Source organism: Enoplosus armatus, chromosome 6 (genome assembly GCF_043641665.1).
Source record: "Enoplosus armatus isolate fEnoArm2 chromosome 6, fEnoArm2.hap1, whole genome shotgun sequence".
Classification (NCBI taxonomy): Eukaryota; Metazoa; Chordata; class Actinopteri; order Centrarchiformes; family Enoplosidae; genus Enoplosus; species Enoplosus armatus.
The window spans coordinates 21,052,564-21,337,011 of record NC_092185.1 but is presented as its reverse complement, the minus strand read 5'-3'; the positions used below and the strand labels follow the sequence as shown (position 1 = coordinate 21,337,011).

Here is a 284,448-nt window from a genome sequence, read left to right as displayed (position 1 = left end):
AATATGAGATTTTAAAACCCATTTTTCGCAGCTTTTCATGTTCAGTACTTGAGAGGTGGTTTCTTACCAGAAAAGTATGTCTTGTTTTTCTCTTTTCATTTTAGCATTTGCCTTACTTCTTTTTTACAGGATTATGTAACCCATTCACATTAAGGGGGATTACTCTGTATTCTTGGTGAATAGTGGAAAAGAAAAAAAGTTTAACAAAATATTTAAACATCCCTAGATGGCCAGAGCAAAAGAACTTCTGTCTGTGAATCAACATGAAACGTAGCATATGAACACACACGTTTAATACTCGTGACTCCATCTCTGAAGTGTGAACTCAATTTATACATTAGGCCCTTAACTCCGAAGGGGTCCCTCATTGTGCGCCCCAACATCACTGACTGGTTGAAATCAGAGCAGTGCACATAGAGAAACAAACATCAATTCCCAGATGTGTGGTAAATTTCAGTGGTTTAAGCTTACATTGTCTCTTATTGTCTCCTACAGAACAATCTGATCTGGTATTACGATATCATCTCAACGGTCTCTTTGAAAGTGACTCAGTCACTATAATACGGGAGAGTTTTCATGTAGTGTCCTTGTTACGTCAAAACCCTTTTAGCTTATCCTGGATGCGTTTCAGGCGTGCTTCTTGGTACCGGTGTGATGTTGCACCTGCTGTTTCCCATGGGGGTTGTCTCAGACTCACCATGGGTGTACCCACCACGGGGGTCTCTGGAGTCTGGGATTAATCCCTTTTTATTCGGTTCATCCATCGCCTCTAGTGCTCTGTTGTAGATAACTAGACCAATGTTGAAAAACTCTGGATGAAGCGTCTGGAAACTGAACCCCCTTTCTTCAAGCGCCTTTCTGATGGCGGAGTAAGCCGTTCAATCAGGTAGTCTTGCTCAAAAAACTGCGCCATCTCCAGTGTTGCCACCCAGTACTTATTTAGGAGGGGGAGTAAGGCCGTCAGGGAGTCCCTGACTTATGCTGCTGCTGGCTCTGACTGCTTTAAGATTGTTTGGGGTCAGTTGAAGTTGTCTCTCCAATATACAAGCTGATGCGTCTTTTAATGGAGGTCAGGGTTGCTCTTAGGAATTTTAAAAGGGTTGCATGGCTTTGCTCAACAATGCCTGGGCACTGAACACACAAAACAAACCACTTGCCTGCCTGTGGGGCTGTTTGTGATACTAAGGATGGTTCCAGAAACCTTATGGATAATAAAAAGCAAATAATACCTCACAGCCAAGCGGTTAATTAATGCCAACAGTACAAAGGGCAGCACTGTTGTAGCTGTTGACTTGAATTTTAGAGAACAAAATTCTACCTAATGAACCATAGTGAATGTCCCCTTGACCCTTGTTAGAAAATGTCTTCAACAATGTCGTTACTCTATGTCCTCACCATTTTTTAATTTCCTGTGCTGGGAACCTGCTGCTCTCATGAACCTTCTGCATTGTTCCTCAATATGCAAATTCCCATCTGGCGTGATTATCACTGTGACTTTTTGTCAGTTTCTGAGACCTCTGGGAGCATCGTTGGTGCTTTCATCTCTAATGCAAAAAAAGTTTCCAACTACTTTGTTAACCTTTAAAAACCTGAGCTAAGCGACCCTACCAAACTGTGTTATATAACTAATTATAAAGTATCCCCAAAAAGTTTCCAAAGATTCAGAATGTGTCAAGACGTATTTCAGGGAATGTTCTTCAAATTATGCAAAGGACATCCAGAATATTTATGTAAACCATAAAATCTAATATGATATAATAGCCATAATAATAGTGTCTAGTGGTTCAATTTTTCACTGAGGGTATGCGTCATATACAGCAACCTCATTAAAGTGCATATAGGAATATATGTGATTTTGTCATGCAGTGTGGGGAACAAAATTAAAAGTTACTGTAAGAGGATAATTGGGGCTAAAGGGGTTTCTGAATTTAGCATTAACAAAGTTGAATCAACAGCTCTCACCTCAGTTCCAAGAAACATTATGACCTTCATGAAGGTGTATATGACAAATATAACATATGACATATTGTCTAAGGATTGGGCATCCAGTCTTACAGTAGTACAGTATTTTTTCAGGTCAGGAGGCTTTATTCTGAAGTGATCCATAGGACCCAGGCTCTTCTAATTATAGTCGTGCTGACAGTACTAAACTAAAGAATTGCACTCTGCAGACCTTCGAAATATTCAAAATGCTGCTACCAGGATCTTGGCAAAGACAAAAATGAGAGACCACATAACGCCAATCCTGTTTGACTTCTGCTGGCTTCTTGTGTCAGCTAGAATATTTTTGACAGCTCTTTGAATCATTTGTAAAGATTTTAATGGATTACTTCCTTCAAAGATTTCTGCCAGCCTGTGATTTTACACTTCAGCTTTCCCTCTGATTGTACCCCACGCCAAATGTAAAAACCTGCACCCGTCTCTCTTTGAGGTATTAAGACAGACACTACCTGGGGAGGCAGACAGTTTACACTTTAAACAGGATGTTAAAGACCTACCGTGCCTTCCTTCTTACATTCTTATCTTACTTGAATTGCCTTTTTTTCACATTTTTAATGTACAATTTTATTTGTATTAATCGGAGCCATTTGAGAAAGCAAATTTGGTATTAGCTTGAAAGGTGTTGGGAAGGTATAAAATATTAACATCTTAAAATAACTGCTGGCTCGGTTTTTCCTGACCACAAGTATGTTTTACAACACAGATAAAAGGTTTTTCTTATAAAACTGTTTATGACTTTTGTTTCTGTTTTCAGTTGTTGAAAGCTAATAAAAGGAATGCACCGCTTACCTTTTGCTTAATTAGGAAATTGTCCTCGCCACAAAACAAACTGCCTAAATAGATAGAGTTAAAACAATTAGTCGATCCTTTGAGTCATTTTCTTAACCAAAATGGTTTTCTTAACCAAAATGAATTCAATTTGATGGTACCATCTTCTCTAATGTGAGGATATGCTGCTTTCCTCATTTTCATATAATTGTAAACTGAATATCTTTGGGTTTTGGAGTAAGTACTTGTATAATAAATGGTGCAATATCTACATCTCTTGATGTGCAATACAGTATAATTCCTTTACTTTTCTTTCTTTCGTTCTGTGAATTTGTAAATTTGTAAATTATAGTTGTTTTTTAGTTTTAGCTTTTTTAATAACGGTCTTTATTGTTTTTATTTATTATATCTTGATTTTTCTTACTCATGTCTCTGCTATTGCACTATCCTGTATGCTGCTGTAACAATACAAAATTTCTCCGCTGAGGGATTAATAAAGGATTATCTTATTTTATCTGAATGGTTGGACAAAATAAGACATAACCTTGGACCTTAAAGACCAAAAGATTAAATCGAAAAAATAATTGGCAGATTAGTCGATAATGAAAAGAGTTAGTCGCAGCACCATAAATAAACTAGTTAACATTTAAGATTGAATGAATCTTTGAAAATAGGGAATAGTTCCACTGTGCAATCAACTGAGAGAATTGCATTTCCTAGATCATGTCAAACGGTTTCTGCCATGCTTCCCTTTTGAAGCCCCCCCCCCGATGAAAAGAAGTTTCAAAGTTTTTTGACTCAGACAAATCTCTCCCACTGTAAACAGTAAACTCGAGACCAAGATGGGCTGTCTCATATTTTGGGTGTGACTGATGCGTTCTGTTCTGTCTGTTCCCTGTTTAAAATCTGTCCATCTTGTGCAGGTCCTTCTGTCTGAACTCTGTCAATCTTGCAAACCTAATATTCGATTGCCTTGCAGGCCTCAGAGCACACTTGTTTGGTTATTTTTCCTTCATGGACTAGAATCTTTCAACTCTCCACATCTTCCATCATAAAAATCTCAAAATAAAATTGTGGCTACAGTCAAAAACAACATGGAAGCTTTCCTTTATTCTAAAACATTGCACATTGTGTCCCAAGTATCGCAGTAAAATGACACGTTGAGCTCTCACAGGATTTTTCAAGATACAAGTTTTTTGGGACAAGTTTCCTTGCAGCAGGTATGAACAGTCAGTCCCTGGAAAGTGATGGGATGGATTTCACTCCATCAGAGTCCAAGTAAATACACAGAATAATGTAGGAGGAGGAACGTGAAATGTGAAAGTATAATGAAGCTGTATTTGCCAATTAAATGTGAAGGACTAGATTTTTACAGTCATTTTGGGTAATCAGAGTGGCTGTATGACACAATTAACTGAAGGCAGGAATGAAAGAACAATCTCTTTCCATAGGATACAGATAGTGGGTTTCCATGGCTACAGCCCAGTTGCAGAGCAAGGCTTTCTGCTTGCAGTTCATAAAAATGGAGACACTTGAATTCTGTGATAAATAACCCATTATCTTCTTTCCAAATTGGCTGCTCTTTGACTGTGTCTGGGATTATTTTCTCATCTTGCGATATTTCATTTCATGTTTTCATTTTCTCTCTTTACTGTGCCGCTCGTGGCTGGTCATGAATTTCTTCCTGCGTTTCAGATACATAGCAGAGACATAAGATCAACGTTGTTGCTGTGAAAGTGGTTTTCTTTAAGACAAATCCAGAAAGGTCTTCTGGTCAAGTCTCAGATGTGTCATGTTTTCAGGATAGGAGGCTTTGCCAACTTCTTGGGTATTAAAGGTGGTGATTGTGATTGTGAGTAAAGCTCAGGGGTTATCAGCTGCGCACCTTCTCTTGAAATATCCCCACAACACCATATATCTTTAAAAAGTAGTGTTGTAAATGGTCTTTATGTGTCACAAAATATTTTTACTCTGGCATGTTTGTGATTTTTGTTTTGTAATGCATTATACATTAGATCTATCTTCATTTTGCAAAAATAATGGTTTATGCAAGTAGGAGGACGTTTTTTGGACTTATTGTGACTGACTACAGCCTGCATGTTCCCAGCTGGCTAGCGTGTTTGCGGTTAGCTTGCCAGCTACAGCCGTCCTAGAAGACACGTGGAAGAATTTTGCTGTGCCACTTTCTGGTGTGTCCAGGCTTTAAAAAACAAATACAGACCACATTAATAGTCAGCTAAACCAGCAAGTATACAGAATACCAAATTTACCAAAGAAAAATATTATCCATAATATATATATATATATATATATATATATATATATATATATATTATAAACATAAGTGTTTGTGTGTGTGTAAGTGTTTGTGTGTGTAAGTACTTGAAGGCAATGAACCTTGAAGACTGAGGTCGTCTTAAAAACAATGTTTTGTTGCTACATTGGAATCTTTTTTTTGTTGCTGTTTTTTATTTTTAGCGCAGCAGTATTTTTCTTATCACCAGGCTTAGTTGGTTGAAACTGCAGGGTCTCTGTGTGCACCTGATCAGAAGACAGAGTAGAAGCGGGGTGTTGCATGACAAAAGCATCGGACAGCAGCAGCCATGGTTGCATACTGAGACTGCAGACTTTCCATACGTGCAGGCCGGGTGAAGACGAGAGGATGGCATAACATCAATATAGACCATGTTATACTGAGACTGTCCATTGAAACCTACATCTATAATTCATGTTGACGGTGATGGTGGCCTCTGGTGTATGAAATTGCAGTGAAGCAATGCACCGTAACAACCAAAATGGCTGCATTTTATTGTTTCTGACTCGCACCATCCGCAGCGGTGATTGAAATGGAAGGGGTGAGAGAGAGGGGTGATGGAGGGGAATAGGGGAAAACAATGACAAATGAGACAGCGAGGTTAAGAGGAGAAATTGGAAGAAAGCAAGGAAAGAGAAGAGATTTTTTTAAAAGAAAAGAATCAGTGAGATCAACTATGAACAGATGCTTCTGCCTCTGGACACCAGAGAGGGAGACGATGTTTGCAGTGGGAGACGTGTCACACTGGGTGCAATCTTTCAGCGTCATAAACACACTTCAGTTATAGTCATGATTGAGGGAGATGTGGATGAAAACTGCAGCCGATAGATAAAAAAAAAAAGTGGGTGTTGGGGGAGTACGTTACGAGAGGGTAATTATGAAAAGTAATTGAAAATGGTCGGTACCACGATAACAGCTGCTAATAACAGATGTTTCTACCGCAGAATTTTGCTGACGCCTTATTTTAAAGTTTGATAATGAGAGAAGAAGACAGACGGGAGATGGAGGAAAAATATGACGCGGGTCGACTGAGAACAAGATTTGACTCACGCAGGCAGGTTAATGGCAGGCTGGCAACAACGTGCTTAGTGACAACAGCTAAGGCTAGTAATTAAAGTAATGAAATATGGTAATTAAACCTGGAAGGGGAGTCACACAGATACAGTATGTGCACCCAGATTTTCAGGCTGGCTAAAGCAGCAGCTCATTGTTGTGTTAGTCACGGAGCATCTCCAGACAACAGGAACCAGTGACTTAGTCAAGGTCATGTCAGTGCAAGTTGTCATTTCTATCGTTTCTTCTCAGTGGTGATTATACCCAGGGTCATGGAGGAGTGGAGCCTATCCCAGAATGCACTGCGTGGAAGGCAGGGAAACACCTGAACATAACACGGCCAATTTACAGAACTGTAGATTCACAATGACTCACACGCAGTTTTATTCCAGTCAATAGCTCACTTCATTGGCACGACTTTGGGTGGTAAGAAAATAAAGGAAAATATCTGCATGAAAATTGAAAAATGAGTATTTTGTTCCCTTAAGCTTACTGTAGTTGGCTGTGGTCTGGCTCAGCCAATACAAAACAGCTTTTTTGTTTGTGGCTTTTGGTGGTTTACAGACTCATGTACCAGGTTTATTCCTACTAAAGACTTAAATCTTTAAAAATGGCTTACAAATATAAAATGTTCCTTTTTAAAAATGGCTACATATTTAATTGTTTTTTGGGAGGAAACAACTAATGGGGACGGTCAGTCTGTCGGTTGGTCGGTCCACAAACCTTTTGATGAATTGCTATGAAATTTTGCACAGACATTTATGGTTCCCTGGGGATGAATCCTAATGACTTTGGTGATCCCCTCACTTTTACTTCAGCGCCACCACCAACATTTTTGGTTTTCAGTGAAACGTCTCGACAACTTGTGAATGGATTGCCATGAAATGTTCTACATTCATGTTCCCCTCAGGATGAATTGTTGTAACTTTAATGACCCTTAATTGTTCATTAAGGTGGACTGTTTCTAACGTCAAGGCAAATCTAATGACATTCCCATCAGTCACAGCTGTACTTTCAATAATTTGTAAATGTTAGCCGAACAGAACCACTAGTGCGGATGTGGACTCTGACTATTTTACCTTTCGTCGTGTTGATAAACTGTAGAAATACGTATTTCATTGGCCAATGCAGTGCCTTGCCGGATGACGTCAACTTTTTTGCTGGACAATCCTCAGTGTCAATCATGATAATGCTGGTACTCACTGTTCTGCAGCAGCACACAGTGTGGTGTATAACTGCTGCTGGGAGTGCCAGAACTGTCTGCCATATACGTACACTGTGGAACAAGTGGCCTGGGATTTGGACCAACGAGTGCCTGAAAGATTTGTACTTGAGTTAGTCATTGTTTTGCTCAATCATAAGACACCCTCACTTACAGAATGAAGAGAGGAGGTGAGATTGAGTAGACTGGGGGCGCCACAGACGACAGCACTCAACAGGAGGCAGAGTGAGAGAAAAGATTGAAATTTTCCGGCACCTGTTAAGAGCCATTGTTATAGAAATGAGGCTGGCAGGAGGGTATTGGGTGATAATTGCTAGCTGTTAAAAAATGTGATGGCATCAAACTTCCAGGAATATGACAGGACAATAGGTACGCCTAAAGCAGAAAATGGAGACAGCGAAGGTAGGGAACGCGGGGGAGGTGATTGACAGTTGAAAGTGGTGAGCTCCTGTTAAAGCTGGACTGAAATCAATTCAGGAAGAAATGTTACCGTTCAGAAGGCAGAGCAGTGTACATAAACTGGACAGAATACAAAACGCAGAAGCCAAGTTCATAAACTGAAAGCTGCTCCCAAGGTGTAGAAATGTATTAACACCTTCGACAGGTGATGTCTCGGGCAGATGAAAAACATGTGACATTTGAGCTGCAGCATGTGAAGGACTTTGCTAACATCAACGCAATATACTGCAGATTCCCTGTTTTCTTGCATAGCAATGAGCCGTGATCGCTGTGTGGAAATGAGCATTTGTTCAGTGAAAACCTGATGAATCATTAACAGAAGACTTCAGTGACAGCTGCGCTGACTCTAAAGGACATTATGGATAACGGTGGGAAATACAGTGGGATATATTTACAGCTGTTCCCATCAACAGCTGCCATCGTCAATAATGATCTGCATTTGTCCTTCGCTTTCTCAAAAGTTAATAATGAGTTCAATAAAGGAAGCTCTCAGTTGCGTTGGGAGCATTTCTTATTAAAACCAAAGGGGCAGAGGCGAGCTTCATGCTAAATTAATTGTATCCCTTGGCTTCAATTACAAATAGAGGGAATGCTAACGAGCCATTATACTGAATCTGAAAAATGAATGATGTGCAACTGGTGGGAAAACCAAACAGCTCAAGTTCATGTTGTAAATCTGCCGCTTGTTGGGACTCAGAATGCAGCAGTCACAAGCTCTGTCGGCTCTTTGTATGTTTGCATGTGTGTTTGTGTGCATCTGGCTGTCGTTTGTCACTGCACTTTTACACCCAGAGGACATCCGCTGACAGCGGTCAAGTTATGAAAAACCACTGTGACTCCAGGTGAAAAGGAAGAAACGTTCCGAATGGAAGAAAATAAAGTCTGTTGCAGTTCTCTAGCATTGATTAGGCAGGTCAAGGTTGGGGACTGGGTGGTTTGTGTTGCCGTAACAACCCGGCATCGCTTGCTGGCTGCCATGGCGATGCATTAAAAATAGAGTAGTGGAAAATAATCGTTCATTGCTGGGCGGGTGGGTTGGTAGGTTGGTGGCACGAAAGAGAGGCAGACTGTCTTCATAATGTAATTACTTCTCACATCCTTATAGGTGGAGGGGACAAAGAGCATTCCAGTACACAAGTATCGTATGATTGAGGACAACTCGCACACATTTACTAAGGATTTTTCCAGTATTTTCATTATCAGTTATTCTGACAATTATTTTCTCTATTATTTGACTAATCATTTAGTCTATTAAATGTCAGAAAATAGTGAAACATGTTTTCTCTGATCAACACTCCAAAACCAAAACAATAGTCATTTGACTATCGAATATGACAAAGAAAAGCAGCACATCCTCACAAATTGAGAAGCTGAAATTTCTTTTGGCATTTTTGATGAGAAACTGTTGACTAATGGATTAATTGGCCAATTGGTTCAGATCTAGTTGATAGTTCAGACAAAAACATTTAAAGACAGCAGTAAAGAGTGTTGCAGCACATTTGCTGCACATGCATTATAAAGTTACTTTAAAGTAGCACACAAGACAAAGGGGCAGCAATACAACAGGCTATTATTTTTCACATGATTTTGGCTTCCTTTCTGTTTTCCTCAGTGGTCTCCTGCTTGAATTTCTATTTTTCCTGACTTTAAAGCGGCTTATAGCAGGTCGAGTCCAGTGTGCAATGGTTTAATCATCCAGTGATACTTATTAAGTAGGCCTGTTCTGTGTTATTTTTATCTGTTTACAGCAATAATCCAGTCAAAGGAGTCTGAAAGTTTTATCAAAAATCCCCACATTGATTTTTCACATCTTTTTCAATCGCTGACCTTTTTGATAGCTGAGTCATATTTCCTCGCATACAGCCTTCTTCTGACGGGATGAATACACCATCGTAGCCCCAAGGTTCAGCCAATATTCGAAGTTCAGAGACATGTGCAACACGTCGAAGCAGCCCGACATCAGATATTAATTAGCAGGACTTAATAAGTAAGAACTCAGGTGAACCTCAGCTAAGCTCAAGCTACAGCTGTAGTGTTAATGAATATTACAATGAAAAATTGCAGTGAAGTTTTGCAACCCGACGGCAATTTGTAGTGGGCTTAGCAAATATCCCCCACGGACACATGATCATCTGGCACATCAGCATAAAACACAGCAGCTACCAGATCTGAGAGCACTTTGTATGGGAGATCTTTTCCCCCTGCTTAGTATTCTGCCCCGACTCTCTCAATCTGTATCCTGTCAGTCTACGTCAACATTTCCAATTCAGCATAGTGACATTTTGGAATTTATTCAGCACCAATCAACAGACACACAAACAGGACGGAGCAGAAGTTTGTTCCATATTTGCCCTTGTCCCTTGTCCCTCGCAGCCTGAAAGCCAAACTGAGCAAGAGGAGTGAGGATGAAACGTGTAAAAAGAATTGAAACAGCAGGGAGGAAAAAGGGCTGCTGGAGACAAATAAAAACCAAACAGTTTGAGGTGGGCTGGGTTTGACCGAAGGGAGAGAAGAAATGGGAATTAAAAAGAGGGGAAGATGATGGCTTGAAAAAGGAGAGGAGGATTAAAGATGCCAATATGGTCAATGAGGCTAATGGCAGTAAACGTCAGTCTGTTATCTCTTTTTCCCTCTGTCTCTGCAGGGTTTTCCACGGAACACGAAGTCCAACTTCTGGCCAGATGTGGCAGCCAGAAAAAAATCCCTGATCGACACACGGCCATTTGATCATGAAATAAATAATCTGGGAGCCTTTGTGCCTTAGAGATCCAGATTACACAGAAACACACACACATCCAAAACTAGTGTAACTTGCATGAGTGAGTGTGTGTGTGTGTGTGTGTGTGTGTATGTACAGGTGAGTTAAGCAGGTGTTTACGGGGCATCAGATGAACATGGGCAGGGCAGACAGCTGGCACAAAGTGGGCACTGTGGGGGTCCTATCCGTGGATTACAGTTTGGCAGATTAGAGCTAAGCAGCAGTCACCTCAAGCTCACCAGCCTCATGAAACGTACGCTGCCAGCCAATAGGGCGTGCACAAACACACATACACACACACAGTGGCACAGCTGTAGAACACAATTAAATTAGTGCAACTGGCAGACGATGTGCAACCCTAGCTTAACACCATACACACATTAAATCACAGGCACAAAGACGTGCACACACACACACACACACACACACACACACACACACACACGTACTCTGGGCTGCAGGACAGACGCTGCCCCCCCCCCCCACACCCTCCCGTCGTCCTCTCAAAGCCAGCTGGAGAGAAGATGAGATTTGGGGCTGATTGGTTTTGTCTTTTTTCCCCATCGCACCCTCTCTGCGCATCACTCCATCCACCACTTTCGCCTTTCTTTGGTGCAGCTTCGTCCCCAGATGAACCATCATCACAACAATCTTTCCATCAGAAGAACATCGGACAATCCGCTTGGGATGCTTTGATTACTTCTCTCTGAAAGTTATTTTTACTTTCATCATTGCTGTGGTTTTTTTTTTCATTTCTATGGGTAGAGAGTGGAGCAGTGAAAGGACTTCTTGACTAGTTGTTGGACCTTTTTGTGAACTACTGTATCAGTCAGACTTGGCAGAACCCCTCAACTGCACGACTGACATCTAGAAGGTGATAGCGGTGAGTGCTGTACTCTCATTGGAACAACGTCATGAAATCCTCTGCTCCTCTCTTAGTGTGTTGAATATTTTTTCATTTCATTAAGATTTCATCATTCACCACAAAGAATTTAAACTTTTTAAACTTTGTGTCTGGGGAAAGCGTGGAGAGGGACGGAGGAGTGCTTTAAACTCGACACAACTGCTATTCACCAAGTAGCTCTCAGAGCCTCAGTGAAACAGGCTGACACAGACAATGGACTGAAAGGGGTGAAAGAGGAAAGAGAGACCTCGAGACGGAGAGAGACTAGGCGAGATGAAGCACGAGAGAAAGGCAAAGAAGAGAGACTACTGACAAAACGGCAGAGGAACCAAGCAGAGAAGGAGAAAAGAGAGGAAGAAAATAGGTATTTTTTTTGGTCTAGGATGGCTAGAGACGTGATGGAACACCCTTCAGGCCAGACCTCCTCCCTTCTACCGCTCCTCCTCCTCCTCCCTTCTTCCCTCCCTCTCTCCGCTGCTCTCAACTAGTCTGCCAGCTTTCTTCGGCTACGTCGCTTCAGTGCAAGGAGAGAGACAGAAAAAGAGGGAAAGCAGAGCGCCGGAGCCGAGCTCAACATTCACACAGATGGCAGAGAAAATGCAGAGGACCTGCTGCATCTATCCACACCGTGCACTGGAATTCACTGAAGATGGACATTGCAGTTAATCCCCCCAAAAAAGAGGGAGACGAGGGAGAAGAGAGAGAGGTGGACGTAGACAGTGGAAGCAGAGGAGGGAAAGTTAGAAAGTAAAGGAGGGAATGAACTAAGGCTAGAAAGGTGAGACAAAAACGCAGAGATTGTGATTGAAGCTGAAGGAGAGAGTTCACCTCTCATCGAAAGCAAAGGACTTCCGAAGCAGTCAGGCTACAGCTTTGTGTAATTCAGCTGCGACTTTAGTCTGTGTGTGTGTGTGTGTGTGTGTGTGTGTGTTTCAAGACATTTCTGTGTGTGAGACGAGCACATAGCTGTGGAAGAGAGAGAGGGAGAGAATCCAGCGGGAGACGGAGAGAAAGCGTAGGAGCATCGCTGAGCGCACAGCTTGACTGTGAGACAAATTGACTCCGACACATTGTCTTCCATTGTCAGCGTGTGTGTGTGTTTTTTTTACTAGTGTGATATAGTGGGTGATCCTCTGGTCCAAAGTGCTACTCAGGGGGTCGTCCCAATCCTGCTGACCAGGGCTTGGTGGTCGTTGCGTGGAGGCAGGGGCGGCAGAGGAGGTGGTGGTGGGCTGGGGACAGTGGCAGGCCTAGGGGTGGGGGCATGGCCATGGGGGGGCCGCATCCCGTCCTCCACCTTGCAGCGGGACAGGCGCTGGGGCTGGGGGTCCTGGGGCGGGGGTCCGTCCAGGGGAGCTCCCAGAATCTCTGAGCTCAGGCCCTGGCTGAGCGGAGGGACGGCCGGGGCGGCAGGAGGTGGAGGTAGTACCGGGGGAGGAGGTGGGGCGGAGAAAGGAGGCAGGGTGAGATGTTCCCGCAGAGTCTGGGTTCTCCTCGGCTCGCTGGTTCTCGTCTTTCTCACCTCGCTGTTCTTCTCCGTCTCGCTCCGCGGGGGTGTTGGCTTCAACTACCTGGAGCCGCCTGGGTGGGAGGAGTCGAGGCGGGTGAAGCTAGTGCCCAGTTACGTGGGCGCACACAGGCTGTCACCGCCTGACACCCCGCAACAGAGGACATGTGCCTGCCCACGATGTGTCGGAGACCCCGGCGTTTCTGATTGGTTCGACGAGAACTACGACCCGGATATCTCACCTGTTTGGACAAGAGACAACGTCCAGCTGCCCTCTGATGTCTACTACTGGTGGGTGGTAAGTAACAACATCTTTAACTTTGCGTTGTGACACAATTAGTGTAAATTAAGTGTGGTGACAAGTTTGGGTGATGATTTACCTGCACAGTATCTGTGCAGTAAATATGAAGCTACAGCCAATTAGCTTAGCTTAGCATAAAGACTGGGAACAGGTGGAAACAGCTAGCCTGACACGGTCTGAAGATAACAAAATCTGCCTACTAGCACCTCTAAAACTCATGAATTAACACATTATATCTTGTTTGTTTAATTGAAACAAAAGTGTAAATACTTCACGGGGCATGACTGCATGTGCCGGACTATTTTGCACTTGGGCTTTTTTACAGATAAACGTGTTAATTAGTGAGCTTCAGAGTTGCTGGTACGCAGATTTTTGAACTTTGGACAGTGCCACGCTAGCTGTTTCCCCCTACTTCCAGTCTTTATGCTAAGCTAAGCTAATTGACTCCAGGCTCCAATGCCATACTTAACATACAAACATGAGAGTGGTGTTGATCTTCTCTCTTCTGATCATCTAACTCTCAGAAAGAAGGTGAAAAAGTAAATTCCCCATCATGTGGAACTATTCCTCAGGATGGTCAGGGTGGCGATATCTGTCCGTATTCACCAACATCACAAGCACATACAGCATATTGCAACCAAACAGTTCATGTCCAGTTTAGTAAAATGTTACATTAACACATCTGTCCCTCATTGTGTCTAACTTTGTCTAATATAGTTGCAGTTAAAGCGTCTTTATTCACTCAGCTGAGGACATTTACCCATACATAACATTTAGGTCAGTTAAAGTCACTATGTGTATACAATTATAGCATCTTTTAAATTATTCTGATGGCATACGTTTGTATAAAAATAACAGTAACAATCCCAATGAAAGTCTTTGTGCTTACTTAATATTAAATACGCATTTTTTGTGGTTTAATTTATCTTTTTGGAATGACACTGAACATTTACAGGACACATTGCAATGCGTTAGCATAGATATCATAGATTTAATATCCCTACCTCCATTGATATTCATTAAAATTACACAAATGACATATGGATTGCACTCTATATTATCAGTACTCTGAAAACATCAAAAAAATCTAAATCAAAATGGGAGATACGAGTTTATTAGGACACCAACATGGGGGAGTGATACATCATAATCGCAGATCTCTCTCCATCCTCCTCATCCTCCCTCGTCGTTGAGCCAACCAATCCCCTCTTACATGTAGTACATGCTCCTCATGTAACCCTGTCAGTCGTATGTCATGGTGGAATGTTACATGGTTGGTCATTAGGTTTTTAATAACCACCACTGAGTAGTGGCTGAAAATCCAAAATGAATATGTCCTCTGAGAGAGTGTAAGAGAGAGAGACAGGACGCAAAGAATCCTTGCATTGACACCCCTTCTCAGTGAATGTGTGTGTGTGTGTGTGTGTGGGTTTCTAGTATTATCGCCAGTGTTGTGTGGTGTCCTTCAGTGGTTGTCCTATTTCAGAGCTGTAGCCTCTCAGTCCACCAGTCCACCTCTGAAATGGCAGAAAACTGCAAACACAGGCCAACAGCTGCCAAGTCATTAGGTCACACTGCAACAGGGAGGTGATGAACTGGGAGAGAGGAGAGAGAGAGAGAGAGAGAGAGATACAAGGAGAAATAAACGAGAGGAAGAAAAGGCGGAGAGAGGGGGGTTGGACAGGGAAGGAATAGGGGAGATCACATATAGATCAAAGCAAAGAAAGGAGGAAACATGGACAGTAGGAAAATGGGAGTCTTCTCTTTTGTAATTTCACCACTCCCATTTTACAAAAGAGGGGAGTGAGGGATGAAACAGATTTGCAAATAAACTAGAGAAATGGGTACAGGGACAGACCGAGCAGGATAAACATACCTCTCTGCAGACCTATTAGATCTGTGTTTTTCTGTTTTTGACCTTGTGTTTTCTTGTCAGGGATGTCTTTCTATTATTCGGAGAGAATGCCACGTCCAATTGCATGAAGTAGTCTGGCACTTACATGCCTTGCTTGCAAATACACTGTACTGCTGTACACAATTCCTGAAGTCTCGACCAGATTGCAGACTGTCTTTTCTGCTCCTCCACGCAAATGCTGGCCATGAATGCATTATGTCACTCCAAAGTTTTTAGAGCTGTTGGATTTTAACAACATTCGCGCACACTAGTTTGACAATTTTGAGAAATGGAAAGGTTTTGTACATCATTGGTAGAATACATTTGTGAAAGAACATCAAGAGAAATCTAGAAAGGCCTGTATTTAAGACCGAATAAGCGGTTGTTTCCCGGTAAAGAGTTTAGCAGGCAGACATCACTGATGCACAGGGAGAAGTAGCTTTAGTAGAAGTAGTACTCGCTTTTCTCTTTTTGGAAATTCTTCAGCCTTAAGTGGTTTAATATGGAGACTCAGTGTAACCACACAAAATGGTGAAACAACCTCTCTGCTTTGTCTTTTTTTGCATCACTTGACTTACTTTTAATCCCGAGTTCCAATCAATCAATGTTAGGAGGGAAGGAAGGAAAACGAAAATGATGGATTGTATGCATGATTGGAGTATGTGCTCTTCAATCAAAGCTAATGTGTTATTGTGCACTCCTGCCTCAGGAGGGGAAGGACTCAAGCATTAAATGAAAGAAACATTTTTAGAAATGATTTGTTAAATTATGTGTCAGTTTGGTGAAACATTTTCACATTTAAGGTCATAAACACTCCAACCACCAAACCTTTGTTGATTGAAGGACCCGGTGTCTTACCCGTCACTTGGATTTTCTCGGAAAAATAACTCCAGGGGATGTTCAATTTGCATATTTGCAATTTGTGATATTGAGAGCTGAAACACAAAAGATGCTTGAATTTAGGCTTGGACACCGGCTTCCAAAGACGTCTGACATTAGAGTCCAGGATGTGGTTGCACCAGCAATTCATGAATCCTTCACTAAGTTTGTGCGTAAAGTTCGTCATAACTACTAGCTAGTTTCAAACTATTAGCTAAATTGGGTTCCACCATTAAAAGTTCAGGACCGTATTAGCTAGTAAATTACCAGACAATCCTTTGCAAATGTAGGTATGAATTTGTTTTTGTTTATATGCATACATAGAGAAATATTTGTGTTAGTAGTATTCATGTAGTTTACAGTGAGAGTGAAATACGCGATTAAGCTAACGTTAACCTAACCAATGTTATTTGGTCATTTAGGCTAATGTTACTGGCATAAGGTTTTGCACTTGGAGGTATATTGTGTTATTTTTGTGAAATGTAATTTCAAAAATGAGCATTTTGACAAATCGTTGACTATTACCTCTGTTACTTTTCAGTGTAAACGGGTCAAATAGTAGCAAGTTAATGTTAGTTTTGTCATTTGGTTCAGTTAGCTAGGCAGCAGTTACTGGGTGTAAATATTTAGTTACAACTAATTTCTATGCAAGAAATTGCTTGTGTGGTGCAACTCTTTTTAATATCATGATGCGTAAATCTCCACTTAGTTAACACTCGTGTAATAATTAGGCAAAGTTTGAACTTAGCAACTGCTGGTGCAATGGCTCCTGGAAGTAGCAATGTTCTGCTGATGTGGAATATTAGTTTAAGTGGAAAAGATAAGTATTTACTTGACAGTAGGTGCCAGGAAGTTTATACTTTGGAAGTCAGAGGACAGCTGAGAGGAAGGAAGCAAGACGGCATTTGGTATGGCTGCCAAAAAACATCAGCCAAAAATTAGTAGCCCCTGAACAACAGCTGTGCAGCGTGCCAAGCTGGCTCTGGCATCATGCAGGGAGTCAGAGGCAGATGAAGGCAAAGGATGGAGGGATCAAGGAGGATGGAAAAACTGGGAGGGGAGGAGAAGGAAAGAAAAATGCAGTTAGGTAACAGCATGAGAAACAAAGTCAGAGAGAGTGAAGGGGAGTAAAAGAAAGATTTAGTGTCTCTGATCAGCACTGATGAGCTGCGTGGTGCACAGGCGTCCCAGAGAGACGAAGAGATAAAGACAAGAGGAGGAGGAGAAACAAAGAGGGAGCAAGGGAAATTAAAGAGAAGGAATTAGACATGAGGGCAAGGAGCCTGCTGGAGAGGATGTGTGAATGAAATCGTAAGCGAATGAGATCTGTGTTGGGAAAAGCGAATTAAGGCCGATGGTGGGTGAAAAGGAAGTGGCGACAAAGGAGTGCGAAAATGAAGATTGCTGTGTGGGAGAGAGGGAGAAAGACAGAGAGGAAAAGATGGTTATGGAGAAGAACAGGCGTGTAGTGGCTGTCAATATCCTGATGGAACTTTTGTGTGTGTGCATTTTTTTGTTTTGGTCGAATTGCTTTTTGTGTGTGCAGGTGCTCACGTTCTCTTTACACGCATGAATGCACGTTTGCCTGCCTGGCAAATGCTAAAAATGGAACAAGATTTTTTTTTTTTCTTTTTAAATCGGACAACTTCTCTTTGTCAGCCGCTGACTAGTATGTGTCATCGTTCTCTTTACATCCCACAAAGAGGCAGTTCAAAACCATGATCCAAAAAAATAAAATAAAAAAGCCATACTTCACGTTTAAATGAAGAGACATATTTTTACTCTTGACTGTGAACGTGTGGCTTCACAATATTTCGTGCTTCTAAGAACACAACCTGAAACCTGTGACTTCGTTAACATCACTCGACACATTCAACATTTCAACTTTATTCTCACAACGCAAAAAAAAACAAAAAACGTCCTCCTCTGATATTTTTTTTTCTTACGCCTGGCACTAATGTTGAAAGTTTGACTTTATTCTCGAAATGCAAAATAAAAAATAATCTCATACCTGGCTCTAATACTCTTCCATATATGTTTAGCTTACCACTTCTAAAAGTTTTTGTTTCCTAAAGCATCATGGTCACCATTGGGACTGGGGTTTATTTATCGGTTTATGCAACTTGGGGAGACTTTTTCTGTATTTGTACTTTTATTGTATTTAATGTTTTCAAACAAGAAATTCAACAGTGCATTAAGGCCATTTCAAGGTAGCCAAAGAGGAAATCTTTGTAGCTCCAAAAACTAATAGGTTCACATTCATGGTGTTATTTATCCATTAAGTCCTTTACAGTTGGGTACTTAAAGGGCAAAATCACCTACAGCATCATCTTCCTCTTCTTTTTGTCTTTCTTTCAGCTCCATTTACACCCTCTGTTCTTTCAGCTCCCCTTCTTATTTCTGCCCCCTCCCTCTTTACATTCAACACATAACATTTTTTATCCTCCCTCTATTTATTCTGTCCCTTATTCTTTTGACTCAGCCAGACAGGAGAGGCTTGTTGTCATCTCAGCTGTCACTTTTGTTTATCCCCCCGAGTAGACCTGTAGTAGGTGCTTTGGACATCTCACTGTTGTTGGTGTCGGACGGGGTAAAAGCAAACTTGGAAAGACAACAAAGAAACTTTAGCTCACTTTCTGTTTAGGTGTAACAAACAGTTTATGTGCAGACAGTCAGACAAACGTAGCAAAAACATTTGGTGGGACTGAGAGTTTGCAAGGTGTTTGTGCTCCTCCACACACACACACACACACACACACACACTTTTTGCTGTCTTTTTGACATTTGTCATCCCTTCTTACACTTTTTTTTTGACATGTGGACAACAATGCCTCTGCTCCTCTCGCCCAATCTGACTGCATCCTGTCAGTCTGACACATGGCTGTTACCTAAACACACACACACACACACACACACACACACACACACACACACACTCACAGGCACAAGCACCTGCATATTTGCACATGAATGCTGGCAAGTGCATGCAGACACACGCACATGGGCACACAGAAAGTAACTAAATATAAAGTCTGTTGTCACGTCCAATTTGTCTAGAGAGGAGAAACTACACATCCTAACGCTACTTTCCCTTCTCTCTTTCTCTCTAGATGTTGCAGCCCCAGTTTAAACCCCACAGCATCCAGCAGGTGCTGCTGAGGTTGTTCCAGGTATTTTATATTATTAATTCATCTCTCCATTACCCTGGTACTTTCAAATCAGCCAAGTCATTACTTCATACCCCTGGGCAAAACCCGAGGGGAACAGATCGTCTTTATTAGACATTAGGTTTATCGTTCCTTTTTAAGGAATCTGTATATCTTTTTTTTCTTTTTCATTCTGACTCTCAATGCAGCGCAGTGCATTCACATAAGGCTGTATGTTTAGATATCCTTAAGGTAGAGGAGGCTCATGTATTTTTCATGGAGGCTCTCATGAAGAATTCACTCCAGTATTGAAAGCAAGATGTATTTTTACAATAAGGTCTGAGCTGCAGGTTACGTTATTTAATGTCCCTTGCTGTTAGTAGTGCCAGTGTCCTAATTCATTTCCTGTGTAGCTTGAATCCAGTAATGTTGATTCGATCACGGCTGGTCTATTGCAGGTGATTCCCGGAAGGTCGCCGTACGGCTCGTGGGATCCGGGCCGCTGCCTGCGCTGCGCCGTGGTGGGTAACTCCGGAAACCTCCGCGGGGCCGGATATGGGGAGACCATCGATGGGCACAACTACATCATGAGGTGAGAGGGGTTGGATGCAATAGATAGATGAGCAAAGTGATAGAGACCACAGAGCGGATGCAGGGCTGCATTAGATAGTCCACGACTGAAAGATGTGGCGACAGAGGCCAAGATGACGACGGAAACTGATAGATGAAGAAAGGAGGAGGAGGAGGGAGGCAGCTGGAGAGAAGGAGGGCAGAGAGGTCATGTGAATGCATAGTACGTGCCATTAAAGTTAATCATGTTAAAAGGGGAGTGTGCAAAAGGGGAGAAGTACTTATAAAGAAGCAGACAGCAGATGTGTGTTTCTAATACTATATTTAATCTCACTGTTTAACGCCATTCTGAATTCAGCTCTCCTATTGGTTGACTGGAGAGGTCACCTGACTCGCATGAGGTCACAGAGAGCTTTATGTCCTCAGAAGCTGAAACGTATAGATTGTGTGTGTGGCTCACATACACACACACACGTGCAGAGAGGCCACATAAATCCTTTTGTCTCAAGCTATTCCCTCGGCCGTATTCGTGCTGCAGCAATGAATCACAGAGCCTGATTGTTGTCAGTTGGCATGAACACACAGCCGGGGTCGGACTGGGATAATAAATTCAGGCCGGGAAACTAACGTCAGCCCAGGCCAATCTCCACACACAGACCACGTATGCTGTACGTTTTGTCTGTTTACTGTTTATGCCAGGAACAAATCTTTTTAGTTGTATTTCTACACACAAAAACTGCTTCATAATACATCCAAGTGTCCTCAGTTTCAAGAGTTCGTCAAGTGCACTTCCATTATTAAGAGCGTTTGTTTTGCGTCTGCCGTCTCCTCAGAGCTCTGACTGGACTGGCTGACGGTCTGTAGCTGCCCCAATGTTGTTTCACTACCACGATTTCCCCATTTCATATTTGTATCTTTCACAATGGTCTGACACGCCAGGTCAATCAGCTGGCCTCGACATACGTATAATAAGACCTTAGGAAAGTTCCTAAATTAGTTAAATGACCAGGAAGTATCTAAGTGGCAGCCATGATAAGAGCTGGTCGAATTCTCTCCATGCTAAGGAAAGGTGCTTCAGTACGACAGGAAAAGAGAAGATGCACAATTCCCTGTGGCAGCTACATTTAAAGCGACCACAGCAGACCCACGTCAATAACATCCGCTGTCACAAAATTACATAGCCTAGTGTAAGTGCAGTCGGATTCTGTCAGCACCGCCGTTATGAGTCCTTAGAGAAAGACGTGATGTAATTTTTTTGACTCTCAGTAGACCTGTGTGGGCAGCCTCCAACTTCCATCTCATGTCACACTTTCTCATTGCTGTGGTTTGATTCTCATTTGCTTTTAAAATCAGCTTGGCTCACAACAGTCCCACTCAGCACCGCCACCACCCACCTCCTGTCCGTCCCCTCTATCTGAACGAACATCTGTTTTGTACACGGACATATGGGTAGGCGCACTCAGTGGCCTTTTTTTTTTTTCAGGTGCACCTTCCTGTTTACATAAACAGCTCACTCCTCCAGACAGTGAGTCACATCTACTGTAAATACAGCAAAAGTCTGAAGTACACAGACAGAGCTGAGTGGTTCAGTTACTGTCTGACTGAAGGTTACGCTGGACAAAATATACTTATTATATTATATAATAAAATGTGCTGCAGGGAAGGCCATGTCATCAGCAATGAGGCGAACATCAAGTAAACAAACAGCGACTCAGAACAATGTTGTGTTGTAAACATACGACTTGTCCAACAGCAGATGGTCTTCAGCAACAAAAAGTCTACACAGTACAAGAAGAAACTAAAGAGGGAATGTGATCACCAAAACTGAACATGTGACAAACTATGCCTGTCCACAGAGTGGTTTTCTTTTATGACATGTTGAGAGGTTGGTCTAAACCACATGAATGTAAGGATCCTCCCTGCATGGTCTCAAGAGGCTACTGGTTGTTGTGTAATACTGTGGAGAGTGGGGGTTTTAGCAATTATCAGGCCCCTGAATAACCATGGGGCATCACTTTAAGCGAAACTATGTAACTTTTGAAAGCAGAAAAAACACAAATACACAAATGGAACGTTTAATTCATGAGCAATAAAACGCAATCTTGCTGAATTCAATACACTAAGGACCTTTGCTGCTACAGTCTTAGTAATGTCAGTTACACAGCAACATCTATCTAAAATTTGCTAACAGCTACTGATCATACCAGACCACCTGAGTCAGTAATTGTATCTTCTTAGCTTAGCATAAAGACTGGAAACATTAAGAAACAGCTAGCCTGGCGCAGTTCAGTTCCAAAACGCGCCAAACTGAAATCTTTAAAGTTCAACACATTGTATTTTGTTTGTCAAATGTGTACACAAACAGAAATATAAAAAAGACATTTTTTGGTAATACATTTTGGAAATATTTTGTGAAACAGTTTTAGCACCTATTTGAATACAGTTGAGGCTGGAGTCACACGTTGCGGGCTAACCAAAGTGTGACCTGAAGACTTACGTCTCTTATGCTGTCCCTCTCCCAGGATAAATCTGGCCCCCACGGTGGGCTACGAAGAAGACGCCGGCAGCCACACCACTCACCACTTCATGTACCCGGAGAGCGCCAAGAACCTGGCAGCCAACGTCAGCTTCGTCCTGGTTCCCTTCAAAACGCTGGATCTCGTCTGGATCACCAGTGCTCTGTCCACCGGCCAGATTCGATTGTAAGAAGAGACGCGCACACACACACACACACACACACACACACACACACACACACACAGATATGCATAAGCACGGATTGACACATGTGAGTGCACACAAACATAACATTAATTTTGGACATGTAGTGCAAACGGCATAGGGACACTAAAATGTTGGCATCCACCATTTTACTTTAAGGCACACACGCACACACACACACACACACACACACACACACACACACACACACACACACACACACACACTCAGTAGAGTTGTGGAAAGCCAGAGAGTCGCTGGGCTGGAACAATCTGTCAGCCGTCAATCATCCAGAATTCATAGCTGCAGCAATCACATAAAGTGCTGATTGAATGTGTTTAATCAATCTCTCTCTCTCACTCCCTCTCTCTCTCTCCCCTTCCTCTCCCTGTCTCTCTCTCTCTGTCGCCCCCCCCCCCCCCCCTCAGTACATACGCTCCAGTGAAGCAGTTCCTCCGTGTGGATAAAGACAAGGTGTGTATTTTCAGCGTTCATTGCAATTACTTTTGGCCATTTAAACACTCCCAGTAATACGTCAACACACACACACACATGCACGCAGTGACCCCGCTTTTCTGCAATTATATCATCCCCTTCCCATTGTTGATGAAGGATTACTTCAGTTAGATTATAAACCTTCCATTTGTTTTAAATAATCTTCTGCTCGCTCTTTAATCCCTGAAAATAAATAAAGTCAAACTAATCCCACGCCATGTGAAGACTTTGTGAATATCTTCGCCTGGTCAGAGACGCAGTTTTTTTCAGTGTCTTTGGAGCCAGCCCAGAAATATAGATTTGTAAGATTCACTCCTCCACTGCGGAGCTCTAAGCAGCCTAAAGCCCTGTTTGTTGGGACTGAACATCACCTGGAGGGAGATGATAAAATGTGTAATTACTATTCATTGGTTAACAGTGCTTTTAATCTTTCACAGCAATCAAAACCTCAGGGAGTATTAAGGTTTATCTTGGCAAAATCTTTTCTTGTTTGGTTGGACCTTTAGAATATGCAGCGGCTATGATTTTCATGAGGTTATCTTTCCTGTATTGTTGTGTAAATCATCTGAGTGGAAAATTTACACCTGAACTCAGAGGAACATGGATTTAAGTATACATAAACTAGGAATATTTGGAAAAACAAATCCACATTTTGTGGTTCTTACTGAATATGAGACTGTGGGACAAACAAACAACGTGTAGAAAATGTTAAAAAATTTAAAACATATTTTATATATCTTCTCCTCCCGCTGTCCCTGCAGGAGTTATATGTGCAGCAGGTAGACAATATATTACAGTATTGTCCTTTCTCTGCATCTCTGTCCACCATCCAGGTCCAGATCTTCAACCCTGCATTCTTTAAATACATCCACGACCGTTGGACCAGACATCACGGGCGCTACCCCTCCACTGGCATGCTAGTGCTGTTCTTTGCCCTGCATGTCTGTGATGAGGTCAGTTTCTTTCTCTTTCACATAACCACATACTGTAAATCCTTGCATCATGCTGAAACTACACTTGCATCATATTTGTCCTGAAGAGATACACATTTGTAATCACACACTTGCTTTCCAACACTCGCTCTTCGACTCTCCTCTAGGTGAATGTGTTTGGTTTCGGGGCGGACAGCCGAGGAAACTGGCACCACTACTGGGAGCAGAACCGCTACTCTGGAGAGTTCAGGAAGACCGGCGTCCACGACGCCGACTACGAGGCTCAGATCATCCAACGGCTGGCAAAGGCTGGCAAAATCACTGTATTCCCTGGGAAATAACCAACATATCATCCCGTGTATCTGATGTTCCAACACTGGTTCTGCGACAGACACTATAGAGGCTGCTTACTATGTGTTAGATATTCTGGCTTTCACTTACCTGCACCAGTTTGGGCTCCCAGCTGAAGTAAAGCAAATGCTTACAGAAAGCGAGATGAAATGGTTCAAAAACTCTTATTCCATTTACTTTCCCTCATAATTGGGAGGTTGCCCACCAGTCGAGGCTCTGATTGGAGAACATGGTGTAGAGTCGTAGGAACCAGAAACAGGGAACATGTAGATCCAAATCTTCTGTTCAGTTAGGACTCACTTAGAAGTGAGAGTTGAGCCTTAAATTTGAAAAAAAAAAAAAAAAATAGTTGTTAGCTCTTAGTCGTTTTTTTTTAAGGTTTTACCTCTAACGGCCAGTGCAAGGATTGACAGACAAGACCACACGTCTCTTTCCAAGGGCAGCTTCAACTCAGGAGTGAAAAACGGGTGAGGGCTGGGCAGCAGGAACACTCAACCAATAACCACAAATACCGACTTTGACTGTGTACAGCTCAGAGAGAGCCGCAGAGGGAAAGATCTCACTTCTGGACTCTATCCAGTGGAAATATTCACCTTGGATGAGTGTCTAATCCTCATCCATTAACAGAAATACAGTATGCTACGTACTGAAAAGGCCACAGAAACAGCAGCGTCAGCATCTAGGGGAGAATTGTTCACAGCCATGTGGTGTGTGACAGTAACAAAGTGTGTTTAAACTTACCGTTCTTCACCTTCTAAGCTGTGAATGTTGGCAAACACTAGACACTGCAGTGCATTGACACTACGGACACAGACTGTGGAGCTATCCGAAGCCTCCCCTCTCTCTTACGTAACCCTGGGCCGTGACTTCCTGGAGAATTGTTCTTCTCAGATCCTATACGAGGCAAAACCCCCAATTGCCACTTTTCATTGTCGTAACTCCACTTTATGTGAGTTCGGCCTCACAAGACAGTGTTACGAGTACCTTGTCTGACTGTTGGGTTGTAAAACGGTTAGTTATGAGACGCCAGGTGATTGCTATGGGTTTATATCGTAGGACTGTCCTCTAAACCCCCCCCCGGGTCTCGAAACCTTGCAGCAGACTCATGGAAACATGATGAAGACTTTTGTCCTCTTTGGCCATTGTGGCTCAGAGACATCGCTGCAGCACGAGCATGAGCTTCAGCTTCTGTAGAGCCAGCCTGGTTTTAAACACCACGGCCACCACAGGCCCCGCCAGTCTTTATTCACATCCAGACTCCAGAGAAGAGTTCTGGGAGAGTGTTGGTTTGACTGTGTGAGACTCTAATGAGGCCAAAAGTCCATCTCCCGGGATTTCATGTTTGGATGGAGGCACGCTGGTTTCTGGACAGGAGATTAATCCCCATGCGGTCTGTCAGGGTCTAATTTGGGAGAGGAGGACTGGGGAGCTGGCATGAAGAACCTATCTGACAAAGCCAGCATGAAGAACCACATCATTTGCTCCCATGTTTTTTAGGGAGGAAAAGAAGATGTTGGTGCACTTGTTGTTTATGTGCAGCAAACTCACAAACTGAATTTTGAAAGGACTGAAACAAACAGGGACCTCGCTCTGCTTCTGTTCCCCTTCACAGACCTGAAACTCCAAACCTGACTCCTGTTTCCCCCGTGGAGTTAGAGACTGTCAGGAGCATTTCGACCCAGATTAAGGCCCATATGACGGGGGTGAAAGAAAACCCCACTGGATCTGGGAATACTTTAACCTGTCAGCAACTCAGCTTCATTAACCACTAGCCCTGGTCCCAGCTCAGCCAATTAAAACTTCAGCTATGTCTGGAGGGGGTTGGAGCCACCGAACGCCTTAGACCTCACCTCCGTAATGCAAACTGCACTTCCTGTTGTGATTTTCATGATGATGGCATATCCCCCTGCAGACTGCAGATTTCATTTGTTACTTTTATGTACTGTTTAGCTTTGAGTTTACACTTTGGCAGGATTTATACCACTGGCTCAGATTAGATTCTCTTTTCCACCCAGGTGGCACATTAACAGGTTTTATCGTGATTTGGTATCATCAAATAAAATCCATTTACACATATATAGCCCCCAAAACGAATATCAGTCATGGAAGTGCTGGAAGATGGTATCGAAAAACAGAAACATCAGCGCGCAGAAAATGTGTGCCACAGAGAGGAAGGAAAATAAAAGAATTTGCTTTGAGCTGAGGCTGTAAATCCATCCAAAGACGTGTTTATCAAGAAGCAGCTGGAGGCTGATTACTCAGGGCTCCTATGCAGCTCTGGAAAATATGGAGACGTGGCGATTGAATAAGTCTTTCAAGGTGCGATAAGTGATATTTTTACTGCCCCTTTACACCAAACTAGTGTAGGTATGCATGGCTTTGAATGATTGTTGCACAGCATTAATGACTCAACGGTCACGTCGTGTTGTGCTGAGAGCGCTGGCTCTATTTAGGCCCCTGAAAAGTTGGTTTTTAAGCATTTGTCAATAATATTAAATATTCAAAGTTAAAGGTACCCTGTGGAGTTTTTGACCACTAGTAGCGCTATGATTTTTAACAATAAAACAATCAGCTTACAGTGGTCTGGTAAGACAAGCGAACTACCCATCAAATATCGAATATAAAATATTGTGTGTGATTAGTGCACGGAAATACATGACATCACCTTTTTTCCAACCGAGCCCTGCCCACTTCACACCCGTACGAGAAGCACAGACAAAAACAAAACAAAATAAATACAGAAATCTCTTAATTGAAATAACCAAAACTGCTGTAAGAAAATTGTGTTTTCACGTAGGATCCCACAGAAAACACGTTTTCAGGGCCTTTAATGCTCCTTTAAAACTACGAGAAAAATATATAAGTTATAGCTATATAAGCGTCGGAAGGAGTCAGCGTATTGTTTTAGTGACTTATAATATGCTATACAATCCCAAAGTGGTCGGAAAGATAGCTGAATTTGTGAATAGAGGCTGTGTAGGAACCGTGAGTGGCAGCCGCTGCTACTCTCATGTGAAATAACACCTGTGTGTGTGTGTGTATGTGTGTGTGTGTGTGTGTGTGTGTGTGTGTATGTGTGTGTGTGTGAGAACAGAGCACATCTCACCGAGTCAGTTGTTAAAATTAAGGGATTTAACCACATGACATTATGAAATTTGAAGCTTGTTCTTATTAAATGTTGTTTTTTTTTTAATGTAGTTTAACCACAGTTCTTGTCGAGAAAGTTTGAGGTAGACACACACTCACACACACACACACACACACACACACACACACACACACACACACTGAGTACCGCCCCCAGCAGGCGATGTAAAGAGTGTGCCTCCTTTGCTGGTATCACTTGTGTTGGTGTATTTTTGGATGATATTGTGTAACCACACGTGACTCTCGTGTATTACCATTGTACTTTATCTGCTTTCAATGTTTTTAATCCTACTTTGCACATAACAGGTTTTATATGACGCTTCAGTGTTGCACTGGACTCATTTTAAGAGTCTGCTGAAACTGCACATATTGTTTGTGTTTTCTCTCTCTTTCTCTGTCACACACACACACACACACACACACACACACACATTTACACACACATACATTCATGCTTTCGTGCCTTGTCTTGCTGCTCCATCGGCAACACACACCTGCTAACTTTGCATCTTTTTAGTCACACATGCACACACACATAAACACATGTCTTCTGGCTGAGAGCTGTGCCTTCTGAGCTGTACACACACACACACACACACACACACAAACACACACTCTGCCTTCTGCTTTGTACACTGACATTGTTTTCTAAAGATCGCTGCAGGCTAGAGGAGAAGATGTGAGCTGGTGATGCAGTGTGACTCGCTGTGAATTCATATTAGGCCATTTGCTACTTTTTTTGAACATAGAGTGTGTACTTTTGAGGCATTTCTGCTTTTCTAGATAACACATAGTGACGAATGGCAGGAAAGATGGCAGACAGAGAGGGTCACCCGCTGGATTCAAGCCCACAAAAGTTGCAGGTGCCTGTCCTATCTTTCTGCATCTGCTTTGATCCACGCAGTGACGGCAGAATAACAGATGCCGACGATGACAAAGCGTCTAAAGGTTCAGACATATCGCTGTGCCGCGGCTTTCGTGGGTTCGGAGTTCTCTCGGGAGTTGTCAGCCACTGTGGTCCTGTGTCATTGATGTTTGTTTTCCCAAGATGCTCCCTCCAGCTTCAAAATGAATGTGTAAATTGTTTTGGAGATGACGCGGCTTTCATCAGAACATTTTCGGGGCTCTCTGGCAGGAGAGTAACACTTTCCTATCACACTCGTAATAGTCCACTGTGCCCCCAAACAAGGCGAGACCCTGTTCCAGCATGGAAACCGTTATCAGCTTCCTCGATTTCTCACAGTTGTAGACCAGAACATTGTGATCAGATAGAGGGGGGGGGGGCAGGGTGATCCCTCTCTGCTGTGCTTTTTTTTCCCACCTACAGTACATGACACAGATCTGAGCGTGTTCCCTGTAGCATTTATAACCTAAAGTAGGTCTTTCCTCCTCTCACTGACCCAATACACTGATTTTCTTTTTTTTTCTCCCTTGGAGTTGATTCTTAAAATAATTAGAAGAAGCACCAGTTTTTAGGTCAGGAACGCCAATCAAGGCATAAAGAGCTGCGTCGGTTGAGAGCATTTTGGGAAACGTGGTCCTTGATTGTGACTTTTCGTCAAAAACAGGTGACAGTCAGATGTCCGGGGAGCAGCATGTTTTTCTCAGGTGAAATCGGAATGTGTGGTTCAGTCCTCTGATGACAGTGACAGAAACAGGTCAAGTGAAGCTGACCTTCCTGGTGAGTTTCTGTCACAACTTAAACCGGACTGATTTCTTTTTAGCATTCTTCTTTTTTGAAATTCCAGGCCCAAAACATCCCCCCACTAAAATCATTGTTGTTCTACTTTGCTGTCAGTGGAATCCAGGTTCCTCTCTCATCCAGGACTATTTTTACACCGTTTCGTCTCCCACAATATGTGCTGAGGCACATTGCAGCAAAGCCGCCAACACCCAATTACTGATTGCCTGAAAGTGTGTTATCGAGGCCTGTGCAACTGTTCAAAGCAGCAGACACAAACAACTGGGGTTTGCCACAATCTCCATTTTCCTGGATAGAAAAAGAGGCACATTAAACTTATTACATTTTCATTTTTATGGGGTAATTAAACGGAATGAGCGTGGAAATGAACACTGTCTGACAGCACACCTGTTCAGTCCAGAAAAAGTGGACACTGATGTTTTTATGTCAGAGAGAGAATATCTGTATAGCTTCTCAATCCCTTAAATGCATCTACGTTTAAAGGAATAGTTTTTTTTGCTAAGAGTAAGATGAGAAGATTGATACCACTCATGCACACACGGCTGGGTGTTAAATATAAGGCTACAGCCAGGAGACAGTTAGCATAGCTTAGCATAAAAACTGGAAACGGGGAACAGCTAGCCAGCTAGTCTAGACAATGTCAAACTATGTACTCGCTGTGTTTAGGGCAGATTGGGTAGTTATTTTCTCGCTGTAGTAGTTTAGGCTTTTATAATTGTAAAATATTAATCAGGACCTCATTACAGAGCTAGAGTTAACACAAAATCAGAAAATTGGCCCATTTGTGTTTGTCTGGCAGGGGGAATACAATCCAGGCAGTTGTAACACAAGAATCTGTGCCAGAGAAAAAGAGAAATCACAGCCCCCGTGGCTTGAAAAATACTTTGATACCACTCACATCTCAACCTGTTTCTGTCCAGTTGCTATGGTTGAGGTGGCTGCAGCGCGGTGTCGTTCTGAGGTAACGGAGAATAGCTTCCTGCCACAGGGACATTTCAGAGAAAGAGCTTTGAGGAACAGATGCATCTTTATCAAAAACACTGCAGATCCGGGCTGTTGGCATCATGACATCGCCTGCGAGTGTTGCCAGCACGCTGTGGTGTTTGGGGCTGAGGTGAGGAAAGGCCTCAGGCAGCTCTTCCCTCATCAGCTCACTGGTCTGCATTGAACAGAAACCGCTCTTTAGCAGCAGTCAGTGAGCTGCAGGCTGCACACATCAGACTGTCTCTGTGGATTGTAGCGCTAACACTCACGCCGCTGTCAGCCATTGTGCTAGCGCTCTGCAATCACTACGGTGACATACTGGACTTATCAAGTAGGATTAAAGGCAGCTTGGTGAATATATCTGCCACAGCGGCTGGCTTACAGGTGGCTCATGTGAAACAGATACTGTAGGAGTAGTCCAGGGATTTAGAGAGTTCAGTGTCTCAGTTTGGATGGATGAAATCTTTCCACGTGGTTGGTTTCCTGCTGTCTGGATCCGTCACCATCTAGTCCCGGCTTTAATGTCTCATTATTCAGTAGGACTACCTTTTTAGGTAGCACGTGTGTATTTACTACATTGAAAGATCTGTATGATATGTGATCTGACTCTTTGTATCTTATGCTATTGTACAAATAAAAGCTTCATGAAACATGAGGTTGAAGTCTGATGTTGCGTTTGTGAAGTCACGGCTTCGATGTACACCGATGCTACTGGAGTATTCCCATGTTGTGTGACTTTGTACTTCTGCTGCACTACATTTCAAAGAGAAGGATTATACTTTTTACTCCATTACATTTACTTCACAGCTTTAGATACTTTCCAGATAAAGATTTTATACATAAAACGTGATCATTTTATAAAGTACGCATTGTTATAAGCAACCTAACAGTTTGTGAAGTTAGTAAAATCAGCTCCACCTTGACAACAGCATCTTTTACTGTTTTGGTTCACTCTCACCGCTCTCATCTGCGGAAAAGCTCCAAAACTCCAAAACTTTCCTCAGGAGTTGGTGAAGACTAAAACCGCTAAACCGAGAGAATAGTGGACTCACTGCATGACATGTATATAGGCAGCCTATGCTATCAAGTTCTGACTTCTCAACATAAAAGGTGTTATATGTCAGTGTTTACAGCTCACTTCGCTGCCCTTGAGTGACCAAAAAAATGTTATTGCAGGTTAAGAATAATTTACAGATACTGCCACTTTACGGTCAACATCAGGCCTGAACAAGGCACACAATGCTCCCTCTCTTTAAAACTGTTAGTCATTTATTGAAGAATTTATTCCTCAATCATTTCTGTTCAGTGGTCCACATCTAATGATTTCAGTCTAACCTTGCGCTGTAATTGATCAGATGTAAACTCAGCCAATACTTGAAGTTCAGAGTAAACTGACTCTGTGCCTGCCTCCCTGAAATTAAATCACCAAAATAAATGTATTACACATTTGAAAAGAACAAGGTGGACAGGTGGCATTTACCAGTCGTATTTATTCCCATAACGTGACATTTCTCTGACATGGAACAGCTACAATGATTAGACATTTTCGACATTCTGCATTCAAATCAATATTAAATGTCAGCAAAATTAAATTTCACAGATTAATTATTGGACACCTTCATGATTTTGTACAGTTAATGAATTATTCACTTACTAAATTAAACCTGTTAGTGACTTGGTACACATCAGATAATGGCTTGTTATTTGAAAAGCAAGACTATGACACAGCTACCGCGTGTATAACTCAAAGTCCCACCAGTCACAGGAAAGAACTCGCTCACACAGATGGACGGAGCCACTGCTCAGAGATCAGATCAAAAAGCCTTCAGCCAACAAAGGACATACTGTGTATACTGTAGCTAAATCATTTACGAGCCGGCCTGACTTCTCACTTGTCTTTCCCAGGCTGAGCTAAAGAGGAACAGGAAGCCGAAAATTGAAATTGTTGCAGTTTGGAGCAGCTGTGAATGAGCAGAAAAGACGAAGTGCTTTGGGGGTTGTATTTAAATAAACAGTGAGATGAAACAAACACAGAGGCAGGGTGGAGGTTTATCAAAAGCCAACTTCATGCTCTGATCACGAGTCTGAGGTGGAAACCACAGTTTCTGTCGCTGTACAGTATTTGTAGGAGGCTCAAATCAATCAGAAGTGCATCCCTTTTTCTTTTCCTCTGTACACAAGCATGCAATAACGAAGAGGACACACAAAAATGAATGTCTCAAATCATCTGTCATCACCTTTCACTTAACTCCACTGCTTCGTATATATTCAAGATATATAGAAATGACTTTTACTGGAGCAAGTCAGCAATCGTAGTTCCAATAAATATGTTGAGTGGCTCATTTACTGCTGGCTGAGTGCCGGTGGTCATCTGTCAACATGGCGGGAGCGAGAAACCCAGGTGGTTCGTTTGTTTTCTAATCTTTTCTGAGCCAAAGGGAGAAGAAAAAGAGGATCTGTGACTCGGGTAAGACTCAGGACTCCTCAACCTTATTTTCACTTTACTCCCCAACCTCATCTCCTCCTTCTCCTCCTCCTCCTCCCACACAGACCCCTCTCTCCTCTTAGTTCTCTCCCAGTTTAAGTCGTGCAAACTCGTTGGCCATCTGTAGCGCCTCCTGCAGGCACTGTGTGTTCCTGCCCGTGGCCTGGGCCGACATGTCCTTGCCGCCCCCTTTGCCGTCCAGCAGGGGGCACAACTCCTGAACCCACTCGCTGGCCTTCAGACCGCGTTTGGCAACGTCCTGCAGAGAGGAGGGGGAGGTCAGAGGTCAGATGTGTTAAAAGGCTCTCAGCACACTGTATGCACGCGTGAGCGAATGGACGCGTTACCTCTGGGACTTGACACAGGCAGGTGATCTTGCCGGCGTCGGGGTCTACAGTGAAGAGCATGGCAGCGGTCTGAGGAGAGTGCGACTTCAGCAGCTTCAGCGACTCGTTCAGTGCCTGAGAGAGACGGAGGGAGAGAAGAAGTGAAGAAGAAACGTGAGGAGAAAAAAAAAAAAACAGAAGGGAGAAGGAGAGGAAGAAAAAGTCTCCTCATCAGCACTATTGATGTCTCAAGGTCAGAAGTAATGGGCCACAGAGCTGCAATAACACAATGAGATAAGCTATGAGACTGCCTGAGAAAATGTGCAATACTGCAGAGAATTTTAATACTGTTAGCACTTTTCATTCAGTTTTGTACTGGGTGCTGACGAAGTCTTGGGTTTTGGATTATAGATTTCATCTTCTTTTACGAGGACATGGTTTTCTTTTGGGCCGACATGTCAATTCAGATCAAATCAAACAGGGTAGAAAAAGCTTCCTACAAATTACTTACATCTTTTACGTCTTTTTTTACCCCAAAAACATTTTATTTTGGGAGGTTGTTAAAAAGCCTGTATTGGCTCTCACCTTAGCTGAGGCTCCGGTCTCCATCTCCATGACGAGCAGCGGTTTGTTGGGGCTGCTTTCAATCACCTCATTGGTCTTTTCCAGGACTCTCTTCTGGATGTCGGCCTTATAGCTACGGTCCAGGTCATCCATGGTCTTCTTAAGGCCCTTTAGGGTTTCCCTCATCTCGTCCTTCTGCCACTGGGAGATCACTGCTGTGCCTATCAACTGCAGAGGACGGACATGTTGATACCACAGCCAAGTTTGTCCTGGGACGTCCTGGAGTCTTTGTAGCAGAGAAATGCCACTTACCTCCGTCATGTCACCGATCTCTTTCTGGACGTCCTTGTTCGGGGCCGTCTGCAGCTTCACCTTGTCTCCCAGTGCGGTCAAAGACTGGTGCAAGGAATCGGCTTTCCTCTGGGCCTGATGAATGTGGGACACAGAGGCGTGAGCAGTTGGCAGGAGCGAGACAAAAAGTGCACGGAGACATGAGGAAGAAAGAAAATAGAAGCAGAGCGGTAGAAGCAAGAAGGGAGAGGAAAAGATAAAGAGGAGGATCAAACAGCAATTGTTGTCTAAAAATAGTGAAGATTAAATTTGTCCTCGGGGCCTGGAGAGAGGGGAAAATGCAAAATGATCCTTCCTAGCTCCAAGTTCACCAAGTCAAAACAAGCTTCATTAAAGTTTCATCACCGGGGACCCAAATAAGACCCTTAGACACATTTTCAGTTAATTAGTTCCGTTTTCCTGTCATGAGTGGCAAGAAAATCATTGTGACTATTTGACTATCAACACTCCACAGCAAGTACTCTTTTAATTTTAGAGACATTGTAGGAAAACTAAATCTTCTTTCTTTAACATGTTGGCTCAACTCTTTTCTATGCGAGTGTGCGTGCGAATATGTGCATAATGCTGGAAGCAAGTGTGTGTGTGTGTGTGTGTGTGTGTGTGTGTGTGTGTGTGTGTGTGTGTGTGTGTGTGTGTGCGTGCGTGCGTGCGTGCGTGCGTGCGTGCGTGCGTGTGCGCTGACCTTCTGGGCCTCTGTTCCTGTCACAGCAACAATGCGACGGATGCCCTTAGCGATGGCCTCCTCTGAGACGATGACAAACGGCGCAGCGTGACCCGAGTTCTGCAGATGGCTGCAGATAACAGAAACCAACAGTGTTACACAACTGTGGGAGGCAGCTGAGAGGGAGAACGGTGAGGAGAAGGAGGAACACGAGCGGGAGACACACCATTACACAAACAACAGCAGCAGCAGGAACAGGAGAGTCTTTGAAGTGACTGCGGATTAAAAAACATCATCAAGGACAACCACAGTTTACTAAAGTGGGAGATTTTAAAACCTGATGGTGGAACATGCAATTTAAAAACAAGCTTAACGCAGACCTCTCCTTCAGTACTTAATAAAAGCCAACTCCATACGCATGCAGGGTCGTTTTCAACACCGATGCACATAAAATACAGCTTGGAAATCATTTGGACTCAAATCAAATGAAAAGTCTTGCTGTATTCTATGTAAGAGAGGGAACGTCTTGGCTTTCAGGTGAATCTTACAGCCAGGAGCACACATTGTACAAGTCAGTGGAGCAAGTCTAATTGCTGGATCGAGCTTTACAAAGTGTTCCAGGCCTCGTCTGCACAGCAAACGCCCACAAATCCAATGAACGGTTTCCACTTTACACACTCCGGAAAACTGGTGGCTTCATGTAGATGCATATTCAGAGACAACTCTACTTCTCCGTGTTGATGTGAGTGTGTTATGTTGTGCACTTTGGCTCCAGTCGGAACACACACAGTAATTACCAGCAACACTACAGATGTACTGGTAAACACACACTTAAAATCAAGGCAGGAGCTCATGTAACAAAAGCACTAACTAGTTCTGCCATTTTTGTTCTGCTACTTTACTCATTTTCACAAACATTTGAGAGACTTTACAGAGGCACATTCATCAAACACTATTATTATGTGTGATGGCACACACACTTATGGAGCGTGCGAGTCCAGAAGCTGTTAGGCTGAATCAGGATGAAGCCATGTGGCCGCAAAGTACAACAGACACAAACAACATCATCGCGAAGTGTACTGCTCGACAAAAAGGCAGAGCGCGGCAACAGTGAAATGTGTAAAGTGATATAAAACTAGTTTACCCAAAAAAGTAATTGCCATGAAACCAACATATTACCTAAAAAATGCAGATGCTTCACTGAATTTGGATAGTCATTTGAACTAGTTTGTTTACGAAGAAAAACATTATTCTGACTATTTCCATTGTTCATGGGGTTAAAATGTGTCCATCTGTCCATCTATCATTTCTATGGTGTAACAATTTTATGTGCTAAAAGAACATTTTGTCAGAATATGTTACTACGTTTGGCTTTGTAGGGCAGAGTAGAAATGAAATATCACACCCAGAACTCATCAGTGGCCTAATAGTGACATACTCTTAGATACTAGGGATGCTACCGATATCTTTATTAACAGTCTTTTCAGAAATAGACTGACTTGTGACCATATGTACACTGTGTGCGTGGCATTGATTATCTCTTTTTCTAAAACAAAAAAAAGTTCATATGCAAACCAACTCTGTCACAACTAACATTTAGGAGTACAAATGCTACATTCTTAAACCAGGAATACTTGGAAACAAGTTGTAAACACACTCTCCACATGAATTGTGTTGCCAGCTATGTGTTTGAATACTAACATATTCAGTTAAGTGGACTAACATGCAGACTATACGTGCACCGTGGCGGCCTGGTTTGCATCCCCAGTCACAAGCACAATAAAATAAAGCATCATACTCACGTTCCACCACAAAACTCAATGGAGGTGAGAGAACCAGCAGTACTGAGGGGGTTCTCCAGCAGCTCCTCGACGGGGACACCAATAGACACGACTCGGACAGGGTCGGGATAGGTCTCGTCAAACACGGCGCGCAGACCCTGAATGGCCTTGGCTTTTGCTAGAGGGGCTTCCATGGCGTACACCTCCTGGACAAAGAGAGTGTGTGAGAGAAAGCACTGTGAACTGATAGTTTAGATGGAGTTAATATTCATAATGATGTGAGGTTAATTTAAAAACAGCTGAGCTAGAATCGTCACAGAAAATGTATTTCATGTGTAGTCCCCCACTGACCTTCGTGTCTTTTATCAAGGCACAAGCGATCTCCTCAGTCCGCCGGACCTCCCCCGTGCTCAGGGCACCTTTAGCAGTGAAGTCAAAGCGCAGGCGGTCAGGGGCAACCAGGGAGCCCCTCTGGTCTGCCTCCCCCAAAACCCCCCGCAGGGCGAAGTTTAAGATGTGCGTGGCAGTGTGGTTGCTCATGATGGGCCTGCGACGTGCCTAGAAAGAGAATGTGAACAGACATTTGTCAGATAAAATCAAAGCTTCATCTAATGAAAAACAGACAAAGCTCAGAAACAGATCCTGAAAATGTGTCATAACATTTTATTATATTATTATAATATTAACACTAACACTTATTTTCATGCCATTTAAGTAACTGTTCATGTAAATAACATCATGTATGACTTGTCAACTTGATTCTGTGATGAAACAGACTTTTGAAATCCTGCATATGTTCTCACCTCATCTACACGTAAGGTAACGTGGTCTCCGACCTTCAGCGTGCCATAGACCGTCCCCACATGGAGAATGTAACCTCCTCGAACCTGCGTATTCTTCACCGAGAACTCCATCCGCTGCAAAGACGGAAAGATGGAGAGACAGGACGGTTAGAATGGATTGCAGATGGTCTCCTGCAAACTGTGATATGAATGTGTTTTCATGCCATTCAGGTTCTCACTCATGAGACAGATGAGAACCATTTATTATCTCTCATCTATTCTCCTGTCAGAATTGTGACATTTCCATTGGCAGCCTTTGTGGCTTAAACACAGGGTCGTTTTGCCTGCAGCTATGAGACCCCGCAGTGCTATTTCAACAAATGTTAAACACCAACTACGTGATAGTGTGATTGTCATTTCAGTCCAATTAAAAGTCAACAGAATCATTTTAGCTTCAGCAGAAACCTGGATTTTTGCTGTTACCTGAAATGTGGCCACTATGTAGTTTGGGAGGGGGGGGAGAAACACACAAACTATAAACATTACCTTGATGAGGGCTTTTTACACAAAGACACTCTCAAACAGGATCAGTGGAGCTCATTACAAACGCATCCATTTTCTGTTCTCATCAAAGTTTCCCTTAGTTTTGTTAGACTCACGTCCCCTGTGCTCTCGTCCTCTCGGAGCATGTAGCCCTCGTCAAATGTCTGCCCGCCCTGCTCGGCGTAGAAGGACGTCTGGTCCAGCAGCACGCCGCACTGCTGACCCGTGGTCACCTCATCGCAGAAGGCACGGTCGCGGCGCAGAGCCAGCACTGTGGCCGAGGCCTGCTGAAACTCTACAGACACGCACACAGCACAAGGGTCAGTCCTGAAAATACAGCTGCTGAAGCTGAACTGAACTGTTTGTTTTGTGAGAATGCAAACCACTGACCGTATTTGCCATTTTCGTCCGAGGTGTATTTGTATTTGGGAGAGTCATCTGTGGCGGGTATCTGCTTGTTTCTCAGCTCTTCGATGGCGTAGATGTCCAACATGATGTGGTCCTCATCTCCTGCGCCCTTACCCTGGGACTTTAACTACACACACACACACACACACACAAACCTGTGTTGTCATTCAGTTATAGACACTCAACTTGACAGTTAAATACACCACATGATCAGTTCAGTGGACTGAAACTTGAAAACCTTTCAAAGACAAATTAATGAAACGTTCATAGAAAGCGACGGTATTATCGATAACCAAAGCAAATCATAGTTTTGTTCATGTTAATCTGCAATTTCATTTTGTAAATGGATAAAGGTGACACTTTAAACTGGGTAAATAAGGGCTATGTATCTTTCTCATTGAAAGTCTGAACCTGACTGTATCCAATCAACTAAAATCTAAATCTGCTGGGATTTTTTGTTTTCATGAATCAGCTTTGTTTCATAAAGTACACACAGCTGCACTGTAAAGCTACCAGTTTATTTTAAATCCCATCTTTGTGAACCTTATAATGTGTTTGTGTTGATATTCGCTCTCTCTCTCTCGTGTTCATACTCAAAACTGACCTTAGAGGTGAATCCATGTCTCTCTGACAATGTCAACAAAAAAACACAAACAAGCTTCACAAAGGATTTACTGCAGGGCTATTGAATTGTATTGCCTTAGGTTGTACAGGTGTACCTAATACACTCATGAATATGACAGGATAATCTGGCAGGGAGCAGAACTGCAGTGGCAGTATGCATTCAGACGTTAGTTCACTGTGATGTGTTGGACAGCAGTGTGACAGCAGTCTGAGGCTGCAGGAAACTAGAATATAAATCAAACTTTTTGCAAAAATCAAACAACAAGGGATTTAGGACAGGGCCGTGAAGTAAATGAGGGTTTATTTAAACAGCAGGTGCATAGCTCCTGATTCTGACTTACAGTGCAATACTGGAGAACGCTGACACAAGGCAAAATAGCGTACCCACGAGAGTGGACATAAAACACTGCTCAGTGGAGTTTCCCCTCACAGAACAGTCGAGGCTAAATTCCAACAATCAGTGAACATCAGAAGGTTTCCTCCACCCCTCCTTCCATCTCCTCACCTGTGCTGCCTTCTTCTCCTCCTCGAAGGCTGCCATGTCCACCGTCATGCCTTTCTCCTCTGCGATGAGGGAGGTCAGGTCCAGAGGGAAGCCGTAGGTGTCATACAGCAGCCATGCTGTGTCACCTGGAGACAGACGCGCAGAGAGAAAACAGCTGCTTGATATGCAGGAGGTGTCTGTCTGAAGCAACAATGCTCAACGACACAGAGCCACACAGTTAACATGTTATTCCTACAAAATGATGCAGTCGTCATCTCGATCAATCAGCGAGCAAAAAGCACAACGTTTCAATTGGCTGCTGCCGTTATTGTATTTCCAACTATGCAAATGCAAGAACACTGTCTGTTAGACGTGTATTAGCACTAACAGTAGAGTCTAATTTTGGCTGAGTGCACAAACGATGCCGTCACGCCTTGGGACAAAGAAGGTAGACAACAATATGCCAATGTTTAAATATTGAACACGATTTGAGACATCACGCATGACGGTCAGACAGACGGATGAATGTGAGAAGAGAGACCGATCCATGATGCCAACAAACACATGCTGATTGGATTAAAAGAAAAAAAAGGGAAGGAGTGATAGAGGAGAGAGCAAAGAGTGATATAAAAGGTAGAGAAAGGATAAAAGAAAGAGGATAATTGAGGGAGAATAGACACAAAAATGCTGCACTGAACTTGTTAAACTGATATCTCTGTTACAACAGATTTGAAGCAGCTTCAAACCTTTCAACACATGACGGTTTCTTGAAATAAACCTAAGCTCTTTCCACTTAAAGCACCAGCATGGGACACGTAACATGCACACATCTCACCTGGGATGGTCTTGCTGTCTCCCAGACTCATGATCTTTCTATCGAGGATGCGGCGCCCCCTGCTGAGGGTTTTGAGGAACTGCTCCTCCTCCTCATTAATGATGTCCTTCACCATTTCTGGGTCTTTCTTCAACTCCGGGAATGCATCACCCTGGAGAATGAGAGGGACAGATGATGATCGAAGATGGGGCGAGAGAGGGATGGAGAGGGAGAAGCAGAGGGATGAGAAGGGAGAAGAGATAAAAGAGGAAATACTGATGTCACCATTTATAGCATTAGTCATAAACTGTGTTAAATAGTGATAGAAAGCTCCAATATGCAGCTTTCTACAGTGAATAAAGGGGAATACAGGGGATCTGCACACTTTTCGGAATCAAATAAATGCATTTTAAGATCATTTTAAGCCTCAACAAAGAAAATGTAATACCCTTTCCACAGCCGAACAAATGCACATTGCTGAGCTGGATGATATGTTTTAAATCAATCATCAATATTAAGAAATATCCATATTAATATTGTATGTGTCTCCTTATAAACAAACATACACAAAAGCACATACACACAAAATAATCAAAATGTTTCATGCAGTGAACGGTGTTCCACTGACATGCATGAAACACAACGTGTAGGAAACACCTGCTGAGGCAGTCACCAGTTTATAAAGTCCTCTCCTCCTCCTAAAAACTGGGACGGACTCTAGCTAATACCAAACACAAATAATAAGACTTTACTTCTTTCCTAAAGACGCCTGGGGTTGTTCTGTAGCTCAGCATCAGTTAACTATTTGTTCACTTCCTGAATCCTGTTACCTTTAGGGAAAACTAGTAGAGCAGGTGGCGGCCTGTGGAGATCCGGCCAAACATACAGTACAATAAAATGAACAGAAAAACCCCTGACTCAGTCGACAATGAAGAACAATAGGTGTTATATTTAATTCTGTAATCTTAAAACTTGTGCGTTTATGTGATTAAGATTTTAAGAATACAGTGCTGAATTTAAAAGGCTTGTTAGCACTTTTTAAGGGCCGTGGATACACAAGAATAAAAACAAGACAGGTGGAGAAAGAAAATCTCACCAGGGAATCGACCACCACATCCACCAGAGAGGCAAAAAAGCCTCTCTGGGCTCCCAGCTTCTCATGTGAATAACGGACTGCGCGACGCAGGATCCTCCTCAACACGTAGCTAAACATGATGGAGACAACAAAACGTTACAATGAAATACATAAAGGGAACTGAAGAACATTTCATTCATAGCCACGCTGTCTGAAATCTTTGGCAGCATGAACATGTGTTGTGCTAACTCTGGTGTGTTTGTCAGAACTGAAACACCAAATTACCAAAGTACAATTTTAGAAATACAAAGAACCTCAAGGACTAGCATGCTGTCAGTATGCTGACGCTTCTGGTATTTTCTTTAGCTTTGTAATTCCCTCCTCTTTTTTGCTCTGAAACGTCTCACCCTCTTCCTGTGTTGTCAGGCCGACCGCCATCTGATAGGGCGATGGTGATGGTGCGGGCATGGTCAGCCAGCACACGGTAGGCCATGTCAATACCGTCAGTATCCTCTGCACCTACTTTACCAGTGTAAGATCGAGCACCTGTACCCTGAAACAAATACAAATTATGTTTTGACTGCGCATTAGGACACAGTGCTACCACACAAGTCCAGGATGAATATTGCTTTTACCAATATAGCATTTCAAGTCTACAAACAGCTACAATGTAGCTCTGCTTGTACCTTAAACTGTGCGATAAAACAGAAAATGATTGAAATTGTGTTTAGCAGCTGACATGAATGCCGAATAATAATTACAGCTAAAAGAAATGTTCACTGTCTAATGGCAGAAATCACAGATTAGCCAAAATCAACTCATCAGATTCATGAGAAAAACCAAATTTCAGCTGAAAACTTTGATATTGAAAGTTACATTTGTGGTTACTAACTTCCAGCGCTGAGGAACCAGCTGCTTCAGGCTCTAAAGCCAATAAATAGGTATGTGACCTCATCAGACCTGTGACATTCTGCATTAAAAGTGTACCATTGTAAATTTGCATTATCTGACAGGTGAGATTTTTCTATCATGTTTACATTTCCATTCAGTTACACAAGTGTGGGGCCTCTCAGTACCTTCTGAATGGCTTCAAAGTATGGGACGAAGAGGTCAGTGTCATAGTTGGACATCTTGTTTTGCAGTACGGACACCAGGCGCTCCAGACCCATCCCTGTGTCAATGCTCTTCTTAGGCAGCGGCTTCAGCTCTGTTTCTGACTCTCTATAAGCAGGGTGGAGCAGGAAACACTGATTAACAGATTAGTACTTTTCAGTATGTTAAAGGGAGGATCACACCATTTAGGTTCAGTTCATGTCACACTTTGGATTATTTTGGATTTGAGCAATACACACTTTTAAAAAAAACCTTTCAGAAACCAGATTAAAGGTTTACACAGACTAGTAATCAGATTTCTTCAGCAGAAACCTACATGTATTTACCTTAATTCCCTGACATGAAATAGGTCTAGCGTTGAGATGGACATTTATAAAATCCGATCAGCTGTAAACGACCCAGACAATAGCGCAAACAATAGAAGGAAGTGTTAAGGTGTGGAAAGAGGGTGTGTGCATTTAATTCAGTAGCTGTACTGCACGTTGAGCAAAACAGATGACGACAAGTGCGTCCAAATTCCAACATCACCTGATCTTAATTGGTGGTTAGGTTTAATGTTTAGGTGTGTTGCTGTCACAAAGCATGACATCACTTGAATGTTCTTTATATAACCCACTGAACTGGTTTACAAAGCGTGAATTCAAAAGCTAAACTACTATGTATATATTTATGCTAATTATTTAGTGAACACCTCAGAACACCCAGGAATCATTTGGGCCACCTATCACTAGAAACGACGTACAGTCTGTCTGCACTGATAAATTCATTTGTGATGTAAATATATCGTCTGTAACCCCTTTAGGGTCTCATAACATACAGTGTCTGTGCGTGTACATGTGAGTCCGTTACCTGTTGAACTGGATGAACACCAGGTTCCAGATTTCCAGGACGTTGGGATCGTCCATGTTGACCAGGTGAGAGGCGTCTCTCCCGCCGATGCGGTCGTAGTGGATCTCGCTGCAGGGGCCGCAGGGGCCGGTGTCGCCCATCTCCCAGAAGTTATCCTTCATACTGCCTGGCAGGATGCGATCCTCCTCCATCCTGAGAGAAGCACAGCAAACAGAGAGAGAAGATTTAATTAAATCTATGCTGTCAACAGGTAAAAATGAAGTTGGGAGAAAATTAAGACATATTTGCAAAGTGTGAAAGCCTCTATGAGCAAAAAGTTTTGTTGGAACTACTTTAGCAGGATGTTTCTATGTAAGCAGAGACACGAAGTTGAAGGGAGTAAAAAGGGAAACAAGCATACGGAAGAAAATAATCAGGATTCAGACAGCTGTCTTTTAGAAAAATAAAAAAGGTATGATCATAGAAAGTCAGATGTTAAGTGGGAAAAATGTCAACTGAAAGCTTTGAATAAATAAATAAATAAGTGCTGTTGAAACACCAAGGGGGAAAAAGACAGAGAGGTGGAGAAATGGACAGAATATTCTGGGCTGTTGTTGTAGGCAGTGCGGAGGCTCAGTGGGACTGGGGGAGGAGAAGAAAGGCAGTTCCTCTGGGAATGATCACACATCATGCAATTACTTCCAACAGGGGCAGATAGACAGTAAGCGTTTTGCAGCATTCACGCAGATACAATGACAGATCTGTAAAAAGAGCTGTAAATGATTTGTAGAGGAGGTACCAGGTACTCAGAGGAGATAACGCAGGGGATGAAAAACAATTCACAGTGGGCGGTGGTCATTAAAGTTGCTCAAAGATGCCTCACAGCAAATGCCTTCATCTGACGTGTTAACCAATACACCTCATTCCGCTAGACTCACCCTAGGTCGATCCAGATCTGTTTGCACTCCAGGTCGGGCTCCAGGCCTGCGTCAGCATGACCCCCGAAGTAGGTGACATACAGCCGGTCTATGGAAATACCAAACTGCTGGGTCAGCAGCTCCAAGGCCATCTTACAGGCCAGGTGCTGCAGAGGGAGGTGGGAAGATGCAGAATGAGCAGAGGGAAGAATGAGACGAGACAGAAGTAAGAGAAAGTAACTCCAGAGGTCCCCATGGTCACAATTCAATAAAAGAAAAGTCAAATCTAAGGGATTCATATCAAGATTATTGTTTATGTTGTGTATTTATGTTAATAAACAAATCACTATCTGCCAACATATTGTCATTGGATGTATTTAACTGTCATATATCGATATCAGCATCAAAAATCCAGTATCAGTCGGGTTATAATTGTAAGGTGACACAACTGAAGATGACAGCGTAATACCTTAAAGTAGTCCCCGAAGGACCAGGACCCCAGCATCTCGAAGAAGGTGTGGTGGTAGACATCTTTACCCACGTCGTCCAAGTCGTTGTGTTTGCCTCCTGCACGGATACACTTTTGGGTGTTGGCAGCACGACTCAGTTTGGCCATAGGGTGGGACGGATCGATGGTGTTGAGGAAGATGGGCTTAAACTAAAAGGAGGCGGTACGAAAAGATAATTTGTGAGTTGTGTTCTATTGAAAGTTTGAGTCTTAGAATTTTGACTACAGAGTCAAAACGTTGTAAAGTAGTGGGTACGTATATATTTGGGAAAGACGTGGAGACGCATGGATAGTGTACCTGGTTCATGCCAGCATTGGCGAAAAGCAGTGTGGGGTCGTCCAGCGGGACGGTGGATGACGAGTGGACGTACTTGTGCTCATAGCCACGGAAGAAGTCAATGAACTTCTCACGGATTTGAGCTGCACTCAAAGAGGAGTCCATTCTGAACCAGCTCTCTGAACAAAAACACACAAAAAAGAGAATTAATACTGTAACCAACAAGCATGTTTAAAGAGGCGGCTCAAGGGTTGCAGCCATTTTTAATTTAACTCCATGGCCAAATAAATTGTTCTGGGTCCCTGACTGCGAACATTTCTATGTAACTAATATAGCTAACTATTTTTCAATTTTCACACTGAGTAAGATTACTGTTAAAGTCGTTTTGCCATTGAGCATCATAAGGGAATGACACCAGTGACAACCAGCTAAACCAGCTTTGCCTTTCTTGTAAGTTACCCATTTGCCCCCGAGGTCTGCTTTGCTTCAGCACACTCCCTCTGAATGGACACGTAAAAATAAAACAAGGGAAAAGCAACGCTCAGGGAATGCTATCGTTTGTTGAATGATCGCTGGTATATTAGTAAGTATTACACGTTATTTAAGGACGTCGCAAGGAATGCATGTCCAGGTTAAGGTGAGCGATATGACCATACATAAATATAAATTGTCAATCATCACAGATTCTGCCACACTGTTATATATCACGGTAGCTATCCCTTCAATGTCTCCGGTTGTATTAGGCCATTGTGGGCAATGTTGCCAATAAATGAGCACGACAAAATTTGTATATGATTTTTACTTCATAAATGTGATGAAGAACCTTGGTATATCAGGTATCAAATTTTCTGGATAAGCCACATTTATTGATTGATAATATTGATAATACTTTATTCATTCATTTATCATTATTATTATTAATTGAGGAAAGCTGGAAAATCGATAAATCGATTATACAAGTTATTGGCAATTATTTTCTGGTCAATCTGCAAATTGGCCATTTTTTTTTCCAATTCCACCACCACCACCACCATCAATCTCCACCCCTAACCTATAGCCAAGTCAGTTTGTAAGGTATGTGTCCCAACAAGCTTAGCAGAGATGTTCTACTCTGTCAATTCCCTCCAACAAATTGGCCTTTGGCTCTTGTCATAAACCAGCAGACACTAAGGGATCCTGTGAGGCAGGCGAGGCTTTTTATGCTGCAAGGCACTGCTATCACACTGACAACACATTTGGACCAAGCAGTTTTGGATCTGAATGTGTTACAACATAGCATTGTTGTATCACCGCAGCTTGGCATCACTGAAGCGCTCAACTCACGACTTTTGTCGGGTTCTTTGTGCTCATCATTTTTTTAACTCAAAATGCATCCAAACAGCAGCCTTGAGGCTTGAATGCATTCTGGGCACGCAGCATCGCTGCCATGGTTGCTCACACAGGATATACAGAGTGTAATACTGAGTGTAGTTTGGTCAGGTGGAGCTTCAGTGGTATTTAACAATTACAGCTGCCATGAAGTACCTAGGAGGGCTTATAGGAGCAGCCGTGAAAGAAGCCAAGAAAGCATTTACTTGCAATTCAGATATCTCGTCAAAAGACAGAATGATTTAACAGATCTATCAGGTAAAATACCGAACATTGCTGCTTCCAGTTCCAGATATTTTATAAAACAAATAATGAATCAATTAATTAAAATATTTGACAGAGATAATTGTTGAACTGCAGTCCTACTCTCTATTCAGTAATATATTGTGTTGTGTAAGGAGCAAGTCACACCCATAAAAAAATATCTATAACAATTGTGAAGGACATCGTGTTATTTTGTTTTGTCACAATACGTAAAATCTGGTGTTTTTCTGTGACCCCAATACTGGACACAAATCCCACTTTTGTGCCGCTCAACACCAAAATGAATGTGTCTTGCAAAGTGAAATGCCTCTCCCGAGGTTTCTTTCTTTTTGGATGGGACACTGCTGCTGATGTGGGCCTGTAAAGCTCATTGAAACATTGTATGTAATGCTGGTGTGCACAAATAAACTTCAAGTTATATTGAACTCTAGTGCTAGCTAATTTCAAATCAAGTTTGAGAGAGACAAAATCCAAAGTCTAAATATTTGTTAACAAGTAAAAAAGATCAAGACCAGTGTCACATAAATAAATAAATAATCACAATAGAAAAATAGAGAAATTAAAAACTTTAAAGTCACTTGAAATTAAGCAAAATGAAAGCCTTCAAATATCCTTTGGGATTTGAGGATTTGAATTCAATTCAAAGTATTTTTGGACTCATAACCAAGCATCACAACTACAGTATCAATGCTGTCTATAATTAAAAGGCAGCACAGTTGAATTCCCATCAGTGGACTCATTCGTAAACTAGCTGGCAAAGGAAACCACACAGCTGGTGCATACAGCTCTCTGGGGTCAGCAAGCGGATGGTAAACAGCCGCCGTCCCCATCCTGACTACGAAACCACCCTGGTGGCAACCAGAGAAAGTAGAGACATTGGGGTGATGGGATGGAAATTTTCCCTAACCCTAGTAAAACTAGTGTACTGTAAAAAAGGCTTGTGAGGCAGAGGAGACTTCACTGAGGACATTGATGAGACATATTAATGTAACAACAGGGAAAATTGTGCATTTTAAGGATGGAAATATTTGATTGTTTGTAATCACTACACTGACATAGAGCTCAGGTGGGTGGTAGATGATGAAACCAACATCCTTATGTCCAGAGAGTCAAACTGACAGGCTAGTCAGCCCTGTGCTTTGTCTCCAAAACTTAGCTTGGTGATTGTTACCACTTGGAGCTGTTTGTGCCCACAGATACAGACTAAAATGAATTATATCCGCAAGTCTCACATGAAGTCTCAGGGGGTTCATTTCCCTTTCTCATGCTGACTAAAATCAGTTCTCCCATGCCACCTTGGCACCTCTGCTGTAAACAAGCGCACAGGGAAAGGTGCCATAACACAGAGACAGTCAAGTCAGACAACATAATTCCTCCCGAAAGTGCTTCTAAAAACCGGCATGCAGCATTATTAGATCGTCAGCTGATTGTAAACTGCTGTGTTGGGCTGAGGCACTAGCTTGACAAGCTGACGTTAGCAAGCTAAATGTTAGCCAGACAGGCTGCCTCTGTATGTCCAGCCTGAGAGAGAGTTTCAGCACACAACTCTGATAGAAAACCTACTTTACTGAATGGTAAGGTAAACGTTATTTATTTCAACAGCACATCACGAAATGATAATACTCACAGAAGTCGCTTTTCTCGCTGAATGAATCAGTTACCGCTCCCAGACACACTGCTCTATCCCACGCTGCTCGACCAGAAGGAAAGCAGAGAGAGCCAGTGAACACGCCCACGGCAGCCGCCCATTGGTCCGGCCGCTCCGGTACGTTGGCAAATGACAATATCTATTGGACAAGCCTACTGTCAATCTTAGCCGAGCCCGCCACATCAATGGTACGAACTTCCCGGCTTGGCTGATGCAATGGAAAAGAAATCGGCTTTAATCTGTCAATAGATTTTTGGACTGCTACTCTGCTTGATAAAGAAAGATGGTTGTGTACATATTCGTAAATAAAAAGTTCAATTAAAATATTTTGTCAATAATAAGATTTTTCAGGTTCAGTTGTTGTTATAGTTATTAGTTTGGGGGGTCATCGTGAAATGTATCACCAATTTTGTAATGATTTGTGATTATGTGATATAATAATGATAATTACACATTTTTATTATTATTGCAACAGCACACATGTGGGATGGTCTATTGCTGATGTAATTTCCTTCGGTGCCACGAATTGCCGGAATCATTTATCTGCTTGCTGTGTTTCCGGGGAACAAGTTTTGTGCTGGACCTCACACGCTACGTAGTTGACTTCATTTCACTGCACCATGCCGACCGACACTAAACGTGTACGCGGCCCAGAAGTGTCCCAAAGTCCGTCTCTGTTTTTGTGCAAACCGGCGGTGGTTCTCGCCACGCACGGCCCCAGAGCGGACGGTCGGCAGCGGGATCAAGTGGACGTCCGGCCGGTGTTTGTCCGGTGCGGGCTGGTGAGCCAGGCCAAAGGGTCCGCGTACATCGAGGCTGGAAACACCAAGTTGATGTGCTGCGTTTATGGCCCCAGAGAAACGGAGCGGAAAGATGAGACTGACATGAAATGTGGAAGGTGTGTAGTTATTATTTTAATGTTCTCATTTATTTTATTTGGCTTATTTATTGATCTACAACACTGTAAACACACATGGTAAACCGAGACCATGTAACTTACACATTCTGCATCTTACAAATGAGAAGTAGAAATCATAAGCAGTCAAACGCAGCCTTATTTGTATGACCAGTGTCTTATGTTAGTTAAATGTTAGCTCAAATTAACAAACTTCAAATGGAGACAGTTCAAGTATTTAACAGGAGTTACAGGAGTACTGTTGGAAGAGTTTATGAACACTACAAAACTCTGTCTGTCTCTGTGTCCAGGTTAACTACTGACATGCGTTTTGCCCCATTTTCCTGCCCGGAGAGGGGCTCCTGGATTCAGGGGAGCCAGGACAAGGACCTCTCCCTGATGCTGCATGAGAGTCTGCAGCCCGCAGTGTGCCTCCACAAATATCCCCGCTCTCAGATCGAGGTCAATGTGATGGTTCTTGAGAACAGTGGTTCAGTTCTGGCCCACGCAGTCACATGCGCTTCTCTCGCTCTCGCAGATGCAGGAATCGAAATGTATGATCTCGTGCTTGGTTGCTCCATCCGCCAGGATGGCGTCTCTTATGTGGTTGACCCTTCCTACAAGGAGGAAAGCAGCTGCAGCTCAGTCAGCGGCGAGAACCAGGGCCGCCTGACTGTTGCGTTCCTCCCCAGCCTGAACCAGATTTCTGGGCTGCAGTCAGATGGAGAAATGACTGAAGAGACTCTGACGGCCGGGGTTCGGACCTGCATTGAGGGATGCTATAAACTGTACCCGGTCATCCAACAAGCCTTGGCCAGGGCTGTGCGCAGGGCTGCTCCCCCACCATCAGAGAGCTGAGGGACTCATTAACCAATAACTGCTCAGTTCTGTTTTTCTGGTTTACAATTTCCAGTCCTTACTTTGACAACAATACTTATTTTTCTATATCTGTTATTATGTTCTTTAAAATTAAATTTAGAAGACTGGTTTAACTGCTTTCTTATGAAATGATTTAACAATGCACTTGGGCAAATGTGAAACTTCAAGCCCTGAATGCAGGCCAGAGCACGCTTAGATTAGATTAATGAGATTGCTCATCTAGGATAGTGCCTGAATGTATTGTGATAATGCAACCTACTAAGTGCAAAATAACTAAATAAATGCAGTCTTTTGCAAATGAGCAGATCTCATATGAACATCCCAGATGGATTTGGTCAACAAAAGGTCTCCAATACAGTGGGGCTGGTGCTCTGTCATAGCTTTGCTGGAGGTTAGGGTTTAAATTGCACCTGTCGTTTAGCCTCAACTCAGTTGCTGTAGAAATAACCTTAGTGCCACTAGAGGTCCCCATATCTAAGGTTAAACGTGTTTTAACAGAGGTTTAAGAGAAGGCCTGTACTACTGTCTCCTCAACAAATTTGGTGTTATAGAGGCTCCTCCAAGCACTACAAAACAAAAATTCCACTAAAAATACACCCAAATACCCCATCCTGGCACCCTAGGGGTCACATCGAGTCTGGCTGGGGACCTTTGTTGCATCATCATGTCATCCCCCTCTCTCCCTCTGTCAGTTCTCTACTGTATACTGTCTATAACATCTCTGCCAACAACATTTTCTTCTGGAGATTGGGTTGAGGAAATGCAAAGAATCCTCTTTGGATGTGTAATAAGTGACAAATTAGCTTACATGACCTCACGCTTGGCAGGAAAATGTCAGATCAAGTGACTTTTTAAAAAAATATCTTAATGGACTTCTTCCTAGAGGTGAAGTGTGATGTCATGTTAACTTAATCTCTGTGTATGAGATCAACTCAGAAAATGTTTGTGAGTACATCTGTTTGTTCCAGATAATAAAACATGCCCTGCTGAAAAAGGGTTCTTGAAACAGCAGCTCCTCATTGTTCATTCTGTCCATCACTATTACATATTTTAGGGAGCAAATAGGTAAAAACAAATCTTTTATTTATTTTGATTCAATCATTGTTTAACCAGGATGTCCCTAGAGATACCATATCTCTTTTAAATTGATTGGATCATGTTACCCCACTCGCCACAAGTGATCTTAAATGGTGATTCTAACCTGAAATGAAGCACATCTCAGAGAAAACTCTGCATAACTAGGTCTAGTGAAGTTAACAAATTCTAACAAAGATGGATACCACCAATTTCTCTATCCCTTTACCCTGTGTGTGTGTGTGTGTGTGTGTGTATACATTAGATCTATGGTTTTTGAGTGTCTGTCCAACAAAAGAAGACATCTAAACACGTCTCCTAGGACTCCATTTTCCAATATTTTCAGACCAAACGATCTAAAAGACCAGCAAAGTGCATTGCACTTTTAGTCCCTGCCCATCAGTGTGTCACTCTGTTGATGTGCGTTGACACTTTGGTGTGATCCGGAGGCTGAGGTCAGTCAAAGACCTTGTTTTCCCGAAACATGACCATCCCAGCATTCCACAGCTCAGCATCACTGATACAAACACTGTTCTCCAGTCAGGCAGATGCAATCTCTCGAAGGCAAATATTAACTGAAAGATGTTTGCTCTTCAGGTTAATAATGTCACATTCGGATCAGTCATGGGTATGTATCAGGAGGAGTTTCTACTGGCGTTGTGAGCACAAGGAGGCATGCTCAGTCACTAACAGGGGGATGTATATGGTACATCACTTTATGGGTGCCAGTGAAAGTGTGTGCAAATAAAACACCTCATGTCAGTGTGTACGTCATCATTATAGCACAGTAGTGGCAATTCTCCAGGCTACTTAATGTCTGTTTATGAGTGGACTGGATGCTAGTGTCTATCATCTGTGCTGTTTTCTGCACTGTGTTCATTGTGTGTGTTCAGTCTGTTACAGACCTCATTATCTTTCCTGCTCTGAGCCAATGCAATACAGCTGCCATCACCAGCTATCTGTGGGCATAGATATGTAACACGATGAGGTAAGTTCTCCAGATGGTCTATCTGGTCTGCATGGTCATGCTTTAGCACACGGCTCGTTATTTTTTTAGGCATTAAAGTCAACATCCAAGTCATAATTATGACTTCACCTTCTGAAAGCTCCAATATAACCGAGTTGGCACGTAATAATAATATGAAAGTGCCTCACGTTAGCCAAAATCTATGTAATTAAACCAAATAATTAATAGATATCAGTAGTGGGCTCAGGCTGTCTGAGGGTTAGGAGCGGAAAAAAATAAAAAGGGGCACCAGCTGCATGCGATGCTCTTCTGATAATACCAAAACTGAAGATATTGTGCAATGCATTTGCAACAGCTTTGACAGAAAGCCAGTTTAAGTACTGGAATTGCAGAATATTTTTTTTAATGGTTTTTGCAGAAAAAACAAAATTAAAGAAATTAATAACATACACAATTGGCAGCAGTGTTAGCAGTGGTTATTATAAACCCCACCCCAGCCCACTCCCACCCATTCCTGTAAATCCCACCTTCCTACCCAGGACTCACAGTCACAGGAGAAAAAAAATGATTAAGGAAAAATGAAATTGTAATCTAATATAATAATAATAACAATATGTTCTAAAGGGTTGCCAGGTTTATGGAAGGTCTGCAGGGAACCTCTCAGGGAGAACCTGATCCTCTCAAGCCTAATGCACTGCAGTATCTCATGAATCCATCTGTTGTGGGTAGGCGATTGCAGAATCTTTTGAGAGAACTGGGAGGTGAGGTAGGGTCCCAGCAAATATAGAAACTGACTTGCTGGTGCATGTAAAATAATTACTATGTGTCACAGTTATATGCACTTACTGTAGTGCTGTTTTACTCTGTTGTAAAATGTGAACAACTGAATTACAATCTCAAACTCTGCTACAGCTATTGAGACGAATAATGTGTGTGTGTGTGTGTGTGAGTGTGTGTGTGTTTGTGTGTGTGTAATAATTGAACTACTGGCTATTTAGTCACATGTTTTTCAAAGCTTGAAATGAGACATGAGGACTGCAACCATTCTTTTGGTCCTACTCCTACACTCTTTGACACAAAGATAACCTTCTTGACTCACAGGTCACCTTCCTGTCAAGGCTGGGTGGGACGTCTGGCTCATTAGACTTCATCTTTATGATGAGACAATGTGAAATATCTCTTAACAAGACTAAGAGTCTACAGCCGTTCTAGTGGCCAGCAGTCATTAAGAGTTATCGTTTGGTCGCCATGAATGTCTGGACCAAATTTGTGCCATTCCATCCAAATGTTGTTGAGATATTTCAGTCTGTACCACTGAAGTGATGGACTGACCAACTGACCGACTGACCGACTGACCGACAGACCGACATCGACATCCTTAGAGCCACTAGCTAAAAATTGATTTTAAACTGAATTACAACTGAATTACAACTGAATTACAATCTCAAACTCTGCTACAGCTATTGAGACGAATAATGTGTGTGTGTGTGTGTGTGTGTGTGTGTGTGTGTGTGTGTGTGTGTGTGTGTGTGTGTGTGTGTAATAATTGAACTACTGGCTATTTAGTCACATGTTTTTCAAAGCTTGAAATGAGACCACTGAAGTGATGGACTGACCGACTGACCGACTGACCGACTGACCGACAGACCGACATCGACATCCTTAGAGCCACTAGCTAAAAATTGATTTTAAGATCAGATTTGTTCAGTGGTTTATTTGAATGAATGGATGAATGAATAAATGAAGTGGAACTAAATGGTGAAATAAGAGGAGGCTCAGACTAATGTTCATAGTGACTGTCAATTCTCCGAACCTAACAGAACTAGTATGGCGCCTATAACTAAAGAAAACAAATAAAACATTGTAGTAAGAAGTCATAATCATTTGTGAATGAAATAGGTATTATACACCTTTCGTTTGACCTCATTCAAACGTACAGCTAAAAACATGATTGAGACAGCGATGAAGATGAAGAGACATGTTTTGACAACTCTCAAAAGCCAGGAGTCTTGATATAACACCATACAAATATCACATACACATAAATGGTAAATGGCTGCATTTATGTAGCGTTTTTCTCCAAAGCGCTTTACAAGGTCTTTGCCACACATTCACCCACTTCAACGTATACAGCAACAAAGACCCCAGTGTCTCAGAGGGGATGAGAAACTCACTTTACACTATCACTCATACACCGCAAACACACACACACACACACACACACACACACATGCATACACCCGCAGAGGAGGTCACAGAGGGAGGTGAGGTGGAGTGAGTGAGTGAGTGTTTCGGGGTGAGTGTGTGTCAGAGGGGTGGGAGGGCTCGTCTTGCTGTATAAATACAGGACTGTGATGGACACTGAGCATGGAAAGAAGAGTGTAAAGACATTTGAGGACACTCGGAGCAACATTTTAATAGACTTTAACGGGAAGAAGATCTGTGATGGCCAACCACAAGGGTAAGTGATTTCTCTATCTATCTATCTATCTATCTATCTATCTATCTATCTATCTATCTATCTATCTATCTATCTATCTAATTGTCTAATTGTTTCATGCTTATTGTCTACATATCTTGCTCCCTCTCTCACTGTAGTCCATCTTCCAAACCTGATGGGAGATTATGATGTGTGTGAAAAATGTGCTGATGTATGACTCCACACTTGGGTGTGAGATGACCCATCCTAATTCCTGCAACCAATACAATCTTGGGCCAAGCTAGGACAGGGATCAGGCTGGGCAAACGAGGCTACATTTAAAAAAAACAACAACCAGAATTTAAATTGAAATTTCTTTGGCAGCCTGGATATACCACAGTTATGCTACAGTTCATTGAGTGAACTACATTTATGGTTCAAACACACATTTAGTTTCACAAATTTTGCAAATGCGTTACATTTAATTTAAAGGAAAAGTTGGACATTTTTGGAAATACACTTATTCACTTTCTTGCAGGGAGTTAGATGTGAAGATGTCTCACGTCTGAACGGTGTATATGAAGCCACAGAGGGACTGCCTATTGTTCTTACAGCACAAGAAGAGGCAATGTGAAAAATAGCCTTTCGCCAGAGCCTTCTTCATACTTCATAATACATACTGAGCTCCTTTTATCTCTTTATCAAATGAAATACAACAGCAGGGCTTACATTTACAGATCAGACCTATAGGAGTGCGTTTTCTCTTTCTCAGTTCTTGTGAAAAACACTGTACCATGTATTTTGTATTTGCTAGCTGATTCCGCCTCTTTCCAGTCTTTATGCTAAGCTAAGCTAACTGTCTCCTGGCTGTAGCTTCATATTTACTGTACAGAGTTGCATTAATCTTCTTATCTAACTCCTGGCAAGAATAAGTGTATTTCCCAAAACGTTGAACTGTTCCTTTAAAGAGAACGTGTATTGAGGCAACTTGATCATCAAGTTCAGCTTGTGACCACAATGCAACTCTCTCAACTGTGAGTGAGGTCACAACTTCAGCAGTGGTAGAATCCTCAGATCCTTTATTTGAGTAAACGTGTGAGAGTATTATCAGCAAAATGTACTTAATGTATCAAAAGTAAAAGTACTCATTCTGCAGAAAAATGGTCCTTTTTAGTGTTTTGCCATCATATATGATGTTTTGGGATTATTATTACTGCTGCATTAACGTGTATGTTGCATTTTACTGCTGTAGATGTTTAAGGTTGTGCTGACTGTAACTACTTTATTTACTGTTGGGGGGTTTCATCTACAAAATTGTGAAAAGTTGTAAAATTGTAATTGGTGCTGTAGTGGAGTAGAAGTATAAAGCTGCATAAAATGGAAATACTCAAGTAAGTACGTTGAATTTGCACTTAAGTACACTACTTGAGTAAATGTAGCACTGAATTTCAGTGAAACTCTTCCATCACCAGCCAATCACAGACAGAGTTGACTGCAGACTGATTGTTAAACTTCTGTCTCTGTTGGTCAGGTTTGATTCTTGATGTGGATCTGAGAAGTCATGACAACAACTTGGCTCACCGCACCAGGGAGATTGATCGGGAGCGCCTGATTGTCCGCAGGGGTCAGCCCTTCTCTATAACTTTGCAGTGCTCCGACTCTTTGCCCCCCAAACACCACCTGGAACTAGTCCTGCACCTTGGTGAGTCCAGCCTGACTTGGAAGATACTGTGGGCATGGGCCTGTTGATGGTACAACAATCCACTTGATAAATGATATAAACTTTTTTATGTTTCTTCAGGTAAGAGAGACGAGGTGGTGATCAGGGTTCAGAGGGAGCGTGGAGCCGGAGACAAGTGGTGGTTTAACCAGCAGGGAGCGCAGGATGAAATGCTGCTGACTCTGCACAGTCCAGCGGACGCCATCATTGGCCAGTACCGTCTGGCTGTGTTGATGATGTCACCAGACGGACACATCGTAGAGAGGGCCAACAACAATATGTTCCACCTGCTCTTTAACCCGTGGTGCAAAGGTAAAACACTCTCTGCTTTCTCCAAGAGGTCAGACTGAGAGCCTTCTCACACTGCAGCTTTCAAACTGTATCATGCAGCTCCTGACATCCTTAGTTTGTGCTCAGTGTCACAATCATACGTGTGACTTGATTCTGCCTCTCAGCAGAAACTAAAAACAAGTGGATGTGTTTTCTCTGTGAATCAACAGGGGTCTCTACCCCCCCACATCACAAAGACATAAACCACATGACAGGACACTCGATCATTGTCACTCTGAGACAGCATTTTCCTCCGGCATCATCAAAACACCAAATGATGGAATTTCTCACAGAACAACAGCGTCACTTTTTTTCTGATTCGAATTCCTCGAACGCTCAAAGATTTCATGTTCTGAATGGACGTTGTTGTTTCTGTTTGTTGGCTGCTTCTGTTTCTTCTGCGTTCATTTTTATCTGTGTTGAATGTTAATGTTTATTATTCCATTAACATGAGGATGTGTGTGTGTGTGTGTGTGTGTGCCAGATGATGTGGTGTATCTCGCTGATGAGAGTCTGCTCCAGGAGTATGTAATGAATGAAGATGGAGTCATTTACATGGGGTCCTGGGATTACATCAACAGTATTCGCTGGAATTATGGACAGGTAACACACACACACACACACACCCATTGTGTGAATGGGTTGAAGACGTCTGTGTCTGTCAGGCCTGTAGGTGGCCTGTGTGAATTGTAACAGCAGTGTGACAGCAGAGACACGGGGGCTTCAGCTGATCAGGAAACTGTTTGTTGGATGGAGGAAACTTCTGGACGGGAGGTGTCAGAATGTAACCAAACCACACAAACAAGGGCTTGTTCCTTCACAGCTTGCTGGGAGGACAGCGAGGAAGACAAACAGATAGATGGCAGACAGACAGATACACACACAGACCGACCAGTGTTTTAAAAAAGGTTGAGAAGCCTCTCCTGTTCAACAGCCAAGCTTTTCTTTTCTTTGCTCCTCTCTCACGTCTTCTCCCCATCTCCCCGTTACTCTCTCCCTCAGTTTGAGGACCATGTGATGGACATCTGTTTTGAAGTCTTGGACCACTCCAAGGACGCCCTGAAAAACTCAGAGATGGACACTGAGCTCAGATGTGACCCCGTCTATGTCAGCAGGATAATCACTGCGATGGTGAGGATCTCTTCTACTCACTGCTGAAACAATAGTTTAACAACAGTACAAGAAACAAACATTTAAGCATTTCGTTTTCTCTGTCAGTGGTAACATGTGATACTTACCAATGTGCAGCTCATGAAAGCTTTTCACTCAGTGTGGTAAACACCTGGAGTCTTTCCCAGGAAATACTCTCTAAATAGAAACTGAATCTTCTTCAATAGAAACCCCAGGAAGGACTTGTTGATGCTGCCTCACTACTGCTTACTGTTTGATTGACAAATGACCCCTACATGCGACCCTACACACATGTTGTCCTCCTCGACACGTTGTCCTCACCTGTCCAGGTGAACTCTAACGGTGACAGGGGTGTGTTGACCGGCCGCTGGGACGAGCCGTACTCTGGCGGGGTCGCGCCGTATCGATGGAACGGCAGCGTGCCGATCCTCCGACAGTGGAGCAAGGCCGGGGCGGTCAAATATGGCCAGTGCTGGGTGTTTGCTGGCGTCGCCTGCACAGGTGAGGGCTCCATGTGATTCAAGGATGCCAAGGTGCAATAGTTCTGAAGATAAGGGAGGAGTCAGTTGCTGCTGACTGTATAAGGCATGCTTTAAAGGAATAGTTCAACATTTTGTGAAATAAGCTTATTCGCTTTCTTGTGGAGAGTTAGATAAGAAGACTGATACCACTCTCATATCTGTACCTTAAATATGTAGCTACAGGAAGTCCGGAATTTCAGGAGTTGTCCCAGTCTGATGTGTGTTACCTTCACAGTGCTGCGCTGTCTGGGAATCCCAACACGCCTCATCACCAACTTCGCCTCAGCCCACGATGTCGATGGAAACCTCTCCGTAGACTTCCTGCTGAATGAGAGACTGGAGAGCTTTGACAGAAGAGACAGACAAGACAGTAGCTGGTAGGAGCACACACACACACACACACACACACACACACACACACACACACACACACACACACACTTTTTCAAATTTCAGATTTCAAATAAAAAGATTTAGTAGAAGACATTACATTATCTATTGAAATCCTCTCCTCATGATCAGGAACTTCCACTGTTGGGTCGAGTCCTGGATGAGGAGAGATGATCTCCCCAAAGGAAATGATGGCTGGCAGGTTTTGGACCCCACCCCTCAAGAACTGAGTGATGGTACATTCCTCATTTTTAACCTAATCTCTGTTATCCACGTCTCTCTTCTATCTCTCTCCATATTCTACAAGACACTTCTCACCTTATCCACCTTGAAAACAAAAAAAATGTACGCCCACTTCCTGTTGATTGTTGTCTTTCATCACTGTAAACTGTTCTCAGGACTGTCACTGCTGGCCTTCTTTGCTCGCTTTGTTTCTTGTCACTGCGCCAATCATCTAATGATGCAGATTTGAATGCTTGAAAGAAATCCATGACACAATGAATTTTTGTTCTTCAGGTGAGTTTTGCTGTGGTCCGTGTCCAGTGACGGCCATCAAGGAGGGAAATCTGGACGTAAAGTACGACGCTCCATTTGTATTCGCTGAGGTGAATGCGGACATCATCTACTGGATCGTCCAACAAGATGGTCGACGGCAGAAGGTGACTGACTTTTGTTTTGATTTCCGTTCTAAGGCAGAGATAAAGCATTTGGTTTAAAATAAGATTCATATTTTCTCAAGTTAAAAAGAGTTTAAAAGATTTAATGATGATGATCGTCATCATTGTTGCAGGTCAGAGTGGACCAGGGGAGTGTGGGGAGGAACATCAGCACCAAAAGTGTTTACGGCGACCACAGAGAAGATGTCACTCAACTCTACAAATATCCTGAAGGTTTGTTGGAAAGTTCTGCACAGAGTAGATAGAACAGGGTCAGTGATTGCAGAAATGTACAGCAGCCATAGTGACAAACAATTAGTTGTCACGGACCGACATCTTCTCCGCAGGCTCCAAGAAGGAGAGAGAGGTGTACGAGAAGGCGGGACGCCGGGTCACAGAGCCAACCAATGAGAGCACAGAACCAGGACAGTTGCAGCTGTCAATCAAGCATGCTAAGCCTGTATTTGGAACAGACTTTGATGTCATTGTTGAGGTATGGCGTGCTCAGACTGTGGCTGAGTGGATGGATGAGTGTAGATTGTGTTTTCTTCTTGTATTTTGTTTGGTTTCTGTAAATTCAGTGAGTCGAGGTCCGAGTGATGATGAATCAATTCTGTCCACAGGTGAAGAATGAAGGAGGCAGAGACGCTCACGTTCAGCTGACCATGCTGGCCATGGCTGTAACTTACAATTCTCTCCATCGGGGGGAGTGCCAGAGACAAACGACCAGTGTGACTGTTCCAGCTCACAAAGGTTAGTAGCTGAGGTAAACCCACTCTGGTGCAGAGACACTGTAAAACAAAGGTGCTGCTGTGTCTTTTCAGCATAACTTGTGTATAATGATGATTATTTTCCTGCTTAATACTGTGTGTGTGTGTGTGTGTGTGTGTGTGTGTGTGTGTGTGTGTGTGTGTGTTCAGTCCACAAGGAAGTGCTGCGTCTGCGCTATGGCGACTATGTCCGATGTGTCTCTGAGCATCATCTGATCAGGGTGAAAGCGCTCTTAGAGGCTCCAGGGGACAACGAACCCGTCATGACGGTGGCCAACATCCCACTGAGCATGCCTGAACTCCTTGTACAGGTGGGGACACACTGAGCACGCCCAGAGGACAATGAAAGCATTTACATGGTCGCACAGCTCTGATCTTTTTTGGGCTGTCTAAATGAAAGACAGAGGACTGATTAGAATGAAACTGTGAATTATTTAAGTATGCACGCACACTACTGGCTGCTGTTGGATGTTTCTTATATGAGATTTAACTGCATGAGAAACATCCCTCACATCATTCTTGGAGAAAAATAAATGTGCAATTAATGATCATCACAGTTTGTTTTGATATTTAAGATCAAAATAATTTTAGCTTTTCAAATGTCCGGTCATGACCATGTCTGGTTTACGTTTATGTGTTAACACCACACCAGGCTGTATTTACAATCAGCTGTGAGGTCTTTGGATTTCTTGTAGCCAGTTTCCACCACAGGAACTTTTCCAGGAACCATTTTTGGAACACAGGAACCTCACCTGCATTTTGACTGAAGGACCCAGGGTCTAAATTTAGTTCCTCCCCACTGGACTCGTGTTGTTGTTTCCTTAAGCGTTAACTGTTGTTTTTCAATCCGTGTTTTGGACTAATTTGCCTAATCTTTACAGTTCTTTAGATGCAGTGAAACCCCAAAAGAAAGTTACTGAGTTCAGCTCCTGTGGCTCCGTAGTATCTGACCTTTTCGGTCGAAAAGAGGCTTTCGTCCCACAGAATCCACAGTTCTGTCTAGTGGAAGCCTTTTGATGCTTTGTGTTTTGAGATTGGACACTGTGATGTCCTGTGTACCCTTGTATACTCCCATAGAACATAGAGCTGTCTCTTCTTCCTCCAGGTGCCCGGGAAGGCTGCTGTATGGGAACAAGTGACAGCTTTCATCTCCTTCACCAATCCTCTACCAGTTCCTCTGACGGGTGGTGTGTTCACTGTGGAGGGGGCAGGCCTACTGTCTGCCACTGAGGTCCATGTTAAGTAAGTACTGAGTCAGCTGCCTTCACTATGAGTCATATGTAGAGAATTGACAAGGCAATATACCAAGTCCTTACATCACTGCGTGTATCACACATTCTGGAAGAGAAATTGGTGGTTGTCTCAATATCAGAACAGCCAACATGAATTTAAAAAGTGAGGTCTAGACACTGACAGCTTGGTCTCCAAAAACTAGCAGTGTTCGATCAGTCGGTCTTGTGGTCTAACACCTAGGTAAACTATTAATAAACTATTGGCTTGATTGCCATTCATACTCCTCTGAGGATGACTCTTAAGGATTTTTCATGTAGCTATGACAACAGATGAAAATCTCCAAATGACCAACACTTTCATTCCACGACAGGACCTCAAAAACGAAATAAAACAAATCTCGCACTGTCTCTTTTCTTCTTTTTCAGCGGTGATATATCTCCAGGCCAGAAGGTGTCTGTCAAGCTCTCCTTCTCGCCCATGCGGACCGGGGTGAGGAAGCTCCTGGTGGACTTTGACTCTGACAGGCTGAAGGACGTGAAGGGAGCCGCCACTGTGGTTGTCCGCAAGAAATACACCCCTGTAATTACTGGACTACTGAACTATTAAAAACCTTTAAGCCCACACATCTCATTCTGTGGGATGAAGTGACATTTCCTGGATGTGAGAGGAGGAGCTGCCCTGTTCGAATGTAAAAGAATGGGACCTGATGAACAAAATATACAAGGTGACTGCCAAAATGTGTATATGTGTGTGGAAAGGAATACTGGACATAAAGCCACTATGTGTCAGAGTTGAACATTTCTGACTTTACATTTTGCCTAGATGTTATTTTTTCTTTTTGTTTATGCTCCTTCTCTGTACCATTTCATTTCTTGTATTTCTTACTTGACTGAACGGCCAAATTCAAGATGGTTCCTTCTGTCTTCGTTCCCTTCCCCTGGTCCAAATCACAGCTGGTTTTTAGCTCCTGATTATTCAATGAAATGACACATTCTGCGATATTCTTTCTTATGTGTACTTGTTGAAAAGTATCTGAATACACAAAATCTGTTGTTGTATGTTTTGTTACTTCATTACCTGTTTGTTTCCCAGTCCTCTTTTGGTCAAAATATGATTGGAAGAAACTCCAGTTTGTTCATCTTATCTAATCCTAATATTTGTGTATTTGTTCAGCAATTCTGCGTTCAAGCTGATATGAAACATGTGTACAGTATGCTTTCAATAAAGATTTTTTTCACAAGCATTCATTACTAATATTACCATTGATGTCTGAGCTGGGCGGGCTATCGTAACTGTAAGTTAAACAACAGGAAAACTGTCCATATAATACAGCCGTCTCTAGCTTTGTGGGGGCCCTGTGCAAAATGTTGTTTGGGAGCCCCTTTATGGACTATTTTGCTCACAACACACAGCTCCCCTATCTATTGCAGAGTCTTAATAATATAACGTTTATAGATTGTTTATATATATCTTTATGTATATTTATATTTATACATTTTTTTGAGCATATGGGTATTTTCATGGGCCCCCCAGAAAAAAAATCCTGCATTTTTTAGTTAGTTTTTGTGTTATTTTTTTGCTAAAATAAAACACAAATGTCAATAATGTATTATACTTACTTAATGAATGTATTGGCAGTGATGAAGACCTGTGTGACTCCCTTGTGGCCACTGACTGCACTCTGACTTTTGTTTGGTGATAAAACATTTGACACAGTATGTTTACAAGACTAGTGTAAAGAAATATGAATATTTCTGGCCTTCATCATTTTTCTCATTATATAAATGCATATGTTGCTCATAGTGTCAAGTTAGTTTAATCTAATGGGGCCTTTAATGTTTTTAATCATTTAAAAACACTTTGTACAGTCTACTCCTCTTTTATTTCAACCGTTCACAAATGTAATCCCAACACACGTTGACAACACTTCACAATTACAGTCTTTCTCGACCGCTGTTGTTCCAGGTAAAGACACTTGAAATGGTCCCATCCACAAAACCGTGACTTAGCTCTGGATATAGTTTCCTGGAGGAGAGATGGATAATATACACATTAATTTGCCGTCAAACTAGGCTTGATCGTTTCTAAAATTAATTAGAAAGTTGGTCAGTCAGTAAGTTAAAATGCAAAAACTAATTAGCAGCATGTGACTTACCTAAGCTTCTTCATGCTGCTCTTTGGGGGACATGCCATGCAGGTCACACAGACTGGACTTCACCATGATTAGCACCTGACCCAGGAACTGTTTGAACATGCCTTTGGGAACACCACTGGTTGAACAGCTGATTTTTGGCCGAGATAATATGAAACAAAACCAATTAAAGGAATGAAAATGTGATTGTGTCATATGATTATGTCATCTGATTGGCTGTGGCCGTCAGTTTACACTAGCATCATTATAAGTCAGGTAATCAGTTAATTCCCAATAAATTAAAAAATAAAGCAACTTGGTGCTAATATTCATTGAATATTGCAAACATGTAACCTTATACATACTGATGAAGTTGGGGCTGCAGCTTGTATGAGTTTGGGTTCCAAAGACTGAAGGTGGAAGCAACTGGTTGTCATCTGTTTGAAGTTTTCAGGAAGAGATGAATAGTGGCTGTCAAAGGATGTAGGTGAAGGGTGGAGATGCATTTTAATGTCAGAGGTAGACAGAGGGTGGAGCTGCAGGTGTCTGTAGGAATCTGCAGGTGAAGTATGGAAATGGAACTGGTTGGCAGAGGTGGAGGTGGAGACTAGGGGTTGCGGGTTACTGGCGAAGGTTATAGGCAGTGGCTGGAGGACCAGATGGTTACTGTGGGCTGGTCGAAGATGTTGGATTTGTGGATGGCTGGAAGAAGCTACAGGGGGCAGAGGTTACAGTTGGAGTGAGGACCTTCAACTGGTGAGCAGAGGATGTAGGTGGAGGGATGGGCTGCAGCCGTCTGCAAGTTGACATGGAGGCAGCAGGTTGCTGGCAGAGCCTGTAGATGGTGGCTGAGTTGCATCTCTTTGGCATCAAGTTTTCAGGAAGAGGCAAATGGTGGCTGCCAGAGGCTGTTGGAGAAGGGTGGAGCTGCAGGTGTCAGAATGTGCAGTGGAGTGTGGGACTGGAACTGGTTGGCAGAAGCTGCAAGCTGTGGCTGAGGATGCAGCTGGCTACCAGGAGTAGCAGGTGAAGGCTGAGACCACAGTTGACTGGTGGGTGCTGTAGGTGGATGTGGAGGCTAAGACTGTAAATATCTGGAGCTGCAGGTGGAGGCTGATGCTGCAGCTTACTGTTGGTAGGTGAAGGAGGGTAAAATAACTGTTGTTTGCCAGAAGCTGCAGGTGGAGGCTAGGTGTTGCGGGTTCCTGGCGGAGGTTGCAGGCAATGGCTGGAGGAGCAGATGGTTACTGTGGGCTGGTGGAAGAAGCTACAGGTGGCAGAAGTTTCAACTGGCAGAGGATGTAGGTGGAGGGATGGGCTGCAGCTGTCTGCTGGTGTACACAGAGACTGCAGGTTGTTGAGCCTGTAGATGGAGGTTCAGGCTACATTTGCCTGCTCGAGTGAGCAGATGGAGGCGGGGGCTATAGTTTGTTGTTAGAAGCTGCGGGCAGGAGCAGTAGGAAGCTATAGGTGGAGGTTGAGCTGCATCTCTTTGGCATAGTCTGCAGGTAGACGCAGGGATGGCAGGCTGCTGGTAGAGACTGGAGATGGTGATTTAGGCCTCAGCTGTCTGCCCGAATCTGCAGGTGGAGGAAGCTGCAGGTTGGTGGCAGAGGTTCGGGGTGGAGGTTGAGGCCTCAGCTGTCTGCCATCTATGAGGAGTAGAAGGAGAACATTTTAAATCATCATGTGATTAAAAAGCTTCCACATTAAAAGACTGAGTGAAAGATTTTGAAGTGATTTGACAAACGTGATGATGATCTGAGTAAAAGAGTCTTGAGTTGTGACACAAACATGCCTCAGCTGTGTTTAAGAACATGCAGGTGGAGGAAACAGCAGGATGCGGGAAGAAGCCGGAGGTGGTGGATGACGCCCCAGCTGTCTGCCAGAATCTGTAGATGGAGGAGGCTGCAGGTTGCTGGCAGAAGTTGGAGGTGGATGTTGACCATTCAGCTGTCTGTCAGAATCTGCAGGTGGAGGAGGCTGCAGGTTGGTGGCAGAAGTTGGATGTGGAGGTTGAGCCCTCAGCTGTCTGGTTGAATATCCAGGTGGAGGATGCTACTTCAAATTGCTGGCATTAGCTGAAGGTAGAGGTCAAGGCCTCAGCTGTCTGCCAGAATTTGTAGATGGAGGAGGCTGCAGGATGCTGGCAGAGGTTGGATGTGGATGTTGACATCTTAGCTATCTGCCAGAACCTGCAGGTGGAGGAAGCTGCAGGTTTGTGGCAGAGGTTGGATGTGGATGTTGACATCTTAGCTATCTGCCAGAACCTGCAGGTGGAGGAAGCTGCAGGTTTGTGGCAGAGGTTGTATGTGGATGTTGATATCTTAGCTATCTGCCAGAACCTGCAGGTGGAGGAGGCTGCAGGTTTGTGGCAGAGGTTGGATGTGGATTTTGACGTCTCAGCTATCTGCCAGAAATTGTAGGTGGAGGAAGCTGCTTCAATTTGCTGGCAGAATCTGGAGGTGGAGGTTGAGGCCCAACCTGTCTGCCAGAATTTGCAGATGGAGGAGGCTGCATTTTGCTGGAAGAGGGTGTAGGTGGATGTTTAGGCCACAACTGTCTGCCACAATCTGAAAGTGGAGCAGGGTGCAGATTGCTGGCAGAAGTTGGAGGTGGATGTTGACCATTCAGCTGTCTGCCAGAATCTGCAGGTGGAGGAGGCTGCAGGTTGGTGGCAGAGGTTGGATGTGGAGGTTGAGCCCTCAGCTGTCTGGTTGAATATCCAGGTGGAGGATGCTACTTCAAATTGCTGGCATTAGCTGAAGGTATAGGTCAAGGCCTCAGCTGTCTGCCAGAATTTGTAGATGGAGGAGGCTGCAGGATGCTGGCAGAGGTTGGAGGTGGATATTTAGGCCACAGCTGTCTGCCACAATCTGGAGGTGGAGGAGGTTGCAGGATGCTGGCAGAGATTGGAGGTGGAGATTTAGGCCTCAGCTGTCTGCCCGAAACTGCAGGTGGAGGAGGCTGCAGGTTGGTGGCAGAGGTTGGAGGTGGAGGTTGAGGCCTCAGCTGTCTGCCAGAACCTGCAGGTGGAGGATGCTGCAGGTGGGAGGCAGAGGATGAAGTCGGAGGTTTAGCCCTCAGCTGTCTGCCAGAATCTGCAGGTGGAGGAAGCTTCAGGTTTGTGGCAGAGGTTGGATGTGGGTGTTGACATCTTAGCTGTCTGCCAGAACCTGCAGGTGGAGGAAGCTGCAGGTTGGTGGCAGAGGTTCGGGGTGGAGGTTGAGGCCTCAGCTGTCTGCCAGAACCTGCAGGTGGAGGATGCTGCAGGTGGGAGGCAGAGGATGAAGTCGGAGGTTTAGCCCTCAGCTGTCTGCCAGAATCTGCAGGTGGAGGAAGCTTCAGGTTTGTGGCAGAGGTTGGATGTGGATGTTGACATCTTAGCTGTCTGCCAGAACCTGCAGGTGGAGGAGGCTGCAGGTTTGTGGCAGAGGTTGGATGTGGATTTTGACGTCTCAGCTATCTGCCAGAAATTGTAGGTGGAGGAAGCTGCTTCAATTTGCTGGCAGAATCTGGAGGTGGAGGTTGACACCCAACCTGTCTGCCAGAATTTGCAGGTGGAGGAGGCTGCATTTTGCTGGAAGAGGGTGTAGGTGGATGTTTAGGCCACAACTGTCTGCCACAATCTGAAAGTGGAGCAGGGTGCAGATTGCTGGCATAAGGTGAAGTTGTAGGCTGATGCCCCAGCTGTCTGCTCGAATCTGCAGTTGGAGGAAGCTGCAGGTTGGTGGCAGAGGTTCGGGGTGGAGGTTGAGGCCTCAGCTGTCTGCCATCTGTGAGGAGTAGAAGGAGAGAAATTTAAATCATCATGTGATTAAAAAGCTTCCACATTAAAAGACTGAGTGAAAGATTTTGAAGTGATTTGACAAACGTGATGATGATCTGAGTAAAAGAGTCTTGAGTTGTGACACAAACATACCTCAGCTGTGTTTAAGAACATGCAGGTGGAGGAAACAGCAGGATGCGGGAAGAAGCCGGAGGTGGTGGATGACGCCCCAGCTGTCTGCCAGAATCTGTAGATGGAGGAGGCTGCAGGTTGCTGGCAGAAGTTGGAGGTGGATGTTGACCATTCAGCTGTCTGTCAGAATCTGCAGGTGGAGGAGGCTGCAGGTTGGTGGCAGAAGTTGGATGTGGAGGTTGAGCCCTCAGCTGTCTGGTTGAATATCCAGGTGGAGGATGCCACTTCAAATTGCTGGCATTAGCTGAAGGTAGAGGTCAAGGCCTCAGCTGTCTGCCAGAATTTGTAGATGGAGGAGGCTGCAGGATGCTGGCAGAGGTTGGAGGTGGATATTTAGGCCACATCTGTCTGCCACAATCTGGAGGTGGAGGAGGCTGCAGGTTGGTGGCAGAGGTTGGATGTGGATGTTGACATCTTAGCTATCTGCCAGAACCTGCAGGTGGAGGAAGCTGCAGGTTTGTGGCAGAGGTTGGATGTGGATGTTGACATCTTAGCTATCTGCCAGAACCTGCAGGTGGAGGAGGCTGCAGGTTTGTGGCAGAGGTTGTATGTGGATTTTGACGTCTCAGCTATCTGCCAGAAATTGTAGGTGGAGGAAGCTGCTTCAATTTGCTGGCAGAATCTGGAGGTGGAGGTTGAGGCCCAACCTGTCTGCCAGAATTTGCAGGTGGAGGAGGCTGCATTTTGCTGGAAGAGGGTGTAGGTGGATGTTTAGGCCACAACTGTCTGCCACAATCTGAAAGTGGAGCAGGGTGCAGATTGCTGGCATAAGGTGAAGTTGTAGGCTGAGGCCCCAGCTGTCTGCTCGAATCTGCAGGTGGAGGAAGCTGCAGGTTGGTGGCAGAGATTGGGGGTGGAGGTTGAGGCCTCAGCTGTCTGCTAGAACCTGCAGGTGGAGGAAGCTGCAGGTTTGTGGCAGAGGTTGGATGTGGATGTTGACATCTTAGCTATCTACCAGAACCTGCAGGTGGAGGAGGCTGCAGGTTTGTGGCAGAGGTTGGATGTGGATTTTGACGTCTCAGCTATCTGCCAGAAATTGTAGGTGGAGGAAGCTGCTTCAATTTGCTGGCAGAATCTGGAGGTGGATATTTAGGCCACAGCTGTCTGCCACAATCTGTAGATGGAGGAGGCTGCAGGTTGCTGGCAGAAGTTGGAGGTGGATGTTGACAATTCAGCTGTCTGCCAGAATCTGCAGGTGGAGGAGGCTGCAGGTTGGTGGCAGAGGTTGAATGTGGAGGTTGAGCCCTCAGCTGTCTGGTTGAATATCCAGGTGGAGGATGCTACTTCAAATTGCTGGCATTAGCTGAAGGTATAGGTCAAGGCCTCAGCTGTCTGCCAGAATTTGTAGATGGAGGAGGCTGCATTTTGCTGGCAGAGGTTGGAGGTGGATATTTAGGCCACAGCTGTCTGCCACAATCTGGAGGTGGAGGAGGTTGCAGGATGCTGGCAGAGATTGGAGGTGGAGATTTAGGCCTCAGCTGTCTGCCCGAAACTGCAGGTGGAGGAAGCTGCAGGTTTGTGGCAGAGGTTGGATGTGGATGTTGACATCTTAGCTATCTGCCAGAATCTGCAGGTGGAGGAGGCTGTAGGTTGGTGGCAGAGGTTGGATGTGGATTTTGACGTCTCAGCTGTCTGCCAGAATCTGCAGGTGGAGGAAGCTGCAGGTTGGAGGCAGAGGATGAAGACAGAGGTTTAGCCCTCAGCTGTCTGCCAGAATCTGCAGGTGGAGGAAGCTGCAGGTTGCTGGCAGAGGTTGGAGGTGGGGGTTGAGGCCTCAGCTGTCTGCCAGAATCTGCAGGTGGAGGAAGCTTCAGGTTTGTGGCAGAGGTTGAATGTGGATGTTGACGTCTTAGCTGTCTGCCAGAACCTGCAGGTGGAGGAGGCTGCAGGTTGGTGGCAGAGGTTGGAGGTGGACGTTTAGGCCTCAGCTGCTTGTCAGAAACTACAGGTGGAGGAGGCTGCAGGATGTGGACAGTAACTGGACGTGGAGGATGACGCCTCAGCTGCCTACCAGATTCTGCAGCTGGAGGTGGTTGTAGATTGTTGGCAGAGGTTGGAGGTGGAGGTTGAGGCCCAACCTGTCTGCCAGAATTTGCAGGTGGAGGAGGCTGCATTTTGCTGGAAGAGGGTGTAGGTGGATGTTTAGGCCACAACTGTCTGCCACAATCTGAAAGTGGAGCAGGGTGCAGATTGCTGGCATAAGGTGAAGTTGTAGGCTGAGGCCCCAGCTGCCTGCCAGAAAGTGCAGGTGGAGGAAGCTGCAGGTTTGTGGCAGAGGTTGGAGGTGGATGTTGATTTCTTAGCTGTCTGCTAGAATCTGCAGGTGGATGAGGCTGCAGGTTGCTGGCAGAGGTTGGAGGTGGATGTAGACGCTTCAGCTGTCTGCCCGAAACTGCAGGTGGAGGAAGCTGCAGGTTGGTGACAGAGGTTGGAGGTGGAGGTTGAGGCCTCAGCTGTTTGCCAGAATCAGCAGGTGGAGGAAGTTTTCGGTCTCTGGCAGATTTTGCAGGTGGAGGTTGGAAGAGTTACAGGTGGACTAAGGCATATAGGTGGAGCTTTGGACTGCATGTGGAGGGTAGGGGCTGCTGAATGTGGCTTGAAGGTTGTAGGTGGAGCTTGTGTTTGCAGAGGTCTGCTGTCTGCAGGTGGAGGCTAGAGCAGCAGATGGCTGATGTAGTACGAAGGCAGAGTTTAGATGTGAAAGTGGATGGAGGAGACTGCAGGTGGAGCATGGAACATGTTTGTGTCCTGGCAGGTGGTTCAGGTGCTGGTGGAGGCTGCATTTACTGATACTTTGACTTGTGTGAATTATTAAGACGACTTCAAACTAATATTTACAGGTGGAGTTGATGTGATTCAACTATTATAAAGTCTTTCAGTGTTGGCAGCCAGCTGCCACATTCATGTTAGTTGGACTTCTTGGCTCTTTTATTTGGTGGCTGTCCGGGACTTGGTTCTCCCGAAGTGTCAACATCATAAAGGGGAGGATAGACTCCGACCCCGTATGACACGTCCACACGCACAGGTGTGTCTTGGTGCACTGATGACGTGATCGTGGGGCGATCCAGTCGCTCCCACAGCTTCTGCTTGACACGTCGGCCCAGCGCTAAACTGTACGGACGAACCCGGCCACTCTTGTATCTGCGAGGAGACGGAGATGAAATCATAATGCGATTAAAGAGCGTCTACATTGAAGTCTGAGGGAAGGATTTTGAAGTGATTTGACAAACGGGATGATGATCTGATGAAAAGAGCCTCAAACGTACCTCAGCATGTCGTCTACCACCTCATGGTAGACTTGCTGGTACTCTTCCACTGAGCGGTTGTGTATTCTCACAGGACCAGCAAGGTCGGTGGAGCTCAGCTGGTTAGTAGCACTGGAGGGCTGGGGACCGGGGGGCACATTTGAGACCACCGGGAGGTCAGCAGGAGGGGGCACGGAGCGCCGCTTCCTCTTCCGGGGAAGGTTTGCAGGAGCAGCAGGGTGCGGGGGCCTCGGGGTTAAATTCAGCACCTGGGGAAGGTCAGCAGCACACGAGAGGATGTCAGGCTCTGGAAAACTTCTGACTTACAACAAGGACTACTTTGTCAAAGACCCTTCACATATTCTGCCCATTAAAGTTTTTCTGCATGAAGAGTTTCACTTTGAGGACAATGAAAAATAACTTCAATTGTTTTGTAAAATAATTATTGAAAAGTGAATAAGTGAACTGTTTGGCGTTTTTAATGTTTCATGTTCACTAACCTGGTCCTTCCTGCAGCAGGGACACTTGCTGCAGGCTCCAGGCCTCCCTGCACCGTCTGCCTGGCGTGCAGAGACTCTCCTCCTCCTCCAGTAGACATGCTCTCTCAGGTGGACGGGCACATCACACTGCAACAACACACACACACACACACGTGTTAGAATGAGGCTCTACACCAACAGTAAGAGTGCCATTAAATAAAGCGGATTTCATTTCACCATTTCGTGCAAAAAAACTGAACTTTCCCTTTAGAAATGACTTTACTTTTAAAGAGCATAGAGGCCTGCCCACCTTTTCAACCACAGGGAGCTCTGTTGTTGCCCTTAAAACATTTCTCCCAACAAGGTAAACTAATTCAGCGAGGGGCCCCAGGGCCAAAATGAGCTGCCGGGCCCTTATTAACTCCTTATTAACTCCTCACACTTTCTGTTCAGCGTGTGCTGTTTTTCTGTGCTGGAATACTACGTGGCCCCAGACTTATTGTGTGGTATCATAATAATTTAGGAATATGCAACATGTAGATACAACACTGAAGGATGGAAGGTCACTAGATTTTGACACAGGGGGCCCCTCTTCAAGGCCGGGCCTGGAAGTCAGGTCACGAAGGGGGACCCACATTAAGGCCCCTACCATGTCACTCGGTATTGTTCTTTAATGCAAACCAGTATTTCACCATATAATTAATGAAAACGTGAAGTCACTTCTCTGCTGGGGATCATAAAGTTGCACAGTCGTACTTGTGACTTCACTTAAATTCACCACATCACCGTCTGTTTGATTGCAGACAGTGATCTATCTCATATGTATTTAATCAATAGAGAGCCTGTTGGCAAAACATCACTGAACTTGAGGCTTATGGAAGTCTCGACGGTAAAATACATAGAAAACACCGCAGACTTTCAAAGTGATCAAATCTCACATTTTCCATGATGGAAGTTTGCCGCGTCGCTCTCTCGTCGGTTTCAGTGAGTGTTTAGTTCTTGTCAGGACGAGAGAAAACCTCAGCAGAAGCGCTAACTTTAAAAGAAACCGTCGAGTGAAACTCTGCGAAAAACTTTTCTTGACCGTTGGAGATTTTGTTTGCTTTTAAATGATGATCATGTAGACATGATGCACCGGGAGACAACACATAGCAACCATGGAATCCTCGGAGTCCAAGTGTTTACAGTCACATCTCACCTCTGTGATCTCAACTTTCATCCGGTCCACCTGCAGAACACCTGAGATCGGGTCCACGTCTGACTATGAAGACATGTCCCGCTGTGACTGCGTCCTCTGTCTCATTGTCTGCTTCAGTCTTTGCATGAACAGCTGCTGCATACAGCGACTGTATCTGTGCAGGCCTTCGCGACATGTTGACATAGGAACTTAACTGTGAGCTCATTTATTAAAAGCTGTTCGCAGAGCAGTTTTCATTTTCACTCTTTCATCTATATTTATATATTATTATCTCCACACACAGGACAACGTCTGGACGTCAGGCTTTTCTTCCACGTCTCAACACCGACACGAGTCCATAAACATTACAGGGAGCGCAAAAGTCCATTTGTGATCAGTTAAAGACTTTTTACATTGGAATTTGCCTCCTTCTCTTTCCCCTTCAATGTCGCATCTATTTTCAGTCAAATATCTATTAAAACGTCCGTCAGAACTGAGTGAAACATTGAGGAGACAGAATCTGTCACATCTCAGATGAACGAGTTGTTGTCAACGCGCTGTGCGCATTTTACGCACTCTGAAATCTTTCTTCACGGCGACAGGATCAGTCAGGATGTAACTGTAACTGACCTTCAGGGTTTTTTTTGCTGTTACACACATATTCCAGGTTTATCCAGTCAAACATCTGGAACATGGAAGCGTCCTCGGGTCGAGTCCAGCCCCTTCAGAGATCTGACAGGCTGAAGGACGTGAAGGGAGCCGCCAAGAAATAGACCCCTGTAATTACTGGACAACTGAGTTTCCTGGATGTGAGAGGAGGAGCTGATCTGTTTGTATGGAAATGTAAAAGAATGGGACCTGATGAAAACAAAATATACAAGGTCACTGCCAAAATGTGTGTGTGTGTGTGTGTGTGTGTGTGTGTGTGTGTGTGTCCACAAAGGAATACTGGACAGTGTTCATTTAATTACCATAAAGCATTTTGCCTAGATGTTATTTTTTCTTTTTGTTTATGCTCCTTCTCTGTACCATTTCATTTCTTGTATTTCTTACTTGACTGAACGGCCAAATTCAAGATGGTTCCTTCTGTCTTCGTCCCCTTCCCCTGGTCCAAATCACAGCTGGTTTTTAGCTCCTGATTATTCAATGAAATGACACATTCTGCGATATTCTTTATGCGTACTTGTTGAAAAGTATCTGATTACACAAAATCTGTTGCTGTATGTTTTGTTACTTCATTACTTGTTTGTTTCCCAGTCCTCTTTTAGTCAAAATATGATCGGAAGAAGCTCCAGTTTGTTCATCTTATCTAATCCTAATATTTGTGCATTTGTGCAGCAATTCAAGCTGATATGAAACATGTGTACAGTATGCTTTCAATAAAGATTATGATCACAAGCATTCATTACTAATATTACCATTGAGGTCTGAGCTGTATATATATAAATATATTGACATTTCTTTGAGCTTATGGGTGCTTTCATGGGCCCCCTAGAAAACAAAATCCTGTATTTCTACACCGCCTGACCTCTTGGATTAAGTCAGGTGGGTAAACTACATTTATATGCATTAACCCTCCTTGTTCATGTCTGTGACATATTCTACAGACGTAGACATTGAAACTGTAGTGAAAGGTGTAATGTTGCTATGATGTCCAACATGATTATGAACAATACCCAATTTATATAGCGTATTATTATGAACATCTTATTCATATTAGTTATACAAGCTATGCATACCTTCACTATACTGATTCACTCGTTACTTTTTGCATTAATTTTTTGCTAAAATAAAACACAAATGTCAAGAATGTATTATACTTACTTAATGAATGTATTGGCAGTGATGAAGACCTGTGTGACTCCCTTGTGGCCACTGACTGCACTCTGACTTTTGTTTGGTGATAAAACATTTGACACAGTATGTTTACAAGACTAGTGTAAAGAAATATGAATATGTCTTGCCTTCATCATTTTTCTCATTATATAGATACATATGTTGCTCATAGTGTCAAGTTAGTTTAATCTAATGGGGCTTTTAAATGTTTTTAATCATTTAAAAACACTTTGTACAGTCTACTCCTCTTTTATTTCAACCGTTCACAAATGTAATCCCAACACACGTTGACAACACTTCACAATTACAGTCTTTCTCGACCGCTGTTGTTCCAGGTAAAGACACTTCAAATGGTCCCATCCACAAAACCTTGACTTAGCTCTGGATATAGTTTCCTGGAGGAGAGATGGATAATATACACATTAATTTGCCGTCAAACTAGGCTTGATCATTTCTAAAATTAATTAGAAAGTTGGTCAGTCAGTAAGTTAAAATGCAAAAACTAATTAGCAGCATGTGACTTACCTCAGCTTCTTCATGCTGCTCTTTGGGGGACATGCCATGCAGGTCACACAGGCTGGACTTCACCATGATTAGCACCTGACCCAGGAACTGTTTGAACGTGCCTTTGGGAACACCACTGGTTGACCAGCTGATTTTTGGCCGAGATAATATGAAACAAAACCAATTAAAGGAATGAAAATGTGATTGTGTCATATGATTATGTCATCTGTTTTGAACTTTACTGATTGGTTGTGGCCGTCAGTTTACACTAGCATCATTATAAGTCAGGTAATCAGTTAATTCCCAATAAATTAAAAAATAAAGCAACCTGGTGCTAATATTCATTGAATTATTATGGGTGGAGCTGCATTTTAATGTCAGGCAGACGGATGAAAAAGCTTCTACATTAAAAGACTGAGTGAAAGATTTTGAAGTGATTTGACAAACGTGATGATGATCTGAGTAAAAGAGTCTTGAGTTTTGACACAAACATACCTCAGGTTCAGGCCTCAGCTGTGTTTAAGAACATGCAGGTGGAGGAAACAGCAAGATGCGGGAAGAAGTTGGAGGTGGTGGATAAAGCTTAAGCTATCTGCCAGAAGCTGCAGGTGGATGAGGGTCAAGGTTGGTGACAGAGGTTGGAGGTGGACTTAAGGCTTCAGCAAAAAATTTTGACTTAGCTAAACTCACTTTTTTTTTTGCTTTCTTTTGCTGACAAAACTTCATTGTGTTGCTTTTTTGGGTTGACTCAACTTAAATATGACCAACTTCATTTTTGTGCGGTCACTCTGATGTCCTTCCTCTAATGTCCTTGCGACGATTCAGTTGAATTTTTACACAATTTTTGCATGTCACTCAGCTTAATATTTCAATTTTTTTTAAGATGACTGCTTACTTCAGACTTCAGACTTCAAACATGTCTCTCTGGCTCCCTCTGCTGGTGTGTCAGCCGTAGTGGCACAAACACCTTCCTACAGCTGGAATCAGTTGTTGTCAACAATAAGTTGTTTTCTGAATGCAACACTCACAACTCACGAAAATAAACACACATATCAGACCTAAAAACCTAAAGTAATCTTTGTTTCCATAATAAGGGAAAGTCAGTATTTGTCTTTTCCAGTCAGTTTGATATATATATATATATATATATATATATATATATATATATAAGTCGCTGCATTCAGGTCGAATCCCACTTCTGACAGAAACCTTTTCCACTGTGTCTCAAGTATCTATATCCAGTCTGTGTCTGTGGGTGTACGCATAGTTACCTCACATTGTGTTTACGACATGTTTTACGCATACAACATCGACTGCTACACACATAGACTGTACCATAACTTTGTTGTCCATCATAGAGGAAATTACATTTTGACTGCAGAATCAACAATGATTAGGTACCTCCATAAAGACAGAAACATAATAAGCTTAAAATGAAAATAGGGCATCAAAAGTCAGCATCCATTTATTGCTCTATATTATTGTTATTATGGTAACAACAATGGCAACATTTTTCCTGGTTGTTCCTATTTTTGTTTGTATGTTACATATTAAGTGTTTAAATGGGGTGTTATGATGGGGTGAATGATTTATTACACTTATCTTCGATTTTATATTTATTTTGGACTTTCAGTGTTTGAAATGAGATGAAACAACAACATTAGTGCTTCAAAGTTTCCACCAGTTTCAAATTTACACCACCAGCACACAAAACTCTTCCTCCCTGACGGTTTGGACCAGTTACTTGAGGGATCTTGCTTTTTGAGTTAAACATTTACAGCATCTTATCAGGCCATTTCAGGTGTCATTTATTAAACGTAAACATAACCCCCTTTTCTTATCAAGATACATGTGAAGGACAGGTATGCACATACAAAAACATCCACTCCAAGAGGAGGGCGTCACAGAGACCATATTCCTTCTGTTTTGTTATTTTTTCTCCCTCCTCCCAGTTTTCAAACACATTAATGAGTCACTCAGGTCAGAGGCCTCCGAGAGCCATGTGGGAGGAGACAGTAAAAGAGGGAGAGACCAAAGCAGATAGAGAGAGCATGACAAAACACTCGGGGCGTGTGTGTGTGTGTGTGTGTGTGTGTGTGTGTATGTGTGTGTGGGAAAGAGAAAGAGAGAGAGAGAGACTCACACACCATCACCATTAGACACCTGTCAGAGCAGGTGGAGAGAGTGACTGCTGGATATCTGAACCTGGAGGTTTCACTGGAGGGATCCTCTTCAACTCTTTGGACTGTTTTTTCTTTTCTTTTTAATCATCAGGACTTTGTACATGTTTTGTTTTATTTAATGCTTGTGTTTTGGACATAACTGAACTTTAACTTGAAGATTCGCTGCTGCCACCAGTGGATATAGTCAATGGTTACTCAATCCCAACATTCAGGTATCTGTTGAGGAGTGAGAACTATTGGAGGAGAAAAATCTTCATCACAAACGTTTACTCTGAGACTGAATCCCATCCTTAAAGGAGTTTGTTGTTGGTGCGGCTGTTTCTGAGATGGCAGACTTCCCGTCCAAGGTTACCACAGAGACCAGCTCCCCCAACTCCCAAAACTCTCAGCAGGGGGGCAACAGCCTCCGGGGGCTGGCTGCTAACGTCACCACTATGGTGGACATGTCCTTTATCCGAAGCATCCCGGCCATCCTCATGATGGCTGAAATAGTATGTAACAGCTGTATTTACTGTTCTACTCTGTTCAGTAGGCCAAACTGTTCTGCTCTTTTCTCTTCTGTTCTGTTTCCGTCGGGCAAATTATGACAGAAACCATTCGTGGATTCATTTACAGATTATTAAAGGATAAGGCTGGCGATAGATAATCCATATTTTCTTATTGTCAACATGAAAATACAAAACCCAACAATGCATTAGTCCAAAAAAAAAAAAAAAATGGGTCAAATACATTTTATATACATTTTTTAGAAAGGCTAAATAATTTCCTGAAACCGTTGGGCACTCTAGTTTTTAGTAAACGTTACTCAAACAGAAGTAAATGGTGCATTTGTCAGGGACTCGTTTCAGCTGCAAATGAATACACATTTGGTTCTCTAGAGAGTATTTACAGCAGCAGGACGGTGTATAAAATACACTGCAGTTCCCATGTTGAGCATAATGAAGGAACATGTCACCCAGTGCAACAGTGTGGCTTGCTGATGTGTTTTACATCGTTTTTAGACAGTAAAGGAGCTCTATGGCGCAGAGGAATGAGCTATATCAGGCTTTGGGTATACAGGCAATACTTTATAGGATCAATTCATTGTTGGTTTTGTTCTTTTCATGGTCTTTGTTGGCAGTAAAACACCATATAAAATGTAGAAGTTGTTGTAGAAGGTGTGTTCTGATTGTGTACTAATAGCATCAAAAATGAACTAAAAACTTGTCATGTTTTATGTAACTATATTATATGTTTTTATATAACAGCAGCACCAGTATGTGAAAGTTGAAGTGGATGAACTGTGGGTAATTTAGGATCAGTAATAAGGCAAGTTTGCTAAACATAAAACCCATTATATTCATTATAGAGGACGAGTTAAAGGCAAACCATAAGATGTGATAAACTGTCCACATTGCAGTCAACATTGCTGCAGCTTTAGATAAAGATATTTGTATCGCTCCACTCTTTAGCTGCTGAATTTGAATGCGTGTGAACAAGCTTCAGTTTGTGCACCAGAAATGCCACTGAGTATCTATCAACAAGACTGTCACCGGCCCAAGCTGTTTTGCTTGGCAGTGCGCACCAGTTGGGAACCGGCATAGAGCTGAGAGCTGAAAGGTGTTTGATGGTGAGAAGCAGCAGGACAGGTTTGTTGTGTTTGCTCTAATACTTGGTTGTAAGATTAAATGGAGTAGAGAGACAATCAGGATAACAGTACTGGCCTTCAGCTCAAACTCAATTCCCACTCCGGTTTTTAATGGATTTAGCACTGAGCTCTGTCCACACAGAGGACATGTGACTGGCTGCAGGAGATCTTTGTCCCCTTAAGGCCCCGTCCCCTCCTGTCACACCCCTCTGACCATCCCATGATTACACTGGAACCTATAGCTTAGTCTTCAAGGACAGAGGAACAATGTCCATTCTGTATATGACCTGACTGTTAACCATTTGTCGCCTCTCTATGCGTTGAGTTGCAAGCTTCTTTATTGGTTTGTGATGGTATTTTGTAGTAGGGCCAGTCAGGTAGTAGTCAGCAGAAGTGTACTTTTATTGTATTGAAAAGGTTTACTAACCCTGGTGAAGTCTCAACATTTCCCTTGCAAATTACGAGTACAGAGCCCAAATATTCAAGAAAATCAACAGAAACCATAGCGTATGATGAGTGTTTCTGGTAGTATGTGTACGGGTAAACAGGCTTTCCTTACAAGTTGCTCCAGTGAGAATAAACCAGGAATACTAAACTAACTTGGCAGAAAATCTTCATCATGCCCGGACGTAAGGTACCCATGCTGCAGCCCTGTCTACACAGCTTCATTTAGCTTCATCTAGCGTTAGACGATTGTTACTTGGCTAATGTGAGCTAACTTATTGTTTGTTGCTGCAGTGACAGATGGGATTGTTAGGCTTGCAATGTTTAAATGGCTTTCAATGGAGTCATGATGTCCAAAGGTTACTAAACTGTGAACACAATAGTAAAATAGAGTAAGTTTAAAGCAGGTGTTAAGACTAAAAAGAACAGCCATAAACTGTGTCTGTCTGCCGTTTGATGGTACTTTTGGGGCTTTTAGAGCTTTTTTTAGAGAAACAGCACTGGTGGGAGCAATGAGATTGAATTAAAATGGTGAAGTTGTGGGCCATGAAATCAAAACAATGAGCTAAAGGGCAACAAAATGCTTCGTAGAGCTGAGGGGACCTGCAGAGTTGGGGGATAATGCTCTGTTGGTTTCACCTTTACATTACACAGGGCCTGTTGATCCATTGTTAATATTAAAACACTGACTAGAGCAGCTTTAAAGCAAAACTCTACCAGCAGTTACTTTTACTTTTGTGTTAAAACCATTGAAATGTGACTCCTGCAGTCAGTGTGTCCCATACAGCCTGTGGTGCTTTGCACACAGTAGAGGCTGTAGATGAACCATGCAGCATCTCCACAAAGGTTCTCAAGTCGGCTCATTTTAGTTTCAATTTGACGTCCAGCATTAAAAATGTCACACTTTCGTCGAGCAAAGTCTCGTCCAGAATGAGGGAGAGGACTTGTTTCACTTGGTTTGACTTTTCATACTCAGCTACTTAGAGATAGCCCTGGGCAGGTTTCAGTGAAACTGGATAAATATTTAAATGACAGCACCATTTTCATAATCACACAATAATAGCTTAGTAAATTAAACTTTATAGTAAGTATAGTTTTCCGCCACCTGGTAGCAACAAAACCAGTGACGGCAAAGACAGAAACATACTGTACATACAGCATCTAACTCCAGGGTATTTTAGTCGTTTGCAGCAGTAAGATGAAATAGGTGTGTAGTTGTACAACTATAAAACAAACAGTCTCTACTTTTGAATCTCAGTGAGAGTTGGTGTGACACAGTTTCCCACAGCTACCCTTTTATTTAAAAGGATTTGTTTGTTTTTGTGGCCTTTAAGCCTGATCCTCAGAGAACAGACCTTTACTGGATTTCCAGTTGCCTCTGTGTGTGTGTGTGTGTGTGTGTGTGTGTGTGTGTGTGTGTGTGTGTGTGTGTGTGTGTGTGTGTGTGTGTGTGTTTGCCATGCCTGCATTTAAAACAGAGTTGAGAATAAAGTGAGATGTTCACAAGAAGGATTATTGATATAAAAATCTTTAAATGTCACCTTATATAACATGAAGAATGGGACTGAGCCTCTACTTAGTTGCATGTTGCAGACTGTGTGTGTGTGTGTGTGTGTGTGTGTGTGTGTGTGTGTGTATGGCAACATAATTTTCCATCTTCCCTATGCATACTTCCTCTGCAATATTAATAAATAACTTGCTCCATGCATGCTGGACCGTGATGTAGAGTGCATCGTTTAACCATTAGATACTCAAACATGGGAACACCCACATCCGTTATACTGAGACTGTTTTGTCTATAATTACCACTCGATGACAAAGTAATCAAAGGTGGGAAATTTAAGTTTCATTTAAGTTCCTCCCGCACTAGTAATTGTCTCATCCCTTGGTGCCCTGGCAGTGTATTGATATCAAACATGTAATGGATATGAACAAAGTTAGACAACAAACGTGACTCCAGCTGTGGATCGTAGCAACATTCTACAGTTTGAGTCAGGAAGTTAATGTTATCTGCTGCTCATCTGGTTCAGAACAGAGGTCTTTGTTAAGATAGGTGCCTTGTAAAGGGCAACATAAGAGTGCCCACTGTGTGTGTGTGTGTGTGTGTGTGTGAGTGTGTGCGTGTGTGTGTATCAGGTGTGTAAAAAGTGAAACATGATCTCTGCATACATAATAGACTGTCCTTTCATGTCCTTTCTCATGGGACAGAAGCAGAGAGACACAGAGGCAAAGAGAGGAGCCTTGTGTGGTTTCAGTCTCAGTTTTAAAGAGCCCACATGGCGAATTTTAGGCTTCGATTTGAGACCTAAACGTAGATGTAACATGTATTCACGTTGCCCTCAGGGTGAATTGTAATAACTTTGGTGATCCCTTAACTTTTCATCATGCCAACATTTCACTTCTGTGCAATACCTACAAAACTAATGACATTCCCATCAGCCTCAGTGGTACTTTATGTTTAGTGCTAATTAGCACTAAAAGCAAATGTTAGCATGCTAACACGCCAAGCTAAGATGGTAAACATGGTAAACATTATGCCTGCTATTATATTTGAATATTTAAAAATGTCTTTTTTTCCATATATCAACACGATTGTTTGTTTACTTTCAGCACCTTTAAGTCGCTGCCCCACTTCATCTCTCTCTTCTTCTTCGTTGGTCTGTCTTCTTCTCTCTCTCTCCCTCCTCTGTAGCTTCTGGGGCTCCTCCAGTGGGCGTTGATAGCCAGCGCCCCCTACACGTTGCTGCCAGCGTATGGCTGGGTGATGTTCGTGGCCGTCACCCTGTGGATCCTCACCACCATCCTCTTCTTCATGATCCTGTTTGGCGCGCAGCAAAAACTCACCGCTGTCCCCTGGCCCCTGACGGTGAGGGGGGACGAGGAGAATAGGAGGGAAGGGAAGGGAACGGGAAACGTGGAATGAAAGAAAGGTTTTGAGACTTGTTTTGCTCGCAGTAGAAACAGCTTTCAGTCTACACAACCAGAACAGTGAGGGAGAGAGCTTTCTCAGATGACCTGAAATAATAAATATCAGTCATGAAGTGTTTCATGCTGTTCTGGAATGGCTGTTTAGTCCAAGGTATGCAGAAACTAAATGTAAAATCACGAAAGCTGTTCTAATTTTGCCAGAAAATATTTTTTTCAGGGCCTTACTGAGTCTCTCTGTGCAGCTGATATTAGTTGTATCTAGGTGCAGACTGCTGTCTCCTAGGCAAGATCGTAGGGCATTTAGTCATTAAATGCACTGATGATTGTTTATGGTGCATAAACACTAAACACTAAAGAATGCAACAGGGTTTAAATTGAAGTGTTACTGTCGAGGTTCAAGTTGACAGTGACAGTGAAGTAGGTTATGAAATGAGAATGCCAGGGCAGTGGTTCAAAGGTGGAAGACACCAAAACAAGGAGATGAGGAGGCAAGATTTAGAAAAGCTGGCAAGGGAAAAAGATGACAGAGAAAAGGTGAGCAAGAGTGCAACAGAAAGGTGGGGGGGGGGGCAATTAACAAAAGGGGACACCAGGACAGACAGGAGAATCTCTGAGGAAATGTGGCTAATGTTTCTCCTCTTGTGCAAGGTGATGGTGTATCACAGCGCAGCCACGGTCCTCTATCTGACCGCCTTCCTGGCCAACGCAGCATCAGTGCGGCCCTACTACTACACCTATTTCTACGGACATATGGCAGCCGCCGCCGTAAGACGCCTGACACCACAGACACTGACTAAAATACAAAGAAATGCTTATATATGCGAAGTCACCCTCTGATAACAAATTCCTGTGAGGAGGAATAGTACTTCAAAAAAGTCCAGGCCTGGAGAGCCTCAGTCAGCCAACGTTTGAACACTGGGCCCATTTTGTATGTTCTCCCTCCCTCCTTCCCTCTTAATGCCATCACTGTTTGGCTAGGTGTGACTCTGATAGCATGCATGTTTACTTGTCAAGTAAACACACCCGAAGCTTGAGGATGTGAGAGAGGAGATGAAGGGTGAGGCTCTCTAATGATTCACATGGCTGGGTAGCATGTCATGTGTTTTCTTAAGTCCAGTTACCTTTGTCCCACGGCTGCACCTCCCCCCAGCTGTTCAAAGGAGTCAATGTTCAATGCACACACACACACACACACACACACACACACACACACACACACACACACAGCCTTGGCCCCTGTCCTGCCACAAACTCTTATCACTTGCATTTTACTGCCTCTTTTATTTCCACACCAGTCAAGATACATTAGCATTTACCAGGAATAATGACAGATTATGAGTTGTTAAAGCCATTAAATCACATTTATCTTTTATTTCTGTCAGCTGTTGAAGATTTCAGACCTTTGTTTTGCTACCTGAAGTCATTAAAGAGGTGTAATTGTCTCTCCTCTCTCCTCTTCACTTCCTGGCGATGCCTCTCTGTCTCTCCGTCTGTCTGTCTGTCTGTTCAGTTCTTTGGTGCTGTGGTGACCGTGGCCTACGGTGCCAGTGCTTTCTTCTCCTATTTGGACTGGAAGGGAGACGGAGGAAACGCTGCCACCAGCACGGTGCCGACCTAGGACTCAAACCTGTGAAGCTGACCCGGGGAAAAGACTCCTCATGTTTTCTTTCCCTCAAGATGCTGTAGTTATTTTATTTAACTGTCAACAGTGTCACTTGACTTTTACTGCCGACTCTGGTAACCCAAATCCTGACCTTAGCTTAACCCCAGTATTAACAATAAGATCAAACCTAGATATCAATACGTTACTTTTCAGTCAAACTAAATTGCAAGTAAAAACAAATACTTTTACCTTTCCATTATGAATCTTGCCAAGAGTTAGAGAGATGGATACCGCTCTCATGTCTCATAAATATGAAGCTACTGCCAGCAGCCAGTTAGCTTAGCTTAGCATGAAGACACAAGGGGGGACCAACTAACCTGGCTCTGTCCAATGGTCACAAAATCCCCTTACCAGTACCTCAAAAGTATAAAAGTAGTAAAGTACCTCACTAAGTAACATGTATAAAAAAAACGTTGCTGTTTTATGGGGAGTTATGAGCCAGACAAATGTAATTTCTTGGCCAGGAGGAGATTTTGTTACCTTTGGACATAACCATTCCAACTGTTTCCCCGTTTCCAGTCTGCTAAGCTAAGCTAGTCCTCAACTCGGCAAGAAAGCATATAAGCGCATTTCCCAAAATGTCAAACTAGCCCTTTAAAGTGAGGTCACTGAAGTATGGAAAAAATGACACACAAAAAAGAAAGAGATTTGAACTGCAGAGTATATGCAGCTATTTGTTCATATTCTGAATAACACACTCTGCCCCTCTATCAAATCTTGATAATAAATGAAAATTGTAAAATATATGATTTTTATATATACTGTGGGATCCATTTTGATGAAAATATCAAGTCTAAACTGCTCTAAAGTTGTCCTTCACATTGATGCAAAGATCAGATTTGCACCATAAAATGTTTTCGTCCCTGCGTGAATGTGGGGTTTGAGAGGGAGCAAGACGAGATCGAACACCCCAGTTGCGAGAACTTAACTCCACACTCGACAGCCTGACCCAAGACATTTCTTATAGTGTGGAGCTAAAGCTGTGTCACCTATCAAGGAGAAACACGACGAAACAGAATGATTGAAGGTTTAGTATTTTTTGTTTACAGAGTGTTGGCTAGGCTGGTGAGTACTACAGTGATGAGCCTGTACCATGTCATAACCGGCTTCACTTCTGTGTTAGCTGTCTGTGATGCTCACGTCAGGTTTCAATAACCTGACATGGCAGTGCAGATGGTGTGTAGTGTCTGTGTCCTGCAGCAATCCATTATGATTTCCTCTCCTGAATATCCAGGCTCACATAGAAACTCCAAATTCCACGTAGACCCAGCCAAAGCACAGATAATGAAAAGTTTTACTCAAAGATTTACTCAAGTATGTTATAAAGACGCAGCTTTTCTGCAGGACATTAATGACTCCTTTAATGATTCAAATATTCTTCCACTATATGACTCATAGAGCTGTGGAAAGGTGTGTACCATATTTCTTTGATTTATATGATACAGTGCTCAACTCCTGTTGTATGTGCCTTTATGAAATATGCCTTTTTGTATCAAGAATATGAACACTAGTGAAAGCCCGTGCTGGGTTCAACCATGCACTTGTTCAAATAAAGCAATTGGTGATTTCAATGTGAGGCTTTTACCTGTTTATTTGAAAATAGCTTTTTACTAACAAATGTGACATCAAAAGTATTTCACCAGTGACATAAATATACTTTTACAATTACAGCTGTCATGTTAAGACAAGTAGAAAACATTTTGACATCGTACTCAAAACTATACTGAAGATCTTCTTTCTATTTGCAGACACACGCACATGCACTCACACACACAATCACTATATACATTTAAAAAATCACTTTCACAGGCACAAAACTCAATTTAGTTTTCAAACTCACCAAATAATTTAAAACTTCCAGAAACATATATTAGTTCTGCAATATTCCTTTCTTATGAAAAAACATTCATAGTCAAAGAGAGCAGATTCAAACATTCAATCACATCAATGGTTTCCCCTGCGAACTAGGGGACCATAAGAACCAGTTCAGGATGACCTGAAACAGACAAGTCCAGTACCAGCACCAGAGTCTGGGGTTCCTTCTACCCAACCAGGCAGAACTAATGAAAGCCAAATCTGAATAAGAGAATGATTGTAAAATCAGGATTAGGCCTCTCCTTCAAATTCCAGTTAAACTTTAACCACAAAGAGGCTCTTAAACACACATACCATCCAACCCACCACATAACACACAGAGGAATGCATATATGAATTTTCTGTTAGCAGCCATTTGTGCACAGACTTCAGATTTATGTGGAGTGTATCCTGCAGCTCATCATCAGAGTACAAAACTCACAAAAACCACTGACCACAAGCTGACAACTTTTTGAAGGCCCACTGACAAAATGTTTACATCAACATATAGAGGAGGAGGCATTTCTTGTGTTTGACGTTGTGTATGTGTGAGTGTCACTGAGATTCAGTGGAGCCTGTGCGTTTGGAGCCTACGGGGATCAGAGATGTAACCACCAGTCCTTGACTCAGGTCCAGACCTCGGCCCTCTATATCCTGGAAACACACACATTCATACAGCTGGTGTTAAAGCAAAGTATTACAAACAGGAGTCCTAACAAATTGTTTTTGACCAATTAATGCACAGAAATAAGTAAAGATTCAAATATGGCTTAGAAACTTACTAAAGAGACCTGTTTACACTTATGGAATATGCCAGCAACTGTTAATATGCCTACTGGAAATCTTCTAGAATCCTAATGTGATGAATTTAAAAATGAAAAGGGGCTCACAGCTCTGTATGCCAGAAACATCTCCTTGAAGGCCATGAAGTCAGTGTACGTCAGTAGCATGTCAAAGATGTCACCTGGCACCTCCTCTTTGTGTTGCCTGCAGATGGAAGAGAGACATACGATGAGAAGCACTTCACATTTTCAATATACTTTTGTGCCACCTAGTGGCCTGCTGCAAAATAATATTTCTTAGGACCAACAGGTGCATCAAACAAATTGCTGCATGAGCTGACTGGTTGCTTTCAATTCAATTCAATTCAATTTTGTGTATATACCGCCAAATCTAAACTAAAGTAATCTCATGACACTTTACAAATAGAGCAGGTCTAGAGCGTACTCTTTATAATGTTATTACATTTCAATAACATCAATTGAATTAAAGTGGCTGAGTTGTTGTATGAGGAAAAGAAGCCAGAATAAAATGGCTTCAGGGGAGCATTGTGATGTTGCATCTTACATGAGCAGCTCTATGAAAGTGTTCATGTTGAAGCCGGGGATCCTCTCCATCAGCTGCTGTTCCAGGTGTTTCTCCAGCAGGTCAACCTAGACAACAGCCATGAGTGTTATCATGAATATGGTCTTAGTTTACCTACCTGACTATTACAGAAGTTCAGCAAAAACTCATAATCTTTGATAGAGATGCGGGTTGAAATTATAGACGAGGTGATATTACTGAAGGCAACTGTATATTAGACTTAATTGTATGCCATATTCCTTGAGGACAGGTGTGGGATTTTCATTGGACTACAGCAAGATGCCCAGCAACTCACATATTCATTGAAGATGGGTGTGTAGCTGAGCTTGTTCTCGTCAGAGTCATCAAACTCCAGGTAGTGTTTGTCCAAGAAGCCCTTCTGAAGCTGCTGGAACTCCTCCTCTAAAAGAAAAGTAAGATTTCTATGTCTTGGGCTAGCTGAGCATACTGGCCTTTTAAAAATTGTTTTGTCTCTGTTCACTTTTCTGTCCTACATTTTTGACTCTGCTCAATAAATGTATCATAGTTTTTCAAATATTGGCCTCTCAGATGTATTTTTCTAAATAGTGTTTTCCCTACAGTAATTCACTTAAAGAGGAGGTATTATGCTCATTTCCAGCTCTATATCTTTAATCTGGACTCAGTTCACCTTCTGTCTGACACAAGCAGTTTGAACTCCTGTCTCTTCAAGGCCCGCCTCCCTAAAAGCCCACTTTCTTCTGATTGGCCAGCTACCTGCAGCCCACAAGGGGCAGGGAGACACCTCTGTCTCACTCTCTCTCAGCTGGCACTCTGCAAAGAGCTTGCATCTCTTCATACTCGAGCCACTGTGGTCGACTGCATGACAGCAACACTAACGTAACTTGGAAAATAGAGATATGGGGCACTGAATTTGATGAACTTACTGTTTATGAGACCACAAATGAGAAGTAGGTTGGAAAAACACTAGATGCTGCTGGAGCTGAGTGTTTCTGAGGACTGGGCCTCACTGATTACTGTACAAAAACACGCAACTTTATTCACTGATTTTGGTGAAACTCGATTATTTTATGGAGAAAATGTTTCTGATTTTCCCTCTTAGCTGCCGTTAGCTCAGTCCGCTCTGAGCACCAGGGGAGTGTTGGAGTCTACACCGACTGAGCGGGTGGATTCTTTGTGGGCGTGCTGTCACTGCTGTGCACTGAGTAGATGAGCATCTGAGGAAATCCGGGATGTGTTTCGCAATAGGTCTCACGGAAGGGTTAGGGTTGGACGTAAAAGCATAATAGCTCCTCTTTAAATTGGTCTTTTTATATAGTTTGTGTTTCTTTCTTAATTCCTTTTGTTTGTCCTATGTAAATCACTTTGTATTGCCTTGTCGATCTCTCACAGAACAAGACAAGACTGACTGAATTGGTTGAAGCACTTTAAGAACCTCAGAACCCAATTTATTTATATAATATCTCTCAAAAGTCAGAGGCCTTCATTGTCAGGAAAAAAGCAACTTTTCTCACAGACTATTTTCAGTGGCTCTATCCATTCATTTTCTAAGCACAAAGACTGGTGAGATGTGTTTTGCTACAGAAGACAATGACAGCCACTTCTTACTGTCAGGTTGCTGTAAGTAACTACAATACAGCATTGAAAAAAACAATGGTTTCATCACTAATCCTACCCATGATGATGTCCTCTATGCAGCCAATAACAGCATCAAAAGCAGCGTCTGCAGCTGAGGAACTGGAGGGAAAAAAACAAGAGATAAAGATAATTTTGCCATTGTGTATATTTTATATTTGCACTAAAATATGACTTAGTATTATCAAATACTTTGTACTGCAACTACTGTACAACTAAGTTCTATGTTATCTTAAACAAGCCTTCCATGGCCACATCGGACATTTCATTATTTATCCATTCAATTTAAAGCACCTGGTCTCATAAAGCAAAACACTATATTTACACAGCTCTAAATAGAAATAGAATACTGTATCAGCTATTGAAGATACTTTTGAAAAAAAGACTTGAATTGCATTTTGAATTGAAATTTGCTCAAGTCTTGTGACTTGACTTGGACCCTACAGTAATCGAGATATGACTTCCAGACTTAACAAAGACTCGATTTGGGCTTCGGTCAAAGGCCTCAAAAGCAGCTCTGGACAACCCACCTGGAAACAGCAAAGTTTTCTTCGTCCATGTCAACCATTTCTACTATGTTCTCTCCACAGCTCAGGACATCTGGAGAATAAGGGGAGGCAACATGCGGAATGTTTTGGTAAAATTAGCTGCTAGCCTATATAAAACAGCTAACTGGAAAAGCCATATTTTACAACAAACACAATATTGACGTTCAACCACAAAGCTTCCTATCAGGCCTAACTAGGTTAGTTTTGGTCTTAACAATAACGTTAGTTAGCTATGCTAGCTGATAGTCTAAAATGTTAGCTAACGTTAGCTAAAACACATGTAACGGTAGCGTTGAATTGTCATTAGCTATATTTCGTATTTTTCTGACCTAAAAGTATTAATTTATACCATCCTTAAGCTGCGTTCATGTTAGTTACATTAATTTAATTTACTTACTTCGTTCTTGGATGTCCATGTTATTTAAATAAATCGTTAACTTGGATGGTAAATAGCGAACGTAATGTTGTTACCAAGGAAACGGCCACACGTGTGCGCCCTTAGGTCCTGTCCGGTAGAACAACAAGATCTGTGCAGGTTGGTTCCTACCTGAGAACATATCGGTGGGATTAGAAAAATGAGAAAAACGTCGTAGACCAATTCATTTTTACTGACTTTACGGAGGCAACGCTTTGCTTCCAGGATCTCTCAAAGTCACCTTGCTTCCTGTACTGGTGTTTCACCCAAACTGAAGTAAATAATCGACTTATTACCTTTACTGTCATTCTTCATTAACAGTCTAAGGACTGGGACCAACTTGGTTGTGATCCACTGTTGTTTTTAAGAATGAATGTCTGTGTAGATTCATCTATTATTAAGATCAACATTTTTCGTTTCGTTTCGTTTTTACTCACACATGTTAAGATGTTTCTGTAAAAACAAGTGGAGAGCCAGTGCTAAATAATGATAAAATTATATCACTCGTGTCTTGGAGGCAAAATGAGATTTGAGATGTAAATAAACACAACATACAAAACAAAAAAAAATCACATGAACATACATTTATTACAAATATCACAATCCAGGAAACAATTCTTCAATCAATCACATCTTTGGGAACTCTGGGGCAAAATTCCTTTATAGATGTTTTAAATACAACTCACAACTTATTCTTTACAATCCTGAACTTCATCTCCAACCGTAGAGACAACTGTATAATATCTCTGCCCTGCATGTATAAGGTGCTCCAGGAAATATAAGGTGGCAAACAGTGACCAGTCTTTTGTCATACTGAGAGATGCACGTAATCTTTTTGAAATCATTACAGTATAGTCTGAATGATTTATCAGACCCAGTCCATGCAATTTGGTGGAGTAGTAGCTCTTTCATAAACAATTTGACCAAATTAAAGTCAAAATTATTAATTGGGATAATTTGAAATGTCAGATTGTTTTTAATTGCACAAATATAATTTTTCTTGAATCACAATCTCTCATATGTTCATTTCGTCACCTGTTTCCAAATTACAAATGTCAGTCAACCCAGAGATGCTTCAAGTAAAGGATGGACAGAAAGACACACAGAAACATGAGGCTCTTGTAAAGACAGTGGGAGAAAGATGGAGAAATGGCAAAATGAGAGCAGAGAGATGTGCCGTTATATAAAGCACAGAGAGGGAAACCCCATTTTACTCAGTCTGAACCAGTCACCTGGAAGATACACGACCAATCTGACAAACTTGTTTCAACAAGATCAATTCTATATGCAAGAAATCCCACTAAGAGTGCTGTGATTCATAGCAAGTGAAACATAAGTACACATTTTCTTCTGTAATCAAGCCCACGCTCTTTAGGGCATGTCACTGTGCTGTGGGAAGTTTCTTTGCTAATTTATGTTAAGTATTTCACTGCCAAATCAGACAACATCTTAAGAATGACGCTGGGATGTTCAGTCAACATACTGATATTAAAAACGATTCATTTAAACAATTTACTGATCGGCCAATACAACACTGTCAATCAACAAAACCTGTTGTACCTCTGAACCAAGTTTCTACATCAGTGTTCACCAACATTTAGAACACAAAATTAAATCACATCTTGTGGATTGAAAATAGTCTTAATACAGACGCATTTGTTTGTCCTCACAAACAAAAATTAAGACATATTTAGTTATGCTGCTCCTCAAATGAGTCTGACTCATGGTGGAGCTGCATTACAAGTTGTTGCCAAATTGTTAGCACCAATCAGGCAATCCAATAAAAATTCAGAAGGTGGAAATTCAATTGTCTACTTCTTCCCTCACTGGCTCTTCAAACATATGGCCGAGACAGAGGAAATATCAACATCTGAGCAAAGACAATAAAGCACAAAAAGCAGCAAGGTCAGCCGTGCTGAAAATCAATTGGTTCTACTGCAGATTCAAGTATTTCGTTTTTTTACTGGTTGTTAAATAAAAAGTATGTAATTAACGTTCTCTGTCGTGTGACAGCTGATTTGATTTTTAAGATTTAGTTTTGTAAACCGAATCATACAACTGAACTCTAGGAATACTTCTGCAATTTTTAAGACCAAAATCTGATATTTTACCAAAAGGTGTCTTTTTCCTGATGGCAAACCAAGCCAGAGGGCGACCAATCAGTACAAACAGTGAAGCTGACCACAGGATAGGAGTTGGTACGACTTGAGAAAAGACAATGAAAATGCTACCTCGAGAACATCATAATTCGCATATGTTTACCCAAAAACATGAAAGTGAGATACATGTATCTGTATCTGTACCATGGTTTTAATACTGTACTTAAAGGCTGTGTTCTTTTCTGCCACCCAGCCCTTTCAGATCTGCAGACGTGTGCATTACGGTGATGGGATTAAATAGTAGTAGCCTCTGGGCTGAAAGCGCAGTGGGATCCTCACATCATAGAAAGGATGTCTGACAACCTCTACGCAGGGGCTTGCAGATGAGAGGTTGGTTCTGTTTGTAATCTGGTTAAATTGTTTCTGCTTTTTGTCTGAAAAACACACTGTTAGTTGAAAGTTGATGATTCTTGGCCCAGCTTCTGCAGTGAGTTGTCAGAAGGATACAAAAGAGGAGATGTAGGTAAATGAGGGAAAGCTCCCGGGATCCAGCTGTGGTTTAAATTCCCCTCCTCTCGTCTCCTCTTTTTCTGCTCTCCACCTCTCCATCGTCGTCGCCTCTTACCAGAAGCCACCATTCTGGTATCATCACAACATTGTGGCACCGCCCTCGCAGCCCTGTTGGGTGAGGGGGGATTAGAGGAGGAGGAGGCTGTCGGGCTTATGTGTGTCTCTCCTTATTGGACGAGGGGCAGGAAGTGTGTCAGGAGACATGTGCAATGAGTCTGACGCGGGCCTGGATGTCCTGGCGGCACAGGGGGCACGTCTCTAACTGTAAGGCACACTCCATACACATACCACTGTGGAGAGATTTGGGGGGGGGGGGCATAAAGGAAGATTTTATTATCTATTCACAGAAAATGCTAGATGGACGAACATTGGCTTAGGTATTAGTCTAACATATTAATTACAAAGACAAGCAGCATTTTGTTTGAATAGTTTGGAATTGTTTGTTCACACCAGATGCACACATACCCATGTCCACAGGGCCGCAGCTCTGTGTCAGCCATGACGTCACAACACAGCGTGCAGCAATTGTCTCGGATGCTGACCTGCTTTAGTAAAGCCAGACGCCGGTGTCTGGGAAACACACACAAAAGTAGATACATGTTTCCACTTACAGACAAGCTGTTTTCTTTGGTGTACAGTGACGACAACTTAGCTCTGCAGTTCGACATGACGTATTTGCATTGTGACGAGTCCTACTCTTACTTGATGAATTTTGATGAACATTTAAACATATTACACTGCCTTCTTACTTCTATTAATGTAAATGACTTCTCATGACAAGTAAAACAACTTAACGGCAGTGCAGCAAAGCTTTGACAACTTGGCTTCCTGAGGTTCACACATATACGTGTATATGTGTGTGCTCCACAGAGTACATCACAAGGTGTATAGTATGTAACAAAATCGTAGAATGTAGGTTTAGCTACATTTGCTGTGGCAGGGTACGTCACATTTTGTCCGCAAAATCACAATTTAAGCTTCACGAAGATGTTACTTATGTGTGCCCAAAAGATGATGAGTTATGTTTGTAGGGTGCCATACCTACATGTTGGACACTGTGTGCAAACAAATGATTCACTAGTCAGAGGACAGTTGGGTAAGACAACAGATTACATGCTGCTTTCTCAGAGTGTAGTCCATTTTAGACACGGCCATAAGAATCACCTTAAGGACCAGCTTCATTTCTCACCTGGGGAGGATGATTTTTTCACTGGGCAGCAGTGAAGCGAAGTCGTTGAAGGTGCTGAACTTGACAGAAGGTGGGTGACGGAAAGGCTTGGCCCCAAAGTTAAACTCACACTGCTGGTATGACATGAAGCTGGCTGCCGCAAAGAAACCGGACCTGACATCCACAGAGGTCAAGGAAAGAGAGCAGTCAATTTGAAACAGAAAGAAGTAGGGACAGAAGAAAGAAGAGGGAAACGCACAGGAAGGAAGGGAGGAAAAAGAGAGAAGAAAGATGTGAATGAGGGAGACTAACCACTGAAACTAGAGGCGGACAACTGTGCATGTGGACTTACGTGGCAGAGGAGAAGACCTGTTTCTCTGGCGGAAGCTGATGTCCGTTCAGATAGAAGATCATCTGCTTCTTGCTGAGGTCCAACAGGAAGCCAATGGCATCTCCTAAATGGGACACACATGAACACGCGTAGCAGTATAAAGTTATTTATTCATCCCTCCATGTGGGAGGTAAATCAGAGCCTGAATGCTGGCGGTGGCAGCAGTGTGTGGGTGCTAAAAATCACAAAAACACTCCAGAGACACTAAAAACAATAAAGCAGTTTCTGAACAAATGTGTGTGACATTTCCCCTTCCTTCTATTGTTCAAGATGACAACGACTTCAAAATTTATTTGAAGTGTATGGTTAAGAAAAACAGTAGTCCTAAGTCATAATTGCGTGTGTCCGTGTGTGTGTGTCTGTCCGTGTGTGTGTGTGTGTGTGTGTGTGTGTGTGGTACATACCCTCCTTCCAGCAGGGGTGAGAGTGAGGTTTACTGCGAGCGTTGTACCAGATGAGCTGCCTGCAGCCATCATACGCACACGAGTATTCATCGTCTCCTATCCCATAACCCTCCTGTAACACACACATACACACATATAAACGCTAAATGGTGTGACTGCAAAAAAAACTGTAGAAAGGCTGAACAGTAAAGTTACTGAAGATGAGTACATGGTTGAGGAACTTGCTGTCCTTGGTGGCCCATCCGATCTGCATCACTCCTGATGTGATCACCGTCACCTCGTAGTACCAAATGCCCGAATCCACACAGAATGTACAGCGCACGCTCTCAAAGGACGAGGCATCACATCGTGCCTGAGGAGGGGAGCAAAAGGGAGAGAAAACATTCATAATTCATTTGGATTTTATGTATAATTGTGAAAAACATTTATATCAGGCTAATGAGTATAGCCTCTACTGATCACATCCATGAATTCTGGCAAATGTGGCACAGACTACACACACAGACTAACCTCTAGTCCAGTGGGGGAGATCTTGAGGTACTCGCTGACATCGTTGCTGTTGAGCATGGCGTTGATATTAGTGAGGTTGACCTTTTCGTAGGTGAACTGACGACCTTCTTTCAGGACTGGACAGAGGACAGTGGAAATATTATCACATTTCTTCCTTCACTGACTCAGACACACACAAAAAAATGAATTAAAGAGATTGTTGTGGCCCTGTCTACTCAGCACAAAAACATACAATGTTGAAAACATGGGGGGTACTCACACAGGTTGTCAAGGCTCCACTGTGAGCAGAATCCGACCTGCCTCTTCAGGTAGTCAGGCTGCTCAGCCCACGACTCCAGGACAGCAAGTCGCTTGCTGATACACGACTCAGACACCGTCAGTTTGTTCTCACCTGAGGGCAAGAAGATGCACCAGGCATGGGTGTTAAAACAGACAAACAGATCCCAAAATAAAACTCTGTCAGAGACACAATGAAAGTGACTTCAGCGAAATATGTCTTCAAAGGCCTACGTAGGAGAGGCAATGTTAGGATTAAGTGTTAAATCCAGTTAAAAAATTCCCAACAAACTAATTTAAAACATTGTAGAAAAAAGTTGCCGCAGTGTGATCTAAGCCGACGGAAGCTATTGGCTGGTGGGGACTACAAAGACTTGTAAAGTTTTAGTTTAGAGTATTAACATGCTTCAGGGACACAACATATTGGTTTGGGAATAAACAGGAGAAACTGTTGAAGAACAGTACTTCTTTGTCTCTACGTCATAGCTTAATGTTTCATATGCAAAAGCAAACCCCAGGAAGTAGTAGACACTGGACATGCCTTTTGTCGTGGCAATGGTAGCCACTTTGCTCATTCCTTCGATAAGGAAGTCACTAGTTTTCCTGTCTCATCATGAATCTTTAATATGAACTGGCCTACAAATACAGTGAGTGCACCTACTGGTCTGGGAGAACTTCTCCAAAGCGATGAGAGCAAACAGCATGACAGTAGGGTGGGCCTCGGAGCTCTGGAGGGAGATTCACAGAAAAGACCGAAAAGAAATGGTCATCAGTTGGTGCTCTTTTTCAGGTTATTATTTTGACCCAGACAAAAACATTTGCTTTCATGCAAACATACAATACCAATACACATGGTCTTGTATAATCCTGCCTTCTGTTATTAATCCACAGTGTGCATACTTCCATGGACAGATGTTAGATGAAACCAAAAGGTGGCTGAGAGTTTTGTAACTGACAGCTTTCACAATGACATCACTTTATTACTGCACAACCCTCACTATGTCTACCTTTCAGTATAGACTCTAATGAGAACATTCATTTACATACATCCGTTAGCTCCAACATGAGAAGTCATTGACAGTCATGTACATAAAATGCATCTACAAAAAATATTTTCCTTACTCTTGTTTTTTCTTTCCAGAGTCCCCCTCGACACTTGTTGCAACTACTTCACATTAAATGACATTGTCAAAGGCTACTGAGAAGCAGCTGCACGTTCCCACTAAAGTTGTCAACTTTTGGATGTTTTTTGTTGCTTTTTGTTGGATCAGTATGAAACACTTCAATTGCAGAATTGCAAATTGACAAAGCACATCAAAGAGAGTGGATTAGAAAACAGTGAGGTGGCAGTTTGGAAGTCATTTGTAAAATCTACCAACCTGCCTTCCTGACATGGATGGATATCCCAACATACATTCATTTGAAGTATACTGATGTCTTAATGATGCATTTACACAGAGAATCCCATGCAATCTTTTCTACTATCACCACTAACATCAATAGTCACCTTACCAAGTTAAGCAACAACAATGTGCAAGTATGTGAGGTATATAATGAAAATGGTGGTAAAAAATTAAAAGGGAAGAATAGCATGGAGCATTTTTGGGTTATGTTTTTTGTAAAGAAAAAAGTTGCTCGGTTGCTGAGGTATCAAGAAAAAAGTGATAACCCTTCCAACGCAACATCCATGGACAACCTGCCATAAACACAAACCAAGCAATTTAATGTCATGCCTTTCCACAAAGTTAATCATGGACATGCAGACTGCCACCACAAGAGTGTGTGAGAGATAGTGTGTGTGTGTTTCCTTACCAGGCTCTCTAGAAGGTACTCAAGGGTTCCAGGGCTCAACAATCCAATACTGGCCGGACCTAAAAAAAAAAAAAAAGAAAAAAAAGAGAGAGAGAAACAGTTTAGAAATATATGAACTTCTTCTTGTTTGTGTTTCTGTCTAACCCAAATAATGAAATATGGGAAATCATTTTTGATATCAACAGCAATAAAAACCCTGCTACATTATCTCCTAAGATGTTTCTTAGGCGTTGATAATGAAATGACAAGAACAAAAAAAATCAAATAAATCTTTCTTCACCCTTCTGTCAACTTTCAGTTGATGCTTTTTTTAAGATTAAGAAATCGTGTTAATAGTATCTCACAAGTATTTTAATATCAGTGATCAGGAAGAAGTGTGTTCCTGACTTTGAGAGGAGCTGCTTCTTCATTCCAAGAATGACTGAGCTAAGCTAGTCTAATCTAACCATTTGATATCCCACCAAACTGCACATTGAGACATAAGAACAGCGTCCATGAATATGTCCGTCTCTGGTTAAGTAGTAACAAGTCGAGATCGAACCTACCCTTTTAATATAGGGTTAGGAATTGAGTGAAGGTTCATTTAAAGTCCTTGCAAGTTGACTAACCCACAGACTGTCAGTTTCTTGTGATCAGTTGCTTGCAATGAGCTTGAATGTCATCAAGTTCATAGCGAGCAAGTAACATACCAGAGGAAGCGATGAAGAGCAAGACTATTGACTCAAGGATTACACAAGTGTGTAAATGTGGACTGTACCAGCCAGTTTCTCTGCCAGACATCCTAGGACAGCTGTGGTGTTTCTGTGTTTAGCAGGGTTCAGAGCGTCCTGTCGTGCTACAGCCGAACTCAGACTCAACATGTCAGAGAGTTTCTGGAGAGCATCCTGGAGAGAAGAGACAGAGCGGTTAGACTAATGAATGTCATATAACACACAGTTTCTACCAAACAATCCAAAAGCTGAAGAAAATGGAGTGATGAATAGGAAAGGAATACACTCTGCATTTATGAAACATGCACCACCTGCAGGCAAGGAGTGTTACAAGTACAGTTTTATCCTTTTTGAAGTTTTTTTTTGACTGTATGTGTGTTTGAAGCTTTACATTTTGGATGCAAAATATGTTTTGTTAGGTGGAGCATATTTCTGCTGAATACTGGAAAGAGTACAGAGTTCATACTGTTCAGAGTGTCATAGTATGTCCTCTGTCCTCAGGTTACTTTGGACAGGGAAGCAGGGGGTCCTAACCAGATTTTATTTGTTCAAAGGGGAAAAAAGGAGGTGGGGTGGGAGAGAGGGGGTGGAAAACAGAGGCCAAACGAAAACAATAAAGTAAAGTAGTGGTGAAAGTTCTGTCTCTGGAGCTGAATAAGCTGGATATCTATTTCTATAGAAAAGGTATTTAATATCCACTGGAGGTTAGTTTAACACAATTGTGTTTTGTGTTCAATAATAATTCATATTTATGCAATAGAGAGACATCATAAATGTAAAACCTCAAAGATATACACACAAATTTTAAATGTATTACCTCAAATAAATCTCTCTTTGTGCCACTAACCTTGGTGGGCAGGGGACACTCATCCAATAGAAGGGTGATCACTGCAGGGCCAAGCGGATCGTCCAATGGGATCACTCGAACCAGAGACTGGACAACCTCCAGCCAACCATCATCTGAGGGAGAAGCGATGACAAGATTGATTTGACACTCTACTGACTGAATTCATCTGACCATTCAGAGGTTTCTCCTCCTTGGTCCAGTTTGGCTCTCTTGTTCTCTGTGTTGCAAATGTTCTTTCATTCTGATAAATATCTTCTTGCAAAAACACAAGAATTGCCATTGTTAGTCCTAATGAAACCAGATAACTCACAGATAATTGGACTGTGCTGAAATCACTTTGTGAGACAGGCCCCGGGATTATGAGTATCAGAAGCAGCATAAATACTAAAACATCCATTTCCTGTCCATTAGATGACTCAGTGAGAAACTCTCTCTCTTAACACTCACTTATGAAAGCCCCGGGAAACTGGCTGATGAATAATGTAGCATCATAGCACATGTCAAACAGAAAATGACGGGCTGGCTGACCGACTTGATGCTTGGCTGCCTTCAGGTTTCAGTATCTGCAAGCTAATACCCAACTTGGCTGTTGTCAAGCCACACAATACCAAGCCATGCGAGCATCAAACGCCATATGTGCATGAGACCCAGACACAAGAACTCAAAGGCTACCGCGAGAGCATACACACAAACACACACAGGATGAGGGCATCATTCACCATATGCACAAGAAAGCACATGCACACACAACAAACCAAAAACACACACCAACTGAAGCTTCAAATAGACACAAACCCGATTAAGAATCAGACCTGTCAGTTTCTGTCTAACTATTTTATTTTATTCACCTGCTGCACAAACTTCAAAATAGAATATTTCAACTCTATTCAGACACAGTTCACAAGATCAAGGTAGTAATGTAAGTAGTGGCCAATACATGATGTCTGCAGTGTAAGTCGTGACTACGTCCCTTCCCCAGGTGATGTAATGTCCCCACACTCTGGCCCAGTGTGTGTGTTAAGAGTAATGCTGAGGCAGCAGTATTACCGCAGGATTGTAAGCAGCAGACAGGTGGTGTTGCAGCCCTCTTCAGGTCTCTCCAGTTTTACATAAAGCGCCTCTTTAACACCTCATTCAAACCCACCCATCTTCTTTGTGTCCTCAAAATTGTGTTTCTTCTTAACAACAGAACACAGCAAACCAATTATGCTTAATTTTCCACCCTGCTGCTAGACCTGCTTTTCAAATACTGAAATATATGTACATATCATTGACTGGGTGGTTTGAATGAGGTGTCAAATAGGCTAAATACTGTGACTGTCTGCTGCTTACAAAGCTACTAATAATAATTTGTAGAAGGTGTAATCTTGACTCCACGTATGAAGAGCTGTGCACATGACTAAAAGCCAACCAAGAAATGGTTTTGTCGGTTGAGACATTAGCCACCTTGTCAAATTACTGTTTCTAAGTAGAGCTAATGTTCCTACCTTTTCCCATTGTATAAACCCTGATCCCATAATTTCAAACACATCAACAGTGCTTTTGCATCATTGCTTAGTGTGTTCTGTACAATCTTTTTAAAAAGTGCCATTTCATTTGCTACGTGGACACAGTGCTATGTCCACGGTCAGTGTGTGAATTTTCAATTTTTGCTTACCTGTCTCTGCCATCTCGTGCAAAGTGATCATGGAGTACGGGGGCTCTTGGTCACTGAAAAACAAAACAGAGTTTGCACAGAATGTGATAGCTGCCTGGTTTAGTGTTTCTCACATCATTTTCACTTTACCTGCGAAGCTATACACCACACACTCTGCTCTATATTTTCACAATAGCAAATATACCTCAACTGTTTATGACCCTGTGATCACTGCATCTGAAATTATGTAAACAAATGATTCATGCCTGTGTGTGCTACTGTAATGGCAGCGATGGCTATGGACGGTAATGTTGACCCATGGAGAGGTTAAAGGCAAGCGTATAATTGTGATGGATTTACTTCAGCGCGTGTTGTTTTTGATGATGCTGCTGTTACTGTTGCTTGTCAGGGCTCATCTCAAGCTGAAGACTGCTTTCGTTTTGACAGCCATAACTTCAGCCAATTTGAAGCTCAGATTTCCTAAAGCAACACAGTAAAACTGTAACTGAATTTTCTTTCATTTCTTTTCATTTTTCAACTGTGAACAAATTCTTATAAATGTATATGCATGTTTCACGTAGAGCTGCTTGAGTATTCAGAAGACAGTGGTAATGAAGTGATATTTTGCTGTATCTTATACAAAAATATACACACTTGATCGCTAAATTCAGTTGCACACCTGGAATAATGTTAAACTTTAAAGCTGCAGTTTGTAACTTTCCCTTTTGAGTTGGAGCCCGGGAATTGAGGTGTCAGCATTTAGCATGATTTCTCATGTTCCACCGCTCACTCCCATTCCCCAAATAAATGCAACTACAGGAACATGTGCTGAAGACCATCGAATGTACACCTCCTCCACCATATTAATGTTGCAAACTGCCACAAATACTGAACCTTAACCATGAAATGCAGTTATCAGCCTGTAGCTACATCTATATCTACCCTGTCATGCTAAAATGGTAGACTACAATTCAGCTGTGTGGAAAAAAATCGAGCTAGAATAAATATCAATGAAGTGAACAGTAAAATCTGTCATAGGAAATTAAAACATCTAGGCAGTTCAACAAGTGGCTTGATCAGACAGAGAATATGCTGAAGAAGAGGAGATCAAATAATCATAACATTTGCAGGCCGATTTCTTTTAACTATGAACTGCAATTTCTAAACATAAAAAGCTACAGGGGTACGTGAAAAGAACAGTTTGGAAAAGACCTCAAGCTGAGACTGGATTGTCGCACACAAAAGAAGGCTGCACAGAGCTGTGACAAAGGTCCTGGAAGACATAAATCAACATTATTTCAAATTATGTAATGGAGGTACTCAGAAAACCTAATTTGCGCCTAAAACTGGTGAAGATGGATGTGGAGTGCCTCTGCATGAACTCAAGAAATACGACTCCACATTATGCCGGGACATAAGAGATGCTTTATTGGCCAGGTTCATGGAAAGGAGACTGAAAATGGTTTCTTTTTAAGGTAGGCTGAGAAAAATGAGGCATACCACCTACTACCAGGTTGATGCTGCTGCTACTTATAGGACCAGACAAAAAAACAGACAACTAAAACAGGTTACACCGCCTATAATTTACATGGACCTATTTCCACATTCATTTTCATTTTTCATGTAAATTAGATATCTCCTGAACCGTTCCACACTCAACAGTCACCCTGTCCATATTTTGTTCTCAAAGCCAGTCAGACCCATGCTGGTGAAAACCCCAAAGGGTCACATTGAACAGCTTTTTTCCCCTGAAGAGAAGCTCAGTGGAAGAGGACAAGGAAGAAAGTGCTTCAGCAACTACACAGGCAACGCAAATCTTTGTGATATCATTGCATCACTACATCAAGAGAGGAAACAGTACATAAAGGAAACTGACTGGCTTTCACTTATGTCCTCTCGTAAGTGTTCTGCCTATTTGAAGCCACAGGTATAAGACCAAATACCTGTAGCAGCTGCTTGAAGCACCATTCAAGTCACCTCTGTGAAGGTTTTTCAGTCTGCTCTGCTGACAGTATCTTACCAATACACTAACTGCAGAGCACACTTCAAAAATCATGTAATAATAAAGAGAAGACCAGTTCTGCTTGTTGTATTTTGTTAGTTCAGGTGAAAAAAGTTGTTGTTGTAAGTTATTTTGTCAGTTTGGCCCAAGATGAATTTTTCTCAAAGTTACATTTCTATGTTTTAGGCAGGCTATTTTAGTGGATATATTTTTTGATGACACAGTGAAGTTTGATGGCATTGGCATTGTCAACCAGACAGGTGTGATCCAGCCCACACAATCAACATTTTTGCAAAAGCATGCAGTATGGAGAGCGTCTCTAACAACATTCATTGTGGTGTTCCTACCACACTCCACAACACTACAGACATAATGATATATTAATATATTAATTTGAAAAACATTTGATATTTCAGCTTTAAAAAATGTGGTTCATACACTGTATTATTTGGTAGTTAAGCTAAATAGTTTAGCTAAATAATACTAATAATCAAAGTGATTTTCCATGTGGGATTTTGGTAATATTACTTACATTAATAAACACTTACATCTGCTTACAACTACATAATAGTGCATTATAAACCTGCTTATGAATGCTAAATAGGCAAACCTAAAGTTAAGTGTTGCAAGAATTTCAGGACTTTGTCATCTCAAAGATGTGACTTTAGTTTGTACACACTGCTCACTACTTCAAACATCCTTGTCAAAGTCGTGCACGCAACGTTTGCGTGTTCATGTCAACAAAACAACCTCATGTGATGCTTCTGCTGGAAGACAACTCTATGTTTTTTCTGATTCTATGAGTTTGACTGAGATTGTGTTTCATGGGCAGCTACTGTGAGTGAGTGTGAGTGATCATGGCATTTGACCTCTATTGACAAAACTGCAACCCTCATGTTAATATAAATCTCACTGTATGAAAACGTGAAAGGGGTCCAAATGTGCCGAGCCGACACACCTAGTAAATATGCTAGTACAGCTGAATACTTTTCCAGGGCACTGCGGCTGCCCTATTGCTGCTCCACGTCTAATTACTTAAAAAGTGCTGAATAGTGTTATAAAAAGTATTGATATTTATAGTAGACAAATGGTATAACAAAAGACCGGGATGGTCACATGTCTGCTTGTTGTGGTCCTCACACTTCAACAAAAATATTTTTAGATGGATGAGACATTGTCAGAACTCACAACAGACACCATTAGTGAAGCTATAGTATATCAATATAGAAACTATATAGACCCCTCTAACTCTTCCTCCCTTCATCATCTTTATCTTATTAATATCATAACTCTTATTTGACTTACTTGTCTACAAGTGTCCTGATAACAGCCAGTGTGTCCAGCACCAGGCCATCCACATTCTGCTTCTTCCGTCTTGGTTCATGGGGCCCTCGTCCTCTGCGTGGTGGCCTGACGGGGTCCCTGACCGGGTCCCTGGGTCGACTGCTTCGAGCCTCTCCAGCGTCAACACCAACGCCCGTACCATGATCCACCCGCCTAGCTTGTCCTCGGGTTCCCCTCGATGATCCATGATGATGGTCCTCCAAGTCACTATCCTCCCGGCACACACAGCTGTTACCCATGGTTCCAGTGCCAGAGACCACACTAGCAAGGGTCTCCCAGAGTGGAGGAAGGGAGTTTGAGGAGGAAAGGAAGAGCAGAACCCGTGCAAGGCTCCTGCAGGCACAGAAAGTGATCCAGGCAGCTACTATCATATCATTTGGAGAGCTTGGTTTTGGGGGATACTTATCCCAGTGGGCTGGGTGGGGTCAGCGTAAATGATCATGCTGTTGCCAAGCAGAGATGTGGGATTGGTTTGGCAGTAATAATATGTCTGGTTAAATGGACCAGGAGTCAGGTGATGCAATGAGGAAAGCTCTGATCATCATAGACAGCCCAAGGCTCAGGTCCAGTTCTCATCCAGGGCTCGCATAGCTGCAGAAGCAACACAAACAAAACAGAAAAAGTGAAACACTGCCCCAAAGTTAACTCTGTCAGAGCTGTATATTTAACTGTTCAACTGCTGATCATGTTATGCTAGCAGCAGAGCTTAAAACTAGCTGAAGTTACACACCCCATAAGATAAGTGTCAAGTCTGAAAGAAATAAATAAAAAATTAAAAATAAAATAGTGAAAACTGGAAGGAAAATCAACATTAACGTTAGCCATTTAGCTGTTCATATTTCAAGCAAAGTATCTACTATACGATGTCCATCTGTTTCAATCTAAAGTTGTGCTGATTAAATAGACAGTCACTGTGTATCAACAATTAACTCATCGTGTACCAAATTATTGAGACATTTTAGTATTGTTGACAAACAACAGCTCTTCAGCTCTTCAGTTAGCTGGCTAGCAAGCTAGCCACCCACCAAGCAAGCATTGTAACATTAACGTTAGCACTTCCAAATGAAAACCAAGTCTCACAAACTAGCACTTATCATTTCGTTTGAAAACTATAATGGTTTAATTTTAACATAAATGCATACTTACGTTGCTGCCACTTGAAAAACAGCAGCAGGCAAACGCAGTAGGGACAGACCGAAGTAGTTAACAAAACAGACAGCTAACTAGCTAGCTATGTTGTGTTGTGTTGTGGCTAGCCAGCTAGCTGTTAGCCCGGTTAGCTGGACACTCCTCTGATCCTACTGTCAAACTATACAAGTTAGCTGACGTGAATAGCAATGAACTACGCGTGGTACTCAAACGCCGGTGAGGTAAAGGGACACATTTACATGCCCTGCCTATATTCCGCAACACACCTTTTCTTAACTCGACACCAGAACATTCATATGACGGTTAGCTAACACCTCGTACACATTTTAACGACGCTACACCGCTAGCTGCTAAGTTCCGTAGCGTTGGCAGCCGATGTGGCCATCATCAGCTGTGGCTGCGGAGGCGCGGCTGACGGAGGAGGTAGAGGGATTTCTGTTGAATACAACGTCAACATGCCGCTAAAGACCGCGGTTTCCCGTTTTTTTCAAAAATAAAATCTTTCTCTCTTTCTTTCATTATCCATGCTGTATGGGAAGCCTCTGGAATCATTGTTTTTTCGTTTTGTATATTGTATTTCTATTTTCTATGACAGAAATAAAATAATGAAAAGCAATAAAATTACATCCAATGAAAATGCACAAAGTAAAGTTGCATATAGTATTTGCAGTATAGTTCATTTGACTACAGTACCAACACGGACACTTCAAGTGTGCTACTACAATTGTTTATTGTAAAAAAAAATGTGAAAGGAAACGTGAAAGCACGTGAATGCCAGAACTAGATGCCCTGAAGCTAATCTTTCCCACGAGTAGTGAACGCAATCAACAGAAGATTTACACACAAAAAACTCAATACGTCTTTTTGTATAAAATGATGCACAAAACAAAATATTTCCATTTGAAATATAAAAGTGCACCTATAAGATATATGGTGTCATAACTTTGGATACTGAGTCTTCACTGAATACAAATCACACAGTCCCACTGATGTGCTAGAACAATATGATACAGAATTTTCAATTTCTACCACTGAATGGTAAAAAAATAAATGCTTTGAGGGTCAGTTTATTGGTCATCAAAAAGGTCACATTCATTAACACTAACTTAAGGTCTTTTGGGCCAGGGAATCAGGAGGATACAACAGAGAGGAACTGAAGGTGGGCTGGGTGCAGCAGGGTCCAGGTCCATGTTCCAGGCTGCAGTCTACTGAAGTAAGTCCAAAATCCTTCTCTATGTAATCAAAACAAATATGGTTTCACATCTCTGGGCCAGCTTGACATCTCAGAAAGTGGGCATCTGCACTCCCAATCACACATGTGATGGTGTAGTGATTGTTGATTGGTGTTGATATTATTATTCAAAAGACAGAACTGGGTAAATGAAAGCTTCCACAATATGCAGTGTAACAATGTGACAGACCATAACAAAACAATCTCTGTTTTTTTCCCTCTTTCCCTACACCACACTGAATTCTCCACTATTATCAGTTTAAAACAATTATTAACCTCACAGGCTCTGACCTGTTAACCTACTTAATGCTGTAATAAAAGGGTCTTAGCTCATTATCAAAGAGAACAGTTGTGCATACATTGTATAGGTATTCTATTTTTTACACTGTTTTACTTAGAGTGGTCTATTCAAAAATTAGACTTCACATGGATTACAAATATCACAGAACCAATGGTCTTACATTAAGTCAGCCATGCATTTAGATGGTGTTATGTAAATTGGGACAGTCATACACCCTGCTTCGGTCTAGGGCTGTATTGAAGGAGTTGTCATGATACATCCCAGTCTTGCCCAGGTCTTCAGAGAATTTTTGTGATTTAGGGTGGAAAGCACATGGTGAGCTTTCAAAGGTTGGAGGGAGAAGACCATAGTCACTAGAAGTTGTCCTGTACAGTATATTCTGTGGATTTGCCCCCAGCGCTGGCAGTACGTCTTTAACTGCTGGACTCATCATGCAGGAGAAGACTGGGTTTCCAGGGTTGGCACATGTTTTTGTATTTTCTGCCTGCTGTTCTTGAGAGGCTGACATCATGCAGTGCCTATAAAAAAGAAACTGAAATTAGAATTCATGGACCTCAGCTTCAGCACAGGATTACACATAGCCATCCACATTTGGTGGATATCTACAGTAAAACTGACTGATGCAGAGGTTCTCTCTCATTTTGTTTACCCATTACCACCTCTGAAGTCAACATTAACACCAAAGGTACCAAATGTATAAAAAATATCACGTGTTTGATGAGAATGGAAATATTTAGCTAGTTGATGAATCTTTTATTGCACAAGTAACGTTAATTTACAAAGACAAAGTTTACAAGCACAGTGCTTCTCAGCTATCTTTGATGCCAAGAACATATTTGGATAAGGTTTCCCATGGAATGGCAATATAAATTTAAAGTTGATTATATTGAGTATCTATTTCAAAAGTATACTCCAAAAGAAAACGTTGACACACCTAACGTTACAGAGAGATTTCTCTCTGTAGATAACACTACTTGAGTGCAATGGTGTCAAACTTAGCTTAGATGCTAAAGCTATAATTGTAAGTCTAGCTAACCTACTGAAGTAACATCAACGTTAGCTGAGTTAGACCTCCACATTTACTGTATCGCCGACTGAAATCTATCTGAAAGAAACTGCTGTTGCCCATCTGTTATAAGCTTAAAATTGTTACCTTCAAATGCAGTAAACCAACACAACAATTTGCGATGTCTTTATCTGGTCCTGTTAGCCAGAGCACGGCTCAAAGAAGAGGCGTCCGGTTACTATGGAAACCACGAAACATTACCGGGATGGCCGGTTACATTCATTCTTAACATCGGAAACAATCATGGAACAATAGTTTGAAAAAATATGTTTCACAAGGTAAGCTCATTAACTTTCAACCGCATCTCAAGGTCTTCATCAGCGGATAAAGTTCGCTCAGTCCTCACGTAGTCAACATTTTGTCATATATTCGGTGGAATCATGTACAAAAATACATTTTACAACAAGATTTAAGTAGTTGATTGGCCTTTTTTAAATACCTTTATGGAGCCATTTGCACACTGATCATAACTGGCATAAACCGACATTATTCTAATCATCATTCTTTTTTTTGTTTTGTTGATATTGTTTATTATTAATTGTCTGAAGAGGCTGTTTCACACTGAATGTATATGTAATACAGTATTTTCCCCAGCAAGTGAAGGCATCATTGCTTACATCATAACCAAGCGTCAGCTGTTTACGTACAATTACCGCATCTTCTGTGCTGAAACTGAACCCATTTCTTCACAGAGCCATACTCAAACACTGTTGTTCACAGCCTTTGGCAAAGCCTGTGTTACTGTCACTCGTATTGTGTGGCAAGCTAACTGCTGTATGTCTAAGTGTAGCACCAGACTTTGACTGGCTATCTCCGCCTTCTGCCATTGTAAGTGTTGCAGCCATAGACCGTATAAAGGAAGGTTGCAGCTAGCTTGAAGCTAACTCGGTCTGAGGAGAAGATCTGAGTAGCATCTGAGGATGGACAGTGAAATCCAACGAGATGGGAGAGTCCTGGACCTCACTGACGATGCCTGGAGGGAAGACAGACTGCCGTATGAAGATGTCACCATCCCTCTGGTAAGTGCTGTACAAACAGGTTGATGTTAGCATTAGCAGTAGCCAGCTTTTACAGACTTTGTTTACAGTCAGGTGCAGACATTAATGAACAAAGATTTGGTTTTCATATAGGAGGAGATGTTTTTTCAAAGACTATTGTTGATTCAGACAATATGGATGTTTAGTGATGACAATACTGTTTAGTGAGCACAAAAAAAAAACCCAATCTATAAAAGTATAGAGTATAGAGTACATTTTGAGTACATGAATTCAGGTTTTGTTTTCCAGCGGGTGTGACAGTTGCTGAGCAGTGGTGGTTGTGAGAGGGAGCTTCCTAACATTTTTGGGCCAACAGGCTTTAATAGGACATAGTGCAGGCATTTTAGACAGGGCAATTTGATCTGCTCTCATTTGGCATGCAAGGCTCACAAACTGCCAAAACTGAGAGCAAGCCGCTTTTGAAGATAGTGAGAAAAGGAGGCCATACTTTCTTGCTCAAATCTAGTGACGGTTGTCCTCTGTCAGGCTCAAAACCTGTATGACACTTGCGATTCTGGCTTTACATTCTTACATAAATTCTTCTGGGCTTACAAATTTGCCCCTGCATGCTGTCAGGTGCTGACATGAGCAACCATAAGCTCCTTCCTAGCATCTGAAAGAAAATATCCCTGTTTATTTTAATTCAGGTTCATCTTTTGCTTCCCTCAAATATCCCGTTTTGGTCTTGATAATATACTATTTATGTATAGCAGAGTGAACTGCTACTCTTCTTCATGGCATCTTGTCTCCCCTGTCCTCTGTCAGAGTGAGCTGCCCGAGGCTGAGCAGGACAACGGAGGATCCACCGAGTCTGTGAAAGAACAAGAGATGAAGTGGACAGACCTCGCCCTGCAGAGCCTGCATGAAAACACACCGAGCACTGGAAGCTGAAAGAGTAATCTGGAGTCAAACTGTAGGACAGAAAAACACACATGCCAGCGGACACTGGCCTCAGGCATGTGTAATTCACATATTTCGCATTTTGTTGTGTCTTTGGAGTGATTTGCAGTATGTTCCAGCTAAGCAGAAATTATGCATAAACGTATTTTTCATTGATATTGAGTATTTTATATTGTAATCTTTATAGATATAAATATAAAATAACAACTTTGTGACAACATAAATGGGAAAGAGTCGCATCCAGTTGTCAGCTGTATGTTGTATGACACATTCTTCTTCAGACTGTTTTAATTCTGACAGCTAATAAAATGTATTGATTCCAGTCCAGGAGGCAGCTCTTGTCTGTGCTAACAATGACACGTCCTCATCTTAAACTAATGTTTGTTTTATTTTGTGATGAATCCAAAAAGTCAGGAGGATGGACACAGATACTGTGTGTCTGTACTTAGGGTCTGTGTAAAAGTATTCTTTGCTTACTAAAAAATCTGTCAACTTTCCATCACTCCCATCATAAAGCACATAATCAGAACATCATATTGGTAGTTGGATGAATACAGTCCTGGATGTAAATATGTCAGACCTACAAAGTGTCCTATAATCCTCATAGATTGCTTAAAACAGTTTACAGCATTTTGAGCTCAAGTAGTGGAGGAATAGTATCTAATATGTCAATTCTAGTCAATTTCTATACCATATCTTGGTTAAGACCCTGACACACACGCACAAGAAGACAAAGTGCTCTTTCAAGCCTCTGATATGTAAGAAAGTGGACTGTGGCTAAATATGGGAGCATAATGTCTAAGAAAAAGGGAAAGTTTTAAGAGTAACTACACTCCAGTGTTGCCAGTGTATTAGGTAACTAAAACTAATGCAGACTAATCAACAACCTTCCAACAAATCCTACTTTCATGAAAGTGAAAATGTTTGGCTTTTGTCAAAACTGTTATATTAAGGCGTTGATTCAACTTTTTCGGTCATTTGAGTCTGTAGTTTTTGGTGCCGGTGTATTGTGTTATATTGAGAGGTGTTTCTAAAAACAGTTTACCCTTATTGTTATCAACACCTGTACTTTATCTGTATATGGACCATCTTATCCAGAAATCTTGAAGGAAAATGGAATTTCATTTCTATTAACATTTGGACAACTCTTTTTAGAAGAACAATCCATTGTGTTATCTTTGTCTCTGCTTTCTAAGTTCTGTTCCTGATGGATGCTTGGCATCTGATGCCGTTGTCTCTTGTGCCATGACCCAGGCTGAGCGTCTCTATCGAAACCTCCCTGAGAGGTTCAAACCAGAAAAGAAAAATCCGGACTCTAGCTCCATCATCACTGTGTTTGTGCAGCCTCTGCCATGAGCTTGCAAACGTGGTCATGTGGCCCCTTCCGCAGCAGGGCCGAGGGGTGTCGGTAGGAGCCCCCTAGACGATCCCAGAGCGTGAAGTATTGTCCGTAGTTGTAATTGAAGAAGAGATGATGGTCTACGTGGTGAGCGGCGCCGTTGATCAGACATATCAGTGAACTGGGGAGGCGGTAGTCTCCATCATGTATGGAAATGGTCCAGATGTTGACAAAGACAAAGAGTGAGAGGTAGACCGCCTGTAATGTAAATATCCCATATGTCATTTAAAAACATTTTACAGTTCAGTGACATCATGTTAATAATATAATTCATTGCTTTTTTCTTTTTACACTACTTTTCGAGCAAACGTTTATTGCAATACTGTTTCTCCTCAGACCTAACACAAGAATGTTTAGAAAAGTGACAAGTAGACCAGCACCTTGTGGAGGGGGAAGATGAAAGGGTAGACGTGATAGGGCAAGCTCTGCAGGAAGCCGTCGAGTGGGTGGAAGGCATGGCTGGCAAAAGGCGTAGGGATTTTGAATGTATGGTGCTGCTTATGTAAGTGCTGAGGGGGAGAAACACAAATGGTCTGAAAATAAGGTTTTTGTGAAAAATGCACCAGACAAGCAAGGTACACGAGGCTGTGAATTATAGCCAGGATCAGAAAGTATGACGAAAAACAGTCTTCGGATGGAAAAAGCCTAGCCCGTTCGGTACCTTTTATTGATTTCAAACGAGCTAAGTGACCCATCTAACAACTATGTGACCAAATGGTCATATATACGGCACTACTTTTGTAACCCTAACCTGTGATAGTTACATTTTTTGGCCACGTGGATCCTAAAATTCTGAGCTGAGAGGAGCTGCAGAGTCAGGTGATAATTCTCTGTGGATTTGTCACTGTGAGCGACCACTTTCCCATTACACACAGTCATTTGATTAATTGTTTATATCAAATGTTGTCTGGAGCACCTTTTTAAGCTAGCCATAAACATGCTGAAGCTCACCTTGTAAATGTTCTTATGGTGCATGGAGCGATGTATCCAGTAGATACACATGTCGGTAAAGAACAAGAAACCAGCAATGCTCAGGAACACCCCGGTACAGCCTGAAACAGAAACAAACCAGTGGGTTAATGGGTCTCATTGTGACTATTTTACAACCGGTTTTAACAAATGAGAAGTATTTGATTGATGGCTATTATCAGCTCACATTAACGTTAACGTTTACATGAAACATGGCCTGGGGTTTCAGGTGACCGTTGTCTCACCCAGAGGAGATTCGCTGACGTCGTCATAAAGTTTACTGTTTCCCCTGACCTCCCAGAAGAAAAGGGCCACTGTGGGGAAGCTCATCCAGAAGATGGAGACCGTTCCCAGTTGAATCTCTTTTCTTACCTGGTTCTGTCGTCGGGTCAAAGACACATAGTTAGCATTTGGGAGAAGTTAGCTTTGGAATTGTTTCAAGGTCTGTTCATTTCACACCACCAATCACTCCATTGACCTTTGAGTGGTCTACAAATGTGAATATAGGGCCTGGTCCATTACACAGTTTACCTTAATGAACTGCGGATGCTTCATGAGATTATGGTCAAACACATAGTAGAAGCTAAGAGCACCAAAGCCCAGGTATATCAGCTCTGCTCCCAGGTTGGTCACCACCCACAGGCTGATGATCTGACGCAGAGCCCCGTCCTCGGGCCATGAGGATGGGTAAACATACGGAGTGAAGATGTACTTGTCAGCAGTGTTCAGCACACGATCCATGGCACAGTCTGTGAAGAGGGTGAAATGTAGTCAGTAGTGTGTTTCTTTGTGAAAACTCAGCAGGAGAAAAAACACAAGCACAGCTACAAGACAATCAAATGAAAGCATCATACCTGTACAACCGGCTGCTGTCCTACTGTAAGCCACTACACCTGTGCCATAATAGCTCAGATCTATTCATACAACTGTACTTATTAGAGTGAATAACTGGACTGTTGTTGCAAATGACACCAGCACCTCCTCACTCTGGCCGCTGTGGTCCTCCAGTACTGCCGACTGTTTGTTAGAGCGCTTCGCTGATGATTAGTTTCTGTGGTCTCATCAAAGGCTGCATCTGATCTGTTCAACTTGACTGATGAACTTTTCTCAGACCCAATCACACTATTCAACAGTGACCATGCCCCCCCCCCCCCACACCATTACCATAAGATGCTTATCAGTGTGAAAACGGGGAAGCTGTAAACGACGTCAAGCAGCCACATACATTCTATGTGAGTAGAACTGCAGGAATATGTTCACAGAAAACAACTCTGTCCCAAGTGCTACTGAGGGATCCCATGCAGGATATAGCTTTTCAGCAAAGTAGTCACCTTTTATTTATGCTTCAAATACAGGATTTTGTTTAACCCCAATGTATCCAGAATAATTACCATCAGCATGTAATGTAATACCTACAGATATTACAGTAATCACTGATATCATTCTGCTGCTGCTCCTGTTTGTTCCCAGTTATTCTGTCCAGGACAGTTGCCTTCACTGAAAATAAGATATATCACACAGCATTTTCACCGCGTTGTCAGATTTATTAAACTGATATTATTTCAGTGTTCATCTCTTTGGTCACTCTTAAGTTATATTAAAAAGCTGTTCCATGCTTTTCAAGCATTATTTTGAATTGCAAAAGAGCTCATAGCTGACTTGGTTATTGCTACTGAACTGACCTGCTTTAGGACCAGGGCCAGACCTCAAATGTGCGTGAACCTTCCTAGAAAGTGGACAAGTCGTCCTTCCTCCACACACAGCATGTCCTCCAGCATATGATTTAAGACAGAAAATGTGACCTAATGTAGCAAATTGTTTAGTGGCCGATGAGCCACACGCTGCTCAATCCACCATGCATTCCAATACGTTTTCCACACATGTAAATAACTATTTTCCAGAAGCTGGTAGAGATTCAGAGAGAGACTCTTCTTTGCTTCATTTCATTGAGGCAGTAAGCCTGTTGACAGGGGGATCCAGAGAGACGCAGACACGTCAGTCCTGCTGGAACAAGATCCCAGCCTGCTCAGCAAATAACAAGGAGCTCAGTGACAGCAAGACTTGGTCCAGTCAGCTCTGCTCATTTTGGTAGAGTTTGTGTGCAGTAATCTTTCTATACTGGCTTAACAATAATTATTCCAAATAATGGAATGTGCTCAATCATAATATAACTCAACAGATAATTTATATGAAACAAATTAAATAATCTGATGTCTGCATATAGCATATAATCACATTCATGTCATGTAATGCATTTGCAGTGCATGTACCCTGTCTCATGCAGGGCTTTGGGATCAAGTTCTCCCTGAACTGTCTGCCCTTTGCACACATACCGCACACACACCACATACACATCCCACACATGCACACAACAAAAGTAAGAGTGGTGAGTTTTACCAGGAGTGGGAAAAAAAATATTTATCACCTCATGATCTTAAAACATCCCATCGGACCTGCCTTGTGGCGTGTCAACACTTCCAACCTGTCACACACAAACATCTCCCAGGCAACAACGTGCATATTGTCACTGAGCAAGAAATATAAGGACGGTGTGATCTCTTCTCCTCAGAATAAGGAGGACAACACCTGCAGAGAATCTGAAGGTGGTGAATGTTTTCATGCAAAGAGCTCCTCTAGCTGTTGATTTTTTAATCTATTATCACTTTTATTACTTCATGTATATCCACACTGTACTATATAATTTTAAACAAGTGACAATATACTGTATGTGTGTTGATGTTTTGTGTAGATCATGTTTTGGTTATGTGCTCCTTCAAACTAATTGTACTACATTTGTGTTGCCTGCACCTCCTTCAGTTTTCCTTCCATTACCTTCTAAGTAAATTGGAAGGTTGTTATTTATTCTTGCTCACACTGCTTTCATTCATAGCTTAGCTGTTTCACAGTAAAACGTTTTTTACAGATGTTACGGGGAGAAGTAAAATGTAGATTACCTTTTTAAAATATGCAACTGAAATACAAATGGCTCAAATACATGATGAGCACATTTAGAACCAAACAGTTCAAAACTCTCTACAAGGAATGCTCTCTCTCTCTCTCTCTCTCTCTCTCTCTCTCTCTCGCTCTCTCAATAAATGTGTAGCTGTCTCCCTCTAGAGCTCTCTGACACAAACAGCAGTTCTCTGTGCAGTGCCCTCATGTCTTCCACTAAAGTTATAGTCTTTTTCATGGAGTGAATCACTGCAGTTTGGTACCTCGGTTTTGAGTTACTACCAAATCAAAACCACATATTGAATTGTCTTAACCAACCAGTGACATGAGATTCATAAACAAAGGATGAAAGACAAATTAATACCTTTATGTTTCAGTTTCTAAACCAGAAAAGGAAACTGAATCTTAACAGACAAAATGAATCAGGGCTCAACCAGTGTTTTTTGCATTTAGGCTATTATACTTACAATACTTCACTAGTCACATGTGCTTTCCAACATTCTGTTTAAATAATTCACCATAATCACTACAGATGTCTCTGAGAATAATCCCACCATATGTCATTGTTTCTGTTCATGACAGACACTGAGTTCAGGCTAAACACATGAAAGTTCAGTAAGTTCAGAAGTAAACAAAAATCCTAAAGGCAGACCCGTTAATTATCACTTTCAGCGCATTTGGGCATTAACTGTCACATCCATTCTTACTTATTGTTCCTAACATTGTTTTCAATTCATGGATGCTTATTATTCAATATTTGTTGTTTTTCCCCTTAATCATCCTCAAAGTTAGAGAAGCCTTTTCACCACAGCTTCACATATTCTCTATTCCCATTGAGGGTACTGAAAACTGCACTTAAATTTAGTGAAATATTAAAATCCAGGGATACATTTTCTTTGTATGGTTGTATTACTGAGTGGAAAATGTTACATGTATACACTTTTTTGTATTGTGTGGGATCTTTGGAGAATTTGGGATCTTATTTTAAATTTAAAGTAAAGCTCTGGGGGTTTGAACACCACTTGTTTACACAACAACGTGTATGGGTCTGTTCAAGGCTTTGGCTGATATGACCTACTCAACAAGACATATACATAACAATATAGGCTAGAATATATAAATACATTCAATATGTTTCATATTTCTCTCAGGAACCACATTTCTTGTTACACCATGTGGAATGTCATTTATGTGTTTTGTTTATTTTATATTAATTGATATTCGAGTTGTTTCTAAAAAAAAAAAAAAAAAAGTTGCACTCAGCTCTAAATCTTTTCTTTCACTCATTACACTCAATGAGTCAGGCTACATTGGTCACATCCTGTAATGACTTGCAGTCATTTTTATGTGGAAAAACACAGCCGGATGGTGGCGAGCGCAAAAATGGAGCAATGCTGCCTTCAGGCTCCCACCACAAGCTCCTACAACAAAGGGCAGTGATTGTAAAAAGGTACAGTAGTGTTCTTTGCTTAAGTCCACATGATTCAAAACAACAGGAGTACCCTAATAGTCCGCTAGCATCGTCGTCACAGACTACCCAGGTCAGTTTCATCGCGAGATTGTGATAATACTTACACATATTGAACGAAACCTCGCTGATTTAAATAAACAACAATTTTATATGACCTCTGGAGCATAAAGTTTAAAAAACCCCCAGCTCCATTTGTCACGTGAGCTCAGCTCGTGAGTTAGATATTTCCTACCGCTCACGGTACATAAAGGCAGCATATTACAATAGTCTATTTACTTTGGCTTGCTCACGAGCGCTGTGAAGCGGCCGGGTGCAGAGCAGTAGGGGAGAGTGGAGAGGCAACAACAAACAGCAGTTTGCTTTTACCGTGTGCACAGACCCGAAAGCACCAAGAGACATTACAGAAGAATAACTGTTCTCATGTGATGATGTGATGATGTGACGGGAAACTTACAAACACGTCAGCAATGTTTGTCTTGAATTGTTGAGCCTCACCATGACATTCACATTTCCGTTATCGAGACAAAATAACAAAACTTAAAGACTAAGGTCAGTAGTCTATAACTTTAACTGATTTGATAGCTATTAGTAAATTGTAAAGAAATACTGTAAATATGGCAAGGTTTCCAGGAAATGCAAATTACCTTTCTAAATAAAAAAGGGAATTAGAATTGTGTAAAAAATGAAGGAAAAAAAACTCATTTTAATTCAGTATTGGATTGTTTGTTATACTAGTTAAATGAAAGAATAGGTTAGTGTGTAAACTGATATAATAAATGTACAATGTAAACTTAGCCTTCTACAATATCCTGTAAGCAGCCTAATACACAAAGGGGCAGACACAGCAGTGTATAGCTTCCATTAGCAATTGTACAACTTCAAGTTATAAGTTTTATGTGAAAACAATTCTACGTAAATTTAAAAGAAAAAGAACAGACAGGACTACATTCTTACTTTCTTTTCTTTCTTTGACGCCAAATATTTGTTTGAGCTTCCATTAAGTGAGTAAATCCCTAATTACATTACATTAAATGTTTTGCCCCACACCTCTTTTATTTCCAGGGGGCCTACATAAATCGGAAGTCTTTCTTGCACCCGTGAACGCACCTCGCCTAAAGCCCACCTCCTCCAGATGAATTTCTCCTTTCGTTTCGTGAATCCGTGCGCAAACTGAGCGCATTACTTATTGATATTTGCGCACTGCAGTTCCTACACACAGATTCCACATTAAAATAGTCTATTTTTCACTCATATAACCCCTGGAGTCTGTAACTGACTGACCACACACTTGTAGAAATGGGTAGGAAATTATTTTCTCAATGGGAGACACAGGTGGCATGTCCTCATATAACCTACCTGGAAATGAAATAATCTATTGATGAAATTCTGTAACCTTTCCTCTCTCATATATAGGGTAATGATGTTTTTCTCCGTGTAAACACGTTAATTATTCCGGGGTTTAGTGTCTCCAGGGGAAACAATGGGGTCCGGGGGTCTTATGTAATGTTCAGATAACACGCCAACTCGTCCTCGCCTGGGAGTCTCACTGTTCACGCTCCTGGGTGGTTAACCTAGAAGTCGTGTGCACAACTCTTTGTAATCCTCTACTACGTGCCTGCGTGCAGCGTGACAGGCGCAATTTGCACCCGGTCCTGTTGTTCCCAGGACGGTATAAAAAGGCCGCCCCTTCACTGATAGCCACAACACTGACTCGTCTGAGCCTAAACATACGAGACCAAACCTTCACACGAAGACCTACGACATCGACTGAGCAATGGACCCTTGTGACTGCTCCAAGAGTAAGTGTTCTCTGTTAACTGTTATGGCTGGTCTTAAAATATCTCATGTTTTAGTATTTTATTGGACTATTCATCATTAGCGGACAATATGACGCTGACCTGGCTTGACTTTGTTGTCCAGGTGGAACCTGCAACTGCGGAGGATCCTGCACTTGCACAAACTGCTCCTGCACCACCTGCAAGAAGAGTAAGTCAAATAACATCCTTACACCGATAACATGTCGAGAGTAATTGTTTTTTTCCTTTCCCCTCCTAGTCCTCAATTTTATCTCAAGAGCACTGTCAATGGTAGCCTACTAGCGTTATAGTAGTTGTTTTAGTAGAGTGTGTGTGTGTGTGTGTGTGTATCTAAAATCACTAGTCACTAGCAAACAGCTCCCAGGTGGCTCTAATATTTAATTAGCTGCAACAGAAAATGTGTAAATTCCAATTCACTCCACCAAGATGACCAATGTGTGCCTAATGGATGCTTTACAGTGTCTAGATATCAGTGTCCTGCGATGTGGGGTGGCAGAATTTATATATATTTGCCTACTACTGTTACTTACCGTCTATTCGTGTTATTGCAGGCTGCTGCCCATGCTGCCCATCTGGCTGCAGCAAGTGCGCCTCTGGCTGCGTGTGCAAAGGGAAGACGTGCGACACCAGCTGCTGTCAGTGAGGAGCCTGCAACATCGGCACTGTTAACCTTGTGATGGCACCTGTGTGACGTACTGCAACTTAATTGCAAATGTCTTCAGGAAAATGTATAGTGTATTGTTTACTTAAATGTTGAAATAAAAGCCTTTCCTTAATGTGGATGTGTTGTCTTGGGTTTGGCTTAAAGATGTCAAAGCCTCGGTATGAAATGAGCTGAGGTGTTAAGGTGTGCTGCTGCAAGGACAATAACAAGGGGAAACTTGATTCACCAGGTGGCTGGTGAAGCTCAGACATGTTGTAGTGCTACACCCCACTCCCCCAAACACACAAAATTGTTACACGTGGTAGCAAGTTTTGGTGCAAACTTCTGGTCCAAATCAAAGACTTGTCAAACAATTTCAAGTCATGAGGTTTTACTTTAAGAGCCTGAAATATTTTCCAAGAATGTGCAAACAAGAAAAAACTTGCATTTGAAGAAAATATTTCTCAATCATCTTGTGACCCCTCAGATTTAATGGAATACATGGAAAATTATTTATTATTCATTGTTTGGGGGGGGGGGGGGGGGGGGGCGAGAATAAACCATATTCAGGTAGGAGGAGTGGCCGCAACAGGGTGGGTTTATTTTGAGCTGCGCCTCCGCGGAACGTTCAAATCACGCGGAACAAACGGGACTGGTTTCTGGTAGGAACAGTGACGTACACCGGAAGTGTTGCGTTGTTTCGGTGTTCAGAGAAAAGTTCTATCGTGTGTTCGTCGTCATGGCCTTTCAGCAGTAGCATTTTATTAGACGGTGCTGTTAGAAGACATTTAAGAGGCTAAACATGCCGAAGGTCGTGTCTAGGAGTGTTGTGTGCTCGGACACCAGAGACAGAGAGGAGTACGACGACGGAGAAAAGCCCCTTCATGTCTACTACTGCCTGTGCGGTCAGATGGTGTTGGTGTTGGACTGCCAGCTAGAGAAGCTGCCCATGAGGCCCCGGGACCGAGCCAGGGTGATCGACGGGGCCAAACATGCCCACAAGTTCTGCAACGTGGAGGTGGACGAAAACGCTTACATCAAGAGGGCCGAGGGTATCGAGAGGCAGTACCGCAAGAAGTGCGGCAAGTGCGGCCTGCTGCTCTTCTACCAGCACCAGGAGAAGAACAACCCAGCCACCTTCATCGTGGACGGAGCCGTGGTCAAATTCGGGCAGGGCTTCGGCAACACCAGCGTCTACAGCCAGAAGCAGCCGGAGGCTCCCAAGAAAGTCCGCGTGATGATGACCAAGCGGACCAAAGACATGGGCAAGTTCAGCTCTGTCACGGTTTCCACCATCGACGAGGAGGAGGAGGAGATCGAGGCCAGGGAGGTGGCGGACTCGTACGCCCAAAACGCCAAAGTGATCGAGAAGCAGCTGGAGAGGAAGGGCATGAGCAAGAGGAGGCTGCAGGAGCTGGCTGAGCTGGAGGCCAAGAAGGCGAAGATGAAGGGCACCCTTATTGATAATCAGTTCAAGTAGAAGAGTGTCACTGGGGGACGCACAGTGACACAAAGTTATCCTCCGTGATCTCTTGTATTATCTGGTATTGGCCAGGAGTTTGTCTGGGACAACACAGCACTCCAGGACACAGAGAGGACATTATTTGGACGTGTCAGTAGAGGACTGATGATTTGTGTAGGGGTTACATATGAACATGGTGATCTTGGGGTGAAGTTGTAAACCTTTTAAATTTGTTAAAAATGTTATTTTGTACAAAAATTAAAAGACCAAATGAACCAGTTTGGTATTTTTTCATTATAGCATTTGTTCTTGCTGCAGTTCAAGGTTGCTGATCTCAAATAATGGGTAGGTCTTGAAAATGTGTGTTGGTGCACACTTCTGAAGATGTCTTAAATATGACTCTGAATGATAGATTAGTCAATGAGACACTATTCTAAGGGGAGTTTGTAAGTTTACTAGAGCTGAGGTGATAAATAGATTTTCAGAAAAATAACAAGCAACAATTCTGATCAGATCAATAAATCATTTATCAAGAAAAAATAGCCAAATTTCTCCAGTTTCATCCTAAAATGTGAAGATTTGCAGTTTTCTAGATTGAATCTCTTTGTTTTTAGATTCCATTTAGCTGCTTCAGTTTCAGGGTTCTGGTGTTGTGCATGCTGGCTCACTGGAACACCTGAACAGAGCAGAGCCATTGTTAATGTCATTACACAGACAGTAGGTAGCGACAGCTGAATCTATGTTCTTTGTATATTTTGATATATTTTGTAGAGACATATTTTCTACTACGATCAGATGTGAAACCAAAAAAATTGTATGTTAATTTACTACCTTAAATTTTCACAACAGTTAACAATACAAAGATGGTTTAAAAAACCTTTTATATAATGTTTGTACTGTTTGATATTGAAATATTAGTCTTTATTATTTGTAACGATGTATACAGTACAGTTTGAGGTTTTCTGTGTCAGACAGTGATTCATCGAGAAGATAAGGAAATGTAGGTCAGCATCTAACTGGCAGGACAGACCCTTAATGTGGGTCACAAAAATACAGATCAAATTAGGAGAACAATGTGTTTTGTAGACTGGATCACAATTTGTATTTAGGGCGGCATATGTAGGCTTTTTTTTCTCCTGGTAAAGAAGAAAAGTTAAAGATGTTAAATAGTTATACACTAACTTACAGTAATCTTACTGTACATCACTGAGAAACACTAACATAAGTAGGTGATGGTCTAAAAATGTCAAAAACATTGAAAGCTAGTTCAGCTAAAAATATACATTTAAAATCCATGAGCACACTCTTAAAGGCCAAAGGGCCCTGAAAGTACAACCCTTTTCTCTGTCTTGAGATTTTAAATGGTCAAGACAGGAAAAAACTGTTGGAACTGAGAACATTAAAGATGGCTCAGTTCCATTTAAATGTCCAGTGACCAGTGAGTCATCATGCACAATACCAGTGCCCTGAAATGGAATGAAGCAATTAGTGATGTTATCAATCACGCCTGTGCTTTTGCTCCTACGATTTTCTATGCGATGTTTTTATCACCTATAAGGTTTTATTACAAGACAGTGAATTTAAGTTGGAAGGCATGTCGATCGACATTATTTAGTTCTTTTGGAGCAGACATAGATCTGCTGCTTCTGTTTCATTCATACAAATACTGAATTGGACATTTATAATTATTGTAACTTCCTGATGGTGCGGGGATATCCAAAGGCACAAGAGTAAGCTCATCATAGAGGCCCTGGACAGAGAGATCCAGTATTAGTCTTTAGGCTAAGATCTGTGTGTGTGTCATACAAGCATGACTGTGATACCCTGTGTTGTATAGCAGAGAAGACAATTGTACATATTGTATTATATAATGAAGTCGCTCTGGGAGTTTTTACTCCACATGACCAGACCTGTCCTACCAAAGCAACAGACTGTAGCCTGTAAGCAGCTGTTTATCAACCATCTGGGCGCCAGTAGTTTCTTCTGATGAGGCAAGAGCTAAAGTAAAAGACCAAAGGATGTCAGCGCTTTTTTAAATCCATGTCTGACATTGGCATGACGAGCTCTTTCTCCAGGTGGGGACCCACCAGAGAGTTGTTCAGCAAAGACACCAAGCCTAATGTAGTCTTTTGTTTTCAGGAGTGATGGAGTGAATGAAAAACAAGTCTAGAGTGGAAAGCAGTGTTTGATAAGGGCTGGATGGAAGAGTCATATACATTTTTCTTAAGTTAAATTGTTAAAACATTACCATCTTGTGGTAACAATGGCATCTTTTTAAAAGGATATTAGCCAGAATTTGCACGAGCATTTAGCTCAGTGATGTATTTTACATACCGAGTGTGCAGAGCTGTGTTGACACCAATTTTCCGCTGTTACATGAAACGGGAGGGGGATGAAAGAACATCAAGAGAGTGAAACCTTCTTCATATGTCACTGTTTGCACTCCCTTGACCCCAGTGTGTTTGGTGCTTCAGCCCGCACTCCATAAAGCTGTTATTTCACATGACCAAGTTAACCTCAATGGAGTAATGCAGTGTTGCTTCATATGCTGGCCCTGAACATTTAAAGGGTAAACAGTTCAACAATTTTTGGTAGTTGTGATGAGTTTACAATAAAAGATACAACTATTTAAACCGTTATTAAATTTACAACATGTTAGATTCCCTTGCAAAAAACAAAATGTGAATGTAAGTGGCTTTGAAAGTGTGTTTTTTCCTGCCTTTAGCCCAATGCATATTGTGCAGGTATAAAGGATGTTATGTTTCTCTCATGGACATTAAATATAAGTGTTTGCTTGTGCTTTTAGCCAAGCTGTAATTATTATTAAAGGTACAACCTATTTTACCTGAAAAAGTAGTATTGTAATAAAAGAACAAAATAAATGTATCATATTGGGCTCTCTGTGTACAAAAAACAAGAACAAAACCGGAAAACATGTCACCTCCTTTTCCCATTTACAACCTACCATCACATATCGCATTGACAATAAAAAGAAGAGTCTTGGAATTAAACAACATAAATGAGAAATGCTAACCTGGACTGTGTCTGCTGATTGACGTGATTTTTTAGCTTTAAGTCTGTTGTTAAGGTTACAGTTTGTCAGAGTCCTCCCGTCCAACTGGCAGAGCAGCGGGGTTTAGCCGCATCTTGACGAAAGCGAGCAAGTGAGATATCCGGCACGGACCGGGTATCGTCCAATCAGCATCGACTCCAGATCTGCCGGGTCAAATAATATACTTTCATGCATGCCGTCCTGCTGCTAAGCAAAATTGAATAAGAGTTAATAACTGTAAACACATTCAGCCGAGGAATATAGACAGGACCATACTCTCATCTGTCCTACACAACAGGTATGAAGCTTGTCTGCCTGCAACAGTGTGCAATCAAATATGAAGATTTTTAAGTGGCCGCAACTGCGAGCATGCGAAATAACGTTAGCCGTTAGCCATTTAGCCTGCTGGCTAACTGTTGAGCGCCATTCATTTAGACATAAAGCTAACTAGTGTAGCATACTAACACAGCTAGGCCGGAGATGAAAATTGTTTCAACACGAGATCGTGGTTATAGGTAACTTTATAGGAGACGTTGGTATGTAATTTGCCCTTCTCGACAACTGGAATTACCTTTCAGACTCTCTCTCGCTGTTGTCACAAGTAAGGCGACTTTCTAAACTAGCTAGCCGAGGTGTTGGCATTGTGCTAATGCTAAGCTAATCTGACAACCACAGCACTCAAGGCGCGCGCTGCAGGTGTCATCCTGTTTATGTCAGCTGTCAAAAAGATGTTGTGGTATCTGTATGTCTTTTAAACTCTACGCTGCATATAGTTTCTTCGTTGTTTCTATGGCATGTGCTCTGTTCTTAATACTTTTTTTTATGTGAGGGCGTATGGCAGGTAGATGTGAAATATACAATCTATGACTTGAACAGTGCCATAAACGCTCACATTAAAAGTATCAAGTATAGAACAGATGCCATACAAACTGTGAATTATATGCATCTTCATACACAGTCTGTGTGTCAAGTGGTGAAACACCTAACATGGTTAATCAATATTCCATGTGATAAAGGAATCCTAATTGAAGCAGTTTTGTTTCTGATGTGTCCCTGTAGATTTTCTACTTCTGTAGTTTCACAATATTCAATATATAGACACAGATAGCACATATCTAGTGTATTGAAAGTAGCTATGACCATGGTTAAAGCGCTGCCATGAGGTTGTTTACATGGTTACAAATCCTTCCTGCTGAATTCAATGACTGCTTGAAGTCTACAACCCACAAACATCAGCAGACTCTTGGGACATTATATCCCCTGGTGATGATCTATGTATCGTAATATAGTAAATTCATTTCAGAAGCTGTTTATAGATAAATTAACCAGATGGTAATGTCTGTTTTTGGCTCATCCAGGGAATTAAATACCAGACAAATCAAGGCACTTTATCACAATTAATACAAAAACTCTGCAAATCCAAGAAGTTCTACCCATTGATTTGCAACAGTGCCTTCAATTGCCCAATTTAACCAAATGTGCTGCAGCAGAGAACTTAAACGAGAAAGAAACATGGCATCTCTGTCCCAACTAGTTTCAGACCTCACTTTGTACTATGTACTGTACTTGCCAGCTATTTTTAGATGTAGTCCAAATGTACTGTCTTTGTATTCACTCATTTAAACTCTCTCTCCTTTCTCTCTGTCTAGAGGTATGGATGCAGAGGGTTTCGGGGAGCTGCTGCAGCAGGCAGAGCAGCTAGCTGCCGAGACAGAAGCAGTTTCAGAGCTGCCACATGTTGAGAGGAACCTCCAGGAGATCCAGCAGGCGGGGGAGAGGCTTCGATCCCGCACCCTGACCCGCACATCGCAAGATGCTGCCGACGTAAAAGCGTAAGGAATATGTACCATGCATACAGGGTTATGCTGCACAGTCACAAAATCTCTGTTGTTCCAGCATGTTCCTGTATAGTGCTCACAAAACATTCAAAGACTGTAATACAAATCCTTCTGCTTCTGTAAGATAAACAGTCTTCTGTCATTTACCTCACTTGCCGCTCTGATGTGCCCTTTTTATTCTGTTAATAATAGATAGTTATTGTTTAAATTTTGCTTTTATCAGGGGATGACATTCAGAACCATTTAATATGATACTTTCCTTATTGAATAATCATCTTCTAACCCTGCAAATCCAAATATTAGCGGCACCTTTCCATAGTTCTGTCTCTCATGTCTGAAGATCACACCTTTTTGATTTTTACTTTTAACATAGAATATTGACAATCTTAAATTGGCCATGGATAATATATTATTAAGAAATATAGTAAGATGAGCTTTCATTGAGTCGTATTTAACAGTAGTATAATTTGTTAAACTTTCCTCATAAATGCCTTAACATGAACCCTGTGTAATTTGTTCGGAGTTGAATAGACATGATCTTTTATCAGTATAGTACTGCAATAGTAGCAAAGCCTCTTGTGCCCTCTAGTGGGGGGGACAGTTCATTTTCAGTCTTGCTCTCCTTTAGTCCTACCATTACATTCCTTCATTCTCACCCCCTGTCTGTCTTACTCTCAGGTCAATCCTCCTTGGTTCCAGAGGTTTAGACATCTTCCACATTTCTCAGAGGTTGGAAAGTCTAAGTGCTGCCACCACTTTTGAGCCCCTGGAGCCAGTCAAAGACACTGACATACAGGTATGAATGACCTAATAGGCCTTGAATCCAGCTAGCTGCTAGCTTTGCAGTCTTATGGCACTAGAGAAAGACTCACCAGTAAGTGTTTTTTGTGAAATGCAAAAAGACACAGTCCAATTTATATTGTTTTAGATATCATATGGGTCTTTCTCTAAGAATCCATCTTTGGCTGAGCATACATAGTTCAAACATTGGCTTGCAGTCAGATTGAATTAATAAGATAACAACCAAGAATTATAATTAGTTTTTGGGCCAAGGCATGTAAGTAACGTTAATTAGCTACAGATGATAAAATCTGCCGGCAACAATTGTCCCCTGGATAGTGTGTTAGTTCAGGTCTCAAAAATGTCTGAGTTTGAAATTTGTAAGCCTCCATTTGCTTGAGGCTTGTAGCTAGCTGCTACTATCATAACACACCCTGGACCTTCAACCAAACTGTCACCGGTCGTGTTGCATTGTGGGTAATTTAAATGCTAGGTATTGACAAGGAAGAATTTTTGTGGAATAAAAAAGACAATATGTCTGTCTGTGGATTTTGTCAACGTGATAACGTCACAGCCGTGCAAAATGCAGTCATGAAACAAGTGTGTCGTTGGGATCAAAATGAAGGCCAAGTTTGAAGATGGGTGTGGTCCAAGCAACGGTGCTGGAAGAAGGGGGGTTGGAAGTAGATGAAGGGCCATTGTCCAGCGTTGTGGCTGGTGTGATCCCATCGCAAGATGGTCTCTAGTTAATTTGCAGTGTTCACTTTATTGACAGTACATAATCCTTTACAATGCTCCACTTTGTAATGATTCAACAAGGATCTGTATCCCGGCTTTACCACTTTCTTCCACTTGAAACTGCTTTCCTTTTTACCTCTCTCCTCCTCAGCTTACCCTCTCTCTTCCTCTGGTTCAGAGAAGTTGCTGCATTTCCTGAGCTCCATCTGTTTCTCTCTCTCTCTCTCCATCCCTCCTTTCTACCCTGCTTAATCCTCTGTCTATATCTGATGATTCATCTCTCTCAATCATCATGTCTCGTGCTTTCTTTTCCTCTCTCTATATTTCAGTTTTTCTTCCTTTATCGCTGTCCATCTTTCATTCTTTTACATTTTACTCGTCTTTTTCATCCACATGTCTTTCATTTGTCTTGGTCAGCCGGATATATGCCAGCCTGGGTGGGTTTGACTGACTGACTGGAAGAGCACTTAGCTTCTGGCAACGCGGGGGCACACACTCTGCTCTTGCTCTTTTCCCCTTATTGGTTTACAAGAAGACAGTACATTACAAGGTTTCATTTCAGAACAAATGTGCAATACATCATTCAGTAGAATAATTCTTCTGCTGAGTTACAGACAAAACCACAGCTGCATTTGAACAACCAAATTCCAGGAAGGTGGTGAGGATAAAAGAAAAGTCAGCTGAGATAGTAGCATTGTATTGACATTCATTTTAAGGCCCATATTGTTTAATATATATAGTCCTACAGAGGACATTGATTGAAGATATAGTTAAAAACAGGATCATAGACTAAATGCATAATTGGATAATTGGATAAAAAGCCTCCATCATCTCCATCACATCTGCCTTTCAGTGGTGAAACAAGCCTTTTGTCGTGACAATATTTGAACCTTGGCTAAAATCATAAAGTTGTGATGCTACTTTATCTACCTCATCTACATATATGAATGAACGAAAATATTCAGAACGACTTGCAACACCACAAACTACGCCCTCAAAAATGATAGTGGAGTTGAATCACCATCTCTCTTGCACAATGTCAGTAAAATTAAAAAGGAAGTATTTGTGGTAGATTGCATTAGTAAAGGGGTTTCTACTTTTCGGGTCAGTCAGTGTTTCTGACAAGCTGGCCAAAACAGAGGTGAGCTGCGGCCACCTTGGGAATTCTCTTTTAATTAAGATCATGAGATCATATACAAACAGTTGACTGTAATTGCAAATTGTGATTTTAATCTAACTGGGTGTGTTTGGCTCGATGACAAGGAGCAAGAAAGAAAGCAAGAAATAACAAAACATCAGGGAAAGCTTGTAAGTTCGAAAGTAAGACTACTGAAAGATTGTAAAGTAGAGTAAGAACAAGCAGTGTTACAGTATTTTTAACACACATTCTCAGCCTTACGCATTCCAAGGTTCATTACGCTATAAAGGTACTGGTCTAGTAGTTAAATGTTAGATATCAAAGGAAATTCAAATACTGTGTCATACTGATAAACGCTAGTTAGACGCTAACCAGATAAATATGTATGACTAAACAAAAAGTTCCTCAGAAATCTTAAGTGAAGTATGAGTCAGTGCAGATTCTGTTGTCAGATACTTGGGCCACTGTGCTGGAAAACAGCCCTGTATCAGATACTTTTAATCACTAAAAATAATATATAATAAAGGTAATATAGGTGCCTGGTTTGGACAAAGAAGAAGAATGCATGGAATAAAAAACATCTGGTTCAGTTTGTTTTTTTGAACTGTTCACCGTGAATCCAATAATGTTACAGAAGTGCAAAGTGCTCTTTTAACATGGGACTAACCATAACTGACATGGTTTAAATATTTATTAATTTGAGGTGTGTGTGTTTTGGTATTAACACTCCACTTTGTAACGATTCAACAATGATCTGTATCCCATCTTTGCCTTTTTCTTCCACCTGGTACTGCTTCCCCTTTTCCCTCTCTCCTCCTCCACTTACCTTCTCTGTATTCTAATATTTTAATGATTGAATAATGCTTTAAATGATGCACAGCCATGGGATTGGGGGAGTGCTGGATGTTGATAGACAAAAAAATGCAAACATGCTGTCAGTGTGTGTGTGTGTGTTTGTGTTTCGCATGAGTGAGCTGAGAAGTGCCTCGACTCCATACTGAGGGAATTGGTGTGTGAATGATGTGTCTGTATATATGGCTGAACGCAAATTAGTGAGGGTCTTACTATAGGAGGCTATATAGACACAGAGTCCTAGATTTAGGTCTTCATGGGTATTGGAGTGGCTAGTTATGTGCAGAACACATTTTTACATTTCTGCATGCCCAAGCGTGTAACTTCTTCAGATTCAACAATGAATTTGGTTTGTTAATTTAGGTTTTCATCCCGTTTCTCTCTGTGTATAGTTAAAACGTGAATACATTTGTCTCACAGATGAGTCATTTACATGATACTGAAACACAATTCTTTCAGTGAGCACTTTAGAAAATGTAAGTTATCATTTTGTGGCCCAAGTACTGTGATAAGATTGTATACTTAATTGTGGTCACTCCTATAGGTTGCCAAAATGTTGATGCTTAGTTTCATCTACAGTTGTAATGTGATGGGAGTTTTGTAAATATCATGAATGGTACAGAGTTATGTTGAGTTAACGAAAATGACAAAGTAGTCCAAATGGACGGACATCAACTTATCAATATTTTTCCATATATTGATATGGTTATCTGATTTGGGTTTTTTTCCACGTTGCCCAAGCTACTAGTATTTGTACAGTATACCATATAAGGTTTGGTAGGGGGTTGATTGATTCCAATTATGCTGATAGATTTTTGGTTCTTATCTATAGTATACATGCATGGATGCATGCGTAAACAGGGATTTAGACAGATGTACTCTAGATATCAACAGGAACAGTAAATAAAAAGCATGTTACTTAATAAATCCCCCCCAGTTTTCGACACCCAACCCCAATGCTACCAACACATCTGTGTACAGAATTACTGCCAGCTGTCACGTCATAGCAGACGTCTTTACAATTAAATCTTTGTTCTGTGCTCTACCAGTTTTGCATTTGTACCGTTTGTTCTGTGCGTTGGTGATTGTAATGGATGAATCGCTATGGGTCGGTATTCAGCGCTTCTGGGTTATTTGTTTTCTGTGTCATACAATATTGTATACAGTGGTAAACAAAGGAGGATGACAAATAGAAATAGAGAGAGGCTGAGACAAAGAGGAGGGAAAAATCATGGGAAGTACATGGCAATCAAATGAAAAATATGGACCTAAAAATGAAACTGTAGAAGGCGGAGAGCAGTGCTGGTAGAAAAATGGCGACCAGCTGCATTTTTTTCTGTCTCTGTGTCCTCGTCTCACTTTTCACTGTTCCATCTTTCTCTGCAAGGGTGCTCTCTCTCCTTTCCCTCACCTCGCTCTCTTTCAGTCAATCACTCTGCTTACTCTCCTTTTCTCTTTTTACTTTACCTTCTTTCCTCTCTGATTTTTCCTCTTTTCCTCCCTCTCACCCCCCCACCCCCCCAACCCCTTACATACACACTCGTATCCCTCAGCAGTGATGGCATGCGTTCAGCGGATGCAGTTGGCTAAGCCAAGAGCATCTGCTGAGATAGACGAACACTACTGACATAGCTTTACAGGATGTGTGTGTGTCGTGCACAGGCTCCTTGTGCTGTGTTTGCATGTCTGTATCTGTGTCAGTCGATCGATTGCTGGCGTGTACACTGTCTCTCCGCTTATGAATGAGTGTGTGTCTAGCATAGATTTGGCTGCACGTGGGCGCATGCATTTTCCTCCTGTCTGTGCTGGCCTGCACATATGAATGCGGCTATATGGCATGCGTCTGTGTGTGAATGAGTGTGTGCCAAGTGTACAAGACTACAAGTGGAGGTGTGTGTGTATTAACATGCCCGCTTTGTGTGTGTGCACTGTGATAGTTAGCCTGCATATAGGAATGCCCCCCCACCCTCCTCTTCCCACATGTGCCTCCTAAACCCTTCATTAACTAAACATGACCCTTAAGAGCATGATTAGCCTCATTTCAAGACAGGATGTCGGAAGCCATCAACCGAGGGGGGAAAAATCCATTACTATAATTGCATTGAGCTGAGGGAGGGAGGAGAGGGTGGGGGGAGAAAGGAAGGATGCATAGATGGATAAAAAAGGAAGAAAATGAGTGGGACTGAGAGGGGGGGGCGGGGGAGGCGGGGGGCCGTCAGAGATGCTGGGATGAAGTGAAGGAGGGAGAGAGACAGAGAGGATGAGGGCTGAGGGAGGGGGGGGGGGGGGCAGCTGATGGTAGGAACTGATATTCTATATGAATCCATAGTTCCTTCTCGTGGATCCCCCCTGTGTCTGAGTGCTCAGTTGGTACGGCCCTCCGACAATAAAACCACCTCCAGTGAGTCTTGATGTGGCACTTCCACTCCGCACTCCGGCTCACGCACAAGAGTCACTGGCCTGCTTTCAAACAGGGAAAGGCTGCAAGTGGACCGCCATGCCGGCTCGAAAGGGCACAGGGAACACGCCCCAGCATGGCGGCCACTGCTGCTGCCCTGGCACAGCGACACAGAGGGATGGAGAGGCGGAGGGGCGATGCAGGTCTCCTCGGCTGTCAAAGCCCAGATACCTGGGCACAGACAAAGAAACGAAAAACTATTTTTTACTCTTTCTTGTCTCAGCGTGTCTTTTCATCTGTCAGTCTGTCTGCCAGGCAGGCAGGCGGGCGCTCAACATGAGTGAGTATTGCCTATACACATGGATATGCACACATACACACACACCCACTCACTCACTCACAGACAGGCATGTGTTTTGTCTGTCACACTTTTTTGTCACCTCTCCGTCTTTCTCCATCTCTTGTCTGGTTATGCTACCTTGTCTGTGGCTGTATGGCGCCCATGAGGATGATGATGATGATTGTATAAAATGATTGTTAATGATTGGAGGCAAACATCACTGTCTCAATATATATACACATCTATGTGTATGTAGTACTTTACATAGATGTTTTTGCTACACAGGAAATGAAGGAGTGAAGGGTGGGGTTTCTCACACACACACACACACACACACACACACTCGCACACACTGGTCGGCTCATTGTGTCATGGCAAATGAGGACAGAAAGCCTTCACTTTTACTTTCATGATGACTGGCACAGAGAGCAAGGCTCACTGTCTTCATTTCACCTTTCTACACCATATCTCATAGTGTGTAAGAACCACGAAGCCAGATCGAAGGAGTGAAATATCAGATTTGCTGATTTCTCCGAACATACTGTAAGATTGTGTTCAGGCGCAGACAGTGTGACTATCTTGACCGAGGCTAATGGAATGAGGGCCTGTGTGTGCCGGCACAGAAAACGAGCACATGCGTGCATGTTAACATGCGTACTCAAGGAGACACACACACACACATGCACATTCTAACCAAATACATTAATTTTACAGGATCGATTTTATATGATTTCCTACAATACGGTACCTTGGCATACAATAAGGTGTACTTTTAGAGACGCAGTCAGATGTCCACTGATCTCATAATATCTGCACTTTGTAGCAAATCAGAGACAAAGATTGAAACTTCCATCAGTTGTATTTTCAATTGAAGGCAGACTAGCCCTCGGTTCTACGCTCTTTAGCCAGTTCAGCTTTGATTTCTCGATGCACATCTGCTGTTTGTATTTACCAGCAATGGAGTATTTCCTGATTTATCTGTAATTATTAAATTATTTTCTGTGGCTGTGATCATGTTCCTGTAGAAGCTTCTGGGCTGTCTGGCCAGCAGGCTGTGGGTGTCCACAGTGGCATGCAGATCTCTAAGGATACACAATACAGGGGTGGGGCTACAGTAAATGTACATCTTTAGATGCACCTATTGCCCAGCGCTGAATTGATTGTTGAATGTGATAAGCATGCATTAATCTTCTGCTAAAATGTCTTTTTTCCCTCTGTGGTCTCAATGTGTCAGTGTGGCGTCTTTAATATGACGCATTTTCTCTATTTTATGTATTTTTACCATTTGGGATTGAATGCAAGGAGGAATTGAGGCGTCGGCACAGTGTGTGTCAGACTAAATAACATGCCAGATCTTTTTCGCTGTTTAGTGCTAATCAGAATTCAGTTGTGACAATAGAAACAGTGATTTTGTGCCTTTCTATGATAAAGCTATGAAATCAGAATTTTGTGAAACTGGTCAGCCTCTTCATTGTTGAATTTATCCCTCATCAAAAATGTTCATTAAGGGGGGAACAAATATCCAAAGTTTGTGACAGTTGAATTATACAATTTGAGATCCATTTCTTTTTTTAAGTAATATGTACATCAATCATCAATAACATTTTGAGGCAAAAAGACAATGTTTCTGTGAAAATGACGAGCATTTGCATCTCAGACAAATGGGGAGTTTGGCCACAGCTGTTGGCTTAGTTGTCATTTTACATTTGGCACAAAAAATGTTGTATAGGCAAAGTCGTTGGCAGCGCAATTGCAGCTGGCAACGAAATGACAGCAATGAAAAATCTTTTTCTCCTGTTGTACTTCAGTCGAAGCAAAAATGCTGAGGCAACTGCCCAGCAGAGTCCAGTGTTGCCCAATGCTGCCACCATTGCTTTAGATGCTTTTGAAAAGAGCAGCCCCACCTCCGCGTTTCTGGAAAAGATGTCCGTCTCATTTCCCCTCCTCCAATTTATTGGAAAAACAGTCCTCACCAATGACTAATGCAGTTTCCTGTTCTGTTGTAGTAGATATATCCCTTAAGCCTGTGTTACAACGATTCTATTCTATTCTATACTTTTTCCAGTGCAGCTCTCCAGTGAGCGTTGACCTGAGCTCTCCTCTGGTTAGAGTGGTTAAATATAGACCTATTCTCAGCCTCTCCTGGGGAAAAAAAGTGAGATAAAGAAAGAAAGAAAGAGAGAGGGAAGGAGCAGGCAAAAGAAACCAAGGGTATGAGGAAGGGACCAGAGGGGTAAACGGGCAGAAACTTAATTCTCTCCTTAATTGATTCAAATAGACTAATAGTATTAAACATTTTACAAAGACCAAGTTAGACCTTTTCGTTTTAGCCTTCATAATGCCAGATAATGTCACGCCATGCAACTGCAAAACAGAAAGAGTCGGTTGGTTTCCTTTTGTGTGTCACATCCCGACGAATATACTTTGACTTCTCTTATCAGATGATAGCGCGTCTTCTGCAGCATTGAAAAGAACTTGACACCACTCCAGATTTACTTCATATGCCACCCTTAATATTCTGTTCGTCAGTCCTGCTTCTGCAGCAGCAGTGTGATTTGGAATAAACGCAACACTTCCTGCAATCTAAAGATGTGAAGATGTTTTTTCTCTGAAAAGCGCCAGGGTATTTAGATCAGCACCTGTAAAAGCTTTTTATTATTTCATCCATTTCAGTTGGTGATCCAGTTTAAGAATAGCTCTTAATTGCATATTGAAAGCATAATACATGAAGACCAGGTTAATAGGCCCAGCCAGATCATACATCGTCTTTACACTTTTCTAGCATTGGTAAGGTTTAGTTTTCTATGCAGTAATTATCAGTTACTCGGTTGTGTTTTAGTATTGACATTATTTCAAGAGGTTATTCATGCTTTCATTTGTCAGCACAGAGGGACGGGAATGAACGAGGATTTAGAGGAATGCAATGACAGACAAAGGTGAAGGCTGAGAGCTTGGAGAAAAAGGAAAGGGAGGAAATGAGAGTGAAGTAGGCAGGGGAACAAGCAGGTGGGGACACAGGAGAGAGGTGATGAGAGAGGAGAGGTAGAAGGAGGAGGGAAGCCAAAAGCACCCACATCCCTTTAGAGCAGAGAGTGATCTCTAATCGGCTCAGAGAAATGCTATGTCTCTCACCAGGTGCTTGTTTTTCAAGCTAAAATGATCCTACACACTTCAAAAGCAAAGACAGATGGTGCCACAAAATGTCATCAATGAATTAAAGTGCAATTATTTGACAGAGGGAACAACTTTCCACCAACTTAAGAGGTTATTATGTCAGAGGTAGAAGGCCTTATTTAAACTCTAAGAATACAGCCTATCTCAGGGCTTTCTTGCATAATAAGAAGCAGCAGTGTTTTAATTCACATCTCAGGAATGTTAATTTGCACACAGCAGTTCTCAGCTGGTGTGTTGACCTCCAAGTCAACAAAGCTGACAGAGAATCTAGGATAAACAATTATACTGCAAGCAAAAGCAAAGCATCGTAGACGGTGAAATGTCTTTGTGTTTTCACTTTGTCGCCTCAATTTCGTCACTGAAAAAGGAGTAAAATGACCAAAGATCTACAGTGTACTAAAGCTAATGGCAACTTCACCTGACCATATACACAGCAGAGTCAACATGTTCTTATAAAAGGTTGCCTTTTTTTAGGCCCACTTCACAGATTTTTCTGATCTTTTGAATGATCAATAGTCCTTTTCCTTTTTTAATAGCTAACTAACTAAACTCACTTTTTCAAGGAATTTTATGTGTTATTTTGGTAGCCAAGGACTCAAACTAAGGGTAAAGCACTTAAACGTAGTACTCATGTTATACCAGTGCTAAATAACTGATATGCATTTGAAACTATTTTCAGACATTTTGTAGACAAAACACTTAATCGGGAAAGAATCAGCAGATTAATACACGATGAAAATAATCATCAGTTGCAGCCCTATTGATAAAACTAAATAAGTCATTAAGACATCGACGAGGCCTCTGGTAATGATCAGTGAGCAAAAGGATAGATTAATCAATATGTTTGTTTAGGTGCTACTAATCAGTGAACACTACAACATTTGTGGTGAAAGTGTGCCTTGAAATGACTTAGCATGCTTATGTGCACATGATTATGTGCTTCTGATATGTTCTTCTAATTGACATGGCAATGTTGGTGATGTCAATGTGAACCTGGTTATGATGAAAGATCATGTTTTTATTCCCACATTTTTATCGTTTGACTATTGTTTTCATGTGAAATTGTGTCTCCTGGTATCAAACTGGATGTAGCTATGAATATGTTGTCATCAGTTTGATGACAGGAAAGGCTCTTTTGTCAATATTTCTGAATAAAGAGACGTTCCTTGGCACTGACTCATTTGCAGCTAATGCGCCGTCATTGTCCATGTATTAAAACGCTACACATGTATCGTGATATTCTGCCCAGGAAAGAAGAGGTTTATTATATCGACATCTCATTTTTAATGATTGTAGTTTTTGATACTCTTGCATTTGCTTTAAGAGGACAATGATGCATACAGCGTAGCCACCATTTTGGGGTTTACTCAACATGTCTGTCCCTTATGCACATCCGCGTTCACTGACTTTCCTTCTGAAGAGCGCTGTCGTGTTCTCTCCTGCGTACTCCAGTTGTTACATAAGTACCGCTTACTCACAGATCTTTTGTATAAGATAAGTAGTTTTATTATCAGTTGAGTAGAATGTGAAAAATGACCATTTTCATAGGAAAGGTCCGGAGAAGGGGGAGTGCAGGGGCAGCCATTTTGAGATGACACCAAAATGGAGGCTATGCTGACTGCTGTCTCATAACAAAATGGCGTGTGAAAAGCATGGACACTTCTTTGGCCTGCCTCTACGTCTGTATAAAACGGCGACCATATGTTTGACTAATCCTGACAGTGCATGGGACTAGGAAGGGCAGAGAAAAATAGGATGGAAAATTGAGAAGTAGCTTCTATCTCCCGTAGTGCAAATGACTGTGCGCCTGCTAAATCTGTCCCCCTAGAACTGCATACGGTTTATCTCTGCTTCAGTTTGTCCTAAGTGTTCGAGCTAATATCTCCTGCTTTCTCTCTCTGTCTTTTCTCTGTGTGTGTGTTTGTCACGCATCTCGTCCTCTCCCTCTGTCTCCCTGTCTGTCTCTGCCTCATCCACAGGGCTTCTTGAAGAACGAGAGGGACAACGCCCTCCTGTCAGCCATCGAGGAGTCTCGCCGCAGGGTCAGTATCTGCCCAATGTCTGATTGCTTCTCAGGTTGAAAAAGAGCTAAATATGGATGTCGGAATCTAAATCCTACAGTGTGGGAAACCAGTTCAAAGGCACCTCCGGATTCAGACAGGCCTACAAAACCCACATCTCAGTATTAGTTTCATTATTGGTCATTCTTTACAAGTAAAATGGTTTGAATTTTAAAAGGACAAGATGCAGTAATTAGACTCTATAGTCACAGACAGTCGTAGTTCTTTGTTTGCCTCATATTTAGTTTTACAGAATCCGATGAGTTTTCAGCACTGCACAGTGTATTAACATTAGCACATCACAATATAAGAACACTTAAAAACCCAATTTTTGTAATTTCTGCTTGCTGTGATCTAAAAGTCCTTCTGGTGTGAACCTTTAGGGAATGGTTTTGAAATGGCTTCCCTGATGTGCAGAGCTAATAGGCCCTGCGTTTAATTAGCTGCCGTTCCCATTATCTCTCTCTGCTCCCTGAGAGAGGAAAAAGGACTTGTGTGTAAGGGTGGAAAACTCAAATGCACTGAAGATTAAAAAAAGAAAGTGGATGTTAAAGATTTCTATCTGACTGATGTACCTTTTACATCACATGAAATGTGTGTGATTGGGCTAAATGACATATTTTATCTGAGTTGTCCAGTCTCACAACTGCTTGACATGAATATTATTATAACATTGTCACTGTCGTTTTTTAAGGCGTATACCGATATTTGAGAGTTACAAAAGTCAACTGTTAAAAAAATTTGTTAAAGAATTGTGAAAAAGAGATATGTATTAAGCGGGACATTTTACAGTTAAAAGATAAACCAGTGCAATTCTTTCTAGACAAACAATGTATGTAATGGAAACAATTTTTTTTTTTAAATTACCTCACATTTAGCTGCAATATCTTCATTCCGTCATAGTTGCTGATAATGCAACTATGATGGCAACTATGACATCCAGGCAGTGACCAAGTTAACCATTAAAGTAAATGGAAGCTGTGGTCTACATTTGTATCTCCCTGAGCTGGAGATTGGAAGGATTCAATTATCTCACGTTCCCATTATCTCACTTTGAGTCTCTGTGGAGAGTTAAAATAGACTTCACTGTGTCCTGGTGGAGAAGTACAATCTTGACAGGGGTCTGCTGCTAAATCTGGTGTGTGTGTGCGTGCGCGTGTCATAGATAAGCCCAATTTACATAATGTTCTGCATGTGTGTACCCTAGGTTGTCTGGCTACTGGAGAGAATTCTTCTTGTACTAAATCAGCTGCTACAATCTATTCTGCCCTCCTGATGCCGATATACCCACTGTGTGTGTGTGTGTGTGTGTGTGTGTGTGTGTGTGTGTGTGTGTGTGTGTGTGTAGGGCAAGATTAAATGTTTAAGTTGGTAGTATTCATACATAGAACAACAAGTTAAGATCAACAGGAACTGTATAATCCCCCCCCCCCCCGGGGATCAATAAAGTATTTCTGATTCTGATTCTGAACATTTAGGCTCATCTCAAAACATTAGAAACTAGGTGCATAAATGAATGATGATGATAATAAAGATATTTAGCATCTAGCATGTGAGGCAAGGCATTATGATTTAAAGTATCGTGTGTCTGTCAAAGTCTGTTGTGGTTCATTTGCATGTTACACGCAAACACGCAAAATGTAAGGAGGCCTAACCTGTGTGTCGTAATACAATGAGTATGATTGGGTGCCATATGTTTCAGACGTTCCTGTTGGCTGAAGAGTACCACCGCGAGTCCATGCTGGTCCAGTGGGAGCAGGTGAAGCAGAGAGTGTTGCACACGCTACTCGGAGCAGGAGAGGACGCACTGGACTTCAGTCAAGATGTGGAGGTACAGGACACACAACACAGAGCTGGTTTAGGAGGAAGGACCTCCACAGTTCGCAGGGAGACTACTGCAGAAAAATATATCTTTACCAAGAGAGACAAACGGTCTCAGTCTGCTAAACACCTTAGATGTCATTGTTTTGCCTAAAGGGGAAGCTAATCTTGATTTTTCAGAACACTTGCTGCGGACTACAGAGGTTTAAATTCCTTACTAAAGGTTGATATTATATATATATCGGGAAGTCGGCTAATTTGAGGTTGTAGAATTCACTGCCTCATGGACAGCCCTGCGTAGGCTCTCCTCTGTTTGTCATAGAAAATGAATACGTTTCTTTAAAGAAGATGCAGGTCCACCACTGCTGCTTTTTAATAATGACGAGGCCAGAGGAAATGACAGATTTTGCCTTTCCTAGTGTTTTATAGGGTTGAGATTACAGGTTTCACTTCCAGAGTGAGTCGGTTAACCTACCTTCTGATATTCTACAGTTAAATAGCTCATTTCTAACTTATTTTAAATCACTCTGTTTACTTCTCAGTGTGTCTACAATATAGTGGATTTATCAAATAAAACCTCATTTTAGTGACTAAAGTTGTCAAAGATATTACGTTGTTTATTTCTGTGCAAAAAGCATTGAGCAACAGTGTCATTGCTTTGCCAATTCATTATTTATTTATTTATTTTTACTTTTTATTTATTTTTCAAATGCAAAGACAATACAACAATACAGAAACAACAAAAAATAAAATAAAATGAATAGAGGGGGTACTACTCTCTCTTTTTCAGACTAACATGATGCACATTTCCTTTTGTATTCGGTCCATTTTCCCCAGTGTTGTTCATGGAGACCTGCTTTGATCCTTAAATAATGAGCCAATTTTTCCACGGAGCATATTTCCTCCACAACATCTAGCCACTGTCCCCGTCGAGGAGGGTCGCATTTCAACCAGTTCCTTGTGATCGCCTTTTTACCTGCCAGTATCAGGATTTTGAAGCTTTGCCAATTCATTTGATCACACAAACACACAAAAAAAACAACCATATTGTAATGTATTTTAACTTCTTGGACTGAATATGTCTACTTAAAAGCAAGTCTCAAGTCTCTCAAGCAGATTTCTTGACAATGTGTACTCATAGCCGTCTACACACTCATCTAAACTAACCAGAATAACTGTTTCATCTGAGACTCATAGATACTATTTTTATCTTCTCCCTGAGTAAAGTAAAAGACTTTCATCCTCGTGTCGTCCTGTGAGAGCCCATCCCAGCATGCATTGGGCAACAGGCATGGAAACACTGTGGACAGGTTGTCCTTCTATCTGGGCTGGAGAGACTCTCAAAAGGCAGAATATTCCGTTTGAAAAAGCTGCTAATTGATGATATCACATTAGATGCTTTTAGCTTCATTTAACTTCTGTGTGCGGAATATTTATTCTGTTGCCTCTCTGGTTATTGTAGCCCAGCTTTGTGAGTCAAGTCACAGCTCCAGGAAGGAGTGCTTTGGACAGCGTGGAGGTGGCTTATGGACGACAGGTGAGACGCCGTCATTCTAATCATTCAATCATCACACAGTTTCTAAATAACAACAAAATCTTTTGTATTTTTATAGTGTTACTTATCAGCTGACATATGCTGACATCTGTGATAAGCTAATATTACCCTTTGATTTATCAGTCAGACATTAGTGTTTTTTTTATTATTTTGTTAAAGATAATCATCTGTGACAAAATGTGGAAATTAAGGGAGAACATCTTCATAGTTATTATATTAAAAGAGATGATATATCTGGCTGTGGTATCTTCTGTTTCATCTACTAAATGAACACTCAGATGTTTCAACTAACCAGTGTTCATACCAACGTAACGCTGTTGATACTTAAATCCAAAGAAATGAATGGGCTGTAGTTAACGTGAGTCGAACACAGATGTGGAAACTGTAACTCGACCGCAGTCAGAGTCTGTTTGTGATGCCCTCTGTCTGATCGTTAAGCTAAAATGGGGTCACAGCTAGACAGGAAGTGCCAGATCAAAGATATCGATTGATTGGGTAATTCTCTCTCTCTCACTCTGTCTCTATGTCTCTCTAGCATCCCTCCTCCCTCATCATCATCCTGTCTGACCTTCTCTTTCCCTCTCTGTTTGTCTCTGCTCTGCTACATGACGCAGTACTTTAAATGTGGCTTTCCCTCCGACCATGTGTCGACACATTGCGTGCGGCGTCATTTGTCTAGTTTTTGTTATCCTCTTTGATGACCTTTTAAACATTTTGATTCTTTTTTTCTTGTTTTTTGTTGTGAACCATTTCACTCGATGGCCGTAGGGTTTGCTTTTAGTTTTGAAGCTGCGGATGGAGTTGTAGGCGGATTTCACATCTTTTCAAACATTAACTTGCAAATGTAGAAATTAAACCTGAAAATTGAGCATTTGACAATTTGGGGAGCTAATCAACTATAACTTTTTTTTGTCTTTTGCTCCATTTATCACCATCTCTTCCTCCAGATTTACATTTTCAATGAGAAGATAGTGAATGGTCACATTCAGCCTAATCTGGGAGATTTATTTGCTTCTGTAGCAGAAAGCCTGGATGACAAGGTAAGAATGTTGTCCTTTCACATCTGCTATCACCATGAAATTAACTTTTGTTTTCAGATTGAATTCTTTTGTCCTCTGCAAACGTATAGGTTAGTCTTATGGTTTGTTTGCTCTTTACACGTCTTTATGTTCCCTTCCCTCCAGAATGTATCAGACATGTGGCTGATGGTGAAGCAGATGATGGATGTGTTGCTCGTTCCAGCCAGGGATGCTCTCAAAAGTCGCACCTCGGTTGAAATGCAAATTGCCTTTGTACGCCAGGCGCTCGGCTTCCTTGAGAACAGGTAGCTGGGCTTGTTGGTACAGTGGTTGGTCTTGTTTTTGAAGGGGTTAAACTTTTAGTGGATCTAAGTTAGCACCGGACTTACAAAGCCTAAATTTAAGCTGAACTGCATCATGATGGTGAACTCAATGTGTCTGTGTGTCTGTGTGTGTGTGTGTGTGTGTGTGTGTGTGTGTGTGTCTCCTCCCAGTTATAAAAACTACACCATGGTAACTGTGTTTGGGAACCTCCACCAGGCCCAACTAGGAGGAGTCCCAGGAACGTACCAACTAGTCCGCAGCTTCCTCAACATTAAACTACCAGGGCCCCTGCCTGGCATGCAGGTAACACACACACACACCGACTTTGAAGCTGCCAATTATATTAAGTATACAGAATGTCTTTTTTTTTGGTAAACCTGTCAGTATCTAATCCACATTCTTATCCTAGCTCACTGATATTTGTAACCAACCAGGGGCTGGTACATGATGAGTTTATTAGAAAAAGCTTAATTTATGTGCAGGTCAAAAACACGAAGAGTAAATGTTTTCTTCAGCCTTCACTTATAAAACATCAACAGGCACACGTACACCGATAGTGTCCAAAACATATTCAACCTCAACATTACAAATGTTGTGGCGAAATGTTTGCAAATTGAGAAACTGACGTGATAACCCTGGTCACGGCCTATACGCAGCCAAAGGCACACTATGGGGACAGAGTCTTTATTTGAAATGTATGCTGAATGGAATATTGTCACCGGTGTATTAAATGTCCGTGTGTGTGTGACAGGATGGTGAGATAGAGGGCCACCCGGTGTGGGCTGTGATCTACTACTGTCTGCGCTGTGGAGATCTGAATGCAGCCATGCAAGTTGTGAACAGAGTGCAACATCAGCTGGGAGACTTCAAGACCTGGTTTCAGGAGTACATGAACAGCCCTGACAGACGGTGAGAGCGCCTCAGCTCCTTTTCGTCATGTGTTGTTGTTCATGTATATGTTGAGATGCCCACCTAGGTCAAGGAAGGTCAAACCGTATTGTAAATCTCTGCCTTCTCCTTTCTTCTGTTTTGCCTCTGGATCCCTTCGCTGCAGCCTTTCCCCGACTTCAGAGAACAAGCTTCGTCTCCACTACCGCAGAGTGCTGAGGAACAGCGCTGACCCCTACAAGAGAGCCGTCTACTGCCTGATTGGGAAATGTGACATCAGTGATAACCATGGAGAGGTGGCAGACAAGACTGAAGATTACCTCTGGCTTAAGGTATGGTATACTAATGATCACCATTTAAAGCTTAGTTAGTTCCAAAACTTCACTGTTGGCAATCCCTGGACTATTTTTACATAGTGAGTACCATGTTGTGTCCCTGCAGTTGAACCAGGTGTGTTTTGACGATGACGGCAGCAGCTCTCCTCAGGACAGACTGACCCTGCCACAGCTACAGAAACAGCTGCTGGAGGACTATGGTATGGAGCTGCATTTCTGTTTCACTCTGTTTCTTTGTGTGTCCCCCAGCTCTACAAATAACCACAAATATTCACACTTTAGTTGCTTGACAGTTATGATACAACCACATCACTTTGCCTCCCCTCCCACCTCTTTTTTCCTCCATAGTACTGTACATAGAAGCTGTTGTAGAGGGGACACAGATGTGTTCATGCATGCTGTGTGCCCCCTGTGGAATAGACTGTCCTTGGGTAACCTTTGGCTCATTGCCTCATGTGCTGTCCATTGTAAATTGTGACTGTAGATTTTACTTTACCTTTTACTTTAAAAGAGACAGACAAGGTTAAAGCAGAGCACCTGTGGGTGCAGAGCAGGTAAATGAATAAAGCAACTTTCCAGTTTTACCCAAATTCTATTTAAGGAAAGCACCAATCAGCTTTTTCTCTCCTGATGCCTCCACTCAGGATATCTGCCGATACAGAGTATCGATCTGATACTTTTTTTCCCCAAATTGGAAATCTGTTGTTGATGTAAGGTAACATGAGACCAGGGATTTCTGTGGCACTAGTTCGCAGCCCCCCATGACTGAGGGAATGTCACTGAAACACTGAATTTTATATTGACATTAACGGAAAAAATGAATTCAATGTGGATCAGCCACATCATGGCTCATAACCTGATTCGCCTAATTAGGTCAGTATTGTCGCCAGTGCTTGTGGATTGTATCAGTACGTCCCTTTTGCATCCTGTTTTCTTTACTTCAGTGTTCTCTGTAATTCCCAGCTTGAGACAGCCTGAATCGTACACTCACTAATTTGTTTTCCTTGTCCATTAACTTATGCTATGAATACGCATACAAAACTATTGTTCTTATGATGTTGCTAATAGTGTATATTATAAACTCAAATAGCAAAATTAGCAAAACAGCTGGATCTGTAATTTTCTCTACTGTAAACTTTCCTTTGAAAGTTTCCATTGAATGATAACGTCAATGTTCCTCAACAGAGAAACACACGAGTCTCCTGGGTAAACTAAAGCAAACAGATATAAATATTTCAGCTTTGTTTCTGAAAACTGAAAATAATGTTTCCTTCACTTTGGTTTGGTGAACAGCTCTAAACACTACAGCATCCTTGAACCTCAGCAACTGTTGCTCTAGACAACAAGCCAGCCAGAAGTGTGACTCAGAGCGGTAGCAAATTCAGATCACTTTGTCATTGTAGGCTGGAACAAAAGTTCATGAGTTTGTGTAAGACTGAGCCAGAATCTGTTTGTGAATCGATTTTTAAACTGCCAAATGTAGAAATAGCAACACAGCTGCTCATCTTTTGTACTCATGATTCAGCCAGGAGAGTTTCTTGCTTGGAAGTGCTACAACTGCCAGTCACCTGCTGTCTGTGCTGAAAACTCAATAATGCCTCCCACTTCGTCTCTCTTATCAAATGCCTTCGGTGAAGTCAAAAGGAACAGCTGCAGCTTAAACTCTGGGAACACTGAGTGGGTAAAAACATTCAGTGTGCTTGAAACAAACTAGGTCGTCCAATGTGTCGTCTAACCACGCCTCCTCTGGCTGCATCACACTGCCTCCCTGATCTCTCTTCAAGAATTCTGTGTCGTTGATGTCACAACACAATGAAAATTACAAGAGGGACAAGGGGCACACTTTTGGATAGTCCCCCAACCCTTGAAGGCATTCATGGTGTTGCACGTGGAATTGTACGCGAGAAAAGTGGCAGTGTTTTTTGTGAAAGTTGAGGAGGCCGCTTCTCCCAAGAGAAGCTCAAATCCTGCATACAGTTTTTTAACCTCTGCACACCTTCTCAATCACTGCATGAAGTGGGAATGCTTGTCAGATTGTTTCGCAAACTTACAAAAATTGCTGGACACAGTCGGGCGCCTGATCCCACCCCCTCACATTAGAGTAAACGTCCCGTGCTCTAAGTGACAGTAGAAGTGAAGCCGTGATCTGTTTGACAGACTTTGACTTTGATTTTTCACCCATTGCAAAATAAAACTGCCCTCTTAAACAACCACATGCCCCCTGATACGCACACACAAAAAGGGGAGCGTAAGGGCATTCGGCCTTCATTCCCACATATTGAGAAAGCACAGTTCTCTCCCCTGGGTGTTGCCTTCTCCACAGGCCGATCCTGCTCCGTTCAGATAAGACTGCACTCTTTTCCTCTCCCAGTAGCCCTCACCCTCTCCCATTCCCCCCTCTCCCACTCTCTCTGCGCAGTGGGAAGTACAGCCTGAAGCCTCGTTCTGTTTTCTCTCCGCTGATCGGCTCCCTCACAGCGTTCCTTGTTGTCCTCCATCTTGCTTCACAGCGGGTCATAAAGCCCAAAGCCTCTCTTCAGTTCTCTCACATTCTGCCAGCCTCGCCTGTTCTCTGTTTCTGTGTCCTTCATTCGCTGCATCTCCGTCCCTTTCTTTTATCTGTTATCCCTCTCCCTCCTCACACCTGCACCGTTGTTTTCCCTCTTTCCTCCTACTGATTTTTGTCCTCTTTTACATGCTCTCTCCTTGCACATGCATTTGTTCTTTCTCATTCCTTGTTTGCACACTCTGCTGCAGCCCCCCCCCCCTCACACACACACACCCTTATCTCTTCTCCTTCGTCCTTTTTCTTCTCTTCATCGCTCTCTCCCTCTCTCTTCATCTCTCATGCGCTTTCGCTTTTTGAACTAAAGTGCTGTAAGTCTGAGATAAGGCTATAAAATGGCTGACATGGTCCACCCTGTTCTACTCCTCAAACTCTCCGCCAGCAAGAGGATTAAGGATTATAATTAAAAAGTAAACTTGATGACTAAGTACCTGCGCTTGACAAAATGTTTTCAAATTCGTACATGTTAGTTGCCATAGCAACTGTCAGAAGTTGACGTGGCATGTATAGGCCGTGAGTTAAACTGGTGCCTATTACAGAGACATCAGAGTTTCTAAAGTAACTGTCAGATAGCCGTCAATTTCTTTTTATTAAACACTGAAACACCCACACAGGTGATTTTAATTATTTTCCATAATTAGACCTCTACTCAGGATAGTGTGATTGTGGACACACTGTGCTCCTCTCTCTCCTTTCTCTACTTTTAACTAACTCTAGTTTTAACTTAGTTTGTCGGCTCCGTGTAGGAAGTTAATATTCTGCTGCTGCCATGAGAATTTGGTGTGGTGGGCTGCTTAATGTTGTTGCCATATTGTTCTTTGCTTGTTTGTCTTGTAGAGAATGTATTTGTCCCAGAGTAAAACTTTATTCTGAGCGTAATTTAAAACATTTTTAGAAGTGTTTTTTCAGTCTCATCTAAACACTAACACCTCCCTCTCTCTTATCTTTTGTCCAACAGGAGAGTCCCATTTCTCTGCGAGCCAGCAGCCCTTCCTGTATTTCCAGGTGTTGTTCCTGACAGCTCAGTTTGAGGCGGCGTTGGCTTTCTTGTTTCGCGTTGAGAGACTTCGGAGCCACGCTGTGCACGTGGCCTTGGTCCTGTATGAGCTTGGGCTGTTGCTGAAGTCATCTGGCCAAAGCGCTCAGCTGTGTGAGTGTATAATTTAACCTTTTATTTTGTAAGGTGGTGCAGACACTTCAGAAAGAAATTTCAGTTAAACAAAATGTGTTCACCTGTCATCTGTAGTGAGTCAGGAGCCCGGCGACCCTCCTATGGTGCGCCGCCTCAACTTTATCCGTCTGCTCATGCTGTACACTCGCAAGTTTGAGTCCACTGATCCACGGGAAGCCCTGCAGTACTTCTACTTCTTACGGTAAGTAACAGTCCGATAAACATCCTGTTTTGTGATTTTCTACCCTATAGTATACAGATAGTTTGTAAAGGGAGAGCAAACGTTATGATTCAACTACTGCTTGTATCTAGCGCTGTTCACCATAATGCCTCTGATTCAAATTTCTACTGTATGTGTCGTTCTGCAGCAACGAGAAAGACAGCCAAGGAGAAAACATGTTCATGCGTTGTGTCAGTGAACTCGTTATTGAAAGTCGAGAGGTGAGTGACCCACATTTATATAGAGACCCCCTTTTTGAAATTATATTGTATAATACAGTTGTACCTCTTTCTCTGCCATTACAGTGAATACTTGACATGTTTTTGATGTGGTCTTTTTGACGACTTTTTTACAGTTTGACATGCTGTTGGGAAGATTAGAGAAGGACGGCAGTAGGAAGGTAGGAAGATCGTGACTTTGGTATCTCATCTCATCTGTGGTTGTTGCATTTCTATGACACGCTTTTGCCTTTCACCTGCTCTCCAGACACGTCTTTCTCTGCTTCACATTTTTGTTCTGTCACTCTTTGTCTCTGCTCTATGTGGGGGTTTCAGTCAGTCAGACAAGGACAAATCTTCCCTTCCCTTCAATATGTGTCCTACATGTTTTGACACTCCCTGTTTAGCAGCACTCTGTTCCACTGTCATAGATTACAAAGCTCCTCACAATGCTTCATTGTAGCCTTTGCCTCCTGAGTTTCTTGACATTTCTCACCGTGCCTGCAGCACTCTTTTATGCCTTTTATTCCCCTCACATTCACATCTCTGTATGTTTCATCCCACCCACATAACAGACTGTGTTAACTGTGTTAACTGTGTTGCCAGACTGATGTGAATCTGTTACCTACCTACGACTGTCTGATCGGGGATTGCACTACAGTATATCAACAACTGAGCTAATGACGTGTTAAATGAATATCATAGTGGTGGTTTATTATGTACAGCACATACATAGACTTTCATATTTTACAGCATATGATTATAAGATGAACAACACTACAGATTACAGTTTGCTGGATTTGAGTATTATGAAGGCAACATTACCAACAACCCAAGGATAGTTACCCTCTGCTCTACCATCAGAACTGTAGTATGCTCAGCCTCACTCTGTTCCTCTCTCCTCCCCTCCAGCCTGGAGTCATAGATAAGTTTGCCGGGGACACCAGAGCTATCATCAGCAAAGTGGCTCTAGAGGCTGAGAACAAGGGCTTGTTTGAGGAGGCGGTCAAACTCTATGAGCTGGCCAAGGTGAGCAGAGCTTTCTTGGTGATCTCTGCATCCGTATGATGCTCAGTATTTCTGCAAAGCTGCTGTCATTTGCAGCTGTTGGTTTTGAGTCGTCTCTCTTTCTATTTGTCTCTGAGTAGAACCCAGATAAGGTGTTGGAGCTGATGAATAGGCTGTTGAGTCCAGTCATTGCCCAGGTCAGCGCGCCCCAGTCCAACAAGGAGAGGCTAAAAAATACTGCAGTGGCTATTGCTGAGAGGTAAGGACACACACACACACACACACACACACACGCTGTGCACTAGTTTAAATCTAATAAAGAGCATCGTATAAATGCCTAAATGCCTCATTTCCTCTTTCCACTGCAGGTATCGTTCTCAGGGCGTAGCAGGAGAGAAGTCTGTCGATAGTACTTTCTACCTGCTGTTAGACTTGACGACGTTCTTTGATGAGTACCACGGAGGTCACGTTGACAGAGCCTACGATGTGAGTTCCGCTCTGAGAACAAAATGTGATACCATGATTACTATAATGGAGTGATGATATTGTGTTGATTATGTGAAGCTCCTCTGTTAATGTCGTCCCTCTCTGGGTTTTTCTATCAGGTGATGGAGCGTTTAAAGCTCCTTCCCCTCAGTCAGGACAGTGTGGAGGAACGAGTGGCTGCTTTCAGGAACTTTAGTGATGAGGTGAGATCAAGATCTGAACACTCAGAAGGGACTCTCGGGCTTTCTCGCGATACACAGCGTTCTTCTTTGCCTCTCTTTTACCTCAGAATTTCGTCTGTGTCCCCAGGTGCGCCACAACCTGTCTGAGGTGCTCTTGGCCACCATGAACATTCTGTTCACGCAGCACAAACGCCTGAAGGGGGCGCCAGCAGGCACACCGGGACGACCACAGAGGACCATAGAGGACAGAGACATGGTGAGGAGACGGACTCTGTTAGAGCAGAGGGACAAACTGAAACAGCTGAAAGGGATAAATAGTAAATTCAAGCATAATAAATACTGGATTTTTAAGGCCAATACTAATATTGATACTTTGGAGTTTCAAAATATTCTCACAATATAATCCCTAACCCTAACATAATCACAAATTACATTTTTAAATTGAAAAATATGTATTGTGACCCATATATTGAGCATGTTTGTACTGCAGTTACTAATATGGTCATATATACACTGATACCAATATATGTGTGATATTACAAACACTGTAAAACGCTCTACATGCCTTCTTCTCCTTCTTCTTCTTCTTCGAACAGCAACTCCGCAGCCAGGCCAGAGCCCTGATCACATTTGCTGGCATGATTCCCTACAACATGGCCGGAGACACCAATGCAAGACTGGTGCAGATGGAATTATTGATGAACTGAGACAATGTCAACACACACACACACGCGCACACACACACACACACACACACACGCACAGATACATCTACCTTCCTGACAACCAGAAGCCTTTTGGCTACATAGTCATGTTCATACACGCTCGCCTGTCTGCCATTTTGTTTTGTATAGCAGTCTACATTCATCCTTATATCACCCATCTGAGTTCCTGTTGATTGTCAGTCTGTTCTTTTTGTTCTGTTGTTTTTCCATTTTGTTATTTCATATTTGTATCTTTGATGATTTGGAATAAAAAAAAAAGAAGTTTACTTTTCAGTTGTCTTTTTATTTTAAACCTCTTTATGTCATTACATTTACCTTTTTTTTTTATTTAGCCTCATTTTTGAAATTCATTATGTTTTCACACTAATTGTTGCATGTGCAGAGCAGATTTTCATAGAAAGATAGAGTCACAAAGGACAACACAACAGTTCTGTATCTACTATGAAACTTAATTCAAAGTCTTTTTTTAAATCGAATATTTATTATATCAATTTTCAATTGACACATCACACATTTTCCCGCAGCTGTTCCAGCTTGTTTTCTCAGGTTGTTGCTGTGGTGGATTTATTCCACCTTTTGAACTCATTAGTCATTAACTCATGAATAAATGATAACCAAACAAAGCACAGCTGACACAATAATTAGTGCAGCTGAAAGAAAGGTAATTGTGATTTTGCGTTTGATTATTCATAAACGTGTTCTCAGGGACAGTCAGCAGTCGAATTGTTTAATCAGAGGAATAAGACCGTTCATATTATTTGAAGAGAAGCTGCAGGTGCTTTTTGTCTGACACTCAGAAGAGGCTTCTTGCAGGAACATTGGGCTCAATATAATGTTCACAGCAAACTCTCGACATTGTCTTTAACTGAGGATCTTTTACTTCAATTTCCACTGGTTTAACATGAACAAGTTAGTGTCTACAATCCCCGATCCTGAGTGTTGCAGGCTGCAGCCATGTTGTTTCCACAGGCTGTAGTGCAGTATCTGACACGTCCTGTCCCCTGGCAGATGGTTGGTTGGCTTGAACTCAATTACAGGACTGGAGGGATATTTCTGTATCAGACGGGGTGATTTCTGGGCTAAAGACATTTTTTTAACACAAACTGCAACACATTTCTCTCACTCATATTAGTTATTTTACTGTATGAAAAGGGGGGTGAGAGTTTTACATATTCTCTATATTCCCACAGTTTTGGTGATAGTGTTTTTCCCATTGAGAATCATGTGAAAGGGTTGTGAAGAAACCCACTCATATTTTAAGTTTACCAGACTTTGTCATTATTTGGTCTTCAGATGTCATTTAAACTTTAAAAAGCTCCCTACACTGTCAGCATTTTCAGCTTGAACTGTGATTTCTCATAGTGTAAAGCTTACTATGTAGTATGTAGCATGGCTTGAATGGTATCACCCACCGCACTGTGCACCATAGCAACCACCGGGAAACGCCCTAGCAACCATCTAGAACTAACCACCTAACAACAACTTTAGAATCTACCTGAACACCCAAGAAAGTATCTAGCAATATCCTTCCAAACTTTTAGCCACCAAGCTCTTGGAAATCTTCACCCATCATCCCCTCTGTGAAATTTGTGGCCCACACTCTCTGTCCTTCAGTCTGGCCCGAGAGAACACAGATGGAGGCTCATTCTGTCTTGGCTGCTCCACGTTAACTGTACAGAGATGTTGAGTTCATCCACGGCCACAGACCAGAGCTGAGCCAAGTACTCTGGGATCCATGCTGTTGGACTCCCACCCAGTGCTGGGAGCGGAGACACACCACTGTCCTCCATCACTATACTATCACTGTATAATACGCCTGACAATCTGAAAATCACCTAGCGCATAAATTACATCAGGTTAGCTGTCCTCAACTAGAATCAGATGCTCATAATGACCGAGCGTGCTGTCCTTACATCCCTGTTGAATGAATTGTTCCTCTTCCTGAGGTTTTTGTACAACCTTCCTTGTCTGTCTGTGTGTGTGTGTTTGTTTTAATACGCCCAGCAGCAGAAGACCTGCCTCTCAGGTGTGTGTGCTGCAGCTGGTGTTGTGAATCAGGCCGATGACAGACACCTCCTATAACCCGGCTATTTCACAACACCAGGGTGGCACTGCACCACTGACGACGAGACCGAGAACCACTACATGATGCTGCTGAGGGAGATGATGCAAGGGCCGCAAGAAAGAGTGTGTGTTGAGAGTGTATTGTATTTTCATGAATTTGATAAATCAGGGGTATCCTACCATGTCCAGTGGTACAACATGCGCTTACTGTAAAACTTTTTAAAAAAACCTGGAAAATGATTTCAGTGGACTGTAAACTGATGCAGACATTTTGTTCTTAGTGTGTTTTGCTGTGTCACATAAATGTAGGCTCTGTCAGTTACACCTGCTGTGCTGATTTGTGTGGCTTTTTCACGCATTCCTAACATCAATTTCAGTTTTGTTTTCCCACTTCATGATTTGGACTCACTCACTTGGCCTTCATGGACATCAGAACCACATAAGTATACTGAATTAAATAATGTGAAGACAATTTCTTCCACCTTAAGACAAAACCAAGCTACATTCACTGCGTGGACACTGACACACTTTGTAAACCTGTCTCTACAAACTTGTAAAATCTTTCTTACCATTTGGTCTATTAATAAATAGTATTAACAATATTTCCTCTGTCGATTTGTTCTGTTGCTGTTTGGGTCGAATTTATGTGTGAAAACGTAGCAGCACAATGGAAGCTTATTTTTATTTCAAGGAGAAAAAAAATAGGCATGAGGGAATTCAACTTTACGATCAGTAAAATCAAATTTACTGGGTAAGAGCAAGGCCAAAATAAATGTGTCTTGAGGTTTGAGTGGAGCGATTTAACTGTTTGATATGCTAATTAAATCCACTGGCAGACAGCAGAGTCTTGGGGTGTGTGAACAGAAACCCTCCTCACCATATGCTATTGTTGCAGCTTCCAAACAGAGATTTTAAACAAATCTAAAGATTTTAAAATCCAATCCAAAGGCTTGCTGGTAGTCAATGTAACAACTGAGTATACAGGTATGTGCCCTCCGTTCACAGTATTTCAACATAGGCCTTACTTAAATGTTCATGTGATGTTAAAATCATCAGTGGCTTTAGGTTTGAAAATCCTCTGCCTCAGATTCTTCTCCTCAGGTTTAGGAGGACTGTGATTGGATGTTTGTGGACTGCAGTGCCCTTGAGGCTGTTGCCTTTAAGATCCCATCCTCACATATTAGCGCTATTCAGCGTCACAAAAGTTGAGCCTTTCCCATCTGAATGCTAGACCATTTTTATTTTTCTATCAGAGATGGAGGGGACCAACTTGAGAGTAACAGAAAAGAGAAAGATACAACATGCATTATTATCTCAGGCCATCTGACCTGCCTCATCAATCGTGGTGCCTCCCTTTGATCAGCAACTTGTTCTGGCTCTTTTCCGTCCCATCAAAAACAGATGGTCTGCGCCCAAATGTTTGAGAATATGGAGTCCCGGCCTCCGGGTGAGACGAGTTGGCACTATAGGAAATACAGTGACCCACTTACGGCTTTCCCCTGAGACACTGTAGTTTCCTACCATCACACCCCCCCCCCCCCCCCCCCCCCCACACTAACACACACACACACACACACACACACACACACACACTGTGTTGACCTGCTGACACTAAAAACCTGCTTTCTATTAACTCTTTCACTAGCTCCACCTTAATGTTTGAATTTATTCAATGTGGGATCCAAAAGAAATCATCTAAGAGATTTCCAAAACGAGTTTGTAGTTTGTATTATAGTACGATATATAATATGATGACTGATTGTAGTACTATTTCACATACTGCTACTACATACATGTAAGTGGTGATGGGGTAAACTTCACTTTGTAATGACAATAGTGACACCTGGAGGAGATTTGATTTTTTACTTAGGGAAAAACCTATTGAAGAAACAAAGCAAAGAAAAAGGCTATGTAAGTGAACTCTTTATTTATACTCATACACAAATAAAGTGGATGATAGGAGCTTTCTTTTGGTATAGAGTGTACTGTATACTGTAAATATCTCGTTTTTATTAGTGCACTAACTAAATTAGGTGGTAAAATACCGAGCCCCGTAAGGGTTACGGTGCGAATATTTTTGAGGCTTACTTCTGCGTTGCTGCATTAAGTTTTGAGTTCCCCCTGATAACAGAAACAGCTGGTGAGTTGGTCCAGTCCAGCTGCCAGTTTAGGGAAACACTCCCCAGCAGATATTCCTTCCAGCTGGAGGCAACAACCATCGCATAACACTTAATACTATATGATAATACAGTTCGGCCTTTCTCTATGGATCAGAAGGAATGCAAAATAACGTTATAGCGAGGAAACACAAAACTTAATGGAGGGAATACAAAATATTGCGAGGGAACGCAAAAGCCTTGCCTTGACCCTTGAGGGGCTCCGTAGAAAGGCCCCTCGTTAGCACACAGTGTGATGAGTTTTACAATAGTTTTTTTCTGTTTTAGAAGCTTCAATTCACCAATTTTTACAATTAACCGCAGTTTAGTACAATTCAATCACAATTAAAACCTATAAATGGCAGAAGTTATTCTCCTGCACGTATTCTGGAGCACAAGGGCGCCGAAGCCGACAGGTGTTCATGATTACAGAGCAGCAGGTGTTGAAAACGAAGATAACAGAGGAGAACATCCCGTTTGACTGAAAATATCGCACTTAAAAACAAGATTTATATAAAAAAAAAAATTTTTTTACGCAAAACAGAACCGCAATGGTCCCAGTCGGCTTGAAGGTGGGTGCAGATACACTTTTAAAGAGCATTATTGATCCTTAATGTAAGAAAACTAAGCTAAATGTTTGCGCAGCTCGGGGGTTGTATCAGGCTAAACTTACAATGTAGCCTAGCTATAAATAACTGACCACTTTACACAGTTTAAGTGTTCATTCTTTCAAACCAGCTGCGCGGGCTCCTCGTGCTTCTCCTCGGCTTCACGCGCCACCGTGTTGACGGTAAATATATTTACGTGTAAAAAAAAAAAAGTCAAATGTGTGGTCAAAGTATTCGTTTAGTAGTAGTGGTTTCTTTTACTGTACAGGAGGCTGCAGTGTGGAGCACTGCACCGACCGCACCAGATGCCTTCTGTCTAAAGACCAAAGAAGCTGCAAATGTGCCATTGGATATTATTCTGACCAATGTGACAAAAGTAGGCACTTTTTTTTTTATTAATGTTGTGTTTCTTTTTATAATTCAATCTGTCTGAAAGTGTTTGTCACGAAAGGGTGACTGTGAGCGACCAGACACCATGAGTTTAGTAGCTTGTGAGGATCAGGCTCTAGAAACATTGGATCCTACATTTCCCACAATGCATCCAATGGCATCATTTCGTGTGACCCTCCCTGCCTGGTAAATGCCCACATCTTTCAGACTGTTTGCCCCCAGTTTGTAATGCAGGCTTTCTGTTATACTGCACCAAGCCCCAGAAATAAGCAAATACATAACATCAAGGTTTTTTTTTTTTTTTTGCTTCCAGAGTCACAGAAGACATTATACTGTTTTCGTAGCTGAGCAGTACTGTACTCCACGTGATGAGTGCCCCTTTAGTAGATTTTTACACATGCAATTCAGTTGCCTGCAGATGATGACAATTAATTTTGAATCTCATCAAACTAGTAAAGTAGATGTTGTCAGTATAGCTGTACATCTTACTTGAAGTTAAATGCAAGTTGACGACATGTAGACTACTGATCTGACGCTCAGATGACGGACAAGAAAGATGGAAACTTACCTCACTTTTTTTTTTTTCTTTTTTAACAGATGCACACATCAAAGTTATGTGCAGCAGAGACTACATAGCAATCAGAGCGATAGAAGACTTCTTCAAGTATCATAACGTGCCGCTGGAGTCCCTCCACTTGCCCAACAAGTCTTGTCGGGCTCAGAGAGAGGTCATCGACAGTGTGCCGTACTACATGTCGAGGATATCTAAAGACAAATATGTAACCTGTGGAGGGAAGCCGCTGGAGGTGCAACTGGAGTGTTACCTACTTTTAAATAGCGAGCACAAACCTGTCACTGTTGTTCAGCGCACAAAAAGGACAGTCATCCCTGTTAATAGTGCAAGTTGTTTTTCTTTTTTCCCCTCTTCCAGAAAAACAATACTCACATCTCATATTCCCTGAGTCTACTGTCAGACCCTCGGGTTATTGGAAACATCATCAGAGACCCTGTCATTAAGATGGACTACACATGCGTCTATCCGTACATCAGAAGAGTCAGCCTGCCTTTCCCAGTCATCCCCTTTTCCAGGTTGAATTTGTGACATCAGTGCCATTCATTTTCATCTTGTTTATACTTAAGCAATGGTGTGGCTACTTACAGAATGTCACATTTCCTTTAACCATTACAGATAATGTATGTAAAAATGTTTCATAAGATAATCCCTCAGCGGGGAAATTTGTATCGTTCCAGCAGCATACAGGATAGTGCAATAGAGACATAAGTAGAAGATCAGGATATAATAAATAAAAACAATAAAGACTTATAAAAAAGCTACTAAAAGAAAAAAAACCAACTGTGATTTACAAGTTCACAAAAGAAATAAATAAAGGTAAAGGGATTGTACTGTATTGCACATGGAGAGGTGTGGGTATTGCACCATTGTTACATTCAGAGTATGTGGATTGTCCATTTTGGTGTGCGTGGTCTGCTGGGAGCAGTGCTGATTGTAAAGCCAATCAGTGTTGAGGATTCCCAAATTGTTTTCTGATGCAACTTTGAGGGGTTGTCCCAAACCAGGAAGCCCCCTGATGACCTCCTGAAACTTGATTTTACTGCAATTTCACTGCAATCTGAAGACATTCTTTTAGTACGGATTGAAATTACCGCTATAGTAGCAAGTAATAGTGTTAAAGCTGTGCTGTGCTGCTTTCTTGCCTCTTCTCTGTACTCTGACAGTGAGACGGTGATGCTCTTAGATGATCTTGATGCCACGATACAGATGATGTTGTACACAGACCACTCCTACACTAAGGCCTACAGCAGTGCCCCCACCATTGAACTCAGAGACAAGGTAGGCCAACGTTCATCGACCAGTATAACCAGACACTAATCAAAATTTTGGTCAAGCTATTTGTGTCAGTGATGTGTGCAGGTGTATGTGGAGGTGATGGTCAGAGAGCCTGCAGATGTCTTCTTGCTCCGGGTCAATGAGTGTTGGGCCACACAGACTCCCCAGGCAAACGCCACAGAGGGATCGGTTCACACTCTGCTCATGAACGGGTCAGAAAAGCTTTCCATCTGAAATTTTGCCTTTTTTTTTTAAACTATGAACTCCACTCATCTCATTCCTACTCCTCGTGTCCATCTCTTTATCCAGGTGTGTGAACGACCAGACTGTTTCCTTCCTCAACCTGAGTGCGGGACAGCCTGGCCGCAACGGTGAAAGCTCAACCGTTCGCTACAGCTTCGACATGTTTCGCTTCACAGCAGAACCTCACGACCTCTATCTGCACTGCACTGTACAGCTGTGTGAGCAAGGCGACCACAAGTCCTGCACACCTGTGAGCTCATCTTGCTGTCATTCATGGTAGTCTAAAGAGGCTTATATGACATATTTGTTTATGTATTGATCAAGTCTCTCATAAAATACTGTGAAGATGAACATAAAATACCTACTTACCCATGAAAAGACCTGTATCGTTTATATGATTCATTGTGTTTGCTGTCTTGGCTGCACTTTGTGGTTTCTCATGTCTCGTTTTTTGTTTTCTTTACAGAACTGTAATTCGATCAGTAAGAGAGAAGCAGTGCGAGCAGACCCCACCCAGGGCCTTCTGTCGTATGGACCCATCAGGATCGAAATGCCAGACAGACCTCAATCCAGTGAGCTCCTGTTTCTCTATCTCTGTTGTCTAATCCTGCCCCTGTGTGATCAATGAGTTATTGCTGTGTTTTAAACTGTCTGTGTTCTCTGTAGGCCTCCATTGAAAGCAACATTTCCCCATCATATTTGATGTGGATACCACGATTAGCTCTTTGCCATTTGTTTCAGGTATACTGATGACGGTAGTGCTGCCCGTAGCAGGCGTCTGGACCATGGGCTTCTTCCTCATCATCCTCATCACTGTGGCCAAGGCAGGCAGCAGGAGGCTCGCACAAATGGAGCGGCACTGACAATAATACTGCTGCTGCTGGCAGCTTGAATAAAACTTTAAAACGAATCCATATGTGCGTTTATTCATGCCCTGATATATGATTCTCTGAACAAGTGTTGTGTCACAGCAGGGTGAACAAGCTAAGTTTCAAAGTGGGCACAAATGGGACGAACAAAGTTCAAGTTATGAGGCAATGGTGACCTTTACTCTCAACAACACTTAATATTTCTTTCAGCTCGATAAATCCACTGGGCCATTATTCATGTTGTTAGTTACACCTGTGCTGTACCTGCTATGACAAGTCAATGTGGAAGTTTTAAACTAGTTGGGTTCAACACTTTACTTTGAGGGCTGCACAATACCAACTATGTAATGTCCAAGTTAAAACACTTGCTGGAGTTTCTGTGTAGCATTTATATAGCACCAGCGAAGATGCTGAATCAAATTAAATGTCTCTACACATGTTTAAATAAAATCTTCATATTTGCTTGATATGTTGCTGTATTTTCCTGCAGAACCAGCAGATGGCGTGCTGACCACTGCCCTCTGATGTGGGTCTGGTGTATCGGGAGGGAGGAGGGCCCTCTCTTCTTCTTCAAATGAAATCAAATACAAATCTTTTATCAGACACACTGTTTGATGGCGGTCGCACAAATATTTGCACAACGCGTTTCTGCCCCAAGTTGAAAGCCTCGGAGGTTCACTGGCGTAAAGCAGTGCAGGTGAAATCTGACAGCCTCGCACTTGAGGTTCTTTCTTTTCGTGTGCAATGTTTTGCACCAAGTTAAGAAACTGCGTAACTTCAGAGACGCTTTCCCTGCACTAACTGCTGGGCCCTGGGCGCTTGTGTTGGCAGAAATTGGAAGGAGACTTGTTGCTGGACTTGTTCCTGTGCTCCCAGCTGCCGATCAGCCTTTGTGGACGTCGGAAAAGGGGCAAGGTCTAGTTCATTTGCCCGCTGGCTACAGTGTTGGCTGTGTGCATGAAAGAAACTGCTGTATGAGCGCTTGGATGAGCCATGAGGCTGCTGGCCCGGGTGGAATCGGACTGCCTGTAGCCGGGAATGGATTAGTATCTCGATTTCTGTTTCTCCGACGGTTTGTAAATGCACCTTTATTTGCGTAACATACTTCGTAGAGATTTTCTCGAGGTTTCCGACGTGCCTACTCCAAAAATGAGCAGATAGTTCACTTGTTGCGGAGTTTTGTGCTTAAATGTGAGGAGGAGGAGGAGAGAATAATCCCTCCAGCACTTTGTCCCTGTGTTTCTGCCCGCCGGAGGAAGTTGTTTGGCTCTTTTCTGTCACCTTCATCGCTCCACAACTCCGTGCTCCACACCGTGAAGATGATGGCACCCAGACAACCCTGGACTAAGATCATAATCACTCTGTCGTCCTTATTGTCCCTGGTCCTGTGCAGCGCAGCGGCAGACGTCCCAGAGGAGGAAGGCTTCAGTGCTGAGGTACAGTCATGTCTGTGGGTCAAGACACAGACCAGGTTCCCCATGTTTGTGGTCCTAACATTTCCGTTTTGGTATTTGTGACTACTTCATGCATCTACAGTTATATTATCATGTTGCTCTAACATTATCCGAGTGGATCCTGGATGCAATTGATTGTAGAGTTATAGCTCTTCTTAAGCAGGTTATAAGTTCAGATCTACACGTTTGTTTTGATGAAAACATCAAAGCATCAGGTGGGCTGTGTTACTGCAGGGATGTCATCTGACATCTTGACCTTTTTCCAAATAACGACAACACTGAGCATGTGGTTCACACATGGAAGGAGTGCACATCCATCTACCTATCTGTAGTGGTAGGAGTTGGATTGTATTACAAGGTAAAACTCATCTGTAGGGTTAAAACATAATTCAGTGTTATGTGTTTGTTGACTTTTGTTGGAATCGAATAGTGGATATATGATCACATGTTAAATTTCATAAAATCCACACTTAATTAATTAGCAGAATTTATAAGCAGAATATAACAATAAATAAATTGTTTATAACACACTGTAACGTTGTTGTAAGCAGATAAAAGGACATTTTAAGTGTTTATTAATGTATTTGTCAATTGTAACTTCTTACTTATGATAACTGGGTTATGAATGAATATTATGTAACACAGTTGTAATTATATAAATCAACATGAGTACTTGTCCTCCACTCTCATGACAACTAAGCAAATTTTATTCGCTAACAACGGCCATGAAATGCGGCTGAAAGCTTCGGAAGAAATCTAGTAAGTTGACCTTGAGGTAGGAATGTTTTGTCAAACTGCTGTTTTTCAGATGGAGAACGAACCATGGAGCTCAACATGTCTTCAGGAGGTCTGAACACGCTTACAAACGTGAATATTTGTATATGTGTATAAATAGTTAATTATACCATGTGGATATCACAATATTTGATTAGACACTGTGTTATCAAACATTCATTAGCTGTTTATACATCAGTGACAGACGGATGGCAGTTATAATCGTTGACAAATGCTTTAATAAACATGTCCTTACATCTGCTGACAACTACATGATGGTGCGTTATTAAGTGTCTATACACTGCTTATAAATGCTTAATACCATTATTAAGAGCAAGGTGTCATTAGAAAAAGTAACAAAATACGTTATTAGGTTTTTGATTTACATGTGTGAAGAGCCTTGTCTGTTTCAGTACATAATAGTGGAACACAGTTCATTGTAGTGAACACAAATGTCATTCTCTTATATGTTGTTTTTGTATATGTGCTGTGTCGTGATATATATATAATGATGTCAGAATATGATTGCAGTCCTGCTGTGTAAGAGGTTTTGCTTCCCTTCTTTCATGTTCTTCGGGCTTCATGTGAATAAGTCCACTCTAAGGTTACATTGGTTGAGACTTGTCATGCTATGCACTAATTGCCTCTGAGGATTTTCTTTCTTTGTGTGTGCACGCATGATGAGTTTGATGCGTGTCGCTTGTGTGTGTTTTGCCCGTGGCCTGTGTTCATCCTGTACATGCATGAAAGTATGAGTCCCATGATCCAGCTGTGAGAGAGGGCCCTGTGGTGTTGTTTTTGAGCTCTGCTGATGAGGCTTCTTAAAGGGCAGAACCCCCCCCCCCCCCCCCACCCACCCACCAGGAGCCATGGTCCTGTTTGCCTGTGCTACGTGGCTACACACGCTCAATTTCACTGTCAGCAAACATGAAACAAAGAGGGAAAATCCAGCATGTGTCACTAGACCAGTAGGCCAGATCGTCGCGTCATTTGAAGTACATACGTGCCGAGCTTTGTGTTTTTCTTGTGTGCTACAGTAGTGATATGCAGTTTAATTATTGTCCCGTTTCCAGTTCCTCCTCTCCTCTCCTCATCGTGGCTGTCAGTGAGAAGAAGGAGCAGGAATGAGAGAGCAGGAATGTTGTAATGTTAATGGAAGCCATCTGGTTTCTATCTCTACTTTCTCTTTTCTTTTAACTCCTCAGATGCTCCCTCCAGTCATTAGACAGTGGCTGGTAGCTGGGTTAGCATAACATCACCTCCCTCCCAGATGTAGCTGTCCCACACATATATATACACATACCCCATGCGTCGCACACACGCAAAAGCAGACACATGTGTTGAGCAACTTTTCCCCCTCTTCTACTCACAGGCATGGCTCCGTAAGTTTGGCTACCTGTCTCAAGTGAGCAGGCAGATGTCCACCATGCAGTCGTCTCAGATTCTGTCCAAAGCCATCAGCGACATGCAGCGCTTCTATGGCCTCCAGGTGACCGGAGAGATGGACCCTGCCACCATCGCGTAAGCTCTATGTTGTTTTGTAGCGGTGGTTTCATTCTGCAGGATGTTTGTCTCGAAGGCATTTCTTAACATTTGTGTGCAGTGACCACAAACTGATTCCAGGGATCTTGCGGGATGTTTTTAAAGCATGTAGGAATTCATTTTTCATTTATTTGCATTTTTTGAAATGAAGTTTCTCATTTTTTTTTTTATACAGTCAAAGTTATAGATGGAATGATGGATGGCCACAAAACCTCGCCTCAACAACCGAGCACACTGAAGCAATTTGTTTCGGAGCGCTGGCTTTTCCCCGTCACACAATAATATAGCCAGATGTATGTGTTCGTTATTCCCAGTGGCTGCTTTTAGTACTTTTTTTTATGGCAATAAGGTTCTGCATTACAGTTTTATTTTGCTTATATCACATCTTGACTAATGAGGCTAGTCAGGGTATTGTGTCATATCCTCATATTCCACTGTGACCTTGATTCAGTGTGTTAGGCCTTTGTTCTCCCAGTGCTTACTGTATGTCAGGTTTATGGAAACATTACAAGGTCTTAAAGGAATAGTTTGACAGTTTTAGAAATACACTTTCTTGCGGAGAGTTAGATGAGAGGATTGACACCACTCTTACATCTGTGCGCTAACTGTAAAGCTACAACAGCAGCAGCTGGTTAGTTTAGATTAGCATACCAACACCTCACTGATTAACACGTAATATCTCTTTCTTGTTTAATCCATACAAAAATAAAATCGAAGCGTAAAAAAGACACTGACTGGTTTTGTTACCTTCAGACGGAGCCGGGCTAGCTGTTTCCCCTTGCTTCTAGTCTTTGTGGAAGGCTAAGATAAGCAGCTACTGGGTGTAGTTTCATATTTACAGTACAGATTTCAGAGTGGTATCAATCTTCTTATTTAATTCTTAAATTAAAAAAAGGTATTTATCAAAATGTCAATCTATTGCTTTAAGATGACAAGTTGAGTTTTTTCCCTTTCCACAGTTTTCAGAGATTAGTCCTGAAAAGGGGCTAAAATGCAGTGTTACGCACTGCATGCTGCACTGTTTGAGTCCTGGCTTAGAAAAAAAACCCTTTCCAGCTTTGTGAGTAGTCTAGAAAAAGGATTAGTTTACAAAGGCTCCAGCAGACAGCATTAAAGTCGAGTTGATGGCCATGAGAAAGTGGTCATTATATTACCTGTTCAAGCAGCATTTTGTGGAAATTCTGCAGCCACTTTTTGCAGCTAACAGTCTGTAAAGTGCTGTGTGTGTGTGTGTGTGTGTGTGTGTGTGTGTGTGTGTGTGTGTGTGTGTGTGTGTGTGTGTGTGTGTAGGGCCATGCGTCTGCCTCGCTGTGGCCTCCCAGACAGAAAAGCGGCAGAGCTAGATGATGGCGTGAGGAAGAAGCGCTACGCTCTAACTGGACAGCAGTGGGGCAAAGACCACATCACTTACAGGTTTGTAGCACTGCAATGTAAAAAATAAAACTAAAGCAGAGGGATTAACATACCGACTCCAATATGCTTTCTCTCCTGACTCCAGTATAATGAATCAACACCTCCCCTCCTCGCTGGGTGAGGAGCGGACGTACAATGCTATCCGCAAGGCCTTTGACGCGTGGAGACGGGTCACGCCGCTCACCTTCGAGGAGCTACCTGCTGAACACAACATCAGCATCAACAGCAGCCAGGCAGAGCTCGCTGACATCCTGTTGCTGTTTGCCTCTGGTTTCCATGGTGATATGTCATTGTTTGATGGCGAGGGGGGGTCTCTGGCCCACGCCTACTACCCCGGACCAGGAATAGGTGGGGATACTCACTTTGATGCTGATGAGCCTTGGACACTGGACAACCAAAACCCAGAAGGTTAGTGGGCTGATTTTTCTCTTTTTGGGAATTTAACTTGTGATTTTCTGGTGAAGGGATCATCTCTCAGACCATTAGCTGGTTATCTGTGGTCTTGTACTACTGTAATACTAATTACAGAATCATTTATTAGCTTGATTTAATGAAAATGTTTTGAAAATGGTGGAACAGCTCATGTTGTGTGTTTCGGAAATGTTGTACAGCAGCATTATCAGAGAGTATGCAGATCACATGGACCAAAACTATTCATGGGTTAATGCCACATGATGCCTCTTTGATTGGTTTGGGCCAGTTTTACATGGCACTTCATCATATTATATGTTTTATTGTAACATTTCCTTTGTTGCATGTTATTTTACACAAATGTATGATGTAAGTTAAATATTTTTCACAAATATATCTACGTACTATATGTGTGTAAAACTGTCCATCTTGCAGGTGTAGACCTCTTCCTGGTGGCGGTCCATGAGCTTGGTCATGCTTTGGGTCTGGAGCACTCGGATAACCCCAGTGCCATAATGGCTCCTTTCTACCAGTGGATTCACACGCACAACTTCACACTACACGAGGATGACATCAAAGGAATACAGTACATATACGGTAAGTGCTAGATACTAGTGCAAAGATACTCGTGTCATTATGCAGAAAGCAAAGAGTCCTTTATGGAGCTTTATGGATAACAGTCTTGACATGTGTTAACTGTCCATTTCCCGTTTTCCACACATCCGTCCATAACTCAGCCCATGACTCAGCTTTGTCTGTAATGATTCAAATCTAAAATATATCTACAGCTAAAACCTTTTCGACCTTTCCAACAAAACTGGATTTGTATCATCTTCCAGCCCTTGCGGGGACACACAAACAGTGCAAAATAAAACAGGGAACTCCATGTTTTTGACGTTTTAGTGTTGTAGCACCTTAATCAAGCTTCAAAATCATTGTGAGGTTGAAGTGCAGAATGTCAGCTTTAATTTGAGGCTATATCACACTCGTATCACATCTGGACCTTCGTCAAAGGAAGACAAGACGCCTTGTAAAGAAGCTTTGTGTGAATGCGCGTACACACACACATACACACACGGCCAACCACACACAAAACCAGTGAGACTTCACTCAAAGTGGCATATCATGCATGCCGCTATGATGTTCTCATGCTTTCCCTGCGTGAATGGATGGCATTGTTAATTGACAGATGATCTTTGAGTGTGTGTGTGTGTGTGTGTGTGTGTGTGTGTGTGTGTGTGTGTGTGTGCGCATGTTGTTTGCAGTGTGCTGTATTTATGTGCTGGTGTGTTTGTGCTGTGGCCCTGTTTTAAGAGCTGTAATTACAGGCCAAAACATTTGTCTCTTTAACTGCAGACGTCGATTCATTACAGACGTCGTTTACACTGAATGACTGATTTCTTTTGCTTCAGACGAAAACAAGGGTTTTCCACAGGGTCCACGTTTTCCTTTTTTCATGCATTTCTTTACTGTCCATTGTTTTATCCTGGTCACATCTCTGGTATCCCAGATAAAGATCTTGCTGTCTAAGGTTTTAGTTTGCCCAGCAAACCCCAAATCTTTCCACACAATTGTGGCCTATTGATACGCCTACACTAGACGTCTGCACTACAAAACTAGAGGTTTTGACAAACTAGATGTAAAAAATCGAGGTAGGTTTTCTGCTGTAAACAATGTAAGGTAAATGTTTTGACTGAAATTATACAGTAGTTTCCTTTACTAAACAGATCTAAAGGATTGTGCTGGAGAAAAGCTCTGATAGGATGAAGATCTGAAGAGTTTAAATAGAGACTAACACAGCATAAACTTTGTTGGCAGAATAAACATTTGGGTTCCTTTTGTAGAGGTTTTTATGCAAGCAGTTTTTCCTCATCAGCTACTAATCTGTTGACTTATCACTTAACTATTTAGGCGAGGGACACAGAGTCTATTAGCCAGTGCTGGGGCATTCAGTACTTACTTTGCAACTTTCGGTAAAAGGTAGTCAGATTTATTACAAACTAACTTTACAAACTAACGAAATAATTTATAAGTAACCATAAGTGTTAGAATACTTGATATTTAAATACAATAATATTGCTATAAGCCCGTTGGTTCATGTGTAACATTAAGCCTCTAATAAAAAGGGAAGATTTAAAAGGATATAAAGATATAGTGAAACCAAAACTCTGCATTCATTAGTTTACTTTAAAGCTGCACTAATCAATATTTTTATATTAGCAACGGATCAAATGACTCTGCATAATGTGAAAGTGTGAACCCACAGAGAATTATTACCAACTGCCCTCAGCTCCACTGAGCATTTTAACTTCTTTCAGCACATTGTTTTGTTTTTTTGGCCCACAGCTACTATCTTGGTTCGCTCTCATCAACCTCTTTTTCGGCCATAGCAGGCGGCTGTTTTCAGCGAACAAGCTTCAGAAATCCACTATAAACTACCTTTCCAGCACCAAACAACAGACAAGTTGTGGAGCATTTAGCAGCTAAACACGACACAAACACGACCCCAAATTAATGCTGATGTTGCTCCGTGTTTGTTGGTGATATGCAAAGGCAACCATTTGCAAACGCGTTTGGCAAAAGACTTTATAAGGTGATAATATGTCAATGTTGTGTTTACAGCTTGCTCAGCTCCTCCCAAAAATCTGTTAATGCAGCTTTAAGCTAGGACTGTATTTTTGTAACGTCAACAGAAATGCCTGCCTATGTGCAGGAGCTTTAATATATAATATATATAATATTGAAAAGGTGGTCCCCCTCATAGACAGGCGGTTTTTTTTGCCCTGTGATCAGCTAGTGAGCTTTTCAAGGCTCTTAAATACAGTAAACCGAATCCATTATGTGAATTCTTATGTGAAAGGAAGAAACACACAGAAACAAACAGATTTGAGAAGGTACCTAATAAATGATTTCATAAGTTGAATGATTACCATAAAAAGTTTGAAATTTGAATTCCGAATTTACTTATTGTCATGGTGCCTCTAATACTGCTTAAGAAAAAAGCAGAGCACTGAAAAGAAACAAAGACTTGTGTACATTCACTGTCTGTAGACTATACGGCAAGTTAAAATGCTGCAGAAGCTACATTTCTCCACATACTGATAGCTGAGTCACTGGCCAACAGCAGCCTTCATATATTCCTAACAATATTTTTGGCTCAGTGTAACTCAATACGTCTTCAAGCCCATCAGCTGTCCGTACGTATTACATAACTGGCTGTATCTGTGTGTTTTCTCCTCCAAGCAACCAGCAGGGCTGATTTTTTCCAATGAGCAGCAGCACAGTCAATCAAGCGAGCTTAAAGCTGCTGCACAAAATGGAAAATTACATTTCTCTGTGTGAGGGAGAGATAGAGAGCGTATTGTGAGGGAAAGCGAGGAGAGTATAAAAGACATTATTGATGTCCAATGTCACACAGACAGGCTGGAGGAATTTATTTCACTTCAGATGGAAGTTGTTTTTGTATTTTAGCTGAAAATGTGAGAAAAAAAACTTTCTTTTTCTTGCTCTAAGCCCAAGCTTTCCATCTTTTCCTTCTCAGGTCCTCCTCTCATCACTGGTGCTCCACCCACTTCTCCTGCGACCCCTGGAGAGACTCCAGATGACGACTCCCCCACCTCCCCTTCTCCTCCTGAAGGTGAACCCACCTCCACTTATCCCACCGACCCTCCACGCGAATCACCCAACCCAACCGACGGCAGCCAACAACCCCCAGCCCGGCCGGAGCCGAGCCCTAGCTCCACCTCACCTCCTGTCCTCCCCACCGACTCCAAGCCTGAGCCGGAACCTGTCACCCCGTACATTAGAAAAGATGCCCCCGCTCCTCCGCCTCCTCCTCGGCCTCCCAAGCTGCCGGACAACCAGGCCCCCAATATCTGTGATGGGGACTTTGACACGGTGACCATGCTAAGGGGGGAGATGTTTGTTTTCAAGGTGAGCAGTAAAGAGTGATTGATCCTATCAGTGCAGAGAGTGTTTAATTCAGGGGTTGGCTTTGGAAACTCTAATGTACCACATGTTGTGGATCAGGGAGCTTGTCACTGTTTGCTGGTGTTTTTACAGCCTCCTGACCTACATAGGAAAGGACATCTAGACATCTATGAACTCACATGACCCTGCCTAGAGTCAAAACAACATTCAAGTCATGCAAGTGGAAGTGAACAGTGAATCATTTTGGTGAAAGATAAACATCATTATTTTTGCTTGCTTGTGCAGGGTCGCTGGTTTTGGCGTGTGAGGAGGAACCGGGTCTTGGACAACTACCCCATGCCGATATCTGTCTTCTGGATCGGCCTGCCTAGCGACATCGACGCAGCCTACGAGCGTCACGATGGCAAATTCGTCTTCTTTAAAGGTACGCCAAAGCTGTTTATTACCAATAAAACCTGTCACTTAAGCCAACACAGCGGCCACATGCTGAGCAGGCGGCGTGATGTGTGACGTCAGAACCTTCTGGGAAGACTACGTTTTTATGGTTTTAGCGCCTCGCTTTAGGGCACAAGCGGCTGGTTAGTTCTGCAATGTTTCTCTGCTACTTTTCCACGAGCAAAGCTGAAGCCAACGCGGAGCTGTTTAAGAGTGTGTTCTATAAACAGAGTGGGGAGTGAAACACAAATCTGTGCTTTGATTTGAACTGGTCAGACTGGAAGGAAACAGCGCAAACTCAGCATGTTTTCCCCCACACAACTGGATTTACGAGGATATGGTAATAATTCAACACAGCTATAACACTCCATATCTGGCACACACACACACACACACACACACACACACACACACACACACAGAAATATTTAAAACAGTAGACGTCATGTGAAAAAGAAAAGAACTCCTCTAGCCAAACTATTGAAAAACGATTGAGAATATTGAGTTGTGTGTATTAGTGTGTGTGTGTGTGTGTGTGTGTGTGTGTGTGTGTGTGTGTGTTGCTGAGTTCATTGAGTGTCTTGAATTTTGCAGCGTGGCGGCTGTTGCTGGCTCAGTATGACCCACACTCCAGCTGAGCCCCAACAGGCCTCATGAGAGAGGCGGAGGATTGCGTCAGCCCTCTCTGCAGTTCACTGCTCCAGATGTTAACAGCTGCAGAGCTTTCACTTTTACAATCAGGCTGTATGTTGATTGGTCATGCATTTTTCCCGGATTTTCTGTGCATTTGATCACAAACCCCCCCCCCCCACCACCACCACCACCACCACCACCATAAAGGTTTTTTGGGGGTAGTTTTTCTCTATCCAAATCGAGGGTCTAAGGATAGAGGGAGTCGTAAGCTGTACAGATTGTAAAGCCCCTTGAGGCAACTTTGGGATTCTGGGCTATGTAAATAAAACCATAGGAGATTCCTGTAAATGTTCCTGTCGTTGGCATTATTCCTACTTTTTTTGTCACGTTCCTGCGAGGTTTAAGAAGAGCTGCACAAGTTCAATTTTGAGGACCAGGATTAGTAAAAGCTCCAGTGTACAATCTTTTGCAGCTATTACAGTGCAGGCTAGTATGTTGCAATGCAGCAGCAACCTGGCAGTGGAGGTGGAAAGTGGCTGAAAAGCATGCCCAAAGGTTAGGGTTAGAGAAGAAATTGGCTCCCGCTTGAGGAAATCTTGGAAAGTAAGCGTTATGCCTACCATTTCTACCTTCCCTGTCCTCTACTTTTCTCCTGGAGTGAGTAAACCCCATGACATATGCCATCATTTCTGGCCATCGCTTTCTCTCCATATGCCACTCCTTCCCCCCCTCCCCTGCTTTTCTTCTCTCCCCAATTAACTTTCTCTCGTATTTCCCCTCTCGTAGCCAGGTAACAAACATTACCTGTGCAGGAAGGTTGTACTGTAGGCGTTACTATCTCTTTAGAGAAATACACATCCTTCTGTCCCTGCAGATGATAGATACTGGGTGTTCAGGGAGGCTGACGTGCTGCCAGGATACCCACAGCCCTTACATGAGTATGGACAGGGAGTTCCTGCGCACAAGATTGACACAGCAATCTGGTGGGAGCCCAACGGATACACATACTTCTTCTCTGGAGACAGGTACAGTATAATCACAGATTTTAAAAATAATGTCCATGTTTAAAAAAGGTTTTTGTACAAATGTATGAATCTCTTTATACATCTCACTGCCTGATGTGTGCAGATACTGGCGATACAATGAGGAGACTCGGACTACAGACCGCGACTTCCCCAAGCCAAACAGCAGATGGGGCAGGATCCCTCACTCACCCAAAGGAGCCTTCCTCAGTGATGACGGCGGTGAATAATGACTTTAAATAAAGCAAATGCAGCCTTTATTTGGAGGAAGGGAGCAGCTTCTGTTTATGAGAACCACAACAGACACCAAAAAGCTGTACACACAGTGTTGAAAGCAGGAGGACAGCATGAGTGAGGAGAGGCGGAGGGAGAGAAAGAACGAAAGGTTAGAGGGGTGAAATGGGGTGTGTAAGAGACAGAGAGGGAAAAAATTACATTTGAGACTGGTTAGGCTGGAGCAAGCAGAGCAGAGAGCAGGGTGAGGGGATGAGTGTGAGGAGGGAGGAATGAGAGCTCTGGTTTGAGGGTTGGCCCGTCCTTCCTTTGGAAATTAGATTTGTGGCAGAGCTGCTCTAAATCTCATCTCCACCCAAACTGTTCTAATGTCTTTGCAAGCCTGGTTTCCACTACAGAGCTGCATTTACACCCAGAAAGTTACCCCAAGAAGATTGTACGTGGTTCTTTTTGCGTCCCATTGCCAAATCTTAGTGCATGTAAGCAACACAACCTGTTGATTTGTGGCTTTCTTGTAGTTTGATATGAACACATTTTACTCTGGTATTGTACTGAATCAGAATCAGCTTTGGCCCTGCAAACGTTCATTTGGTGCGAAATGTGGGAATGTTGGGGAGATTGCAAACTAAGGCTAAACTGGTCCCTTAAGAAACATTCCAGCCATGAGTCTGCTTTTTGTTTGCACAGAAATGGAAGACAAATGATAAATGAGATAGTTTTTACACATGAAATGACGAAGTTGTAGAATCAGTCGGGTTTCAAACTTACCCTGCAATGATCCTTGGATTTCCTTTTCTTCAAACAAAGTTGATTAAAATGACTGAAAGAATCATTAAATCAACAGAAAGGCTCACAGTCTTTGCAGCATTTTGGATTCAGTCTAAAACAATCTCTCCAAAAGCTTTAAAGGAATAGTTCGACATTTTGGGAAATACACTTCAATTCAATTCAATTTTTCAATGCAATAGGCTTTATTGGCATGACATTTGATGTGCTGCCAAAGGAGACTTCCCGAGACTTAGATGAGAAGAAGCTTAGAGACTTGAAACGGGGAAACAGCTAGCCGACAAAATACGGAGAATTGTCGTTTTTATAGTTTTTGTACATATTAACACATTGATCTCATTTGTTTAATCAGTGAGCTTTAGAGATGCTGGTGGGTGGATTTTTTTTAAACCTACGGCCAGAGCCACGTGTCTGGTCTTTATGCTAAGCTAAGTTACCCGGCTGCTAGCTGTAGCTTAATATTTACTGTACAGACATGAAAGTGGTATCGATCTCCTCATCTAAGTGAATAAGCGCATTTCCCAAAATGTTGAACTATTCCTTTGAAAATAGAGTTAGATACATCCAGGACAGCATCATTGGCAAAACATAATTTTATTCACATATAAATAATAAAATAAAGCCTTTGCACTAGTTCAGGCAGTCAACTCCAGTCCTCCGCTACACTCACACACTCACTCACCCCTCACTCACTACTACATATATCCAACGCAGCCTTTCGATCGTGGCAGTGTACTTAAGCCGTCAGTTCTCTGCTCACTCTTTTGCTGCTGCTCATAAAACAGCTCCAAAGCCCCACCTCCACCCCAGCATCCACCTGTGCGCTCTGAGGAGTCTCCTTCCCCTATTTGGAAGTTATTATTGTCTGACAAGATCAGAGCCTAGACACCAACTATCAACACTGTAGTATTCTGCAGTATATTCACAGAATAATCCATTGCATATGAGTGGGCTGACTGAACTCTCTTTTATCTTCCTCTCATGCAGCTTACACCTATTTCTACAAAGGCACCAATTACTGGAGGTTTGACAACCACAAGACGGAAGCAGACAAAGGCTACCCTCGCTCCATCCTGAAGGACTTCATGGGCTGTGTGGGCGTCCCTGACCCGAAGCCTGATACAGACACTGAGCAGGAACCAAGAGGCAAACCAGTCAACCCTTCAGACCGAGGCAAAGACGAGCACAAAGAGCCGGACAGGGGCAAAGACACAATCCCGGAGGACCAAACCTCTAAGCCTGACGGCACAGAGGAGGAGACGGATGAGGTGAACGTGGTAGTGACGGTGGCGGACAATGAATCAAAGGTCATGACCCTGATCATGGTGATTGTTCCTCTAGTGCTCATACTGTGCATCCTCATCCTAATCTACGCCATCCTCAGGACTCTGCAGAAGAAAGAGACGCCGAGGGCCCTGGTGCACTGCAAGCGTTCATTGCAGGACTGGGTGTGAGGCACAGAATTAGAAGCGATTGAGCGGGGTTTTCATCATTTGTCTGGTACACATCGTTGGTGCTGAAATTTGTGCTCATGGCGCGGTGGAAAGATGCTTCGACACAGTGCTAAAGTCTAAGAAAGCCGAGGATGAGTCACCGTTTTGGGCCCCATTCATTGTGAGAACTTTTATTGCTCATGTGACATAATGCAAAAGTGGTAAAGCCGGTGCCTGTGGAGCTACAGTTTCCCTCTACTGGCCTTGAAGTTTTTTCTCCTGTGCCTCCCTTTGTGCCTTCCAAATGTCTGAAAAAAAGTACCTCTATTTCTTAAAAAATCACATTTATTCCATCACAACATAAAAAAAAAGATGTGTCAGCCACACAGTTCACTGTAGAAGACACACTACACACTAGGAAAGTCCGTTTCTATCAATTCTAGTTGCACAGAGGAGGGACAGATGATTTATTCGTAGTATAAATGCAAACTAAGTCGATAATGCACATACATTGTACAGAAGCACACATACTGTAGATACACACACACACACACACACACACACAAGTGCTTATAGCTATGAAAACAAATATACAAACAACATGTATTAGTATGAACAAGTCTTCCACGTGCTAGACTGCGGTGCCTCAGCCAATTTTGACATTTCTCTTTGTTTAGAACAGATAATTTGCACTTTTGACTCTGTTTATTGTTGTCTTTGTTTTGCTGAGGTTGCTTCACTGCAGATATGTGTGTGTGTGTGTGTGTGTGTGTGTGTGTGTGTGTGTGTGTGTGTGTGTGTGTGTGTTCGTGCAAAGCAGAGCTCTCTGTGCTTATGAAACACACACTAGCAGAAGAAGCTCGTCCTCCGACCGGCGCAGGAATGTCAGACAGCTGTGTGCGTCCATGACCGCCCGTCTCCCACTGAGCCCATTATGTCTGCCCTCTCTCTCTCTCTCTCTCTCTCTCTCTCTCTCTGACACACACACACACACGTAGCAACATCACATGATCTAAAAAAAAAATGCATGTCCACACACACCTAGACATAGAGACCACTTACCCAAACAAAGGCACATAGAGTTTTTGCACACAGACACATGGGCTCCAGCTTTCCCCTCCTCCCACCACAGCCAACTGTTCAGACTGTACCACTAAAAAACACAATCCCAGCGGAGACATGTTGATATACGATTGGTGCCAGGGCTGGGGCGAAACACAAGAGGAGGGGGATTTATTCACATTTAACGAGAAGAATTGAAAAGTGTCCTGTGTCCAAATCCTGTCCATCTCAACTCGATCTGTGAAGAGTAAAACCATAGCAACAGTTTCCCTCTTTCTGTATCTCCTCTTCTTTTGTCAGGCTAAAGCTAAATAGAAGCTAATTAAGTGTACAAGGGAGAAGCCTGCAGGCCAGAGAGGAATGGGTCGGGGTCTGGTTTCCATTAAGCCCACATGCGGCTGATTTAGTAGTGTCAGGCATGAGGAGGGGGGAGAGAGAGGGGAGTTGGGGAAAATGCAAAAAGAAGGAGGTATTAGAAATGGTAGTGGGTTTAAGGAGAGAGGGGAAATGAGAGAGAACGGGATGGCAAGGGTAAGAAAGAACCCGGGGGAGGCACAGATTGAGGAGGGGAGAGGGAGGGCTCTGCCAGCATTTCCTCTCCAGTTTTCTCTGAACGAGGAGGAGGAGGAGCGAGGGAAAGAGGGAGAAAGGATTTCGGGGAGGGGCAGCGCTGGCGTTGCACCTCCTGACCTAGATTGGGACACTCCAGTCCTCTCCTCCTTTTCAAGTCTTCTTGTTTTTGCTCTGCTTGTTGTCATGAGCTGGAGATGACCCCCCCCCCCCCTCCTCTATCTTTCTCTTCATTTCCTTTTCCTTTTGTTTTTCTCTCATTTTTTTGGTGTCATTGCTGTACCTTACCATATGTGCTCCCAAATGTATTAATTTTCTTCTCCACTCTTCTGGAAAGTGAGCTCAAGCATTTAAAAGACACTTAATGCACGGAAACATCTGCAGAAGGTGATCCTGTCTTAATTGAGCCTCCCACTATCTATCTGTGTCTGTGTAAAGCCACTATGCACATGCTCCAATCATTACCATTTGCTGTAGGTGTATGCCTGTATTTTGTTTTGGCCTGTCGTACATGTTGGATTGTGCCTTTTTTTTCTGTGAATATTGGGGGGCATTTTTTTTTAACTATAAATAGCATGAGGGAAAGTTTTTAAAAATGTGTTTCTTCCCTTTTTTTTACTCTACTTATCATTTGTAGTTTTGTAAATTTTGTTTCTGTTCAGGTATTCTGTAAGACCAGCAGTAGATTATTACGACGATGTTGATGCATGCAGGGCATGTTCTGTAAGGCCTGTGCACTCCTGTGTAGAGTACATTAAATATTTCACAATAAAACTCACCGGTAAAAGCAACACTTCTTTGCTGCAGTTTTTGGCTTCATGTTCTTGTTACTATTCACCTTAAGCCTGCTGTTAAAATGTCAAGCTCAAGGAGTTTATTCAGCCTTTGGCCACAGGAGGGAATCATTGCCTCTAAAATGTTGAAAACCAATTGTTCACTGCTTTCCTCACATTAAACACACACAATGATGATGATAAACTAAAGTAAGGCAAGAGGTAAAAGTGAACGCTCACACAAAAACATGTCTGTGTATCTGGGTGCTTATACACAGATACAGTGCTGGAAATGAACTAAGTACATTTACTCAACCACTACATTGGTATAATTTGTAGGTAATTGTACTTATTGAGTGCTTCAATTTAATGCTACTTAATACTTAATTTTAATACTTTTTTATACTACTTAATACAGTTAATATATCTAATAGAGAAATACTGTTTCTGTACTGTTACTCTGCTACATTTATGTACAGTTGGAGTTTACTTTGCACACACTTTGCACATTAAACGTAATAAACTATAAAATATGCATGTTTATAGATTACAATACCAAACAGAATATAAAGTAATTAAAATAAGCCACCTCCACCAGGTACAACAATAACCATCTAAGTTATGTAATGCAGGACTTTTACTTGTAATGGAGTACTTTTACGTTGTGGTATTACTACTTTTACTTAAGTAAAGGTACTGAGTACTTTTTTCCACCAATCAGCTGTGAGTGCGTGTATGTGTGTGCACATGAGGTCCATGCATGATTGCCTTTGTCGTTGTGAGTAAGAGCTCCTTCCCTGCATGTCTTTATGTCAGAGGTGATCAGGATTAGCTTCCATCACAGATCATCCACTACAGCTTTACCTCCGCACCCGCTTTCTCTTTCATCTCTTTCATCCACTCTGTTTTTCATTTCAATCTCTTTTATTTATAATTATTTAAATATGAAGAAATTGTGTGAACAACTATGGTTTCCAGCAAAGTTTCCCCAAAATCAGAGACCATCGTTAAGTTGTTCACTCTCTTCCTCTCCCCCGAGTCTTTGCCCCATTTGCCCCCTGTCTCTTGTCTTATCCAGATGTTCAATTAGGATTGAGGCCACTATGTTGCTGCCATATTCCAGCCTAGGGTCTGTGTCATCGACCTGTTCTTCCAGCTTATCCCCTGCTGAGCTGATAATGGGATCTGCCCGCTGCCTCCTGCCTCATCAGCACCTTAAATTGTTCTGCAGTTCCCATTCTCAAACACAATGACAGGCCTCACTGGATGCTGAAACTGAGATGTATCCGCTCGTCCAACCTGGTGAATGTTTTTCTACCTGTCTGTGGCTTTCTGATTACGTGCCCTTCTGTCAAACTTACATGTACAATTTACCATGACTGATGCCTGTACAGGTTGTTTGTTGATCCTTGCTAATCACTCTCAGGCATCATGCCATGCTTTCTCTCCTCCTCTTCATCCCGCTTTCCTCTCCTCTAGCCATACTGTTTGTCTCCCCTTAAGCCACCCTCCTTTCTCCATGTTCTCCAAGTATCAAAAGTAAAAGTACTCACTGTGGGAGGAGTGCAGGAGAATTGGGCCCTTCCAAATGTTCACAAGATAAATGTGGGAAGATGATTAATGTTTTATTTTTTTTTAATTTTAACGATTTTTTGTGGAAAAGCTGGATAATAGTTTGTCTTTGGGCCTCCAACAGTTTAAATGAAACCATCTGAGAGGTTCACTCTTTGGTGGAGCTGCTAACAGCAGACGTCTGAAAGGGTCTCATAGAGGTGCTAGCATGGCTGTTGACTTTTAGTGGAGTAATACTTAGTTTAAGTATACAGTAGCAGAACACTGAAATACTCAAGTAAAGTACCTCAGCATTGTACGTACACACAGTACTTGAGTAATTAGTTACTTTCCACCTCTACTGTTAAACATCTAGGACCATTGATAGAGCTGTGGTCTTAATATGGCTGTGGAAACGCAGACAGGAAGTAGATCATCAGACCTTGAGACTGACTAATAAGCTTTACCTTCATCTGTCTCCTCCTGACTGTCATTTAGTCAAAAGGTTGACTTAATATGGCTCATCACTGGCCAGTGCGTGACTGCTGATGAGGTCACTTGTAATGAGGATGTGATATGAGATAATCAGGACCAGAGATGACAAGGTGGAGGGGAGAGTACATACCAAGTACATTGTGCATATAGTACAGAAGAGAAATGCATTTTTAATTATTCTATGTAACTTAATTATACCCAAAGGAACATTGAAAACAAATTATCTCCTTTTTGAGACACACAAAACTTCTCTCCTTTGGCAGAGAAGTTTAATAAAAACCAAGATTCATGATCAAGATGCAAACACATAATATCACAAATACTTTGCAACTTGCACTATGTTTGAATGGTTGCACGATGAATGGTTGAATGGTTGTCTACAGCTGCTGGAGAAAAGTGCACTCTCTATCAGAAATTCCTGCAGTCTGTGGTTATTGTGAGTTGGGAATCACCACTTGTTGCTTGTTGCTGTCTTCTGTGATGGGGGAGTGATAACAGTTTATAGGTTACGGGGATGATGTCCCCACGATACGTCCCTCTGCCGTTAATCTGCGGTGGCTCATGGTTCAGGATTGTGCCTTGACCTTCAGGTGGTGCTGGTTAATCCCGTTAGCCCCAGGCAGCCGCTGTGGAAATTCCAGCAGACCTGTGCTGGCTGTGCCGCACTCTGGATCTCTACACCACCGGCATGCAGAACCACCTGTAGACACGCAGGTAAGGAAGACAAGTCTTATTAGTTATTCAAGTTATACAAGTTATTCTGTACAGATGTAGGGAAATGCATGATTTAACGTGTAGATAACATAAGTGGCTAAATGAATACCTGAGTGCTGATTTGTCTTGGTAAAGAGACAGTGGCTGAAGTTGCTGCAGAAGTTTAAATGAGCTGAAATGTTGATGTTGTTGTGATTAGATGTTTTTTGTCTGTACTGCCAGGTCTTATCTGAGTCCAGAGAGGCTTAAATGCACAAATCCTTCCTAAATTACAAACACAATCAGTAGACGAAGAACTACGTCTTCGGGGTGTCTTCCTCTGATTTATGCTCTTTTGATGACTGAGAATGAGCTGGTGTGATGAGGACATGCGTCAGGAGTTGATCCAGGCCTTAAGCAGTGAAGAAGGCTGTAGATTAGTTAGGGGACAGAGCTGCACGGTGTAATCCAAGGCTACGAATTTGAAACTAGGCCTGTAGAAATCCAGTTTAGATCCAAGAATAAAGCAGTGGATTATTAGGGGGAGCTCACTGTGATATTCTGAGTTTGTTGTCTAAATGCATAGCATATGGAATAGGTTGTATGATGGACAGCGGGACATCTTGCAGGTTCAGCGGCTCTTTGCCCCGTTGCTGAAGTGGATTATCTCAACAGGATGATAAACTGTCACAGCAGATAATACGGCCATGTGAGGTTATGGCAGACAAGTGGCTCTGTAATCTAGAATCAGAGTGCCGGACCAGTTCAATTTGTCCTCTTCCTGTACATTTGTGACAGATTTCTCCCGGTCTAAGTAACTGATTTAACCCTCTGTCACCTGTGTGAGGAGGCTGTTGGTAAAGCAGCTTACGGTGCACTGCTGCCTGAGTGAGGTTAACCTCTGCTCCTCAGTCTCCTCTGACTTTTGACTCCTGCGTGAAGTCTGCATTAGAGACAGGATCCTGATTTCTATTTCTCTTCACAGTTAAATGGTGGATTGTAAAGGCACCGCATGCCTTTGTAAAAGTTTGCAAATGTGCCTGATGAGACACGACAGACAGTTTTAAAGACTGATGTGAAAAAAGAGTCAAGACCATAGAGAGACATTTCAGGTTGGGCCAAAAATGTTTAGAATCAGAATCAGAATCAGAATCAGAGTCAGAAACTATTTATTTTCTGATTCTGATTCTGTTGGCTGAGATAAAATCAAAGACGAAGCAGGTGAGCGTCCCTCATCAAACCTCATTAGCTCCAGTTAAGGGCTCTCTGTCTGACAGATGAAGTGGCTGCTTTGATTAAGACATGAGGAAAGTTATTAGGAATTATCATCATTATCATCATCATTATGACCCATGTTTGATGAAGGGCTCTGGAGAGGCTGACTCTATGTGTGTGTGTTCAACAGGATGTTTAACTGGGTGGTGAAAGTGGTCCCCCAACTCCCTGAAGCTCCCGGGACAGATGAAGCTGCTGTATGACAACACACACACACACACACACACACACACACACACACACACACCAGCACACATACAGTGTAATTTCTGAGTATTTCTTCTCACTCTTTTCTGTCTCTGTCTCTCTGACCTGGCAGGACCACCCCAAAATTAAAGGTGAGGATTATTTTTCAGCTTATTTTATTCTATTTGTACCACACCTTTAGATATGTATGCACACATACAGTAGATGTGTTTACATGAGTTGTCTGCTTATGTGTAAGAATGCATCTAAAACATGAGTATTTTGTTTTGTTTTTTGTACTTATTCCACAGTGAAGAGTCCACTGAAAAACACAGACGAGGTTTCAGAGGACAGGTAAACCTCTCTGCCCACAAGTGTTTCTGCGTGACTTGTGTGTGTGTGTGTGTGTGTGCGTGTGTGTGTGGACCTACTGACATCTTTCCTCACCTCCTCGACAGCCAGGGCCAGAGTGGAGTTTTAGGCTGGCTGTCTAATGGGTTCGCCAGCACCCTGCCTCAACCTTCTGGCTCCCCGCGACTCAGCAGGGCCAACTCTGACGCCAGGGTGAGTGTACACATGTCTGAGTGGACGTGTAACCTGCAGGTCTTCTACATTTTGTCCTATGAGAGATAAAGCTATGTTTGCTTGTTAAGGAGCAGACTGATAAATTGGGGGGCTGAAATGCCAAATGTAAGCCAGCCATGTCTCACTTCAAAATGAAACCTCAATGTGAAATGTCATTTAATTATTGTCTGTCTTGATGAAGTCAAAGCACCAGGACATCTTAGACAAAGGCAATCACATTTTGATAAAACTATGGTACACAGACTCACATAATGTGGGATACAGCAGCATTTATTAAATTGTCTGCACATGCACTTTTACAACACTGCACAGTATATTGCTGTATATTGCTCACAGTATTTCTCTACTTTGGTATCTGCCCTCTTGTTTTATTTCAAAAGCAAAACGGAAACCATTTTATCAAAGGAACTATTACAGTAGAAGCAGCAGTATTGGTATTACTATAATTGTGGATTGCGGTAGACTCTTTTGGCCTCTAAATGTTTCTCATTCTCTATTTTTTTTCTTTCTTTGCCATCCACCAGTCAGGAGAGGATGGAGAAAGGTACAGTGCGATTGGATAAGATTCAATATTTATTGCTGAATACATTCTTCAAAAGGTAAATTCAGTTTTGTTTTTCTCCCAGGTCTGGAGTCATAGGCTGGGTCACTCAGGGTCTGACCAAGGTGCTGCCTCAGCCTGATGACAAGTACAAAGAGTCCAACAACACCGGCGACGACGACCACACTGAGGTGAGACACGAGGACTTCAGTGTGTCTATTTAGCCCGTAAACTCCAACGTTTAGTGATACAGATTCAGCTTTACAACACCTATATATCTATAATCTTAATCTATATTTAAACATCGAGAACTCCAATATAATCAAATGCATGGTCTTCAATAAACCATAGGTAATAATCTAGTACAGTACTTTTCTCTTCAGAAACCAATACTCCAACACAATAGGAACAACGTGTTTTATTTCATTATCACTTATGTATATATGAGCAAATGGATAAATCAAGTAATTCAGCCAAGCAACAACAAGAGACTCTACATCTTGGAACTGTGTGACATTTGACTCGAGCAACTTAATACTGTCCCACAAGCTTATACGACTAATCATGTGTAAGGATTAAGCTTATAAAGGAATCTACAGGGGCTTTAGCCTGGTTAACGCCCTCCAGTGACAGCCCTCTTACCTGGAGGCCTTGGGGCTTCAGTGATAAACATCCAGAAAACTCCTCAGAACAAACTCCTCAGTGATTTCTGCAGGCAGTTTTCGTGTCACTGTCACATTGCCAAAAGTAATATATTGAAATATTCATATTAAGGATTGACCCCAGAGGAAAATCTCAGATTCTAACTTAGTTAAAAAAGGGATACACATTTTATCAAAAATGTTTAGATTCAAGATGATCGTATAATCGTACTAAATGGTCTTGTAGCCCTCCTTGACTGAACTTTTAGTCCACATGCTGTACTGTGGGTACGGACATAAAAGGGGCCCATGTGGAGTGGAAAGTGAAGTTTATTGCTCCAATGAGCCCCATCTGTAGCCCACCCTGACCCCAGTAGTGGCACGCATGGGGAGACACATATGTGGCCTATGCTGTGTGGACTTGATCATTAACCTTTGTGGGGCTTACAATGACATAATGGATGTAAAGTAGAAGAGATAATTTAATTAATTTATCAATTAATAATGTAATAATAATTCCCTAATGTGCTACATGAATAATATAAGAAACGTAAGAAATTTTCTCACCATACTCTGTTGGCTTGACTTTAAATGCTTTTTATCTCTTTTGTTCTAGGTCTATGAGGTAGCAACAATGCCAGGTATGTTTCTCAATCATTTGTCTATGTGCTTCACCTTTTTAAAAAAACTATATTTGAATTACTTTTCAAATATCAGTAATTTGCCTTCCGGACTGCTGAGCTGATCTCTGCTCTCTGATTGGTCTATCCATCTTCTGTCCAGATTTTGATCCCCTCCCAAACATCCCGGTGGTGGAGATGGTGTCAGACGATGAGGTGTCGGAGGTAGACGGTTCAACCTCTCAGTTCCCACCCAAGTGAGTATAAAGCACCCGTTACAACACACTCACAGGGATTAAAGCTGAACCTTGACCCACCGACACACGCCAAACAGCGCCTGACATTTGATGGACTCCTTTGTCTAAAGAGTCCAAAGTACAGTAGCAGGATCAGCTGGACAATTCAACTCAAAGACACACACACACACACACACACACACACACACACACACACACACACACGTACACACAAGTACATGTAATCAAAATAACTATAAACATGTGAGTGGCTGACCTTTCTCTTTTTCTGCTACAGGGTGGTGAACTGGATAAAGCAGATGGTCCCTCAGCCAGTTATACTGCCCCCTGGTGCCGTACCCATAGAACCATCAAACAAGTCCTCACGCTCCTCTCTGGACAAAAGTACACACACACACACACACACACACACACACACGAAAGCACATTTGCCCCAATGCACACCAGTGGACATGTGTTTACCCCCAGCACAGTCACAACCTTAAAATCTCCATTACTCTAATGACATGTTTGGACTTCATTGGATGGATTCTTGTTTTGCACACTGAACTTCGTGTCTTTCTCTTCCCTCCAGTTTTGTCTCCACCACCTGAATCTCTCAGCGGAATCTCACTGGATACTGATAGCAAGGCCTCGTACGTATTGATCCCTCCTGACAGTGAGCCAGCATGCACAATACCAGGACCCTCAAACTGATCACTAATTTGATTATTTACAGCTGTGCTTCTCCTTCTGTGACATGTATTATTCAAATATTACATCTGAGAGCGCCATTAAAGGTTTTTTGTGTTTCTCCCCCAAAACATGCTGCAACATAATATTTCTACCACTATTATTAATATATGGACAGAGGTGGTTTCAGTTCAATAATGTATAGCACAGCTTGGCCAGATGGACCACATGACGCTTCGGACATGAAGGTCTTAATTGGCTTTATTTGTCATCCATCCATCCGTCTTACTGCATTACAACACCGACAGATTTTACTGATGTTCTCCTTGAAATTTCCCTTATAACTGGAAGGACTGGGATGTTACAAAACAACAAAATGTGTAACTGTCTAAAGTGTGCATACAGTTAATGAGTTTGTCTCTTGACAGCGTGGTTGGCTGGTTCGTGTCAGGACTGGGCCTGAAGATGCCTCAGCCTGCCATTCCACCCAAAGATGATGCCGAGGTAATCTTTGGAGTAAATAAATGCTTCTTTCTTTCTTCTCCTCTTCTTGTCTTTCCACCTGTCACCCTTTCCTTTAGCATCCATCTTCTCTGGTATGTTGATAGCAGTTCAACTGACATTTTACTTTCCTTTTTTTCGTTTGTGTTTACTTTTCTTGCTCTCAGGGTGCAGCTGAAGTTCTACAGAAAGGTGAGTTTAGGTTTCATTCCCTTTATTATATTGTCCTTTTGTCAAAGAAAATCCTCTGCTCTGCCATTATATTGCCAGTACCACTGTTCTCAAGTGCCACAATACACAGTTCAATCAAGTGGATCTATATCACATAATGTTTCCCCAACAAAGTGCCTACAACTAGCAAAACATCTCTTTAATAACATGGCTTTTAGTGGTGAAATATGCCGGTCGTTTCTCATTTTGAGCGAGTCCCGTGGATCTGGGTAATATTTGGATAGGATTGTACAAGCACCGTCTTGTTTTTCCCCCCATAGTCTTTGAAGAGGTGTTTTGGTCGGACGGTCGGAGCCTAACTCAGTCCCTCTTCTCCTTCTGTTTCAGGGGGGAAGGCGCTGCGAGCCCCTTAAACAGCAGGAGGAGACGACTGGGGGACGCTCTGATTCCCACACACACACACACACAGACAGTCAGATACCGATAGACATATTGCACTGTTGACAGAACTACAGGTGCAGTACAGCAGGAAGCTCCGTACAGAAACTAGGCAGCTGTAAAATACTACAAGAATATAAAGATATATTCAACTCACCTTACTGTATTCAATACAGTTTCATATGAATGTATTACAACTTAAAATGTGTAACTAAATCTTGTACTGTAAATTCTACAGCTAATTAGATGTGTGTTTGTCTTCAGTCTTTGTGATTTGAATTTGCACATCTTCTGTTTGACACAGAAAGATTTAGTCTTTATTTGAAATTCCTGTATGTTTCATGCACAAAAGATTGCAGGCAGGATGTTTTTCTGTTACTTTATTGTGCTTTCAGCTTTGGCAATTTACACTATATATTCATGTTGCCATTTTAATATCCGGACAAAGAGCAATAGGAGATGTAATAGTCATTCATTTAAACACAAATGTGTTTCTGTTTAGAAGAATTTCAGTATAAAATGTCAAATCTTCCTACACCAATTCACAGAAATCTGGAAATAATAATTAAATGGCAGCTATGTTTATTCGTTATTATGTTGTTTATGGACAAATTATACTGTACTTTACTGCATCTGCATTTATACTACATACTATACTATACTATAAACTGCAACAATAGTGTATTTTTCATGTATTAATCCTACTTCTTAAGAATCTGTTAATTATTGTGCCCAGAGAAAGTTCAGTTTGGGTCTTGATTGTGTTACAGTCCGTGTAAGCTTCTCCACAGGTTTAACTGAGGTCGCACAACACACATGTAAGAGCATGCAGTGTATGGCCTACTTTGATCCACTTGATCTATTTTCTATGGCCTTGAACTGTGAAATGTGGCCTGGGGATGTGGTGTGGTGTTGTTTCAGAGGGTTTGACTTGATTTGAAAGAGCCGCACTCACGTTGAAAACATGTTGACTGTCATGCAGACAAGGTGTTGGAACACATTCATATAATTAAATACTATAATGTAAAGATACTGCAGGATTAATAAAGAGTCAGTGTGAAATTATTCTTGTGGTCGTCTTATCAATAACCTGCCTTATCCATCAATCCCCACCTGGAACACATTCCATTACCTCCATGCATAGTCTACATATGAAGATAAATTAGATATGAAAAGCTGTAGATGTACAAACTTGAGTCCCAGCTGTATACCTGTATTATAAGCAGTCCAGCCTGAAACCCTGTATTGCTTGAACAGTAGATTTATTAATTCTGTCATTAGCTCAAATCCAGCTTGTAATGTGTGTCCATACAACAAAATCAACCTTCATATATCCTAAACCAAAACCAAATCCATCACCAACATGTCAACCACGTGTCTCTTGCTTCTTGCACACAAATGGACCCTTGTCACCCTCTCGTAGCTTCATCCAAACTCAAACCTGACATGGTGCTAGAGGACGTGGAGTCAGACAACGAGGGCCAGCAGAAACACGAAGATCATTCCAAACCATCACCAATGGCATGCCAACAGCAGGAGGCGACGCAGTGCAATGTGCTGCAGTCTCAGAAGTGCGATGTCCCCCATCCAGAGCCAGAGCCGTCAGAGAATGTGACAAAAATATCTCAAGAAGATGCTGAGACCCAGACAGGCCGCTGGACACCGTTCATCGCAAGCATCAAGAAGGAGGCCGAAGATGGAGCTTTGGCTACCATGGAGGAACGGTAAGAGAGGTGGAGGACAAGAGGGTGGAGGTGGTCAGACATTTAAACTGGTTGTAAATCATATAAAATCAAAAGAACTTAGTTAACAGTCCTAAAGAGTAGTCCCACTGGACCCTGATAAGCCAATAATACCAGCTATATAAAAATTATTATAATCATTATATTTAAGATCACATAGAATCACCAATTCTATTTGTTCTGATTAGTCTTCCTCGAAACCTCAGCGATAAGACAAGCTGTAACTTGTAATTTCAGTGTCTTTTTAATGGATTGCCTTGCTTTATGCAGTTATAGCCTTCCCGTCTATGTAGCTTGATTTGATTGGCTGGAGCAATAGATATCCAGCTGTACACAGTGGTCGAAACGTTGTGATAAGGCTAAATTAACCTGGTTTGGTGTTGGGCAGGACGGTTTTGCTGTGGGAACTAAAGTCTTGGCAACAACGAAGAAGAAGAACACACTCTCGTCACATCCAAAATTTCTTTTATGGCACAGCACAATCATATCAGTGTGTCCTGCCTCTCTTTCAGTCTGCTGCAGGAGCGCGTGGAGATGGCACGTATGGCTGAAGAGGTGGCCAGGCAGACAGCTGAGATGGCCGTTAGACAGATGGCCAGTGAGGGACAGTCCATCAAACTCTCACTGGGGAGTCAAGAGCTGCTGGAGGAGCCTGATGCAGAGTAAGACCGAGTAGAGAGAGAGAGAGTGAGAAACAGAGAGCGTTTGTGGGTGTGTGTGCATTTGGGCATTTTAGTATTTTGGAAATGGGAGCATCCATGAGAGTGACACTGCATGTTCACTATGACCAGGCTGCCAGTGCCACAAGAAGAGGAGAGCGAAGTGGACCACAGTGAAGTTGCAGAGTAAGAATGCAAATATCTCCGTTCTTAACTTCCTTGAAATCCTTTGTAGGACCCTCAGCCCCCTTAGTCTTTCACCTAGAATGAGTATATCATACCTTCAAATGTTTATATAGATTTTCTATAGTAAACAGAATTCTAGACTTACAAACTATCCATTTCCACATCTCCAGCAGCTTGTTGAACTGATGATGAAACCATAGTAAGAGACTCAGTGGTGGAAGAAGTATTCAGCTCATTTACTTAAGTAAAAGTAGCATTACTACAATGTAACATATAAATCATTACAAGGTAAAAGCCTGCATTCAAATATGCAGCAATAGGGTCCTGCTCAGAGCATTATGTGATGATTATTATTTTATTTTCACTTATGCCTTAACATTTTAGCAGCATTTTAATGATGCAACTGTATAAACTGTTGGGCAGCTAAATCTGTAATAAGCTGATCATCAGTGTTCTATATTAAATCTTAACATACACAGTAACTCTAACTATCACATAAATGTAGTGGAGTAGTGAAGTAGTAAAAAGTGCAATATTTCCCCCTGTAATGGAGTGGAGTACTATGAAATGTACCTGAAATTGTACGTAAGTGCAGTAGCCTACTTACATTTACATAGTTACTTTCCAGCACTGAGGAGGCCTCACTCACTTCCCAGTCTGTCTGCTGTCAGGTCCCAAATCCCGTGGGTTCTCGTTATGTGATCTTTGCCGCGCGCTGCCTCAGCATCACACTACCGTGCCATAGCAACCACAGCTTCCCTTGGCAACAGCCGACCCCCCCGCGCCGCCCCACGGTTCCCCCAGTAACAGTGTGCCCCAGCTGCTGCTGTTTCACGTCAGGAGACGCAGAGAAAATGACGGACGGAGGTGTAATGGAATATTTTCCACTGTTGTTGTTGTAAAATCTCTAAATTCTCCTGACCTGGTTTAAACGACCCCACAGCCCAGATATAGTGTCACTTGACGTGTCTCGACGCTCGTGGATATTTTCTGTCTGGACTATTAACGATTAACGCAGGTGAATATTGACAGAGCAAGTGAGTATCTTGTGATAACTGATAACATCGTGGTTAGGTAATAGACTGACATATGTTATGAAATGAATAAGTTTGTTATTTAACCCTAACTTTATTTCTATCCTGATGTAAACAGATAAGTGGCGTTATGTAAGCTTACCTGTTACAGGTGGTCACCAAGTCGTTTTATGCTAACAACAGAGAGAAAACACAGGGTTAACTACTATGCTAACGCTAGCTAACATGGAGTAAAGTTAATGTGAGAAGTATGACAAATGAATGTAACCTGTGTTTTGAGTTTCAATGTTTTCAGGCCATTATTCAATTAAGAATAGGAGAGAATAAAATGTAATTTAAAATCAGAGTCAATCAAAGTTTTTCATTCTATAGCCATTGTAAGTGCAGTCTGTTAATAATAATAATAATGTATCACTGTTACCACATCTGTGCCCCTACATTGCACATCAATTCACATGCTATATACTAAAATCTACCCTAAATATTATTTCAGTAACAATATTATTATATACCATTATTTACAATATTATTATATTTTATAGCTGAGTCACATCCACTTTCTATGTTCAAATCCACTTTAATGTGTTTCTAACCTGTACAAATACAGCCACGTCACCATTTTCAGAGGGTGCAAACAAGATTCCAAGAGACTATGCAAATAGACACTAAATTCTCAAGTACTTCAGAAAATGGCTGTCTGGGTTATTAAATATTGTCTTTACTTTCCAAGATTGCTGGAAGAGTACAATGTAAATTCTGTATTAGAGTAGGTTTTCCCTAGAAATACTAGCATGTCTTTCCTAACTGTAGTACTCTTTTAATAGAACCAGCTGTCATTTAGCGGGCCAAGTTACAATGTGGGGACCCTCACACTGCCAGACAGCCTGAGACATGAACTGCTTTGTCCCCTGTCTTATCCTGCAGAGAGGAACAGAGCCTTGCTGAGGAGGAAGAGAGGGAAGAGGCAGAGGAACCTACCATTAATGAACCAGGTAGAGATCAAGACAGAATCACACACCTACCACTGCGCACACTGTTTATTTCTTTTGAATTGACAGTGTTGTCCCCTCGAATAAGATTGTAGCTGGAAGGACTCACAAAATCTAAGTAGATAGCATAACACGCCATAATCCGAGTACAAACTCTCTATAATATTATTATTCATTGCATTATGTATAATATTATTTATTCATCATAGTATGTTTCTGTAATATCTGCATCATCATCATCATCAAGCAGATGTTTATTCTTATGACTGTTAAGTATTCTAATATTTAAATCTCATGAAATCTATAATTTAAAAAAAATCTAGAGCCACAGCAGACCTCCCCCTCTCCACCTCCAAGTCCTGAACCAGTTACGACCTCTGAACCGGAGCCTGAACCAGAACCAGAAGCAGAGACCAAGTCCCAGGAAGCCAATTCAGAAGCTGAGCCTATAACCAAGCAGCCGCAGAAAGCAGAGAAAGACGGTCAAAGCTCCAACGCTGACAACGCTGGTGAAAAAGTAATGTCCACGGGTTGAACATACACAGTGATGAATGTTGACAGTCATGACCCATATGACTGTAATACACATGACTCACTGACTCAGTTAATTTAACCTCCTGCATTGCCTGACCTTATTTAGGAACATCATTGTTGTATATAAATTCCTCTTCTTTCTTCCTACTTTGCTATTTCTTTGGTTTCCTTATGTCTTTGTTTCCTTTCCTTCCCTGTCCTCTCATATCTATCATTAAAAACAAGCTAGAATCAAAAGAACTCAGATAAGTTCATGTCAGAAATCTGACACATTTACAACCTTTCTGATAAAGAACCCCCCCCCCTTTCCTCATTCCTCCCTTTTACTCTTCAAAATTTTTGTTTTACTTACACAACATCTACTTCAAATTCTAATCACATAATTTATACAAAGGATCCTCACATCTTTAGCCCATGCAGGACCGAAAGGAGAAATACATTAAAATGTTAACGTTGTTGTGTGGGGACCTACCATACACTGATGTGTGATTCTTTTTGAGAAATGTTTTTTTTGTTTTTTCAAGCCACATATGTCATATCCGATCCCAACTGATGCTCACCTGCCATTCATTCATATGTTTTGTGTTTTTTGCAGGAGGAGGAAGCTACTGGGGATGGCTGTGGTGGTATGTGCTATACTATTTTGTGTTCTGTTATGTTTTTAGGTTTGTTTGAATTTTCTTCAGGAAAATCTTCCTCATTACAGATTCTACATGTGACTGTGGTTAGAGCTCTAATTAGCAGTTTTATTCCTGTATGCCCAACTGGCCGGTTTGTTGCTTAACTGACTGTTGTTTTACATGCTTGTCTACATCCAGACAACTACGCCTATGTTTGATTACATCGTTGTGCCTCTATGTCTGTTGACACTCTAACAGACATAGAGGCACAACGATGTAATCAAACATATTGTCAACCTCACATTGTTACTGTGCTGTACTGACTGTCTACATTGCTGTTTGACTGTCTACTGAACCCGTCTCCCACTTTGCTTATATTCTGCCTGACTGTATATATGCCTATCCACCTGTCTCCTCTATAGCGCCAGTCAGCTGTGATGCATTAAAGAGCTGCCTGATGCGCATTCCTCACACCTCCGAGTGCCTCGGCAACATCAACGCGTTCTTCAAAGAGAACGGCATCTCCCCTCCCAAAATACCCTCCATGCCTACACTACCCACCCAGCTCTCTGACGTGACGAAGTACTTGCCCTCCCTACCCTCCCTACCTCCTGAATTGCGCCAAGAGCTCTCCCAGATCCGACTCACGCAGGTCCCCCGAAATATCGCCCAGACTCTGACTGAGCTTTTGCCCAAAAGCTCAGAGGGTTCAGTCGGCCCCAGTTTGTCCAGTCTTTCCCAGAGCTTTTCAAACATCCCGCAGAAGCTCTCCCAGTTTCCCAGCCGAACGCAGCAGTACTTCCTCAACGTTCGGGACCGCCTAAACAGCCTTATGCCTCAAGATGCCTAAGAAACAGCAACAACAACAACAGCAAAAACAGAAGCAAGACAAGAATCAGCAAGACGTTGAACTGAACCGGCTTGTCCGACATGCCCCTCTCCCTCCTCCTCACCATCCTCAGCTCTGGTCCCGCTCCCCGTCTCCATCCTCCCCCAACGGTAGCGCCCTCGAATTGCCCAATGTGCCGTCCTACCCACGCCTGCCGCCAATTGTCAGCCCCCCATCAAAGCAGCTCAACTCACCGTCCCACCAACTGTCAGGCCTCTCTAACCCGGCATTCTTCATTGAAGATGACTCAGACATTTCAGCAATAAGACCCGCAGGTGAATCTGCAGTGGTGAAAAGTTGGAGATTCCTTGTAGATACCTGAACTCGGTCAAAATAAGTAAACAGTTACTCACAATATGTGGCATCAAGATAAACTAGCTCTGAAATCAAAAGAACAACTGATTGCCGCTAAACTTTATTTAAAAAAAAAAAAAAAAGAAATTCGCAAGCAGTAAATTATCAACTGAGTTCAGATGTCCAGTAGCGGTTTGGTGTTGTGGTGGTGGATTTTAGTATGTGTATGTGTTGTCTCGTTCTGTCAGATGTTCATTGAGCTCAGCCGTGATATGAATAAAGCATCACAGTTCATTTGTTTGCTAGGGCTTTGAAGATAGACGATAGGTAAGAAGAAGACGTGTGCATGTACATGCTCAAACTATTCCAGGGAAAAGGGAAAAAAATACTCAGGAACTTTTTTAAAAAAGAAAAGTTTAAAATGTCAAAGTCTGTAACACACTGTAGCAATGTACAAGAGGAGGCAACACACTGATTGTTGACACTGTATTTGACAGAAGTGTGCCAGCGCACCATGAGCCAGATTAGCCAGACTGAATAGCTTGCCAGATGAGTAAGCTAGTCCTCTCAGCCATCAGGGCACTCTTAATACATGGCCTAGTTCACAAGGTGGATCCTCTTGCATTAGCTCAATGTAGGTCCTGGTGCCCCCCCTCACACTGTCCTGCTTTACCTTTGCATATAATTGTGACTTGCTTTTCCCCTCGCAGTGCTGTGCTGCAGCTCCGTTTGTCCCAGTGTTAACACATTCACATTATTCGTGAAACTCTCCATTAATCTACTAACATTTTATGCCTTTCAACCTCTCCAGAGAGCTCTAGCCTCAGCCTTCGACCGGCCGTTAACGTAGAAGATGTCGACTCAGACCACGAGAGGGGAGGGGAAGGAGGAGCAGGAGGGGGAGGAGGAGGGAAGGAACAGAGCAATATCCCCCAAATCCTCACCCCCCAGGACCCCAAACACACAACCCTCACTGTCCCTGTGACCCCTTCCGGAGGTCGTCAAAGGTGAGAAACACTACCACTACTTCATGTAATCTGCTATTAGGACAGCGACTCATTTTATAGCTTACACAATATGACATGCTTTATTTTTACTTTTTCTTTGCATTTAATGTTTCACCAAGAGTTTATCTGGGTGTGCCTTATAATATTTTTTACCCCCCCACCATCCACAGTAAAGCAGATAAAGAGTAAGGAAACTGCATGGATCATTTGGGTTGTACTTGTAGTAACTATTGATTTCACAAGAGAGAAATGCAAAATCAAGGTGGACGTTTCTCTGTTGGCAAGTGGAGTGTTTTCATCCAAAATGAGAGATCAAATGAAATATTAGTAGTTGGCAAAACACAAAATTCAGAAGATCACAAAACATTTGCTTTTAAAATACAAATAATTTCAGTGATAGAATTATGTTTCATCATCATTCATGGTTTTAATGAATCATTAATGTATCATTTTGGAGTGAAACTCTTCAGGTTTTCCCTGTTGTTTTGTGCTGTTTGAAATGGATCTGCTGCCCTCTACTGTCTGCTGTACTGTCACAGTTGGTAGAAGCATAATGTTGGTCTGTATGTATGTCAGTGTCCTGCAGAAACTATGTGTCTTGCTCTAGAAAAAAATACATTTCTTAATTTGGTAAGCTTTTATGCACATAAAAGACAATAAGAGCGGCCAAAATGACACACTCACACAAGCAAACCAGCACACAGTGTTTATGCAGAACACAGACAGTTTATTATATGAATCACAGAGCAGCTGAAATTGTTTGGAAAGTCAATTTTATTTATATAAAATCCAGTATGGACAACCTGGATGAGAAATTATAGACAGACACTGAGTGCTTCTTGTTTTGTGTTGTTCTGTGTTCTGTGTGAAGGTACTGTTCACTGCATGGCTTTCACAGATTTCTGTGCTTTTGTCATAACGTAGCAAAAGTCAATAAACGGATGCATCTTAATCTTGCACTTGCATCATCGCTGTGTCACCTGTAGGTGATTATCTCCACCTGTTATCTGTTTATTGGATAATATAATGTTTTCCTGGCACACACACCATACAAACCCTCTCTCACCCATTCCCCCTCTCTCTTAAACACACACAATCACTTCACAACCTGACCATCCACGACAGTAGTGGAAGGAATCGCAGGACTATCTGGACAAAGATGTAAGATATCCAGCCCTTATTAAATACTGCATGGACTCATCTAGCATCCATCTATCTCTTTACCCACACATCGTGCCGCCCAGTCGATGTTTTATCCGTCACTATTCATTAATCCATGCATTTTCCCATTTTAATACACCAGTCTTTGCTCATTCACTAATCAAATCATCATTTGCATTGTCTTTTGTTCCATATATGCTGTTATATTGTAATATTTGATTCTATGTCTTTTTAACATTTATAAATACAGCTTGATGTACAGAAAAGCCACACCACGCAAACAATAATCTAACTAAGGCAGCGCTGTCTCAAAGATGTTGCTGTGTCTACTTAACTCTAACAGTAGGAGGCTGCACTCTCAAAGTGAAGATGACGATGATGAAGCAAACATCTCTGTCAGGGCCTGGCCCAGCCAGTCCAGCTTGCACAGCACAGATGACATGTGAGCACTCACACACACACACACCAAATGAAAATAAAGAAAGTGTGAGAGTACTTCATTTGGAGTTTTCATTGAAGTGCTGACATGTCATCTAATTTTGTGTCTGACTTTTTTCCCCAAGACTGAAAGAGCGTCCAGCATCTTCAGCCAGTCAGACCAGTACAGTGGTCAACGAGCGTCTTCAGGAGCTGGTCAAGATGTTTAAAGAGAGAACGGAGAAGGCAAAGGAGAAGCTCATTGACCCTGACAGCTCAGATGAAGACAGCATCATCCCCTGTGAGTTAGAGTCTCGGTCCTTTTGTCTTTCACACACACACTGAGCTGGTCTGTAGCACCACAAGGGACATACAGCACAAAATGTCACATTCTCACAAAAGTGAGAAATATAGAGGTAGATAGTGGTCTTAGATTGAAGCAGCTGTGTGTTATAGTATATTTTATTTCCAGGTTAAAAGAGTCAGCCTCGTCCAGCCGAAGAACTACTATTCATTTAAGTCATACCTGGAACCTCCGTCTATACACAAAAAGCTACATCATGCCCACTGACAGACACACACAGGTGAGAAGTAGCAGTAGCAGGTTCTCTCCAGGTTTCCCTCCATCCCTGAAGTTGTACCACCTGTGTCCCTAATTCACCCCTCAGTGTTTTGATCAGTGGTTCCCAAAGTGGGTGCCTTAAGGACGGGACAAGGGTGCCTCAAGATTTGTTCATTCTCTTTTCCCCATATAAAATGCTTGGCAATATTTGCATTAACAACATTTTCTTTTTCTTTTTCAAACATATCAAAATGTAAGATGTACATTTGAGCCAATAGATTTTGTTGAGTTCATTAATTTGTGGCACAGAAAAGTCCTTTAAAAGACCACCACACACTGCAAGTAAACCTTGTTCTTTGCATCCTACCTTTCAGGCAGAGGCGCCTTGTCCACAACATGTTATGAGTCCATTTTCCAAAATTGTAAATGTGGGCCTGTGAGTTTTCTAAATCTTTCTCATGTGTTCTTCTGACCTTTTGCCCCTTCCCCCCTCACCTCCCTTCAGCTCCACCTCAGGCCTCAGCTCCTCAGCCTCCTCCTAGAGCTCAGCCAGTGGACGGGGGAGAGAAGGAGGCACAAGCAGGTCCATCAGGAGGAGGAGGAGGAGGAGGAGGAGGAGGAGTGGAGAGTGGGGCAGAGGAGAAGCAGTCTAGCTGCAGCTCCAAGGTGAAAACCCCTCGGTGGATACGAGCCTGTGTGCACTACCGCTTCCCTGCCAGCATCGACCCTTTCACCAGTGAGAACCCCGCCACCTCCTGCCCCCTGCAGCATCGCACTGTACAGCACAATCTTCTTTACTTAAACTACTTAAAAATGGATGACAAACACCCAGAGTCTCATCTGATGGCTGTTTTTATTTCAACATTTCTAAAATAACGCATTGGTTTTGACTACTTGAGAAACAAATTTCATTGAGCTGTTAAATGCTCATCTCCAAGGAAACTAAACACTCCAGAAATATTTTGGACTTGTTGTGTTTATATGTGATGATAATGCGATGGTTTGGGTAAAGGTGAATCTACTGTACCCTCCTATTACAATACAGACACCTGTCTCCTAATCATCTGTCATTTACCCTTTTCTCTTCCCTTTGTTTCACATTCATAAGGACTATGTGACAGTTCATTTTCTGTTGTTACCATTCTTTCTCCTTTAGCACAAAACCAAGTTCCAAATAATGCAAATTGTGCTTAATAATGCAGTTTAGCTCCTGCTTATTTCCCTAGTTAACAGTGTATAATAGTAGCTGGCGCTTGCTTCACTTGTTCTGTGAATACTGAATGATCCCAGGCTCTCCTTACTTTCACTCTACACATGTCAATCCTTCTATTATCTAGTTCCCTACATTTCTCCATCTCTCTCACTCCTTTCATCCTGTCGTCTCGTCGCCTCTCTCCCCTCAGACCTAATGTACGTGCTGTGGATGTTACTGGTCTCTCTGGCGTGGAACTGGAATGCATGGTTCATCCCAGTGCGATGGGCCTTCCCCTACCAGACTCCAGACAATATTTACTACTGGCTGCTGACTGACTACCTGTGTGACCTCATTTACATCCTGGACATTACCATCTTCCAGCCGCGCCTGCAATTTGTCCGTGGAGGGGACATCGTGGTGAGTGGGACCCCAGAAGCCATTACTGTAACTGGGTGCCATGTCATGGTGGGAGTCTGTTTTATAGTGACCAAAAAAATAAATAATCTCTGTATTGTATTTTTGCACATACAAGAGGACTTACAGAAGTAGCTCAATTTTTAAAGTATCAGTTTAAGACCATAAGAATCAACCTGCCAGTTAATTGTTCATATCTGCAGTTGTTTTGTTTTTATTACAGTGTGACAAAAAAGAAATGAGAAAGAATTACATGAAAACCAAACGCTTCAAAGTAAGTAACCTAGAGATCAATAAAAGTACATTTTTTATTGTATTCTGCTTTTCTGGGCTTCACACATGAATCGTTGAATCAATCATTGAAGCAGTGAAGTGGCACCTTCCTGTTTTTCAGTTTGATGTAGCCAGCCTTGTTCCCCTGGAGCTCTTCTATTTCAAAACTGGCATCAACCCTCTGCTTCGCTTACCCAGGCTGCTGAAGGTGAGGAGGTGTATTACTGTATATTCAACCGTTTCCCCTAAACAGTCCAGTACAACCTGTTACAGTAACACACTAAGAATCCTGCCACTTTTTTTAGCAAGAACGTGTGTTACCAAATATTTATTCTCTATCAATGTCTCCCCAGATAAACTCCTTCTTTGAGTTCAACGAGCGTCTTGAGGCCATCTTGACCAAAGCCTACATCTACAGGTCAGCTGCAACCTGATGGTATCATACTGGATACTCTCTTCTCTATCTCTGTCTGTCTGCTCACTCAGTTTATGCAAATGTCTTGCTCTCTGTCTCTCAGGGTGATCCGCACCACCACCTATCTTCTTTACTGCCTCCACTGTAACGCCTGTCTGTACTACTGGGGCTCTGCCTTCACGGGACTAGGGTCAACCAAGTGGGTGTACAATGGCGAGGGCAACAGGTTGGTGGGATTAACACACACACACACAAATCACCAAACCATTCTCTTGTTCTGCCTCTTTCTAATCTTCCTCTTCCTGCCCTCGTCTCTGCTCAGTTACATTCGCTGTTACTACTTTGCGGTGAAGACCCTGATCACCATTGGCGGGCTGCCCGACCCCACCACCCTGTTTGAGATTGTCTTCCAACTCATCAACTACTTTGTTGGAGTCTTTGCCTTCTCTATCATGATTGGACAGGTAGGTATATAAATGCAATGGAGACATCTGTTCCTTCCACACATATTTAACATTAAAAGCTCCAGTGTGTTTTTGTTTTTGATTTTGCTCATTTGCCTCTCAGATGCGTGATGTGGTTGGTGCAGCCACAGCAGGTCAGACCTACTACCGCACATGTATGGACAACACTATTAAATACATGTCCTCCTATCGCATCCCCAAAGACGTCCAGAACCGCGTCAAAACCTGGTACAACTACACCTGGCAATCACAAGGCATGCTGGGTAAGGAGAGCATTATGTGTTCATGTTCACACGTGTCTTTTACATCTGACCTTTCAGTCATACTGCACCTCTTATTGTCTGCCTTCCAGATGAGCAGGAGCTGCTGACTCAGTTGCCAGATAAAATGCGTCTGGACATTGCTGTAGACGTCAACTACTCCATCGTCAGCAAAGTCCCTCTTTTTCAGGTAAGAATTCATAAAAAAAATGCACAGTATACTTGATAGATAATGATATTCTAAAACCTATAATACAGAAAGTCAGCCATTGTTCAGTGAGCCTCCCACCTGAATGAAAACAGTCTTTTTGCAGGACCCTGTTGTGTTATAAAACTATTGCACTCTCCATGTAGAGATCAACAAGAGATAGACTTGAACCATAGTTTTCTCATTTGTTTTTGGTCCCCCTCCTGACAGGGTTGTGACAGACAGATGATCTTTGACATGCTGAAGAGCCTACGCTCTGTCGTCTACCTGCCTGGGGATTATGTCTGCAAAAAGGTACATACTGTATGCAAACTTGCCTGTCTTTTGTGTGTATGTGGGAAATTTGTTTAGTTTTTGACATTTGTATCGCTCTCTCCCTCTCATCATCTGCCTCTCTCTTCTGTCTTGCTCAGGGCGAAGTGGGTCGGGAGATGTACATCATAAAGGCAGGGGAGGTGCAGGTGGTTGGAGGACCGGACGGGAAGACGGTGTTTGTCACTCTTAGAGCAGGATCAGTCTTTGGGGAGATCAGGTGAAGAGAAAAAGTTCTTTAATAATTACTACATATTTCCCACGATAGAACAGGACTCCTTTACCTTTCTTTATTTTATGATTTTCACACTGGTTTGGTGCTAAATCCTTTCCTAATTTTATTGGGATTTTTCATGAAATCAAAATAAAATACTGCATAAAAAATTCTGGAACTTTTAATTTTCAACCATAATCTCTCTGATTGGCAGTTTGCTTGCAGTAGGCGGAGGTAACAGGCGCACAGCAAATGTAATCGCCCATGGATTTGCCAATCTCTTCATCCTGGACAAGAAAGACCTGAATGAGATCCTGGTCCACTACCCCGAGTCCAAGAAACTGCTCCGCAAGAAGGCCAGGTTAAACATCAACGGCACCATCTTGAAACAACACACAACAACATTTACTCTACCCATCACTGTACTCTCTGCTTTGTATCTGTCTGGTATTAGTGATGTATGACTTCCAATACAGATATGGTGGAGCCACCAAATCCAAACTGGACTTAGACAAGAGCTTTGTTGCATGTATGCAGTTATTACTGTCTGTTCCTAAGTCTGATAGAAGTTACTGTCTCAACCACAGGAAGATGCTCACTAAGGGAAAGAAACCTGAGCCCAAAGAAGAGGCTAAGGATCCCCCTCTGGTCCCAGCAGCCCCTGTTAGGCAGGAGACCCCCAAACTGCTGAGAGCAGCCCTGGAGATGACGGAGAGATCTGCTGGACTTAAAGGAGCTCTTGCTAAAGTCAAAGAGAAGACCAGCAAGTCCTGCATCTCATTACAGGTAAACATACACAAGACCTGAGCAAAACAAAGAATAAGCATGTGCACACATGGCAGTGACAAGACAGAGGGTGTACTTTATGTAGGAGGTTAATCTTCTCTCTTCTCTTCTAGCCCTCCATCTCCTCCTCCCTGCCTCCTCCATCTCCCACCTCCAGCTCTGGACCTGACAGAGAAGTGGACACGCCATCACCCATCTCTGCCAACTCCGCAACGTTTCGCTCTGCCTCTGGTTGCCGCAACAACAACTGCCACGGCAACGCGGATGAAATGCTCGCCATGGACCAAAGAGAGGAGGGTGTCAGTGAGGCTGAAGGGAATGAGGGTGGGAAAAGGAAGGAAAAGAAGTTGTAATTATCTAAAGGACAAGGGAAGGAAGAGAACATAAAGAGACTGGATGACAATCCCTAAGAGAGGGGGAAATTTGAGTGATCAAAGGGGAATAAAGAAACACTCATTTTAAAGGGGAAATAGAGGAATATACAATGCTGAGTATATCTGCTACAAATTGACAGAATGGTGGAATGAAAGAGAGATAGGAGGTGTTTTAACTGAACATGTACAAAAACTGTCAAAAGCCTGATCTGCTAAATTTGTGTGGGACAGTTTTATTGCAAAAATATCAAGGTAGTACTGTTTTCCACTCTGACCCATGACGCACTTACCCATTTTGTACGTTATAGCCTTAAAGCTTACTGTCTACATTATACAACTCCAGATTCCTTGTTCATATTTTTCTCCCATTGCTTTGCAGTCTTCTTTCAGCCTCCATCCACTGTGTTCATCATCTAACGTACAGTAGGAGCAAGCCGTTCCTCGCTTGGTTACCTCTTCAGAATTCATGCACATCTTCATCATATACACTGCGTTTACATTCAGTGAATTCAATGTAGCTATGATGATGAGTGCATTCGGTGTGTGGTGGCGTAGTTTAGCCATAACAGTTAACTCAGATCAGTCATTTCTACAGAACAGAATTTCTTCCTTCTAAAATGTACACAAAATGTTTTTGCTGTTGTTGTCTGCTAACTGTTTACAGATTATTTTGTAAACTTGAAAGTGCAATTTGCCTTATATGTTTTGTCAGTTACCTTTGTGTTGTGTCGGTGTGACTAGCTTGCACTGCTGATGTTTCCATCATGAGATATGTTACAAGTGTATGTTGACAGGTCATAGATTTTCACTGTCTGTCTTTAACCATCATAACGTTAAGCATAGCAAGCTCAAACATCATCTAGCCTGGTATTACATCAACACCGGATTTTACGTGCTAATACTTACAGTATATGTCATCTCAAAGCGATCAATACATCACTAATCACTGACTTAAAAATGTAGCCATTAATACATGCAATACCATTGCTTTACATATTTTACAGCAGTTAACATTTTTATGTTTGTGTTTTCTGTTATGTTTGCTTTGTACAATAATGTAAATATATTAGTTTTTGGAGATTTAGACTCACTGTACTGCTCTGCAGTGTCATGACATGTACATGCATTCTGATAATACTAAATGTTCATTTGTGCTGTAAATGTGTTTAGGAGTCAGTAGTGATGTAAGAATGATCCTTTTTGTATAGATGGTTTGATTATTGATACAGCCTCAGAAGACGCATGCCCATAAACCAGCTAACCATACTGCCAGACAATCTGTAGAAAGGATTATCACTGTTGTTTTTCCTTTGTGTGTGTGTGTGTGTGTGTGTGTGTGTGTGTGTGTGTGTGTTTGTGTAGTGAGAGGGGACAGAAGAGTGCTCATAATCAACTCTAAACAAATGTATGTGTGTAATAATGTCCATGAGCTCGATTGTGTCACTGATCTAGCTCTGTCTTTTAAATAATTAAATAAATGACTGTTTTCAGCATATTTAGTTTTATGTCTGACCTGCAATGAGCATGCAGGGTCAAAAAGCCTGACAAACAACATGACAAACTTCAAGGTGTAAACCACAAACCAAAACAGCAAAAACTAAACAGGAAGCAACATGAATGTGTTGCCAATTCCGATTAAAGATATGATGTGGTTACCAAATAACCACAGTGCTGTCTTCTTTCTTCAGCTCTATATTACGGCGCATCTGTCGTTTCTGATAGAGTTCAAATCCCGTTTGGTTTAAAGAAGCTTTCTTGGCTAATGGTAATGGCAGTATCAGAATCAGAATCAGAAATTCTTTATTGATCCCCAGGGGGAAATTGTACTAAGACAGTAAAGACAAGTTACAGTACAGCAACCATAACCATATCCAGATCATCACAGATTTAACCACAAATGCAGCAGTAAACCGAGCAATAACAATAACCCGTGGGAATGCAAACATAATGCAAGGTAACACAAAACTTATTGTGAGGGAATGCAAAACCTCAAGAAAATCTCGCCATGACCTAACATTATCTTTCTCCAATACATTGGCAATGTTCATTTCCCTAAAATTAGTGTCTCTCTTCCAAACAGAACAAACCAATTCGCAACTAAAAAATGATAACAATTCAATCACTTTATGACATTCTGTAGTTGTGCAGTTTTGAGAGTTTTTAATATATGCATGACTTGTTTTTGTACACTCTTTTCACTGCTTATGACCTCTCACTGAATCCTCCATATTCTGCCTTTTGTCCCTTTAGTTTTGGTTGAGATGACCTCCCAGTGTACGACTGCAAACAATTCAGAGAATCATGATACAAAGTTTCAAGTGCACCACCAGGCCGCCCCTCTTTATATATGATCCAATTGAATTTGAATATATTAGATTAAAATAGATGCAATTATGCCCTGTTACATTATATTATATTGTATTATTTTAGATTGCATTGAACATGAACATTGAATGCACATGACTATTATCACGCATGACTGGGGCGTAACTAGGGTAGATTAGGTTAGATTGGTTTAGGTTATATTAGTTTATCTTAGGTTTGATAAAGTTATGTTAGATTAGGTTAAGTATTGTTAGAATAAATTCAGAATAAGAATAAAAAACAATAGGATAATAGATAATAAATAGAATACAAGTTTAACAGTAAATATGGACAGCTTTTCCCGGCTGCTATCAACTATCCACAAGTTCCAAATATTTTTTAAAGAGGTTGAATTTGGATAATTTTTCTACAACTTCATATTGATTTTTCCTCTTTTTGGCTAAATGTATACACTCATACGGCATAATACGGAAATGTATAGCTGCTACGCCAGAAGAAAAACAAAAAATAGGTCAAACCGCAGTAACTGACTCTATAGTGGAACATAGTGGAAAACCCAGTTTCCCACAATGCCCCCCCCCCCCCCCCCCCCCCCCCCCCGGCGTCAGTGACGTCCGGTCAGCTGATCCAACTGAAGTCAGACTGCCGACGGAAATGTACAGCCTGTGATAACGTTACAGTGTAAAGTAGCTTAGTGTACGCTGACAGTAGGCAGCACGACTTTCCGTTGGCTTCCATTGATCTGAAATTGGTCATTTTATTGATTAGTTACCGAATAAGAATGACAGTAGTTAACGGCTCCTCGTCACTTGGAAGCTGTTAGCTTAAATGCTAACGTTAGTTAACTACAGCTTTTTAACTTGTGCAGCTAGCTAGTGAGTGGCTAGTTGATACACTTGTGATGGTCTGCAGTCCTTCATAATAACGAAGGAGAAGCTGAGATGGAAGACTGCGATGGGGAGGACATAGAAGCACCTGAGCTGCCTGTGGAGGTCAGAAAAAGATGAAGTTAGCACAGACTTTCTCCTTGTTTACAGGAACAGCCTGCTTCATATTCATGGAGTCAGACACAGTGGAGCCGCACTGACCGCCCATTTCTGCTGGATGAGAACGTGTCATGACATATTGTTCTTGTCAAAGGACAACATGTCATTCAGTCATTCAGTCTGCTGTCATTTGACTTAATAGAAAGCTGTCAGGTAACCCTGGGGTGGGTTTTTCTCATCCAGGATCAGTGCACTTCCTGATGTAATCTAATGCTGTATTTCTATCTCTTGCTGTAGATCATAGTTTACATCATGAGCTTTCTTCACGCTTCAGACAGGAAGGAAGCCTCGCTGGTGTGTCGCAGCTGGTACAATGCCAGTCAGGACCTGCCCTTTCAGGTGATTTGCTCCAGAGCAGCGACACTACTGCATAACTAATGATATATCTGCATAATACGTTATGTTTGACTGACTGAAAAGTGTCTGTGGAAGAGTGGAGTATGCTTGAGGGTCAGAGATAACCTCATGTTACTTCCCTTATCTCTTTCTCTTCTGTGCAGAAAAACGTCACCTTCTGCTTCCCAGCCTCAGCCTCATCCCTGGAGCTGATCAGGGGTCTGGGCCGGAAGTCCTGCTGCAGTCTGGTCATCAGCCAGCTGGATGGGTTCAGTATGTCCAGATCACTGCTTCTGGAGGTGCAGTAAAAACACTACACTACTTGGGTCAGCACGAAGGCGGGTAGTTACTTTAACACGGATTATCAGGTCTTATAGGTGAAGATGAAAGTAGTATTGAGTGGAAGACTGTGGGGACAGTAACAGCTTTAATCATGGTGTGCTTTAAATGTGGTACATCGAGGCCAAACAAGACAAATTGGAAGCAGTTTGGATGGGTGAAATATATAATTGGGGAGCATTTCTGATTGTTTTTGTTGTAAAAAATTATGCCACTGCTGTCATGTGAAGGCCTAGTTTTATTACTGATTTAAATTAGTGTTGTGTTTTCAGTTCAAACGATCACACGCTTCTCTGTGGGTTCCGAGAATTCCCTCACCTCGAGGGCTTGTGAAAGCCTTTTGGAAAAAACCTGTTGAGCAGAAAAGAAGTGTCCCCGCCTGAAAGGCTAACATTGTAGTATGATGTTTAATGTTACTTAACATTGTCTTTGGGGTTTCCGTCACTCTTATCATTTTAATTTCCCGTCACACTCACCAGATGTAGCACGGCTATAATTGTGTACGCCCTGGTCCAAAGTTCAGTTGGCCCTCATTGAACCTTATCACAATAATGTGTGTGTATTTGTGTGTGAACTTGCAAGCACTGGATTTCCCGTTTTGTGCACTACCAAGTTGTTGGTAGCCTTTACCCTTGCCTAGACCAATAAGGAGAGAGATAAGTCTAATCTACCAGTGTTTACATAGACTTAGCTACTCAGTGTTGGAGTTTGACTAGTTTTAGGAAATGTGGTGATGTTTTAACCGTCACACACTGTTCATATGTCCCTCTTCAGGTGGGCCTGTGCTTGGGCTCAAAGTTGCAGAGCTTGGCTCTGCCTGGCAGCAGTATAACAGAGGCCTCTCTGCTGGCCCTCCTCCCTCGCCTCACATCCCTCCGTAGGCTGGACCTCAGGGGTCTGGACAGCCTCTTCATGTCCGGGGCCTTCCTCTCCAGGGAGGAGCACCGACAGCAGGTACTAGATTATGTCAAGGTGGGATGGCGGACTGAGATTGGCCATTATTTCAGTAAGACCGGAGCTGCTAGCATGTCTTGACCACCCTTAGAGTCTGTTCCTCTAGCACAGAGGTTCCCAACATCAGGGGTTGCCAAAGCTCCATGGGGGGGCCGTGAAGCCCTCTTGATTTTAAGGGTGTAAGAATTTTTATATATGTAAAATATAATATACATGCATTTGATTAATTACTGTCAAGAAGACAACTAAATGTGAGGGTTATTTTAGAAGTGTATATCTTAATTTAAGTATTATAAAGCCAGGCTGCTTGGACTATTAAAACATTTGTATGATAGTGAAATTAATCGAAAATCATAATACGGACATAGAATTGTGTTCCTTAAATATAAGGAAAAAAATCGTCTTTTACGTTGCAATACCCACAGGAAATAATTGGTTTTACACAAACTTCCTGCAGGTATATTTCAGGGTCAAACTCCATCTTGTTGTTCCAGGTCAGGTCAGCTCTGTCTGGTCTGGAGGAGCTGGACCTGTCCGACCTGCGCTACCTCTCCGACCTAACCTTCAATCGGCTCACGGGCTGTACCCCGCACCTCCGCCGCCTCTCGCTGGCCGGCTGCCATATCGCCTTCGAGTTCGACCCGTATCGAGGGTGCCCGGTGGGGGCCGTTAAGGATTCTTCAGCACTGCTGTCACTCAGGAACTTGCGGCGGTTGTTAACAGAGCAGAAATCCACCCTCGTGGCTCTGGACCTCAGCAGGACCTCCATCACCCCTGAGTCACTACGCACAATTGCACAGGTCCGGATACTTTAAGTCCCTGCAACAGCTTCTTTATTGCCTGAGCAGCCAGGAATGATTCATATCAAACTGCTTCGGTCCCAGTAGTCAGACTGCTGCTTTTATACTGTTAAAGATTTTACATGTGATTCTATCTGTCCTTTAACGTCTTTGAAGATAAAGAGTTTCAATTGGTTGTCCTCATGGAAGACACGTATTATGGGATTTTAAGTTTTTAATTTCCTGATGTTTTCTCTGTTCCAGGTTCAGGATTTGGTCTTAAAGGAACTGTGTCTGCACGGCTGTAAGGAGCTGACCGACTACTCAGTGGAGGTTCTGGTGAAGCACCAGCCGAGCCTCCAGAGAGTGGACATCAGTGCCTGCACCGAGCTGACCAACAGGTCTGTAGAGGCCATAGCACGGGGCCTGAAGTCACTGACACACCTCTCCCTGTCCCGTGACTGGAGGATCACTGAAAAAGGTGCCCATGGTGTGTTTTTATTTTTGTGTGCATCATAGACTTGAAGATCAATTTGTAAATATAAGAAAACTAAAAGTCTAATGTCTAGCTAAGTCGCCATTAGAAGAGAGTGGAATCAACAGCTACTCTTAAGAGTCTAATCACTAGTGGGGCTAAAATGTTTGTCATGATGATGGCGCTACTGAAAAGGCTTATTAAAAACTGTGGGGAGCATGAATGTGCTCAGCAAATTTTACAGGTATCAACCTGTTGAATTATGAAATGTTGTTGACACTTTGTCCAGATGGTGCCGTTGAAGAAAAGCTCCAAATTGTTTTTTTAATAGGGAAATATCTTGTCATTTGACACCCTCCATGCACATTAACCACCCTGTCTGCTGGAAAATGTGTTATACTTTACACAAAGTGATGATTCCGTGTCACCCACAGGCCTTGGTGACCTTCTGTCTGTGTCGTCCTTGAGGAGTCTGGATCTGTCCGACTGTCTGCACGTCAGCGGAACAGAGATAGTGAAAGGCTTGACGGGATCCAATTCTGCCAGAGCACAGCTGGAGACTCTCAGCCTCAAGAGCTGCACCTACATTAGGGTCAGTCAGTGTGTGTTTGTACAGCAAGTGTGTGTTTACATGTGTAACTGTGTCGGAAAAAAACCTAGTTTCTTCCTCCCCTCTCTTCAGGATCTGGCAGTTTTATCTCTCACCCAGCTTCTTGGGGATACCCTCCGTGAGCTAGATTTGACGTCATGTGTCAACGTGACTGACTTGTCTGTGCGCGCTATAGCCACCTACCTGCAGAGGCTGGTAGTGCTGCGGCTCGGCTGGTGTAAAGAGGTCACAGACTGGGGTCTGCTGGGGATGGTGGAAACAACCAAATGTGAGCCCAACCAGGAGACGGTGAGAAGCACAGACATGTGGAGGGTGTGACAAAAGAAGGGAATAGCTTTCCTTATACTCTACAGTATCTGTATTTTTAGTTTGTATTCATGTGCTTATCTCAACAGGGAGACAAGGGTCCCAGGTTCACCCGGACCTTCGGCAACATGGGCTTCTTCAAGCCTCCCCGTTTGCCGTTTGAGGAGCGTCCGAAGCTGGTGACACAGAATGACCTGGAGCAATTCAAAGAGCAGGCCGGAGCTTCACTTTTAGCTCTCAGCAGGCTGCAGGAGCTGGACCTCTCCGCCTGCCCCAAACTCACTGACAGCAGCATCACACAGGTGGGAGGCGGAGGAGAGGCACATGTTTCAGTTTGCAGCAGGAATGCAGAATATTTGAAATCAGGAGTCAATGCTGTCTCTTCTCTGCTCAGGTGGTGCGTTACCCAGACCTCCACCGCCTGTCTCTCTCCATGCTGCCGGAGATCACTGATGCCAGCTTGGCGTCTGTAGCCTGGCACTGCCGCAGCCTCACCAGCCTGGCGCTCAGCCACTGCCCGGGCATCAGCGACTACGGGGTGGCACAGGCTGCACCGTACCTGCGCAGACTGCAGCACCTCTACCTCTCCTGCTGTAACAACATCACTGACAGGTGAGTGACACACAACGTCACGTCCACTGCGTCTGTAGCCACGCATAAAGGATGAATTTCTAATCTCTTGACTCCCCAGATCCTTGTTCCTGCTGGCCCAGCACTGTAACCGCCTGCGAACACTCGACATCTCAAGGTGCAAAAACATCTCTGCAACAACTGTGGACCTCCTCCAATCCCAGCTGCCCTTCTTGGAAAACGTCCACTACAAATTCATAGGTGGGGCTGATCTTACACTTGCTTTCTGACTGACTGATTGAATGTCCTGGATGACCGCTGACAAAAAGCCCGCTCCATGAGTGGAGCTTTTGCACCTTTTCACAAGAACACAAGATTGCACAAGAACTATACATCATCCTGTGTGTGATTAAAAAAAAAGTCTCTTCGGTATGAGGCAGGTACCACTTGTATGATACTAATGTGGAGATACTTCTGCCTGTATGGTAAACATTTCTTATGAGACGGGGCAGACAGAACCGTATCTAACCACCATATTCAAAGATCATTAACTGCCGAGTCTGATGGGAAGAAGTTTGGCTGTAATGTTTATGTTCAGTTTCTGTAGTGCGTCATCACTGAGTAAACAGATGTCATCTAAGTAAGGCATTTCAGGGCACTGTGTCTGTGTACAATTATCTGTTAAAATCAAGAGAAATCCTGCAAACCGAAGCACACAGCTGCCGCAGTAAGAAGAAAATACTCCTGGGAGGTAGATGTCGCCCAAACCTGTGTGTGTGTGTGTGTGAATATAATATGAATTGTCTTGTTGTAACAAGGTGCTTTTATATAAGTTAAAAGTAAAACGGTATCTCAGAAAATAAAATGTCCCATAAGAAATAACTTTGTTGAGATTTAAAGTTAATTCTTAGAACATATAATAATGTAATTATACATTTAAGAATTTTGAACTGTGACTCAAATTGAAAGATAAGCTGTAAGAAACTAAAGATAACTAATGACATAAATGACATTCCATTGTTTTTGCTTAACATGAGCACATTTCCATTGTGTTTAGAGCACTAAGACTTCATTTAAATGCTCACGCGTGTCCACTTGTGTATGCATTTGGTGACCATGCTCTAGATTTGTTTTTTTAAACAAAACAGGAGAAATATTTTTTCTCACAATGACAGTTCTGTGCTGCTAAAGTAGAAGTGAATACGGGATATGAAGTGAAATAGTGGTAGACCACGATAAAGGCCAATCACTCTGCAGTTTGTTTAGCATGGCCTCTTTCAGAAGACAGATTGCCTTTCTTCCCTTCAGAGCATGTCAGCAGTGTGCCTGCCTCCGTTGGCTGCATTTATAGGGCACTTAACGGTTTGAATTATGTATGGATTCTTTGAAAACTGTCAGCGTTATCCGGAGCTGTGATGAGCATGTAGTGAAATTGAGAGTGTCAAATTTTAAGGAATTTGTTGAAAGGGAGTAATATTCACAAACAGCTGACAAATCATGTCACATTTTCAATGAAAATATCTGTTATTACTGGATACTACTGTAGTGTCTGTACTGTAGTGAGGCACTCATCCTCATTCATCTCAAGGACCAACTCTCCTTCTGTTGTCTTGCCCAACCACTGTAGCCTAATTAAAGAAAGAATATCCCTTTATACTGTATGTAAATTGCTGATTGATTTTGTACTGCTGTAACACTGTATGATGCACTATGACAGAGGGAAAATTATAGACTGGAAAGCTGAAATCTCAACGATGAAAGACGTTGATTTTATAAATAAACCAACATTTATTTAAAAAACGCACACGCTTGATGTTTTTTCTCAGTATAAATCAAACTATTTATTTGTGTGAAGTCACCCAAAGCGCATGATTCAAAGTGAATGTGTTCACAGAGCGTTGTGCGTCACGAGTGCACTGCAGAGGACAGTCGTGACTGTGCTGAAGTGAAATAACACGATGCCAGAAAAAACAAAAGGCAGAAAACACTCAAACACACTGCGATACACTGTAGACCTTTGTCAGTTCTTGAGTAGCTGCTTCGGATGTCACCACTGAGTGCTTGGTGAGTGTAGCACACTGTGAGCGTGTGCCTCCATCATGGTATAACAAGTACCTTGTACAAAACTGATCAGTTTTAGAATAAATTCAGGATTTGATCCAAGATCAGTGATTGCATACTGTATCACGTAGATATACTGGGGTGATTGCTGGTTGGATATAAAAAAATTTTCCTCATTATCAAACTGTTGATTATGGCAAAGGCACAATTGCCTGTTGTTAAAAACAAAAAGGAAAAAGAGTCAGTTTGGTACCTATGCAGATCTGCATCACTATGAAAAATAAAAGCTTTCAGAGCTTCTCTGCTGGGATCCGTACAAATGCGAGTACCGAAAGGTATATTTAAAAATATTGTCCAACACTGAAAACATACTGTATTTGGCTTTCATATGTGTCTAATGTGTACCACATCTTGAGAAAGCACTGTTTAAGTTAATGCCCATTAAGCAACAGAAAAGAAAACGCAAGAATTTAACAGAAATGAGCAAGACCAGCATTTTGATCAAATCACCTGGAGCCTCAACCAGTAATAAGCCTCCTCGCACACAGGGACATTCCATGTACCATACATAGTTTCAGCTATATTCAGAAATATAAAATGAATACACAACAAAATTAAAGTACTATTACTTGAGTGGCTGCGTTGTATAAGAAGTCTCTGTTGTTTTTGGAGCTGTATTGAAAGTTTACGGTCCACTGAGGAGGAATCTTGAGTGGAGAGACGAACTGAAGACATTTCTCTCCCACATGAGGAGCGACCATATGCAGCGTTAGTGCAGTCTATAGCCATTTCATAGCAGTCCACACCCACGACCACTGTTGTAGTTTAAAGACACTCTCCTGCTTGTTGTTTCACTTTGATGTAGAACGCCAGGCCACAGAAGAAGAATCTAATATCAAGGTTATAAATCTTTGTTATAGGAATAAGTGCATAGATGCACAGGTCAGATCTCACCACACACACACACATTATATATATATATATATATATATATATATATATATATTACACATTCACACATCCTAGTTGCACTCCAGTGAGTGCACACTCTCTACTGCTCAGTTTGGCTGAAGTCGTAGCAGAAGTTGTAGTTGCTCGGTGGTTTGGGGACGACCGGCGCGCTGTCCGGGATGGGAACGTTCTCAAGGTCCAGGAGGCGGAGCTTAATCTCCATCGAGAGGAGGATCTCCAGCTCACTGCGCATGGATTCGCTACTCATCTCCCGGCCCAGGAGCACGCTCAGTCCGTCCGTCCACAGGCAGAACTGACAAGACAGAGGAAGCCAGCGTCAGTATGCTGTGTATATTCTTACTGTGCATTACAGAGTGGGGTGAGGAGGAAAATGTTCTGGGAATTTGGGGTAAATTCGGAGCAAGACTCACGTCAGTTCTAGAGGGGGCGATGAAGTTCAGGCTGTACTCTTCTACATCATATGTGATGCTAAATGCCAGGTCCAGCACCTCCTGCAGCACGCACACAAACAGACGTGTTATTTGATACGTCCACCTACAGGAGGAGAACATAAGCAGAATCTGAAAAGACGAGGAGCGCTGCTGACCTTGTTCTGTTTGCCTTTGTTCTCCTTCATGTGGGGACAGTCTTTCCCCGTCAGCAAGCCTTTGATATCTGCTACTGGAACTGAAGGAGGAGCACAATAGAGAGAAAAAGAGTAATGATCAAGTTCATTTCATTCAAATAAACAGATCAAGGGTCCAACTAATTTTCACAATTTCTTTTATTCATCTAAATACAGAAAAGTTGTAAATCTCACTCTTCCAACTTCAACTCACTCTTCTCTTGCAGTGTTTCAATCGCTGGATTGTCCGTGTCTTCCTCCACATCACCGTAGTGAAGCATTTTGTGATTGGGCGACAAGCGGCAGTACCACAGTTTATCTGAGAAAAACAATCAGAGGTTAGCCGAACAAGACGTAGTCTACTGGCTTTTTTAAATGTGTGTATGTGGGTGTGCTTCCTCACCCTGTCTGCGTCTGCTGCTAATTTTCTTGAACATGGTTCCCTGACACAGCCTGTTGAGTCTCTGCTGGCGGATCAACTCAAGCAGCTCCGGCTTCAGGCGCTCTTTGAGCTCACTGGAAAGAAAAAAGAAAAAACACACGCACATTCAACCAACGGCTTCAGAATGCTTCCTCACATGGTCTTAGCATCCCCCTTGTTGCAAAGGAACTCCAGTTGCTTGCAAACTCGCAACCAGACCGAAGTAAAGACAAAGGAGAACTGACCACAAGACATGAAAGGCAAAATAAAACATCACAGTCGCCGGCACAATAATTAGTATTCATACAACAGTATGATGGGAAACCAAATGGGGATCCACAGTGCAGACAGCACCGTTACCGACAATAAACCCAACCTGCATGGATGACCCCTTAATGTGACAGCAACACACTGTTACACTCAGTGTTTAGTGACAAACAGTAGCATAACAAACAAAGGTAGGGACAGCTGGTTCCATGGGGGTGGAAACTATCTGGAGCAGCTGGCCAGGTTGTGCAAAAACACCACGCTGCTTTACTTTTTCTATATTTTAAAAAACTACTTAAATGACAAGAATCTCTACCTGTTAACTGTCATTTTTCAGAAGGGCCGTGGAGCCACAAATAGCTTCAGTAGACTATATGACCTCAGCTGCAGAGAGGGACATCTTCTGCCATGCCGCTGAATCCACCGGTATATAATCTGTAAACATGCTGCCACTCACAGTACGGGCGGAGCAAGGGTCTCTTCTTGGTGCAGCCGTTCCGTCTGCCGCAGTTTGAGGATCTCGCTGTAGTTCAGAGCATTGACTTTGTTCTTGAAGAGCTCCAGGGAGGTCGGCTTACTGGACAACGTCCTGGTGATCTGCTCCCTCACCACCTGCATCACCTGGGGATGGAGACAGAGAGGGGTCACATACTGTACGCTGTGCGCTGCCTCCTGCGTTTGCTGGGAGAGATAAGGACGGGTGTCGGGAAGCAATGCTCAGTTTTAGTTTCGTTGACTTATGTTCATGTTTGATCTGTGTCCCATGCAGCTCTCCCACACTAACACTTCCTTTTGTTTCAGAGAAGCCTTCAGGTGGAAGTGGCCTTCAAAAAGAGAGCTTTTTAGAGCCAATTTCATTTCATCACCCTGTTCCCACAGCCAGGAATGAACTTCCACGCTCAAGTTTGCAGAAGTTCAGATGAACTTCCACTTTGTGTGGAGCCATGTTACCGGCAGCCAATCAGGAGTCAGTTTACTTTGAATTGTTCACAATAAAAACAAGCGTACAGCAAGTTGTGACCAAGAAAAGAAGAATTCAGCTCCCACCAACAAAATTACAGAAATACCTGGTATACCTTTTAGTATATAATATAAAAGTAACTATAACCTTCGACCTTTAAAATCCACATGAAGAAGTTTCTTCTGTTTACTCTACTAGGCCAGAATACGGCCCATGGATTGATAGATGATAAGCGCAGCTTGTCAGCCGTTCAATCAGGCAGAGTACTCTACTTCCTCCCCTCCATTCTTTCATTCATTACTCCTTCTAAGCCGCACCCCTCGCCTCCGATCCATTCATATATTTTCCCGCCTACTTCTATTACCAGTTTAAAGTTAAAGAGCCCTCCTGGTTCATGTTGTCCGATCACATGAGCCTGTACCTTCCTCCCCTTCTCTCTGACCCAAACAGGGACCAGTCATTGATCAGTACGCTCATCGAACTTTATCAAGCCAGTTATCTGCAACATCCACCCAACACCCTCCAACCAACCATGCTGAATTAGTACAATCAATGATGGACAAATGGGTGCATCCTGAAATGGGGTTCATCCTTATAACTGGGCGTTAACCCCAATATATATTTCACTTAAAAAATAAAAGTGTAAACAAGTCCCTCCAGATTTTACTGCCGTAGCACTGACTCAGCGTTTGAATACCCGTGTGATTTTGTGTGTGTGTTCTGCATGAGCTGTTAAACTGAAGCTCACACAGAGAGACAGGGGGTGACCCCGGCTACCCCGAAACAAGAAACAAGAAAATCTGTAGCGCCCTTCAGTATACGTTCCTCAGTTGTAAATAGTGGAAAATCTATATCAAAATCTATAGTGCCGACTCCAGCACTATATGTCCTGCCGCTCGCTGCTCTGACACACACTCTGCTGACCTAGATCATTCCTGTTCACACCCCGTTTGACCGATTGTGAACAATCAGTGACTAAAGTGTAATTTGACCCAGCTCTGTCCGGACCTCTCTCCGCACGGTTATAATAACTGCTTGCTACAGCAAAGTATCTGCTAACAAGCAACTCAAATATTAAAGCATAAGCAAAAGCAGAAATCTCAGTCCCATGACAACCTGACAACGCTTGTGACCACCCAACAAGGGTTTTTCCCAATGTGGCCGAAGTGTTTGCGGCCACAGAGAATGACAGAGTCTCTCTGTCTGGCGGCGGCGGCGGAAGTGCAGACGGTGAAATCCAGACTGTCATTCTAGATTGTGTGAACATGCAGGGACACAAAACAAGCGATTAGGGTTTCACACTGTGACTCCCTGCTCAAGCCCCCCTGAGCCAAAATAACCTCACTGTCCAGCAACTTTCACCTGACACAGGCCTCGGACAGACACTTCTCACCGTTATGTCATCTTAACTCTCATGCTATAAATCCTTTCTGTTGAGTGTCACGTTTTATAATAATTTAGCCTGGGAATATGGATGAAAAATCCACTTTTTATCTACACCTGGAACATCTGATATCGACTTCCCAATTAACTAATCAGTAGCTAACGAACAACAAACTACCGAACACATATTTCAACCAAGAAACAATACGAAAAACAACCTTACCTCCATCTTTTTTTCCTTCAGGGCGGACTATTGTGACAAATATTTCAATCCCGATTTCAAATTCCACCCTTCGCCAACAATCAGAGACAGGTGGTATGGTAAGTGGGATGACAAGCGGAGAAAGTGAGGGAGAGAGACACAGAGATCACCTACATGACAGGAGAGGTGCAGGGCTGTGGGTGTTTTGTAAACAGACACCCTGATACTCTCACACACTTGCACACACACACACACACCTACCCCCCCCCCCCTTCCTGCCCAGCCCCTCTGTCATTTAGCTGAACTGGCCAATCAGAGCGTTGACTGGCAGCTGTCTCTGTTCCCTAATACCCTGCAGCATGTGCTAAATGTGTGTGTGTGCTTGTGGAGGATGACCGTTATCGAAGGGGGTGCACGGAGCACAAATACATTCACGTGATTGGATTGGAGTGTGTGCGTGTTTGTGGAGCAGTCGCACACACAAAATTCATTCCCCAAGTAACACAACCTAAATGTGTGATATCACATATACCCCCCACCCCCACCACCGCCTCTCTTTCTCTTAGGTTTCTCCTCAAGTCCAGCCCTCTCATTCTCTCCCTCTTGTATTGTTTCTAAAAGTTTTACGTTCCCTCTGTTGTTGTGTAATTACTGCTCCTGCCTTGGGCGCTTTGTTTTCCTCGTTTCCTTCTCCCTCTGTTTCTGCCGCCCACCACGCTTCTCTTTGTCCACCTAATGCCCCTTTGTCCTTGCCCCAAAGCACCCAGGGCAGGGGGCCGCAGGCAAAAACAAAAGGCCGGTCTGCTGGCCTGGCGCTCAGGACACTGGCCCGCTCCGGAAAGGTTGAAAGGTCGCCGAGTTTTATGACCATCAGGAGAGCACTTTGTCGATGACGGACGGTTGTGTGTGTGATGTTGAAATGCGGCTCAGGACAAAAGCTCTACCACTTTTATTTTCCGGATGGCTGGACTCTCAATATTTCTCCCAGACAAGACCCCGCTGCTGAAGGCCTGGCTCGACCTATTACTAGTGCTACTACTACATTGTGGTTGTAAGGTCGCTGTGTGTTCCTAACGCAGGGTCATCTCTGTCTGTGGGGGAAGGTCGGGATGGTTAGCATAAGAATGAACCTATACAGAGTCACTAAAGTATAAACTTACACAAATCCACCATAAAAACCTCTTTTAAAAGGATCTCATTAAGCTAAACTCTGTGTGTCTGGAGGGGGCTTTCCCTGTTAGATCTAACTTTCTTTGAAGACATTCATAGTTCATTAACATAACTCTGGGTGGGCTTGATTTATCTTGTGAAATGATTTAACGCCTGCAGAGACGCATGAGAGAAATGTCACTCCGAGCTGCCGAGTTTCAGTCACGATCCATGATGCTACTGTGCAAGATGATAATCAACTAATCAAGAATTGAATCACAGAAGAAAGATGTGCTTTGTCCCTGACAGACAAACCACATGCATGTAAGAAGTGAAACAGTGGGCGGATACTGGGCGATGATCGGTTTCAACATTACTTCATCATTCATGGAAGTGTCTTTGGGCCTGTCTAAAATAATGTCAGAGAACCACAAATGAGTCTGAGCACTCTATGGGAAGCACAGTGCTGCTATGTCACAGGATTTGGTTGCAAGACTTGCAGTAAACAGGCCTGTTCTGGCCATGGTAAGCTTGGATCTGAAACACCCTGTGTCATCTTTTTTTAGACACGCAGCGACAGACAGCATGCCATTGAGCCACGTTAGACCAGCCATTCAACAGTTGTTTGTCGGTGTAGCAACTATGGAGATGTAGAGCATAAAAATATCCCTTAGCAAAGTGATCATTTTTTCTAATCTGTGTGGGAAGACCTTGATTCAAATGTCATCCTGGCACAAGAAAAAAAATCACATCTGGCTTGTTGACCATGGTTGAATTGTGTATCCAAGGAGTTCAACTCGGTCCTTCGGACTCAGATATGAGCTTTCTTCAGCATCTTTGGGCAAACGCCATTTTTATTCGATTGTATGTCAGTGGAATACGTTGAGCTAAAGTATGTTTAGAAAACACAGCTTAGATTAGCACAAAGACTGGAAACAGGAGAGAACGGCTAGCCTGGCTCCGTCCAAAGGTCACAGACTCTAAGCTAAGCTGACCAGCTGTAGGCTCAAGCTGCATATTTACTGTACAGACATGAGAGTGGTATCAATCTTTTCATCAAACTCTCAGCAAGAAACTGAATGAACATATTTCCCAAAAGGTCGAACTATTCCTTTAAAGAAAGAACGCTGGATGAGTTTGAAGCTAGCCTGTCTCATCAAAATCCTCCTGCGTGGCACAATAGTTCTTGCTACGAAGGCCTACGAAGACAGCCATGCCATGCTATGCTATGTTATGCTACCTTGTCAAAGTCCTCCTGTGTGGCTCTCATCTCCTTCCAGGTCTTGTTGAGCAGCTGAATACAGACGCAGAAAAGCTCCTCCATCAGCCGATCCTGACTGAAGAAGATGGGGTGGTAGTCAGATCTTGTCTCTGAGGCTGTTAACAGAGGAAGGGATGGAGCAGATGGAGGACAAAAGCAAAACAATGCAAGATTATTCGTTTTAGAGATGGTTTGACCAGAGGTTACAGACAAAGTTACGGCACTAATAGGTTGGAGGTCGACTTACGGGGCTCTCCGATACGAAGGATTTCACACAGGATGAGTGTGAGCTGGATGCTGCTTCTGGCAAATGGACACTCATGTTTGTCTTCCCTGCTGCTGTTCTCCAGGACAAACTGGGAGAGGGAAGCAATCCAACATCGTATTGTAAACATTTGTTAACATTTGTAAACATTAAACTTTAGTTTGGTCATAAAGTGAAGCTTCTGTTACATTGCCAAAGTCAGAAAATGTTTTGAGAAATGTTTCATTGAGCCAAGAGTGTAATTGTACACGGGGAACTCTTCAAATTAGCAGCAGATAAATCACGCTCACCCTGCTGTAGGCGTCAGGGTAGCGCGTGGCAAAATAAAACATGGTGTCCAAAGCTAGAAGACCAGGAGGCGTTCGCACCAAGTCCTGACCAGGGTTACTATTATTCTGAAAGGAAATGATCAAAGACAATATTAACCACACTAACATGAAGATGAAAACTCCTATGACTTCTGACAGCAGTCACTTACAGAGAAGCCCAACTTCTTGAACTCTTTGGCGCAGAGCGAGCGTCGCCTCTCGTGGCTCAGACTGTTCTCGCTTTCTGTCTCAAACGCTGCCTGCCGCAAACCATGAAGGATGTCTCTCTGCTCCTGGAGAGACGGAGGGGAAAGAGGCAGATAAAAAAAAGTGGATGTTTACTATAGAGATGGATGTTGAGAGGACATCTTTGAGTGTTTGAAATATTTTATTATTTTGTTGAACCAAACAGACAGCTGATTAGGGTAATAATAAAACAAGCATTGGTATTTTAATACTTTAGTCATTGACATGCACATATTCTTCAACTGGTGTATCTGATTATTTCCACTAAGAATGTTAATACATCATATAATATATTATAGACAAAGATGAAAGATAGAGAGATTTGCCCTGAAAAATAAACAAACTGGCTCTGGGTAAAGGAACAGCTGATCAGGTTTTGGTGCAGATCAAGATGTGTGATCACTGGATAATTATTGCATTTTAGCCCTTAACAATTTAAGGGCAATCAGGGAGTGGGGATACATCTTTAAGTGTGTGTGTGCAGGGTTAAAAAAAATCTAATACCTATATTATTAAAGAATCGTGTGTGTGGGTGTAACAGCAAGTCAGAAGGATGTTCAACAGCAGACGTTCCGAGTTTGACTCGTCGTGTTGGAGCTCACCTGGCTGTAACAGTCCAGAGGCGTCCTCATGCGAGGCTCCAGGTGATTCAAGGTAACTGACTGTAGGACATAGAGGTAGTGGGCCATCTCGTCCTGGACTGAACCAGAACTGTGGATGATGTTCTGTAACAAATGCACAATTCCCTTTAATACGCCTGAGTGTTGGTTTATTTACATTCCTCTGCACAACAATGAGGTCATCTTCCATCACATTATCACTGAGATTCAGAAAACGGTGTGAAATTTAAATGTAAATAATAAGGAGATCATTTACTTTATAAATGTACTGACGGAGACTCTTCTTATTCAGGAACGCGAACATGTCCTGGAAAAGAGAAGACAAGGGACAAGACAACAAAGTGTAAGTGAAATGTGTCACTGGGGTGCAATGACATGTTTCAAACATGGGGTGGCGATATAGTGTCAGACACTGATTAGTGTGTGGGACTTTGACCTCTGTGACGAAATTATCACTTGCTGGTACATGCATCGCTAACCCAACCTTGCTTAGTTCAGGGCTAATATGCTGATAAGAAGGGTGGATTTGTTGACCTACTGTAAAAATGAGGAAGTGTGTGCGTGGGTAACAAAGAGAGTCAGAGAGAAAGGGGCCGGAGGGATGAATGAAGGAACTGTTTCCGTACAATTAGAGAGGAGCAGGAACAGAACAGAGGCAGAGAAAGCCTCGACTGTCTGCAGAAGAGCCGAGATGACCAGACAGAATGAGACAGATGGGTCATTTCTTTAAGAAGAGGCGCCTGCAGGATTCTGACTCACATGTACAATAATGGCCTTTCACCCAAAGTCACATGCAGGCCACTCTCACAAAAGCTTCCCATCAGTGCATGAATGCACCATAGCAAAGAGTTAAGATGGCTGAAAATGAAAAACATCAGCTAAGCTAAAGTATGCACATTGCATACCGGTTTACAGCTGCAGGCCCCACTGTCTGGAAATAACAGACATCCAGGAAAAGACCTGAAACAAAACTAAATACCTAGCTATAGGCATGCTTAGAAGCTTGAATAGCTACGAGAAGAGGAAGTTGATGGAAAGCGCGTTTAGAAAGTGAGAAACAGACAGCAGCAGCACCTGTCTGTCTGAGTCCCCGGCTGTTTGTAGTAGTGCCATAAGGAGGGCCATGGCTTTGGTCTGGATCTGCTGGTTCGTCCTGAAATAAGTCAGAGAGGAGAAAGGCAAGTGTGAGACAGACAGGCAGGTTCAATGTTCCACGGCTGCAAGAAAAAGTGTGTTTAGGAAGGAAAGTAATGTTTTTGCTTTAGAGGTTTCAATTTTCACATCAATACGTTCTATCTAACTGTGAAATATTGGCGTGATAAATGGCAGAGAAGTTTTTACATATTTAAAAACTTCCTGTTACAGAGACAATACTGCCACTTATTGCCACCCCACCCTAGGTGTCACAAAAGGTGTCAAAGTCTGTTTTCTGTTTCACTTTACTGAATGTTTTGTAAGTTCTTCTTTCCATCAGTCTTTTATTTCTTCCATCTCTTAAAGCGTTTTGCTCTTGAAGAACAGCGCCCTCCTTGTGCAGTAAAGCAACACAGCAGATATACGTCAAAGTAAAATGCCATGCAGAGGTTACAGAAGGTGCTACACATAGAAGCATTTTAAGAAAAGCATATTCATTTATCAAGCAAGAGTCTATCTGGCTATTTATCGACTATCTGTTACTTACACCTGGAGGTGAGCAATGAGTCTCTCCATGGTGACCTCCTGTTTGACCTGCAGAAAGAGGCTGTGGCTGCTCAGCACCATGCTCTCCAGGATGTCCAAAGACACCTGCTGTATCGATGCATCGGTCAGCTTGGCGTTGACAAAACTGGCAATCTGAAAGGAGAGGAAGAAGGAAGAAGAGGAGAAAAAGGAGGAAGAAGGTGGGAATAGTTGGAGAGAGAGAGCAGCTACAGTCGGTGAAAAGAACTAATCTGTGACAAAACGACAGACAGACGGACAGAGAGAGCGGCAGATACAGCACCTTCTTGATGAAGACGGAGGAGAGGTTCTCCCATGAAACTATCCCATGATCCATCAGTTCCATGAAGCCCGTCAGTGTGTGGGTCATGATCACATTACTCCTGAATGACGCAGACACACATAGACAGAAATATTTTGTACATTTACACACACACACACACACACACACACACGGACGTATTATGCAATCACACACATACACAGACAAATTTGATTGACTTGTGTGGAACCCTTTCAGTAATTCAGTCACTGGTTTGAAATGTAAATATTTGAACTAATGCGCTCTAAAACATTTCCATCATGTGACAAAGCACTCAGGAGTCAGCTCACTGTGCTGCTCCTACATGCTGCAGTGAAGTTTGTCAGTGTTACCTATGATCAGGTAACTCAGGAACAAATGGGAGGAAACACTTTTTTGTGCAGAATATACTAATATTAATTATACTAATATTTGTGGCCTTAAATATATTCAGCAGGTTCATCTCAGCAGGATAAGCTGCTACATGTGCAGGAACCACTTCGCCCCTCTAGCATCGGTGATGTCTATCTGAGGAACAGCACCCCCCCCCTCGGCCAAGGGAAATATGCAAGCACAGACACATGGAGTACTAACTCATTAGAGTCCTCAACTATCTTGACCAATAAGAGGTGTCCGTCTCGGCTGATGAACTCCTGAGCGAAGGTCACGTCTGTGGAAACGCTCGCCAGCTCCTTCAGCGAATCGCAGCGCACGCCCGCGTCCGAGCTGTGGATGCCCTTGAACAAGTCTTCTGCACAGCGGCCCTGCGTTCACCAGCATCAACAAAACACACAAAAACACCATGCATGCATTTTTTTTTTTTTTAGTTGTTCATATTATATTGTTGCTCTTGCAGTAACAGATCAGTGCAGACTTATTCTATTGTCTCTGCATGCAGCTGATTCTGTAGGTTTGAATGAAAGAGCCAGTGGCAGAGTGAGAGACAGAGGGCTGGAGGAATGTGAGAGGAGGGAGGTGAAAGAGGAGCGTGGCTGAGAGCCTGGTTGATGCAGACTCACCGGTGCCTTGGTCAGACGCAGAATGCAGCCGTTCTTAATGTCCAGACGATTCTACCACACACAAACAAACAGACACACACACACACACATATGCAGAGGGAAAAGTATTTAAAAACTGTTGACAAACTAAAACACACTGACGTATACAGTGACACTTAGAGCATAAGGTAGAGGAAGTAAAACACACATGGATACAAATGACTCAGCCACACACACACACACATACACATATAAACACAGTACAAAGACCAGAGAGAAGAGAGAAACACACACAGCACAGTCACTCACACTTGTGTAAAGTCAACTATAAACTGCAGAAAAAGCTATGACTCATTAGTACTGACACTCTACTTATCTTACTTGTCAGTAAAAGAGAGAGACGGCAGGGTTTGATGACACAAATATTTAATGGCTGACTCCATGTTAGAATCTAAAGGACAACTCAACTCAACCTGCTGATACTGCATTCCTACTAATAAGAAAGCATTTAACCCACTCCAGTCTCATTTCAAGGCTTTATTTAACAGGGACAATACAGATGAACATTGCTACAAGGAAAAAGAAATGCAACAGATGTCATATATATAGGGGTTCTAGCCCCCCCGTCCCTGGCTAGGCTTTTAAATTTAGGGTAAAACAAAAAAAACTGTTGGATAAGAGACAATGTATGAGTGTATGTATATGAGCAAGTGCAATGTATGGGACCAGTGGATGCATTCAAAAACGATTCAATATAATTCACATCTTTGTTGTTCAGCACTTCTAGTCACTGAAATTGCAAAACGTGTTGTGTTTGCTGCCCAGGCTGACGTTCACATTTGTACTTTTGCCCAATGTGTTAGATTAGGCATTCAAGTCACAGACAAGTTTAGAAACTGTTTCACAAAGTTTCACAAAGCAAAGTAGCTCATTTGTACTTTATGTATATGTGAATCCAATATGTATTGGCAAATTTAGGAATAAGGCAGTACTGGATGTTGAATCGTACTTGGTATCGGGAGAGAAAAGTTGGATCACTGCATCCCTAACCTGAGTAGGGTCTCTTTACATGGACATTTACAGGGGTATTTCTGAAATCAGACTGCTGATGAAAGCAGGAAATAATCACATAATTACACTGCAGGCAATCAAGCCAAGTGATGCCTCAGACGCATCAAGAAGCTGCTCTTAAACTGAAACATCTGCGTTTAACTACAAACTCACATCAAAGTCTGAAAGTTAGCGTCCTTGTACCAACTGTTCGAGTGCTAAAAGTAAAAGCCTGCTGTGCCTTTCACATTTACAATAGTCTCACAGCGGTTTATTACAATAAATAAGCATCTTCCTCTGCATCTATCTGATGGCATTGTAATGGCTTCTGCAGCCCTGCCTTCAGCCCAAAGAGGGGGGAGGGTCTTCAGTGGCAACCTTTTCAAAAGGTCACTTAACACCAAGCAGCTGAGTGTAGTTCCAGCTGCTTTTCTCTTCTTCTTTCTCTCTCCTCTGTCTGTCTGTCTCATGCTCGTTTTTAATAGCATTAATGACGTGGTGTGACCTGGACTTCATCTTAAGACGAAGGTCACAAAGTGCTGACAAAGTTGTGATTCACCGACTCATCGCTGTGCTTTTAAGCCTTAAAAAGAGATTTACAACATTCTCGTCTTGAACACAGAAACATCTGAAGGGCTGACTCAGGTCTGTGGCTCAATGTCTGTCAAGATGTGCTCAGGCATTTACCGGACTGCAGATAAATATGTGTATTGATTTGTACATAGAGGTGACTCACCGATTCAGTAATGTACGTCTGCACTCCATCAGCGTACTGCAGAGCGTAGTTCTCAGGACCTGGGAGATTCCAGCTACACACACACATACACAGGTATTAACTATCATGGTAACATACATACAGTTGAATGATAATGATGTCAAACATCACACAGAGGCAGCATAGGAACCGCAAAACAAATGTGATCCATTATCATCAACTTACCCATCACACACCTCCTTTATTACAGCAGACAGAGGCTTTTTCTGCGCAGAGACACAACAAAACAGCATGTAGTCAGATACACACAACATGAAATACACACACACACACACACACACCTGCTGCATACATGTGGGTCATAACATCAGGCCTTTAGCAGACTCTACTATCAAAGTATTTTCTCTGTCAGGGAGCTGAACTCATGCTTCAGTAATGACATGCTGTTATGGGATCACGGCACCACAGCTATTCTCGCTGGCTGCAAACCTTGTTTGCTGAGAAGAGGAAATCCAAGAGCTCCCCAACGCTTTCTGAACAATCTTACCCTCAGTGCCCAGATCCCTCTTTGTACGTAAATAAAAGCCAGACTACTTCCATGTCTGACTCTCAGCTATCCTGCCATTAGTGGTCAGCCCCGCGGTCAACCAATCAAAATGTCTTCGGGTTCTGTGGTAGACCCAGTGGCTGCTCTGTTATTAGAGGCAGCCAAGAAGGTCGACCAATCAGATGGAGTTCAGTGGAGACGGCTGGGCCAATGAGAAGTTTTTGAGGGATTCCTCTGGGCTGACAGGATTGGTTGTGATCTAAAATCAAAATATCTCGAGCAGAGAAGGGACATTCACATTCAATCAACACTTCTGCACGCTGAACTGTTGCGCTGCTCTTATTTTATTACCACACAAAGTCATGAAAATATTGGTTAAGGCAGCAGGGCTCGAAAAAGTGAGTGAAACTGGGATCTGTGTTCATTTCAGTTTCAGTTGGGCTGCATTTTCCAGCTGTAATCAGCCAGTCTAGTAAGTACCTGTTAAATCCATTCTCTGAGCTCAAACCTTCTCAAGTAATGTACAATATGTGACTGTGAGACACACACCCCTGCTGTCTGGGATACAGTTTAAACTACAACTCATGCATAGTGTCTTGCGCAAAGAACAACTTCCCTAAAGTTTCTGGGAAACACATGGAAAACTTCCCCACAAGCACAATTAGAAAAAGCTGAAGAAACAAAACCAGTGGGTGGTTATGGAAAGACCAAAGTGATCAATATTGTATAAATAAAAAAACATAATGAAATAAATAATCATATGAATAGATTGTGTTAAATTCATAAATGAACTAACAATTTGTAAAATAACTGAAGATATTATTAAAACTCAACTCATTAATTAAGCCTTGGCTTAAACTGGTTACATAGGTGGCTTGGATTATTACTTATTACTAAGTGTTAGCAGTGTTAGCTAGCTCCTTTGAGTAGAACAACCACAGAGAAAGACTCCAAGTCTTTTCGATCATCACGGAGTTGTGTGTCGGTCTCTGAGGAACATATTTAGAATCAAAAAGCTGCGGAGGAAACTCTGAATTAACCAGCTAAAGTTAGCTGCAACTTGATGCTGAATAATAAACCAAGCTCTTAACCCCACCTAGCTAGTTAGCCAGCTAGGTAGGTAGCATCTGAAGTCTTGTTAAGGAAAATAAATAAAGGCAGATGTTGCAGATGATGCAGCAGCAGCCTCTAGATGATATAGAATTATTGTTGTTGTTGTTGCTCTAGCTAACAGAGGCTAACTGGCTAATTCTGGTTCTAGTTGATACAAAAATATACTCAACCTTCATTTAGACAGGCCTGTGATTGGCCGAAAGGTCGGTGACAAAGCCACAGTCAAATTATGAAAATAAAAAACAAGAATGATATATTATAGTAATGACTTATGTAATCTCACAAAATAATGTTTCATTTATATATTTTACACCATTTATTCATATTTATTTTAAGTACTTATTTATCTATTTAATATTGAACACTCCACAGGTGGGTAAGTAAAAATCAGCGGGGAGATGAACTGAAAAGAGAATTTCAACATGTGTATGTCCAAAAACGTCAAAGGCTGCTGAACTAAAGTGCAATCTGTCTGCAGAAAATCACTGTCACCAGCCAAATCAATCAGTATGTATAATATATTTAGTATTCTCATTGAAATACATCACCCGACCTGCAGTCAATGCTACTGCGAGAAAAAAAAGAATCATAGAGCCTGAATCATCATTTTGATTGATTCACAGGGTCGAAATGTCTTCTTGACCTGAATTTAACCTCTCAGGTGCTTCCCAGATTGTGAACCACCTCTATCGAGCTCCTCCAGTAAAGTAGTTGCGGTTAGCTTGAGCAGCAGCACACGTGATCAGCTAAGAAAAATATACTAACAACCACACACAAAAGTAAATCCATGACAGAATGCAAACCAACGATAGTTTTAAGATATGGATACATAAAACATGTTGTCGGCCTCAGGAAGCTGTCGAATTGCAGAACGTCTGAGCCAAAATTCATGCCCTGGTATCACTACCAATTCAACTCAAAGCAACTTATGTCAAACATTTGAACATCACTTATAGGTTGGGGTTACGGTCGTTGTTGCGGCCTTTGGGTTTACCAAGATCAGCAAATGAAGCAGCCTGAAAGGAAGTGCTGCCTGAAAAAGACTCAACTAAGGAAAAGAAATTCCCACGGTGGTTCACTGTTAGAACATACAGCAGCTCTGAGAACGTCTGAGAATGGACAGACACCACAGACTCTATATATGTATATTTGATACTATGGTGATATTATTTCAAAATATTTCCAACCAGAGTAACAGGAAAACGGAGGATATTTGGAATTGTGTGTGCATTACCTGGTCCAGTTGTATGAGCTGGGGGTAGGCCCCAGGCATCTGGATGGCTATCTTCACTATGTCCTTCTGTTGTGGCATGTTGGCACCTCTCGACTCCACCACTCTCTAGCTGTCGATAATGAAAGAGATGAAAAGTGTCAAAATAAAGTGTCTCATTATGTTACATACAGTTTTTCCTTAATCAAAATGTCGTGACTTTTACTACCTGGAACCTGGTTAAAAAAAAAAAAAAAAAAAAAGAAAAAGGAGGGGGAAATCTTTTATAATGATCTCATCATGTACCAGAAGGATGTACAAAAAAAAGAACACTCCCAAGAATAAAATCAGTAAACAAACAAACTAAATAAACAGCCTTTCTGCCCTGTTTCAACAAAGATAACTATGTGAGCACTTTAGGTAAACTATGACCTAAATGAAATTGAGCGAGTGTCTGATGGGACTGCAAATCCCAAGACTGAACTTCACATTCAGTTTCACACAGAAAGTTTGTGGCTGCGCTAAAAATCTGAGCTCTAAACTGGTGATTAACAGAATATTGACCATTTCATAAAGCTAGTCTTGCGGGCCTAGTCTTGACTTAGGCTAGGAAGAACTGCACAATCATTCTGTTCAGAGACACTTCATGTGGGCTGTTCTGTTGAGTCAAACTGAAAAATAATTCAATGATTTTAAAACATGATAAGGTGAAAGAGCAGTCTCTCTGTAAGGTGAACTGATCAGGCCTGTCTCATAAATGACTCGTGGTGGTGAATGCAACAATCATTTTCAATATGAAGTTGTAGAACACCACGTTCCTCTTTCACTGTGTATTTATGGCGCACTGAGTAAAACTGAGAGGGCTAAATACTGTCTGTGCACGCACTATGGATTGTTAACTCCTTTCTTCTCCCCTTTTCCAACTCCCACACACATCATACACACTTCCTTCTCAGCCTTCAGACAGCATTCCCAGAGGATACAGAAGAAGCTGTTGTTGTGTTTCCAACCCCCCCCCCCCCCCCCCCCCATCTTCCTTGTCCTTCCCCGTCTCTCCCTCGCTCTCAGCACATAGAAACAATACAGTTGGATCTAAATAGTAGTGCCCATGCACCGAACGTGCATGCAGCCTGTTACAGTCGCTCCTGTTTGTTTCTTATTTTTTTTATTTCTTTATCATAACTTTCGTATTGTCTAATTTCCCCCTGGGGATCAATAAAGTATTTCTGATTCTGATTCTGAAATTCTTCTGTACATTCATGAGCTCACGGTGAAAGAAAAGAGGTCGAGCTTGTGCCTGCTTGTGTTCGGTGTGATTAATAACCCCCCCCCCACACACACACACACGCTCTGCTAGGTCTCTTTGGATAGTTCACATACCATCGCTCCAGTCTAAAAAAGAAAGCTCTCACAGTTTATGGCAGGTTTCAAAGCAGTACTCCTGTCAAAACAACCACACGCCTTCACCGTCTTCCCACCTCTCTCGCCCTGGGGCAGCGTCTTCCCCGATAAAGAGCACCTTCAAAGCAAGAATGAAAAAGGGGGAGGACTGTCTTTCTACGGCAGGATCGACTGAGGATGGAGTCCTGCTGATTTTTACAAGAATACACAATCACACCCTGGGGTGCTGAAATCATTACATCGGTGCTGAAGGTCACCCTCAACAAACAACATCAAGAGTTTGCAGCCTTAATCTTAAATAGATGTGGGGGAATGTGGGGTTGTTCCAGGGCAGCTTATGAGTCAGCAAATGCAAGGGCAAACTCCGGGTAATGGCATGTCATGTCTTTACAACAATAAAGACCGCCTGTGGGGTTTAATCTGAGTATCTGTCTGAGCTGTTTGATGATGAATGTGAAACTGAGTCCATGAGTCTATCAGCTGAATGAGGTTGGCATTTTAATTTGTCCAATACTTTGGTTTATAGCAGAATACTACAAATTAGCTAATGTTACCATGCTGAAACTCCAAACTGAGGTGGTGAACATGGACAACATACCTACTAAACATCATTTATGTATTTGGGTTTTCTGAACTGCAGACTAAACTGTAGGTGAGTGTATCCAAAGTGAGGTAGATCATACAACAGGGAAAAGGGCTGACACAGTCGATGTTACACTTGTTGAAAAGAACATTTCAGTTGCCTTTTGTCCAGAAGGGCAATTAGAAAGTCAGTGAGCCCAGAGAGTTAAACATTCAGTAAAGTCCAGAAGACTTAACCCGTGCCGACAACAAAGCACTTTAGTCACATTAGTCTACCTTCATCACAACCTGTCTGTACATGCTTCGGGCCTCATGTAACACTGGATAGAGCTCAGGATGCACTGACATTCCCGCTTCATTACAACAAGAAAAAGCTTGTTTCCTCGACTGCAAAATAAAACAAGCTTGCTTAGTGTTGTGACCTGTATTCTGACTCATCAAATGTATCACATTTCTGGATGGTACAAAAGAAAAGACAAGTAAGATGTTAAAACATTCAAAACCTTGTTCTAAAATCATTTCACCAGTTAGATGTTCCCTTGTAACTACAAACAATTTGGAGTTATTCTAAAAGTCGTGCCTAAATCCTGTCACACCTCCCCTGACTTTGTTGTACACCTCAGCATTTGAGTGTCAACAGAAAATATGCTGATCTGTAAAAACGCTGAGGCCGTTCGATGTTTCCCTTTCTTAACTCAGAGGAGAGAGGGGAGGTTTTCGTCTCTGTTTCTGTAGAGGTTAACCACTGAGGTGAGTGTGTCTGTTTCTGTGCCTGTCTGCGCCTGTCTGTGATGTCCCCTGAATGAAGTAAGTGGAAGCCGAAACTGCACCTCCTGTATGCATCTGTCTGCTTTCAAACAGAAGTGAAGTTAAAGTGTGGCCCAAACTATTCTCGATGCAATGACTGCAGTTAACATAATAAACCATTATCATAATGCTAATGATGCAATACATTTTAATTAAGGTGACCTATTTAAATAACGTCAGTTACATTAACTCCCAGATCTTTGGTTTTAGTACTGGGTTTGGACAAAGCAATGTATTTTGAAGGCATGACCTTGGAATCTGAAGGGCATTTTTCAGAATTTTCTGGAATTTTATAGACGATGAATCGAAGACATTGTGGGCAGATTTGTAAATAATTCAAACAGTCGTTAGTTGCAGCCTTATTAGGTTTGATCGGAAACTATTTTTCAGTTTTACTTTACATGCAACACATGCAAGATGCAAACACACAATAACGTATTGATAACCAATTGTTATTATATGAACATGGCATTACAGTAATGTGAAGTTACAGTCCAGAGAAAGTCCATTTGTTTGTCAAATTGTTTCCCCTCCATGACAGAATCCCCTCTCATACAGATGTTTCAAAACCACACAACACAAAGTGGAGGGGACTGAGTTAAGAACCCAGACTTCACAGAGTCCTCCATGTTCAGCAGCTGTCAGTGCCTGTGTTCTCCTGTGAGCACTTTGCTTCATTGGGCTTAAAACCACCAGAACACCCAGACCTTTTGTTAGCCTGCAGACTCACTGGTGAGTCTCAGACCCCCTGGACTGACAGACCCCCTCCTCTCTGTGGAAGTGCGTGTGTGTGCGTGCGCGCGCGTGTGTGTGTGTGCGTGAAGGGGGAAGCTCTCAGCTGCCTGAAATTCCACAACAGGGTACCACGCGTAGACACACACACACACACACACACACACACACACACACACACACTTAAGTCATATCTCAAATACAGGAATACTTTCCTGTATACCTCACTTTAGGCTTCTACTGGAATTCATTGGATTCTGATTTTGTATTTAAAAAAAGAAAAAAATATACACACAACATACACATTTTACACTGGTATGTAACCTATTTATTACAATAATACAGTTCAGTTTAACACAAATCATGTTACCTTAAAAGTTAGCTCAGTAAAATCCTGTGCATCTATATAAGTTAACCATCAAACTATGTTTAAGCTAACTAGAGGTTAATAAAAGGTTAAAAAAAAGCACCAGAACTGTTGGTACTTATTCTAAACTGACATGACTACTGCCAAAGCTTTGTGAAAAGATACAGGACAGGGCTGTGAAAGAAGTGTGAGAGTCAGCTGCAAAGCCTTTTCCTCACTGCGTCCTACCTGCTTTGAAAAGACAAGTCGAGGGCTACTGTCCTGCAGGAACCGCCGCTGCAGTCGGAGCGAGAAACATTTGCAACTTTCCCCTCAGAAGGACCCGACTCAGTCCGCAGGAGGGACCTTTCTTAGAGACACATCTGAACCGCCCGGAAAACCAGCAGGAAACTCCTTGCAATAAGTTTTCAGGAATGATTAGATGACTTTAAAGTTCCGGGTTGGTTGGAGTCGTTCAGTCGTGGATTTGTGCCAAACTGGCCAGATTTAGACAACGGGTTTCCGGTTATGATTTTCAAAATAAAACCCTTCATATCCAGTGTGTTTAAGCGTTGACGTGCAATTATTGTTTTTACGGAAATATTCCATGAGAAAGAAACCGTCACTATTTACGTATTTAATTCCATTCATATACGTATGAATGTAATGTTTTACCTTCAAAACTCGCCGGTGTGTTACTTACAATGGATAATTTTATTTCTTGAGCGATACAGCGCTTTTACTTTGAAATAAAACTAATATACGTTCTGGACATGCTGCTGCTGCTCAGAGTGAGATAGACCAGTTTTTCTTTCAAATTTCCAAGAAGTAGCACATTAACTAATTGAGAGTTCCGGGTCGGGTACAGCTGGTTACAGCCGCCCCCTGCTGTCCGTCGTGTCTCCAAGAGTTGTGTCATACTGTATACACATTTTCACTGCTACTATAATACTAGGCTATTATCAGCTACTTTCGGGCCTGTTGTAACCAAATGGGCAGCTGTGTGCTTTAGTGACTTATTGGACCAACCATGGACTACATTACTGCACTTAATGTCTTTCTTCTGTATAGACCTACAAGTACATTTTTAGTTATTAAAGGCTGTGCCCTTATCATAGAAATTTGACAGTAGAGAGCTGAGAGGAAATGGGGGAGGAAGAGATAGGGAATACAACAAAAGTCTCCAGCTGGAGTCAAACTGGAGAAGTTGCAACTACAACCCCTCTTCACAGGTTGCATTTGTGTACTGGTTGTCAATAGTTGAACCATTACAATAAAGTCTGAAAAGTGAAATATAATTTGGATTATATGTTAGATATATGTTTTTCTGCTGTCCTATCTTCTTAATCTTCTAGTTGTCCCTCAGATTTATCTTGCAACCATTTCTGGGGGTCCCGACCCCCAGGTTGGGAACCACTGGCCAAATGTACAGTCCATAGAGAGAAAATAAAATATAATTAAGAGCTCCTGTTAAACAGCTTACCTGCCGCAACTCTCATCACATTTGCAGTTACATTCAAACCTTTTCTTTGTATCACATATTGTTCTTTAAACTGCATGTAAGCAGCTCATGACTTTGCCAACTAATTACATCTTATTTTTCAAAAATAATGGATGGCCCCCGTTCACATGAACTTACTGAACTTCTAACAGTATACATATGACAGGAAAACTGCTCTGAAACACACCAACAATGTGACACTTAAATTGGAAACCGAGGAAACCAGACAATACACAAAGAATACCAAAGTGTTTATTTTGTTTCATTTGATGCAACTACAGCTTAGCAATAGTGAGCCTTTTGAAAACAGTCTGTAGGATCGAGTCTCACACGCCAACACACGCAGACATGATTCATTCAACCCAGAGCTGTTGAACTCCCTGGCTGCTCTATTGAAGAATTAGATAAACTCACAACACTGTCCAAACACAATGACTGGCTACTGATCAAGGAGTGGATGAGTAGCAACCAATCTGTCCACAGTGATGTAAAGTGCAACAATGAGACAGGATGCTTTGATAAAGCAGAAGGTTTTGTGGATAAATCCCTTAAACTATGAAGTGTAGCCCCAAATTAGTAGCAGTAATAATATATCTATCTATCTATCCATCCATCAGGTATAAAAAAATAAACACTATTCCATACAAGCGGTAGAGAGGGATATACACAGTACATACTGTACATACATACACGTCATCCAGGGCAAAACAGGACATCATTACACAAAAAGAAGAAGAAAAACTGTGGAAATATGAATAATGTTGACATTGTACTTTAACAGTCTGACTATAAACAACTCATCCTGAACTGCTACTCACCTGTCCCACACACAGAGAGAATGATTAGAGTTGAAAAGTTTAACTTCGTGGATAGGCAGTATTTCATTTACTAGAAACAGAACGAACATCAGAAAAAAAAACAACAACTATCAAATAGAGATCTGTGCCAAATATACAAAAACAAGCAAAAACAGGAGCATTGTTCATGACATGGTGACTATATTCACTGCATCAATAAAAATACATCAGAAATACATACATGTCGTTTTACATACAAATGAACAGAGTACAATGGTATTCATATACATACATCATTATTCAAAGACAATCGCCACAGAACTCATGTTGTGGGGGGGGGGTTCTCTGACGTACACCAGTTAAGTTGTAGATAAATCAGAGCCAATACGAATCTGCAAAGTCCAAAAGTCCAGAAGCAAAATTAAACTAAAAGCAAGCCCATATTTTTTATGATCAAACCTCTCACTGTAGAAGTACCAATATCGAACCATTTAAAGAACAAGACCATAATGTGGAGCTTGGAGGAGACACTTGATTACATTTAACAAGCACCTTGCTCACCTGTTGATGGAAAATGGCAGAATTCTAAAACTTCCCCTCCGACCCCGGCATTGTTTTGGCTCTTTATGTCACAAGGTTAATTAGCTTGAGTAACTCAACATCAAGATCCCCTTTCTCTAACTGGTTCACAAAATCACTTCCAACGCTGAAAGGTCTGATTAAGACAAATTCCCATTATTCAAAACAAAGCCCTTCATACATGCAGTATGATTATCTGTGTCTGGTACCTTTGTTTATTTGCAAACTATTGCTCTGCCTGTGTTACAAATGTAATTCCTTATTACACAATAGCCTTGTGCGCTGGTAATACAAAATATATATTCTCTATGTACATGAGGACAGTGCATATTTAACCAGCTGTGTTTGGACTCATTCAAGCCATGCGCAAGCAGCTGCCGGGCGATCCGTTAGTCTGCCATGACTCTTTACCTGATAGGAAAAGGGTTTCTCTTGTTGTTTTTTTCTGACTCAAGTTAAGAGAGCGTTCAATACAAAACGCAAGCACGCACACACAGACACACAAGCACACTAAAGTATGCCCACACATGTTCGCTCACAAGCACACAGGAAAGCTGATACACAAACATAGCGCTTTATCATACATAACAATCCAAAAATATAATTATTTTTCATTTGTTTTGACTATACTTCCTTGGAAAAGCAGTAAGGAAATTGTTTTGTTCTCGCCTGTATTTCCTCACGAGGCTGTACATAGAGCTACTGTCTGACTGAGCTTGGCTTGAGCTCACTGTGTCAGTGCAGAGGTGTCCTTGAACGCTCGTCAGATCATATTGGCTTTCCTGCACCTCTTCTCACCTTCACTGTCAGTGAGGGGGAGAACATGGAGAAAATGAAGGTAGATTAGCACGTTTGGGAAACTGTTTCCCACTCTAACAACAATCTCAGGGGTCAGAGGTTGAGAATGGGGACATCAAAGAGGTCACACAGGCCTTCTGTCTCATCCAGGTTGTATATGTAGTCGTGGTCGCTGGGTGGAGGGGACAGGCGGAGGAGAGGCGAGAACACTGGAGGTGAAACAGACAGAGAAAGACATGAGACATGCAGGATGCATAAAAGGAGGCCATGAGTCAAAGTACTGAAATGTATTCAAGGGCCCCTTTGTTACGCACAGTACACATGATCAATTCACAATGTTTTCAATCTCTTTAACCATACTTGTCATGTGCGTCTCCATTCGCATGTCTAAACAAACTCACCTTCTGATGACATCAAGTCCTCCAACAGGTCTCCACTCATGATCTCTGTCAGAGATAGAGAAAAGTAGTTAGAGTTAAACTTTCAGTCTGCAGGACACAGAGTGTGGTATACAGGCAACTACCGCATAATCAGTGAAGAAAAAGTTATTGGAGTAATACTCGAGAGAAGTTTACCTTTTGTTGGATCAAACATGTCAGAGAGCTCTTTGGGAAAGTCCAGCACTAGAAGGAAACCACAGCAAACATTTCAGCTATACAGTCACTACACTACACTTGAGTGTATGATATGAATATTGAAAATGTCCTTAAAGTACATCTAATAGTCCTGCATGGAAAGTAGCTGTTTAAATAACAAATGGTTTGCATAATATAATCTGTGGAAAATTAAACTATCCAGGTAACATCCAATGAATCAATGTGAGTGAGATGGGATCCCAGTGACATGTATGGCGCCAACCACCAAACTTGGAAACACATGCCTCAATGACAATATATCAAAGAGACTATGAATGTAAAAGTAAAATATTAGTCATCATCATCCCTGCTTCAACATCTTCATCTTTCCAAAGATGCATTTCAGAGAGAAAGGTTAAAAAAACTCACAGTCAGAGGGATCCGACTTAATTGGTTCAAATACTGCAGAAGCAGAGGAGGACGCAGATCCATCCAACGAGGCAGAGGACTGTAGTTGCTGAGTAACTGTTGCAGGTGTATCTGTTGTTGGGGTGAGTGGCGTGGTGCTTGTCACTTCTGAAATAAAACAAGTGGGAGAAAAAAAATGATGTTGGCATTAAATTACAGAACATCTCAAATGGTTCAGTGTAAGACACAACAATAAAAGGCAGAATGTAGATATTTTGTCCTATAACTGTTCTTAGATCAAACTTTGCGATACTTCACGTCACAGTGCACTCATTGGTACCTTGTCCCTCCCTACCTGTCACTGAGGCTGTCTGGTTGGCTGCTGTAGCTGGCGTTGTGGCAGGACCAGGTTTTGTAGAAGTTGCTGGAGCTGCTTTGGGGACCTGGAGGGTGGAGAGATGAAGGAAAGAAGGAGGAAAATCATAACATTGTGGGAGGAAAAAAATAAGATTTGTATGGTGAAAAAAAGCAGAAGTCACAGTGTTTAGAATCGGCTGTCCATGGTGATTAAGCATTTATGAAAACTATTTCAAACTGTCATATCAATAAAGAAAACTGTGAAATATACTGCTGTTCTGGGATCAATGTCCTTTTCTCAGCCTTTACTGTTTCAATAAAAACATCTCGAGAGTGAACACCCAGTCTCTTAAAGTAAACAGATCAATACATAAATAGAACAAATTAAATGGAGAAAGCTGATATCTGTGTGGACCTGGGAGGCAGCAGTGGGCAGCTGAGAGGTAGGTGTCGGTGCTGGGAGGTTTTGAAGGACGTCATCTGGAGGAGGGACAGGCAAAACAACAGGAGAGGCACTGGACGGGTCCTTATTGACCAGCAAAACCTCAATGGGGCCAGATGAACTCTTGAGACGGATCTGGTATTTCCTCTGTCCGTTGAGGACCTGGATTGGAACACACACACACCCAGTGTCAAACATGAAACAAAACCAGCAGCTGGACCTAAGGAGCATACAAAACACACAAACCACTCACATAACTTACAGCTTCTGGTATGGGGACCTCTAGCTGCGTGCCAATGGGAGCACGGATTGCTAGGAGTGTGTCACCTGAGGAGGAAGGACAGGCAGGTTATGAGTGATGGAAACTGTGTTTGAGACCATCAATGTGAGCAGGACAGAAAAAGAAAAAGGTCCCTAACGACTGAGCATGTGAAACAATTACCTTTGAAAGCTCCACAGAGGTCTTCGTGTTTTATATATGCCATAGTATGAATGTGTTAAGGGTCCAATTCCAATAACAATCATGTTTTCCACTTAAAAAGAGAAAACATCTCAACAATGCACCTTTGCGCACTGGCATTACACATGACTGACAGGCTGTGGAGTCGTAAGCAAAAGCCATTTCATCTCCATGATGGTGCGTTAACCAAGGACATGATGGTTTACTGAATACTTTATTTATTAAGAGGGTACTCCAGAAATGTAGTATTGCACTTCGATGAAAGGGAGACTCCGAATAGACAGATTAACAAAGAAATGGCCAAGTTGACTCAACATGAGCTAAGTGACTGAAAGAGCTGACAGAATGTATGTCCAGGATTATCCCCTATGAGATGCTTCAGCACTTTATTGCCATGATAACTGGCAGTCTGTCCTATACAGGAAAAACCCGGGCTGTAGTCTACACCAGTACCTACGGACTTCTGTAGTTAGTGATTTAAACTGCTCTAAGCAACACATATGAGCGTGCAAATTCACTAAATGAGATGAAAGTTACAGTACTTTAGCCTTAGCTCTACTGAAATGATAGTACATACAGAAAGAATGTATCACCAGACATGGGGAAAGGGGAAATCCACCAATTTTCAAGATCAGTTTACTAGTCATGAGGAGGAACTTGTGAAAACAGATTATTAATTTCTTCTGGGGCTCTGGAGAAGCTTTATCGTGTCCGAGAAAAATTAGTGATGTCACAAGGGTTATCTTGGCTTGGCTTGAAGAAGCAACGATAACGAACAAATCTTTTTAGTAACGGTCATCACTAGCGATTAGGAATGCAACAGGATAAATTCATAGCTGCCACATTAAATCAGCACTGAAAAACAATTTCTAGCTATAACATACACAAAAACACAGTGCAGTGAAGGATATGGGCTGTTGTTAGAGTCGTCTGTGACATTCTTGATGCTCTGTTGGACCCAGACTCTCTGCTGGTCCAGCTCGTGTTCCCTGAGAGCCAGGTCATCCAGCTCGGCCTTCAGATCAATCAGCTTATCGGCTATCTCTCTGGTGTTACAGCCCGGACCTACACCCCTGAAACACGTAAGGCAAAAACATGGTCATGAACAGACAGCAGGCAAAGACCGCTTCACACACACACATTAGCACACATGCTGTTTTTCAGTAACACTCTGCCTTGTATTGGAGCTTGGACAAAACAGACAAATCAGGACTACAGCTGTGCTGACAGGAAACATTTTTGGTCCCTAAGCCTTTCTCACTGAAGACATTTTGAAATGTCACAGAAGAAAAAGCACAAGTGTAAATAATGAAATTATTGCTAGCTGATTCCATTTAGCGGCTTCAGTTTCAGAAGAATAAAATGGCCACCGTTATCACACAGTTCATTTGATGTGGGTGCAAGCACCTGCAAATTAAAGCTGAGAGCTGGTCATTTAACATCAAAGTCATTGTTTCAAATCCAATGTGCTTGACTACAGAGCCAAAACAACAAAGAAATATGTCATTGTCTTAACACTTGACCAAAGCCATCAAGACATTTTCATATGTATTTACAACTCTCATATCAACAGTTGTCCAGTAGGGTGTAGCAGTACACCTGTTGTAGTCAGGTGCTTTTCTATTGTTCGGGCCATTTTGTTATAGCATTGTTATGAAGTTATTACACTCTGACAACTACTTGCTGATTGTCAAACGGAGTGACAAATACAACACACATTGTCTGTGGTCAGTTTTATGACCTAAATGTCATGCAAACTGAGGTTCTAATTTGTTTCATATGTCTTCACTCTCTCTTGACTTACTTGCTTAATAGTCATTTATCTAATGTTAAGACTGAGATCTGCAGTCACAGAGCCATGGCTCATGAGCTCTTTGTCACACAGATTAACACACAACAAGGATATCGTGACATCAACAATTAGTGTCGTGATTCTCAGATAAATCAGTTTCTCAGCCATTTCTCTTTAGATAGAATATGTACAGTGCTTAACAAATTTATTAGACCACCTGTCATAAAAATGAGAAAACACAAATATTTTAGAAATCTGTCAAAAACTTGTTTCAAATCAAAAATTGTATTGTTATTTATTAGGCAAATAACAAACTGCAACAACTAAATAGTCCTTATTCACATATATTAACCAAAGATCTTAATATTTTGTATGACCTCCTTTGGCCCTGATAACAGCTTGCATTCTTGCAACCACAAAACAAATTTTTCTGTTCAGGAATGCAAGTAAATAACTGTAATTTGGCATCTCAATCAAAAAATAATAATGTGCTTTACTATTTTCTTCTGCTTTTTTGTAAAACAGTACATTTGAGAATTCATGGATAACAACAATTATATTTTAGCATTAAAGATATCATTTTGATTAAAGAGCTTGGCTTGCACATACTGGTGGATTAATCATTACAGAAACATAAAATATTTTGGTAATCAGCAACACTGTTAATTTAGGGCAGCGGTGGCAAACACCTTACACTGGGTGGTGGTCTAATAAATTTGTTAAGCACTGTACATACGTGTTATTCATATCACAAAGTGGTAGTGGTGTGGGGTCTTGGTGCAAGTGGTTGCAGGATACATATTTAGTAGTATGTTTTTTTTTTTCTGTGATGAAGGTCATGTCAGGTCAGGACAAAACTCCATGACATGAATTCAATTAGCTCATGACACACAAAGTGTGGGGATTTTTTATATTCTACTTTTGCCTTTTCATGAAGGCAAAATGCAGAGAATCCTTTGTTTTTTTCTTATATATTTCTTTTAAATTAGGGGAGAGTCTTTCAGTCTTTGGGGAATAAAAAACGAACTGTGGACTTACTTCCACTGGATGCTGTTCTTGGACTTCTTCTCTATCAGTCCAATTCCCTCCAACACATTAGTAATATCGTAGATACGTCGTTTCTGCCGCACTGCCAAGGTGTCTGCCGCCTGAATCACAGGATAAAAGCAATGAAAAATACAATAGAGATTACTGGTAATTCCTTTAGTAGGCTCATAACTAAAAACACAGACAGAGGGAGACCGCTGTATCTTTGCCAACGGGTTCAATGCCCTGCAAATAAAAACCATGAGGTTTCACCACCCATCGTAGGGTACAACAGTGTCATTTAAAATTCCTTCCCAGCCCAACATCTTGGTGTTTAACAAACTAATGATAACCATATGGCTGGTGCTGATAAGTTTTGTCACCAGGCCCTATGGGTGCAATGGAGTCACAGACCTGCTGAATGACAGCTGATGAACAGTTCACATAACATATTATTTCCATTACTCCAGTGAGAGCAGAGTTTTGGTCTTTAGTCCAAAACACATTTAAACCACAGCTCTTTCATAAAAACCCTTACAGAGTCTAAACAATGTGTTATAACAGATGAATTACATCAATCACCAAAAATCTGAGCTAACACCTGATAATAGGAGAACAAGACACAAGAGTTATTCTTTTTCTGTCTAGGATATAGTGTCTCATAGAGGAGAGAGTGATTGCTCAAAGTGAATCGGTTTCACTATTCAAAAACACACTGTGTTTCTATGGAAAGGTGAGAATTAAAAGAGAATGAGTGAAAGAGAAAGAAAAAGGCATGACTGTTATTTTATTATCTGTCTAGAGCAAGGCACAGTGTGTCAGTGGCTATGAAGCCACTCAAGTCATGAGGTCGCTGTGAAAAAGAAACTGTTTAAAGTAATGCTTGGCTGGTCAAGCTGCCATCTGGTTCACTGGTTTTGGCTGAGCGAAAAACATGGATGCCAACGTTTGTTAAAATGTTTCTATTTATATTCCAATTTGTATTAACATGTTTTGATATGTCTGGCCTTCAGCTCAACCCCCATATTACCCTATTTGAGTTCAAGGTTTATTAAGCATTAGTGACACAGGCTGAAAAGTGTGCAAAGATCAATTTGTTCAACACCTTTACCTTATTTGTAGTAAGCACCAATACCATCTACTTCTTCATGCATCTTAAGTCACTCTGAGACAAACAGGCTGCTCAGCAAGTAGGATGATAGTTTTGAGGGAGTATTAATGTAATATCTGAACAGCTCATTAAGAGGATGATGGCCTAGACTGTAGTGGAGAACACAGCTAACGTTAGTTACATGTAATTGAAAAGCTAATGCAATGTCGTTAAAAGTGTATACAGTTTGAATCACTATTGGAGACGAACTGAGTGAAGGCATGTCGTTAAGTGACAAAGACGTTCAATCAGAAAAAAATTGTTCATGTGTGAAGATGCAGTAGCTTTAGGTCAGAAAGGAACGACAAAAGCTGACCCACTTTTTTAACTTTGAATCTGCAGGGGGCAGAGTCTGAGAAGTTGACCAGTGTCCTCGAAGTTCAGTTTGTAACCTTAGTTTTCTCCTTTGAGAGACGCCATAATAACGTGACACAGCATTTACGTGGAGGTTTGAAAGTAATCGAAGTGTATAAAAACTACAAATCCATAAGTAAAGCGGTATCCCCCATTCAAATTAGCCTGTCACACGGCTAGGCTAGGCTAACAGGCAGGCTAGCGAAAGTGCATGTAACCTAACGACAGCGGGCAGGCTCAAAATGACATGTGCTAGCTAACAACAAAGACTCTAGGCTGCATGCTCACCGCTTTCAGATCCAGCACTCCATCCTTCGCCTCCTGTAGTAAAGTCACAAACTTGGTCGTGAGCAGTCCTAGGCTCTTTTCGTGCCTGCTGGGTGTCTGTGGCTGCAATGAGTCCCCCACAGCTCCCAGTTCGCCTCTATTACTGGCCGACTCCAGCTCCATCATCACTCGGGACCAGCTCCGTACTTCCCCCTGCCTCCCCGACCAAACCCAGCCAGCGAGCCCAGGAAAGCACGCCCCACGGCCGCAGTCAGATAAACAGAAGGCCCGGGAAGTCAGTGGCAGATAACAGGTGTTTAATGAGCTACTCCGACCTGGTTTGCTCCAAATTATTTCCCTAAATCGAGCTGAACAGACTGAGTACGGTAATTCAATGAGCGAGCACTCGGCGGAGAGAGCCGTTGGCCACGCGAGGTATGACGGGACGGTTCAATCGTCGGAGGGAGCGTCTGCAAATACTCACATCGATACAAAAGCGTATTTGTGAAGTCAATAAATATTTTCTAATGCACCAATTTATTATGTCGTTTTTATAGGTTAACAAACTGGAAAGCTTCGGTGTTGTTTATTTTAGGGATGTAAAAAGAAGGATTGTCCGGATGTATGTATGAGTGCTATTTTTACACGGTCCCTTACCTACTCAAACTTGAAGAAAACACGCACGCGGCTATGAACGTGCACGCACATACACGCGCGCGCGCACACACACACGGTGAAAAGCGTTCTCAAGACATATACATATATATCACGACTTTTTGAAAGGAGGCAAAACTTATTGCGAGGTAACGCAAAACCTAATGCGAGGCAACGCAAAACTTAAACATAAAACATATTGTGAGCTAACTCAAAGGTGTAGTAAGCTTTTTTTTTGTAATTCTGCGTGTTCATGTTTTATGAGATCATGTAGCAGTCAGCGAGAGACTGACTTATCATTAAACTGTCATCTAATAATCTAATACACAAATAAACAAATAAATAGATAAAATATTTGATCTACGTAAAATAAGTAGGTAGAAACTTTAAAAAGTGTATCTTTTCTTTAATTAACTGGTTAGCAGAGGAAGTTTTGCAGATAGATGTATTAAAAAAAACACACCAAGTGGTAGAATCAGCTTGGCCACATCACTGCTGCCTCTGCTCACTCTACAGGAACCTTAATCCTCAAAGATTCAATGCAGTTGATTTGCCAAACACCGGTGAACTGAGATGCTTATAAATTATTTAGAATTAAAGTTATGCTTTACAAAAGTTCACTCAGAAACCATCAAGCAACAGTGATCTTTGGCCAGCAGGGGGAGGTGGTGCCAAAGGAAAAACGCTCTTGTAAATGAAGCTTTGGGGTCAATAGATTCGTGGCTCTGTAAACCTGCTTTGTACGTGAAAGAAAACAACCCAAATAAAAAAACATGTAGGATTTTTTTCTTACTTATTAGGCTTCCACACATACACACCACAGCAGTCCTGATGCACAAAAACATAACCATACACGGCTGAGCCTCAGTGTCGCGAAAGTGCTTCACTGTCACGCTGCTAGACTGTGCAGCAGTCAGCTGACTGAAGCCCACGGGAGCGCTGTGTCTGCTACAGCAAACACCGTATCCATTCATACTCAGGTAAATCTGCCTCTTATAACATTTAGATGTTGGTCCAATAAAGCAAACAGCAGTGCCCAGCTAGACATGCCCACGACAGAGTGAAAATTTTATTTGTAGCTTCGTAACGTTATTTGAACGTTAGCCGCTAGCTAACGTGGAGCTAATTCTACATTTACAATAACAGGGTAAACCTAGCTGACACTTAGCAGTGATTTAAATCAGCTAATAATCGCACTGTGTTGCTTGTATTGTTTGGTAAGGCCGTTATCTCTGCGCTGTCACTTCACATATTTGAAGATGTGACAGTGGGAAGGTGATGGCAGACATCGTGCGGGTGATAGACTGCACTTTGTGCATGTTGTTTTCTGTTCTTTACTTAATAATGGCCCATGAGATTCTCGGATTACTTTCAGTCATGTTTTACTGTTGCCTTCTGTTTTTTCAGCCTCAGCCATGAAGAAGAACAAAGGCAAAGCGAGCAACACTGCTGAGAAGGAGTTTGTGTTTGAGTTCAAGGCAGGGAAAGACAATTGTGTCCTCAAAGTGCCTCTGCAGTTTCCTGTTCAAGAAAACACCAGTGACCTCCATGGACGCCTGATGCTGCTGCATAAAATACCCTGCTATATAGAAAATGGTGAGATTGCAACTCTTGGTGAAAGAAACTCCTCTTAAGGACAAGTTAAAGAATATTGGTATTTGTGGTGTTATCCTGCTCGCCAGTGGAGTTGACATATGTGACATATGATTGCAACAGCCCCTTCAACTCTATCCCCTACTTGTCTTTGAAAGGAAATCAACTAATCGTTAAAACAAGTCTGTATTCTTATTTACAGATAACTTACACAACTGACACTAAATTGATAATTGTTGGCTGCCGAAACAGTATTCTAAACTTCTTGTTTGAAACTGTATTTTTTTAAAGTCTTAAATACAATATCATCTATCTTTAAGTATTAGATCTGAATTCCTCAAACCAAAAATAAAACATTTGAAAGGGTTATTATCATTATTGTTGGTATTTTTGGACTGGCACAAGGGCCCCTAACTACTCTGTAATAAACTGTGTAAACCAAACACACAGTTGGACAAGAAACATCAGATTCTATTTATTTGAGATGAATCTATTCAAATAATTACTCTCTACACATCTTCCTGGGAAAGACATGGCATGCTGTTAGTTTGAAACCTAAACGGGTGGAATGCATCCAGCCCATTGAGTTTGCAAGTCATTTTTTTTATTGGTTTTCTTTGTCTGTGTGCACGCATCTCTTCATGCAGAGCTAAAAACCTCGCTGTCCACCTTCATTGAGAAGGAGACCATCCTGGATTATGACAGAGAGGCAGAGCTGGCCCTGCAGAGACTCACCACCGGAGATGTAGACGTGAACAAGCTGACCAACGCATGGACCAGGTCTTATGTGGAGGTGATAACACATTTCAGTTTATGGTTGTGCCTAAAAAAAACTAACATCTGGGTTTTTAATAGCTATAAATCTCTTATAGCACAAGCTCCATAATCATGACAGATTCAGTGTCATGATGTGTTTTTGTTTGGATTCATTTGGATTTATCTACATGTCACATTTCTGAAAAGGTGGCCTGTTGTTATAAGCTGAACATCTGCTTTTTTAAATTTTACATTTGCATGACTTAGTTGACGTAGTAGTATGCAATCACTTTACAATAATATATGTATAATTTTAAAGATAAGGTATCATTAGATTTGAGAATAATGCCATGAACATAATTAGTCTTTCATTGACTGAGAGAGATAGATCATCCACATAGAGTTAACATTCAAATGTTTAGAATTACTGTCTATTAGAAAAAAACATAATACATGCTTATAACTATTACTAAGAGACTTATACTTAACTCCACATGGCATATTAATGTCTCCATGCTTCTCCTCCTGTTTTGCCCCTTGGACGAACATTTCAGCTTCACCACAGTTTTGTGGCTCAAAAAGGCTGTTTTGAGTTCTGTGGTACATCAAGACTATATTTGATTCTATACTCAAATTGCTAAAAAACTACTTCAGGGAGATATTTCTGTGAAAAAATGTCTATTGATATTCTGGACAGCCTGTTTTATTCTTGGCAGGTGTTCCTTAAAGTTAATTTCAGACTCTGGCTGCTCAACGCACGCTGATCATATATCCACTACTCCGTGTTTCTGTAGTAGCTGAGCAGTGTTTCGGAAGTGTCCTTGAATGCTCCTGCTAACTTTGGGGCGGTCATTAAAGTCATTTAGACAGAAGTAGTGTAGTGCATCTGCAAATTGATTATTCATGAGTTTCTCAGGAAAAAAAATCTCATTACATAAGCACACATAATGTCTCTCCTTTGCACTTGGTTACACTTTGATGCGTTTCTTCCCAGAGATGCATTATGTGGTGGAGAATGGAGTCATCACTTTTTATATGACGGATCAATACAAAACAAACAGTTTAGTGACACACAGATGTGGACTTTGTGGTTTTCTAATGAAATGATTTATGGTCTTCTCACTGACACATTTCTTTGAAAGCGACTGTCTCTTATTTCATGTTTAAAAAAAGGTCAATAAGATTATTTGGTTTTACACTTCAAAGTTTAGGAGTCTTAACTCTGCTGTCACTTGCCCTGGCATTTATAAAAAGACGAGGGCTGCCTCAGCTCGTGTTGTGAAGCCCCTCTGGTCCACTGCGCTCAGACATTAACGTTTTACTGCAGTCACACAGAAATACACATGGAAACGCTCCAGCGTCCGTCGTGTTTGTGGCCTGAAGATTCCTGAGCCCGTATAAATAGAGGAGTTTCAGATTCTGAAAACTCTTCTGTTGCTTCTCTAATTATGGATGGGGCACATCAACTGCCCTGGTTCATTGAGCAGGGCAAAACATTCGACATGTGTTGACATTGCATTTTGCCGTCCTCTTTTGTCTTCCTCTGACCACAGAAAATGTTGTTTTTACCCTGAAAGTCAGCATCTTGACTCACAGCATGTGCAGCAGATCATCACCAACAATGACACGTTTTCGTTTCATGCAGTGAAGCAACCCTCCAGCGTGGAACGTACAACATGGTCAGGTTGTGTTTCTGTGCCTTTGTGTGACCACTTGCGATTGCCATGTTGAAATAGTTATTTTCTTTCTTCTGTCCCTGTTTCAGACCACGCTGGAGCACGCCCGGCCTGAAGAGCCCAGTTGGGACGAGGACTTTGCCGACGTTTACCATGAGCTGATCCACTCCCCTGCCTCAGATACCCTTCTCAACCTGGAGCACAATTACTTTGTGAGCATCTCCGAGCTCATCAGTGAGAGAGACATGGAGATTAAGAAGCTACAAGAGAGGTTGGTATTGGGGAATATTTCCTGGGGAATATTTCCTGGAGCACAGGATCCTTGGATATCCTGCAAATACAGAAAATCCCTTTGCCTTCTTATCCTTGACAATTCAGTTATCGTCTTTTGTATAATTTTCTCAGTCTGTGTTGGAATGATGTTTCAGTCACCTGTCATGAATACAGCTGACTGAAATAACATCTGTTTTTCATGTGTTGTATAAATGATGATGTATTTCCCCATCAGTCGGATCAAATCAGTGCATATTTTTGTCTGTCTGGCAGGCAAGCAGCTGAAATGGACAAAGTGATGCATGAACTGGGGAATACTTTGAGTGACCAGGATGTAAATGCAGTTGCCTCTCAACACTTTGATGCACAGCAGGTAAAAGGGAGGTTGGGGTGCTCTGTAGCAGTGCTAAAACCAGACGTGCCGTGATCTGATTTGCTGTAGCCTGCCCAGTCAAAATGTGTTGTTGTCACATTAAAGTCTCTCAGTGTTTGATTCTGTCGTCTTTGACCAGGTGTTGGAGAACAAGTGGGCCAGTGAGCTGAAGCAAGTTACTGGCATTCAAAAGCAGGAGTATCAGGAGTGGGTCATCAAACTGCACCAGGACCTGCAGAAATCCAACAACAGCAGCAAAATTAAGTGAGCATGTCTGTGTGTGTATACACTCAGACAAACAGTCTGGTAGAATGTTTGTGTGTATATTTTAGCATAATCTCTGTTTGTGTACACATCTCTGATATCTGTGGGCTTACTTTACACCCATATGCACCTGAACAGCCTCTTTCAGTTCTGCAAAAAAAAGCAAAAACAGTTCATCCGAGATAATGGACACTTGAGTCAGGTGCTTAGTTGCTTACTCTTGTTGGGTAGGAAAAGAATTGCTGCAGTGCAGACACGGATGAATGCAAAGTGCAGATGCAGCAGCTTGGAGTGGCATTGTCAAAAGATCTTTCATTCACTGACGGTGTGCCATAGGTGCAGAGGCTTTTTTAAGTTCAGCTTAAGTTTATTTGTGCAGAGATTAAGCATGGAAGTAATGTGAATATTCAGCCTTAAAGCTTACATTGATATAATAGGGTGATTAAAAGAAAAAAAAAATCTATCTAAGTGATAGTAGGAACTTCTTGTGTTGTTATATAAAATGGCATGAAACTTATTAACAGGATCTCTGCACTTCTGCAGGACTTCTAATCCAAAACACGACATGTCTGCTGGCCCTTTGAAGTACAGGCTCCATTTACATAGAAATTGAAGTGATTACAAGAGGTCAAAAACTCATCTTAGTTTGACTGATGCTTAGCTTTGCAGTATCAGTTATGACTGGCATTTTGGGATAAGAAGCGGGGGGGGAAAAAGTCAAATGGTGGTTAACAGTAATGTGGTCCTGCAGAGTGGTGGTTTCAGTTCAGCTCCTGCACTTCTCTGCATATATCGGATATTCCATCAAAACACAGATAACACCAGGGCCTGTATGCTAAGACCTTCTCAGAAAATGTGCTGACCCTGCATCGGTTTTTCTTGATGAATATCATTATCTTGTTATGTGTGGGTGAAACTTAACACTTCCATCAGCACTTTGAACACTTTGTAAATATGCATTTTTTTTTTTCAAAGCTGTAGCCCGGAAAGTTTGTTCCCATTGTAGAAAGTACTTTTGTTTCTTATTTTTTGTAAATGAATTGCTGAAACAAAACGAATGAATCCTTATAACCGAGGATCATATAATCAAATTGTGTGCTACATTATCTCCTGATTTGTTGTCTTTATTGTCCAAGAAGTAGCCACAAAAACTGCTGCTGAATGGTTTTTCCTTTAAGAAATGTCAAAAGCCTTTTACTATTTGTCCAATAACGTTCCAATACTGTAGCTTTCACTTTTTCTTGGTGTGAAACTCTTCAGGCTCTGTCAGTTCTTTCCTTGAACCTATAAAACCTACATCAGATGTACTACTTTTGATAGATATCTGTGTTGGCCTGATTGATTTCCAGTGAGGAGATTAAGGTGCAGCCCAGCCAGCTGTCGGAGCTTGCAGATTCTGGGGCCAGGATGTTTGAGGAGCAGCCTCTGCTGGAGGAGAGTTTCACTATACACTTAGGTGCTTCACTTTTAACACGCTCTCCAAGTATTTGTACACAGTTTTGTGTCAGCTGACATGTCAGTAACCATGTTCATAAAACACTTCTATTGCATTTTATTTTTGCTAGTATATGTCTGTCAAATTTTTAATATAAAGCAGTATAGACGTGAACTACAGCATTAATGTATAATCATTTTCATATACATTATATGTATTTTTTTGATCAGGAGCTCAACTGAAGACCATGCACAACCTGCGGCTGGTCCGGGCAGATGTGCTGGACTTCTGTAAGCACCGGCGGCACGGCAGCGGTGGAGCAAAACTGAGGCGGCTACAGACGGCCCTTTCGCTCTACTCGTCCTCACTCTGTGGTCTGGTGTTGTTGGTCGACAACAGGGTCAACTCCTACAGTGGCATCAAGAGAGGTCAGGGGACGTATATTTTGGTGATCTTCATAGACATGTTGTCACCAGGACAACCTGTGGTGTTTTGTAGGAAAATGAGACTGTGCGTTTGTAGTTCTAGCAGTGCTTTGTTATATTTTGGCAACAATGAATTGTAATGTTTTTGTTTTGGTCCTACTCATGACTCACTCTGATTATCTCTCACCTTTACTGTGAGAACAACACCATTCCTTCACACCTCTTTAACTGATTTGTTTAAAGACCACACACTCCATTCACCTTTAGGTTTGGATTATATTCTGTTTATTTTGGAGTTGAGAGTACAGTATGGAGACATAGTTACAGAGATAAGGATGGATATTAACTTTAGCGTTTCGTGCATCATTTCATCCCTGGCCTGTTCTGTGTCGACCCCCAGACTTTGCCACCGTGGCGAAGGAGTGTACAGACTTCCACTTTCCCTGTCTGGAGGCGCAGCTGGATGAGGTGCAACAGGTGGTGCTCTATGCCAGAGCCCAGCGGAGCAGCAAGCAGAAAGAACAACCTGGTTAGACTTTTGGCTGCTCCTGTAGCTGTAATGTATCATCCTGGAAGTACATTTCACCAGAAAAGCCTAGCTGGCGACCTGGACACAGACGCTACTGAAGAATTGATTAGTCTAGACAGCCCGGATGCTTTTTTATTTTTTTTTTTAGCTGGCTATGCTTTAAAGAATGCTTACCTAACATTGTTATTCATGGCCTTGTTTAGCAGTGGCACAGAGACACAAAGATACAAGTTGTACCATCTTATAGTTGTTTGTTTTGCTTAAGTTCCTCTCAACATACAGAGTATATTCACTCTGAGGTTGATCTCCTATTTAACTGATTTGATGTTTAGCAAGACAAGAAGTGCATCTTTATCTCTCACTTTGATACCAGAAACATGAGAGTATAACTATATACATGACAGTAACGGTGTTGCACTACAGGAACTTTACGCTGCACACTATTTCACAGAGTTGGAGAACGTCAGTGGCATGCCAGCAGTATGAGATGGGGGATTAAGTAGTCAGGAAGTAGAAGACACTTTACATCACAGAAAACTGTGTCCAGATCCTTATCACAGCATAGGTTGAGTGGTTCGAAGAGTAGGGCTGTATATAGAAACATTCTTTCTAGCTTACAAGCCTTTCAAGGAAAGTCCAGCTGCCATTGCCGTGAAGTGTCCTTTTATGAGATATTGTGATCAATCGTTTTGCTTACTGATTTTATGTCCTTACAGAGATTCCAAGGAATGGAGGTGATGATAAGAGCAAAAATGTCGAAAGAAATCCATCCAACATTTTACCAGGTAAAGGTTATCAGTATGTTTTTTTTACACTGATTCCTGGTCAGCAGTACAATTTTTAGACCACACTAATTCTGCATACCTTGTCCTCAATATCACACACTTATGTACTAACCCTAACTCTGCTGCGTCTCTTCCTCAAGGTGAGTTTTACATCTCGCGGCACTCCAACTTGTCAGAGGTCCATGTTGTGTTCCACCTGTGTGTGGACGACAACGTGCGTTCAGGGAACATCACGGCCCGGGACCCGGCCATCATGGGCTTGAGAAACATCCTGAAGGTCTGCTGCACGCATGACGTCACCACCGTCACCATCCCTCTGCTGCTGGTCCACGACATGTCAGAGGTAAGAGTAGCTGAGAGCACTGTGAATGATGGTATGAATGCTCCATCACACTCCACGCTTCATAAGGGTTATAATAATGTAGTGATGTGATACCTCAAACATGCAGTGAGTTAGCACCCACAGTTCTATCTTCACCCTTCTGCCAAACTAGACAAGTTAACAAGACAACTTTATACGGCTCCAAAAACAGCGTAAAAAAGCTCATCAGAGTTCTCCAAATGGAGCATGGTCGAGGAGAAAATACAGATTAGAAGAAGGTAAATGTTTGAGTTGGACATGGTAATTGTTTGGCTACCAAACACTTGACTTGAACAGATCAAGAAAGGGTTGCAGTGTAACCATGACTGCCAGATAGCTCTGTATTGGTGGTCCTGTGAATTTTAGTGGAATTTTACCTCACCTACCTGGTGAGTAGAACATTTTTGGGGTACCCTGGTTACGTAGTACAGTGATTTCCAACCAGGGGTACGTGTGCCCCAGTGGGTTCTTCTGCAGTTGACAGGGTATATGGAAAGATTATGAAGTCGCTCAACTAATTTGTAAAAACAGAAAGTACGACTTGATGTAAAACATTTATCCACATATTCAGCCAGCTGAACTTAGCAAGTGAACAGAGAAGTCTTAACAGTTAGCTAAGATTAATGGGTTGAAATAGGTAGCTAAAATAAATGTATATAAACAGTTGAAATAGTTAAATAAAGGTTCAATAAAATGGTGAAAAAGCTATGAAAGGCATGGATAAATGGTTGAAATAGTTAGCTAATAGTAAAGTAGCTAATTAGTAAGTACAGTGGCTATAGAACATCACACCACAAGCTTCTATCTGCTTTGGTCTTGTACTTCTGTGTCAAGCCTAAGTAGTTTGTGACTGGTTGTGGTAGAAGGTGAAGAAAACGTGCCGACCTCACAAGTTTCCGTGGCCATAACCGATGGCATAGTCACATTTTCTTCCCTTTCCTTCTGCCTCTGACGGTTCATGCATCCTCAGCTGTGGTCTGGCTTGTCAGGCGCTGGCTGTGAATTCAGCCTTCAACTTAACATTTCCCAGGTTCAAAACCAGGAGGGCAAAGTGGAGAGTCGCGAACTCTTGTGTTTACTTAGTGCCTCAGAGTGTATGTACAGCAGCCCTCTGTACTCACACATAAGGGGAGACTAACAGAGAAAGCTTTCAGTGACTGATGAACTGAGCCAGAATCAATCAGAGTTTAGGCAAATATCACAATAAGGTGGATTTGTCTTTTATATCTGGAAATTGGAAAATCTTTTTTTGCTTGCTCTGCTGAAAATGAGTTGCATTGGGATTTTATTTTAACCAGAATAGGTTCCTTAACTGAGTAAACATTAAAACATAATACACTGAGAATCCCATAAAATGTAAAGTCAATTCTCAACAAGCCTTTTTCTGGAGTATACTCATGCCACAACATGCCCAGTGCCCTTTTTTTCTTCTCATGTCTAATCAAGAGTCTTTGTTTACATAACGAAAGACTTCTAACTTCTGAGGCCTCAGGAACCAGAGGAACTTTAATTTATGGCTGCTGGTTTCACATCTGTCATCTTCTTTTTTTAGCCTTGTTTGCCATTAAGTGGAGATGTTTGCCTGTTTTTACAAGCCTATTCTTGTGTTATGGCGTTTAAAACAACTGACATAGTTTGTCCAGATTAACTACAGAGTGCAATCAAAATACAACAGGGCTGTGCCTCTTATTCTTATGTTTAAATGTTTTTTTCTTTTTTCCCTTGAGCTTTTAGAGTTTGAGCAACACAGAAGAATTGCTCAATAACACTATAATACAACTCTTTCAACCAATTAAAAGGCAGTTTGCAGACAATGACAACTATAAAAAAAAAATTTTTCTGGTTGTAAGAAATGGCTCTCCTTTCCTCAGTTGGTGCTGGTACCAGCCACAGTCACAATGAAAACGTAGCTCAACATGGGGGACACAAACAAACGTGATAAATCACAAACATGAGATGTGTGTCATGCAATACGTTTATACACAGCATAGGAGAGGCTTTAACCCTTCAAAACACATTTTAAAAGATCCCTAAATGAGAACAAAGAATTGAATAGCTTCAATTTGAAAAAAAGAGAAAAAAATGAATGGGGAATGGGGTAGACAGTCAGCAAAACGTATTACTCGTAAATTAAAGAGGTTAATAAATAAATAGAAAGTATAGAAATAACAGAAATTATGACAATAACAACATCTTATTTCCTGATCCAATCTTCATGCCAACAAAACAATGTGCTCATTGCTCTCCTTGTCTCTCTGCAGGAGATGACCATACCGTGGTGTCTTAAGAGAGCCGAGCTGGTGTTCAAATGTGTCAAAGGTAAGATGAAAGTTTGAGATGATTTGAAGCTGAGAAATTATGTTTTTGAGCTATTATGCTACCCCAACTCACATTCACACTGTTCAAACAGCAATTTACCTGGCACCTTGTTTGTTGGTGTATTCTTTATATTGTCACATTTTCCATCAAAAATGTAGTATATTGTAACTAAGAGGCGCAACACTTCCTCTTGACTGGTAAAACAGTTTCTCTCCTGCTTGAGAGGAAGGCAATGCACGTTGAGGGAACACATTATAATGTAATTATAAAACTTTGCCTGGAATACACTGAACATGTGTAAATGTGAATTACTTTCAATCTGTTGTGATTTGCAGGCTTCATGATGGAGATGGCCTCATGGGATGGAGGTATATCCCGCACAGTCCAGTTTCTAGTGCCAAAGGTGAGAGCAGCTCATAGCTGACACACAATCCTCCTTTCAAGTAATTGCTTGCCAGCAAATCTCTCCTGTCAATGCAACAGAAATGTATACTCAAGGCCTCACATGCACACAGCATCACAAACGGCACACCTGGCCTTGCAGTACACACCTCTTGAATACCGGCAGAGAAGAGAGGCTGTTTGAAAAGCATGCCATAAATCATAGATGATAGAGCTTTAGCTTTTTTAGCTTTTAGCTTTAAAAGAAAGCTCAGAGACTCATCCATGTAATTGTGTGACAAGCGATGGGATTAACGAGTAGCTCTCCAACACTGAGGCATCTTGAACTTACTTGGATATCCGGGTCTAACCTTATGTCTTTATACATAATGTAAATCAGTTACTCTATTTACAGATGTTGCGTTACAAGTAAAAGAGGAGAAAGATTCATGTTCAGCTTTGAAGCTTTTTGAAGTAATTGTGACCTCAGTGCTGGATGAAGCATAACTGTTATTTTATTTTGGGCTTAGCTGGATGCTGAATACATATAGCTTTTGCGGTTTGTCAGGAAGACAGCAGGGCCTATAGCAGAATCTCATGTTGACAGGTTAAGATGATAAAACCAGCGGCATCAAAGGACTCCGACTGTATCGTCTTCCTGTCAGCTACATGCTCAGACACCATTTAAAATAGCACTTCTGAAACAACATTGTTTTCTCGGCCTCAAAGAGACGCGGCAGCTATATATACGCTCTGTGTTTGTGCGTGGCTGAGCGATGCGTGTGCGTGTGACTGTGTTTCTGCTTAAAGATTAATACTTAACATTCTTATTTGACGGGTGGCGATGTTTAGAGTGACACGGTATGTTCCCCTCCGTTAAAGTTGCTGCCGGAGCTCACGTCACTTAAGCGCCTCGACTGCTGTTCCCGCCGGAAAAAAAGAAAAAGAAAAAAAAGACCCTGTGATGTTGAACTAAAGGGCACCACTGGGGCTGTTAACACTTGGCTGTACACAAACAGTCCAGATGTATTTCTGTTTTCATGGGCACAATTTCAGCTGGGTTTAAAAAAAAGGTTTCACTGGTTCCCTTCCTTTGTCACAATGAGTATACAAGAGGTATATTGGTGCTGCACAAATCTCAGTCCCCTGTTGCTCACTAATCCTGGCTGCATCTGTGTCTCCTTTTTGTATTGACAGAGTATCTCAGAGGAGATGTTCTACCAGTTGAGCAACATGCTGCCTCAGATCTTCCGTGTTTCCTCCACCCTGACTCTCACCTCAAAGCACTGATGGATGGAGATGCACCACACTGCATCCTCGCGGCAGTCAGACTAACAGAGACACATTTATTTTAGCAGCAGTGATAAGTTATATTTGCTTTTTATATCTTTCAGGAACTGTAGATTAAGGGAGTGGAGATTTGATGGATAATATGGTGGCATTAAAGCACTTACAGTAGAGGTGCAAAAAGGATTTTAAATGACAAGAGACATTTTTATGCAATAGGTGAGCCTTGTTATTTTTGCACGTCCCAAAGCTACGCTCGCTGTGAATGCTTCTTACTGAAAGACGACTGACGATTCAGCGGCTCACCAAAGCAGCTGCTGCAATTATCATTTCAAGCCTCCCGGCTGCGGTTCTGGTGACAGAGCTTTATGACATCATGACATCAGCCTCCAGCGCTGCAAGTATTCCAGTTCTCCTGCAATGTGTAACTTTCCGCACGTCCGAGCTACAGCATAACGGAGAATCTAGTGTTGCGTGAAGTTGTTTTAACGACGCTGGTACGGCGTGAAAGAGCCGTCAACCGAGCAGATAAAGTAAATGTGAAAACACAGTATTGTTTACTAAAGTGATGAGGCTGGATGGAACTGGCACTGACAGTTAGGAGAGGTGTGACCAAACAAACCTTATTAACATTTCTCACTCTAAATGTAATTTAGTGTATTCAGCACGCATTATAAGTGGATATAAAAAACATCACAGATCTCAGCTTCAAATCATTGTTTTTGTTTGTTTTATGTACAGTGTGAGGTCCCTCTGTTAGTCCTGATGTATGATCAACACAGTTCAGCCATCACATGAGGTTTAGCAGTCTAAACCAGTGGGTAATTGGCTTCATATTTGAGGGCTGATTTGTCCAGAGAGCGGTGACATAAACTTGGCTCTTCCAGTCCTAAAGACGAATGGCGTTGCTGCTGAGATGAGCAATGTGCAGGTGTTTTTTTTTTTTTATGCTGCATTGCAGTGAGTCGTGGTGAGGGTCACTCTTCGTGTGTGTGAGTGTGTGTGTGTGTGTGTGAGTGTGTGAGTGTGTGAGTGTGTGAGCGTGTGAGCGTGTGAGCGTGTGCGGTCCCTCCCCTCTACCTCTGTAACAGCAGATGGCACTGTTCCGAAAGACAAAGATGTGAAAAAGGGTGACTGCACAGACACTTGTCTTATTAAAAGAGATCAAGTTTAAACAAGCTGCCCGCTGAAATCCACCTCAAGAATCGTTAGTCTACTTTCACCACGAACAAGGGTGAACTGCTCTGAAAAGTTCAGCCTCAGTGGTCTTGTATCTTCAGTGGTAAATATTTGTCAAATGTGTTGAACACGTGAACCTACTCAGATGTGTATTCTGTATGTTTACATTTTTATGTTTTAATAAAAAAAGAAACACACTCACCACACTGATGTAATGTAAATTCTCCATGAAAGCCATCATAAGCTCATGACAGAGTTTCACATTTTGGATGATTAAGTTCTTTCTCCCCCTCTGCCAACCGTGATGCACTTCTAGTGGCATTTATTTAGTGTTGATGGGTTATCCACAGGCGCATAAGCTCGCTGAAGTTAATAATCCTTGTCATTCATCGGAATTACATTTCTGCACATCTAAATGGTGGCCTGTAAGCCATTTCCGACCGACTGGAATCAATTCAGCTCGTCAGGAAGTTCGCCACAGCCACGTTCAGTGGTGGCATTAGGATGATTAAAAGAGTTGAGAGTACAGCAATCAAAGCAAGTTGCCTTCTCTTCTTTTAAGATAAACAAGATGGCCAGCAGCCCTGAGAGAGTTATGATATTTCTTAATAGTTTCATGTTGAAACCTGCAACTGTTTATATCATGCTGCCATGCTGAGAACCCACAAAATTGTAAGAATATGTATCGCTGAGCGTTGGCGTGTTTGGTGTCAGTGGCCTGGAGTGTAGGGTTTCCTCGGGTAGAGAGTGCAGGGTGCCGATTCAGCACGATAGTCCACCTCTCCCTCCACTCTCAGTTCTCCACACATGCTTGGAAATGATCAGAGGGACATTCACAAACTGGACACAAAAAGTATTAATTCATATAGAAGTTTTTCCTCAAAGAACTACTGCACACTACGTTACATGTGGACACCAAGTACCACGAGGCACCTGTTAAAAGCTGTATTGACAGTGGTGAAACCTAAGGCCCTGCGCAGTCAAACCCACATGGGCTGAAGTAGGACTACTCATTGGACGGTGGATGTCCAGTCTCTCATAGGCACAGAAACATGACCAGGGAATCCACAGCATGTGATGGTCCATAAATTAACATGTCTTGAAGGGAAAATTGTTTCAAGTCAGGTCAAGTGGAAACTCATCTGTATCGGATTAAAAGAAAGAGTTTACATTCATCTGACTGGTCTTTATTTGCCAACTGAGGCAAACCACAACAATTACAGAGCAGTGTTTCTTGACATCTTAAGGAGAAATGCTACTTTTTTCTCACGCATGAAAATGGTCAGTTGAAGGCCTATGTGAAAACTTTCCCCTTCCTGTGAAAGACGTTTTATGTGCCTAGTTTTACCCTTAAAGAGCTGAAATTATTCAGTGATAATGGATTTCCTCACCTAATTTAACTTGTCTGGGAATTACAAGTCTGAGGAATGGCATGTCAGCGCTGGCTGGACAACAGTGCGGTTGTATGCAAGAATTAATGGATAGTTTGAATGAGAGGAAACATTGTGATTAAGAATGACTTGGATAGTAGAAGGTACACAAAAGCCCGCAGCTACAGTCAGGGTGCTTATCTTAACTAATTAGCTTGAGAAAATAACATGAATTAAGAATATGATTCAGATCCTGGAGAAAAGCATAGCATTCTGAAATATAAAGGAATATCCTGAGCTTTTTAACACTTTTGACTCCCCACTTGGCAAATTCTTACTATTACATGCACATTCAATAGCCAACTTTTAAGACAAGAGCCTGGTTGACAGACTGTGGGGCAGTTGTTACATGACACAACCATGTAGTGTAATAGAGGTCCTAATAGAGGTAATATTTCTGTGCAAACTTTTTTTGAACAGTGAAAACTGATAATGGTCAGAAGATGCCTGGCTATTTCTGCTTCATGTAATGAACCAGTGTCATGATATTTAAATGGCCAAACCAAACTAGAAAGCGCACTTTGTATAAGAAAAAAGTGAGGTGACAGCTGAGAACACAAACCTATGGGTACAGGTGAATTGCCAGAAGACGGATGAATAGTAGGACTAGTAAAGGAATGAAAAAGCAGTACATACGAAATAAAAACACATTTATTAACCTATTTATGTATTTATTCACCCGTTTGTTTACAGCCGTTTTCCTCTCACGTCACAGGTACTGATACCGGAACTTGCTATGCTTTTACTTAAAAGAATAAAAGCTCGTGTGTCATTTGCCCCTTATGAAGCACTATGAAAAGAAAAGTTCAATACATTAAAATGTGTATCTTAGTTTAGTTTGTTAACGCTTCTTCAATTAGTATTATTATTCTGTTTTCTGAGTTTTAGTTTCATGGAGTTAAATGTTTGTTATTCAGAAAAAAATAGCCCTTTACGAGGGCTTTCGGTGTGTTTATTTTGAAATTTGAGACCGGAACCTGCGGCCGTGATCGCGGCTGACTTGACAGCGGTTGTCACAGCTGGGTATCTGGCTCTCCACAAGTTGAGCAACAGCGGTACGTCGGGAGCGAGCAAGTTGCTGCATGGATTTCCCGGAGCTGCTCATAACTTAAGGTGAAGTTTGCACTTAAGAGAATCCTTCGATGGAATAATATTACCATTTTTTTGTTATAAATATATCTTACAGCTACCGCACGTATGTAGCCTTGTTTATTAGACAACTGTAACGCGATGCTTTGTAACTTAACGCTCGATGTGTGGGTTCAAACTTATTCATTGTATGGGGCCGCTTTCACAACGGTTGACCGCGTCGAAACCACCGCAGACAAGGGGTCTACATTTCGATCCAAACGTCGGCGTGTGTCGCTGGTTTTGTGCCTAATTCATACGACGTCAGAAACCGCGATTTGGCTGATCTGAAAATGGATGTGTGTGCGGTTGCGTTTGGTTGAGCCATGGGTCCAACAGCATGGTGCTTTCTGGAAGTTTTTTCCCACTCTGCGTCGTTGGCTGCAGCTCTACCGCCACGCTCCCCCGCACGCTGAGCTGCTGCCAAGTGCCATGGTGGCAGTGTCTTTACGGGCTTACCGACCGTTTTAACCACGTCCGTCCACACGGAAGCCTTCGTCTAATTCGCTGTAAACATTTGGCGCTGTGTTGGCGAGAGCCCCGCTGCTTTGACACATGGATAGACGGCGGAGGAGGAGACGAGGCGCTTCGGGACACCCTGTTTTGGAAAGTTGTTTCCAACTGGCAGTGGCACTGAGCGCGATAACGCTTTAAATGATATTGAAGTGGTTGTTTTGATGCGCTGGTCAAGTGTTTAGTGGGTTTCTGTAGTCTGGCAGCCAGCTCAGCTCAGATACGCTGACGCAGCTGTGAACACAATTCTTGGCACTTGACCAGCATCACGTATTGTTCATGAAAGACTTATTTTATTGTACCGAATTTAAGAAAGCTTAATAATAAAACAGTGTTAGTGTGAGCCTTGTCATTTCTGCACTTGGTAGTCGGGAACAACAGTTGCTGAAGATGAAGAATGAATCATTGACTGATCCAGCACAATTTCCCAGTGGTCTTCTTGTCGGACACTTCCTTGTTACAGTGATTACTCACTGACTGAGTCTCTCGTTGCTGTAGTATTCACTGGAAACAAGTACCAGAAAAATGTATTCTTTTCTAGCTAATGATGGTGACATTAGTGTGGCTGGCACGTTTTAAAATCTTGGAATAATCCTTGTCAGACATAGGCTCTACTAATAGTGTGTTACTGTGTATAAATAACTGAGTGCATAATTGAATTGCAATGTCTCCATTTTTGTAGAACAGATCTGCAAACAGAAAATGTATTATTAGATTGGGATATTTTAGTTGCTCACAGTTAAATATGTATGTATGTTAAATATATATATATATATATATATATATAAGGAAATCCTCAAAAATGTGACACTGCATTTTTTCTTTATCTCGAACAATACAATGTCAGGAATGTAAACTACATTTTCTACTAAGTAAACTCCTCTAAGAGCTGAACGCTGCAGTTAAGAGCTAAACGTTTCCATGCTTGTTTTTTTTTTGGGGTGTATCTGCTTCTTTGGCTTGTATTAGAACCTTCAAGATTCAAAAACCTCAGTAAGGAGGAAGAGGATCAAAAGGTTAAACAGCTCTAACCCATGACTGAGGTACTTTTATTGTCACCATGACTGTGACTCTGCCGTTGCACAAAGACCTCTTTCCTCTCTCCATGGACCACTCAAGTGTGTTATTCATTCTACCCTGGAAAATAGACTTCTCTTAAGCCCTGCTGGCCCCGGCAGCTCTGCTCCTCTCTTCTCTTCTTTTAGTATTTAGTTTGCTTATAACAAACTTGACAAACTTTTTCCTTTTTAAAACTGTACAAAATCTAATTGTGTCCCCTGCTGGTATGTATAAAACTAGTTTCCATGCGAGATCCCTGGGGTGTACTGCATTAACATCATCCAAAAGTAGGACTACTGATGATCAGTGACTAGCAGCCATTATGATCAGACTAGCAGAGGCTGATCTCCGAGCAGCCACATTCTTAGCACTCACTGCTTTCTATGTGTTGCCCCAGAAGGGGCTTGCGCTTGCTCTCTGCAGAGCTCATCTGCTCCAGAGTGATAGAAATGCTCCTTCGCCCAGGATGCTGTGGCTAGACCAGCTGGCTGTTCTCTCTGTTCTCTCTAACTGCTTTCTGACATTCTAATATACCCCCAAGCCAAGCGCAGGATAATCACCCACCGTCGAGGACACCAAGCTACTTAGGCAGACTGAAGGCTTTGCAGTTTTAATCAGTCGTAGGCTGTTTATCTCCAGCTCGGAGTGCTGTCTGTGCTTTCCACGTGTACCTGGATTCTCAATGAATTACACTCGGCTCTCGCATATGCTTTTTTGGAGACAGGTGGTGGATTATGTGGTGGGTGTGATTTTTTTTTTTTTCTTTTCTTTTTTTTTTTTTTAGCTACCTCTTCCTAATGGGGAGGGCCTGAAGAGCTTTTGCTGGAAGGGTTTTTTGGGAGGGGGTGTTTCTTTCTCTTAATCTCTATGTCCTCTTCAAAGCATTGTGTGCTGCTGTTGCTCTGGTATCATGTGTAGCCATGAACAATCACAGGTATGCGATCTGTTCAATGGTTGTCTCTCACATCAGAGAGGTGGAGGAGGCAGTCACTTCAGTGGGAAAGCACTGCTTTACGGCTCTCATGACAGTCCTGTTTCTTTACATTGCTTTCAGGTTTGAACTTTCATGTCCTAGTTTAGTCGGATTAGTCAAGTTGTGGCCCTTTCATGGCCTACACTGTCGATTTTGTTGTGTATGTCACGGGAGATTTGTCCTAGTTTTTGCTGTTGCTACAAAAAGTAATATTTACTTTTTTGATTTTCTGTCTGCAGGAAATTTGATGAAAACTTGTCTAAAGTTGGACCAATTGCCTTGGGGTTGTTGTAATTTGAGCTGTTGCCTTTATATTGACAGAATCCACACTGGCTGCCTCTATTTCCTTTGTCTCCGTGTGAACTCCGATTTAGCCGGAGTTCATTTCTCCGATCTGCGTGATGTATTTTGTTGTTATCTTTAGGCAAGCAGTCAAACCACTCGGGCCTTGAACATTTACGTCCCTCAAGCACCAATCGTTATAAAAACAGTGAGCTCATTTGTTGAAACAGGAGGGTGCAGAGAAATGGTAATGGTAAAAGAAAGTTGATGGGGGGAAAAGTGTTGGCTTTATTTGTTTTTTGCGTTCTTTCCCTGGAGGACACAACACAACACCTGCTCCCTTACTGGGAAAACCTTGCAAGTGCTTGAATGCACATTATTAGACCACCATAACTCACTAACAGCAGGGGGGGGGGGTCTGAATATTAAGCACCCTGGCTGGTTCCTGGATCTCTCATTGACGGGAAGCAGAGGAGCGCAAAAAGTTTTTCCCAGCTCTCTGCAGGCTGCGGGGTCAAAGTCCAAACAGTTTCCCTGTAATAGTGCTCTGCAGCCAGCTGGGCCAGAGAGAAAGACCGCTTCCAGGCTCCCCTAATGGGCCAAAGCTAAAAGAAAAGATGACAGCTACCCTGCCACAAAGGAATGTCACCTCTGTGACATTGTTATCATTCAGCTTTTTCATTGTTTCTGACATTATGACTGCTCTCCCACAGTTGTTGCTAGGAATGGTACCAGCCAGTTTTCCTTTTATGTTATGTGCTGTATGGTATATTGATTATTTTTTTCAGCATTTGGGAAATATCTATTATCTGTTTTTATATATTGAACAACATACTAACACCTCTCTCTCCCTGTGGTGTCATGAAAGTTAGACTCACACATTCAAGTCTGACAGAATGATGTGCACGGCTGAGCTTCTGTCTGGATCAGAGTCCTCTCAGGACTTTTGGGATCATGGCTAACTTTTAATTGGTGCGAGAGGGTGAGGGCATATTCAATTCAGGCATCTAGGCTGTCTGTGTTCTTTTCAATATCTGCTCTGATCAAAGACATGAATATTCCCTGTCTTCTCTACAGTTTGGCATTGAATCGCTCCGTGCTGAAGTGTGTGGGTGCGTTGGCACTGGTTCAGTTCTCTAGTGGTTTGCCTGGCCAACTGCTTTTCTCTTTAATCCTAATTTGCTGCTCTGTATTTTTGTCATTCAATCTTAAATGCACTGTAACACAATGGGTGAAATATGCCAACAGCACAGCAGTTTCTAAAAACAGAATCATTTTGTAAATTATGGGAACATATAATTGGCTTTCATTTGGTATGGCTGGCAAAAATGACTGTCTACTGATGTTTGTCTTTCTCCTGTCATTGTGAAACACAAGAATACATGAGGGAAGGATGCTACATTGATCACTGCAACTGTCATGTAAGAATCAGTATCCAAAACTTTGTTATTTACGTTTCGCTGTCTAAAAGGTGTTTTCAGACAGAAATCAGAAGAGAATATTTGTCGTGCTTTATTTACGCGAATTTGAGCACTGGAGTTTTTACGCAGTGTCATGTTTTTTTCTGCCCCAAAGAGCCTCTGACTGATCTGACACCAGGAACTCCAGCTCTTTCTGTGCCTTTGCTCCAGTCTATCCATACATTCATAAATTGGAGCCATAAAGCCTCGGAATAGATGATTTTGGTTTAGTTTAAACATTTTCAACTCTACTTTGCCTTTGCCTCATTTTGCGCTGCAGAGGTGATCTGGTGTCCACTCACGTCTGCATTGACTTTATGTGCAGTTGGTGGCCTCGACAATTCACCTCGTGTTCTGTCTTAACACACCTTAAGAGTGTGGGTCCCTCCTGCGCCCTTTTTAGCCTCTTTTAACCCCCACTTCACCAGTGCTCCTGCATATGTGAAAAAAAGTTGCATTAAGCTTCTTGTGGCTGTGTGAATTCTGATAAATTGCCTTAAGTTATGACAAGACTACAAATCTGAAAGTGAAAAAAAGTCTGTGTGATAAAGTGAGATTACCAGACCTAGTGCGGAGTGCTTTTGAGAAAAAACAGGTGTCCTTTTTGGTGAGAGAAAACAACACACCAAACAGTCTGAGTCTATTTAGGTTGTTTCTCTCTCACCCCCCCCCCCCCCCCCCCGCCCCTGCTAGCCTAATTAAATTTACTGATGTTACTTAGTTCTGCCCACATGGTTCAAGTGTGGCAAGGACTGCCTGGCATTGAAGACCAAACAGCCTCAGGTCCAGCTCTCACGAAAGGCGGGGAACAGACGGCAAATGAGCCTATCGCTTCCACATAAATGAGAAGCACTACTTTGAGAGTTTGACGTTGTTGCTCAAACCACAGTTGAAGTCCAGACGAGACAAGTACGGGCCCTGGAGCAGGGATAACACAGGCTTGTCCTTAGACATTTTCCCATGCTGATAAGGACTTGGCCAGATGTTTGCAATACATATTCACACTCTCTCTTTGACGCACTCTGCAAGTCAGCGAAGCCCCTGGTAGTGTGTAAAGTGGCAGATCTAGAAAGAGCAAATCTGGTAAGGCGTTTAGTGTGCCAAATTATGGAGGACCCTGCCACCTCCTGATAATTTCCTACTGAAACCACCAGGAAACACCAAGCCAAGGGAACAGTGAAAGGTTCCCAACTTGATTCATCCCTCTTTGAAGTTTGGCCCTGTGAATGGGAAAACAGCATATTATAAGACACCACAGTGTTCTCTTTCATGTAGCGAGCTGAAAGGGATGCTATTGAGTGTTTGAGGGAGTCCTTTGATATGTGAGATGGTGTATGCCTTGTGAAAAGATCAAGCTTATGATTTGAGTCAATATGTGTGCGAGTGCTTTAATGCCTGCTCCTGCCAGTTCAGTGTTTTGTCAGAAATGTTTTGTACAGAAGGCTTAGGGGATCGGCCATGATGGATGCCTGACGGTCCCTACAGCTCACATATGTGTGAAAAGGTGCCGGCTTCTGATTCTATCTAATGGAGGTTTTGTTAGTTAGCTGTAAAGCTAACTTTGACACGTCTTGCACATGTCCAAGACATGTCCTGTTTGAGAACTTGTTTGGGTTGTTTGGTATCAAGTGTCCTGTCCGAGGCTCAGAGGACATGATTAAAGTGTAAGAAGGAACCATTTGTCTTGATTACATGTTTCTTTTGTTGGCAGGCTTTTCGTCTTTATAGAGCTGATGATTGACATTTCTTATTTTCCGAGGAGGCCCAGAGTAGCCTTTCCGCCTTTTCGTCTGCGTTTATGGGTTGGGCACACAAAGATAGCAATGTTGTAAAACCCCTCCTATTGTGTAATTAAAAATAGTTTTTATGTTTCTGAAGGAAAGGCTACATTAAATATGATTACAATTCCACTGCAGAGCACTTCATGACTGTGAGCAAGATATTTATTAAAAGTAATTTTAAGTCTTGTGTGTGTGTGTGTGTGTGTGTGTGTGTGTGTGTGTGTGTGTGCGTGCACAAGATTAAGCATATATGGAGGGTCTTGGTGTGTGTGTGTGTGTGTGTGTGTGTGTGTTCATGCCTTCCTGTGTATACTACTAGTTAGAGAGAGAGGACTTTGCCCTTCTCTTCCATCTTTCCCATCTGGTTTGTATAGCATTTGACTGAGGCGTTAATCATTGTGCCTTGGGGCCACTCCTGCTCTGACAACAGCTGGAAAAGGGAGATGGACTTGTTGATGTCCATCTGTCCTTAGGTCTGTCAGTCCTCTATGCACTGCTGTATTAACTGTATCCATGCAGCTGGAAGGTTCATGACCTTGGTGTTTCTAGTTTCTTGAAAAACAGCTGGAGTGGGCCTCCCTGGCACCATTTCCTCTATCCGTAATGTCTCTCAGCCCTCAACTTCCTACAAGTCACACAGTGACTCTATACTACTATTTTTTTCCACAAATATTTTTAAGTTTGCTCACTTGGCTTTATTTTAAGGAATCGCACCAAGACTGTAAAGGCCAGTTCGTGCTTGCCACATCCGCAGGTCCGTGTGGGTCCCTCTGGGCTGTACCGGACTGTATGCACTAGATGTGCTAGGAAAGCAAACCGGATGCTTGTTTTCTTGTACTGTTTGTTTTTGTGTGCCCCGTCCTTGGTCCTGTTCTCATTAATTAGTCGCACGTACCATTTTCTTTTTCTTTTTTTTGACTTTTTCTAGTTGTTCAGCCAAATACAACATACAAAAGAGCTGAAGATGTTTTGAACTGGGCTGCGTACACAGGCGCCCCATGTAGTATGTATAGAAGCCATCCACTGTCTGCATGCAAGTCCACAGCTGGCTTAATACCTCCACTGGTGTCTTCTTCCTTGCTGCCAAGAACAAACCTCGCAGTGAAAACGAGACCTGGTTACGTGGCCTTATTGTTCTTAAATGTAGCTACTAGGGGCTGAACAATGCAATGTTTCCGCATCATCAAATTGCAATATGTGCATATGCAATGGTCACATTGCAAAGGAATCCATGTAATAAGACAAATTAAGCCTGTCATGGCAGACTACATAGGTCATTTTACTGCTTTTATATAAAATGAAAACTAGTAAAGTTTAGAAAGTGTAAGACAAGCCTGCATTGTGTAATGTTGAATGAATGAGAAACTGCCCTCATATCTGTAAAATCTGCCTAATCATTGATTGATCCAATGTAATTGTAATTAGTGATCCAATGTAATTGTAATGATCATTCATATCTTGTGTCTGTTATTTACGCAAGACACAGATGGGTGTTTGAGTTGACACGATTTAGCCCCGATCTTGCAGCTTAAATTACTGAAACATGTCCTTGTCCTCATCCCTGTCTTTTGTCTTTCAACTACAACGAGAGTCCCTCCTAAAGACAAAGACAATCAATAGAAAAGTAATAGACTGTGTTCCACAATGTACTCTCTCTGTCTGAACCCCATGAGTGTTTTCCAGTATGTTCTACAGTAGCCCATGCATGTTCCTGTAAGGACACCTCTTTTCTCAGTGTGACTCCTTTTCAGGAAAAGATCCTACCAGCAAGTAATGCTCACTTCTTTTTTTAGGGAACTTGAAAACATCACTCTTTCAGTTGCTGTTTCTGATGTTTCGTTTCCAGCTGGTAGTCTAGCTAATGGATCTAGATGTAAGTAAGGCAAGATGATTACCTCTGGGATTCTTCATGCAGGATGTTGTTATTAGTATGTAAAACTATCATATAAAACTCAATAGGAAAGAGAAAAACAGTCTTTTTTTACATGGTGTGTTCCCATTTATTTTATTATGGTTTTATTCGGTCCAGGACTGGATGTTCTTCACCTCAGTTCCTGTGAAAAATCCCCTGTGGCAGACGTGTTGCATTAAAAGCAGTAAAAGAGGAAAATGTCATTTGTTCCAGGAAAAGGTCATCCACAGTCACTACTGCAATGTTGCATTCATTATCGTTAGTAGATATTTTGATGACAGTATACATTAGAGGTGGAATTGTGCCAGTATTTATTTGACAGAACAGAAGTTTTTGGCATCTCTGTTGTGGACTTCAGCTGACACTTCAACTGCTTTCAGTACTTAAACTTTTCACAATTATTATTATTAAGACATGTTTTAATCCAATATCATCAAAGCATGTGACAATACCAGTGAGTGGTGCACTCATATCACAGTGGAACCCACATTCTTTGGGGAAATCCCTGCATTTCTCGCCGACACATGTCAGATTTTTATTAAGGAGTTAAAAAAGTGTCGTAAATGTTCGTCCTGAAATTCAGTACGTTGGGAAAACCCTACAAACGTAGTTAACTTGTTGCTTTGAGTTCATTTTCTCTTCGCAGGAACAAACATGTGTAAAGCAGTCTTGATTGATCCTAAAGGGGATGTAACGTGCACGGCTTTATGGATCATAATTTGAATTTTCATTATTTATGATACTATGGCAGCTGGGACAGTCGTGTGGCAGTGTGAAACAGATGGTCCCGTGTAAATAAAACACTGATGGGATTCTTAAGCCTTAGGGGACTATCTAGAAGAGTCTTGGACCATCTATGTTAAGTCCTAGTATAGATAACTCCTGGAGAATGTCTGATGCTCTTAGATGGTCATTGGAGTAGTGCTAATCCTGAAGGCGCTACATGTTAAAAGCTATTAGATATGTATAGAAGCTCTGTGTTTAAGCATCAGCATCACGTATTTACTTAAAGGTTAATTTGCTGTGGAAGCACACAATGAGTGATTGATCCTTCCCATCCCATCCTTCGTGCTATGTATAATGTGGGTGACATTTAGGCTTTATTGGGTCCCTGCTGCTATGCCAAGAGTAGTGGCCCTTGAGTTCTATTTCTGACACACTGTTTTGGTTTCCTTGGTTTATCAAAGCAGAGAGCAGTGTGTTGTAGCTTATTATGGGCATGTTGGGTTTGGCCTGCACCGGAGAAGCAGAGTTTGTGGAAAAGGCTACCATGGAATTAAAAGCTTCTTTGCCTGCACAGAGTGCTCATGTATCTTTAGCCAAAGCTGTAGTCAAGCACACACACCATATAAACAACAGAAACATCATCCTGGACAGGAAAAAGCTTGAAGATGTGTAAGGTTTTAGTGCAGTATCATTTTATGTAGTAACAGAGCCATTTGTTGAGAGAGCTGTCAGCTGTATGGAGAAAGTAAGTGGCTGGTATGTTTGTAACTTGAGGTTTGGGGGGGGCGTTGGCTGGAGCCTCAGTTTTTTTCACAGTATACCTCATTACTCTTCTACTTCCATACAGTTCTCCTGGACCGACACAATGAAAACCTTTTTGGTGTTTTCCATTCCTAGTTAATCATTAGGCTAGGAGGCTGTGTGTTGGAGACATGCATATTTGTACTTGGGGTGGGTAATTGCACACCAATGGGATAATATACCTTTTTAATATAAGGAAGGGTGTTATTAGTGGTGGGTGTGTGTGTGTGTGTGTGTGCTTGTTGTGATCCAAATGATTCATGAGGGGTAAGACATATTCGGTAAGTCAGGACACAGAAGTCCGAGCTGAGTGAATGAGGCCCGGCCTTTCTCCAAAATGGGATTTTCAGAATTCTCTTAATTCCAGGCGAGCCGCTCCTGTTGCCGAGAGGAAGTGCTGCCAGCAGCCATTCTCTGCACTCTGTCTTCATATTGATCTGCCTCTAGGCTCCAGAAATGGAGATTCCTTAAAGCCAGCCGTAGTCTAATGACATTACTCAACACCCCCCCCCCCCCAACACTAACCACCCTTCCCATTTTAGATCTCCCTCCGCTCCACTCTTTTTCTTCCTCTCACTGTTATCTAATTAAAAGCTTTTCTATAGAGGGTTGGTCTTGGCCTCCAGGCGTGGGGTACAGACATGGCAGCCAGCCGGGGGTGGAGTGATTGTGTGTGTGTGCGTGCGCAAGCAAGCAGTTGTAGGTGTATGTCTGCGCGTGTGTGCATGTACGTATCTACTCAAATAGGCTTATTGCTGGCTGAGCTGGTGAACCAGGAAAAGGGTTAAAGCAGTCCATGGACAAGCGGTCATGCAGGAGTATGAGCTTAAAGACTGGGTTGCAAGAAGGGAGGTAATGAGAGAGGGTGGGAGAGCTGCCCCTGCCCTGATAGGCAGCTGAACATGATACGGGGTCAGGGGGTATAATACAGAACTTTTAGGGAGTGGTTATAGATAGTGAGGGAGAAGGGGGAGTGGCCTCGGTGTGGGGTTGTTAGGTGATATCAATTCATTCTTTGTTTCCTCACTGCCTGTTGTGGTCCTATTATACAACACAGGTGAGTGTGTGTCTCTGTACTAGATTTCAGGCTTGAGCTTTGGTCTGATTTTTGTCTTTCAGACAAAAATCCTGAGGGTAAAACAGAAACGAGTCGTCTTTTGAGACTGAGACAGACAGACAGACAGACAGGCAGAAAGCGACAAGATTCCTCAAGTGCTTTGGGATTTTCCCAATTCCCACCTTACAGGCTGAGGCACAGAAGGGAGGGAGGGAGGGAGGGAGGGAGAATAATGGGAGTGAAGCAAAGGAGGTGGGCTAAATACGAGAGGAGGGAACAGGGGACACAAAAAGAGGCAGGATAAAAAAAGAGTCAGACTCTTGAGCTTAGAGTTGAAGCAGGTGGTCAAAAGAGTCAGTGCAGATATCTGCAAGTGAGTGGAGTGGGTTTATTGGATAAAGAGCAGCATTTAAAATAGATTAGATGCTCAATTGTCAGTGTGTAGATGGACCTATTTGAGCTTCACTTCTTTGGCTGGTAAGTACCATTTTGCCAAATAACTCCACTCCTTTGTGGCTCATCATGTTATTTAGCTGTTATCACACTTTCTCTTACATTGTCTTACCTCAATGTGTGAAAGAGCAGAGGTGCAAATATTTAATGTACAGGATGGAAGAAACCTAATCAAATGCGTTTCTTTGTAATAGCAAAGACACTCACTTGTAGTCATGCATTTGGGATTTTTAGGTGCTGTCAATCAGCCAGGCATGATGAATTTCCTCTGAATTTGATGAGCTCATTGTAGCGTATGAAATGAAACTGTACCTCTGTATTGTGAGTGCCAATGGTAGTGAAAGGTCAGCTGTACCTTTTTTTTTTTTTTTTTTTTTATAAAAAGGTCTAATATAAGCCATGTCCTGGACCGAATGTTTTTTTTCAAGTTTCAATGTAACCTTTTATCATTGTTACAAGAATGTTCTTTTACTAACATGTATGTGCATGTGAAAGGATGTCAACCAAGCCATTTTTTTGATTTACAAAAAAAATAAGGGTTAAACAGGCTAATTCAACACCCTGATGCACGTTACATGAAGTGTTGAAACATGGCTAAATTAATGATTTGACTTAACATGTTTATGTTTTAAATAAGGTAAGGAATTCATGGACATCTGCTGACAGTAACTGAGCGTTGATTTCTGGTGTGTCATGAGTTAGTTTGATTATAAAAAAGGAACACAAATTGACAATGTAAAGATAGAATAATAGGAAACACAGCTGTGTTGTTGAGAAATGAATCATAAAATGTAATTTTTTCTCTGCATCTTATAAACAACATTTCATGCTTGCATGTTACAACATAGTGCTGAAAACACCAATTAACTGGTTGCTGATTAAACCCAATTAAAATGTTGACTGCTCTATTAACTAAATGTAAACACACCTGATCATGGTTGAATGAAAACTGATTAGCGTTTGCATTCCCTCTTATTAGCCCTTTCACCTTGACACAATAGGTTTTCAGTGACTGGAAAGCCACAGTCCGCAGGGAGGCACGTAATCAGCCACATTGACTCACAAGAGGCTACACGGCTGAACTCTGCTGCACTCCATTGTTTTGCTATTTGCATGGGCCGATATGATAACGGTCACCTCCCTGAGCCGTAGCTGGCTTTATTCTCTTGTGTGGACAGAGGCGCAGGCCCTCCCTTGGTTTCACCCTCTGACACACACACACACACACACACACACACACACACACACCCTAATCTCACACCAGGGCAACTCAACCTAGCCTGCATTCCTCTCATATTCACCTGATAAGTGTGATGTGTGTGGATGTTTTTGTGTGTGGTGTTAGTGTATCTGTGGGGATCCTCTGTAGTCTCCCTCAGATAAGCACTGATACCCACTTTTCCAAGGTTTTGGTCTGGAGTCCGTTGGTGTTTAAAACAGTGTTGGGTTATTCCTGTGTTCTGAATGAAGTACTGAATGTGAACGACTGCTGTGATAATACATTTTCCACTCGAACCAGAAACGTCATGCTCTTACTAAAATAATTCCTGAAGACACTGATAGCCTTGCTCTCTCAGGAGCCATGAACTATTAGGTTCTTGTCATCGTTTTGGTCTTTTAAACTTAAGGGACTTACTGAGTCATTGTCCTAATTAGGTGCAGAGACGGAAAGAGCACTTCACATTTTGGCACTGCTAAGAAACCCTCCAGAAATAAAGACAAGGTCGCCTTTCCTGCTTATAAGATGTATGTCCTTCCATCGTATCTTCTCTCAGAAGCACTACTTTAAAATAACTGGTGACAGGTCGACTTTTCATTTAACTAGGCAGCACAGTACCAAAGGAGAATATTAGCAGCAGACAGCTTTGAAATGTTAGGCTGGTCACATGATTTGCGGTGAAAGGCAGGGTCAGGGGTCACAGTGACGGATGTGGGTTTAAGATTACAGGCTGGTGGGTAGGGTCAGCACGGTCAGGGCTCTCTTTCAAGTGAGCAGAGGCAGAACACAAATCAATCGCTGAACTTTTTATTGAAGTAGGTTAAACAAGTTCCACGTCGTTATCCACTTGTCAGTAAGAGATGGAAGCGGTGTGTTTGGAAAAATGGTGCCAGGCCATGGAATGATGACGAACACCCCCGGTGGAGATAGGGGTTGTTCCATCTTACTTGCTTGTCATATTCAGAGAGTAGAGGAGGAGAGCTAGAGAGGAAGGTTTGCAGGAAGTAAGCCAGGGGAAGCATAAAAGCTGGTCCTGCTGTCCCTCCGTGCAGACGGTCAGGTCTGCTGTGCAGGAACTCAAAGGGAGGAAGGCCACAGTGCTGCAGCCATTCAGCTTGAGCCAAACACACATCCAGACCCTCCTGCTGAGGTTTCTGCAGCCACAGCCTCCACTGTGCTTGTGGCTCTGATGTCATCTCAGAGCAATTCCTTCCCCTCTTCTCTTCTAAATCCTGCTGTCTGCTGGTAGACCCCCCACCCCTGCCCACCCAACTCCACACACACACACACACACACACACACACACACACACACTTTCTATATCCTACCATCTATATGAATGTTTCGTTAATAAAAGACTTGGAAATGGACTTGATACCTCACTATATCACATTACTCTCCCTGGCACAATGTATACAAAGCCTGTTTTGTATTGTAAGAATAGTGCTCCGAGTCATTAGGACCGATTTTTGGGGAGGCCTGCGGCTGAATAGGGCATGGTAATGGATCAGTGAAAGAGCTGACAAAAGTAGCCCCCCCGCCACAGCCACCGCCACCACCACCACCACTACCCCTCCTCTCACCACCCTGGCTCAGATTGTAGTGTTTAAACACATAAGGTGACATGGAGGGCTGTTTGTCGAACAGTGTGCGTGCGTTTGTGTCTCCAAGGCTATGGGAAGAGGATGAAGGGCATGACTGGAATACATTGTAGAGTCAGAGGTGTCATTAAGCGAGTGGTGGAATGACTGAGTGTGTGTGTGTGCTTCTCTCTTCTGTCCCTAAAACGCAAACTTGAGTGCTGGAGAGCTGTGTTCTGCTTCATGCCAATGCCACAAGCATTGCATTGGCTAAAGAGCACCATATTTAAAACAAACAAATGGATTTTATTTTTATCTTTGACTTTGAGGTGGATAAATGGACTGATAAATGCTCCTCTGCACTAGTCTCACTGTTATCCCTGCCACCGTCTTTCAGTCCTTCCATCCTCCTCCCGTGTCCTAACTCTGACTTGCCACCGCCACTCGGGTCATGACTTAAGAAACCATTCAATTTACAAAACCCTGGAATCTGACTTGCATTTGGGCAGGCCTCCAGTCAAGCTGCGGCTGCTTGGGTGGACAAATCAGATTTCTCTGTTCTTGCCGCTGGGGGCCCTTCTGTTTTTCTGTGAGAACGTCTGACAGAGAGTCAGCTGGGGCTGCAGTAGAAAGCATTCACACCGAGATTCGGAACCATAAAGGCATAACCAGTCGTGGGCAGATATGTCAAAAGCGTCCTCTTAGAATGCAGGTCAGAGACGAAGCTGACCTCAGGGGTTGAGGAAGGATAAGGAAGAAATGCAGAGGAGAGGGAGAGGGAGGGGGAATGTACATATACACACATACAGAATATGTTGGCAGGGGGTTGTAGTGGCCAGACAGGCCGTAGGGGCAAAGGCTGGTCCCCTGATGTGTGTCTTTCAGTGTGCCCAGGCTGGGTGGGAATGAGATCTGACGGGTGTGAAATGGTCCTCTCTCTCGGTGACCCAGGCCCCTGCTAGGCCCAGCCTGCTAACACTGTCGCTTTGTCCTTCAGATTCTCAAAGAGCCTGTATATCAAAGGACTCATGAAGACCGAGCTGGGAATGTATGAATGCTGTAGGAACTCTGGTGGCATCATTGATGACATTCAGTTAATGTTGTTGATTACAACGATGTGAAAGGCACAAGAGGTTTTAGATGGAAATTGTAAGTCTGGGATGCCTGATGACAGTGATTTGCGCAAGTGGTGTGAAACTATGACGTTTAAGGACAGGAACCTGAGTTGACAACAGAAACTACTTGTTTTAACGCCCCAAGCCACTTTTCCTGAGAAAATCTTTAGTGTCTTGATTTTCTTGTTCGGTACATGATCCCTAACAAGAGATTTTTTTTCCGACCCTACAAGGTACATTTCCTTGGAATACTGTATGAATTTGATTAAATCACTTACTGAGCTGAGCACATTTCTGTGATTAACCAAGTCTTGTTGGAGATGACAACATCCATTTTGTTTGCTAAGAGAGAACAGATGGGCAGCATTGGCAGAGAAATGTCACACCAAACGCAAATATAGCACCTTGTTGTTTCTGTGTTTGCGGCTGTTCTGACTGTTCTTGCTCTTTCCCTCTGCTTTAAAGGAACGCACACCGCATTGGTGGATGATGACGATAATGGTAATTCTGGTTTTACTTCTTTTTTTTTTTTTTTGCTCACTAGGAAGCAGTGAGATCTGTACACGGATGCACACAGATTGGAGGCAGTCTGATATATTAACTGAAGACATGCTGCTTCATTAATCTGTTTGCCCTGGTTGTTTTTTTGTCTGTTAGAATTAAAGTCACACTTCATTCCGTCAGATGAATGTCAGTCAAATTTACGACTAAAATTGCTTGGGCTGGTTTTAGAGTGAACAGGGATAGGATGGACACATAATAACACAATAAGGCATGTAATGGAGAATGTCAGCTATTGCCACTGGAGAAATTATCCTTCAGGGCGTGGTTGACTTGTCTGTCAGTGTGGGGTAGTATGCAGAAAATGAGAAGGAGACAGCTGTTGTGGTTCACTGGCGTGTTTTGTTCGTCTTGATACACAAAGCTTAACCTCTGACTTAAACACATCACTGTGGCGACACAGGTGATGACTTTGTTGTCACTTTTTCTGTATCTGGCCCAACATAGCTTTCTGTCTTTAAAACCTAGCATGGTAAACCATGCTGTGTAATATCATCCCTCTCTCTCACGTGTGACTTAATCTACCTCCTGCCTTAAAGTCTCTTTCCAGGTGCTGAAGACTGTCTCATGTGCACTCAGCTGAACAATGGTAGGAATCTGCTGAACGTTTCTGGAAGGCGGACTCGCGTATGTGACTAAAGCTGCAATCAGAGTTTAATAATACAGATAATGACAGGGTCAGCCAAGGAAAGGCTGGATTTTAGATCCTCCCGCTAATACTAGAGTGATTATGGAGAAGGGAAAGGGAGACATAGTAAGGAGAGAGATGGGGAAATTAGAACTTAGACTTCTTTTTTTAAAGGTTGATGTGTGTTTTGAGCAAAGCAGCAGGGAGAGAAAGAATTCTCTTGGCGAACGGTTTGGTGCGTTTGCCACGTCGCTCCAGCTGACTCATCTCCTCTGTCCGCCTGTTGTTGCTCTTGCTGTCCTGAAGCTGTAGGCGAGGAGCTCTGAGAATACATCAATACCATATCCTTGTAACTGTCGCTGCTATTTCCAGAGGAGAATATGTTGGAATCTACGTTGATCAGTTTCTGTTGTGAGAAAGCTGACATTCCCCATGCAACCTGAGGCCACTGACATCCAGGTGTAGCAACCTGGGAATGACCTGTCTGACGTGGCGTGCCTTAACCTTTACTCACAGTCTTAAACGGCAGCAAATTATAGACTGTGTGACATGCTATGAAGAGATTATGTCATATATAGGCGTTTCTTCTCATTTTGCTGTTGAAAAGTTGCTAAAACTTTCTTTCCATTTCTCACTGCTCTCCTTTCCTCTTCCCTGCTCCTCAGATCCAGAATGCTGAGAAGAGGATGAATCCTCCAGGTCATCTGAGATATCCACGTGTCTTTGCTGCTGTCCCTCCCCGACGGCCCTCTCGTCCCACTGGGGCACCATCTGCCTCCCCACGCTCCCCCCCTTGCCCGGGTCCCTCCCCCCTCCCCTGCCCCCACTAGTGGCCATCCCAGAGGGAAGGAAAGGCGAGCCAGCCCCCCGTAAATATGCCTGGATGGAGGTCTCAGTGGCGTCTCGTCCTGCTGAACTCCCTGACCTGTGGCCTGGAGATCTGTGTGGCAGCTGGGATCACATACGTGCCCCCACTGCTGCTGGAAGCTGGAGTGGAGGAGCGCTATATGACCATGGTGCTAGGTAAGGACCTGGTAAAGACTGAGAGTGGGGGATATGGCTACCAGGCCTCTTCGCTACCTCATAGTGTGTGTGTGTGTGTGTGTGTGTGTGTGCAAGTGTGTGCAAGTGCCCATGTTTTGCTTCTGCCTTATTGTCTCTCACACATATGCACAGTCTCTCATCATTTCTCCCTCTCTGTCCCATTCTGACAAGGTACTCATTAAACATGAAAGGCACTTGCACACACTCTTAAGGATAGACTGCTGAACTGCTAGGATCCAACTATCTCCTCTGTGGCTTGTTTACTGACCACATGAGTGATTGTTTCTTGTCCAAGTGTTTTCTTGTTTTCAAATGATAGATTTGTACAGCCCTCGAGTGCCATTTATTCACTCTGGAAAACGTTGTATATTGTCATAGGGCTGGAAAGAAGTGAGATTTTATTTAAATCCCTTTTTGTGAATGCTTTGTTTGCTGTGGTTACATTAAAGCCGTAATGCAAATGGAAAACTATTTCAGTAGCTGCCGTTGACGTCATGAGTGTTATTGTAAATCAGAATAGGCTGTACCCTCCAAGGAATGTAAGGTTTTATAAATTAGTTTGATACACAAAGATGTGACCTTGGGGGGGGGGGGGGGGGGACTATGCCGAAGGGCTCCTATCTTCTTTCCCATTCAGGTCATAAAGACATAATTGAGGCCGTTACACAAATCAGTGGCCAAATCACCTGTTGTTTTGTTGAGGTGGTAATCAGGTGCTAATTTAAAGGCAGCAGGAGGGCAAACTGCTGGAGGAAGAGCCACGATCTCCAGACTCACTGACACATAGTGATGCCTGTCTCAGGTTAACATCGCACATTGTAAAACAAGGAGCAGCTATGATTTCACTAAATGAGTCTCATTTGCTTTTCTGTTGGACTTTTGTGGGATTTATAGGGCAGATACATAAGCATATTCACTGAATAGACTATTGCTACATACTGTATAATCTTTACAGCCGAAGCTCATTTGCAATGTGTTTTGTCTTTTATTAAAAAAATAAATATACATACATACGTACCTACTGAAATTTGTATTGTCCTACACTTAACAGCTGCACAATGCTTGACAACTGATTAGCTCTACCATGTATATCACAGCTTTCCTATGGTTTTCCACAGTATTTTATGTAGTTGTTTTGTATAGGATCCGTTGAGAAATGTCAGTCTGGAACTAGAACTGGCAGAGAAGTTTTATCTATTGCAGCACTTTAGAGGCATTGTAACCCTGTTGTTAAACAGCACCACTCCTTGGTTAAAAAAAGGTCTGTCTTCCTCTGACATACACTTAAGATAGGGTTACACATTGATGCCACTGAAAAGCACAGGGAATGCTGGAAAATACAAAACCATTGTTTTTGCCGGCTGAAGATGTGGACAATTCAGATGGAGTGTAAACATTGACTCAACTGCAAAACAAAAGTTTAAAAGAAATTCATCATGGAAGATTTGAATCCACAATGCTCGTCTTCTGTTTATGGTTTAAACATAGAGGTGACGGACATTTTTCCCAACATAACCTCACAGCCGCTTTTTAAACTGCTGTAGTGTCAGACTGCTGCTGAACCAAAGAAACATGATTGTTACCAGAAGCTAGTTTAAAGTAATATAGGAAGGCACCTGTTAATGACACAATATAGGCAACAGTGATATGACACATACACTACAATAGCTTTGCAATAAATACTACAAGCTCATAATATACCACTTTCGTTGAGACTGTGCAAGAGAGTTATTGAATCAACTGTTCTGATCTCAAATCTAGGGTGGTTTATGCTATTATCTTTCAGTTTTACATACAGAATGCAATACATTTTACTGATATCATTTTTTTACAATTAAGTACACCATCATATCCAGGAATTCTGGGAAGAGCCACGAAAAGCAGCTGATTTTGCTGTGTGTGCAATGCACTGCCTTGTGCAACAGCCGACATACACACCACAAACACTGTAGAGAATGTGGAGCTGACCGCACCATTATGTCTGGCCAACGTATAATTCAGTTTTGCCTCTGGTTATATTTGTGGCTTCAGTTGCCTCAGACCTTTCAGTCTAACAATAGTCTGTAAGAATTTACTGAAAGTATTTGGAACTCTTCCTGATGCAAACATCAAGACACACAGGTTTTTATTTGAAAAAGGTCAGTCATCTTGGTGCTCACAGATTCGTGGCATGTGTGTACATGCACACAATTAGCACCACCCATATGGTATATATTTGCACACTGTAACTCAGTTTACTTGTAAGCGTTGTGAATAGTTGCATTATCCTGTCAGCCCAAATGGCATTCACATGGTCTTCACTAAAGGCGTCTCTTTGAGACATTGTCTTGTGACTATACAGATGATAAGTGAGTCAATTCCACCAAACCAAAGGGCTCCGTGTGGATGACAGAAGTGACTATTCAAGTATAAACAATATACACTTCTACTCTTTCGTGTCTGTAACAGCTGCTGGTGATATGAAGAAAAATTATTTCATTGTAGAGTTCGTCCCCAACAGCCTGCACTGTAAGCCAATCTGGAAATGGCACTCAACCTAATTCTCATCTCCCTGTATTATAATGGAGTGCCTGAGTGTTATTTGAATGAAGATAGATATTGTGTCTTGGGAGGGTTAAAGCCAATTCCCCCAAGCAGTAGCGTTGGGTTCTCAGATGGCTGCTCTCTACTTTATCTAATAGCCGTTTGTTGGCTGCTTCGTCCTCCCAGTTGTTACTTTCTTTCTCTAGTTTCCTCTCTGTTAGTGGAGAAGATACTCAGTGCTGAGGTGTCCATTACTCTTGTTATTTTAAGCATGTTTAGGTGTGTATTTAAGTAACAAAGCTCATTGTGGAATGGGACACATTTTATATTGTGTAGGATCAAATGTGGTGTGTGGGTTACACTGATACATACAGTATGTTTGCGTCTGTAAACAGAGCTGGAAAGCAGCTTGCATCGTATTCAGAGGCTGGAAAGCATGCTTTGGTGTGTGTGTGTGTGTGTGTGTGATATATAGTATATTGCAGGGACGACTGAGAGTGAGCAGCTACTGAGAGTGTATGTGAGACTGTATGTCTTACAGCTGTAGACGGTGACGATTGTTATGATGGGCCTCCGCAGCTGCAGCAAGAAGAAATGTGGCGAAGGTGCTGACTGCCTGGCTGCAGTCGACATGTCTGTCTTTCTCACGCTGACTGCCTGTCTCTTTGTCTGTGCTCGTCTATGTCCCCACTTACCTGCCCTGTCGTTGGGTCTTTCTGCTTCTTCATGGGTTTTGGAGTACTCTTCAGACACCAGATCTTCCTTTCTCTCTGTTTCAGTTTCTTGTTAAACTGTTGAACGATTACAAGTGGATCTTGGTTAAGTTGTGTGTTCTAGTCGTCTTTGCTGTGGTGTTTTTAACCCCTAGTGGTGGTGTAGAGCAACATTTCGATGAGCAGGTTCCCTATTTGTATTTTATGTATTATGAGCATGTGCATGAGGACATGAATTCACAGTATGGCCGTACAAAAAGTGCCTTTTGATGAGAAACATTGAATGTAAACCAAATTGTGCTTGTCTATAATGAAAACTCCGCAGGGTACCTTTTTAAATGTCAAACTGTGGCCCCAAGATTGGGTCGTTTTAGATACTGTATGTGTGTCTCTATGTGAACGTGGTGTGTTCTAATTAGCGAGACCCGACCCCATGTGGAGGATGAGCTCTGGGTGGGTTACCTTCAGGCAGCAGGCCATCTGTAGGAACCATCACCAGTAGTCAGTGAGGATGGCAGAGGGGCACATGCAGTTTACCCCCTGGTAGGGCAGCAGCAAGGAGGACTTGACAACCAGTCATAGTAGCTGCTGTAAGCCACTGAAGCTGAACAGAGATTTAATAGACACGTGTGTTTTTGGCGTGGGATATTGTGAAAATCAACTTGGAAAATATGAGTGTAAATGCAGCGTGTGATTTAAGGACTTCATAGCAAAGTGATATCAGTGTTTCAAAAGGAAAATACCCTGTTCCTTTTTATGCAGTCTCTTTCAAACATTTGTAAATTCACATTGTGCACATGGCGTTGTCTGAATTTCTTTCCACTTTGTCCACGTCCTCTGTGTCTTTGCTGTCTGTCCTCTACACATTCTCTGCTCTGTTAGTGTTCGTGAGGGCCTCTGACTTCTCCTGTGTATCCCTGGTTCCGTCCACAGGTATTGGTCCAGTGCTCGGCCTCCTGTTCATCCCTCTGATTGGCTCAGCCAGTGACCACTGCAACAGCAGTTATGGCAGACGGCGGCCTTTCATCTGGCTGCTGTCTTTGGGAGTCCTTGTGGCGCTTTTCATCATTCCCCACGCTGACGTATTGGCTGCACGCCTTGCCTGGGGTGGGCGCACCCTCCAGGTAGGACACCTGTTTAGTGTTTGTGATTGTCACCCGACAAGAAATGAACTTGTGTTGTACCATGATGTTCCATTATATTCACACCTGTTGACGTTAACTCTCCTTAATGTGGTTGTTGCTTTGCTACAGGTGGGCTTCCTAATCTTAGGGGTGGGGCTCCTTGACTTTTGTGGACAAGTATGCTTCACACCACTGGAGGCTCTTTTGTCGGACCTGTATCGGGACGAGGAGGACTGCGGCCAAGCCTTTGCCATGTTCTCCTTCATGGTTAGCTTGGGAGGCTGTGTGGGTTATTTGCTACCCGCGCTGGACTGGAGCCGCGGCCTGCTCTCTGTTTACCTAGGAGGCCAGGCTGAGTGCCTCTTCTCCCTTCTCATCCTCATCTTCGTCTCCAGTGTGCTCATCACCATGAAGGTGTCTGAGGAACCCTTGTGTGCCAGCAGCGGCTTGGCGGGTTCTGGATCCTTACTGGAGTCGGGGGGCGGCGCAATCGAGGCCGGCCGGTGCGGCGTGCCGCGCTCATGCTGCTACCTGCTGAAGTGCAAGCTGAGGATGCTGAAGTCTGGACCCCTGCTGTGCCTGCTCAGGACATGCTGGTCCATGACCCCGGCCATCTACAGGAGCTACTGCCATGTCCCTCGGGTGATGAGGCAGCTGTGTGTGGCTCAGCTCTGCAGCTGGATGGCTGTCATGTCTTTCATGCTTTTCTACACAGACTTTGTGGGGGAAGGCCTGTACGAGGGCGTGCCAAGTGCATTACCAGGAAGTGTGTCCAGACAAAGATACGATGAAGGTCAGTTCTCCTCTTTCTACGGTGTATTGAAGGTTCTATGTGTTATGTGAGATTATTATTTTTGTCTTCAAACGATGTGTTTTTAAATGTGTGAGTGGCTCATTGTAGTATACACATGAATATTATGAGATGGTGCTTTCATTAATCCCTCCACGGAAGTTGAAAAATCTTCATTACGTATGTTTGAAACAACCTGCCCTCGTGCTAGTGAGACTCCAGACATGTCCTACCTTTTGTCATCAAGGCTTAACCTCCTCTACCTGTCCACATAAACTGGCTCCGGGTCCATCCTGGCTGTGCAGTCTGCTTTGTCACAGCAGGACAGGATGCACTCACATTCCTCAGGCACAGGTGGAGGACAGAGACAGAGCCTCTGTTCCTGCATGCCCACATGCCTTCCTGCTGCCCCTCATTTTGACTCCTGTCAAGGTATAGGACGTATACAGCAAAGAGCAGCCGTTAACATGCACACTAACGCAAGACTTTACGTGAGATGATGAACGTTTTGTGTAGTTATGCCTCTGAACAAATAACAAATCCTTTGGGTAAGTATGCTTAAGCCAATGTCAAGCCAGTCCAAGGCACCCCAGATATTACTTTCAACCCCTGCACTTTAGAACTTGTAAACTAATACACAGTCTTTGTCCTTTCCTGTTCCTGCTCGGTAAATCAGAGTTGTCACTAATCCTGCTAGACAGTTGTATGGGTATATTCTAAAGCTATGCAAATGCTTAGCTGTATGACTCAACCTGAATATAACCTTTCAGATAGACGGTGTACAGACAGATAAACCTGAACAAATCTTTTGTGTCAGTGCTTTAAGAGCGCCGAGCATGCTAGGAAGACTTCTGTCTTTGGTATATTTTACCAGACAGCGTTTGAGAAAGAACAACAAAGGGGAAGAATGAAGCTGAAGTAAACAGATATAAGGCAGACCATCTTGTTCATGTTTAGAAGTTGATTTATTAACATAGTGAGCCATGTCTGAGTCAAGTCTTTTAAGTCTCCTTTTGTTTACTGTTCAGCCAGACTTCCTATCTTACACCATATTTCTCTCCCTTCTTTTGGCTTTTCCGTTATCCCTCTCTACTTAACTATGTACTTCTTTGCTTCCCTTCTCATGTGATCATTTCCTACTACTGTCTATCTGTTTTCTCATCATTTAATCCTTGTTCTCAATTGTCTCTCTCTCTCACCATTCTCCCTCTTTCGTTTGACATTTTTGTCCATCCATCCACATTCTTTTCTCCTCCCCCTTGTTCCACCTCTATCTCCCTCCCTTACTTTTGTTTACTTTTTCTTAAACTTTTCCTCTGTCTCTGCTCCCTCTGCTTGCTGGACCACGAGGAATGTCACACTCACAAAGAATTAATGTCAAGGAATCAGCACACAAAGAACATGTTCATTCAAGTCAGGTAGACGGCCAGAGCGCACATTTCTGAGGTCTGTCAGGGCTGCGTTTGTTTAATCTGAAACACAGCGGATGTTGTTAAACCACATCATTCAGCTTGCAGATGTTCCTCTGCAGGTTATCTGCTTTGTCTGTAGTTGTCTGCATGGACTTTTTTTAACTTAATTTGTAGTAACTGATATTCTTTTGGTGCTCATCTTTCCTACTGGGAAAGGGTTGTAATACAAAGTACACTGCGTGCACAATTATTAGGCAAGTGAGTATCTTGACCTTATCGTAATTGTCATGCATATTTTCCAACTCCAAGCTATATAAACTTGAATGCTAATTGGATTTAAGCATTATCAGGTGATGTGTATTTGTGTAATGAGGGAGGGTGTGGCCTAAAGTGATCAACACCCTATATCAAGGTGTGCATAATTATCAGGCAGCTTCTTTACCTCAGACAAAATGGGCCAAAAAAGAGATTTAACAGACTCTGAAAAGTCAAAAATTGTAAAATGCCTTTCAGAGGGATGCAGCAGTCTTGAAGTAGCTAAGCTGTTGAGGAGTGATCACCGAACAATCAAACATTTTGTTGCAAATAGTCAACAGGGTCGCAAGAAACGTGGAGAAAAAAAGACGCAAATTAACTGCTAAAGACTTGAGAAGAATTAAATGTGAAGCTACCAGGAACCCATTAACCTCCAGTGCTGCCATATTCCAGAAATGCAACCTACCTGGAGTGTCCAGAAGTACAAGGTGTTGGGTGCTCAGAGACATGGCCCAGGTAAGGAAGTCTGCAGCATGCAGCCAGCAAAGGCCTTAAAGATGACAGAATAATGACATGGCCCCCTTCCTCACCTGACCTAAACCCTATTGAGAACTTGTGGGCCCTTCTTAAACATGAGATTTACAGTGAGGGAAGACAATACACCTCTTTGAACAGCATTTGGGAGTCTGTGGTTGCTGCTGCACAAAACGTTGATCATCAACAGATCAAGAAACCAACAGACTCCATGGACGGAAGGCTCATGACAGTTATTGAAAATAAGGGTGGCTATACTGGTCACTGAATATTTGTTGAAATGTCTATTTATTACTCTAATAAATGAAAATAAACAAGTGAGATGGGAAATGTTTTGTTTTTCATTTAGTTGCATAATAATCCTGCACACTAATAGTTGCCTAATAATTCTGCACACAAGTTTGAGGTTTATTAACATTTTGGATTGACTGAGAGCACTATTTGTTCAAAAATAAAATTAATCCTCAGGAATACAACTTGCCTAATAATTGTAGTTATCTGTGAAGTGTGTGTTAAAGAAACAGCCATTTCCCCATAATGCAGCAGTTCTCCTGTGCATAGATTCGGCAACATTCTGGCTTCGTCCCATATCTCCGAGGGCTTGAATTTCGGTCCTCATTCGCTCCTGTAGTGTTTGTAAAGTGGGCTCGGCAGCTTTGCTTTCCAGGAGTAACGCGATCCACATACTCCTTTCACATAAGTGATTCTCTGCTCTGCTGCTGAACTTCTGACCCAACACTGTTCACTCAGAGCAAGCTGAGAGATCAGGCTGAATGCAGACTGAAATTAATAACCGTCCAGACATGTACTCAGTCCAGCTTCCATGGGTTAGTACTAAAATTACAAAAACTTAATTAAGGGGTGATTTAAATATGTGGATACACGGGTAACATTATTAAAAATGGAACAATTTTCCCACAGCAAACAAAATTCCCATGTTGACTGCAATTTATTAAAAATAGTGTCATTACTGAAAACTGTTGCTCTCTGCGATTCTGTCAAAAGATGAAAATCAAATTTTCACATCATACTGTGAATCTAGCACCTTGCTTTAATGGATTGAGTTTGGTTTTATCAGATGCAGGACACGATGCATTACAGAATTAAAACCTGTCACTTGTAGACCGTAGACGGACTGTTAATGTATTTATTTGGGAATTAAAAAACCTTTTGACACCATGCAGCAGGCAACATAAAGGTATCTAATTCTGCCAAGGAATCTGCAACTTTTCAGTTGTTGAGACCAAATGCTGGTTTTCTTGCTGGCTCACCGGGCCAGACTCGGGCAAGGAGGCACATTGCCTCAGTAAAAAAGGACTGGCCTGGGTGTGTCGCCCTCTCTGGCTTTTCAAGGATCTATCAAAGGTTAATGTTGTCTGTGATGGTCCAAGTCAGTCACCCCAAACAGTGTGTCTGTGCCGCAGAGCTCTGTGAATGTCTTCCCACTCAGGCGTGTGCCTGTGTGTTTATGAGCTCGAGCAAACAGTAGGGTTTATGGCTGTTCACAGTGCATCGCAGTTTAACCTCGACATGGCAGTGGTCAAGCATGCTGTGCATTTTTCACTAGATGTGGCCATAGAAGGAAATGATTAGAGTTGATGCAGATGTCAGATAGTTTCTGTACTGACAACATAACAGGACAACGTTTTGTAACAAGGCAGTCATCATTACAGCTGAGTCTCCTACAGAGGGTGCCTGAGAGAAGCTATGAGTTTTATGGGCTCAGCTGGTTGTGATACAAGTTATATTTTTGTTTCAGGTATCCGTATGGGCAGCCTGGGCCTGTTCCTGCAGTGTGCTACCTCAACCTTCTTCTCCCTGGTCATGAGTCGTTTGGTTCGCCATTTTGGCTCACGGTGGGTCTACCTGAGCAGCATGGTGAGCTTCACAGTCTCTGCTTTGGTCATCTGCCTGTCCAAAAGTGTGGTCTTGGTCACTGTAATGGCGGCCCTCACTGGCTATGCGTACGCCACACTGCAGACTCTGCCCTACACACTCACCTGCCACTACCACAAGGAGAAAGAGGTAAGAAAACATCTAATAACTTTGTACACAAGGATAGTGTGTCGACAAAATCTGCAAGATTGTTAAGTTGGCTCTTTTCGTGTCTTATTTCAGGTCTATATGCCAAAAAGAAAAACCAAAAGCATGCATAAAAATGGTATTACAACCAAGCGGGACTCTGTGTATTTGAATCCTGTGGAAGAGGACGGCGGACTGACCCACAAAACGGGGACTCCCTACGGGAATGCCTTCTTCAACCAGGACAGTTATGAGTACTACCCCAGTCCACACAGCCAGAACGGCTCATCTCCCAGCTCAGGTGGCACCGAACAGGAGGAGGCCGAGTCGGGGTATGAGAAACGTGGTGTGGGTTTGGACTTTGCCATCTTAGACAGCACCTTCCTCCTCTCTCAGGTTTTTCCCACCCTCTTCATGGGCATGATCGTTCAGTTCGCACAGTCCGTCACTGCCTATATCGCCTTCTCTGCCATCTTCGGTGCTGTCGCTATCTACTTGGCCAGTCATATCATCTTTGACCAAAAGGACCTCAAGACCTGAGACTTGGATGCAAAAGATGTGGGAGTGATAAATATCAAATAATCAATCAGTCATTCAGGTTCCATGGGTGGGCCTCAACAATGCACTACTGTTTCCAGAATGCCTTGCCGTGTGTTTGCTTTTACGAAAGTTCTGCGTTGGGGAAGTGTGTGCGTGTGTTAGTGTGTGGCAGGTAATGAGTGAAAGTGGCTAAACGCAAGAAAATGTCACAAGAGACGTGTTATCTGCCAATGATGCGCAGTTTCCGTGTTAGAGCAGGGATTGTTACCTCCCACCTGAGGAGTCAACACCAACTGTGTGCTCAGGTCAGGTGTGGTACTCTCCGTACCGAATGCAATTGAATTCTATAGAAATCTTTCTCAAAACCTTTTGTTGTGACATCTTTTCTGTCCATTGTCTATTTCCTCAGGTACCACAAACAAAAGATTTACTGTAGAACTCAACATCAACCTCAGATACACAGCTACGAAACCCTTTTATGTTTTTTTATGGTCTTATCCTGAGCTATCCACATTTTTAACAGAACAGTCAAAACAAAAAGGCAAACACAGAATTGGCTTGTACAGACTCATCTGCAGCATCACTAAGCCAGTCTGGAGACTGGTAATCATCTTAGACAGGCCTGTCTTTCTTCACAACGGCAGAAGACGTTCAGAAAATAGAATTACAAGTGGGACCACTGGACTTGTCCATCCAGGATGGAAAACACACTTAAAGGGGGTACTCCAGTGAGTATTGCAACTCCATAAAGTTGGGGGACTTGCAAGAGACAGATTAAAAACACATCTGTCAAAATATCTTTGTCTTTTACTCTCTACTATGGGTAAAGTTTCAAAAACGCTGGATCCTACATTTCCCATAATACAACACTATCATCTTTCATTAGACCTTCCCTACCTGTTCAGTGCCATCATCTTTTAAGCCTCAGTTTGTTTTTCTTTCAAATATTTGAAATCTCAAGCCTAAAGGCCCTTTCAGACAGAGCGCGACAACGGCACCACTGCGCTCTGAAACCCATTATTTCCAATGGCTTGCACCGCACCGCACCACGACTGCTTTTCACCGCGTTGAGCAGAGCTCGCGCTGCGTCCAAAGTTCAACCAAGTTGAACTTGACCCAAAGTTCAACCTAGTTGAGCCCAGCGGTGAGCACAGATCAAACTGCGTTGTGTCTGAAAGGGCCATAACTCAAGATGACCCTGATGACATCACTATGACATCATCAGGGTTATATTCTCAGACTCGACGAAGCTCCTCCAGAGCTACAGAGGCCATGATATAAGTTTTTGCTGGCTGAGTTAGTATTTTCCATGATGAGTACCCCTTTAAAGATTTAGCTGTGCTCTGTTGTTGTCCCCATGTTATGTTTCCCTGTGTCATCTGTTAATTAACGAACAGTTTTACTGTAAATATTTTGTATACAAATTTACTGTATATCCCTATGGGAATTTTGTTATGCAACCTGTTGAGGTGAGGTTATTGACTGGTTTGAGAATGAAGCTGTTTACTGGAACTGGAAATATTGCATCTAACATCCTCTGCCTAGGTTAACAAGAGTAGTTTAGTGGACTGCCATTCTGCCCAACTATGCTTCTGATCAGGACAGTTGTCTCAGGTTAGTACCTTGTTTTAGTGTCCCATCCTGTCCTCATGCCACTGATAACACTTTCCCCGCTGCCTAAATCTTCATGTTTTACTGTATTCTCAAATGACAATCTAGGACATCCAGATGGGCTTGTTATGTAATGCTGTATGTAAACATGTAGGGGGGATGTCTCATGGAAGTCCACTTCATAGCACCCATTCCTGAAAGACCAAAAAAAAAAAAAAAGAGTAATGCAGTAAATGGAAATATTTGGTTACTGAAAATGATGCAAGAGTAGGCACTGTATATTGGTGGGCTGAAGGACAAGCTGTGTGTGTGTGTGTGTGTGTGTGTGTGTGTGTGTGTGTGTGTGTGTGTGTGTGTGTGTGTGTGTGTGTGTGTGTGTGTGTGTGTGTGTGTGTGTGTGTGTGTGTGTGTGTGTGTGTGTGTGTGTGTGTGTGTAACATGGAGGACAGACGGTGAGAAAGCACGATTAATATTTAAGTGCGAGGCTAATGAAAAGTGATATGACCATGTTTTTCACATTGGTTATGATAAACTTTTGACTCACTGGCCCATATGATGCTGTATGTTAAAATGTGTTGTGGCCTTCAGTTGAGCTTTTGAAATTGGCCAGTTGGTGTAAACACCATGGTTGTTTCCAAACCGGTGAGTTCATTTTGAGCATTTTGTATCCAGGTTGTCTGTTGCTACACGAGGGGTGATGAATTAGGTTCAGCAGATACAAATAGTCCTGAAGGATCTTATTGCCTGCGGTGTGCTCGCCATGGGAGAAGTAAAGAACGGCAGAGGATTTGTTAATCATGTTGACACTACTGCAGAGTAGAACACTCAAGCAAACCCCCCCCCCCCCTTGTCTAGCAGTAGTTAAAGTGTCAGAAAAAAAAGTTGTCTTACAAGTGCCTGTACATTTTTCATTTTTCAAACTTTTTTTTTGTACATATGTATTTATTTATGCTTTTATTACAAAATAGCACGTATTAAACTATTGGCCTCTTTGGCATCTTTCATAGGTGCAAGGCTGTTTCTGTGAAAAAAGATAAATTATTTGTATAGATGTGGTATAGAAGCATCATCAAAGCTATAATTTATTTCATCATTACTGACCTTTCCATGTAGCTTTGTTAACATCACAGAGCAGATGATCTGCTGTCAGTATATATCTGAGCAGCTGCAGATGAGAATACTGAAAGTCATCAGAGTCTGCCCCTGTGGTCATTATCCATGTAGCCTGTATCAGCTGAAAACTTTATTCCTGTCACACAACTAAAATGCTTTGTGTTTCTTTTTTCTGGTGCAAATAAGAAACCTCTTCATTTTGTCAATACTGCTTTATCTGGGTCTTATATAACCACTCGTTACTTCTTATCAGAGATCTGTTTTATTGTTAAACTTAGCAGATAAACACTGCAGATATCTTTAACTGGATGGGTGGAGTTGTTTTCAGTCCCTATCGCTCTCAACCAAATATCCTATTTCATTTCCGTCAAAAAAAAAAGTGCCAGTGGTCCGACTGTGTTAAGGGCAGAAGTCATTGTGTGGTTTCAGTCGCTTGTGTAATTGTCATAAATGCATTCAGTCGTAACAAAAAGTTGTATTTCATTGTCACTATACATCCATCAGATTGTGTATAAATATGCAGTTACCAAATAGATTTTATACAAAATAAAAGAACTGCATTGTTAATGAGATGTTGTCCTTGACTGATTTAATGAAACACATTCTTCTTCTCAATATAAAAAACAGAAATTATAAGTCCGCATTGCATACACTATTTAAACTTAAAATATTACATAATATGGATCAATTCATTCTTTTTTTTTTTAAATTGTAAGTCTGTATTTATATGCAGTTTGGTCTACAGACACTTGAGACTAAAGGCTGTACAGGGTTGGTTATAATGAAATGGTGCCATCCTTTGGAAATCCCGGGGAACTGACGTGTGCAAGAGAGACCGCTGGTGCGCAACTGCGCTGGCCTCACTGACGCATGGGCATGCTGCTGGTGGCATTATCTATTACATGGAAAAGACGATAGGCTTTCATGTTGCAGGGAATGGCATGCTGGCAATGTGTGCCATTTCATGACGGGCCTCTCCAGCTTGCTCCTCACAGTTCTCACGAATGCACCATGGGAAATGCACGGGTTGTGGTGCACTTATGAAAATGTGATACTTTTTTCAAATGCCACTCTGGGCCTTCATTACGCAAACGCGCTGTAAAGC

The 284,448-nt window shown here is 42.3% G+C and overlaps 20 protein-coding genes across 24 annotated transcripts; 14 read left to right on the top strand and 6 right to left on the bottom strand.

Annotated features, from left to right (window-relative positions):
• The first annotated feature begins 12,128 nt into the window (after positions 1–12,128).
• On the top strand, positions 12,129–24,265 carry st3gal2 (ST3 beta-galactoside alpha-2,3-sialyltransferase 2). The gene is made up of 8 exons (XM_070907070.1): positions 12,129–12,218; positions 12,592–13,284; positions 19,171–19,230; positions 19,665–19,798; positions 22,299–22,478; positions 22,926–22,971; positions 23,826–23,945; positions 24,092–24,265. Exons 1-8 carry the CDS (start codon positions 12,129–12,131, stop codon positions 24,263–24,265), a joined length of 1,497 nt encoding a protein of 498 aa, XP_070763171.1.
• A 7,313-nt stretch (positions 24,266–31,578) lies between these two features.
• aars1 (alanyl-tRNA synthetase 1) lies at positions 31,579–47,970 on the bottom strand. Its single transcript, XM_070906874.1, has 20 exons — positions 47,909–47,970; positions 44,671–44,826; positions 44,334–44,522; positions 43,886–44,031; positions 42,969–43,160; positions 42,083–42,227; positions 41,414–41,559; positions 41,028–41,136; positions 39,953–40,103; positions 39,139–39,263; positions 37,992–38,136; positions 37,718–37,896; positions 37,080–37,193; positions 36,628–36,834; positions 36,298–36,482; positions 34,517–34,625; positions 33,796–33,909; positions 33,505–33,711; positions 32,941–33,054; positions 31,579–32,852 (listed from the first exon to the last, which is right to left on the bottom strand). The coding sequence occupies exons 2-20, from the start codon at positions 44,812–44,814 to the stop codon at positions 32,673–32,675; spliced, it is 2,901 nt and encodes a 966-aa protein (XP_070762975.1). The 5' UTR covers positions 44,815–44,826; positions 47,909–47,970; the 3' UTR covers positions 31,579–32,672.
• A 563-nt stretch (positions 47,971–48,533) lies between these two features.
• exosc6 (exosome component 6) lies at positions 48,534–50,707 on the top strand. Its single transcript, XM_070907799.1, has 2 exons — positions 48,534–48,827; positions 49,136–50,707. The coding sequence occupies exons 1-2, from the start codon at positions 48,550–48,552 to the stop codon at positions 49,680–49,682; spliced, it is 825 nt and encodes a 274-aa protein (XP_070763900.1). The 5' UTR covers positions 48,534–48,549; the 3' UTR covers positions 49,683–50,707.
• Positions 50,708–54,189: 3,482 nt separating this feature from the next.
• LOC139286322 (protein-glutamine gamma-glutamyltransferase 2-like) lies at positions 54,190–61,520 on the top strand. Its single transcript, XM_070907069.1, has 15 exons — positions 54,190–54,205; positions 55,695–55,865; positions 55,965–56,195; positions 56,698–56,816; positions 57,216–57,344; positions 57,674–57,845; positions 58,101–58,242; positions 58,388–58,491; positions 58,772–58,914; positions 59,046–59,145; positions 59,259–59,404; positions 59,535–59,664; positions 59,832–59,992; positions 60,787–60,923; positions 61,340–61,520. The coding sequence occupies exons 1-15, from the start codon at positions 54,190–54,192 to the stop codon at positions 61,518–61,520; spliced, it is 2,082 nt and encodes a 693-aa protein (XP_070763170.1).
• A 15,236-nt stretch (positions 61,521–76,756) lies between these two features.
• On the top strand, positions 76,757–83,047 carry pllp (plasmolipin). Its single transcript, XM_070908130.1, has 4 exons — positions 76,757–76,921; positions 81,194–81,367; positions 82,078–82,194; positions 82,940–83,047. Exons 1-4 carry the CDS (start codon positions 76,757–76,759, stop codon positions 83,045–83,047), a joined length of 564 nt encoding a protein of 187 aa, XP_070764231.1.
• Positions 83,048–85,198: 2,151 nt separating this feature from the next.
• arl2bp (ADP-ribosylation factor-like 2 binding protein) lies at positions 85,199–88,956 on the bottom strand. Its single transcript, XM_070908050.1, has 7 exons — positions 88,871–88,956; positions 88,456–88,525; positions 87,966–88,027; positions 86,607–86,713; positions 86,294–86,379; positions 85,837–85,933; positions 85,199–85,600 (listed from the first exon to the last, which is right to left on the bottom strand). Exons 1-7 carry the CDS (start codon positions 88,887–88,889, stop codon positions 85,502–85,504), a joined length of 540 nt encoding a protein of 179 aa, XP_070764151.1. The 5' UTR covers positions 88,890–88,956; the 3' UTR covers positions 85,199–85,501.
• A 2,794-nt stretch (positions 88,957–91,750) lies between these two features.
• On the bottom strand, positions 91,751–103,028 carry rspry1 (ring finger and SPRY domain containing 1). Its single transcript, XM_070907887.1, has 14 exons — positions 102,619–103,028; positions 99,333–99,385; positions 97,676–97,788; positions 96,876–97,002; positions 96,119–96,177; positions 94,968–95,034; positions 94,290–94,421; positions 94,031–94,146; positions 93,729–93,872; positions 93,521–93,632; positions 93,078–93,180; positions 92,747–92,899; positions 92,023–92,127; positions 91,751–91,847 (listed from the first exon to the last, which is right to left on the bottom strand). Exons 1-14 carry the CDS (start codon positions 103,026–103,028, stop codon positions 91,751–91,753), a joined length of 1,791 nt encoding a protein of 596 aa, XP_070763988.1.
• Positions 103,029–107,083: 4,055 nt separating this feature from the next.
• Positions 107,084–108,961, top strand: anapc13 (anaphase promoting complex subunit 13). The gene is made up of 2 exons (XM_070907910.1): positions 107,084–107,423; positions 108,207–108,961. Exons 1-2 carry the CDS (start codon positions 107,325–107,327, stop codon positions 108,330–108,332), a joined length of 225 nt encoding a protein of 74 aa, XP_070764011.1. The 5' UTR covers positions 107,084–107,324; the 3' UTR covers positions 108,333–108,961.
• Positions 108,962–109,668: 707 nt separating this feature from the next.
• Positions 109,669–114,286, bottom strand: LOC139287013 (lathosterol oxidase-like). Of its 2 annotated transcripts, none has more exons than XM_070907971.1 (6): positions 114,146–114,286; positions 111,241–111,458; positions 110,955–111,087; positions 110,692–110,792; positions 110,121–110,249; positions 109,669–109,938 (listed from the first exon to the last, which is right to left on the bottom strand). In XM_070907971.1, exons 1-6 carry the CDS (start codon positions 114,216–114,218, stop codon positions 109,669–109,671), a joined length of 924 nt encoding a protein of 307 aa, XP_070764072.1. In that variant the 5' UTR covers positions 114,219–114,286. The 2 variants fall into 2 exon arrangements, with proteins under 2 accessions (XP_070764072.1, XP_070764071.1); XM_070907970.1 differs by lacking the exon at positions 114,146–114,286 and adding an exon at positions 112,550–112,724.
• Positions 114,287–116,785: 2,499 nt separating this feature from the next.
• mt2 (metallothionein 2) lies at positions 116,786–117,725 on the top strand. The gene is made up of 3 exons (XM_070907371.1): positions 116,786–116,931; positions 117,053–117,118; positions 117,501–117,725. The coding sequence occupies exons 1-3, from the start codon at positions 116,907–116,909 to the stop codon at positions 117,590–117,592; spliced, it is 183 nt and encodes a 60-aa protein (XP_070763472.1). The 5' UTR covers positions 116,786–116,906; the 3' UTR covers positions 117,593–117,725.
• Positions 117,726–118,195: 470 nt separating this feature from the next.
• On the top strand, positions 118,196–119,329 carry steep1 (STING1 ER exit protein 1). Of its 2 annotated transcripts, XM_070907598.1 has the most exons (2): positions 118,196–118,637; positions 118,680–119,329. In XM_070907598.1, exons 1-2 carry the CDS (start codon positions 118,395–118,397, stop codon positions 119,070–119,072), a joined length of 636 nt encoding a protein of 211 aa, XP_070763699.1. In that variant the 5' UTR covers positions 118,196–118,394; the 3' UTR covers positions 119,073–119,329. The 2 variants fall into 2 exon arrangements, with proteins under 2 accessions (XP_070763699.1, XP_070763697.1); XM_070907596.1 differs by having other exon boundaries at positions 118,200–119,329.
• Positions 119,330–122,342: 3,013 nt separating this feature from the next.
• Positions 122,343–148,164, top strand: nup93 (nucleoporin 93). 2 transcript variants are annotated; one of them, XM_070907274.1, is made up of 22 exons: positions 122,343–122,404; positions 123,758–123,938; positions 124,623–124,740; positions 135,344–135,406; positions 137,127–137,255; positions 138,708–138,782; positions 139,748–139,840; positions 139,985–140,124; positions 140,314–140,446; positions 140,895–141,052; positions 141,198–141,363; positions 141,473–141,566; positions 144,891–145,082; positions 145,179–145,305; positions 145,472–145,544; positions 145,679–145,723; positions 146,454–146,570; positions 146,690–146,808; positions 146,918–147,035; positions 147,155–147,238; positions 147,345–147,473; positions 147,814–148,164. In XM_070907274.1, exons 2-22 carry the CDS (start codon positions 123,760–123,762, stop codon positions 147,922–147,924), a joined length of 2,463 nt encoding a protein of 820 aa, XP_070763375.1. In that variant the 5' UTR covers positions 122,343–122,404; positions 123,758–123,759; the 3' UTR covers positions 147,925–148,164. The 2 variants fall into 2 exon arrangements, with proteins under 2 accessions (XP_070763375.1, XP_070763377.1); XM_070907276.1 differs by lacking the exons at positions 122,343–122,404; positions 123,758–123,938; positions 124,623–124,740 and adding an exon at positions 130,032–130,190.
• Positions 148,165–152,713: 4,549 nt separating this feature from the next.
• Positions 152,714–156,115, top strand: zpd (zona pellucida glycoprotein d). The gene is made up of 10 exons (XM_070906719.1): positions 152,714–152,734; positions 152,901–152,952; positions 153,039–153,146; positions 153,758–153,966; positions 154,092–154,249; positions 154,898–155,012; positions 155,094–155,221; positions 155,319–155,502; positions 155,719–155,824; positions 155,994–156,115. The coding sequence occupies exons 1-10, from the start codon at positions 152,714–152,716 to the stop codon at positions 156,113–156,115; spliced, it is 1,203 nt and encodes a 400-aa protein (XP_070762820.1).
• A 1,089-nt stretch (positions 156,116–157,204) lies between these two features.
• Positions 157,205–170,209, top strand: LOC139286055 (matrix metalloproteinase-15-like). Its single transcript, XM_070906718.1, has 10 exons — positions 157,205–157,557; positions 159,722–159,870; positions 161,182–161,304; positions 161,390–161,712; positions 162,151–162,312; positions 165,257–165,648; positions 165,931–166,069; positions 167,588–167,738; positions 167,842–167,957; positions 169,743–170,209. Exons 1-10 carry the CDS (start codon positions 157,441–157,443, stop codon positions 170,207–170,209), a joined length of 2,139 nt encoding a protein of 712 aa, XP_070762819.1. The 5' UTR covers positions 157,205–157,440.
• A 1,563-nt stretch (positions 170,210–171,772) lies between these two features.
• Positions 171,773–196,645, top strand: LOC139286321 (cyclic nucleotide-gated channel beta-1-like). Its single transcript, XM_070907068.1, has 36 exons — positions 171,773–171,781; positions 175,230–175,353; positions 177,105–177,147; positions 177,252–177,357; positions 177,903–177,922; positions 178,005–178,110; positions 179,177–179,201; positions 179,344–179,437; positions 179,715–179,821; positions 180,012–180,072; positions 180,538–180,613; positions 180,778–180,802; positions 182,643–182,943; positions 183,474–183,623; positions 185,765–185,832; positions 186,153–186,338; positions 187,406–187,791; positions 187,946–188,147; positions 188,978–189,173; positions 190,681–190,776; positions 190,898–191,052; positions 191,819–192,049; positions 192,717–192,925; positions 193,146–193,196; positions 193,317–193,403; positions 193,549–193,613; positions 193,714–193,836; positions 193,933–194,074; positions 194,178–194,337; positions 194,427–194,524; positions 194,753–194,836; positions 194,956–195,074; positions 195,283–195,429; positions 195,656–195,854; positions 195,968–196,178; positions 196,608–196,645. The coding sequence occupies exons 1-36, from the start codon at positions 171,773–171,775 to the stop codon at positions 196,643–196,645; spliced, it is 4,500 nt and encodes a 1,499-aa protein (XP_070763169.1).
• A 2,849-nt stretch (positions 196,646–199,494) lies between these two features.
• Positions 199,495–205,759, top strand: fbxl9 (F-box and leucine rich repeat protein). Its single transcript, XM_070907148.1, has 11 exons — positions 199,495–199,545; positions 199,837–199,938; positions 200,100–200,234; positions 201,049–201,228; positions 201,723–202,028; positions 202,272–202,488; positions 202,917–203,074; positions 203,165–203,380; positions 203,488–203,700; positions 203,793–204,010; positions 204,090–205,759. Exons 1-11 carry the CDS (start codon positions 199,495–199,497, stop codon positions 204,256–204,258), a joined length of 1,965 nt encoding a protein of 654 aa, XP_070763249.1. The 3' UTR covers positions 204,259–205,759.
• A 24-nt stretch (positions 205,760–205,783) lies between these two features.
• elmo3 (engulfment and cell motility 3) lies at positions 205,784–226,659 on the bottom strand. 2 transcript variants are annotated; one of them, XM_070907146.1, is made up of 21 exons: positions 226,438–226,659; positions 222,345–222,453; positions 219,676–219,716; positions 219,472–219,544; positions 217,707–217,757; positions 217,282–217,451; positions 216,670–216,769; positions 216,370–216,521; positions 215,763–215,841; positions 214,945–214,995; positions 214,671–214,793; positions 213,993–214,115; positions 213,805–213,909; positions 213,497–213,605; positions 213,229–213,365; positions 208,751–208,914; positions 208,009–208,121; positions 207,820–207,924; positions 207,588–207,667; positions 207,412–207,492; positions 205,784–207,293 (listed from the first exon to the last, which is right to left on the bottom strand). In XM_070907146.1, exons 2-21 carry the CDS (start codon positions 222,420–222,422, stop codon positions 207,081–207,083), a joined length of 2,148 nt encoding a protein of 715 aa, XP_070763247.1. In that variant the 5' UTR covers positions 222,423–222,453; positions 226,438–226,659; the 3' UTR covers positions 205,784–207,080. The 2 variants fall into 2 exon arrangements, with proteins under 2 accessions (XP_070763247.1, XP_070763248.1); XM_070907147.1 differs by lacking the exons at positions 213,229–213,365; positions 213,497–213,605; positions 213,805–213,909; ... (10 more) ...; positions 222,345–222,453; positions 226,438–226,659 and adding an exon at positions 210,861–210,971.
• A 3,258-nt stretch (positions 226,660–229,917) lies between these two features.
• Positions 229,918–236,993, bottom strand: e2f4 (E2F transcription factor 4). Its single transcript, XM_070907218.1, has 11 exons — positions 236,716–236,993; positions 234,936–235,045; positions 233,017–233,178; positions 232,088–232,131; positions 231,908–231,972; positions 231,619–231,807; positions 231,202–231,289; positions 230,868–231,014; positions 230,439–230,486; positions 230,265–230,309; positions 229,918–230,072 (listed from the first exon to the last, which is right to left on the bottom strand). The coding sequence occupies exons 1-11, from the start codon at positions 236,878–236,880 to the stop codon at positions 229,957–229,959; spliced, it is 1,179 nt and encodes a 392-aa protein (XP_070763319.1). The 5' UTR covers positions 236,881–236,993; the 3' UTR covers positions 229,918–229,956.
• Positions 236,994–238,264: 1,271 nt separating this feature from the next.
• Positions 238,265–249,854, top strand: ferry3 (FERRY endosomal RAB5 effector complex subunit 3). Its single transcript, XM_070907217.1, has 14 exons — positions 238,265–238,328; positions 238,756–238,944; positions 239,589–239,734; positions 241,463–241,644; positions 241,920–242,019; positions 242,159–242,283; positions 243,633–243,739; positions 243,949–244,146; positions 244,544–244,672; positions 245,389–245,457; positions 245,598–245,800; positions 248,080–248,137; positions 248,473–248,540; positions 249,716–249,854. Exons 2-14 carry the CDS (start codon positions 238,764–238,766, stop codon positions 249,806–249,808), a joined length of 1,659 nt encoding a protein of 552 aa, XP_070763318.1. The 5' UTR covers positions 238,265–238,328; positions 238,756–238,763; the 3' UTR covers positions 249,809–249,854.
• Positions 249,855–270,537: 20,683 nt separating this feature from the next.
• LOC139287030 (solute carrier family 45 member 3) lies at positions 270,538–280,619 on the top strand. Its single transcript, XM_070907994.1, has 5 exons — positions 270,538–270,685; positions 274,876–275,066; positions 275,196–275,859; positions 279,817–280,082; positions 280,176–280,619. Exons 1-5 carry the CDS (start codon positions 270,538–270,540, stop codon positions 280,617–280,619), a joined length of 1,713 nt encoding a protein of 570 aa, XP_070764095.1.
• The last annotated feature ends 3,829 nt before the right edge of the window (positions 280,620–284,448 follow it).

Coding starts and splice junctions, on each gene's coding strand:
- zpd (XM_070906719.1), top strand. CDS start 152,714: ATGGTCCCAGTCGGCTTGAAG. Junction 152,735..152,900: donor TGGTCCCAGTCGGCTTGAAG/GTGGGTGCAGAT, acceptor CTTTCAAACCAG/CTGCGCGGGCTCCTCGTGCT. Junction 153,147..153,757: donor TTCTGACCAATGTGACAAAA/GTAGGCACTTTT, acceptor CTTTTTTAACAG/ATGCACACATCAAAGTTATG.
- LOC139287030 (XM_070907994.1), top strand. CDS start 270,538: ATGCCTGGATGGAGGTCTCAGTGGCGTCTCGTCCTGCTGAACTCCCTG. Junction 270,686..274,875: donor CTATATGACCATGGTGCTAG/GTAAGGACCTGG, acceptor TTCCGTCCACAG/GTATTGGTCCAGTGCTCGGC. Junction 275,067..275,195: donor GGGGTGGGCGCACCCTCCAG/GTAGGACACCTG, acceptor GCTTTGCTACAG/GTGGGCTTCCTAATCTTAGG.
- fbxl9 (XM_070907148.1), top strand. CDS start 199,495: ATGGAAGACTGCGATGGGGAGGACATAGAAGCACCTGAGCTGCCTGTG. Junction 202,029..202,271: donor CACTACGCACAATTGCACAG/GTCCGGATACTT, acceptor TCTCTGTTCCAG/GTTCAGGATTTGGTCTTAAA. Junction 203,701..203,792: donor CTGACAGCAGCATCACACAG/GTGGGAGGCGGA, acceptor TTCTCTGCTCAG/GTGGTGCGTTACCCAGACCT.
- st3gal2 (XM_070907070.1), top strand. CDS start 12,129: ATGGACATTGCAGTTAATCCCCCCAAAAAAGAGGGAGACGAGGGAGAA. Junction 22,479..22,925: donor TCCACCGGCCAGATTCGATT/GTAAGAAGAGAC, acceptor CCCCCCCCTCAG/TACATACGCTCCAGTGAAGC. Junction 23,946..24,091: donor CCCTGCATGTCTGTGATGAG/GTCAGTTTCTTT, acceptor ACTCTCCTCTAG/GTGAATGTGTTTGGTTTCGG.
- exosc6 (XM_070907799.1), top strand. CDS start 48,550: ATGCCGACCGACACTAAACGTGTACGCGGCCCAGAAGTGTCCCAAAGT. Junction 48,828..49,135: donor ACTGACATGAAATGTGGAAG/GTGTGTAGTTAT, acceptor CTCTGTGTCCAG/GTTAACTACTGACATGCGTT.
- LOC139286321 (XM_070907068.1), top strand. Junction 193,614..193,713: donor ACCAAAGCCTACATCTACAG/GTCAGCTGCAAC, acceptor TCTGTCTCTCAG/GGTGATCCGCACCACCACCT. Junction 194,525..194,752: donor GCAAAGTCCCTCTTTTTCAG/GTAAGAATTCAT, acceptor CCCTCCTGACAG/GGTTGTGACAGACAGATGAT.
- arl2bp (XM_070908050.1), bottom strand. Junction 86,380..86,606: donor CACCCATCTTCAATGAATAT/GTGAGTTGCTGG, acceptor GCTGTTGTCTAG/GTTGACCTGCTGGAGAAACA. Junction 85,601..85,836: donor TGTTTCTGGCATACAGAGCT/GTGAGCCCCTTT, acceptor GTGTGTTTCCAG/GATATAGAGGGCCGAGGTCT.
- ferry3 (XM_070907217.1), top strand. CDS start 238,764: ATGAAGAAGAACAAAGGCAAAGCGAGCAACACTGCTGAGAAGGAGTTT. Junction 238,945..239,588: donor ACCCTGCTATATAGAAAATG/GTGAGATTGCAA, acceptor CTCTTCATGCAG/AGCTAAAAACCTCGCTGTCC. Junction 242,284..243,632: donor AACAACAGCAGCAAAATTAA/GTGAGCATGTCT, acceptor ATTGATTTCCAG/TGAGGAGATTAAGGTGCAGC.
- pllp (XM_070908130.1), top strand. CDS start 76,757: ATGGCAGACTTCCCGTCCAAGGTTACCACAGAGACCAGCTCCCCCAAC. Junction 76,922..81,193: donor TCCTCATGATGGCTGAAATA/GTATGTAACAGC, acceptor CCTCCTCTGTAG/CTTCTGGGGCTCCTCCAGTG. Junction 81,368..82,077: donor CTGTCCCCTGGCCCCTGACG/GTGAGGGGGGAC, acceptor CTCTTGTGCAAG/GTGATGGTGTATCACAGCGC.
- LOC139287013 (XM_070907971.1), bottom strand. CDS start 114,218: ATGGTGGGATTATTCTCAGAGACATCTGTAGTGATTATGGTGAATTAT. Junction 111,459..114,145: donor CAGAATGTTGGAAAGCACAT/GTGACTAGTGAA, acceptor CCCTCTTCACAG/ACTGTGCCATGGATCGTGTG. Junction 109,939..110,120: donor TCATCTTCCCCCTCCACAAG/GTGCTGGTCTAC, acceptor TTTACATTACAG/GCGGTCTACCTCTCACTCTT.
- LOC139286322 (XM_070907069.1), top strand. Junction 55,866..55,964: donor GGAACTAGTCCTGCACCTTG/GTGAGTCCAGCC, acceptor ATGTTTCTTCAG/GTAAGAGAGACGAGGTGGTG. Junction 58,243..58,387: donor GACAGACAAGACAGTAGCTG/GTAGGAGCACAC, acceptor CCTCATGATCAG/GAACTTCCACTGTTGGGTCG.
- aars1 (XM_070906874.1), bottom strand. CDS start 44,814: ATGGACTCCTCTTTGAGTGCAGCTCAAATCCGTGAGAAGTTCATTGAC. Junction 41,137..41,413: donor CCTGACAACACAGGAAGAGG/GTGAGACGTTTC, acceptor CATCATGTTTAG/CTACGTGTTGAGGAGGATCC. Junction 36,483..36,627: donor CCTTGATAAAAGACACGAAG/GTCAGTGGGGGA, acceptor CTCTTTGTCCAG/GAGGTGTACGCCATGGAAGC.
- rspry1 (XM_070907887.1), bottom strand. CDS start 103,028: ATGATAGTAGCTGCCTGGATCACTTTCTGTGCCTGCAGGAGCCTTGCA. Junction 96,178..96,875: donor TCTGGCAGAGAAACTGGCTG/GTACAGTCCACA, acceptor TTTTTTTTTTAG/GTCCGGCCAGTATTGGATTG. Junction 93,873..94,030: donor TCTCCCCCACTGGACTAGAG/GTTAGTCTGTGT, acceptor TCCCCTCCTCAG/GCACGATGTGATGCCTCGTC.
- e2f4 (XM_070907218.1), bottom strand. CDS start 236,880: ATGATGGAGCTGGAGTCGGCCAGTAATAGAGGCGAACTGGGAGCTGTG. Junction 235,046..236,715: donor GAGTGCTGGATCTGAAAGCG/GTGAGCATGCAG, acceptor CCTGTGATTCAG/GCGGCAGACACCTTGGCAGT. Junction 231,808..231,907: donor AGGTCCCCATACCAGAAGCT/GTAAGTTATGTG, acceptor GTTCCAATCCAG/GTCCTCAACGGACAGAGGAA.
- elmo3 (XM_070907146.1), bottom strand. CDS start 222,422: ATGCCACAACAGAAGGACATAGTGAAGATAGCCATCCAGATGCCTGGG. Junction 219,545..219,675: donor ATAAAGGAGGTGTGTGATGG/GTAAGTTGATGA, acceptor GTGTGTGTGTAG/CTGGAATCTCCCAGGTCCTG. Junction 208,122..208,750: donor ACCCTTGCTCCGCCCGTACT/GTGAGTGGCAGC, acceptor TTTTCTTTCCAG/TGAGCTCAAAGAGCGCCTGA.
- anapc13 (XM_070907910.1), top strand. CDS start 107,325: ATGGACAGTGAAATCCAACGAGATGGGAGAGTCCTGGACCTCACTGAC. Junction 107,424..108,206: donor AAGATGTCACCATCCCTCTG/GTAAGTGCTGTA, acceptor GTCCTCTGTCAG/AGTGAGCTGCCCGAGGCTGA.
- steep1 (XM_070907596.1), top strand. CDS start 118,395: ATGCCGAAGGTCGTGTCTAGGAGTGTTGTGTGCTCGGACACCAGAGAC.
- LOC139286055 (XM_070906718.1), top strand. CDS start 157,441: ATGATGGCACCCAGACAACCCTGGACTAAGATCATAATCACTCTGTCG. Junction 159,871..161,181: donor ATGGACCCTGCCACCATCGC/GTAAGCTCTATG, acceptor GTGTGTGTGTAG/GGCCATGCGTCTGCCTCGCT. Junction 166,070..167,587: donor CAAATTCGTCTTCTTTAAAG/GTACGCCAAAGC, acceptor CTGTCCCTGCAG/ATGATAGATACTGGGTGTTC.
- nup93 (XM_070907274.1), top strand. CDS start 123,760: ATGGATGCAGAGGGTTTCGGGGAGCTGCTGCAGCAGGCAGAGCAGCTA. Junction 124,741..135,343: donor TCAAAGACACTGACATACAG/GTATGAATGACC, acceptor CCTCATCCACAG/GGCTTCTTGAAGAACGAGAG. Junction 140,125..140,313: donor CTCGGCTTCCTTGAGAACAG/GTAGCTGGGCTT, acceptor GTCTCCTCCCAG/TTATAAAAACTACACCATGG.
- mt2 (XM_070907371.1), top strand. CDS start 116,907: ATGGACCCTTGTGACTGCTCCAAGA. Junction 116,932..117,052: donor CCCTTGTGACTGCTCCAAGA/GTAAGTGTTCTC, acceptor TTTGTTGTCCAG/GTGGAACCTGCAACTGCGGA. Junction 117,119..117,500: donor CTGCACCACCTGCAAGAAGA/GTAAGTCAAATA, acceptor GTGTTATTGCAG/GCTGCTGCCCATGCTGCCCA.